Source organism: Zonotrichia leucophrys, chromosome 5 (genome assembly GCF_028769735.1).
Source record: "Zonotrichia leucophrys gambelii isolate GWCS_2022_RI chromosome 5, RI_Zleu_2.0, whole genome shotgun sequence".
NCBI lineage: Eukaryota > Metazoa > Chordata > Aves > Passeriformes > Passerellidae > Zonotrichia > Zonotrichia leucophrys.
Genome location: NC_088175.1, coordinates 16,651,189 through 16,864,718, shown reverse-complemented (window position 1 = coordinate 16,864,718; position 213,530 = coordinate 16,651,189). Strand labels below are relative to the sequence as shown.

General features: G+C 42.0%; 4 protein-coding genes across 6 annotated transcripts; 1 reads left to right on the top strand and 3 right to left on the bottom strand.

The window, feature by feature from the left end:
- Positions 1-6,623: 6,623 nt before the first annotated feature.
- SPTLC2 (serine palmitoyltransferase long chain base subunit 2) lies at positions 6,624-78,738 on the bottom strand. The gene is made up of 12 exons (XM_064714193.1): positions 78,609-78,738; positions 67,371-67,565; positions 60,413-60,567; positions 59,197-59,345; positions 58,742-58,866; positions 54,000-54,093; positions 51,237-51,342; positions 50,186-50,405; positions 48,218-48,344; positions 14,536-14,671; positions 12,401-12,530; positions 6,624-7,349 (listed from the first exon to the last, which is right to left on the bottom strand). The coding sequence occupies exons 1-12, from the start codon at positions 78,696-78,698 to the stop codon at positions 7,230-7,232; spliced, it is 1,647 nt and encodes a 548-aa protein (XP_064570263.1). The 5' UTR covers positions 78,699-78,738; the 3' UTR covers positions 6,624-7,229.
- A 17,221-nt stretch (positions 78,739-95,959) lies between these two features.
- Positions 95,960-111,841, bottom strand: ALKBH1 (alkB homolog 1, histone H2A dioxygenase). 2 transcript variants are annotated; one of them, XM_064715483.1, is made up of 6 exons: positions 111,241-111,841; positions 108,440-108,548; positions 104,003-104,165; positions 100,447-100,537; positions 99,171-99,364; positions 95,960-98,654 (listed from the first exon to the last, which is right to left on the bottom strand). In XM_064715483.1, exons 1-6 carry the CDS (start codon positions 111,766-111,768, stop codon positions 98,234-98,236), a joined length of 1,506 nt encoding a protein of 501 aa, XP_064571553.1. In that variant the 5' UTR covers positions 111,769-111,841; the 3' UTR covers positions 95,960-98,233. The 2 variants fall into 2 exon arrangements, with proteins under 2 accessions (XP_064571553.1, XP_064571554.1); XM_064715484.1 differs by having other exon boundaries at positions 99,171-99,361.
- Positions 111,842-115,324: 3,483 nt separating this feature from the next.
- Positions 115,325-140,249, bottom strand: SNW1 (SNW domain containing 1). The gene is made up of 15 exons (XM_064715480.1): positions 140,104-140,249; positions 131,957-132,239; positions 130,786-130,939; positions 128,247-128,408; positions 124,100-124,195; positions 123,903-124,009; positions 122,973-123,077; positions 122,804-122,873; positions 121,953-122,018; positions 120,584-120,700; positions 120,091-120,232; positions 118,283-118,379; positions 117,331-117,448; positions 116,161-116,324; positions 115,325-116,084 (listed from the first exon to the last, which is right to left on the bottom strand). The coding sequence occupies exons 2-15, from the start codon at positions 132,037-132,039 to the stop codon at positions 115,880-115,882; spliced, it is 1,686 nt and encodes a 561-aa protein (XP_064571550.1). The 5' UTR covers positions 132,040-132,239; positions 140,104-140,249; the 3' UTR covers positions 115,325-115,879.
- Positions 140,231-213,049, top strand: ADCK1 (aarF domain containing kinase 1). Of its 2 annotated transcripts, none has more exons than XM_064715481.1 (11): positions 140,231-140,423; positions 143,278-143,415; positions 147,730-147,813; positions 169,601-169,804; positions 190,308-190,466; positions 194,276-194,434; positions 197,603-197,719; positions 206,334-206,483; positions 206,713-206,910; positions 210,540-210,733; positions 212,055-213,049. In XM_064715481.1, exons 2-11 carry the CDS (start codon positions 143,290-143,292, stop codon positions 212,224-212,226), a joined length of 1,563 nt encoding a protein of 520 aa, XP_064571551.1. In that variant the 5' UTR covers positions 140,231-140,423; positions 143,278-143,289; the 3' UTR covers positions 212,227-213,049. The 2 variants fall into 2 exon arrangements, with proteins under 2 accessions (XP_064571551.1, XP_064571552.1); XM_064715482.1 differs by lacking the exon at positions 140,231-140,423 and adding an exon at positions 140,445-141,032.
- Positions 213,050-213,530: the final 481 nt, after the last annotated feature.

Here is a 213,530-nt window from a genome sequence, read left to right as displayed (position 1 = left end):
GCCGCACGAGGCGGGGAGGATGGAGCGCCCGGCACCGAGGGGCGGGAGCGGGACGCGGCCGGGCAGGGGGCTCGGAGCCTCCCGCCGCGCCCCGGGGGGAACGGGCTTGCAAAAGCCGCCCCTTTTCCCCCTTCTCCGAGCGCCAGGGCTGCGGGAAGGGGGGACGGGCCCCCCGCTCCGGAGCCGGCCCGTGACGGGCAGAAACGGGGCTCTGTGCTCCCCGGTGAAAGCCTCCGCTGTTCCCAAATTGCGGTACAAAGTTTCTACGACTCCAAAGAAGTCTTTCTTTCATGATCTGCTGTCTTCTGCACCGGCAGCATCTTATCCAGCCCTCAAAACCTGTTGGAAACATGGAGTGGCTGTTTATTTGGGGTGTAAAGAGTATCTTTTCCAGCATTTCCACAGGCGTTCATAAGCCTATGAAGGAAATTAGGGAAAGGATTACAAAAAAATTATTATTAGAGAATCACACTGAAAGGAGGTTTTGCAGCCTACTGAGGAGAAGTGCCAGTGCTGGCACGGTCCCAGAAAGGGAGACCTAGAAGGGAAAACCCAACATTTCTACAGCAGTCTCAGCACAAAGCTGCAAATCACCTGGGCCCATTTGTGTACCTACAGCTAAAATCAGGACCTGCACCTCCTTTTCAAATACTGACATCTGGTTTATGCAGACTCAGGGCTGAGATGAATGGAAGGAAATGTTTAAAACAAGACACAAACTGCAAGACAGATGTGAGGTCAAGAATCCCATGTGAGATGGATCAAGAAGCCCTTTGAAACATCTCATTAGCAGCACAGCAGCTGAGAGCAGCCTGACACTCTTAACAGCACCCAAGGGTAGCAGCCTAGCTTTCAAGCACAGCAGCTTTTTGGGGCCAGCACCGAGCTAGAGCAGGCACTCATTGTGGGAGCGCTGCACATCGGGAACAGCAGCTACGACTGCAGGCGTCTTTCCACAACAGAAGCGGCTTTTCTAGACTGCACATCAAAGCTCCGGCTGTACGATGGACCAGAGACTGCCAAAAACCAGCTAAGCACCCATCTCTCATGCAAGGTTTCCTGGCTCTAGAGTACAAGGCTAGAGGGGAACAACGATCTGAGCTCTCAAACAGGCGATGGTGTTACCCAGTCATTCCAGGATAAAAATCACGTGTTGAATTTTTTGAGGTTTTTATTTTGGTGGTGGGTGGGAAAAGGACTGGGAAAGAAGAGAGAGTTCAGTCTCTTTAATAGGGAAAAGCCTCATTAAGAAAAAAAGTGCCAAAATAATGATATAGTGTTTTTTTAAAGTCTTTATTATGCAGAACATAGAATATATTTGAATGATTTTTTTCCCCAAGCATTTTTTTCTCCAGTGTTTTTTTTTAAACATGCATTGTTACCTTTTTAAAGCCAATGTACCATCCATTTATCTTTTTCCCTGCCCACAAAGCATCCATATTCATGTTAATCACAAGTGTAAAAAAAATTAGACATCTGGCATAAAATATTTTTGGGGGGGGGGCCCATTTAAAAATTTTATCTAAAATGTCTTATCTACAAAAAAATCCAATATATATGTACATTATAGCAACACAGAGGCATAAGAATACAGTGCAATTTAAGATGAAGTGCTGTGACTTGGTAATTCTGCCCAGGGCTTGTGGAAATGTGGGCCACCATTGGCTTTGGGGCTGCTTGCCTAAAGCCTCAGGCTCCAGCATTCCTCAGTTCTCTCTCAAGTGGGTCTGAGGTTAATATTGGGAGGCTAGAGATGCATTAAGCTTAATAAACCATTAGGGGGTAGCAGAAATACTGCCTGAATAGGATGAGCTTTGGCAAAAAAAAATAAAAAAGAATGTTTACAAAGGTCAGATGGCTTGGTGCATGTCTCACCTCACTGGGGGTATTTCTGGAATGGCACCAAGCCTTGGAATATTCACTTGAGACCTGTTCACCTACTGCTGAGGAAATGAATTTGCTAGCTGCCACTGGTTCTGAAGTCCCTGACTGTCTCAGTAGGTCTCTCACTTTGAGCAGCCCAGGAACAAGTTCCTGATGGGAGCACACAGAACTATGTAAGCTGCACAGGAACATCAGTGCAGAGAACTGCACTGCTTTGGCTCCCATGTACAGACATCCCCTTAAACAGCTGCTAGCCAGGATCACACACAAACTGAGTTTTGAACCCCTCCCTCCCGAGAAAACAGCAGTACACGCTGCTTAACTAAGAGCACCGAGTATTCTTCCGTGGGGTAAAATCCACTGCACTCTTCAAGGTCAGGCTTAATTTTAATTCTTCATACCAAGAATCACAGTTTAAGGCCTTCAACACACACCACAGTCATCATCTGCTTCACCCAGCCCCATTTGGGGATATAAGCACAACAGCTCCAATGTCTGCAACAAATGCTTCTTTTTTCAGTGAAAGGTAAAGCACAATACTTCACACAAACACTTGATGTTTGTGCTCTAATATTACGTTTGAATCCTTGAACAGGTGAACAACTGCAAGGCTGGGAATGTTTACAGGAATACAAAGCCATCAGAATGGCATTGGAGATTTTTTCTTCTTTTAAAACCATGTTCAGGTTATGCAGGTCAAATGACTTGCTTTTCCCAAATAGTGGTCCAGTGCCACCTGGGTGTCAGGTCCAGCACCAAAGCCACCAATGCACCTGCCAGGGGGTCATACAAAGCACTCCTGAACAGCTCTGCACTTCACTACTGCTAAAATAGAACAGACTGCAGGTGCCTCAAATCTCCATGCAGAAGGTGCCATCCACACAGATCCCAGCATTCTTGACACTTTCATAGGCTGAATATAAAGTGTAAAAATAATATATTTAAACTGCATACATTCTGACTGAGCATAGGATATTGGGATATATTTCCACAAGTTTCCTTCTCTGTGATGCAGCAAGGGGGCTCATGCATAGTGCTCCAGATCCAGTGCTGCAAGGTGTTCTCTGAGATGAAATGAAGAGTCATGTTCATGCTTTCTTCCCACCTCTCCTATGACCTCCCTGAATGGATAACATGGCTTCTGAACAAGCAAACAGCTGTAGGTCAATGCTTTTCAGAGGAAAATGAATCAAAATTTGCACAGAAGGAGAAGAAGTACTTACTTGGTGTGGAAAAGTTTTAGAGAAGTGTCCATTCAGGCACTGAAAACTGCACTCCTGATTTAGGGATACTTGTTCAAGTACACATGAAAGATCCCTGTACAGCTGAAAATAAGCAATGATTGGCTATCCCTTTTCTCCATCTCTGCAGTATCAGTCCTTCATCCACACAGCACAGAATTGCTGATTTTATGGGCACATTTCCCTTGCCTACTCTTTGTGAAGGTGCAGCTCTGATAGTGAGTATCACATCTGCACTCTTAGAGGAAACAGCAAGAGGAGGATGGGTAATGCAATCCCTTCAGATGTTTGGTCAACTCGCTCCTGAGTCTTTGCCTAAAGCAGAAGCATACTGCTACACCCATAACTCAAGAACCACAACTGTTCATTAAGGATGCTACTTAGAAGGGAAAAGATAGAGCAACTAGAGAGTTAAATAAACCATATATATACTATACAAAAATTTGTGTCGTGTAAAAAACAAAAGTGAAGGCCCTGAATATTCTGAGACACAAAAAAATGGTTTCTTCTCTGCCTAAGAACTAAAGGAAAACTATGAATCAGGTTCCTTAAGACAAAGATCTACTTGGGAAAGCCAGTTTCTAACAAGAAGCAGATCTCCTACTCTTTGCTGATGCTCGGTAATAGGAGCTTCTCAATTTTCTTACGAGTGAAAGAATATGGCCATTAGCCTTAAAAACAGTAATGGTTCTAAACTCTTCACTCTGCTCAAGAGAGGCAAAAACTTGCTTGCTTAGTTCTTCTGAGAGGTACTGGGAAGGTAACTATTGTATATTTATGAGTAAGTTTAGTCAATATACAGTACTGAGCAAAATCCTTTGTTCAAAAGCAGCCTTCATTTTCTTTTCAATTTTGCATCTCTTAAGAAATACCAGGAGTCATTTTCAATTAGAATGTCTCTGAAAAGTTGGCAGGGACTGAAGTTTTATTTCTTAAGCAGCTTTTCTTCCTTTGTGATCTCTCAAGATTGGTTCTTTCATTCATTTCTACTGCCAGGAGAAAAAGGAGACAGATTTCTGGTCAGTACATAAATATCAAAGCAGCAATCCATCCTACACATACTGTGACAGCATACATGCTGTAGGTTTGCCTAACACAAACCCTTATCGGAGCTTTTTCAGTAGATGCAAAAAGGTTTTCTTGGCTTTCAAGCTCAGTGAATTACTGAATTAAAAGGGTGAAATCTTGGGCTTAAATCCTACTTTTTCAGAAGCAGTTTCAAGAGGTTTCATAGTTTTTACCAAACTTTGGCAAAACAGCTTCTCTTGAACAAAAGGCCTCAGAGAGGGGTGGGGGGGTTTGCTTTCCAAAAAGGATATGGCAAGGCTGAAATGTAACCAAGTACTTTGCAAATGCTAACTGCCAGAATTATTTCTGAAGTGCCTTTGCAACTCAAAATTCAAAGTTATATGCAGACAGCGTGACACAGCAGACAGATACTAAAAGGCAGAAGCTTGAACATAATTTCCTCAACAAAGTGCAACTAGAAACCAAATGGACACTAGTAATTTTTGAACACTATTTCAGAAGTATTACACAGGATTTATCTATATTGTGAAGATTTTTCCAGATACTTTTCTCCCTTCCAAAGAAAAGCTGCTCTAAAACTGATTCCCAGAGACAAGGCTGAGATTCAACACTTGTAGAATCTATGATAACCCACTTCTAAATTAATACATCCCAGTTTCTAAACTGAGTCGGCTACGCAGCAGACAAACAAACTGTGCATTTGTGAATGCTTAAAACCAGCTCCCTACTGATCCAAGCCTTTAAACTGATCAGTTTGTCTGCTCTTAAACTATTTCATGATCAAGTTAATAGGATCAGGGCTCATGTCAGGGCTACCTGTACTAACTAACCTCCTCTTGTTCCCTAGTACAATCCAGAGAGAAAAAAAAAAAAATCAGTAAAGCTTCTTGAAGTCAGAAAGCAGGTAATCTGCTGGAATGTTAGAGCTAGTCCTGGGCAGAACATGGGTGAGAAAGTAAGCTCAGCTAACTGCTGTTTATTAACTCTGCCTGAACACATGAGACTATTTCATAGCTGTCCAAGCTGCATATACAGACTTCTCAGATTCTGCACTCACTCAGCTCCAGAAGAAGAGCCAACCAACATTAATGGACTAAGACAGAAACAGTTAACTGGACCTATTTTCAAACAGTTAATTTCAGTTCTTCTCATATAATTAAATTTCTGAAATTCAATGGTAAAAAAATGAACCAGTGTTTTGGAGTTCTATTACATTAAAATGTAACAAGATCTATAAATGCATGAAGTTAGATAGTCTATAAAATAGAAACCAATTCTCCTTTAACTCACCACATGTATTTGCAGAACTGCTTGGTTCTAGTGGCCAAAACACTCCCTCCCTGTTAGTTGCAGAGTGAACATTAAAGAACTAAAAGAATTTTTTTTTCAGCACCACACAAAGAGCTTTGAGTTGCTCTCTGCTTTAGCATTATGATGATCAGTCTGTTTCTAAAACCCTAGTAACCTGCAAAAAGTATTTTGCCAACCCAAACTGAAGAGCTGGCCCAACCCAACTGACACAATGTTAACATTTTACTATATTTGCCGAAATCATGTATGTCTAAATATAAAATACAGAAACAAACTATACTGCAATTGACTCATTTAAAACTTTTGGTACCTTTTTGTTGATCCATTCTGTTCACTGAAAGAATTCAAGATGTAAAGACTAAGTAGCAGACCAGTTTTAAGGTGTGTTAGAGCAAAGGCAACTATTTCAAACAGAGGGACAGTATGAAACTTGCAAATAAAGACTCCAAACAGCAGCTGGCTCAGAGAACACTCATTTGAGCAGTGTTGATCAGAAAGTAACAGAAGTACAAAGGAATAAAGATATCAAACTAAATGCAATTGCGAGGACATCCTCTCTCTTCAGGTAAGACCTACAGATATGCAGCAGCTGCCAATGGGGACTTTGCTGGCCAGCCAAAATGTAATGTATGACTGCAAGATTCAAGCTATCCATATGCCTAACAGGGCCAATGAAGAACACCTTACAGATGACAAGAAACAGAGAGCTAGCACAGCAAAGGGCAGCAGTCTTTCACAATCTGCATGAAATAGATGGTTCTCCTAATCATCACCCCTTGTATAGGCCTGATTATTGAGAGGGCTTCATGTTAAGACTAACCATGAGACTTGCTCTAGTTTGTTTAACCCCAAAGGCTCCCTTCTAGGGCTTAGTGACTTGTTCATGACTTTATGATAATTCCAAAGCAAGAGAAACTAACCTGAAGATGAGAAAGCAACACATATACAACCCATATTTTTTCTTTTTTTTAAACAGAAGTATTAAAAACAAACCAAAACAAACCCCTCTCCATCACTTACCCTCTATCAAAAGGACAATTAGTGTCAAAATCAGGATACAATCTGGTATCCATACTGGGAAGGAAAAGAGGCTACAGTTCCAGAAGTTCTTCTGCCTGTGGTTTACAAAACTAAATAATGTTTGGGAACAATGGTCCTGTCAGCGACATGTCAACAACACATTTATTTTAAAAAGGCTAAATTCAAGTTTTAAACATAAGTAACTGCAAATGAAAAAAAAACAACTTTGGTTGATTATCCATCTTGTTAAATATGTCAAAGTTAGCAATCAACAGTTTCTCTGGGAAGTCTCCAGAAACAGACAGGTCAGCTCATTCCTAATTGGGAAGATCAGACACCTAGCAGTGACACTGAAAATGCTGCCATGCCAGCGTCACACATGCTCACAACATCTCAGCCAGCATTTGGGAGGCTAATGGTGCATACAAAGTCTGAACTAATCAGCCACAGCCAACTTAGGTTGCTGTGAACTCATTGAGACAAATAAATAAAAAAAAAGCAACAAGAAAAAAATAAAGCCAAGCACCTCTAGGGCCAGACCCTGAAGACACAGAAATCAAAGATTTTTTTTCTCCTCTCCCTATTTACAAAATGCCATTTAGAGCTGATGTGGCCACTTCAGTATTGTGAGGAAATGTCTCTTATACTAAGCAGTCATAAGTGTGTTGTTCACAGATGCTGTGGCCTGTGTGCCACGGAGTGTCCCCTGGGTGTGTCCCTCCCTCTGAGGCACATGGAGGGAGCTCAGTCTTCTGTTTCTTCATATGTGGTCTCGTCAAACGGCCGGTCCAAGAGCGGTACCAAACGGCGACGGGAATATTTCAGTTGCAAAAGGTCCCCAACTTCATTGATTTCTTTTAAAGCCTGACAAAGAGATCACAGTAGATCAGCAGAGGAGACAGATGCAAGTTATCCACACGTGTTCCTTTATGCATGCCTGCAGACTACTCTGACAGCCATTTTACTTGAGATGTTACTCTGCTAGAAGCTGGTACCTTCACAAGTGCATAGGATTTTTTTTTCATTTTAGAATTTGGAAATTTTGAGACCACATGAACAGCACTGGGTCACTTAACTGAGAGTGCCTGTGTATCCACCTGACTAGTCCAGCTCCAGAACAGGATTATAATATCCAGCAAACCCCATGACTACTCGTAGATAGAAAAACAGAATAATGTTCTTCCCTTCCTGGAGGTAATGAAGCTAAAATAGAAAAAAAATGTACATTTTGTTTGAGGTTTGACTCCTCCTTGTGTATCATTCAATTTGAAACCAAAGCTGATCTGTATTTTTTAAATTGCAAAACAGCAAAGACAAACTATAATAGTGAGCTAACAAGTTCTGTAGATGCATTTGTTATATCTACATTTGGTTAATTTGCATTGTCCACATACAACTACAGATGAAAGCCGTGTGTCATAAACAACATGGCACAGCAGATTTTTGCCAGACAATCCAAGGAAAGAAAAATAAAAAGTTATTCTGGGCAGGACCCTAAGCATTTTCTCCTTGGAAAGCAAGTCCCAGTGAGGTTGCCACAAATCCTGCATTCAAGAAACTGATGGCACAGAACATTCTACTGAATTAGCACAGCCTTTCACCATTTTGACCTGAACTCAAATATTATGAAGTTTACCAGAGATCAAACATCTGCTTGCGTAAGAAATGAGGGAAGTCCCAACTCAGTTAATCATACTTCCATTATGTTGCAATCTCTGATAAGACATCTGTCCACACACAATAGGGTCTGTTAAAAGCCAAATCCTAAACTTCATTTCTCTACAGAACACTCCTAGAGCAAACTACAAAACAAATCAGTTGCTGCAGACAAATCTGTGATAGCATGTGATACTAGTTATTTTATATAGGCAAGTGACAAAAATTAATTCAGAAGATCACTTTCAAGTCCAATATGATTTTTTTTAATTCAAAGGTTGGCATTCTTTGCTGCCTTGAATTGTAAATTTATTGAGATAGGTACATTCAGCATTGCTTCAGAATGTCACTAATTCAACACTGATGCTCCAATCTGCATCAAATGCTCGTCTCTTGAGGACAGTTGGAAGATGGGGGTTAATAGCTCTACATGTTTTTTCTTCCTAGATGGATAGTTCAAGTCTTTGTTTCTTTAAACAATGGCCCTTCATGCTTGTTATATCTGGCAGCAAAAACCTCTGCACTCCAAAATCTGGGGGAACGACAAACCCAGAAGTTGGACCTCAGTAGAAACAAAACAAAACAAAACAAAGTGTGGGCACAGTCTGCCAGAGCCTTAAGTAAAGATCCCATATGGAAGCAATTTAAAGCTGAATTTCTGTTGAAAGAGTATGTTAACTGTTATTCTTGAATGCAGATTTAGGATTTTATTAATTTAAAACAAAAAGGACCATGTGACTAGCAAAGACTACAAAGGAAATGGCATTGGTGTACTCTGACTTTAGGAGAGTGTAATATATTTTTCATCACTGAAAAGAAAGCACAGCCCACAGCGATGCAGGTTATGAGGGACTCCACTCTGATCCTAAGCCAAATATTTTTAGGCAAGGAAGTTTTATTTACATAAAACAGTTAAAATTTTAACTAAGTAACTGTTCCTCATTGTGTGGGTGTATTTAATAAGAACAAGGTAGCATTACAAATATTATTATTTGCAAGAGAAGTCTCTCTTCCCTATGCTTCAAACCTGGTTAAGTTTTGTTTAAAAAAATACCACAAGAGCCCTAGTTAGCATCCATGAATACACAGATGGGATACCAAGTTGTCTCCTCTGTTGGTGACTTGAAGAAGCTGTCTGCTAGCTCTCCCCAAGTCCATTCATTTTAGTTCTTCCTCCTCCTGGATATTGCTGCCACAGTTAGCAAGAGGGATTAGACCTGAGGTCTGCCTTAATGATTAGCTGCCTGAAATCAATCCCTTTTCACTGCATCACAAGAAAACACTGCACAAAGTCACTGACACAAAGACTTGCTCCTTATTAACTCTTCTTGCCAATGTTCTGGCTTTTGAGCATGCAGCTATTTTGAACCATAAAGGGGGTTATGCTAACTTGGAAAAAAGCCTCCACACACTGAGCTAAATCAGGATTTCTTCATTCACTTCAAAATTCACACCTCATTTTGCTCTGGATTAATTTTCTTAGCAGACAAGCTCTAATATATTGAACTAGCATTTCCTCAATTTAGTACATTTAACACTTACAGAGGTACTCTAGCAGTGAATCTTATGTTAAGTGCACAAAATTTGAAACATTTTTTGGAAAATGCAGAAGGAATTGACAGGAAAAGAGGTTTTTAAAGCAGAGTAATAAAAGTTACAGATAGATTTTGGAAGAGCGCAAATGTGGTATTTATACAGACCCTACAAAAGCAGCTTATTATGGCAAAGGCCCCAGCTAGTCACTAAAAGGGAAGACCAAGAACCTAACCAACTGTAAAATTGCACAATTGCTCAGGTAGTGCCTGCACATCAAGTTTGTACAGTTTCAGTTTTGGAAAGAGTATGCCAATTATGCAATATTATTTAGAAAGAGTATGTCAATTTGCAGCAACATTATTTCAAAGACTTCAGTTTCCTTTATTTTCCTTCCTCCCATCTCTTATCCATTCATCCCCACTCCATGCCCACCTGTCCCAGAAGTTACTGCTCCCTCATTTGTGTCAATGAACTCAGGTCTATTACCACACTCTGAGCGAAGTCTGATACTATTTATTTTATACAGGGCAAAAGGAAGCAAAGGAGAGGGTCTTCTCTGAAAAGTACTCATTCCATACCTTTATTTGGAATAGAAACAACTAAATTGAGATATTTAAGGGAAGAGTAGCAGGACAAGTAGCTGGGAAGGAATTCCTTAAGCAGTCTGTTGTTGGAGTGTTAGAGAATCTCTCACAAGCAGAAACGGCTCAGGATACAGCACTGCAGATACACGGCAGGGTGATACTACTCAATGACACTACACATACATTACAAAACTGCTCACACCACACACTACCTTACTATTTTTTTAACAGAAATTAAATTTAAAAAGCTTGTAATTTTAGGCTGTTGATTTGTATGTAAGTTCTGTAGCAATCAAGTGTGAAAAAGCAGAGTCTTTTTTTATAAGACATTAGTAAATATCTGTTAGATATTCTATTTGCTGTTCACATATTGAAGTGTTACCACCTGATCATATTTGGACATGGGGCATGATTTCCCCTTCCTAACTCTGTGACTACTCCCACTCAACTTGTCCACAAAATGTTCAAAAATAGTTTCAAGATTTTTTTTCTTCACAATCTTCTCAAGATAAAGGCAAGGCTTTTCAACCTGCAGTTTCTTACACTTTTTTGCCCTTCTTCAAGAAGAAGGTGACATTGGCTGTCTTCCAGTTCTCAGGAGCCTCCCCCAGCCACCATGAACTCTTTCTCCAAAGATGATAATCAAGAGTGGCTTTGCAGTGACAGCCAACTCCCTCAACACTTGTGGATGTAGCTCATCAGGTCCCATGGACTGGTGCATGTTGATTTTGTTTAAATGTTCCCTTATTGGAGCCTCCTTCACACCAAAGGTAAGTCTTTACTGCTCCATACTTTTCCACTAATCTCATAGTGTCAGGATTCCTAAGTCTCACCAGGAGACTGAGACAACAGAGGCACTGATTACCCTTGCCTCTTGCATGCATTTCTCACCTGATTTTCCTGTGCCATTCAGCAGCAGTCCTCCACATTTTCTCTACTCTTTCTCTTGCTACTAATGCCCCATAAAAGCTCTGCCTGCTGCATTTTTATGTCCTTTGACAGACTGACTTCCAGGTGAGCTTTGGTTTTCCTGACCCCATCCCTGGTCACCTGTCTGTGCCTGCATCTCTTACACACTTTCATTATATATTTTTGTTGGTTTGTTCATCCATGCAGGCTTCCCACCACATTTCCTCTCCTTTAAATCAGGACAGATCATTCTTCAGGGAAGGAGTGGGGAGGAAAAATCAATTAACTGTCCTGGACACCTCTGCTCTTTGAGACTGTGTCCTATGGGATTCTTTCAAGTAGGTCTCTGAACAGGATAGAGTCTACTCTCATGAAGTCCAAATTCATGACTACTTTATATTCGGAGTCACAGACCCTAAAAGTGGGGGGAAAAGTGCAATGCAGAACTTTGGCAGTGCCTAAGACAGCCTATGTACATATGTCCATGAAAAAAGGTTATTCAGAAGACTCAAAATTGAATGTAGCTACCACAGCAAGACATACTTAGAACAGTGAGACATATTCATATAATCCTCGTTCAACTCTGTTAGTCAGAGAGTAACCACCATCCTTACTTTTTGAAGGCAGCATCTCCCACCTGTGATGCAGGCCTCCTTCGAGGGGACCTCCATTCCCCCTGCAAGTGCCAGTAAGGGTAAGTAAGGCACTGCATGTGGTACAGACTCACTAGGGCAGGGACATTTAAGATACAGTGCTCTGAAGCCTTAAACAAGAACAGGAATAGTAATCTCTGGAATAAAAATTCTCACTAGTAATCATGTGCTTCCTTTTGAGAGGAATATAAATGTTTTGGAGATTCTCAGGCCTTTTTATTTTTTTTTTTCCTTACCATTAACATCTAGGGTCAGAAGATGCAAAATGTTTCCTTTTAACCAGTTCAATGCAAGGTATAGCCTTTAAAGAGGGTAAAAAGCATTGTCTCACAGGAATGAGACTGTCTCCTTTTAAAATAGGACAAGAAAAGTCCTGAGATTTACTCTAAACAGGCATTCCACACTGCTAAAGTAAGGAAAGAGATGGAGTCATTGCCAGCTGTATTGCAAAGGGCTTTGAAGGTCAGGTTCAACCATGCTGTGTATCAAACATTGAACAAGTGCACAAAACCCAGACAATTGTTGTATCTGTTTATTAGCAGGCACGAGCAGAAGGAAGACAAGAAGAGACACTTACTGTATCAAGCATCTCTTTGGTATGAGCTGCAGACAAACAGAACCTGGCTCTGGACTCGATGATGGGGGTGGCAGGGAAGCCCACAACCACAACACCGATGTTCCGCTTCAGCATCTCACGGCCAAACGCGCTGCCGGGGGAAGGAGACAGTCACAGTCATTCCAGGGCCGGCAAAGCAGGAGCTGAAGGGCTCGGTATGGGAACCCACAGAGGCCTCTGCTGCAGCAAGGCTGTCACACCACGGCTTGGAGCTTCCAGTGCTTTCTTTTTAGAGGCAGAAAGGCCTGCTCACAAAAGCCTTTTTTAAATTCAATCCCAAGGTGGTCCTTCTCAAAAGGTTTCAGTGTATTAAGTTCTAACAAAGATGAAAGATTGTATGTGGCAGAGACTGGTCTTTTAGCAGGCTGTTTCTAAATGGATTTGTAACCTAAGCTTGGAAATCTTTCCAAAAGTTAAGAGTGATTTTGGCTCAGAAGTTTGACTATACAAGGAGCCCCTCATGCTGCAATGCCCCAAAGCGGATGTTTCTGCAATTTCAAGATATTTTGTTTTCATGAATTTAATTTTATTAAAGTACATTACTGCATCACAGAATGCACCACTTTATAAGTATCACGGGAACCAGTGAATCACCACAGTAAATTGAGATAACCTATTATTTTTAAGGAAGGTGCAAAAATATCATGCAACTGTCACTCACTATCTTCAACAAAACAAATTCTTAAGGAGACTAAAGAAAGTAGTGGCTGTGACTCATTCAATGAGAGGGACAAAGACCTCCATCGGATCTGCAATGGCAGTACAGTTGGGGGTGTTTCTACAGGCCACAGGAAATGATTAATCCTTTTTAACAGACCTCGTTGTGAGAAGTAGCAATGAACTTAAGAGGTTTATAAGAACATATAAAATAACATTCTTTTACTAGGTCTTTATATTTTCTGCCACAACTGTTTTCCTTATAAATAGGTGCATCCTGATACACTTCATTTTGAATCCATTTATTACTCTCAAACTATTTTTAAAACAGGCTACAAGGGACAAAGAAAAGATCAAGTAAATCCAATGCAGATCCTAAGGGCCAACTCTCATCAGAGTTCTCTGCTCTTGCTAATTTTAAGTAAGACACTGGCCCAACTCCTCAGCTAATAAGTATTTCCATGAACACTTCCAAGGAAAAGATTTTATTGACCGGTAGAGAAACTGGGCAGTGGAAAAAGCAGCCTCTGTGTGCTGGACATGTAGTCTGCAGCACCCATAAAGGTAACAGGCCTTTTAAAACTCTGTTACACTGAGAAGGATGGAGAACGAGGGTATCTAGCTTCACAAAAAGTGCCAGACTGAAATCTGAGCTAGTCAAGTACCAGAGATATTGAGTACAGCATAAAATGAAATTATGTTTTCCAAATTTGAAAGTGTTGATGGAGCACTGCGTTATACAAACCCTGAAAAGTAGCGATCAAAGCTAAGCTGTCCTTGAAATCAGGTTTTTGTTTATTTTGAAAATTTTTTCTATATATACTTTATGTATCCTCCTTGAAGAATTGTAGCCTTAATTATCCACACAGCATCCCACAAATCTGCAAGAATTTATAAACCTAAGTGCAACAGTTGTTTTAGTATTTACAATACCAATGCCTGAATGATTATATCTAGACCTCTTAAAACCTAGGAATTTATCACATACATGTTGCTGTGTCCCATTATGTTCCATTCCCACTGTTTTTCTTTTTCTAATTTTCAAAGCTCATCAATGAAAATGTTGGCTTCTGATCCTGAGAACCTAGCGGAAAGACTTCCTCCAATTACTTTTAATTTCCATTCAATTTCAGCTTCTCTTTAGTGTATTTATACACTTTATATATAAATATAATGGAAACACACAACCCAACCTTTAAAATGTGACACATAGAGGCAAAATTGCTTCCCTGAAGTGCTTTCTTGATGCTCCCCAAGCTACAAGCCTCAATTTTCTCAAGATCACTTAGAGAAGTTTCCATATTTTACAGGATTCAGTAATGATCATAAGAGCAAAAATCAAACAATTTTTTTCTTATATTTAGAAAACTCTTCATACATATTCTTATACCAACCTAGCTTTAAAGAAGATGGCTAAGAAGTTATGCAGTCAAACGTACCCAATTTTTGCTGGCATGTACAGCATCAGAGGCACAACAGGGGAATCTTCATTTCCATAGATGATAAAGCCCATCTCTTTCAGTCGTCTCCTGAAGTATCTCGTGTTCTCTGCTAGCTGCTGCACACGTGCTCTCCCTAGAAAAGAATTGAAGGTCACACTGAACTCAGTTGCCAAAAGTCACATCCATGACTGCAACACAAGACCTCAAACTAAAGTACAAGACATTAATGTCCTGCTTGTGCTTATGGAAGTGTTAAAAATAAATGCAAATTGGGATTTGTACTTTCTTGTCTTTCATGTAACTAAGATTAATCATGCATTTTCTGACAAGTCTGAATGGACCAGGAAAGGCACAACTATCAAGTCCAAGCACTGCCTAGTTTTTTCATATCAGACTTTCTTTCAGTCAAGAGGTACCTGGCAAAAAAAGGGCAGTTACCTGCTTTTAAACAAGATTAAAAGTTTTCTTAGAATTCACTAGTAAGTGCATCTTGAAGAGTTTGCTTATACTATGAGTAATTAATGGAAAATCTATTGAATCAGCTGGTGTTGTTCACCATGTTTTATCCTGCTTGTCTGCATTATTGTAAATTACTACTTTCCTCTTTAGATCTCTTTGCTGAACTATCACGTGGCTGCTCCCTAACCTTTTTCAGTTAAAATGAGCTGGGTTTAAATTAAACCGATTACTTCTGATAATCCAGCTCACTTCAGTTAAGTGGCAGCAGCCAATTTATTATGTATTCAGCCATTTCTGTAGGGATTCTTTGATATTTGTCAAAATTAGTAGACATTAGACAGCTAGCACAATTTAAATATTTCAAATGTTCAGATATATGTATAGAACAACCTATTTATCAGTTAATTAAATTCTAGCCTAGCACACTGTGCTATGTTCCTCTATTGCCCAGAAAAAGGTTCACATCATCTCACTTAAGCAGATCATAATACATTTCTGATCAACTAATACTCTAATGTGCTTATGAGATTAAGCACTATTCCTTTAATAGTAACACTTCACTTGTCTCTGGTCCACAAAGTATATTTCTGGATAATTGATTACCCAAACACTGCCTTGCCCAGGCAGGTGATTGAAAAACTGAACCATTAAATGTACAGCATGCAGATCTGTGCCACACAGTGAAGGTGGCTGCTAGACATTCATCGTCTTCCTTTCAAGTTGTAGATAACATAAGGTGATTAACTAACAGGAATGTCAGGTCTCAAAGAAACATCCAACACCCACACAGCTCTGCTCCAGGCCAGAACAAATGTAATTTTAAGAACCTATATAGTATATGTTGCCAAGAGTATCAGACATTCCACCCACAACCATGCAAGCAAAAGCAAAACCCCATTAAAGGCACAGCATAAGGAAAAAAGGTGAAACCTGTTAAGTTTGCAAAACTTGGCCTATCATTAGTAGGTAGAAGCTGGTATTTTTAATAGCACTGACTTCCACTTCAGACATCTCTTCTTCTCCATTAACAGTATTATTTCTTAATCTTTTCTCTCCCAGAGTTTCTCCAGAAGCTTAGCTCCTCTTCCCCAAAAAGCAGTAAGATTTCAGTAGAACACAAAGGCTTCTTGAACTTATAAAACTACATTTTTAATTTATTCACATCAGATCCTCTGCTGCAGACCCAGCTTTCTCTTATGTTTTCAGACCAATTATTTGGTCATTTTAAATAACCCAGACTGCAAAATGAAGTTTAGAAGAAGAAACAAACTCAATAAAATTAAAAGAACCAAGCTAACTGCAAGATACTAAAAATAGTGGGCCTAAAGCCACTACTTGCATTTCTAATATTGAGGCAATCAATAAATACACAAGTGTCCACAGCAAACTACGTGCAGAAAAAAAAGCTATTTTGGCATCTTCTGAGAAAGCTGCATCTGCACATCTCCTACACAGTAATGCAACAACTTCTGATATGTCAGGTCAGTGATGTACAATTGCATCAAAATATAAATCAGATTTCATGAGTAGTAAGGTAACATACACAGCTACTGTGATCAGCCCCTCTCCCAGGACAAGGAATGCAGCTTTTGCCATACATACATCTCCTCTGTGTTCCCATAAAACATGGAGTTTACAGTGTTGAAGCTGAAGGAATTTCATCACCCGAATGGTTTTCCCCTCTACACATTCACACCCTTTTCCATGTTGTTGGAAGCCTTCCAGACTAAAGATTAAAGAGCAATCTTAATTTGTAGTTGGCAACTGCTTCACAGTCTTCCCTAAACTCCTACCAACAAAACCAGGTTATGATTCTAGATTTGTACTTATAGATTGAAGACTGCTTTGCAATGTAAACAAGTCTCAAGAACGAGTCTTTCACTTCTCTACAGAGATGTAATCACCTCTTAAAAGCAACTGACAGGTCTGGAAGATGTCGCTTTCTTTAGGTTTGTGGGTCTCAAAAGTCTATCAGCTTTTACTTCACCCTAGAGCCATGGAGTAATTTAATGAAATTGTTACTCTTTTAAAAACTTGTGGCTACAATAATATTACCAAGAACTTGAAAATATATTCAGTGGCTTCTCTACCCAATGGCTCAGTACCCATCACGTCATTACCATCTGAAGAGAATTGTAGTTGGGGTGAAGCAAAGAACCAGGAATCAAACAAAAATTGAGCACAGGTTCTTCGCCCTCTGCTTGCCTTTCTCCCTGCATTCTGTGCAAGTACTCTTCTCAGTACTTCAACTTGTTTAGCCTCCTACTCTACTATAAAATCCTACACTTGGAAGAGTGATTCCATGCTAATTGAATAGGGTTTGTTGTATTGTGCATCTACCAACATTTGCTGGCTCAGCCCCATTGGTACCCCAGGTGCAGCAGGCTGTTAACTGCTAGTACAGCTCCCCCGTGTTTTCTGGTGGAAAGACAAAGACAAAACAAGCAGTGCTGGAAACAGCAGTGAGTAGGTATCATTGCTAATCCCACTCACAACCCAAACAGTGCTTGAACACTCAAACAGGACCTCTAAATTTCTTCCCAGCCCAAGCATCTCCTGAAGGTTAGAGCTTTTTCCACAACTGCTCAACTGTAGGCCTAGAAAAATTGTCAGGACTGCATAAACTCTCCAGTAACTGGATTTTTTGGCAGTATGCAGCTGCATTTTTAAGACCACGTAAAAAAAGGCCAGATCAGACTCCACCCTGCCAACTGTTCTTGCATAGAAGTTGTGCAATGATTTTGGTAACGTCCTTTTATCTAGGAAACTGGAATGTGATGACCTTCAGCAAAGGAAGGAAAGGGGGAAAAAAGGGATGATTACTGGAACTGAGTTCTTCAAAAGGTTAAAAAAATCAGAACTGTTTATCAGATCAACTTATCTCACGTCCCTCCTGGGTCCTGTAAATGGCTTAAACTAGCTTGTGACAGAACAACATTGAAATTAGAGGATAACTAATAACTTTCCTGTACTTTTATATCCTTTTGCAAATTTACTAGAGTCATATCCAGATTGCTCTTACAATTTAGTAAAACACTTCCTTGCTTGTAGTAGCCTGGTCATCATTGAGTCTCAAGTGCACATGTATCTCCTAAAGAACATGTTGCCATTGTATCAGAAGTAAAGGTCACATACCATCTAAAGAGGAAGAAACACTCTCCTGTCACAAATAAACAATGTAAGAAGTATTCTTGAAAAAATGCAGCTAGTATGCACCTTAAGAAAAAAATAAATTCCAACACCCTAGAGAAAGTACTCCACAATGAAAGCATATGAGATGCATATTCCTTGCAACCACTGGAAGCAAATGAGTGTCTTTGCCAGAACAGGTTCCCACAGGCTAAAACAATGACCCTGAAATTAGCTCAGATGATTAGAGCATGGCACCCGTAACACCACGGTTGGGGGACCATCCAATATCTGTATGGGCCATTCATGTAAAAGTTGGACTTCACGATCCTTGTGGGTCCCTTCCAGCTCAGGATATACAGTGGTTCTGTGAATAATTCATCACTTGTGAAGGTGTCTGCTTTAGAGGTCATAATGCTCAGAAAGGCAGAAGTTATAGTGAAAACAGGAAGCAGAGAAGGCAGAGTTACTGAATGCTTTTTTTCCATCGGTCTTCACTGACAAGGAAGATACCTCAGGAATCTCTGACCCTGGGCTGAAGACCAGGAAGGGTAAAGGAGTATTGTAAAGATGACTCTCCCCTGGTGAAGGGGGATTGGGTTAGAAAAAAACCTAAGGAGATCTGACATCCACAAGTCCATAGGCCCTGACAGGATGCATCCACAACTGTGGAGAGAGCTGGTGGACACCACAGCAAGGCAGCTCATGATCATCTTTGAAAGGTCCTGGTGATCAGGAGAGGTACCTCAAGACTGGAAGAAAGCAAATGTCCCCCTGGTCTTCAAAAAGGCAAGAAGGAGAGCCCAGGAAACTACCAGCTAGTCAGCCTCACCTCCATCCCAGGAAAGGTGAGGGAACACCTCATTCTGGAGACCATCTCCATCCACATGGATGACCAGAAGGTGATCAGGAATAGTCAGTATGGATTCACTAAAGGTAAATCACTTTTGACAAACTTGACTGACTTATGTGATGAATCAACTGCCTGGATGCATGTAGGGAGAGAAAGGGTATTGTCTACCTAGACTACAGCAGGACTTTTGACACCATCTCTCACAGGCAAATTCAGGAAGTGTGGAATGTATGAGTGGACAGTGAGGTGGACTGAGAACTGGCTGAACAGCAGACCCCCAGAGGGTTGTAATTGGTGGCAGAAGGTCTAGTTGGATACCTGTCACTAGTGGTGTCGCCCAAGGTCCAGTACTGGGCACAGTATTGTTTAACTCATTCATTGGTGACTTGGATGGAAGGCATAAGATACCTCATCAGCAAGTTCACTGATGACATGAAAGAGTGGCCAATACCACAGAGGGCTGTGGAGCCCTTCAGAAGGACCTCAAGATGTTGGAGAAATGGCCAGAGAAGAACTGTCAGAAAGGCAAACACAGAGTTCTGCATCTGAGGAAGAATAACCCCATGAGAAGAAATTCCTTATTGTGCAGATGTCTGAACGCTGTAATGGACTGCCCAGAGAGGTTGTGGATTCTCCCTCACTGGTATCACAGAAGGAACTAGGTTGGAAAAGACCTTTGAGATTATCAAGTCCAACTTATGACCTAACACCTCCCCATCAACTAAACCATGGCACTGAGTGCCATGTCCAGTCTTATTTTGAACACATCCAGTGATGGTGACTCCACCACCTCCCTGGGCAGATGATTCCAGTGCCTAATCACTCTCCCAGTGAAGATTTTTTCCTAATGTCTATCCTGAACTTCCTCTGGCGCAGCTCAAGACTGTGTCCTTTTGTTCTGTCAGTGCTTGCTGGGAGAAGAGACCAACCCCCCCTGCCTACAACCACCCTTCAGGTACTTGTAGAGAATGACAAGGTCTTGCCTGAGCCTCCTTTTTTCTAGGCTAAACAAAGCCAGCTCCCTCAGCTGCTCCTCACAGGGCTTATGTTCCAGACCCTTCACCAGCCTTGCTGCCCTCCTCTGGATGCATTCGAGCATCTCAATATTCTTCCTAAACTGAGGAGGCCAGATATTAAGGAAATGTCTGGATACAATCCTGTGCAAAGTGTTGAAGGGTAACCCTGCTTGAGCAGGATGGTTGGACTGAATGACCCATGGTGGACCCTTCCAACCTTATCCAGTGTGTGATTCTGTTAGCACATAAGAGATATTTAAGCACATTTCTTCTTGAAGTAGAAACTGAGTTGATATTGACTATAATTATCAGCAGGATAAAAAGGGAACTGCACATTCCACCACAGTACATCTAAACTCCTGCGGCAATGGCTTTACCAATGACACATATCAACACAGAAAGTCACCTGCATTTAACCTTATTCTCTCATAAAAGCTCATGCTTAAACTAATAGTCCAGATACTTAAGGATTCTCATACAACCCATATTTGCAAGATTATTTATTTATTATTAATAAACAACAATTGTTTATTTATTAATAAACAACAATTGTTAAGCAATTAAAAATTTTTGCAAGGCCAGGATCAACTTAGCCTTTGGAAAAAAAAGAAGACAGTTGAGCTAATGTCCATGTAACTTCTCAATTCCATGTTAAAAAAAAATCATCTCTACAAAGAACCCCACGAATTTGTGGAAGTTACTCTCTCACAAAAATTTAATATTTATAACATTTCTGTCATCTATTAAGGTTGATAAATAAACTATCATAGATGGTACTGGACAGAAAAGAAAACTCAGTTCAACCAGGATGTACTTGTTTCCCTCCCCCCGCCTTGATCTCTATGCAGTAGTTGGAGAGCAATCACAAATCTCTTTTAAACAGTGCAACACTTCATCAGCATGGCTTCTTGAGAAATAAAAAACATGTTGTATTATACACAGAGAGACTGCCCTCTGACACTGAACTCAGAGGGGCAAACCAACTTCAGACAGGCAAAACCACATACAGGCAGGATTTTATCTGCTTGTCACACAAGGGATCACTGCCTCCTGGACCTAAAACAAAGATACTGCAATATAAAGGAAGCTTTATATTTTTAATTAGTTCTTACAAAGACTTCAAGGCAAAATTCTGGGACACATCTTGAAAAATGACTCTTCATCAGTGAAACTGTAAGTTGTATGCAGAAGCTCTTGTTGGTCAACAAAAACCAGTTCACATTAGGCAGCTATGAAGTTACTTTATATTCTTTCATTAACCAATCTTGTAGATGCTCAACACTAACATTAGAGTTTTATTACTGTAGCCTTAATTTAACCCATTTACTTTGTTGTCAACATGGAAAGAGAGGCTAAACTAGGCAATTTCATGCCTTTGCCTTACGTACTGATTGAAAACTAACATATTTGTTTTTAACGATGAAATGAAAAATGTAGAATAAAAAAAAAAGGCCCTTGATACAAATAGATTGGAATTCAGTACATGCAGAATCATTCCACTTGTGATACATATTTACTGGCCCAGTTACTCAGTCTCTCAATAACAGCTCATGCTGTAACGCAATCAAACACCTTCAAGGTTCAGTTTCCATTATGAGACCAAGGAAATTAAAATATTTAATAGCAGAGATTTCTGAGAATTCTGTAAGAACTGTCAAGAGGTAGTCTGACAGTAGCACACAGCCTCTGGTAAAACTCAGTATGTGTCTAAAAAGAAATAGGTTTTGTTAACAAGATTGTCAGGAGCATATTAAAGATGTTTTAAATCACTCAAAGAAAATTATAGCAAGTTGATATCAGACCCATAAGTCACCTTTAAGATGAAAATACTCTATTAATTCTTTCTGGAAAAGTTGCTTTCAGTCTCTATTGTAACTCACTTCAAATTGTTTTTCAAGCTGGTTCCATCTTAGGAATTCTTGCCAGGTGTTGGAGGTTAGAAGCATTATATTAACTACTGATAGATGTGCCATCCTTAATTTGTGGCAGAATCATTTACCTTAGTAGAGCTTATTTAAGTCAAGGAAGGGATGTATCCAGCAATCAGTTTACCCTGCCAAATACCACTTTACTAATGTTAGCATGACCTCTGCTAACATCAGCAGCTGATGCACTTTGTTAGGAGGGCTATGAATTTTATAGGACTGCTTATCTCGCAGGTTTCTTGTCTTCTCCTCTCCTGCTAGCCACAATCCAGGGAATATAATAAAACTTTTCCCTTCTTTGTACAAATGCTTTCCCAGAACTAAACAAGTTTTGGTCCTTCTTAGAACTAGAAATAAAAATCAAGCTAACTAAAAGAAGGTATTTGGCCAACTAAATGCTTATGAGGATTATGGCAGCTCTGAGTGCATGTATACACAGAATGGGTAAGGAAGGGACCAAGGTGGGTCATTCTGTCAACCTCCCTGCTCAAACAGGGTCAGCCCAGAGCACTTGGCACAGGATTGTATTCAGACATTTCTGTAGTATCTCCAGCGAGGGAGACACCACAACCTCTTGGGCAATCTGTTACAGTGCTCAGTCATCTGCACAATAAAGAACCTCTCCTCATATTCAGGTGGAACTTCCTGTGCACCAGTTTCTGCCCATTGCACCTTTCCTTGTTCCCTGGCTCCACCAAGAGAAGCCTGGATCCTTCCTATTGGCACCCTCTCCTCAGATACTTCTGCACATTGACAAGGTCCCCTCTCAGTTGTCTCTTCTCAAGGCTGAACAGGCCCAGCTCCTTGAGTCTTTCCTCATGAGGGAAGTGGTCCAGCCCCTTAATCGTCTTTGTTGCTCTCCACTGGACCTGTGTCAGGAGCTCCAAGTCTCTTGGCCTGAGGAGCCAGAGCTGGACACAGCACTCCAGCTGTGGCCTCACCAGGGCTGAGCAGAGGGGCAGGATCACCTGCCCTGACCTGCTGGCAATGCTCTTCCTGATGCACCCAGGACACCACTGGCCTTCCTGGCCACAAGGAAGGGCACACTGCTGGCTCATCAGGGACAGCTTGTTGTCCACCAGCACCCCCAGGTCCTCTTCCACAGAGCTGCTGCCCAGCAGGTCAGCCCTGATGGAAAGCAGCATGCATATGGTGTGAAAGGAGATCAAAGCAGCAGATCTCAACCTACTTTTTCAGGAAATAATGCTGAAAGGCATTTTATAACCTAAGCATTAATGTTTACTGACTGTTTTGTGGAATAAAGAGTTTGTGTAAAGGGTAGGTTCTGTAGCATCAACCATTGTTCTCAAACTAAATGACCAACCTATAACCCGATTTTACAGAAATCCTGGACCATGTAAGCTTACTACAATTTTTAGCAGACATGCATACAATTAAAAATCCTTCATCACAGAAAACAAAGAAACAAAAGAAAGAGAAGGAAATCCCAATGCACTTCAATGGCACAGAGAACAATGGGATGCCACTGTGTCTTGTTTCCCCAAACAGACCATGGCTACAATACAACCTACACAGCAAGAATATGGACCAGGCTGCAATACTCTGTGGTTGCTTTCCTGAGAGCATCAGCATCAATGACAGAGAAGATAAAGCACAATTTCATTGACATGGATAGTGCTTTTTCTGCATATACCATGTTAGCTACAGGCCAAACAAAAGAAAGTAAGATAAAATTTCAAAAAGTCTGTATTTTCAGACATTGGGAAGTGCTTAAATCAAAGTAAACTGGAAAGGAAAACTCAGTTACATATATCATTCTTTAAAAGTTTGTTTCTTCAAGTCAGAGCGATGCTATTATACAATCAAGCTTGTAAATTTTTCCACATTAAAAGCCCCTTGTTTTTGCAAAGGCTTATACTTTCATTCTGTTTATTATTCCTGCATTTCCATCTTTTGGTTGGCTGTTTCAGTGAAAGACATAATTCAGCATATTCTGTTTTGGAAACAAGCATTTTTCAAATCTCAACCAGGAATTCAATATTCTTCTGCTGATCTAACAGATTCTCCACTAAGCTTTCAGAAGCTAAGTTGCCTCCCAAGGGCTTATGAAGATCTTCTGCAATGTTAACATAATAAGACAAGCTGTTTTCTGGACAATATACTTGTAAATACCTCAACATTAAAAAAACCAACACAACAGCCGTCTTTTTTTTTGAGAAGACATAATAGCACTACTACCCTTTTACTGCCATGAACATGTTTTTCATAGAAGATATAGCAAACTCTCCTCTTGAAGGCTTCTCCTGAAAAGCACAAGTCAAGCATGACTTCTAATAATATATGCATGATGAAAAAAAAAAAGGCAAAATGTTTTTGGATTTGCCAACTAGCAGAAAGGACAAGCACAACTTATGAATATCTGACTGGAAGCAAGGGTCAGATTAGAAACAAAGTAGTACCTATTAGAGGCTACAGTGAGTAACTTAAAACCAGAGAAAGTAGAGTGATATTTTAAACCAAGAAAGAACACTAAACAAAATTCCACTTCAACAGTGATTAAATGCCAAAACTTTTACCTTTTAAGGAAAAGCTGCACTAAGAGACAGGAAGAACACAATGTTGTTAAAAATGCTGTAATGGGTGTTTAAGGACCAAGCATGTGATGATTTTGAGCTGATTTAAGACACTTGTAACATCATCTGTCAGAAAGCAGATTCATGACATGAACTCACACCCCAAAACAGAAAGATGAATCAACAGGGATTCACCTGCACAACCCACCCAAAGGCATCACTCATCCACACAGCAAGGGAGAGCAGCCTATTCTGTCAGCCTGAAAAAGGTCATTTACAACAGCTCATAAACAAGATGGAGATATAAAGCAAAGTTTTGCTAGTTTCTTCCGAGAGATCACTCTATAAAAGATAAGAAGTAAAATTTTATTATACATTACCTACACATTTCTTATCTTTCAGAATACTTTTCTTATTTCATTGTTTCCTATCTCAAGTTCCAGCAACAAGGTAACACCCCATGTTTTAGTCTGCTTCCTCCAAGTTTGCTCACGTGAATGCAGCATCACTGCCAATATTCGCAGTAAGAATTTTACATCCTCCCCTTCAAATGCTGTCTGCAGATTTTCATTATAGATCTTCAGAAAAGTATTTATATACAATTATACAATGTAACCTGAGATTGCACAGAGAGATATTAAATGGGCCAAAATACTATATTAGCCCAGTTTTATATTAGAAAGAATCAGCTCACATCAGCAAATGCCAAGAGAACCTCCAAGCACAATGGGAAAGCTAAAGAAAGGAATTAGAATAATTCCTTAACTCAGTGCTGTTATATTAATGTTTAATAGCTCAAACTGCAGTATTCAGCAAACCAGGCTGAAGACAGAATCAACTCACTGGGTTTTTTCACAGGGCTGATGGGGAATCCAAGTTTAGAGCAAATTTGGGAATGGGAAGGGCCTTTGGCCGTATGTCTCAAGGCTGAGGTCACCAGAAGGAGCGGGCACCTTCCACTAGAGGCCACCGCTGCACCCGGGAGTGCCGGCCACGGTCCCTGCTCACTGCAAAGGGCGGCACTGCAGCAGGGAAGGCCGGCCTTCATCCACACAGGAGACACTCGCAGGACAGCTGAGTCAAAATTTATTCTTCTGACATACTTGCATGCTTCCTGAGTTCACCACTCAGGAGAGAAGCTACAAATAACATGGGGGGAGAAGACTGGTTTGAGAGTCAGTGCACTTGAAAGCGTGGACGAGGAAATCAAAGGACGGCTGCGAGCTCATGTTCATTGCCCATATGGTAGCAGCATAAGCAACAATTTATTTTAGGAGAAGCAGTGAAGGGCTAGGCTCATGACCATTCTGAGTTAACTCTGGCTTTTAACAACACTGTATGCAGGGGATTTGCCTGGATTATGTGGCTACTCAGTATGGAGCCACTGTAGAGGTGATGGTAAAAATGCTCAGCGCTTTAAAGGAGAGGGGAAAACAGCTAAATCTGATTTTAAAAATTGGCAACGGTAAAGCCAAAGAGAATCAGAAACGGAAAAAAGAGGAAAGAAAAATTATGGCTGATATTTTTGGCATTAAAATGTCTCAGAGAAACAAAATTTATGCTAATATTAAGTATCCGTCAGTGCATTTGCTATCAAACTAAATAGTTCCAGTGGAGTCTAAAGGCATGCCAAAAAACAGCTGGGTGCATGTACTGTGCATTCACTGAGTTTATATATACTGGTGAGATTGAAGCCTTTGGCATATTCTAAAGCCCAGAGGAATATTTTTATATTTGCACTTTCTGATTTTGTTTGCAACTACCAGTTGCATTTAGAGAACTGCAAGGCAGCCTGGTCTCTCCATGAACTTCATCATAAAAACATGCAGCTCTCATCAAGAAGAGATCACATTGCTTGATGTGACTGAAAAGATACAATTTGTTAAAACTGTTTCACAGAACAGTTTGGGTTGAAAGGGATATTAAAGATCACCTAGTTCCAACACCATTGCCATAAGCAGGGACATCTAACACTAGACCAGGTTGCTCAGATCCCCATCCAGCCTGACATGGAATGATTCCAGGGATGGGGCATCCACCACTTCTCTGGGGCACCTGGTGTTCTACCCTTACAAAAAAATTTCTGTCTTATATCAAGTCTGAATTTACCTTCTTTTAGTTTAAAACCAGCTCTTGTCCTACTGCAACAGGTCCTACCAAAATATTTGTTTCCATCTTTCGCAAAAGCTCTCTTTAACTAAAGAAAGATCACAATAGAGGCACTTTGCCAGAGGATCCTACTATTTGTTCAAAATCACATGTTTCACAGTTTATTATTCTATTAAGAGAATATCTCTGTTGGTGACCACAAAAGAACTTGAAGGATATGGCCGCATATGCACTTCAAATATCACAGTAGCAGTACTGCCCAACCTTGCTGTAGCCAATGAAGGAGTATCTGCAAGCCTGATTTCTTCATACTGCCCTGCTCTCTGTATAATTTAAACTTCTGGGAGCAGGGACAATATGCATACAGCAGTGACAACAACAGTCTTAGCTGATGTCAAAGGGTTTCTGCAGTATGGGGACACCAAGATGTTACAAAATGACATTGTAATAAAATCAGCTAAAATGGCTGATCCTCTGTGCACAGCCATGACAGTATTATCATTATTTGATTAGTCATAATTTGCCTCAAACAGCAGGCTTCATGAAGTGAGCAGAAAGACTTTGAAATAGGATACATGTGCGAAGGAGACCAGCATGAATAAACATTAAGGAATTAGTAAAGGCAGTATTAAAACTAATTGATTTAAACTGAGCCAATGTTTATCAAACTGCAGGAGTCAGCTTTTCTACAACAGAAATACTTTTTATAAGATCCTGAAAATTCAAGCTTTAAAGAGAAAGAGATTAAACCAGTAGCATTCTACTTATCCTACAGAAAAAAACCCACAAACGGGTAAACAGTTCATCCTGCCTCAAATCTGGCCAGCCTTGGTTCCTAAAATAAACACACACCAAAGATTCAGTAATAGCTGTAAATACATAAAATGAGTAAATTCCATTGGAAATACTGATAGCTGAAACTTAGAAATTATTAATCCGTAGTCATTAAAGTAGAAAGAAAATCGTCCAGGTGCACATACATCATTAGTACTCAAGCCAACAATGGGTCCAAGTCTTTAAAACACATATTAATAGAGGGCTACTTTATCAAATGTAGCATCACTATCACCTACTGTCCCAGTGGCAGGAATTCTGATGAAGCCACGACTGAAATGTAAGATTGATGGACCTGCAGGTGTCTGAAAGACATTTTTAAGTTCTAATGGGCTGTGTTAGAATATTTTAGCAGAGCATGCTTCCACCACTAGAGAAGACTTCTGTAACCAATCCTAATAGTTTATGCAGTGACTGCAGTCAGTGATAAACCAATGCTTTAACAAGACTTGATTGTTCTCTATAATTGGAAGTTTCAGTCCTGAAGTACAAAGCTTAAATAAATCAAAAATGCAAGAAAATTTGGATGAAAATCAATTATTAGGAAGAAAAACTAAAAAAAAAAACAACCTTAAAAGCTGTCAGTCATTCTTTTGCAGCAAGATCACCAAAACAGTAATCCTCAGAGAAGAAAGAGAAACTGACTGTGACCCTCATGAGGTAAATTTAGTAGGAATGAAAATTGGCATTTGCCTTAGAGAAGTTTTTTACTGAAGGAAACACCTATATTGGACTGCTTTGGTACTTAAGGACTACAGGGTGACTAAATAGAGCAAATGGCATCTCAAAGACCTAAGTGGTCAAGGCAGATACAAGAAACCTATCTAAAAAATGGGTATATTTGAAAGACAGTAATCAAACAGCTACTCCAAAACTGCTGAGCAAGGGACATGTAACAGCTCATACATGGCACAAAACAGCCTACTTGACATGGTAAGAATGCAGGCTCTTGACTGCTTACCAATTAGCACATCCTTTCTAAGTGTGACAGTGTTCTTTCTACACATGGGCATCATTCAACTCCAGAGAGAGGTTCCAAATGCTTTGTTGATATCGTGATGTGATTCTGCTCAATCAGATCTGAGAGCACATTATATATCTAGGGTCTGTCCAAGAAATGAGATGCTAGAATTATCCTCACCAGGCCATGTCTAGTAGGATGGGCTAACTGACATGTTGTACTGGCTTGTCAAAGACCATCAGAAGGAATCTCATCAAAGGACAAGTCAGCTGCTCTGACCATAGGCTGGAACAGGCCATAAGCAAACAAACATAAATAACCTGTGAAGCATCACGAACTGGTATCATTCCAGGTGTCAGTACAATGAGGACATTTCAGGATGCATCTTGCAAAGACAATGACTCTGGAAACATCTGCTCTGCACCTTTCCTACGGTCCTGAAAAAGGCTTTGGTGGAATGTATAAGAAGCTCTGCAGATTTATTATTCTCTGTGTAAAAAATAGAAAATGTCCCAAGTGGTGAAAAAAGCAGTTACTGACATGGAAGGCACCTTTTCACAGATTCTTTAGGTTGGAATAGATGTTTTGAAATCAGTCAATCCAATCTGTCTGCTAAAGAACAATCACCTAGAGTAGGATGTAGGTGTGCAGGTTGTAGGAGGCAGGTTGAGAGAGTAGGTTGCCCAGAACTGTGTCTAGTTGGGGCTTTGACTGTCTCCACAGATGTAGACTCTACAACCTCCATGAACAGCATGTTCCAATGCTTGAGCACCCTCATAGTCTGCATTTGCGGGAACTCTTTCCCTCTTTGGTAAATCCTAAAATTATCAAAGACTCACAATTTACCAGGTGCAGAAAACATTACACACATAAATTAATACAAACTACAATTACATCTACCTTGTACTTTAAGCTGTCTTCCACAACAGAGGATAAAATTTCAAGTCTATTGGTTTGAGAGACTAATAATAATGAGCTCTTTGTAACTTTTGCTCATCCATAGACTGTGCATATTAGATATGAGGCATTAGCCTAAATAGCTTGAAGCTGCTGAGGCATTTTGCCCACAAAAGGTGAAGGTCTGAGCTGCCAAACCCCAGAATAATACACATCCGCTTCTTATGTACCCTGGCAGCCAAACAGGGAGTCAAACTTGCCAGGGCACTTTGCTCATTATACATAGAATTCTTGACTGAATTTTAGTAACAACTCAGGGTGGCTTTAGAGTTATTTTAACCTGTGGCCAATCCCCACATGCATGTCCAAACTGCCTAGCCACAGAAATAACAAGCATAGCAATGTCAGGTTCAAAGTGTTTCCTCCTTACATCTAAATCTAAGGTAAATGTTATTCATGCCACATTGTGCAAATATAACTGCAAGGATCCAACTCCAAAGCCAGCAGCAGTAGGAAAGGAAGAACTTGTAATGAGTGGTATTACTGCTACCTCAGCCCAAATAAAAGAGACTGAAATGCTTTGCAGAGTTAGTTGATGACTCTGCAGCAACGAGCCTCACAAAAGATACCAGAATTTGCCAAGAATAAGCTTCATCACAGTGTGCTGTGATTTTGTTTTTAAAACAAATAAAAACAACAAATGGAAGACATTTCTAAACCCTAAACAGTAATGTGTGGCAGGAGAATTTAAAATTGCATTCCGAAATAAAAGTCTGGAAGGAGGTACCAGCCAACATTCTCCACAAATCAGACATTCTAGGAAGTCACTTGCAGTAGGTTTTACCAAACATTTAAACCTGTCTTACAGATCTAATTCAGGCATTATGAGAACAAAAAATGCCTCTATCCTCCAAGATTCCTGCAAACATTTCTGTTTAATAATAACTATTGGCTCAGATGTTTATTTTTGACAGAACACAAGAACTGAGCTTGAATGTATCATATCATTAAATGGTATAATAAAATTAAACAAGTTAGAAGAAGAAATAATAGTTTGGCTAGGACAGCAAGAAAAAGAAGTAGCTGCCAGGAGAACAAATTCACTAGCAAACTACCTAACAGCACTCTGAACTTTTACTTATAGATGTGAACTGACTACTTGGCAAGCTTTCAAAAAAGAACCTACCTCCCTGAAGCTACAGCAACAAACAAGTTTAAGTACAACTAGTTCTTGAGAAAAACCCTTTAATAATCTGCACTGTTCTTACTGTTAGGTGAGAACTACACTAACAGTCATTGGGTGGTAAAGTAAAATAAATGGTGCCAATTGCATGTGAAATACTCAAGATTTCTATCATCGTTTTTTCAAGTTCTCCCTCAAGAGATTAATGGAATTTACCTTGCAGCAAGAATTAGTTCCTAAAAAATCCTATATACCACCTTGCTTTCTAAAATCTTCCTTTAAGAGATGCATCTAAAACACATTAAAAAAACCCAAAAACTTAGTGACTCATTGAAGGTTAAACCATGACACCAAACACAGGGAAGTGTGTAATTTATAGAAACTTTACATAATCTTTATTTCTTATTTTCCACCATCTGGACATAAAGCTTTTACGCCACCCATTGGTACCAAAAAGCTGCAGCCTTGCCAGGGCCATGTAATTTATCACAACCAGATGGTGTGCTGTCAATAAAGGAGGGGCTGCTATCATTCCAGGGCAGAATAATTACCTTTCCTTTGAACCAAGGACAATGTTTTCAATAAAAACCCAAAGCTGTTTAATGCAACTTCCAGTCTGTCAAGACTCCCACTGTGCAGCTCCAGGATCCATTAGACTCACAGAAGTGAAGGAGACCATTTGTTAAAAACACAGCAGAAGTGTCTCAGAGGACACTGATGACACACAATTTAAAAATCTCCCAAACAGTAAAGAAATTTTGAATCTTCTTTAAAAGCTTTTTGCATAGACTATTTTCATCACAAATTTTACAGCAAAAGTAGCTGTATTGCATTAAAATGCCACCTCTGTCCCAGGGCTTTTAGGTAAACTATGGAAGACATTCATTGCTCTGCTATGCACCTCTTCTGCATCACAAAAGTTGGAGTAGCAACATTTATTCTGGGAGGAAAGGTTGTAAAGCACAGAGAATTAAAATTGACTAGCAAGCAATGGTAAAGAATGGCTGTGTTTCACACACCAAAACACTACTAGGTTGACACTCCTCTGACATCTGGAAACACATGGCAATCATAGTGGAGTAATTCAGAGGATTGGACCTTGCAGGATAATTAAACAAGTTACAAAGCAACCAAACAGTACCTTCACTTTGAGCAATGCAAGAAACTGGATGAATTTCACTGCACACTAAATCTCCCCTTGAGTTTCAATCCTCGCCAAATAAAAAGCAGTAATTATTTGAACACTCAAAGCATTTTCTGAGCTTACTTCCATGCCAAAAACTGACTTTGAACTTGTCCTTCTTTCAACAGTACATATTTAATGAAGTGGTTAAGAAACACATCCTTTTTTCATAACACCAGAACATTTTGTTCACCTCGAAAAAGTAGAATAACTGTCTAGCTTGGGAAATTAAACATGAGCTGAAAGCCCAAGTGTGACCATTTCCAGGAATTACATCTAGCAGAATAGAACAGAAATATACCTGCAGTTTCAGTTCCACAGTGGTAACAAATGTATTAAAAGATGTCTTAGCTCAGTTTACTTTTGATTGACCCTCTCTCTAGCTAAGATCAAATCAGTATATTCTTCTCTTCATGTAGCAGTTACCTAAAGGATGCTATTATAGATCCCAATATATTTTACACATGATTTACAGCCTTAGAAGCAACATACATTGAAGCAAAACATGATAAGAGACCAAACCACCACAACATTCAAACAGCATTTAAGACTTTACAAAAATTTCAGCTGACAAATTTCTGCTCATCACCTCCAGAAGCTGCAGTAAGTAGCTGGTGACTTACCATCCAGAAGACCACAACTCATTAAAAAAGGGTAGAAGATAAAGCATGATCCTCCAGTTCTCCCAAGAAGCACAGATACATGCATTAATAAAAAGCTTCACAGAGAAAGAATAAGTTGTCTGAATAAGCAATGGTGGCTCTAACCTTAGGAAACCAGGGTCCTGTCCTACCAGAACTTAAAGTATCACTGGAAAATCTCTTTGTTATTCACTCTAAATAAGCACATACAGTGGGGGCATAACACAGTGGAGACAGCAACTGATAAACTTCCACAGACATGCAGATAGAGATCTATTTTTACTAAGCATTTCTTGCACCTATGCAGTAGCCTTAAAGGAGATTTTGGAGGCTTTTCCAAAGCCCAGACACAGGTGTGCAGCAACTCATAGTCAGTGTGCAAAGACACACACAAGGAAATAACATTGAGCTTTTTCAAGTTGGAGGCTTTTGTTTGTTTTCCAACACACAACAACTAGTCTCACCTTGATAACAAAACATTTTTACTGTTGCTTTGTACAGTACTGTTATCTCCAACTCTGCCATATTACACAGAGAGTATGCTACAAAATCATCTTTTTTGAGATTCCCTAACAGGTATACAGCAATAACGTTGCCACTACCATTAAAGCAATGCTAATGAAGAGGTAGAGCAAACAGAAACCAGTCAATCCCAAATCAAGCTAAAGGCAACTGAAGGCATTCATCTTTATATGAAGAAAATACATTCAGAACCACCAATATCAACTGATGCACTGTATTTGGAAAAACTAGAGCCAAAGAACAAAGGCTACACCACAGCACAGAGGATCAGCTGCTAATTATGTCAGTACTTACACCAAGGCAGAACCAGACTGCAGCAAGTTCTGAATCTTCTCTTTATCAATCTCCTGCTCCAGTAAGTGACTGAAGAAGTGATATCACCTTCTAATTAATACCATATTAAAATCAAGTAATACAACTCTAAAGACCAACATGTCTGAACAGTTTTCATGTAGGTTTTATTATGACTCTTCCTTCTAGTTTGCAATTTAGATTTACTAATTAATCCAGATTTTCTAGAGCCAGGAACTGAATTTTTTTATTAACAGAAACATCTTAGGCCAGTTAATGACACCCACTAATAGTGTCTTGACACCCAGAATGAACTGATATCTACACTAAGATGTAATAAATGGAACAGGAGGACACACGCTAGAAAACCCCACAACTAACAAAAAACACAGGGCACCAATGATTAATTTTGCTGAACTTTGTGTGAGCTGTAAGAAACTAAATTTCAGTGCAGTTCTAGGGAATACAGATTTTTAAAGGCTCCACTGGTATGCAACATCATAGCTTGCATACTGACTAGCATTTTTTAAAATGCCAGATATTTTTGGCATTCTGATAAAAATACAGCCAATAGAATACACCAACTATTTGAACGGATGAACTTTCAAATCCCTCTGTTTAAAATATTGCTCCACAACAGGAACAACACACAACTCATTGCTACATCCAAAAGACAGGATTATTTGTAATTTAATATGGAAACATTTCAGCTGTCTTAATACCAGCATAATTCCTACACAAGTCTGGCATTTGAAACATGCTACAAATTTGTCACTGGAGTGTGTGAGGTTTTGTGCTGCTATGTGAGGTTCATCAGTTGATGCCTTGGCCATAACAGTACCTTCTCCCACACATTCAGGTTGCTGAAATCAGCCCTCTGAACCTGGAGCTTTTTCATCTGACCTTTTATTTGTTCTATAAGGCACATCCAGCCCTCAGGAATTCACAGCTAAGGGATACCAAAAGCCTCATCTGGCTGTAATTCAACAAAATGCATGTGTTTACATTTGTCAACCTTTAAAAGAGATCTTAAGAACTACCGAGCTTGTAGCAGCAACCTTCACAAGGTTTAACACTTGAGTCACAGTGCTTTTTAACCTAATTTTAAAAACTGCCCCTTCCCTCTGTATAGATAAGAAAATGACACCCAACAGGGATATGGAGTCATTACCATCTCAGACTCCCTGTGTGATAATCAGAGGAAATGATCTGCTGACCTCAAGCAGTCTTTGAAGTCTGCACAAACATTACCTAAAGAAGAGGGAAGGACTATTGAGCAGGACATAGATCCCCCTAGGCCTGCTTCTCCAAAAGCTCTGCTGGACTAGTGGTTCTCTCTAAACCTAAAAAAAATCTGGGCTGCCAGAAAACTTATGGTTATAGAGCATGTTCAAAGACTGCTGTGAAACAGACTCTGTATATCAATGTTTTGTTTAGGCCTAACTTGCAAAAACTGTCATGCAGCAAGCATTGATTTCTTCAGGTCTGAATTACTAATAAGTTAGCATCAGGGAAAAAACAAAACAAAACAACCACAAAAAATCCAGTCCCCTCCAAAACCAGGCCCCAAATACAACCACAATGCTGATTTACACTTATGCAGGCTTTTATCTTATGCAAGACAGCATGCAAAGTAAAATGAAATTGCTGTCATTGTTTAGCTTCAGCAATGCTTTGATTTTAAAGATAGAGAAATTATAAAACAGTGGATCCACACAGTATAAATTATCTACTGGAGTTACCCGTGTAAGAGACAGCCACACCCTCAAACATAATGCCAACCTGTAATTAATCGTAATAACTCAGTTTCAAGAGATGGGAAGTCATAATACCATCTCTTAGCACTTCTCTTCAGTCAAAATGCACTTTGAATTACAGAAACCTGCTTTTTTTTAACACTTAGGAAAGTCTGAAAAGATTGCTGTTTGCTGGTATCATTGGATTCCTTTATGACTACTAGAATCACATGTATCTGGTAATTTGCTTTTAAATTTTTTCCCTCAGTACGAACACAATGGTATACCAGACACTGCAGAAACAGCAACTGTCTCTACTTTAAAGTTCACACCACATAGAACAAAAGATCCCATGCTCTCCTTTTGTGTTTAGTGACTCTTCATAGGAAATCCACCTAGACAGAAGCAGATTTGACATCTTTGATGAAGAGTGGATCTTGTCCAAAGCAACAACAACAAACAAAACCAAACCAAAACACTGCCTCCTGTCAGAAGGCTGTCAGAAACACACAAGCCCTTTCCACTTAAAGGAGAATTCAAGATAATGCCTGGTTGATTAAGTTGATAAAATTATCCATGACCTCTATTTTACCATTAAAAAAAAAGGACAATAAAGCAATAGCATGTGCCTGTGTATCTAAATATCAGTAAGACTGGCTGAACACAAAATTATTTCATATGCAAAGAATTGCATAGGATCAGCAGTTACATTTCATGGTCGTGTTGCACTCATCAACTCTGATATGTTTCAAGCCCCGTTGCTGTGAGAGACTAGGCTCGTGAGACCCAGAAGGGTCCCCTAACTCCAACTTTACATGTACCACTGTATTTTTTTTACACAGAACTTCTCTAGAGGTTCTATTTTTTTACATAGAAATTCTCTAGAATTTCTACTGAGAGCAGTTTAAGTTCTCTCTAGAGTTATCATAGCTAAATAGGTTAGCCATACAAACAAAATCTACCGTGATACAAAGTGAGAACAAAAGCACCAATTACCAGCCAGCTTCACTCTGACACTAGCTGAAGGACCTGCTGAAGAATAGCAGCACTGCCCCCCAGGCAATCCAGAAAGCAATTTCTGAAATGTAACTCACAATAGCTGTTCCTGTTTGTTTATGCCTTGCCCACTGTATCTGGTTGCACTGTTGTCACACGACTAAAATGCCCTGCAGCCTAACAACTATGATTTACAGTCATTGAACTTATAAAGCATTGGTTCAGATCAACAGGTAATTTTAAAGAATGTGATTAGGGCTATCCCTCAGAACAAAGACTAAGTTTGTGTTGCCTGGGTAAATGTATTATCTAACTGCACATATTAATCACTGGGAGGATTTGTGGGATTGTATTAACACTACTTACACATTAGCTCATACAGATTTTGTAATATCACAACTACAGTCATCATAATAGCATTCATAATCATTAAAAAGATGTACATATCCTGTTTGACAGCTATTCTTGTGTCTTGCTGAGAAGAAAGAAATGTGAGCTTGCCAAGCCATTCTTCTGAACTAGTTATAGCACCCTCACTATAAAGTCAGAACCATGAAAAAAATTATATCGTTTCAATGAAACTTACCTTGCCAAGTTAATTGAATTGTTGAAAAAAAGCAATAATTTAAAACCAATGTTTTCTTTTTTTCATGATACCATGGACACTGAAATTCAAAAATGACATCTTTGCTCTTCAAAATCTCAAGAGAAAGCATCAGTGAAGAAGAGACAGAACAAAAAAAAGACTCAAACCTTTGTACAAAAAGGTTGGCAGGCCTTTATGGCAGATTGAAGCCTCAGAGAGCAAAAACATCAGGAACACATACAAACACCACATTTCTTTAGAGGCTAAGGAATGTGCAAGCTTTGACAAAGCATATTATATTAAGGTTGTTTATAATCTACTTCCATGGAGACAGTTCAGTAGCGTTACAACATAGCAACAAAGAGTGTGAACTATATTTTCCATCTGTTTTGTGCAGACTGCTTTTTTACAATGGAAGTCACTATCAATGCGAACTGTTCCTTGGGATTTTAAACAGCAACACAAAGGGGTAAAGAAATCTTTCCCTATGCAGTACAAGAGAAGATACAGGATATGAATGGCTATTAAATATACATACAAAAATATGTGATGAAGATCTCGTTTCAAGCTGGAAGTGATACACATAATGTAGCAGTCACTTAGTTTCAGCTAATATTACTGTATTTACTAATTGTAAAATATCATACAAATATAAAAAAACTTACAGAATCAGACAGATTATCACCTCCAGTGGAACATGTGCAAGAAGAACAAAGCAGCCCTTTTCCACATTTTAAGAGAATTATAATCAAAAATTGAAAGATACACTCAGTAGAAAACACGAAATCAGCTTTAGGTCAAGCATGAGGAGAACAAAAAGGACAACACTGTAAGTACTTCTTCCAGAGGAAAACAAAAATACCAACATTGGAATTACTCCTTCCATCTACAAAGTTCATTTACAGTGATAGCACAAAATTTCTTCTGAATCTATCCACATTAAAACAGATAAAACAAATTTAAAAAGCATCTATTGTACTTATATGTTATTAGCACAAGTTCTGCCATTCTGCCACTGTTAGGCTGGAGTTCACCCTATGTCACATGGCATAGCTGTTCTCTCCATGCACAGACCACAGGAAATAGTGCAGAAAACTGTATTTATTTTCCCAGAACACAAAAAAGCTGCAGTGTGCACCAGCTTTTCCAAGAAAAAGCACAATGCTTAAGATTAATAGGTGTGATCTATACAGACAACATTTTAAAAGAAAAGGCATTAAAACACTCCATGGTACATTACTACTATTATGTTAGAAAAACAAATGTATGCTGTATGGAATATACAGCCCTTGTGACCACATGTTGGACTACCCTCAAATCTAAAGGAAAGTCATTGAACATTTATACCCTGCATTAGAAAAAATCCTGCTGTGAAAAATATTCCCAAAGTCCCTCATGTGAGCCTTCAGTCTCACTGAACATATCAAACCCAAAACTTAAGGTATTTTATGAAGACCACCACATGGATCCAAGACCATGCCTGGGCAGCAGCAGTGCCTCCCATCGTTCCAATAAATGCCATTAAAACACAACTATCAAAACCCCCTACACATCTACTTCCTGGAACCCAGTGTAATTCCCCTTGGTTACCAGGTATCTACACAGCTTGCATGAAGACACTGTTATGCAAATCCTTCCCTTCATGATTAATTGTCAAAAGAACTAATCCCTACACAAGACAAACACTTGTAGTGGATTTTTTTTTAATCTACACAACACTTTCCAAAGGTTTCCCTTGGTAGTAAAATTTCCAAGTTAAATAAGTACCAAAATGGACTCAAGCAGGACATTAGGGTGCCATATCTAGAATCCAGAACCAATAGGCCACAAGCTACTAATGCCTTCTTCCAAATGGAAAAAAAAAAAAAAACAAAAACAAAAAACCCACAACCATACCAAGCCAAAAAATGCACCCAAAGCAAAAAAAAAAAAAAAAAAAAAAAAAAACCAAAGAAACAAACAAAAAAATTACAAAAAATTTACAAAAACCACAAAACCAAAACAAACAAAAAAACCCCAAACAAAACCCCAAAAAGCATGCAAAAAAACCACAAAAAGACACCAACCAAAAACCCCAAAGTGGCTATGTAGCCTTCTTTTACCCCAAACTGTTCTCACTTCTCTCAAAACACAATGAAGACAGAAGGTCCAAGTATGAAGTACTATAAAAATGAAAAGTATTAAAATCCTATAAAAATGACAGCATAAAACATAGGCTATAGCCAAAGCTATAGGGTTAGAAAAGATCAAGAGTCTGACAACCATACCCAATGTCACTGAATGACCTGTGTTTACAGGAAACTCCTCCCAAAACCAAACTTGGAAAAGAAGAATTAGCTCTGTTGTGTTCAAAAAAAAAAAAAGCAAAGCAATTTTCCCCTAGAATTCTGAAATATAAGAACAGTGTTTAGGGAAATGTAGTGAAGTGTAGTCTGTGCAGTTTTATGGTAAAGTTATTATTTATTAATAGTACTAAGTTCTAGTGCATTTGTCCTGCCATCAGGCACATCTCTAAGGAGTTCACAATAGAATCCATAGACTGAACAAGATAACCAAGTACTCAGCTTTAGAGCAGTAATTCAGTAGCTCTTCTGACTGAGCTTTAATGCACTACCTTCCCTACTGAACTCTTGCTAGCTGGTCATAAAAATTAGACTTTTTTTCCTGCATTGTTCTTTGAATTTTACATTCAAAAAACCATTAGAAAAAGGTTTATAATATCCATGGGTCTTAATCTATTCTTCTAAAACTCAAAGCCAGTTCAGCAAAATAGAGGGATTTGTATGTCACATAAATCACAGGCAGTAAGGTAGACTAAGAAACAGTGCAAATTAACTGCAGATGACTAGCAACAGTCTTCTCCCTCATTCCCTGCAGCTGCATTAGCCACATACTGAAGTGTTGCTCTTAAATTTAAAATCAGATAGGAATGCTCAAAGTGCAAGAAACAGTATTCAGCAAAAGTCAGCTGATGGGTCACACTCCATGTCAACACCTTAAAAGCTTCTAACAGCATTGCTGCTAAAGCAGCTGGACTAGTGCTCAAGTTCTAGCACAGCAAGGCTTGTCATCCACTGGAAAAGAAACACCAGCCACCTATAAAGTGTCCACCTTTGGTTAGAAATAACCAGCTTCATCTAGAAAACAACAAACAGAGCTAGGACATCCATTCTCTCACCTGGACAGTGAGGTATCCCTGAGGGTTACCACCTGAGGGATGGGATGTGTTTGACTGCTGTACTCTTTGGCAAACTCCTTTGGGAGGGGCAGCCATAAACACTGAAGTACCATCTTCTGGCCAAACTGAACACAAGGCAGCTCTATAAAGAAATGATGCCAAGGTGCTATGAAACTGGCTCCATGAGCTCCAGATAATAATGAGATCCTACACAGAAGCATGCTCTGACCAGTAACTGATACTGTAAGGTACTAGGAGAAGTATTTATCTCTGTGTTAGTCTGAAAATCCAGAAAAGCAGCCTGGCAGACAGACTACCTTCTACTATGTCTTTTTGTAGAAGAATCCTTTAAGGGCTAAAGAAAGTGAACAGAATAGTCCTCAATACCTGCTTTCATCAGTGGTATTAAATGGGACCTTATGGAATGGAGCACATTAATTTCTCAAGTGCTTTCTGTCCTTCAACAGGACCTCCCAATACAATATTCCTACAGATTTCACCTAACACAAGGCACAATGGGAGAGACAGGATGCAGCAAGTGTGTATGTGCTCTTTATTAATGTGTCCTAAAATTGAGAACATTCACCAAATGAGTTGGTTTAGTTTGGTTTTTTCCCCAAAAGGAAGCTTTTGTATGAAATCATTGAGAAGTTAGCACCTGAATCTTTCACAGGACACATCTTCATACATCTTTCTGTGAAGACTTTGATCCATTCAGTAAGAGGTCCTTTACAGCATTTCAAGTTTCTCCTTTGACATCAAAGATGCTTCTAGCCAAGTTCAGCTTATGATAAAAAACTATAGCCTGCAAATTTTGCACCAAGTCAGAGCTGCCCACATCTGTCTTTATACCTGTTTTATAGCCATACTTGTCTTAAAGAGTGTTTTCAGATTTACCCTAAAACTCTGCAATAATTTCAACAGCAAGGGTATTGAGCTTTCCCATGTCAGTAAGTTGTATTTGGCAAGAAGCTTCTGGTATCCTGCCACCTGGAAATGCAGTGAGGTGGAAGAGCAGGCTTTGTGCATGAAAAGGCCCAAACCCTGGGGACCTTGTCTCTCCTTTGACATTTACAGACTTGTCTTTCCTGAACAGCTCTGTTTTCCAAGGATCCTGGAAAGATCAAAGCTGTGCATATAAAACCCACAATTGCTAAAAAACCCTCTATGCTGCCATGTCCTGAACAAAAAGATACTTGTCAGGAATATAGCTATAATCCTAGAAAAGACAAGCAATATTTCAGATTGGAGGTACTGAACACTTTGCTTCCAGCTCCTGGTATAGTTATTCCATAGGAGTGACCCATCTGTTTGTACAGAGTACTCAGTTCTAGAGATGGTAGTTGCAGAACAAATGAGTTCTCCACCACCCATTTAGAGCCTGAGTTTGCCAACACACTTATATGATACAACATTAGGCTGACCAGCTGGAAGGCATGCTTGAAAGTCTTAAAAAGCTTCAGAAGTATTGTACTGGCGCCTTTTTTCTTCCTTTTTTTTTTGCAATCCCAGTGTCCATGGACAAACAGTTAAGAAATCCTAGGAGCTGCTAGCCAACACGAATTTGAGAAGCATGCATACTCTGTAACACATTTTCCCCCATGTAGGCAGTATTGTAACCACAACTTTTCCACTATGCAACAATTAGGCAATAACCTGAGCATTAACAGAAGCTTAGCTTCTTGTGGCAGAAAGAAGCCCTACAGGTTGGTTTATCCTGTCCTTGACAAGTCAATTTGTCTTGAACTAAGCCCCAATACCAAAATCAAGAATCCGCTCCATCTTATTTAAAGTAATCTCAAATCTCTCCTCTGGCCATATGCTCTTAAAACACATTAATTGGCATGCAGGTTTTTCAGACAGTTTCTTCCTTTAAAAATTAAATCTGTACTATCTAAGAAAGTTTATTAATTCTGAAACATTAACAAACATCTGCACTCTATCAGGACAAAAGTACACACTGTAGATTGTCAAGATTGTCTGTGTTTGGGAATTTGTGGTAGGTCAACTGCATTGATGTGAAATAGCAGGAGCTGAGCTTGTGCCAAACATATTTTCCATCAGAACCCACTAAAGTAGGCATGGACAGTAGGCCAGCTGGCCTGCAGTCCCACATAGCCTAACACAGCCCACAGAAAGGCTTCATTACTGACTACTGCCTGTTTCCAAAGAAGATAGAAACAATTACACTATACAGTCTTCCTAGAAGTCTCTGCACTGCAGACACTATTGCAGTACTAGTTTTATTTTTTCTATGTAGAAATTGGTGCAGCTGCCAGGACTGATGATAGGAGGCAGTGCTTCTGTGCGTCGTTCAGGTATTTTCTAAAAACTCTGCTCCAGTAAATCATGTAGCACATCAGGAACCATGAACTCCATTTCACACTAATCCAGAGAAAGAGTGCACATCATCTCGAGTGCAGCTACTGCTGTTGAAATGCTTAATCTTAACGCTTAATTTAGAAGCATTTTAGTTGTGCTGTTGCTAACAATATGTACTATATATACTAGTAACCTGCTACCAGTATTTTCTCCTTTTCCTGTATAAGCAGCACACCAGCATTCTGTAGAAACCTGGCATCTCATATGCTATTGAGAGTAAAAAGTGAGACACACATTTTAAATCAATTATAGCATAAGAAATTAAGAAAAATTAAATTACTTCAACAAAACAACATTTCTAGTTGTATTTCTGCTATGAAGAATAGTGTTTAGTCTATGAAGACACAGGATGATAGTTCCTACCATAACAGAAATAGAAAGAACCAGAATTTTAGAAGAACAAAGCAGGTGTACACTTATAAAGGTTTATAAGCTCTATACAAACACTACAGTGTTGAATAAAGCCCAAAAGAAGAGGCACTGAAGAATTCTCATATTTCAATGTACAACACAAAGGGTACAAATCTGCTAAGGTCTGTAAACACTCTTCAAAGCATCAAAGGCTGAAAGATTTCTCCTGTGCAGTCCAGGTTAAAGCAGTTTTTCTGAAGCTTGCCATGCTCTGTGGGAGGGAGATAGGGGTGCAGCAACAAGCTGGATTTAAAAGATCCTCAGCTGGAAGTACAAATACAGAGAATGATGTTTAAAACTGTTAGACCCCTGGAGAGAAGCAGGAAACCCTCTTTATGACCCCCAGAGTATTTGTTTTTCCAACAGTTTCCCAGCTCAGCTTGAGATTCTCAAGGGCAGCAACAAAAAAAAAAAAAAAAATCACTTTGCTCAAATTAGTTTTGACTGGTCCCCAGGTTCCCAAGGTGATAATTTAACACCTCATTAACAAGTGCATTATTGGAGGAAATTCAAATGAACAGATTTTAATGATAATTGAATGTTTTCAGCCTCAGCCTGCAGAAGAAGTACTTCCCCCTTGGAGTACAACAGAAGTCACTGCTTCCATTTGTGGATTGACTGCTGGCTATGAATGGCAAAGTAATGACTTTATTTATAAACATACCATAAGCTACTTAAAATTCAATTCCAGGTGCTGAAACATGGGCTATTCCTTCATTACTGCTAATGTCTGTACTTGCATATAATTCTGGTTTGTCTTTGGAAAGAAAAAGGTAATGTTACAAAATGGCCAACTTCAAGAAATCTACTGATTAGGCAGATGACTGAACTGCTGAGGTCCTATCTTGACTTGAGGACCTGATTAACCATATGGAAGGTAAAGTACCAATTGCAGTCTTTTCTCCTCCAGAATTTAAGAAGACCATCTAAGCTTGGTTTGGTTTATTTTTTGGTTTTTTTTTTCCCCAGCATGCTTCTCCCTGGGCATATGGACAGTATAATGGTCCTGAATTATGAACAGCTTAGTTATGCTCAATTCTCTGCCAAGACAGCTGTACATTCTTATTATTCTGGTAATAATTGGTTTAACTGCCTTCTCTGATTTAACTCACTCAATATTGTTGCACTTAGCAATGGCAAGAGTAGAAATTTTTTTAAATGTTTTCACTGATGAGATGGAATAAATTCCTGGCTCTTCACAACTGAGATGCTGAGACAAATACCAATCTGACTCTGTGCTGCTAACTGACTGACCAGCCTTCAAAGAGCAGTTATTTGTTTCCAGTAGTTCAGCAGCTGGGATGGTCAATGCAACTGCCACCTCCACTGAACTATGCTGGATAATAATCCTTCATTTCTATACAGTGCTCAAGACAACATTCAGTCAAATTTACAAGTGATCTTGGGCAAGGTCTATCCACAACTTATTTTATACATGCTGTGTATAGCTCTATGATTAGGTGTGGGATATTTGCCTCATAAAATCCACAGGGAAGTCAGTCAAACTTGTTACAAATGTCAAGAGTTATAATTACTATTACTGAGTTAAGGTCTGTGGAAAGAAATAGCTCATCTCTTTTACAAGCCATTAGTACTGCCAGCTTTAGTTGAACCTTAAACTACACCTGGGTTTAAGGCTCATCTTCAGTTTTCAATACATAGGAGAGCAAACTAAGTTTCACTTCTGAGGTGGTTAACCAGTCCCTAGACTGGTTTCACTTAGCATGTTTTGATTTGCCTGTATCTCACTTGGGTTACTTATGATTTTCTTCCACTTGCCCCCAGCAATGTTATCAGGGTAACAAACAGGCTGGGTCCTGAACAGCTACAAGACTAACAGAACTCCAGTTGTACAGGATGCATCACTGGCTCTTATGTAAATAACAGAAAGGAGCCAGCTGGATTCCCAGTTCTAGTGAAATTGTAGCGGCAAAGATCTAGCTTTCAACTCAAACCAAATCATTGATGCTGAAAAATTCACCAAGACAGGTCAAGTACTTAACATCATAAATCATAACAATGTCTCATTTACCATGACAAGAACCAAGCTGTCTCATTTTCCCTACAGTCAATTTAAATAACAGCAAGCATCAAGTGGCTTTATGCTACAGCTTTCCAAAACTCCATTCCAAGAATCAATTTGTCATCTTTGTGTATGTATACTATGACCTTGAAAAGTCTGCTTATTGTGTCTTTCTATTATCATTGTTTAAAAAGCTCCTTTATCTACAAAACTATCTGACATTCATTCATTTTGTGGCTCAACACAGCAAGAGCAACATTCACCAAACTGCAACTGACAAGCATCTGCAACACTTTCTCATTAAAGTTTTCAACCATAGAGACTTTGAATTGGAAAACAGTTCAAAAAGTTTGTTTTTGTAGAAAGAAGACTTCTCCATCTCTCCTCATGATCATCTTGCTCCACTATATATATTAAAGCCAAATGTAATGATATACAAGATATTCATGCACATTGTCACCTGAGGTCTCTGAAGAGAGTCTATATGCTCAAGGGGCTCAACACTCTTGAGGATAACTGTACCTTTGAAGAAATTCTCAAAGGGATCACAGATCAAGTATGTCTTGTTTAAGACCCAGGATGGTCTTCTAGCCAATTACAGTACAAGACAAGTAATGCAAAGTAAAACAGGACAGAGGATTGATCTGGTAATGTAGAGGAGCTGCAGTACTGGAAGAACCCATAGAGGAACCCACCACTACCAAGAACCCATAACGTGACTGCCACCTTATTGCTTTAGCTGTTAGCATTGTTTTTGCAATCTGGATGAGGGAACAAGTAATATATTAATATATAACTATACTGCTGTAACTGTCTTCAGGGTGATTGAAGTCAGCTAGTCACTTACATGCATACACCTTACAAAGAATTAACAGACTGAGTAGAAATCAAGACACAAGAAAACTACTGTGCCAACTAAAGCAGCATATCTGCACATAAGCACATGTCTTGCATTCTCTGCAGAGAAGTTTTTCATAGCATCTCTGTTTTGCCTGTGCTGCCTCTTCCCAATATCCTATTTAGCCACTGGCAACTTGCAGGAAAAATCTGAAAGGAGACATTCACTTTTTTTAGTTATGTAAAGTTTTAGTAATTACAACACCTCATATTGTAAGTTTGGAGTCTTCAGATGCTTCTTTAGATTTAGAAATAACCTAGACAATGAACATATTCTTGCAAAATTATTTACAAAAACTCCTTCATCTTCAAAAACTACTTCGTTCCTATTACTTATTCCTCAGCTACAGACTATCTCAATCTGACATGACAATTTCCACAAAGATTTGAAGACATGGAGGACAGCAGGTTTTACAAATAGCATGTGGTAAACAGAAGCAGGCAGACAAAGAAGCCACAAAGGCTCTTTTCAAGAAAGCACTCTTGAAGCTATTAAAAGATTTAGCTGTGGTCCAAAGCAAAGTTGGGAGCTAGCCATCTACTGTTGGGATTCCAGCTCCAACTCCTGTGCTGCTGTAAAACCATTGCCCTATCTCAGTTTCCTTTACAGATTCATTCAGCCTGACTAACTTAAAAGCAATGAAATTTTTGTAGTACACAGTCAATTCAGAGGTGCTTGCCAGTGACCCTGTTTAACACTATTTCTCCACTTGTCTTTCACAGTTAACTATTACCAGTACCCATCTACTCTTTATTTATTCATAGTCAAACCAGCTGCAGGCAGTAGTCCTCCAGAGCCCCACTTGTAATTCCACAGAATCCAAACACAGCCAAAGCCCTTAAACAAGGAAAAAATTTTGTCATCCTATCACTAATCAGCTGCTTAGTTCACCCAACTGAACTTTTGCCAATTTCATCCACATAAAATGTCTACAAAGTACTATTATCTCTAAAGCCTTAAGGCAATTTTAAAAATGCATGACTGGGAAACAGCACACAGCAGAAAATAAATAGAAAAGCACTTTCATGCAGCAATCATCCTGTGAGGTGCTTATCTTAACTCAAAGTTGACTTAGATGCTTAAAAAGCCAGTTAACACTTTCACAAGACCTGCAGCTGAGAAATCCTTTGAGATTTGACAGGGTTCTGGCTATCCAGGTATTATACCCATCACTTATGAAAAGTGCAAAAGCTTATATAGAAAGTGGACATACAGAAATTTCTTGGAAATGAGACATCTATCAAAAACCAAAACCTCTCGTTTTCTTGTTAGAATGCCTAGGAATTGTGGTACTTCTTGGCACCAAATTAGCAGGATGTAGCTCAACATGCATTTTAAGCAACATGAGAACAGAAACAATCTTTTGAGTTTATGTTTTCGCCATATTGGTTCCTAATCTGGTTTGCCTTTCAGCTCAGATGGATCTTGCTGGTATAACTGCAGGAGAACAGTGTGGAATGTAAGTTACTTCCATTCTCCTGGCCTGAACAAATACCACACAGCAGCCTCAGAAAGAGACAAAAATGCCTGAGTTTAAATACTGCAAACAGAAATCAGTTATTCCTTGCTTCCTGCTTCATTAAGCAAAACAGATACTGGAAGAAACCCAAAACAAGCAACGCCTAAGCAGAGCACAGATTGTTGGCAAATCACCAGCTATAAAAACCTCAAACAATTACTTTTAAGACTACAGCAAGACAACTTTTTGTGTAGTGTGAAGCTTGCTCAATACCTGTACTGGAGAGCAGGGAGTCAACTCCTGTAGCTTGGTACAGGTCTCTGCCATGGACCACTCGCACTCCAAGCTAGCACAGACACAGGCTGCTGCCCAGCTGCACTTGCCTCTCTGCTGAGCAACCACCTACACACACTGCTGGCACTTGGGGCTGTTCTCAGATAATATAAGCAAATCAAATGAAAACTGTTATAACAGGAAAATTCTCAAGTCATATTTCCACTGAGCTTTCCCACTGTAAGTTATCAAACAGGTTGGCTGGTCAGGCACATGTTCAAAAGCCAATTCACTTCTTCAGCATACACCACCACCACCTCGTGGCCAGATGCCTCAAGCTCCAAGAATTCAATACATACTGCAGTTAGAATTCTAAGAGCCTCCAAACTAAATGCCCCCAACAGATCCTCAATAAAGTACATCAGCATCCTGTGTGAGCTGCTCACAACTTTTTAATTACCTGTGAGGAGGGGCAAGTAACCTACATACAAGCTGTACCATTTCAGCTTCAAGGCAGCTTAAAGGGCTACTTGCTTCATGCTGTAACTGAAGGAGGCAGCAACCCATAGGCAAATGAGACACAAGAACCTGTCATTACAACTTTGAATGCCCAGAGAGTAGTACAAATTTTCCCTTTTTTACTTCTATAATGAAACAGGAAAACTAAGACAATGAAGACAAATACGCTGAATTTCTTCTCCTAGTCCATTAAGTTCACCGATTTTGAAAAATGCCTCCAGCTCCCCAAGTAAAAAGGGATTTCAGAAACATTTCCCCATTCACTTTAATTGAAATGAAAATTGAAAGCACTGTCCCTACAATAAACCAGCACATAACTACAAAACATATAACAGCAAAATACTCTGAAAGCAATGTTTAAAGTGGGGCAAATAACAAAGAACAGACAATGGAAGGAAAAGAAGCTAGCTAGAATAGCTTGACAGAAAACAAAAATCAGTACAAGAAAACAGTGTGTCTTAGGCAAGACTAAGATGACTTACCTGTAGCTGAAAACTCTTTATGCTGTTATTAGGCTGATCTGCCAAGCAGAATTGTAAATGGTTTATTGACCCAGAAATTTCAACTGCAGAATTACTAATGGATAATTATGAAAGTGTCCACTGAATGTGTTATCTGTCAAAGTGATAGAGGCTCTTTCTGCCTTCCCCTTTCTACATGCTTACTGCTAGAAAGACTCACCAATAGTTGTACCATCTTCACCCATAATGCACTTCACAGAGGTGATGATTTGCTCCACAACAGGAGGCGACATTGATGTTGCATACGCAGCACTGTGAGAGTATGTCCTGAGGTAATCAATCAGTTCCTAGCAAAACACAAGAGACATCAGACATAGCCTTCCTAGCACTCAGAGAAATACCTCTCTCATATCTTCAATCACAATAAAACAGGGAACCACAAAAAAACCTCTTTCAGAATGCCCCATTAGAGAACAAGTATCTCAAGGATTAATTTTACAGTACAAGAAACAGCAGGGACATGACAACTTGTAATAATGTCACAGTGCAAGAATGTGTGTTGATCAGAGACGAATGCCTATGACAGACTTGTTTAGCTAACACCATCAACAGTGGATTGCAACAAAGGTTTGCATTATGCTTGCATTACTTGAGCTGTGTCCAAGGTGAGTTTCCAAAGTGTTGATTATTACAGAGTGAATATAAAGAAAATGAAATAGTGGGGAGCAAGATCCATAGGTATTTATGGATCATGCTCAATATACTTTTTTCCCCACAAAAAACACCAAACAAGGGAACAGGTCACAAAATCTCTCTCATTCATGAGCACAATATAAATAAAGCAGTAGGTGTCATTTGAGAATACACAAACCTCAGCCTAATCTTTCTGCATTTCCCACTTAAACACATCCTATTTCTCTTAGAGGGCAAAAGCAGCTCATATAGGAACAAAGGACCAACACACCTTACATCTAGGCTGCTTGTTAACTGTACCAAAACCAAGCTAAAATATAAACATCAGTATGAATGCCAGGAGAGATTCTGTCTTTTGCTATCACAAAATGAATAATGACCTCTGTAGCTATGACCTCACAAGCTGCAAATGCATTATAAAAACCTCCGGAAGTGCTCTGCTGCCATCTGCCTAGGATCAGAGTTGGAGAAAGGAAGTCATAAAGGGACTTTGAAATAAACTAGGTAAGAAGATTTAAAGCCTCTTACCTATGAAGCAATCCCTCAATCAGTAGCTAAAACAGTTGTAAAGGCCTCTTAGCTGCTTTACCAATGCCATGGAGTCAATCCCACTAGCTCACTACCCTTGGAAAAAGATTTATATGATTTTTTTTCTGGAGAAGTTGTTGAAGTAATTTTAATCTAACTGTAGTAAACACCCTCCAAGAAATATCTCCAAGTTCCATCTCCACTTACTGGCGGAAGTAATTATCACAATTAATACATAAAAAATTATTGTCCTGGTAGGAAAATGGTAGAATTTTACCCTCCAATAAAGCTCAGAAGCCTGATCTGTGAGATCAGACATTTTATGATATGAGAAAGGTGACACAGAGAATTGTCTACACAATCCCTCTGAGAATTAGAGGTTGGCAAGTGCAACACTTTCTGGCTGTATTTTCCAATAGAAGGAGACAGTAGCCAAAAAATATCCCCAAAAACCCCAAACAAAGAAAATGCCAAAACAAAGAAACAAAAACCAAAACAATCAACCAGTCAAAAAAGAAAAAGGGAAAAAGGGTAATTTCAGAAAGCAAACTGCTTGTGCCCAGGGGAAATCAATTCTACCAGACTAACCTAAGAGGATTTTCCTCCAAACGGGTTGAAAAACTTAAGCTTTTTGCATTTTTCCTTCAAGTCTCATTAAAAGTAACATCAAGAAATCCCTGTTTCCTGGCTCCTAGCCCTTCCTAGAAAGGTATTGCATCACTACTGTACATTCTGCAAACTCAAATCATCACTGACCATGTGAGAATCACACAATTATGACGTATTTTACTAGGCTACACTCTCCTGCACTGTAGACTTCCACAGTATTGGACAGCATGTAAAATTATGAAACAAATGAACAATAGGGTACTTGAGGAATAAATTCAATTTGAAATGCTTAACCAAGAATTCCACCACCTGCCTGAAAAGGACTTTACCACCAGCCATGATATTCCCAGCTTTTTACCTTCTTGCCCCCAATGTATCCTCCTGCAGCTCCAAAGCTTTTCGTAAATGTTCCCATCATAACATCCACATCTTCAGGATTGAGTCCAAAATAATCCACTACACCCCGGCCACTGGGACCCAGGGCACCTATACTATGAGCTTCATCAAGGTACAGATAGGATTTGTACTTCTTCTTAAGGGCAATCACTTCAGGCAAACGGACTATGGATCCCTCCATACTGTTGAGAAACAAAAATTCAGTATGAGTTGACTTAATTGTTGGGACCACCTCATAGAGACTAAAATCACTGAGCTTTAATTTCTTCACTCTTCCAGTAATTACAAACACTTAAAATTTGCTAGACTCATCACAGTCTGCAGAGATGCACCTCTCTTCCTTGTACCTGGGGCCCAGATCTCTCCTTTCTACCTGTTCAGCATCTCTGGGATGCTGACACGCAGACTAAACAGTAGCAGCAACAGGAAGTTAGGGCACAGGAATGTGTTCAGTGATAATTCATTAATAAAATTATCTCAGTTTTACTTCCACTCTAATGTCAGTGTTCTGACTTGACATCTACTTACCTGATGTTTCTAAGAACTGACTAGGCTTCCATTAGTAACACTTCAAAACACCACATTTTGTACTGAAAGGCCCTAGGATTTAAATGCCTAACACAGCTATGCCTACTGCTCCTACTCACTCTTAGCAAAAAAATTAAATTTGTACAATTCCGTTCACACTAAAATAATCTAGTAAGCGCGGAAAGAATGGAATGGACAAGCAACTTAAGACCTCAGCTCTGATATAAGCAATCAGTTTAGATTAATTAATTTCTACAATATAATCAGGATGTGGGAAACATTGTGATAACACCAGCTGCAGCTACAGTTCCAGCAACAGAAAGCCCAGGATGTAAGACATACACAGTGTCATGTAATTAGCAGATGAGACTAATGAAATAACTATGAAGTGACAATATTCATCGTTTGATTTGGCAAAGAAACCCAAACACTAAGCATTTAGATCTCACGTGGAGGGTCTTAGGATTATAAAGAATAGTTTGTACCTGTATATTCCTTCCACCAAGATAAGAATTTTTTTCCAGGGCCTCCGTGTACGAGGTTGCCCATGCACAATAGCATCTTTGAGCAGCTTCTCCAGGCTTTGCATATCTGCACCAGAAATTACTGTTAAATGGTACCAAAACAGCTACTAGCTTGAACTTTGACATGACAGCAATATTCCAAAAAGGCACAAATTGCTCCAGCATGGAGGACAGACCATATACAAGTCAATAAGCACAGGCTTCATCTCCCTACAGGACCATGGATGAAACTGAAAGGAATAGGTGACTGTGTGAACTCCAAGGAAGAATTTCATCATTCTAAACTAAAAGCACAAGTTAGAGCATTAGGCACAAACAGAGAAGGGGGGGGGGAATAAAAAAGGAAGATATCTCATTCTGATGAAAAGAGAAGGCAATTTAGTAGTACAAATGTCCTTGTGGATAGAAATAATTCAGAACAGAACAACAGAATTGAGCTAGAACACAACAAGTTCAAGGATAATGAATTAAAGATAAGAAGAAGATAGACCAAAGTGCAGGAAAATAAGCAGGGCAAGTGTACTTTTTTATTTCTTTGTTTAAAATTGAAGGGATTGGAAGTGAGAACAGGAAGTCTCTAAACCAAAGGAGAAAAGGGAAAAAAAAGAACCACCAGTGCAGGAAAAAGGACAATGTTCAGCCTATCAGAAACTAGACAGATGAAACTGTTAGTAGAAGCATATTCTGAAATCTTACAAGCTTTGATTATAAATACTTGATGTGATCCTTAGAGACCTAACTAATGTGAACAAATACATACATGTGGAATCAGTCCTGAAAAAAAAAACTTCAAGGAAAGGAGTGAAGATGGGATTAATCAAAGCATAAAAGCCAAGTTCTGAGCAAGAGATAGATATAAACACTAGGGTGTGAAAAAGAGAACAAATTCATCATGGAAAAAGAACTGGTAGACTAGTGCAGTTGTAGCAGCAAGAGGAGTTTGTGAGCTAGATCTAGACTAAAACTAAACAGCATAGTAGGTCAGTTAATGTACTGTTAAAAGACAGCTAAGGTTCAGAAAGTCAATGATGAAGAAATCAGCAGTGTAGTCCCTGTCTCCAACAGGTCTCTCAATGAAGGAAAGACAAGGTTAGTGCAATTAGAGAGAACAATGGAAAATAAACTTCTACTCTAATTTTTCAAGAAGGAGGGGAAGATGAGTCTGAGCTTAATGAAAAGAACAAACTACAGAATAAGGCAGGAAAAAAATAAAAGCATTTTACAAGGAATTTCAGGGGAAGCTTTCATTTCCCCCCCACAGTTTCTAAAAATCTGATTATGAACAAAGCCATTAACATCTTAAGAAAATCACATTAAAAAGGCAGCATAGAGTATAACAAGAGTAGGACTGAGAACACATACAGAAATAAGAATTGAACATCATCTTGATAACCAAGACCATTGTTTGCATTTTGCCTTGATTCTAATATGCCACTACTTTCTCTTCCACAACAACCCACCATCTAAAATGTTTCTAGAACATCCCACAATTTCACCAGGGGAAAGCACATTCCCACAAATCATCTATTGTAGCCATTCCCACAAATCATCTATTTTTCATCACAGCAGCTTCTTCCCCATAGCCAGAACTATGTTTGTCACCAATGTTCTTTGAACTTCTGCAACTGATGCAATGTTCAGAAGTATGTCCACACAAATGTAAGAAATTGAATGAAAAGCTTTTGCGATCTTGCCCAGCAACCAAAATTTATGAAGAATTAAAAAGAAAAAATGAATGTTACCAAATGCTCTACTTTTTTGTAAAACAAATTATTCAAATGGCAGAAAACAAGAAAGAGCAAACACAAAAGAAACAGTAAGCAAAGCAGAGAGAATCCACACTATCAAGTAGGACAAAGAAAGAAAAATAATTGCAGTCACCCAAGTTTTGCTGTCACCACTACACACTTCAAAGAGAGCAAGAGTCATCATGACCTCAGAGACTGACACTATAAAGAGTATTAGGAGTACCTGAAGAACAAAGGTAGTTCTTACTTTATGAAGAACAACCACATGCCTCTTCCATCAAGAGTAAGAGAAGGAAATCCTAGCTAGTTTTAACCTGAAAGTTATTATAAATACCTCCTTTGGAGCAAGATGAAACTAGGAAATTTAAAAATCTGTGTATTTTGGAAACAATTACGTAAATATTTAAAGCAAGTAATTCATTGAACTTAATCTATGCTTCTTGTCCCAAAAATTGTTTTAGTACTACATTGTGCCAATTCATGACTTTCTAGTTTAGCTAGGACATCTGCCATCCTAAGCTTTTGTTACTGTAGGAGCATGTTAGCATCCAGTTCTAAAATTAAACTTTCTTATCCCCCAAATTGTAACCTAGACCACTACAAGATTGCATCATTATGTGACACACTGTTAGAATAATCTAACCATGCTGAGCTACCCAAGCACGGTAGGACAAGAAACAATGTTAAAACACCAGTGTCCCTAGACTTGCCAAAGGGTGGCATGTTCTCCTCCATATGCAGAAGATGTAGGCCAGAACAGCTTCACGATAAAAGTGTTATTAACTGGGACTGAATACATTAAAAAAATCTGATTCAGGATGATTCAACTTCAGTAGCAGCTGTCCTCTGACCTTTTACTTAACTAGCAATGGATTTCCTTGCATGAAATTGGATTTTCAGCTACTAGAAGACAGGAAAATATTGCATCTGATCTATAGCATCTGCAGAAAAGAGGAGTTCACCATCTGATACTTACTGTTGTGCTTAAAGATTCGAATAGTTGCTCCTGACAGTCTTGCTCCAAGCACTAGTGATGCATGATTCAGTTCATCACTCAGAATCAGACAGCCCTGAATTAGAAGGGGAAAGAAGAATATATTGAGAAGGTTATGTTTCACAGTCAAGTATGTAAAACCTTTCAGCTCTGCAGCACTTCAAGATCATTTAAGAAAAAAAAATTCCAACATAAATGCAGGCAACTCCAACTACTTGCAAATTCTAACTAGTCCAGGCAAGACTGGTTAAGATCCAAGTTGCAGCCTTAGTATGGCAAATAAAAATACAGAACTGCTCTTAACTGAAAGAAACACTAAAGTTTCACTTTTCCTGGAAGTCCTGCAGCTGAATCTCTGAATATCTCATGCTGTTGATGAGTACTCATCCTCCTATGCAGTCAGGTAAAACAGGGAGCAGAGCAGCTTGCCACAGTTCACTCAGCAAGTCGACAGTGCTGCTAAGAAACAGGACACCAAAGACCTAGGTTTAAAGGCCTTCTCAATGTTGCACTATTACTTTCATTAGGAGGCAACCATTGATTAAACCCACACGTAGATGGAGGTAATATACAAGAGACAGAAAGTGGAAAACAGAATTGCATTATGAACTGGAGAAATTTTCTGAAGCCACTAAACATGACACTGAATTAATTTGCTTTTTCAAGAAAAGCTCAGAAGATAAATTCTTGGACAAACATTAAAACAAGATATGTATGCTTTGAAAGCAGTGATGATTACAGGTCAATAACTGATATGCTGAACATTCAGTCACAGTATTACCACTGGACTACAGGAATGTATGTATATTGGGGGATTAATATATAAGGAAGCAACAATATTTCTAAATAACCTTGGCCCCCTCCAATTACTATGCAAACAAGCTGCAATTTTAGAAGTGACTTTGCTCAGTTAAAAATCTGGAAAGGGTGTCAAGATGCTGAAGATCTAACACTGAAGCATGTTCATTCCATGCTTCTCTTATAACAGCTTCATGAGGGAGGAATCAAGAGGATTTCTCTGCAATGGGAATTACTAGAAGGGACTGTCAAAAGCATTGCCTACAGTTATACCAGGAGTGTCCCAGACAACAGGAGTACTTTGTCCTAGAGTTAACCTTATTTCCCTCGAGTGCAGAGTCTCAAAGTCTCAGCACTAGAAATGTGATGCCCCTAGAAACATTCTACATTCTGAGAAAGCCAGAGACTGGTTTTCCCCAGAAACTTCCACAAATGCCATATGTTCATACTGCTGCTACAAAGACTCACATTATATGTTTCATAGACTTTGGCATATGAAGTATGGAAATTTCCAACTAGTGTTTGCTCTTTAGAGCAACTACATCTGACAGAGTATGTATATATCAGAGGACATGGCTGTTAAACACTCCTGTATCAAGAAAAGTGAATATAATAATCCAGTACTAGTATTCTTCTTGAATGGCAGAAAGCAGGAAAACTGATAGTTTAAAAAAAAATGAAGAAAAGAAGAGATTCATTGCCTAGAAAAAGCTTTTCCATAAAAACAAGGACAAGCTTTTAGTGGAGAAAGTAGATTTAACAAACTGAGAAGCAGCAGCCTCTTTTCACCCTCTGCTAAAAGGACATTCAATTAGAAACAAATTAATTTGAAATTGAAGAAGTAGTAACTAGTCTAGTACTTTCTGCCACTAGAAAGAAGGCAATGGATCACATCACATTAGGCAATGGCACAGAATAGCCATCACTGATGATTATATGTAAAACTGAGTGATGCTACTACAGTGATAAGACTTCAGTTGCATTTATCAGCAAATTTACATTTGAGAAAGCATTCAGGACAAGGCTAACAGGCACTGGAGATAACACAGCTTGGACTCTAGAAAAATATGTCAGTGAAGAACAGGCTTACCACCACATCCTGCAAGGCCCACTGAAGTGAATGCCACATTTTACTACAGAGAGCTATGTACATGAATTGTGTAATTCAGTCCTGAGCACTTAATTTTACAACTCACCTATATGTGGAAATTAATGTGCTTTCTTACAACCAAAAAAATATCCTTCAAGCATCACTGCTCTAACTCAATTGTACAGTCTCTCTCCATCCAGAGCTATGATGAAAAATTCTGTGCTAAAGGCAATACAGAACAGTGTTATTACCTAGTTATACTGATTATATTAATGGTACCTAATCTAAAACAGGCAAGTTTGAGAGTCTAGCTTAGCCTCAAATGGTCTAACAACCTCTAATTAAGTAACCCTCAAATGTCCCATTATCTGTGGTCTAGACTCAGCACACTTGGCAGTGAGTGTATCAGGCATGTGACAAACTGGCTGTGAACAAAGGGTCTCTACTGCTGAAAACCACCAGGTGCAGAAACATCTGATTTTAGTGATGCTTTAACAGTGCTGAAATACAGCTTTCAGTCTACACCAACTATACTTATTTTCAGCATGTGCTTAGTAGAGGCTGCTGTTAACAAGGCATAGTGAATTAAGATCAACTAAATAATGATGAAGCTTTTGAATTCCTTTTGCTGACTAATTCTGATCAAATTATGGCATAGAGATGGATCTAGTCAGACTGTATATGTTGTTATTAAAAGAAGATTCAGTAAGAACATAAACTAAGTGCTTCAGGATTCCATAGAACAGAAAAAGAACAGGTGGTCCAGTATATGTGAGCAACTATACTCAGCAGCTTGTTTTTAGCTAATTAAGTAGTAATACAGGAGCCCAGAATAACTTGGAAGATATCTTGTGTTCCAAGCAGCTTTACAGTTGAAAATGTAACTAGGACATGCAAAAAGATACAAACAGTCAAAAAAAAACCAGCCCAAGAGTTTAATCAAGCATGAGAATCTCTGAGCTTTACTGAGGACTATCAAAGCATTGCCAAACAGGTAGCGCACACGCAATTAATTGTGTACTGGGTGGTGCCAAAATTCAGGATTTATCTGTCCTTATTTGCAGACAATGAAGAAATCAAATGTGCAGTGAGAAGCAACTTCAGGCAGCCAAACAAAACATTCAACGAACATTCTGAACAGCAAAATGGTTCATCCGACAAGAACTCTCTTCTTTACCAGAGTGCAATTTCTGTTTGGAGTATTCACTTGAGTATAAGGGCACCTGTACTGTTATGAGGCAAAAGCTTCTAACTACTTTATTTCAAGTGTACAATAAAGTAAGTATCCTCATGACTAACCCAGCAGGGATTGCTGTACCATTTATGACAAGAGTTGGTTTACTGGAGTGAGCTGCATAAAAAAGGTATGTTACACGCCTTGGAATTTACTGTTCAGATTCTCTTAATGGTTGTAAAACCTGCTGAAGTTCAAAGGTGAAAACTCAGGATCTGAGTAAGGTGTCTCAACGGTATTCTTATAAGGTATTGAAGATATACAGAGGGCTCCACATAGAAAAAAAGATTGAGTAAGTTTGCAGGAATGAGTCATTTGTAGTAACAACAACGAACAATCTACTTAAATGGACCTGACAGTGTGTATTGAATCTGAAAGGTCTCACAGAAATTATGAATAATTTTTCTGTTGAACATAAAACTGGAGAGATGTGGAAAGACAAAGAACCAAAACATGCAGGTAAAAGACATTTCAGAAGCAACATATTAGTAGCTCAGATTCATAGCACTGCAGAAGTATTTGACACCAGAAAGATTAGATTTGAAGCACTGAATTTCTCTCCAGCATTAGACTCAAAAAAGTCATTTTTTAAATATGCAAAGCATTTGATATTTAAAACAGACCAAAAGAAAAGGGCCATTATGTAGACAGTGCTACTTCCTTGTTTAAAAAAAAAAGAAAAAAAGCATACAGGAAGACAGTGCAGCTAATGCAAAAGAAAATCAATCACCAGGAAAAGCTGTCAGGAAGAAAAAGGCAGAAAATTTATGATCTGTAGATATCAGACATGGAAGATTTAGGAAGCAATCTCAGGAAGTGAAAAAAAAAATAAATAAAAGGAAAATAATTCAAAATAATTCACTAGACAGGGGCAAAGAATTCCAATACATTAGCAGTATTAGGCTGACAGTGAATCATTTGCCAAAGAAAACCAAACAACCTGTTCCAGTACTTGCACTATTTTACTCTAAGGAGGAGCTAAGAGAACATGTACTTTGCATCAAGAAGAAGCAAAGAAAAATTTCAATTTTATTTGATTTTCCAATAACTAAAATAGCACTGGTGGAGAATACTGGACACTCAGACTAATTGTCTCCTGTTTTTATGGGGCACACAATAAACATCATGAGTCTTTACAGTTAATCTTATTTCCCTCAAACAACCTTTCTGCTTCTTCCAAGGAAGGATTTTTTAGCTGTCACTCAAAGATAATAAATTCTCCATGTACCAATATGCAACTCAGCTTATCTGTGTAGTTGACACAGTTGGTTCTTAGTGTTTCAAAAGCACCAAAACACCTTCAGCCAATCAGTTTGTTAATCAGCCACCCTCTCACACACTAAGGAGTAGCCTGAGGAAGCAAGCCTTAACATGCCAGGCTTTCTCCCAGAGAGAAAGGTCTGTGCTGCTACTGGTCCCATGGATGCTGTTTCCCAGAGATTTTTGCAATGGTTAGAGATGCATTCTGTGACCTACAGTTTCCATAAAGAATATCTGCAGGGGCTGCCACTGAGGAAAAACAAAAGCAAACAAGTAGCTTTTAGAAAAATTAACCACTAGAATCTTTGCTAGGTGAGCTTTTGTCCATGACTTAAGCCATACCTTGCCAACTAAAGCAGGAATGTTCATAGAGTTGGTTGCAAATCCCATTCCATATGCCATTGCAGATTCCACACCTAGGAACCTGGCAACTAGCTTTTCCAGCTCCTCATGCTTGTCCAAGTTTCCTGCACATAAAACAAACAGGAAATTCAGAGAAAGGAGAAGCTTTCACTACTGCTAAATTCTACAAAGAGATTTTCCACCAACCAAGCTGTGCTTTATTTAAAGGCCCATAAGGGAACACTGAAAAAACCCATATATGAAAATGTAAGTAAAACAACTGCTGTGCAACATAAACTAAATCCAGGAAGTCAATTTGTCTTCACTGAAGTAAAAGCTGCTTTATCAGTTAGACTAAAGTTCAATGCTGAGACAACTAATGTTTTAAAGACCTGCAATCAGATACAGACTTTGAAATAAACATTCAGGGAACACACTATCATCCTCCAACTTACCCATCTCCTGCCGGGTGCTGCACACCCCAGCTCCATACTGGGACAGAACTTTAGAAGCTGCTTCTTGGCAAGCCCCAGTCTTCTGTGCAAACCCAAGGTAGTTGTAGGAACCCATATTTATGATGTCTTTTATCACTCTCCCTGTGTATCTGTGTTTTAAAAACAGCACAAGTTAGGATACCCAAAATTTTAAAAATTATCTACACCAGAAGATTATTACTTCACTTTCCTAGACTATACACTGAAATGTTAAAACTCAATAGAACCAAACATTAAATTATTTCAGTACTGCCTCTCATCATCAAACTGCAACAATCAGTTAAAAAGATTCTCTCCCTATCTTACAATCTCAAATTAACTCCCAGAAGAGTTTACATTTACAGGTGAATTTGCTACCTCACACATGAAATTGCTTGAGGCTTCTCAAATCATCTGTTGCTCTGACATGTTCCTCCCTCCATCCCAGAAACATACAAGTTTTCTTTCAATTACAAAATAACATCTCTAGATCAATTAACTTGGCAGCATCTCAAGCGGGATATCCTCTAACCACAGAAAGGAAACACATCTGGCACTTCTGTGCTAACAATACGTGACAAGGAGAATAAGGAAGAAGTTCAGCAGAAAAAAATCAATTTTAATTATTTTGCCCTTGAAAGTCAAGAAGAGACATAAGTAGTTTCAGCACCAAGTACTGTGCTGCAAACCTCTTCACATCAAACCTGTGATACGTCATTTCCAATTTGTAAAAACCCTTTATTGTATTTCTCATTTTGTTTCTACAGACTACTTCAGTTCTGACTCAAAACAATCATGTCAAATACAGTTGATGACAGCAGCATTTACTTAAAGTGGCAGAACTTCTTCTCAATCAACACAAAGTCACAAGCAGCAGTGCAATCCAATATATCCACACTAGGTATTAACATTATATGCACAAAGGTATTAATTTTATTACAGGTGTATGTCCAGGAAATCTTAATACAGTAAGGCAGCCAAAAGATTGTATCACCTTGGTGGCTAAATCTATTTCACCTTGGTGGCTAAATCTATCTCAAAAGAGCAAAATTCATTGATTCAAGCTGCTAGAAAGCTCAAACTTTCATAATAAAGCTCATAATTCACTGCTCCTTTGACCTCACACCCTACAACTTGCTCTTAGAGACCCTGTATTTTAAGGCAGCTCTTGCAAGTGTTTTCTTCAGTTTTGACTCACGTGAATGTCCAGTTGTAGTCATGGGAAACTCTCTCCATCATGTCCACTTTGGCCCCTGGCACACTGCAGATTGGACGGTTCCAGCTGTCCCGAATGCGCATGTAGAGGTTTCTGTTGTAGAAATTTTCAAAGTCCTGGTACAATGGGACAAAGTCCTGAAACACATCAAAAGCACTCAAAGTAAAAGGAAAATATATATGACAGTAAAATAAGAGTAGCAGGAATAATTCTTATCTGTCATTCTGGCATAATGGAAAAACTCAGGAAAACACAAAATATAAAATAACCCCCTTCATTAAATCTTGGGCATATAATCTTTGCAGGAGAGTTACAGTCAGCCTCTGAGTTAAGCAGAGCAAGGGAATATGCAAGGGCTTTTTGGCACCAAACATTGCTGTACTGAATACACAAAGACTTTGCAAAACTAAGGTGCTCTACCATATTTTATTCTGTGCATAAGGAATGCATTTAATATAGCACCACTAGCATTATTCTACACATTACCATAAGAACCTTCCACAATTTTTTGTTTTCAATAGAAGCTAATAAGCTGCATTATGGTACCTCTCTTCGGCACAGCTTATCAACACTGAAGTCCCACATGATTTTTATGAATGAGCCTTTCCTGAATTTTAGCTTCCCTTCCAATGTTTTCCAGGAAAAGTAAGTGACTGCCTTGAATGGATAACACAAGAATGTCAAACTAACTGCAGCAGCAAGGACATCTGAGCACTCAAGAACATTTTTTTCTTGCCCTAAAGTCACAAGATTTCCTTTTTACTATTTAATTAAAGAAAGTTTGACATTTAGTAGAGATAAGAATGCATAATTCATTTGCTTCTGATGGGGGGAAAAAAAAAATCACCACCTTTTTAATCTTCTAAAGAAGGAAAAAGTAGAATTTATTACAGAGGTATGAGCCAGTTGAGCATTTCTTCCTGTTTTTCAAAAGAAAAATGCAAACATTGTGATGGGAATTTTATTTTTGGTGGCAGTATGAGAAAGGCAGAGTATCTCACCAAGTACTGTAGTGTCAGATATTTGAACCACTAAAGCAAAACTGGGAGCATTTATGGCAGATTTTTAATAAAAACACAAACAGGCATTACAAGCTCTTACTTACAATGCTTGCCTGTAGGAGTACTTTTTTCATTACCTTCCTATTTTAATGATTTAACAAACTCGCCCGTGCAGTTTGGAGTAAAAGAACATTCAGGTCCACACCTTTGCATCCTCCTACCAGCAGCTGCACAGAAAAGACCAAGCCCAAAAGTGCCAACTTCTAAGCAGATACAGCTGCTAAACCCATTTCTGATCTACCTGTGTCAAAAAGGCACAAAGATATTAATTTCCATCATTTCAACTGTGGAAACACAACCCAAATTTAGCTAGCAATCACTCTTTCAGAGAATCACAAGTATGTCCTTTCTCAAAGGGACAGTGGGAATAAAATTTCTAGGTCCTAAGATGCACAGAAGGGCAATTGTTTCTTCCATGTTCCTGTCCCAATTCATGACACAAAATCAAAATAATTACCTGCAATTGTTTCAAACCCTCTGCTATGTAACTTGAAGAGGGGTGGGGAAAGTGAAGCCAAAAAGAAACACTGGTACATTAGAAGATCAATACTTGAGAGATTTGTTAAATCTAATTAAAATATACTGAGACACTTCTCAGTATTTTCACCTCCTCCTAACCATCTACACACAAGATTTCAGCTTTGCACAGTTATCCAAGCACACCAACTGTGTGAGTTGAGAAACAACTGGTATTTTAGCCAAGGTTCTTGGCTGGAAGGGGGAGGCTGGTAATGAGTCATCCTACCAACTCAAGCAGGTATGCCTGGGTCCATACAGCCCAGTCTCACTTCAGATTACTCATCAGATGAGTTTTCTTTTGAAACCCAAGCTGACAAAGCCAGAACAGTAACAAGCTCAACTGGTGACTTAAGGACAATCATCCTCTACAGGCTGGCACCTCTAGTATAGGTAACACAAGCATTTTCTTTTAAGAAAAAGCCAGCACTAGAACTAAGTTTTAAGTTACTGTGAGGAAGAGAAGTTCTCTGAACCTACTGAATCATGATACAGAAAAAATATGTTTTAAAAGTCAACAAGAATTCCAGGAATAAATTATGGGTAAGAGAATTAAGGTTTAATATGGGACACTAGCTTTAAGTAGGTGCCAGCACACTGCCAACTCCTTTGTTATTTATACATGTTCTGCTCCCTCCAACAAACCATCCTCAGATAGGTCTCATGAGAAAGTTCCTTGGAATAGAGCAAGCAGGAAATGTTATTTTGGCATAATGCAAAAATGGATTGTCTATTTCCTCAGTGATCCTAACCCCACTGAGGGGTTCTCACGACCCACAGATCTGAGAATGTAAAAAACAAAGGGTAAGGATATTGTGCCTTTATAAACTGATACTGACTTCTGGAGTTTCAGAGCCCTCTTTTGGAGCTGGCATACAGGAGCAGATGGTCTGCTGGTTGGTTTGGGGGCTGGTTTGTTTGTTTGTTTACCTCCTCCATTCTGCAACAGTGTGGCATTCCAGATGAAGAGTAGATAGTACAACAAAAAGACCACTTGAATTCCTCATGCTAATTTAATGTTTTCAGTCTTTGAACCAAAAAAAATTAACACCTGGGGAGGAAGGGAGAGATGAACTCTATCAATCCATACTTTTCACCCAGAGGGAACTGGAAGAGACTGCTAAGGGGAAGTGGTTACAGCACCAAGCCTGACACAGATGAAGAAGTCTGGAAACCCTCTGAGGCACATGGTGTAATGGGATGTCCTGTGCAGGCCTCAGTGTCATTGTGGGTGCCTTCCAACCTAGCATATTCCATTATTTAAAATTTTTTACACATGCAACCACAGTGCTCTGCTGCAACTGCATCCTAGAGCTGGAAGCAACCACTATCACCTTTAAATATTGTTATTGTTATCTTCTTGTTATTTTTCTATCAAGTTCTCTCATCTAATTTCAGATCCAACACTCTTCCTAGCTGTAAGGGATCCCTAAGAATATCAGTCTGAGATTAAACATTTTCAATCAGAGGAAAAATATTCTAGGAATTGCTTCTTTGAGCAATCTTCTGAGTAAACAGTCAACTGCAACACTGGACCCAAAAGAGGGAGGAAAAGCAGTAAGTTCTTTCATTTATGGAGCTAAAAAAATCCTAAACAGCTCTATTCCTGTCAATTTCAGCCTAGAACACATCCCCTATTGAGGGGATGCCTGAAGAAGAAACTGAAGTACCAGTGGTCTCCCTGAAGCCTGAAAAGCACAGCAAGTTCAATGAAAAGCACAGCCTGTCAAGGGAAGAACAAAATTCTCCCTTGGGGTGCAACACCTTAGCATAGGTGATTTGGGAATCCATTATTTCATCATACTCTACATGAATATTGCAACAAGTGAAGGTCATAATCAGAGCTTTGTAGCCTCTAGCTCAGGGCACAGGGACATGCAAATGCAGTGATTATGCTACTTTCAGAGCCAAGTTTTCACAGCATTGCACCTAAGCTAACAAATGGTGCCATGAGCACCAGCAGGCTTATCTGCAATTCACATAACGTGCTCTCTGATAACACACACAGAACTGACTCTGAACAGAAATCCAGCAGACAATTGCAACAAATTCCAGGCCTCTAAAAGGAAGCAGAAAGACTAGTTTCACCTTGCTGTTGTGTGAGTCAAGGAAAGTGGAGCAATAACTGTGGGTAGCCTTTGTATCATCAGGAGGCCCCTGATGAGCTACACAGATGCTAAGACAACACTGAACAAACAATTCCAGTTTACTGCCCCTGAAATATTCCTACAGCTGGACTCCTGTGAACACGTCTTTGAAAACCCCAAATGCCAGCAACATGTTCTAGCTGGGCAAGCTACAGAGCATGGAGCAGTATATTAGAGAGTTACCAGGCCCATTCAGAGTCACTCCCAAACACAAAACATGGAAGGTAATCAACAGGCAAATCAGGCTGGAGGAAAGGTTAAAGTGATTTTCATCCGGCCTGTAAAATCCTGGAAGCATTTTGCAGACTTAACTATATTTTATGACTAGACAGCACATTAAATTGGTATGCATAAATTGATTCCAGGGTAATTGAGAATTGTTAATCTTGCCATTTACCCATGCCTAAAACAGACCAGTAATGCTTCAGAGAGGATGTGCTACACAACACTGGTTTCCAGGAAAAGCTCAGCTGGATATATTTTAAACAAAGCCAAAAGCCATGAAACTGTTTCCTGGAAATCAGTACTAGCAAAGTCTGCCCCTTTTCACCCTTTGTGTTTCAACACCGAGTGAATATTAGGCTTTCTTAGAACCATTGATATCAATGCATGGCTCTAAGAAATTTCAAGGAATTTACCTGCCATCAGAAACAGCTGTAATTCAAACCTGTTCAAAATTCTGCTCTGCTGGTTAAATTTGCAGTTTTCTAGCTATGATGCAGAGTAAGATTATACTGTTAAGTGACAATTTAAGGAAGAACTTGCTCTACTAAAATAAACTGTCCTCCATAACATAGAAAAACTGAGTCTTTTCCTTGTGTTTGTTTTTAATACTATTTTGGACCTAAGTTTATGTTATGCTTTTAAATGTAAGCACCTTCAGAAACACACCACAGAAAATCCACATACTTCAATTCCGTGATTTTCAGAACAAGCTCATTCAGCCCTTTACAAAATACTTCCTCACACTACATAATTTTGTAATTTTTTACCTATTCAATTATGAATTATTTCAAAAAGGTAAGGCTAATCCTTTTGCTTGATACTTAAGAAAATCATAACAACCTAGTTGGCTCTTGAGAATTTCAGTAACAAAAAAGGTTAATTTCCACACAGAGGAAAGATTCCCACAAATCTGCCAGAAAGCACTCCAGTGTAATCACAGGGGTTATCTGATTTGCACATATTAACAACAATAAAAAGGTGAGTTTTGAACCTTTTTTACACACTAGTACCTGCATTCCCTTACCAAAAGGTGACTGGGCTGTCATCCAGCAGAGAGACTCCAATACTGGAGAAAAGAACTTCAAAACAAGTAATTGAGCACACACCTCTCCCTCCACCTCCTGCACCAAAATAACCCCTGGTTCCCACACTAGACGTGCTGCAACGTGCTCTCATCAATTCATTTGCAAGCAAACAAAGCTTAAAGCAGCAAAGGGTGAGGATAAGTACTGTATGTTCCAGCCCTCACGTGACTGCTTTTCTATTTGTCTGATACCAGAAGCAGCTATTACAATCTGTGTGCTAGAGACATGATTTGGGGAAGTACGCTAGGCTGAGATTTCTTCAACACCAAAACTTCTTTAAACAGGATTTCCTATTTTTCATTCTTACGCAGTATTCACTGGCGCTTCTTATTAGCTCCATCCACAGACATCCTATGTACAAAACAAAACCAGAATACGTGCATCTCCTCATGGGAGCTGCAACCAACACAGAAACTGAAAGAGTTTCAATTCTTTCAGGGTAAGATGCAATGCTGAGTTAATCTATAAAAAAATTCAAGGCCACATTTCTTTTAGGACTAGGATAACCTTTTGCTAACAATCACTGTGCTTCAAGGTCCTCTGTGGCAATCTCTATTGAGAGCCTAATATCAATAATGTGTTACTGAATTAGACTTACTGCATCCTTTTTTCACTCACTCAGAAGTCTGTTTTAGCAACAGTGTAAATTTTAACTCCTGTACTTTTAACCAATATGAAACACATTTTACTCATTAAACTCCTGTAAGAATGCTTCTGGTTTTGGAATTTAGTGCCCTACTATGAATCTGCTTAATTCTACCTCACAGCGTTCACAGAAAGAAGCTACTGTGAGGTCATTTTAGGCACTGGTCCTTAGCTACTGTAAAAAGACATGCACTTCATTCCAGTGCTGTCTCCAAAAAAAGGCTCCAAAGAAGCCTTCCCTTTTTTAGTTCCTTCCTGCCACCCTTGATTATTTGTTTGCCTTACTGAGATATCCTTTCTGCCCCCTGCTATTTTCTGCTAGCCAACTGCTTGTGTGGCTGCACAGAGAACCAGAAACCAGCAACTGGAAAAGGAACTCCCTTAACATTTTATAAGCCACATTGGCTCTGCAAAGCAGTTGAGAAAAATAGTTTGAGAGAACCCAAATCAGCAAGAATAAGACCTTTGGAGACAGCTCACTGGTAGTCACACTCTTCTAAGAGGGCTCACATAAGGAGTTAGCAAAAAAAAAACAACCTTGTGAACTTCATGTTTCAGCAGTAGCTTCCTAAAAACAAGTAACTCCAGTGGGGAATAAAGATCCCTAAAAATAATTTACAAGTAGTGAAAAACAGAATTATCCATTCCAGGCTAACTGCTGAAGCAGGCAAGACCTTTCACCTGGTAACAGAAGCTTTTGTGAGTGGGTCGTAACATGAATTAATTCTTTCTAATCACTATCAGTGAGGAACCAGTCAGTACCTCAAATTACTCATCACCTAACCTGCTTGTGTTCTGGACTCCAAAAGAATTTAAAATTTTATAGCTTGTGCTCTGGATCTGACCCACAAGCTTCTCTTTGCAACTGCTTCAGATAAAGAGAATTAATAACATTTCTAAATCAAAACTCAGTCACCAGATCAGCATCAGAAAGCTTCCCATTGGTGTGAAACTAAAACCAGAGCCTTTTTTAAAGTACTGGTGCTGGAATATGCAGTCTCTCTTTCCCAAACTCTTCTTTCTGCAGCTGTATGTTCATGTAACTGTTGATGCAGCTTTGCACTGAGACAGATGAGGAAACTATTCTGAGGAAAAATAACTCAAAAGAAACATTATTTTTTAATAACAAAGCACTACTTGTATAGCAATTGGGGCATCCAGAAGACAAGGAAAACAGCAGAAAACTTTGAACACCACTTCTCCCCAAAGAAACACTCAAGCCTCAGCCCATTTCCCATGAACATTATTTCCCAGTGGTTACCTTCTGTTCTTCCCTTTCTGTTGCATTTTGACACTTCTCGATCTTCCACTGCCGCATGAAATCTCGCAGGTATCCAAAGAGAGTGAGAACGCCATAGCCTACATAGGTCAGCACAGCAACCAGCATTGGGGTTTCTTCAAAAGCTTCATTGAAAGGCCTTTTGTATAATCCTCCATTGTGCACAATATTATTTATCTATAGTAAAAAATTTAAAGAGAGGCAGTTGAGGTATTAATTGAAAAAAAGGCAGACATTTCAGAGCAGTCCCCAGCTCTGCATCCCCACCATTCAGTAAAAAACTGCTTCCAGCTAAGTTCGGCCATTACTGATAAACACTGCCAGCCTCTATATATGAAGCTGCCAAATTGCTGATATAACCCAAGTCACAGTTACCAATCTAGGGTAGTTTAATCTAACATCTCATTAACACTATTTAGTTTGCGAAGATACATACAGAGCATTGCTTACATCTAGGCAAACCAAAATGAAAAAAGTGCCTCCACCAAGAGAGCACAAGTAACAGAACAGCGATGCGTCCCAGGGTTACTACAGAGAAAAACAAAATAGAAAGTAATAGTTTTATTGAGCTAAACAATATATTGTCAGACTTGGGAGCCTGTATTAGTGTAACAAAACAATCATAATCCACGTATCTCTGTAGCTGTTAGCCTAAAGATGCTGACAGAAACACTGTACTCATCCATGAGGCGGACATGACACCACAGACAAAAAAGTCATTGTATACAGAGTCTCAACACAGCATATATGTCAGCACACAGAACAAAGAATGGCTTTCTGCATAAAATTCACAGTAAAAGTCATCTTGCTACTTACATGTCATCTGAAGGTAGGAGATTTCCCAGCTGCCTAGTGTATACAGCAGGTCTGTCTCAAGTACAATTACTAGAATATGCAATATTTGTGACTGTTACAGAAAAACTTCACAGCTACAGGGCAAATGCTCACCCAATATTAACAGTGGGGGAAAAAATCATGGTTTTAACTAGACTACTTTTTCAAATTGTTAAGTTAAAGATCAGATCTCATAAGTTCATGAATGAAAACAGAAATCTAACCATTAGATGCAAATGGATATCTTGGCTAAGTTTTAGAATGCCTGCACGATAACAGAATAGCTACATATGAAAGAACATTCTATAAGACATAAATCCCCTTTGTGTGGCATCAAATATATATAAAAGTAAGAAATGTATTTCTTAAAATGTACTAATCAAAAAGACCTCAACAGCTAGGAAAGAGATTGAACCTAAATTCATCCAAAAAAGACAATGGCAAATAATTCTTGAGGGTTGTGGGCCAGCAGACAATAAAACCAGTTATTCACCTATGTCACTCATACCATCATATGGGAAAGTAAGGTAGAATCATACTAACCTCTACAACAGTTGATGAATCAATAAGGCACACATACTTGCTGGCATCACCAGACATTGAATAACTTGGAAAGTGATACCTGCTCATCTCAGGTGCTGGAGCAAGTCTGTATTTTATGTCTGTCACTAATATCATGAAAGCAATTTTTCAGAAGCACGGGGCTGTTCTTAGCAATACAATTATGCTATAGCAGCGCAGTCACCAAGTATAAACCACAATGGCACCTTCCCTCCTGACAGTCATTTCTACCTCTTCCCTTCCTCTGACATGGTTTTAAGCAAAGCAAATCCTTGATTTGGACACAGTAGTTGTGGGGGCTTAGGAATAGGTGGACGTATGGAAACAAAATAGCAAAGACAGAATAGGAATTTCTCTTTTAGCAGCAGCACCTAAAGACAGATGCAGGTAACTAGACTGCAGTGCTTTGAGGCCAGGTTTAATACTGAAGTATTATTTTAAAAACACATTGCATACAGCAGTGGCTTAAAGCAGAAAATTACCATGGCTTTGGTACAAGTGTAGGAACGCTTGCTTACCACATTGCAGCTCAGGTGCTGGCACTTTAAGGCTTTAGTGCAGGCCAAAGGTTCGCACACCATTCTCTTCATGAACACACCTGCCCAAGAAACTGTCCCTGCCCCACTCACTCCTACTCTGAGCCACCTGCACCAGCCTCCAGCTAGTACAACGAAAGCAACTAAATCTGATTATCAGCATAGCATCCCTTCAACACTAAACTGATCCATGTTGGAAATATAATTGTCTGCACAAGGTTATTCATTAGACCTTAATAGTCTTTACAGCACTGCTCCACAAAGTCATTCGATAGAGCTCAGCAAACAAGAGGCAGCAGCTTTTGGAGAGAGAGGAGGGGCAGCAGCACCACGACAATCACAGAATCAGGGAGCCAACAATGCAAAGGAAAAACCGTGAGAGCCACCTACTTCTTCTCTGTTACTCTCAGGATTACTTAACTGTATCACTATGGCTCCTGTACACAAAACTATCGAATTTTGTTGCATCCAGGTACAAGGAAGATCACACACTGCAGCTCCAACCACCGGAGTTTCACATCTTGGGGAATTGCAAGTAGAAGTTTGCATGCTCACATTGCCAGCTCAGGCTGTGAGGAGCAGCTGTTCAGGAGCAGGCACGTTACACACCTGCCACCTGTGCCTGCCCACCAGCAGCTGATTTCTGGATAAGCAGACAGAAAACTGGCAGTGACTGCTTTGCAAATGACCTAGTATTGAATAATTAGAGATCACATCAAAGCTTCTAATGTTTTTCTCAGGTAACTGGAAGTTCATCTGGAAGAGATGAGAAAAGACTACATTCAAAGATAATGGATCTGAGGTTACCAAGCACCAAAAAGTAGTTACTGAAAAAAAACCCAACAACTAAGAGACCCAAATCTATATGCAAACTTAATCAAAATAAAAACATACCAATTTTTTCCAGGTCTCTGGAGGTGCCTGTGCTTGTAACAAATGCTAAAACTAAAACAAACTATTCAATATGGTCAATCCCAACATTTCACTAAGAAAGGCTTTTTAGGAATACCAGTATTGATCCAACCCATACTCCAATCAATTTCACCTCTCATTTTTCTTCCACTAGTATTAATACATGCTTAAATTTGCGTGTCAGCTACAATATCAGCTGAGCAGCTTGTGTTATCCTAGCTGAATCAAAAAAAATTAAAGACTGAATGCAATTTCACAAACTCCTCATGAAGCATATGACCGTAAAAAATCTCTAGAATTTGACTACAGAAGAGACATTTGTAGTCACATTAAATACAAGCCTATTTGTTTTGCAAGCATGTAAGCCTTCAAATGAAGGTTTACATGCTGCAAGCTCCAAAGCTGCTGCAAAAGAACAGCAATTTCAGTTCCAGAGACCAAGAAAGAAGGTGGCTACAGTTCAGTGCCTAATTTCCTTTCATCGGGAAGAGAAAAAAGGTGTGGAAGATTAAGACTTTTATGATTTCAACATGCTTTACGATCATAAAGTGAGCCATGACCTTTGAAGTAGAATACACAGCATATCCAAGCACGAAGAACAGTCAGAGTTCACTTAAACACATGGATCAGAAGAATGATGTGTATGCTCACCTACAACTCTCTTTCCTGTACTGTGCAGAGTACCTGTATGCAGAAGAGCACCATCACATTAAGGAGTTCAGCTGCACAAGAATCAGAGAGCACAACTCAGCTGCTTACAGAAGGCAGCAAAGAACCAGCCACAGGTAATGCCTGTGTTGGGCCAAACTCTTGGCAAAACAAAGCACATGAAACAGTACTGTAGCAGTTACTGAGCTGCAGCAGCATCACACAGCTACTGCTAGAAAGGACTACACTGGTCTAAGCAGAACACATGAGAGTCTGATGATAATCACAGAATTGACTGAGTTGGACCCACAAGGACCATCAAGTCCGACTCCTGGCCCTGCACAGCACAACTCCAAGAGTCACACCACCTATTTGAGGGAGCTCTCCAAGAGCTTCTTGAACTCTGCCAGGCTTGGTGCTGTGACCACTTCCCTGGGTCACTGTTCCCAGGTAAAGAACATTTTCCTAATATCCCACCTAAACCTCACAACACCCAGAACACCTTCATGCCCTTCCTCTGGGTCCTGTCACTGATGACTAGAATGAAGAGATCAGCGCCTGCCCCTCCTCTTCTCCTGTTGAGGATGTTGTAACTGCAATGAGGTGTGCCCTCAGCCTCCACTTCTCCAGGCTGAACAGACCAAGTGATCTCAGTGACCCTTCACAAAGCTTTCCTTCTAGATCCTTTCACCATCTCTGCAGCCCTGCTTTGGACACTCTGTATCCTTTGTGGGGGAGAAGACAAAAGCTGTGCACAAACACAGGAACATTTGCAGATGCTACTGTAGACAACACACAGGATTTACCAAGGACTCTGGGTACACACCTAGCATGGCAAGCTTGTACTTTAGGGAGAGCAGATGCTACAAGTGCAATACATGCTGCACAAGTAGGAGAGCAGTGCAGGGTAACTGCTGACTGCTGCTGCCCCAGGAAAGGACCAGCACCCTGTATTAGAGAGGCCACTTCATTTCATGCTGACGGGAAGAACAAATTCACATGAACCTGGCAGACTTAATGTAAACACATTAAAAAGATTATTTATGCTGGAACACAACTTTGCTAAATTATTATTAAAATTTAGTAGCTTCTCACTGCCACATACCACACATACTGCAGAGATTTTACTAACAGGTTTGCTGCTTCTATTTTTAGAAACACACTGTGAAAGACCACATCCATGAGAGTGCCTCTATATGCAAAAGTGGCCACATTCATCACAAAGGATTGAGGAAATCAGCACTACAGAAATCACAACAGTGAGAATTCCATGAAAGGAGCTGCTCTAAAATGTTAGATATCCTGTGGTAATTTTACTGTTACCTCTAGCCCTTTTCCTTGCACTGCTTTGCTTAGATTTTCAATCTCAGATTGTTGCATAGCTAAAGTAAGAATTAACCAGTTTGAATCACATTTTAAGCTTTAAAAAAAAAAAACCCACAGGAGATAAACTTGTTTTATATAACAGACTTTAAGAGTATATTTTTAATTAAAGATTTGTTTTTCTTGACAGGTATTATCAAATATTTTTATTCACAGTTAGTTAGTCACTACAAATTTGACAGTCCTTGTTTAAGATGCACTTACCACATCCACAAAAACAGTGTAAATCTTCGTAACATTTAAAAGTTGTTTGGGCTTGGGTTCTCCCCTGCCCTCCATTAGCAAGTAAAGGATGCAATAAAACTTGGTGCTTTTTGCCAGCTACATATTGGTGACAATTTGAATTATACTGAGAATATACTATTTTTCTTAATTTTTTTAATCTAAGAAAATATTTAATTTAAAAAAAATTTTAAATTAGAAGAATTTTTAAATTCTTTACCTTAAATTACCTTGAACCTCACATGTAATTTTATCTATTATGTTTAGTAGATTTCAGGCACACCAAATACTAAATATGATTTACAATAAAGATTTCCAAAGACAGACCAGGTCTGCAGTGCTTCCCCAACAAGTCAATCTCCAGGCTCTCAGACACCTCTGAAAGCATTTCCTGACATATTCTAGAATCTGCTCTCATTTTTATGGACATTAAACCCCATTACTTCCTAAACTTTTCAACCCTAAGTATTCTTCAAAACTATACTTTTGAATTAAAAACAGTTCTTTTTCTAGGATTCATTTCTTAATGATGGCAAAACACAAAACCGGAAACCTCACTGAAGATGGGCCAATAGTTTACATTCCACCTAGTGAAACTGATGTCAATAGATAAATAAAGCTTTTGTCCCCCCAACAAATTGAACACATGAAATTTAGAAAAAAAATGTTTTTGTTGTACAATTAACACAGAAAAATACAACATATCATTCAAGTAAGTATAGTAAAAATAAATTAACTTGTATACACTCAAGTAAGTATAGTAAAAATAAATTAACTTGTATACATCTATAACAATTTCTGAAGGGCATTTAAGGCTTATCACCAGCTGAATTTGAACTGGCAGTCCAAATACAATCAACAGATTTTAACACTTCAACCAAACTAATTTTTCAGTGGCACATATTGAAATTTAAGAGAAGCCCATAATAACAGCAGCTATCACAGGCATTTGTTTTCGTACCAGCACAGACACACAGATTCTCAACAAGCACAACACTGGCACTACACCTACTAATTTAACATGATGACCTCAAATATTCATTTAGCCAGGGAAAATGCTGAGTAGCTGTTCCTTCCACAAAGGCTTACAGTCTTTTATAACTGAATTTGGTAGTAGAAAAAGATCGTTGTGCACAGGTACACTTTTTCAAAAACAGAGTTTTGTCACTGAAAATATGTGAACAAGGCTGCAGTCTTTTCTAGATCACACAACTTTCTTCTCACTTCACTTTTACGTTACTGACACAATAAATACAGTCAATGATCAAACCACGCAAGAGTTGGAAAGCAGAAATTCCTTTCCTCAGGTCTGATGTAGGCCTCAGAGTACCTGCTCTAAGCCCTAAGGCACACATCCTCACAGGGGTTTGGGGATTAATGCTGATGTCCAAAGCTGGACAAACTGCCCTGCAGTCCATGAGCTCACCTCTGGAAGGTTGGAAGGGACCTCCATTGTGTCCAAGCCCCAGCTCAAAGCAGGGCTAATGATAGCAGGCTGCCAAGGACCACGTCCAACCGTCGTGAACTTCCTGAACTCCTTCATGGATGGAGATTCCACAACCTCTTTGGGCTACTTCCTCCAGTACTTTACCACCCTTGTGTGAAGAATTATTTTCCTTACGTGCAATCACAATTTCCTATTCCTCCAAATGACATGTGTTGCTTCTCCTACTATTGCCACATGCTTCCAAGAGTCTGGCCCCATTTCCTCTATATCCTGCAGCCAGCTAGTTAAGCCTTCTCTCTTCCTAAGGTTGAGCAAACCCAGCTCTCACAGCCTCTCCATTTCTTGGGGACCCTCCACTGGATTCACAGATTGATGTGGTTATATCAGGATCTTTCTGAGAAGCTCAAAACTGGATACCATTTGCAAGATGCCATCTCCCAAATGCTGAGTAAGGGGTAACAACCACTTCTTCAAGAAGTTGTTAATGAGAGTTAGATTCTCAGGATTTTTTTTTTCCCATCAGAAATACCTAAATTTTAAATTTGCACACAGATGTGAAAAAACCTCACAATTCTGGACTCCAATTCCTTTTTACACCAGTGGATAGGGTAGTTGTCTATCTTATCCTAACTTTCATCTGAAACATGATTCACGTCACTAAACCACTTGTAGCAAGCAGAACTTGCGGTATCTGCTGCAGTCATCTTAAGTGTGCACTCCAAAAGAAACTACACTAACCTGAATTCCAGCAAAAGCATCTTAGAAATCAGGATGAAGCCATTGTTCCCCTGCATCCTGCAGCAGTCCCACAAGATGAACCTTTAAGCAGTTTGTGCTATTTAAGAAGAGCAATCACAAATCACAAGACTACACAAACTGTTTCCTGTATATCCACACCAAAACTTCCAGGAAAGAAATATCTATGCAGGCCATTTTAATAGCTGCTAGAATTCAGGACTTGTCTTAAAGGAATGCAAATCCCACAGTCCTCCCACTTTTATCAACCAAACTATTCCTTGTCTTCCTGAGGAAGCAGTACAAGGCATTGTTTACAAAGGCATGTATGTTATCTGGAAGTTGCTATAGGATGGTGTTTGAAAACCTTCTAGAAACACCAGGGAAATTAAAATTTGTTTATATAATTCCAGCTCCTATCTAACACACTCAGAGATACTGCATACAACAGAAATTAAGAACTTGATATCTAAAACCTATATTCCAATTATTTTTTTTTTAGGTTGAGACTACTTCTTCTTTAAGTACAACTTCTAGAAGCATAACAGAACCATTCTAATGTGAGAAGCTCAATTAAGGAGTAAAAAAAACAAAAACACATTACTAAGAATTTGGTAACAATAAGAGGTGGATTCAAATAAATTATCTTGGAAAATAAGAGCATCTTCTCCCATTAAAGATGTCCCAATCTCCCTACTCTAAGCAAGAAAAATCTTTTCAGATGCAGCATTGGAAAACCATTAGTCATTTGCAAAACATTCCAATGGAGAAATACGTTCCAGTTTAAAATTGCACTGCAGAAAGAAAAAGCAATTTTCCCCCATTTATTATTCCCACAAGTGTCTTGATAGCTCCTAAACACCATTTTTATATTGAACTCAACACTCTCCCCAAAACAGCAGAAGGGCATAGAAAGCAGCATAATGCACAACTTGAAGAGGTAACTTCACATCTCTCTTACTAAGATTTATTCTCTTTCTCCTGTCTATGTTCAACTCCTCACATCATTACAATACCCTTTGAGATGTCAGGCTTTTATCTTACATACTGCAGTATTACACCAGAGTTCTCCATCAATTTTAAGTCCATCCATAAATTACTATACTTTCTAACCATTAACTCCCTTAACTGTATACAGTCAGAAAAAAAGTCACTTTTCTCCAACATTACACAATTTTAAATTTCTATATGGTTCTTCAACCATTAAGGTGTTCTTTAAGTAATTAAGGTGTTCTTAATGAGATTGAAATTCAGTGAATGCAACAATCTCTAAACAGATCACCTTCAAGCAGGAGCCAAGTAATTTGAACACAAGATATCACAGGAAAGCCAAGAGCTGTTATTTATCTTAGTACTTCAGCAGAATATTTTTACTATGCTCGAACCCTAACTTCAAATGGTCACTTTCCCAGTCACTGATGATACTTCATTAATCTCCAAGGTAGCCAGAGTCTGTTACTGCACAGTTTTAGTAGGCAGCAAGTTTCTCCTCTCCTCTTACCAAAGAGGTTTAGCAGTTCAGGAGGAGACAAATACAACCTCTCTGAAAATTAAGTAAACAATTTCACCCTCTTCTGTGCATGCTGGAGTAAAGAACCTACTCTGTGTCAAATACCACCCTTAGAGAAGGAAGTATCATAGGGAAACATCTGAATTTAAGCTTTATTTTCTTTAGGATAAAACCCCCAAAACAACATAAACAAACAAATCAATAATTAAAAAACCCTCCAACTTACATAGATAACCTGAGCAGAAACATCCTAGGTAGAACAGGACTCCTTTTTTTCACACAGGCCAAAGTGGGTAAAGCTTTCCTGCACTATCAAGCCCTACTGGGGGACACAGTAATGCACCACCCTGTCTCTAAACTCTCCCCTCAGAAGCTCCATGGTTTTCCAGATAAATTGTCAATGACTGCAACATTTCTTTAAACTGATGGTTTTCCTTTCCCCTCCTCTTCCTATCATTTCATCTAGATCTAATTTTACCTATTATTTCTTGCACAAAACCCTTGAAAGGCCTTCTTGAAAAGTTATTTTCCTCATCCTTACTTTTCTGTTTGTTTTTTTTCCTACTAAGTAACAATCACATTCTTTTGTGTAAGCTGCCTTGTTTTTGGTACTTGCTTACAGTTGCAGATTTTCAAGTACTCTATGTGGTAAGTATGTAGTATATACATACACAGCAAATATATCCAACACAAAGTGAGCATTCACATGTTTCCCTTCTTCTGTAGAAATGCCCGAAAAACAAAACCGAAAAGGCAAAAGACCAACCAAGTAGCCAGTGATATCAGAATCTCTGATATATCAGCAAACACATCTTTTGGCAGCTTACCACCACGGATGCTATCTAAGAAAGATGGACATAATTAGCTCCCCTAAGCAATTGCTTCTTCCAGTCCAGTTCTAACATGCAGACCCTCACTTTGAAAGTTAGCATAAAGCTAGCCCACATAAAATTATGGAGAAAAAATGTAATACTCCTAATTATAAATCTGTTTGACCAGCAAGCAGCTGCCAGAAAGATATCAAACTTTCCTACACTCTTATAACTCACACTGCTGCTATACTCTGGATTTTTGGTAAGATTTCTCATGACCACTTCTCCAGTGAACCCTGACCCACTTTAGAAATAGTTATCTCAAATGCCTCAGGTCTCCAAAACATATCTGAGCACAGTATCATGTGCAAGCTACTAAGTGAATAGAACATCTCATAAACCAGCAAGGTTTTTACAGCTTTCTCAGTTTGAAGTCTAAGTTTTTTTCCCGTTCACATGCTGCATCAGCCATGTTTTCCAGATACACAGGTAAACAAAGCCCTTGAGGAAAACGCTTCCCTACCTCACTTTGTGTTCCTCTGAAGTAGAAGTATATAACTGCATTCAGACGTTCTTCTTTAGAAAGCACAGGGTGGGGAAAAACTTTCACAGAACAACACTTTCCAGCACCACACTTTGTCTTATTACAAAGATTTACATGTAAGACTTTATAGCCAGCAGGGCTGGGTGTTTGCAAGGCAAGACTAGCAAAGCCACAGCTCCCCAAACCAGCACAAGCAGACGCTGCTGCCAGTTGAAGGTCCTGTACCTCCCTCCATTTGTGCACTTCCAGTACTGGGCTGTATCTCTCAAGGGCCCGGGCATGACTGTGAGCATCCATCCATCCAAAGAAACACACTAAGTATCCTCAGTTAAAGATAACTCAGGGGAAAAGTCTCGTTTTACCCTGCATCAGTTCTCAATCCAGCTCACACAGTGAGTGCACAAGCCTACACTGAGAAAACAGAAGGGACAGCAGAGGACTGAAAAACAGAAGCAGCAGGAGAGATGATGACAGAGGAAGGCTTTTCTCCAGCAGCTTGAGGCGTTCAAGGAAACACAACCTTCTGCTGGGGCTGAATTCATGACAACCTTTTAAGTTCTTTACACTGTAACACAAAACTGGAGTGTTTTGCACAGAAACAACTCAAGTCTGCAGGCACAAACACACACTTGCATGGCAGGCTGTGGTACAGCCGGATGGGAAGCGCTGCACCAGCCCCCAGCCCTGCTCTAGGGGAAGTGTCTGCTCAGGGCTACCTGCGCCCACAGCCCCCGCGTCGCACCCGGAACAGCGAAAGAGGGCGAAGGACTGCTGAAACCTTCTCTTCTAAACCACACTCCTACTGCGCTACAGCGAGGTTTAACTTCAAAGCTCTGGCACCGGTAAAAGCCGGGCAGTGAAGTTACAGCCGTGACCCGAGGGACAGTCATTTCCCACGCCGCCACCAGTGCGGTGAGCGAGCATCCCCCGGGCGCTGCCCTCCCTCCCCAGGCGAGGGCTGACGACACAAACCGCTGGGCTCTGCCGACACCCCTCACAGCCACACCGCGGTGCCTCCCGGAGCCCCGCCGCCGCGCCCCCCGCCCGCCCCAGCGCCGCCCGTGCCCCGCGCTCACCTGGGTGCCGGGCGGGCCGCGCACGAAGCCGTTGCGGAGCGCGCCGTGGGCGCCGCAGCCGTTGGCGCGGGGCCGCTCGGGCCGCTCCATCGCGCCGGCCCCGCCGCGCCCGCTCCGCCGCCCCCGCCCGGCCGGGCCGCGCCGCACCGGAAGCGCGGCCCGCGCTGCCCCAATCGGCGGCGCGGGCGTCACGCGAGGGGACGGGCCCCGCCTGGCCGCGCCGACGCGCGTGCGAGGCGGACGGCCGGGGCCCAATGGGAGCCGGCGCGGCACCCTGGTGGGAGGGGAGCACGGAGAAGGGAGGGGCTCCCCAATGGCGAAGCGGAACGCCCGTGGGGAGGTGGAGACAGAGGGTGAGCATTGCCCAATCACTTGGCAGGGATAGGACGGGGCGCCAAGGGGAGGGGAATAGCTAGCCAATCACAGCGCGAGCCCCAGGGAGGGACGCGAGAGAGAAGGGTCCGTCCAATGGCGGAGGGAGGAGTGGGGCGGGGCTGAGGCGGCAGCCAATGGGCGCGCGCGGGTGCGGACAGGGAAGGGGCGCGAGGCACATGGCGCTGGTGGGGCCGCTGGGACCTGTTCTCCTCGTTCCGCTCCAGAGCGCCCATGAGCGCGGTCCCGTGGGCCAGGGCCGGCGCGGTGCGGGTTGGTTCTGCCGTCACCGTCACCATCCCCGCCGGGATAACCGGCAGCCCTGGCTCGGGCACGCTGGTGGCTGGAGCAGGGAGAGGCCGGGGTGGGTGAGGCCGCGGGCAGCCCCTCGCTGGTTCGTGCTGAGGGAGCTGATGAACGAAGCTGTTCCTCCGCCACCTGCAGGGCTTCCCAGGATGCCTTGGGCTGCGTCCTCATGGAACCACCCGACGGACAGCCCCGGGTGAGAGCTCCAGAGAGCGTTTGGGGATCAGACGTAGTTACTGTAACGCCTTTGCCGCGGCTCGGGAGAGATGTGCCTTGGCTGGACACCGAGGGCCCTTGCGGGGCACCCTGCGGAGCAGCCGCGGGCAGAGCTTCATTCCGGCAGGATTTACACACGGGCTGAAGAATGGCGAGAGCCTGCCCGCCCTGCCGAGCTGTATCGCCCCCGGCAGCTGGAGCTGTTCGCTCTGCCCACAGCTCGGTTTATAGACCGTACTAGGTTTATATACAAACGTGTTTTCTGACAGGGTTTGAAAAGGGGTACTTCGTTCAAAGACCAGGTAAACTAAATGCTAAACTAAATAAATATACTTAGTTAGGGAGTGCGTGTTACCAGCTCCACTGCAGTTTGAGTGACCAAGCATCAGGCAGAGGAGGCCAGAAGGAAACCACAGAGTGTCTGTATTTGTGCATTATTAATTAAACAAATACCTGCGTGCATCCTGGTGAGGGAGTAGGGGGCGGTTCCCGAGCTGCAGGAGTGTTAATTGGCAGAAAGTAAACAGCCTGACATGTTGAATCACACTGAAAAGATGGAAGAGTGTGACCTTTGATTTCTCCAGTGTAATTTAGAGGGAAGGGCTGTGGTTTTTCTATTCACTTAGCAGCAGGGGAGAAACAAAATGAAGAGTTATCAGGTTCTAGCATATGAATTCGAGAGAATAGTCTCATCCTTTTCTCTCTGATTTGGTACTATTGATAGTTATTTTTATGTATTATAGTCACATCTTGGAAACTTTGTCATGGATCTTATTGCAAATTTGGTATGAACATGCAGTGCCTAACAAGTGAATTAGCTTCTGTGAAAGACAGTAATTTTTCTTCCCTCAGGAAGACAGGAAAGCTTCACAGCCTGGTTTCAGCCTATTTGTAGGCAGCAGTGCCTGTCCAGTCTGCTTCATGTCACCATGTCCCCTTTGGACAAGAGGGCTTTTTATAATGAGGGTGCAAACACAGCCTCAGCGGTAAGGAGTGCAGGGTGGGAGTTTGACCTTGTTCCTTTTCTTCTGTCTCTGTATCCCATATCTGGACTATATAGGTGGCCATTGAATCTTAGTATGTATTGTATAGGTGGCCTTTGAGCCATAGTAAAATATATGTATTGTATAGGTGGCCTTTGAGCCATAGTAAAATATATGTATTGTATAAGTGGCCTTGCCCCGATCCTAGTTGTTCTAAATGGGCTGCAGCTGTGATGTCCTTAATTGGGCAGCAGCTGTAGCTAATGAAGATAACTGGAATAAAAGGGGGTGGGCTGGCCAGTTAGGGAGAGCCTTGGAGGAGCCCTGATGAAGAAGTAGGAACAATGCTGCTGTGAAGAGCTGCTTGTGAGAAAACCACCCAGAAGGTATGGGACTCTAGAAACATGATAACAACAGGACTACCCCTGAAGCAGGTATGCCCTTGCCTCAGCAGTAAGCTTTCTTCACCTGGTTTTGACATGTAGTTGGAGAGAGCCACCAGCTCAGATGGGCTGGGCTGTGTTCCATCTCTTGTCTTGCAGGCTGGGACCACGGGGAGACTGGTGTTACTGGGAAGGACCTTGGGATGAAAGCAGCAAACACCCCTGCTTAGCACTGGATACTTGTGCAAGTGGATTGGCTTTGGTGTAGTGCAGTGAGGGCACTGGTGGGGAAGAGGCACAGGTGATTTATTTCTGGATGAGCAGGGGAAGGCTTTCACAGAGTTGAAGTAATCTATGAGGAAACTAATAAATACAACTTAAAAATAAGTAAGAAAGAGAAGTGTATTAGGAGACCCCATACTGTAGACTTCCTGCAGTATTTTTCCCCTGTTGCCATAGTTGGCTATAAGCATTCTCCTCCTGCCTCCTCTCCCTTTGAGCAGAACAGATTGAATTGTACTGACCAGTTTTGCCATGGGGTGCAGATGGTCCATCAGTCTGCACTCACAGGGCATGTGTAGGGCAGCACCCCCACTCCCTGCCTGCCCACCTGCACAGGGACGAGTTTCACCTGCTGATGCCTTACTTCTAGAGAAGATAAACTTCTTCACCTGCCAGGCACAGAATCTCACTGCTGTGCTATCTGTTAAAGCACAAACCCTTCTCACATGTAGGTACCTACAGACTGGTTGCTTCATCTGTCCTTGAACCTAGCTAACATGAACCCTTAGGATGTGATGGTTTCTGTTTTGGTTTGGAAGTGTAAATAGCATTAAAGGACCTACTGGTCAGTTCATGCAGGACTGTACAGTCCTACACAGCAGCTGCAGTGCTCCCCTGCACAGAGGGATCTCACCCTGCCCTGAGCATGGGGCCAGCACAGCTTGGTGTTTTAGGGGCATCTGTCCCTTCCAGCACAGTGCAGGGGACATGCTCACACTGGGGCTGCAGTGACAGAAGAGTCCAGGATATCCATGGAGACAAGGCTGCCATCCCAGGACACAGCTACTGCCACAGGCAGGACCAAACAAACCCCACAGAGCTCCTGGAATCACACCTGCAGGCAACTCTGATATGGCTCTGTGCACTGCACAAGACACCTGTGTACACAGGTGGCTGCAGCTTGTGCCTCTGGACTAGGAAGTTGCAAAATAGGGAAACCAAAAGAAATCTGAAGAGCAAATTCCAGTTTTAAATTACATTTTAAGTCTCAAGGATACTATTCCAGTGAGCAGGCAGAGCAAACTGCCTTACTCTGCCAACTGAACAACATCAATATCACCCAAAATGAGTGTCAAAAAAGGCAGAGATCCTGATCATAGTTTACAACCGTGGGGCTGTTCTTTGCTGTAGAGGTGGGGTACAAATGAGTCATCACTTGGCTCATAGAAGCTTCATCATTATTTGAGGTCAAATTCCTGGCATGTTCATGTTTGAGTTTGGCATGGAGGCGTTAGGAATGAATGCACCAGGAAGCCCTGAACACCAGGCATTGGATCAGAGCAGTGAGTTCTGAACTTTGGAGACAGCAGAAGGGCAGGTTCCGGAAGGAGCAATTGGGCAGCAGACTTGAATGTTTGTGAGCTCTGAGAGAGATCCTACTCAAAGCAAGATTGCTGCTCACAGCCCACTGCAGCCCTGGAGAGCTCCAAGGGTCTCACTTAGGACTGCACTTTGTAGGGTCAGAGGAGAGTTGGCTTTAGCCATTGTAATTTTCCATCCTGGCTGCAATTCCAGTTGCTTCTGCTATCAAGCTTTCAAAGAAAAAATTCACCTGGGCTGTTATTCAGACAAGAAGAGTAAGTTTCCAAAGCTGTTTGTTGAAAAACAGGAGCTGATTAGATAGTTCCTAGGAGCAGACAGAGTTTCTGATAAGCTCAAGAGGAGCTGAGCCCAGGTGCTGTTCCTCAAGGCTGAGGCCTGACAAGCATTTCTTGCACTGAAGTGCATCCAGAGGCAGGGAAGAAGGGAGTATGCACCACCAGACCTTCCTTCAGACCATTCCAAAGAGCTGGTTTTCTCTAGGCTGTACTCAGGGCTCACTACCAAGATTGTCCTAGCTTTGTTTGGAGCCTCCTATGCTTTACCTGCTTTTACTTATGTTCCCTGTCCCCAAGACTTCTGTACAAAACAGCACTTACTTAGAAACTGTCATATCTGTTCCCATCCCACCCTTGTGGGTTCAATTTTCTGGATATTTGATCCTCCTTTGGGCAGTGACTTGTGCAGTGTTTTGGAATGGAGATGGCTGTTTCTCTGCAGTGGAACCAGGCTGTATCTTGTAGCCAGCTTAAGACCAGTAACATCCATCCACTTTCACTGCATTTCACCAAGCTGTGCAAAGATGGCTGGGGGTAATATCAGAGGAAATGGAGAGGTTATATTCACAGCCTAATAGAGGTTATAACAGTACAGAAATTTTATAGAGTAAACCACAGTTGCTGCTCCCTGGGTGGAATGTGGTTGGTGTGCTCAAAACCTATTCCACGATGATTCCCCACACCCACAGTCAGCAACCACAGCACCTGCTAAGGGGGATGAAGCAGAGGGTGGAGTGGAGACACCTCATCTGGGCTCTGTTGAAATCCTTGCAGGGAGGGGAACTCGATTGCACTTTGCAGCTGAGAAACTGCATAAAACCTGTCAGCCAAGGGAGACAGGAGTCCTGCTGCTGAGCCAGCACCTGTGGTGAAATCCTGCTCCTTGGATGAACTTGGTTAATTTTAGCCTAACTGTGACATAAACACACACCTCCATCCCAAAGTGCAACCACCTCTCATTGGGCACGTGCTCTGTATTTTTGACTGTATGTTTAAAAACAAAGTGAGAGAATTTTACACCAATCAGTAACAAAGATCACAGTAACAAAGCAGTCACCCAAGCTCCACCTAAATGTAGAGAAGTAGTATAGAAGTAAGTTGAGAATGAGGGAAAAGTTGAGGAAGACTCCATCATAACTATCAGTTGATAGGCTGAACCTGTCTTCTCCCCTGTGGAGACACCTGTTGGGCAAGAATCGAACTCTATGCATGCTGAATTTTACTGGGGATTAGAGCTTGTCTGTGCATTGCATTGAATATGTTTTTGCAGTCAGATACTATCACCAGCACTCATCAAACTTTTGCCTGTCACAGTTTTATATTAATAAAGCATTATTCCATAAACTGTGGGAGTCCTTTGTGGGCACTGAAAGTTGCCAGCAGCAGATATTGTACTCAAAAGTGAAGAGAACAACCCACTGGGTGGTCTCCCTTATGCTGTTGGTGGGTGTCCCTGACTAAGTCAGTGGAACCACCCTATGATCCAGCAGGACTGCTCAATGGAGGGTCCCCATAACAGGGCTCTGGCAGATTGCTCAGGCACAAGGATCTTGGCTCCCTGGGCTGTTGACAGACAAATAAACACTGAGGGTCAAGTAAATCTCTCTACACTAAGGGTTGAGGAAATCTCCCCTTTACACATGACACTGACTCATTACACCACCAGCTTTTTCTGGAGCCTGAATTTTTGATCTTTGTTTGTGCCATCACCCAGTAACTCTATGGTTTTGTATCTTTTTAGGTTGCTTACTTGCACTATTGGTTCAACAAAAGCTGTGGCTCCAGGAACCTTCTACTTGCCACAGAGAGAAGCTGATACAAGTTAACCTTGCCAGAAAAAAAATCATTAGTTTGGTCCTACCATGCAATTCACCTTGTATCAATGTCAGATACATAGTTTAGTACAGCAGCATTTGGGAATGGACAGGCATGTTTGGGAATGAATGGCTGAAATGTGATCCGTTATTTCATCATTCTTGGCTTATGTTGCCTTTTGTAAATGGAAATATGGCCTGACAGGGTCTGATGTCAAGGTACAGGAGTGCTGGCAGAACGGAGAAGCAATCAGTGCATGTTTACTTGGGGCACCAGCTGGAAGCAAGGTAACCTCTGTAGCTTCTGATCTCATATTTGGTTCCTCTGATGTGTAATTAATCACCTGTGCTGCTTCAGTTTTCATGTCCATCCTCCATGGACATTGTTTGTTACTCATGCCTGTTTCCACTCAGGTTGGTGAGTGGAGGAGCAGTGTACTAGAAACTTTAGGTCTTAGGTTAGTTTCTGATGGTGCATCTAAACAGGCCTCCATGCCCAGGGATCAGGGCTCCCTGGTGCATTCATCCTTAATGCCTCGCTCTCAAACACAAACACATCGGGAATTTGACCTCACCAATGGTGAGGCTTCTATAGCCAAGTGATGACTCACTCGTCTCCCCTCTCTGCAGTAAAGCAGTCCCACGGTTGTAAACTATGATCAGGATCTCTGCCTTTTTTGATACCCATGTTGGGTGATATTGAACTAGTGAGTTCATTTTGTTTGTGCCTTGCTTTCTTAGTCCATGAAATGAGAGTAGTGAGGCCATTACTGTCCCTGCCCCCCCTCCCCATCCAGGATAAGTGAAAGGCTGCATCTGTGCGGTACAAACAAAGCCCTAATTTACATGTAAATGCCTGTGATATCGCTGTAGCAGCAGAGTTGTAGCAGTGAAGCCCTCCTTGTGTGCAGGCAGCTTATGTCAGCAGAATGAGGCTCTTTTTTGAGCAGAACTTTACTGAGCACCATCAGCTATATCAGCAAAAACACTGAATACCAATATAACTACATCCTCAGACCTCAAGGCCCATAGTATTTTAATTTCTAACTACTCTTTAGGTGCTTAAGTACTTTCTTGGGTCTATGGAAGTTACCCTCTTTCCATCAGAACCCTGGCAAACAGGTTCAGAGCAGATGTAGTCTCACTTTATCAGTGGCTGCGGAGTGCTCTGAGAAACTCTGGTAAAGAGCCCAGAGTCCAGCAGAGCATGATCAAACTGCTGTGACTGACTTCAAGGGCAACATGACTGCTGCTGCTTCTGACAGTGCTGTTAGTACTGCAGGAGACTGGACAGGTTCTTCCTTATTCACCTCTTCCTGGGAGAACAACAGAACTAAAAGTGGTGTTCCCTTGAAAATGTCTTTGTTGATAGTTTTCATTTCATCTTGTACTGATGCTATTACAAAGGTGGCACATGAGAAGACAGCATACTGTAGAGAAGGGAGACAGTGAGGACAAGGCTCTAGTACTTGAGCAGTGAGAAAACCTTAGCTTGGGGAGGAAGAAAGGAGCAATTTGCCACCTTTCCTAGTGCAAACCTTAGCTTGGGGAGGAAGGAACGAGCACTTTGCCACCTAGTAACAAGCACAGTTTTGCACGTTTTTATTTCCTACCTCTCTAGGAAAAAATAAGTGAAGGAAGGAAGAAGATGGATGAGCCTTTTTTTTTTTTTTTTTAGTGCTCAACTTTCTACTTGCAGAGAGAGTCAGTTCAACTCATCCAACAGAAAATTATCCCATGGAAAATTTTCTTCAAGCTTGTGAACTGAACTGACTTGGTAGCTGGAGGAAGGTGGCCATAGATTAGACATAAGGGGGAACTACTGCATCTGTGCAGCAAACTGCTTTTGAATTACAAAAGCTAATATTAGGGGTGATGGGAGCACAAAAAGAAGCTGTAGTTCAGTTCAGAGAAAAAGGTCAATGCAGGAAAACAGAAGGCTGCTGTCTCTCCTTTTGGCAAGCACATTATTACAGATAGGACACAGATAGAGACTTTGCCCTACAGTGAAATGGGACAAGGGAGAAATTTAACAGAGTCCTTAACTACTCATAACTGGGTAGTTAAAAACTTTCCCTTCAAAGTCAAAGGAAGTAAAAGCCATACTTAACCTGAGGAGATGAAAAATGTTAGAGGCTGTGCACTACCAAGAGGGAAAACCTGCCCCAGGACCAGGGACTGATACTTGGCCTTCGATCAGAGACAGTGTGATGCTGCAGGCAGGACTGAGCACTCACTGCTCACAGTGTGTTGCTCAGCAGCAGCAGCCAGGGCTACAAAGCTCCCTCTGTGCTTGAACCTCGACTGCAGGGGAGACATGTCTGTGTCCAACAAGTGTGAGAGGAAACCATGGGGAATGTTTCATAGCTATAAATTCATAGGAAATTCATAAATATTCATAGGAAAGTCACATCTCCAGTGAAGGCGCTGGCTGCGTGGTTGCTGTGCCGGGCACGGCCATAAGAGGGAAGTGTGTGCTCAGGCATTAGGTGCTTTCTCTGGGCTGGAGCAGCCCCAGCTGTGTTGGCTGTGGGCTTTGCAAGCACCACGGATCTGCCCGGGTCACACCTCCTCTGCAGGGCTGAAAACAGGGCCAGTGCCTTCGGAGGCATGTGAGCTCAGCCACAGCCAAGTGCGCAGGCAGCGATGATGGGGTGAGAGGGGAGCAAGGGTGGGAAAGTGAATTGTCACTTCCTGCAGGTAGGGGAGGATGAGATGTGCAACCCTGAGCAGTCCTGAGAGAACTGGAGATGTCTTGTCCAGAGATGATGGGCAGTCAGGTGAGGAAATCTCGTTTTATATTTCTCCTCACACATACACACGTCTGGTTGTGTTAGCTGGATCATACTCAGGGCATTCAGGCTTGAGGGTGGTGGCATTGAGGTGCTTTTAGGAAGGGTAGGGGACCTCAGAGAGCTGAAGTCAGCAAGCTTGAAAGATTTACAAAGAAGAATAAAGGTTCAAAAGGATATGGCAGGCAGCCCTGCTAGCTCTCTCAGGGAAAAGTTTTGCCTGAAGCACTTCTCATAGCATTTTGTTGGGCACATGAATAGAGCACACAAGCCGTGTAGCAGTAACAAATGGGTCTTGGTTTGTTAGCAGCCCTGACAGACTCAGGTGACTGCTACCCTCAGTCATGGGCCACCCCTGACTGCCTGCCTTTGCTATGCTGGTTAAAACTCACCACTGCACAAGGCAGAAAAGGACACCTGCACCATGTAATATGGGAACTGGAGGGAGGCTTCACCCAAGTCTGTGCCTGCTGACTCCCACAGACCCTGTTAGCTGGAGCTGCCATGTGTGTATGGCTGAGGAGTTTCTGCTTGCCTCCTGGAGATCCTGCAGGGACCCACAGGGTGCTTTGAGGAGAAATAATACTAAGATTGATGTCCTGTAGTTACTTGCCAAGAAATGGGAGCAGCAGGGTCCAGTCAGGAATACCAAATGACCGGATCACCAGCTTCCCATAAGCTGGCTCTGCAGAGAGGCATTCAGGCTTCTTCTTACAGATCTGCTTCTCTGAGACTTTTTTTTTCCTGAGACAGAAACAGAGGAAAATGAATGGGACAGAGATGAATTATTTATTCCTTGTTCATGCCACAGCATGAAAACAAAATGCATCTAAGAATTAATTGTACAAGAGCTGTGTGGTGGCAAGGCTGGGGGAGACAGGGTGGGTGCATTTTTTGGTGCATCTTTTGGTGCCTGGCTGAGCATGTGCTGATCTTGTGCTCCCAGAGAGCTCCTGCACATCTTATGTCTGTGCAGTAGGGGGACCTATAGCTGTGGGAGCAGGGACGGGGTGGTTATCGAGAGGCATAGGTGACATGAGGGGGAGAGAGCTGAAGCAGTGAGAATTGCTGAGCACATCCACATTGTGTATTATCTATGGGCAGTGGTGCTGCCCAGCTGGGATGTGCTGTGTAGCTGTGGGAATGGCTACAAGTAACCACACGGGGTCACTTGGCAGGTGAATGAGGCGAAGAATTGCCATGGTGACTGCGCTCCTCTCCCTGACAGAAGCCAGGCTTCCAGGCAATAATATTTGTGCGTGGCTCTAAAGCCCCCAAACTCTCTCTCCCTCTTTTCGGAGAGGGTGAGGACCATGCTGCCCTGTCTCCAGACTGGGAGAATGGTAAACACCAGGATATGGAGTGGTTTCTGCACATTTCAGTAGAAGAGGTAGTAGAAGAGGTCTGGGTACCTCCTGCACTGGTCACTGCCTACTGCAGTACATAGACAGAAGGGCTGTGGTTCCAATTACTGTGACACAGTGTGGTTCTTGCCCTGTGTGTCCACTTAGTGCCCTCAGGAGCAGCGAGGTGTGAGCCAGCTGCCAGCCCTTAGGCACAAACTGCATGTGAGCAGAGAGCTGTGTGTTGAGGACATCACACCTGTGCTGCAAGAGGTGCTCCAGGGAGAATCACAATGAACAGCTCCAGTCCTGGTGCCACCAGAAACTTGGAGCTCACCAGCAACAGGAACTGCAAGAGTTCAAGGACAGACAAAAGACACACGTGCACCAGAACATAAGGCCTTTTTGCACCTAGCATATTCACACTTGCTTTTAGTGCCCACATGGAACATGTTCTCTGTTCTTACTTGGACCAAATCATGTCCTATGCTGTCTTCCTGGCAAAGAAAGTACAGCTGCATCTTTCAGGTACCACAGATGCTAAGGTGTGTTCCTCAAAGACTTCTATATTTTATCTTCAGAGATCTTACTCCTTTCATCTTCAGAAGCCTTATTTCTTTCATCAGTTCTCTAGTTCCAAGTGATCTGTGAGGCTATTATAAAGCACATTTCTCCTGTCTTCTCAGAGGTTTGGGGAGATGGTTACTTTGTGGTCCCTGAGGAAAACTTGAAGGAGGAAAGGCTTTGTGAACTAAAAATGTTTGGAGATGCTTGGTTTGGGGAGCAACACTGATGCATCCTGCACAGCTCCATGTGAAACATCTGGAATGCTGGTGCTGTCAGCTGAAGTACCACAGGAAACCAGGGAAGTGCTGCAGACCAGCAAGTAAGTCGTGTCACTTCTGCTACACTGGTGTATTGCAAAGATGCAAAACACAGCTCAAGGCAAAGGTCCAGAGTTTCTCCTCACTGATGTGCCCATTGCAGCATCCCCCCTTGAGTACTCATCTTTTCCCTGTAAAGGTTTTTGTTTAAATCACAGAAAAGCATTCTAGACTCTGACAAACAGGTGTTGTCATCTTGCAGAGGGTTGGCAAAAGAACAAATAGCTGCACTTCAGTGAAGGTTCAGCAATCTTTCCACACAAAACAGACTTGATAATTTGCATGGTCATGAGGTCTCATTGGAAAGATATTTTTAAATGAAAAAGCAAGGAAATGATGCAAAATAGATTTGAGCATATTCCAGGAGATAGCTAAATTTTTCATAGTGAAACCCAATAATAGATCAGTCTGTGTGCTATGAACCTCTCATCACAAAAATATATCACAGGAGGCTTCTGCTATCTATTCTGGGCCAAGCACTGACCTTGGCTATTAGATCTCAATTAAGCATGTGTGTGACTAATGCTTCTTTCTCTTGCATTTTTCTGCTGCAGAAAATAATATTCATGGAATCAAAACCCAAAGTACTTGCACAGTCACTGTCCAGATGGGACCCCTGGTTTCTCAGTAGGTTTCATGCACAGGAAAAAAAAGCATTTCTAGTGTGAAATTCAGAGAAAGGAAGCATTAAACATCTGTGGAGCCAAAGATTGCAGGCTTCAGCACTGAGCCCCTCTGCTTTTCCAGAATGGTGTGCAGTGATGCTTGCAGCTGCAGGCAGAGTTGAGGGGGCCACAGGGACAGAAAGAACATTCCATATCTTCACTTCTTTATGCTGGCATCCTTCTTTCCTTTAATTTCTTCATTATCATTTTTATCTAGGACAAGGGAAGAAGTGCTAGAGAATTTGACCGTGGTAGTAATAAAACTGTACAAGACTTGCTTGGGTGCTTAAGACTCCTGTGCAAGCCAGGACCTATCTGCAGACTTGTTCCACTTTCAGCTCTGGTAAATGCTGAACCATCAAAACAACAAGGCAAACACAGATCTGTCCTGGAGCATAATTACACTGCTGGGCCAGGAAGGGCTTGGAGGCAACCATATCCCTACACTCACATTTGACAGGTCAGGTCTGGGCACTACAGAACCGGTGAGCTCTCCCTTATGCCTGGGAAGATCATGGAGCAGATCCTCCTAGAAGATATGCTAAGGTCCATGCTATGCCAAAAGCAAAAGGGATGACAATTTTTCACCAGCCTTGTGATGAGGATTTGATGGAGCAATGTCATTGTGAAGAATAGAAGTTTTCCTACAAGGTGGACCAAAAGCCTTGCTTTAAAGGGGCCTGAGGTGTGTTTTCAGCTACGTGGACTGAAAGGAGGCTTATTTGTGTGCAGCATTCAGCAGGGTTTAGAATGGCTGCAGATTATTTGCAGTAGTGTGGCTAAAATCTTCCTGACCTGTCACAGACACCTGACAATCAGCAATTCTCCCAAGTCATGTTTCGTCATAGCAATGAGAACAAGCTGACAAACTCAAACCAGTCATCACAAGATTGGTGCAGTTCTTTGACAGCCTTTCCAGGTGCTGGTTATATTTAAGGAAAGGTCAGGCTAACATCTGACTCTAATCTTAGAGGAATGTTGTCTGAAAAGGGGGAAAAGGCCAGTGAAAATGAAAATGTGCTGACTGGAGTGGCAGAAAGCTGTATCTCAGCTTGGTCTCAGCCACTGGGACCAGATAACATGAAGCCAAATCAATTCTCTATGTTCTAGAAAAGATGGAGCATGCTACTCAACACCTGGTAGAGAGGGTGTGTTAGATTTTAGTGCTTGTCTCATATTCAGTGTCTGTTTTTTTTCCATTTCTCTCCCTGCCCAGGCCGTGGTGAGAAGTGACACTGCCCTTGGAAGAAACTATTTCCAAACTTTTTTTTGTTATCACTACTGCTAAAAATGTCTTGATGCTCCACTCAGGTTTACTTCTTTTCAGTTCCATTTCATGATTCCTAGCTCTTATAATACCTGAATTTGTCTAAGAAGTTATCCCATTATGAACCAGTGAGTCTTTCCAAAATTTAAATTCTGTCTGGAAACAAATCTAAACAAAGCTTTAGCATCAACCAACACCTCAGCCTGCACTGATTGTTTTCAGCACGAACAGTGCTTTGAAAGATGAGTCTCCTTTCCAGGCTCTGTGCTCTTTTTTGGCTACTCAATCATTTCCAAATCAATAGCTGTCTCTGATTGCCCCCCCTCCCCTTTAGATCCTGCTCTTTGCTACCTCATTTTGGTTTTAATTTGCCACAGCAAAATTGCAGTCATTCTTTCCCCACCCTAATTAAGAAACCAATCCATTAAGGAGAAAGAAAACAAAACCAAAATCTTCTTATCTAAGCCCTTAGCACAGAACAGAGGAGGAATGATTGGTGAGATGATCACCTCTAGAAAGCCAAGGCCTTTATTGATTCTTCTGGCCTTCCTCAGTAAATACAGAGTGAGTTTTTTAAATTCACCTGCAAGGAAGCTAAAAGTTAATGTAAAATACTGACTTCTCAACATCAGAGGAGAAAGAGACTGTATGTCTTCTAGGCTGACTCACTTTTTCTTCTCTATACATAGTTCAACAAGAATATTTGGAGAGTCTTTCATTGGGCTTCATAGATTCATAAAATCATGTAAGTTGCAAAATACCTCTAAGATCATCAAGTCCAAGCATAAACCTAACATCTGAACCTAAATCTTGGCTGTAGTGGACAGCCAAATCCACCACTAAACCATGTCCCTAAGTAGCATTTCTACACATAAGTGTGAATGCCACCTCACGTTACCTCTATTTCAGTTTCCCCACATTTTGTTATAAACTGGCCTTGCTTCTGAACCTCCAGGGTCTAATGATCCTGACCTATGCTTTGGAAGAGCTTTGAGATCATGGAGCAGATGAGAAAAGCTGTACTGTGGGCAGGTGGCAGCAGCACTGAGCTCTTGAATTAGGGAAATTAGCATTGAGTGATGGTGAAGGAGGGCACAACCAGTGCTGAGATGCATGATTACATGGACAAAAAGGGTCAGGCTACACAGAGAAGCTCAGGGGAGAGTCCTCTACACATAAGGATTTTGTGGAAGAGGACATGCAACAGCCCCACAGGAAAAGGTCAGAGACAATAATCTCTATGGACTTGGTAAAAAACAAGATGGGAAGTGTCTTCACAAGGTTGAAGCTTCCGCTTCCTCATCCAGAGGAATAAACACCTCTATTCTGAAAAGAGGGAAAGCTGCTACAGTCTTTTCCAGATTTTATCCCCTCTCTCCTTCACCCCTGGTCCAGTGGAAGTGGTACTTTCCATGATGCCTATCTGAATACAAGCCCTAGCTTCAAATAAAAATCAGGTCTGACTCCCTGCTGTACTCGAGAGACGTATTTACCACCTTGGAGAGATAAGCATTTAGCTGATTATCTTCAGTCTCTGTGCATTGTCAGCTTCTTCTAAGGGAGGGGGGGGGTGATATAATTGCAGGAACCAGGTGGGGATTGTGCCTGCTGGACTAAAATGACTCTGATATTCCAGATTGTTTCTCCCCTCTCTGGGATACCAAGAACAGAATCCTTCAGAGCAGGACCTGCTACACAAGTCCAGATCAGCTTGCATAAAGAGCATGAAAGTATCCTTGAGACTGGTTTCCTAAAGGAAGAAAGCATATGTTCTTATGGGTTGTGCATGTGCTAAACTTGGTGTGTCCTCCCATTCCTTTCCAGTAACTTTGAAACCTGTTGGTCTATTTTAATTAGATTTGATAAATTTCATAGCAAACAAAGTTCCTGCAGGTAGTAGGTAGCCAGTTAGAGGAGAGGGACCCTATAAATATCCTGATTCAGGGAAATGGTGCCCTGTGCATATCTTAAACTCTAGGGGCATCACATAGGAAAATATCACATATAAATACTCATCTGGATGAAAAGCTTCAGTGAGAACTTCATTTCTCAGGAACAAAAATCCATAGGGGACTATGGTTCACTCATTCTGCACCTCACAAAACTACTACTTTTATTTTGTTATGATGTAGATGGGAGGAAAAAATATTTCATTTACGAAACACTGTAAAAAAGTGGATCTAGTGCATCTAGCAGATTTAGGAACTAGGATTCAGGAGTCAATTTGTTGTTGGCTTCCTGATTGTAACAAAAACCAGCCCTAGCAGAGAGAGTGGTGCAGCATCTGAAATCAGACAAGGTTCTGAACAGGGCTAAAGTGAAGAAAGGTGTTTAGGGCACATATCTGGGCAAATGTTGTGGTTCCTGGGGTCCTTCCATGCAGCTCAAAGTAGACTGAGGGGAGTTGGTCTAACTGTAGACTTCAATTATTTGTAGGAGAGTCACAAAGAGAGTGGAAGCAAACTCCTGGTAGTAATAGATAGTAAGAAAAAGGCAGAGCTAATGGATAGAGGTTGTATCCTTGGAAACTCAGGTGAAATTTCTTCATAAGGTATGACAGGACTGGGCACCAGCTAGTGAAAGAAATGATAGAGTCTCCATCACAGAAGGTTTCTAAGCGCCATGTAGACAACAGCACTAATTTCTAGTGGAGGTTGGACGAGACACCTCCAGAGATCCCTTCAACCACCATTTCTGTGGTCCTTTACCTTCTGTCCAGATGAGGATGCAAGAAAACAGCTCATATCAGCAATGCTGGTACTTAGAGTGGCAACTTTTATCTCACCTCAACTTTACCAGAGGACATATGAACATATTCTTAGTCATTGTTCAATTCCTTGTATAGAAAAATGGTTTATTAAGGTATTTGTGATTATTATTTGCTGACTATAAATAATTAAAATTATTTTGTACTGTGCTAAACTTGTGTCAGACACATCTTGTGCCTCCTTGTACCATCTGTAGCATTGTGCTATAGACTGTTTTCAACCAGCTTTGGTTGTTAGGATTTATGGAGGCATCAGCAGACTGTGGATGACTGTCACTGGTTTTCTCTAAGTCTCTTCTTCCATAAAGATTATTAACTAAAAAAAAAAAAAAAATCCTTTATATATGGGTATTTTGAGGCCCCTATTTTTCTGGATCATTAATGTCTGCAGGCCATGTACTTCTGTAAACTTTTTGAGGTAACGTGTTCAGACTCAGGCAAGTTTTACAATTTCATCAGAACTAAAGTATGCTTAGAGCACATTGAATTATTGCTCAATTACTTTTGCATCCTAATTAAGTGGAAGACAATCTTATCCCTGACAAGTCTCTTTTCTGTGTTAAATCTATCCTGTTTCAGGTGTGATGCAGAGAATAACTTATCTGAATAGAACCAGACAGAGCTGAGCTGCTGTCTGCACTACATAAAGTTCAGGGCAGCTCCACCCCAGCCATGGCAGTATGATGTTGCTGCTGTCTTGGCAGTCCCTACCCAGCCTCTTGCTTCTCTCTACCTACTAGCTCAGCAGAGCACACAGCAAAACAGAGGAGTGTAGGTGCATCTTACTACAGTCTATAGAAATACCTGCTGTGAAACAGTGAGGAAAAAATGTCAACAAGCTTTCAAAGAAAGGAAAAATACCTAAGATCAGAATCATTCCAGCAGCAGGCACAGCTTTAGGGACTACCTTGCCCATAAGTTACTGCCTGGCAGCACACAGCACGCAGTAAATCTGTCTTGGGCACTAGCCAGCAGTCCAGTTGTAACACTGAACTGTTCTAGCACAGTTCTCTCAAGAGGACTGAAAATTTTTAGTTTGTGCAGGCAGCTTCCTCTTCTGCTTCTAGCATTCATCCCACTGCACTTTCTCATTTAACTGGAGATTTATTTTCTCTTTATTCTTGATTAAAAAAGCAGCAATTGTTGGACAGCTAGCTTTATCTACAGATCACATAATAAACAGCATACATGTGGTAAACAATGTGTTTCATTTCCAGGTGGCTTTGAAAGAAACACATGCTTATCTTCCTGTAATCAACTCATTACATAAATTTTCTTGCAGAATTGGTCCAGATGTCCTGTTGTTTCCCTTCTCTCCCTCAGAGGAATTACAAACTGCAGAAATTATCTCAACATGCACCTATATGAACACAAGCAATTATTTGTGGCACCTATAGATACAAAAACTTGATCAGTGCTATGAAAAGATTCTTTTATGTCATCACAAACCCAAGCAAATGTGGTGCCAATGTCAGACTCTGAAAGCTGTGTGGAATAGGTCAGTGGGTCCTGAGTACATTACTGGATGCAGCCCAGTACTCCCTGCCTTCTTCCCAGGACTTACTGACTCTTTGAAATTATATTCTGGAAGCACAGTTTGCAGAGCCTGCAGAAGTCCTGTGGTTTGCTCACTTGTACTCCCCTCTGCTCTGGTCACAGAACCAATGATCCTGCTAGGCTGGCAGTTCAGAAAATTCTCTCTTTTTATTGTTGTTTCTCATGGTACACGGATGCTTCTTTTTTCCTGGGTCATTTCCCATATGTGCATTTCTGGGCCATGGACTTTTCATTTTTTGGGTGTCTGATACAGAATTATGACTTACAATGGCATTAAGTAAAAAGCTTGACTGCAAGTAACTCAGCAAATTCTCAACTCAGTCACATCTAAGCATAAGGCTTCAATGGACTGGACACTTCTCATGCCCAGCTGCTATCAGTAGTTTACAGCATTTACTACAATTTTTAACTGCAGAGCGTAAACAATATGCTTTCTTGTCCTTGAATCACAGGAAAAACTGAATCCTGGAGTAAATGATTGCTTTTCATGTATTATATATTTATAGGGAACAAAAGACCATGAAAACCATGGACTTACAATTCAGCCTATGACATGAAGAAACCAGCTCCTGTTCACCTTCTAGTTTCATGACTCTGTCTTGTCTCATCATCAGAGATGAGTGAGTTGGACAATCTTTGCTTCCTTCTCCAGAGTGAAGAACAGTCCTCCTCAGTTAGGAAAACAGATATTCCTCTCCATCCTTCTCCATCTTCAAGTGCCACTAAGGGAACTTTGCTGTTTTCTGAGCTTGACTCGGTCAACCTTTTCTGATCATGTTGTAACCTCTCTGCATAATATATTCACTCTTCTAGGGCTCAGCTGTAAATATACCAGGCCCAGGCTACAGAAAAGACACTCATCTAGCATAGAATAAGATATTAAAACTCATATCTGATTATTTTAGACCTAAAGTTACTGGAACTCCTTGCAGTATTGTATAAGGAATTAACTGCATGCAAACACACACTCACCTCCTATGAAACAAGCAGACCAGACACTTTACCCATGAGGAAAAGCTGTCACATATGCATTAAATTGGACTTTGATACTGCAGGCAACACCCCTCTGCAACTGCCCAACAAACCCTGAGCTACCCATAAGCAAAGCAGCCCTACAGACACATGCAGGGCTCCTCCACAGGAGCTGGCAGATTGCAGAGGGAGTAGATCCAAAAGAAGCCTGGAGGGAACTGCACAAGAGATACAGCAGCATTAACAATACACTGGAACAACTAACGGGGAGAAAAAGAAAAGAAGAAAATAGCCAGCTCAAAACTGATAGAGATCTTTAATTTAAAACCAAGTAAGTTTATTCATTGTGAAAGTGCAACAAAATACCCCAGGGATAGCACATTCCACTCCAACAATTAAAATTGCATTAAAAAGTAGATAGGATGGTCTGAATCTTAAAAAGAACTAGCATAAGAGCTAGTGCTTTTCTTTGTTTCAATATATTTATCTTTGGGTGACAGAGATAGTCACTGATTAATTTTTTAGGTACTTCATTTACAGCTTCAATGCTTTTATTTGCAAGTCATCCTGCTCCTTATAAATGCTAGCTTGGGACTGGAGAACTGTAACACACAGGCACTTAGGAGAGGGCAGTTTTGAAAGAACGGCGATGTTGGGCTCAGTCACATATGGAGGAGACCCAGTTGGGAGCTACTAGATATTCTAAATAGATATTGCTCCCAACTGTTTCTCTCTAAAATCTGAGATAAGATGTTCAGTACCATTCAGAAAAGCAGATTCTGCTGCAGCTGAGGGGATGCAAGCAGGCAAAAGGAGAGCACAGGACTACAAAAGCTTACAGCAGGTGTTGCTTGAGGGAGCTGCCAGTTTCTGACCACTGAACCCATTTTTGCTGTAGAAGTAATTACCTTCAAAATGCTGCAGGTAGGTCTTACACCCATAGCAGCCGATTCTCATCCATACTTGTTACTTTGCTTCAGCTGAGCTTTACAAGCCCAACACGATGCTCTATCACATTGCAATTATGTATCTTCTGCTAACGCTCTCTGCCCACTGATTTCAAAATACTTTATAAGCATCACTCCTAAAGCTTAAACCAAGCTTCACTGAAAGCTTAAACCATTCAAGCTTAACCAAGCTTAAAGTTCTCTGACATACAGGAATTTTAAAGGAAACAGAATACAGTAAACATTTGCAACAAAATGCCAATAGAGTTAATCTCCTGAGTCCCAGTCCCGAACTTATCCTTCTTTTCCTCTGACATTCTTTTTCTCCTCCTACCTATTTATTACAGCAAGAAGGACTACATTTATTCTGCACAAGTTTATTAACCACAATACAGACAAGTACTTCCAGTATTAAGCCAGTTCCTATTTCCATATGGAGATTGCCTGCCTGGTCCATGTCAGTATGATGGCCTGGTCTCAGCTGACTCTGTTTGGTTTGTGTCTTTTGGCTTTGCTGTTCTCATGATAACTGTCTTCAGAGGGTGCTTGGCCCTTTCCATTTGTCCCAGATTCCTCTGGAAATTTCTGGCCCTCAGCCAACACCTGTCGAATAGTCATGTTGATGCGGGAGGACTGCAGGTACTTGGCACACACCTGCCAGTCCTCATCAGAGCTGTGCTCAAGGACTGAGCCAGCAGGAAGGTCTGAAGGAAGAGCTTGGTGGAGGCAGGAAGGCAGAGCTGTCCCCTCGGGGTTGGGCAGGACCCGGGGCACAGCGTGGTACAGCAGGCGGCTGAAGCCGGACATCACCATGATATCCCCGCTGTGCATCAACATCGCTGTCGGCGCCTCCTCCCGCTTCAGGCCCCCCAGCAGAAATATCGAGGATTGCCCAAAGCTAGAGACGGTGTAAAGATGGGGAGAGAACAAATTCAGGTAGAAAACAATTTTCTGTACAGTAAGAAAATATCAGTAGTTAAATTCCTTCATAAAACCACCCCAAGCAATCACAAAAACCAGAGGGATGCCTAAGAACAACTTTTAGGTGGGAACACAGCAAACAGACTAAGATCTGGCTCAAGATAGGCAGAGTGTGAGCAATTGCCCTGCCAGGTTTGAAGCTCTGCTGAGAAACTTCCTTAGTACTCAATTGGCACTCTGCTGCTTTAGAATAGACCTGTGCTCTCTGCAAAAGAGCTCTTCACTCCAAGCACTATATCCAGGCTATTCAAGCAGTCCTTAAAGAAAAACTATGTCCCTGACCTACAGCATTCTGTTATTCAAATCTTCTGAGAGTGAAGATTATATACCCAATTAGCAAACCACATCATACTGCCTTCCCATAACCATGTGCAGCCCTAGAAAAAAGCCATCTATCTTTGCATAACACTCAAGTCTGCTTTCCTTGACTCACCTGAATGATAACAGGGGCCGAGAATGGTCAAGCTCAGACTCATCCACATGAATTCCCAGGGAAGAGTCAAAATGATAGTAGTTCAAGATCCCTGCTTGGGCCTGGAAACCCCGAAACCCACAGGCTGCAGCCACTTGCTCTGATAGGAATGCAAGGTCTGAGGGGAAAGGAGTGTGGTGATTTGCTGAGTACTTCTGGAAGGAGAGGGAGGAGAGAAAAAAAAAAAGAAAGCCACACCCAACACATCAGAGCAGCAAATACACTTGGAAACAACAATTGAAAAAGAACTCAAAATCCTGGCTGATAGTCATGGAGAAGGACATCACATTTACCTAGAAAATGACTACAACACAGGCAGAACCACAACAAATTTACCTCCTACCATTAAATTCGTGGCCTAGGCTGAGACTGACACAGATTCAATTAACTGTGGAGTTTATCATTATATCTAGATGCTAAACTTGAAATCAGTAAGATTAGTACCAACATCCTGAGGATCATCTCAGCCACAACCTGAAGCTGCCAATGGAAACACAGTTTCATAGCCCATCAACAGAGCCCCAAAACAAGCATCCTTATTCCTTCATTAATAACAAGCAGAAATCAATTGCAAACCTACTTTTTCTCTCTCCCATAAGTCATTCTGAAAGGACTGGAAGATAATAACCAAACTTTTATTAAGGCCATCCAATAACAAGCTCATCTGGTAAATAAAAGGCTGGAAACAGATTTGGTTATCTGCAATATACAGATAAGATGCATATTCACTCTGCCAGTGTTTATCAGCCTCCACCTATCTGTTTATTTTGATCAGGATCCTCAAAACAACTGTTAGTTGGTAAGAATGCACTATAGTGTTCAGACTCACTAAAGTTCCAAAATCACATGAGCAGCAGTTTTTTCTTGTTCTTGCTCACTCCATCGAAGAGTAGTTTCCCAGAAGTCACACTCAGATTTAAGAGTTAGCAATGCTTTTGTAATCATCCCATTTGGTAGGTAAAAATGCCACTTACCCTGAAATAATTGCAGGTTTAAAGCTGAGTGTATGTTAACATGATAACTTTCAAAGGAAAGAATGCAGCAATGGACTTCTGCTGTTAAACCCTTCACAGTAAACCAATACAAATTAAAATGTTCTTAAAAGCACAGTTTGTTAGTGCCTTTCCTCAAGACTGTCTTGTAGGATCATAAACATTTTATTCCATTATGTCCTTTTCTGTTTGCCATTCTGAGTGCTTATGGCTAAGAAAAATAGAGAAGAATTTAACCTCAATACCTTAGTATCCCAGTTATAATGGTAACCCAGGGTCACCCAGCGCAGCTTCTCCAAGAGGCTCCTGGGCTCCCTTTTACTGGAACCTTTCCTTCTACAAAGACAAATATAAAGAAATAGGAGATGTATTAATTTCTGAGGGGTCTTCTGGTACTGCAGCATACAGTAATGAGATTTACTCATTCATTTCACAGTCCATTAAAAGCAATCAATGCTAAACTTTTATTTTCAATGCCAATACTTTTTTCCTCCAAAGACCCTGAAAATTTAGTTCATGGAATGTGTGGAAGCTGTGGGGCCTATTGCCAACTGGTGTCAGTTTGAAAGCTTGTATTTTCAAATGGTACCTAAGAGATTATCCAATGGAAACACAATGAGTAGTGCAGATTAAGAAATCAGAATTAAACATGCCCTATTTGAGCACCCAAAAATGAAAGACCAGAATCTGAAGATCTGAAATCTGCAAATTCAAGGAAAAAATATTCTAGGCACTTAATGGAAAATTACAAGAGAGGAAAATGAGTGCCTGTCAGTGAAGCATAGCATGCTGTCTAATATTGCAAAGGATGGTTAGTTCTACTGCGTGGTACTTTGATGAAATGTCCTTAGGACGGGCTGACTTGCAGTAAGCAGCAAGACTTCTCTAGCTATGACCACAATGTCAAGGAGTCTGGATTGCAGGTGTCCCCCTATCCAGAACAAAGAACTGTTCTTCTCACGTGACAGCCCTGAAGTAAAGGGACTGAGTAATTCTGAGGCCACGCACCAATTTACCATTCTTATTTGTAGGTGATGAAAGCGAGAAGAGGCTTCAAGGAGAGGCTTCTAGGACAGACTATGGAAAAGCCTTTGAAAAGTTAGAGAGTACAAAGAACTAAATGAGATAGAAATATGTTAATGACAAATACAAAAAGGAAGGTACACATCTATCTTCTAGTCTGCTCATTCCAGCAATTTCAGCATACTTTACTCAAGCCAAGTCACATGTTATGGTAAAAAAAAGAAAAATATAGTAAAGGGAAATATACTCAGAAGATAAACAGTAGTACCAGACGGCTGGCTCTCATTTATAGCCTCATTAGTTCAGCATGACATGCTCTCTTTTACAAAAAAAGATTAATATTTGTGCTGTCATGGTCAAGTCTCAGCCAAACATCTGCATTTAATGTGCATTTCTACCTGGATACACAGCTTGTTCTTGCCCTTCAACTATGCCATCTGATAGCTCATAAGATAAAGCAGGAACAGGAGTAAAATGCAAGTTTCTTTACCTTTAGCAATTTTTCTTAGCTCACTGATTACTGAAAACAGTCTTTCCAATTTCCATCTGTCATAGGGTAACAGCAACTGCAATTACCATAAACACCAACACAGTAACTGTCAAATACATGCTGCTTGGAACAATTTGTGTAGCCCACAAGCAGGCAACACAGCATTCAGAAAAGGGAGAGCCCACAGTTTGTTCTTGTACATCTTTCAACTGACAAACAATGTTCATAATGAAACAATATTAGCATGTGCCTTTTGAAAGTGCCCTTTTTGTGCTACAGTGCTAGAGTGTTTGCACAACAGCAAGAGCCCAAATGCATGTGGGAAGTCCCTATTCCCAGAACTTGGTATTTTACATGTGATTTCATATATGATTGCTAAGAAGGGGAAAGCATGAGTGTTGTGTATCTGGAAACAATGAGGTCCCACAAGAAAGCACAGAAAAGGTCTGGTACAACTATGTTAGAAAAAGACTGAACAGCATGAGAGCTTTGGTTTGAAGATCCCTTGTTTCTTTATATGCTGGTAATGATTGCACCTGTAAAACCCCTCCAGCCTTTTCCTTATACACAAGAAAAGACATACCTATATATCTGTATGTCTATATCTCCCTCATGGGAATGCTCTATTCCCTTTTATGCTTTTAATTGTCCCCAGTACCAGAGAAAATACTCAGGCTCCACTTTGTGAGGAAAGCATAGCATATCTGTCTAGGAATTGTATAAATTCACCCTACCTTGTGATTCCTGCATCCTGAAAAGAGCAGATAAGCCATGACCCAAGCACATGCATGCATTATCCTAGTGGCTTTAAATAGCATTAAAGGTGTGACCCATGCTGGAAGCAGACCTCTTTTCAGTTAGGCACTGTTCCTGGCCTCCCTGAAACACTTTCACTCCAGACACTAGAGAGGCTGGCTAGTTCCATCTGCTGCCTCTAGGTATAAGCACAAATTCAGCAGTTTGCTCACTTGAAGACTCAGGTAAGGACTTCATAAAATTACCAGGGTTGCTGCCAGCCATCATTTTTCTAAACACTGTTTTCAACTGAACTGGATTCAGCTGCAAATTAACCTCTGCTCTGATCATTCTCTGCACACAGGAGGTCCTGCTGGAGAGGCCTGTCAAACTGGAACAGTACCCCACTTTTTTCAGCCATTGGGCACAATTCACAATCCTTTCACAGAACAATTTCTCATTCTTGATGGAACACAAAAATGGTGTCTACATTTCTGTAACTAATTCTGACTGAGTCTGGAAAACAGAGGTCAGAGTATAACTTCTCTCCTAGGTGCAAACAGCTAGAAGTCCCAATCTTGCTTTTGCCATTCTATGTCTTGTAGATGTCAAAAGGTTTTTGAAGAAACATCTCAGCATGTCAACCTCACTAAGAGACTGAGGTGGAAGATGAGCATTGTAGAGAACTCTGGTTGCACCATCACACAAAACAATCATTATGAAAAATGAGCAGTGAAATTAATAAGGTAACAAAAATTATCCAAATAGCTAAAAGACTGTGTACTGTAAACAGTCTGTCTTATATGTATTTTTACAGGACTTCATTAAAGTTCAAGCTTTAAAAGACTTTGCCTTTTTTTAAACTTTCTACTTGACTTCAAAACTGGGAAAATTCTCCATTACATTCCAGATCAGGTAGAGGAAAGGCAGCTACATCAGCCACAGAATTCTGATCCTGATGGAATCTTTCAGATTAAATAGGATTGCTATTAAAATGGTACATTTAATACATTTAATTCAACGTCAAGCTGAATTAAGAAGAACCACTAACAAAACCAAACCAAAAGAAATACTTTAGAAAATGAGAACACAGAAACTGTTAGATCTGAGAAGTTCAAGAAAGTACAGCTAACAGCATTTCTATTACATTGTTCTGGGTCTAAGAGGTGACTGGGAAGGAGTGCTACCATTAGTGGGGAGTTTTGCCTGAGGAAAACTGAGGCCCAGAGGGACTTCACGGTTCCCCTCACAGCTGAGCTCAGCCAGCTTCAAGCACCACAGCAGCCAGGGTCACTGTGTAACAGGCCACCAACGGCTCTAGAACAATATGCTACTAGAAAATCCCACTGAGAATGAAAGCAGAGAATTAGCAAGGATGCACATGAAGCCATGAAATATCCATCTTTAACTTGGCATGTCTGACACCATCTGTATTCTGCCAGCATGTATACAATCTTCTTCAGCTTCCCTTCCCTGCTCCATTTTCTTTGACCTTCTCAAAGGTGAGATCTGGCTCCATCACTTTTGACCATGAAAGGTGATAGTGGACTCACCTCAGCTGTTCCTTGCTCTGTCCCCACAGGTCAGTGGTCTTCTCAGGAGCCATGTGCAGGTGCAGGTTGCAGACATTGGGTTTCTCAGGGTACAGCTTGAGACACTGCTTCACCCAGTGACGCTGGCAGCCAGGAAGGAAAGGGTTTGCTATGAAAATAAACCCTGGCCACAAAGAAAAAAGGAGAGGATGGAGACAAAGTAGGATTAGATGTTTCCCTGGGTTTTTTTTTCTGAATTTAGAGCAAAGGATAGGAGCCAGAGTTAGTGAAAAAAACCCCTTAGACATACAACTATTGACTGTGCATATAAGCTGATGAAATCTATTCTAGTTAAGTTAAAACTTATTAGCTTTTTTCCAGAAAAAAACAAATGGTGGCACAGGGTAGAAGGCAGAGAGGGCAGCCAACACTAGTCCAAACAAAAATTACAATAAAGGTGTAAGGCATATAGATTTGTCTGAGGTGCTCTTCTTTGTAAGGCATATTGATTATAGGAGCTAAAGGAGTAAGAACATGGAAATCCAGTTGTTTTGGAGTAAATTTTATTTCTTAAATTATTCAGCATGACTTTTCTCTTAAGCCCAGCAAAGTTAGAGCAATTCTGGCCTAGTTTTTCTATGCTTCAAACTAACTTTATCCCTGGCTCTGAACTCATACTGTCTTCCTACTGCTACTTCAGAAAGAAGTCCCTGAGCTGAGCAAGTGTCTAGTAATGTAAAGTGTCCTCCACTTTTCTTTATGCTTATTTCCAGTTAAGTCTGGTTGTATCTATATTTGCATTTTGATATGGTAACACTCAGAAATGGGCATGAAAGTCAAATGATATCCCAAACCACTTGTTATTGACTGTGAATACGTTGGAGGCATTGTTAATTAACAAAACAAAATAAACATGCAGCTACTCTGCACATTCATTCAGCCAGGCACCTCAGGCAGGGTTCCAGCAGCAGCCCATATGAGAGACACCAATAATCTGTACTGTACCTACTCTGAGAATCAAGGCATTCTCTCAAAGACTGTCACTTCAATAAGACTCACCAACACAAAATCCACATGTAAAGAGAGATAAGGGTGTAAGAGGAACAAAGGAAAAGGAGGTTTCAGGGTTTTGGCCTACTGTGTCTTTTTGAACTTCTCAGTCATATCAACTTAACAGAGACAAAAATAGGTGAAAAAAGAAGCAGCAAAGCTAGGACTCTCAGTAGGATACAAACTTGCCTTATGGCCTTATGAAAGTGGTAATAAAAACACAAAAAGAGCTACCTGCCAGCATACCTCAAAGACTCAAGATTAAAGTAATTGGTTACAAAAAAAGCCTTCAGTGTATTAATAACACATGGTCATTCACTTCCCTCTGTTCCCTGCACTTTCAGAATATGGCAGCCTTCTGATAGGTTTGACTACAAGAAGTTTCTTTGCCAGAAGCATTATATTTACTTTCTGTTGGCATCTACATAGAACAATAATGGAGAATAATAATACTGCCCTTCCTGTCTACAGCTTTTGATGTGGGGTTCTTGAAGCACTTTACTACATTCATGAAATTTCACTCTACTGTGTATGTGTTATCTCCAGGTATTAATGAAGGCGTTGAAGCCTGGAGAATTAGTTACAAGCAGAGATGAGAACAAGAATCCAGATTTTATGGCCTTTATCTCACAGACTTAGAACATGCTCATGTCTTTCCAAACCCTTCCTCAACCTAGGTTTCTCTTAAGAAACTAGACTGGTCTAGATTTACAAAAGCAGTAACAACTAAAAAGTGGGTTACTACTATGCTCATTGTGTCAAGAAAGGCAGAAACTGAATTTCTAACAGTTGCAAAGTTTTACTATAAAATTCTGTGCAAACATAGAACAAAGAACCAACAGTGTTAGAAATCAGTGACTTGCACACATAGGAGGGAGAAAAGTGAGAAATAAGAAATATTTCTGTAGCAATCTTTCTGAACTGACTGAAGAACACCTCAGACAAACTTTGAAGACATAATTGAACCTCTTGCCCTTGAAAGATGTGAGGGGAAAGGGTAAAATAATTATTCTTTGTGAATCTGTATACTAAAGGAAACTGCCCTGAGGAAGTAGGTGCAATTCTCTTACTGCAGCACTATCTTGCTATGTACTACAAATTAATTTGCACCCAATGAAAGTGGTCTCCAACCACAGTCAAAGGAAGGATGAGATATGTAAGACATGCAGATGTCTAATAACAAGAAAAACCTCTCACAAAAAAAAGTGTCAGTTACAAAGACCCAAAGACAGCATCACATGCTTCTCAGGATACAACAGAAATTCACACAGATTCCTTCATCTTCTAATTCATTGCTTACTGTGGGGACAAAAACCAAAGTCTTCCTTTCCCTTTGCTCATAGAAAAACTAAAGAAATTCTTACTTCACTTAGAAGGCTATTGGGACAGCTGGTTCCACATCACCTACTGTTTAAGAATGTCCAGATAAAGGAAACTGAAAAATGATAAAATACTATTCTCCTCAAGTCCACACATGACTTGATGCTAAACAGGACAGATAATTTGTCAATGTATTTGCATTTCATTTTAGTCAAAGGTTTCCTTTGCCAAAGCAGAAGAGAAATGCAGTTAAGTGGAACACCTGTGATTCCCCACACCCCCTATGTAATTACCAGGGAAGACATTTAGACAGACAGTAAATGACAGGCAGACCAAGCACGGGCAGCGATAATATGACAGACAAGTGGAACAAAACATTTACAGAGGCAAGAAAAGGCAGAAGCCTTTCTCCTGAAGTTATTCAATTCCCTGTGTATTAAACATGCCAGATGGGTAGCATGGCTGCCTCAGTTTCAGAAATGGTAGGCTGGCTTCAAAGCAACCCACACAGAAACTGAGGTCCCAATGAATGGAGGAAAACATGAGAAAAAAACATAATTAATCAAACAAAAATTCCTGAAATAAGGAGGATCTGGGGAACTACAAACTCATCAGCCTTACCAAAACCCCTGATAAAATGATGAAGCAAACTTTGACAGTAGCAACTTCTAGACACATGGTGGTTGGGAAAGAGAGCATGGAAGGCAGATTTTGTCTAACCAGCCCTACTGCCTGCTACAGTGAGATGTTCAGACAAGGGGAAAACAGGAGATTATGTTTACCTTGGCTTTTGAAAAGTTTTCCATATGGTCTTCTACAGCACCACTGCAGCCAAACTGGGAGCCATAATTTTTTTGGGCAAATTGAAAAAAGTAAGCAAAAGGTGGATGGATCACCAGGCTTAAAGAATATTGATTTGATGATTCAAAGTCTAACCAGCAGCTGTTATGAGCTGCATACGTTGATCCTGGGGCAAAGATAACTACAACTACATCAACAACGTGGATGATGGGATGTTCATCCTCATTTCACTTACAGATTACACTAAATTGGGGCAGCAGTGGATCTTCTGCAGGCTAGTGCTGCCCCTGAAAAGGACTCTGACAAATAAGAATGGGCCTCAGCAGTTCAAGAGTGGTAATTCTGCATCTGGGGCAGAATAACACCATGCAACAGTATGGCCCAAGGGTCAAGAGCAGCTCCAAACCAAGGCCAGGCTGCCTAGAGGACAAACTGTGAGCAGCAGTGAGGCTGTGACACAAGTGACACATCCTGGTATTGGTGAGCACCACCCACAGGCATGAGAGAGGAGGGGAGCCTGAATCTTCTCAGATGTGCACAGCAAGATTGTGAGAGACAACAGCCAAAAGTAACAGCAAGACAAATTTTTATCAGATATGGAGTTTAAGAAAAAAACATGGCCAAACATTGGTACAGGTGCCCAGAGAGGGCATGTAATCTCTCTCCCTGGAGATTTCCAGAACTTACCCATACAAAGCTCTCAGCATCCTGATTTAACTTCCAACTTCATCCTGCTTTAAGCAGGGTATTGGCCTAGACCTCTGGAGGTGCCTTCCAACCTAATACCTCTCTGTGACTATACCAGGTAAACTGCAAACCTAAACCACATTTCCACTTCTGAAATAACCTGCCTAATAAAATTACTCTGTATTGAATAGGCCAAAAGGTTCTTATTCACTCCATGTCCTACACTGACAAATAGATGCCACACTTCAACTGTGAAACAACTGAATTTCAGCCATGTACCCAATGAGCATGATGTATATTGAGGAAAAACAGATTCTACAGAAATAAAGTCTCTGCCAAAGGCAACAGGAGTCCATTCTCATGAGCTATAGTCTGGCTGATCTCACTGTGAAACAACTGGCTCTTCTCACCTTTATAAATATTACTGGATCCCACCCTTTAGCTGATTTGTTTGTCCTCCTGCACTTATGACAACATTAAATTACACTTAGGCAAACCAAAATAGCTTTTTCAGGCAGAACAAGAAAAATAAGATTCACACTGCATGAATTCAAAGCAATGAAGTTGTGTTTAACTTTTCTTGAAATCAGAGGTACCCACCTGGATACCCACTGAGGCCATAGGCTTTCCACTGGCTAACTGGCTGTAATCCTGCTCTGTAGGCATCTTGATCACTGACTGAAGAAATACTGAGCTGTGATCTGAACACCTGGAAAAATAAAACAGATCTGGTTAAAAAAAGAGTGAGAAACACAAAACTCATCCAAAAATAGCATCTGAAAGGAAGAGTGCTACCATGCTTGAAGGCAACTCTTGTGAAAATGCCAAATGTACCACAAAGCTACTGCCTCAACAGCTGTGACCAGGACAGGGCAAACAGAGCCAGGACACACTGAACATGAGAATCAAAAGGTACTTACAGGTTTTATCTAGGGATGAGATGTCTCCCACTCATTAAAAAACCCAAACAATATACACCAATGAGAAAAAATTCATTATGATTTGTCCATTTCCACAGTAGACCCTCATCATCATAAAACATTCTGGTAACTATCATCCTCCATTAGAGAGCAACATACTCATAGCACTCCTTACTTTCACAGAACATTCCAATTACAGGCTGCCCATGATCCTAGAGGGTAGATGACTAATCTCATCTCTAATTTCAGAAGGGTAAGCAGTACAGCAATGAAGTTGCCAAAGCTGTGAGATATGAAGGACTACAGAAACTCTGTCAATTCTGAATGCCACAATGCCAATTCTGTTCCAAACAGCAGGATCAACAGCTCAAGGCTTGGCAAGATGTATTTACTTGACATATTCCCTTATGTTACAACAACACATGTATTTAAGCTAACATTTGCTGGTAAAAAACCTCCAAACTCATTCTACTTTGTTTCCACTCCCTTCTTCCCTTAGGACAGGGAACTGTCTTGAGGAGGGCAAGGCAGAAGCAAGTTGGTTTTGTTCTGGCTTAGTTCCCCAGTCCAGCTCTCCATGCAGCAGTGGAACAGTACAGGTTCATATAAGGAAAGAGATGGCCAGGCACAGAAGGAATAAACAGGCAGAGACTGCAAGACTTTGTCTATGACAACTTAAAATGTGTCAGATTAGGGCCTTTGCACACAGCCTCTGTAGTGGTGCATGTGTAAATCAGCCTCTCTGCAGCTGAGAGCTCTGGTTAACATTTTCTGAACAACAGGACTAAATTACATACATAGAAGTTCTAAGAAATTCTGAACTATTGCTGGACAGCTTTTGGCAATATGATCAACTTTACCAATTTTTCAGCTCTTTGTCAAAAGCAGCTTTGTGAGCGTCAGCCTTGAGGTTATTTCACAGTCCTGTCCACAGAGCATCCCCAGGAAGTCTCATCCTCTGACCAAAGCTCTGACACCTCACTGCCTGCTCAAAGTGCTTGCACACCAGCTATTGCCTGGGCTTTTGGAGAACAGGAGGTGTTTCTGTGCTGAAGAATTACATCTGCTGAATCAGTTAAACAAGCCTGGTAACAGGGCAGATGGGGTATGTCACACTTCACTGAAGAGCTCAACTGCATGAAGCAGTTTTCTGAGAAAAAAGAAGCAATATTGTCTAGGCCAATCTGCCTGGCCAGCGGGTCTTAAAGAGAAACAGCAGATGTTTTTAACCTGGTGGAAAGAGGAATAAAAGATGTTTTCACTAGTAGTTGCTACCTGATCTTAGAAGGTAACAGGCACAAAGAGTCATATTGAAAGAAGATAGATCCTTGTGATATTCTCAAATTGAAATCAAAAAGAATTTCCCAGAAGAGCCATAATGCTCTAATCCTCTACCAAATACAGGATTCCAGCAAGCTCAAGAAAGGCTGAGATGTTAACAACTTCCTTAGTTAATTCTAATGCTTCTAACAATTTCATATGGGTCAGGTTTTGTGTTTCATTAGCAACAGCAAAATTATAGTCCAAAAAGACAGAAAAATAAATAGCTTAACAGAACACTAACAAGAAAAGACAAAGCATTGAAACAATGAAAAATTAGGCAAAGTTTCATTTTAACTATACTGCTCACTCCTTTTTTTGACATAAGCTCATAAGTAGAAAATCCCTGGATAACAACTTTAGCAGATTTGTGTCATTCTTTTGTGAGGTGACAAAACAGAAGACAAGTTTTAAGGATAATTTCTTCATCACTGAAGCCATGGCAAACGACTACGATGGCTCCTACTTTCAGCAGTGCTGATGACTGTATTCCCCAGTCCACTGTAGCAGCCGAACTCATCCCGATGACTAAGCCAAGAATTTATTATACAGGCGCGAGAAAGGAGAAGAAACTTGACTGGGGGGAAGGCAGTACCGCAAGGGGAAGCTGACTCCAGCTCACCCAGGTGTTTCAGGGCTAAGACAAGGGCTAGCAGGGAAACAGTGTCAGTTCCGAGAGTGAAACTCGCCGTGTTTTACGTCCATACATTCTGCTGCTTAAGTATCACGTGGTTCTATAAGAGACTTCGAAGTTCCCTAACTGCAGTATAGGGAGCTAATTAAATATTATGAAAGTAAATATAAGGAAAAGTAGTAAATCTGTGACTAGGCATGGCGCTGGGCAGCGTGCCCCGGCTCAGGGACACCCCGGGCGAGCCCGGCTCTGGGACCCCGGGCCCTGCCCAGCTGCTCCGCTCTGCTCACGCTCCCACTTTTAAACAGCACAGGGACCCGTAAAAGGCTCAGAGCTCGACTGCAGCGTCCTCTAGACAGAAAGGAGGCGGCACCAGGGATTCGGCGTGGGGCACGAAAGGAAAAGGCAGGTGGAGAGAGCAGGCTACAGCGACACCGACACAGCCCCGCTCCGAGACACCGCACCGAGGGCGGGACGCGCTCCGGGCCGCTCGCCGCGGGGCGCGGGCAGAAGCAGCCCAGCATTACCTGGCCCCCCGGCGCAGAGAAGTCCACCACGCCCCGCAGGTCGGACGCGTCGCGCTGCCGATAGAAGCGAAAGAGCCGGCGAAACGCATCCTCCCCACCCTCACGGGTCAGGGCCGCCGCCGCCATTTCGGGCCGGCCGGGGCGGGGCCGCCCCTCCCTCTCTTCGTCCCTCCCTCTTACCGCAGTCCCGACATGGCGGCGGCCAGCGCGGTGCGGACGGTCGGGCGCCGCTCCCGGCGGCTCTTCGACATCTTCGTGGCTGAGATTCCCTGGACGGTGTCGAGCAGTGAGTCTGCGCCCCCCTCCCATCCCTCGCCGCTGCTGGGGCCGGCGGGGTTGGGCGGCCTCACCGCGTGTGCCGGCACAGGCCGGGGTGGGCAAGGGCGGCGCGGCTGCGCGGAGGCGCCGGGCCCGGGTAACCTGGTGCGTTTTCCCACAGAGGAGCTGAAGGAGTACTTCTCGCAGTTCGGGTCGGTGCAGAGGTGCCAGCTGCCTTTCGTGAGTACCCGCGCGTCTTCCGGGCCACATTTCGTGTGTTCTCGGCTGCTCCTGCGGCCGAGGCCTGGCCCCGAAGCAGATCCCCCGCTTCCTTGGAGCTGCAGTCTGGACCCCTCATCTTGAACTCTAGTGAGGTTTTCAGCGCTCTCTACCCTTAGCTCCTTCTTCCAGGAGTGCCGCTACTTGTCTGCCAGCGCTCGGCCTCATTGAAGCTTAGTAGTTTCCGTTGGCTTTCTAAGAGCTTTACAAAGTACATCCTTCAGCATCCTGTTGATGCTGCCATTTCTGAATAATTAATCTAAGTGCTTTGAGCTTCTCTATAATCGTGTTGACATTTTTCAGACAGAGAATAAAGTTTTTTTGTGCCTGGTCTCACTGGCCAAAAACTAAAGATGTGGGTATGAACCTACCGTCTTTCCCTGTTGTGGATTAAGACCCCCGTCCAGAGTGCAGGGCTAACACAAAACCCATAACCTCTGCGGGGTGCTGCCAGTGCCTCTGTCGTTTAGGCTGTTTATCTTCTGAGTGTATAGATCAAGGATTGTAGAATCTAGTGCATTTTTTTTAAGATGAACGGTCAAAAAGTGTTCCTTTGCAGGTTAATTGCAGGCATTGCTTGAAGTGTAAAGGTTCTGTCTGCTTGTTTCTCCACTTGAAGTAATCCTGTTAAATTAAGCTCAGTGGGTAGTGAACGTCAGTTAGTGAGCTGATGGGTTCACTCTGTGTTGAGGATTAGTTTGGCAATGGAGAAAGTTTGAAACAGGCTGGTTGTTCTGAACACTTGAAGCTTAGGTGCCTGCCTATCATATTTTCCCTCAAGCCCAGGTCAGACTGCATTGTTTTGTTGCAAAGTCTGGTAGCTTACCACAAACTTACCTCCATCACAGGTTCAAGTGATGCATGTGTGTACATTCACATTCAGTGAATACTTGAGGAGTTTCATTACTGCTTAAAGCCCACAGGTACAAAAATCACCAGTGCAGGACAGCCTAATTTAGACATCACTGTGGTACTGAAACCAGGCAGTACCTTGTAGGTGGTTTGGAAATGTTGGCATTTATGCCTGATGATGAGAGTGGCTGAGCTGTTGTGAGCTCGGAGTGGGATCAGAGTAGGGACAGAAGGCACTTGGCTTTTCATCATTATCACCCGTTTATTGACAACTGTCTTTTCTGACTGGCACATTATATCTAAAAATAACGTTTTTCTTTTCAGTGCAGTTAGTGCTTGTCATTCTGAATGGCACTCTGCTTTTGTAGTGTCTTAAGCAGCTGCTTTATCCTGCTGAATGTTGTTCAAGTACTGTGGCCATTGAAATGTCAGTTCTGTTGTGACTTGCTTATTAGTAGATAAATACTGCAGTTAGAAACTACTGTCTATACATTATTCTAGGCTTCAACTGTATCTTAAGATCGTGATTTTTTGTTATTATTGCCAGATTCAAATTGAAAGGGATGTAGAACAGCCTGTGCTAGACCCCTCACACTATCACTGACACCAAATGTCTTAGTGTGAAGAAGGCTCCTGAAACAGCAAGTGTGCCAATTCCTCTGACAATTTCTGAATCTTTAAATTCAATACCTGTAGAAAGTTTTTAACAGCCTATGTGAATATTTCCTGTAGTAATTGCATTTTGTTTTTTTTACCTGGTAATTAGAACAGAGATACAGGCTTTCACAGACGTTATTGCTGGATTAAATTCTCAACTCCAGAGGAAGTTCAGAATGTGTTACAGAAGGACCCCCACATTCTTGAAGGTTCCAAGGTAACGTGCTAATTCCTTTATTACCTACTATATTCTTTCAAAGTGTGGTTAAGAATTTTAGTCACTCAGTGTGCTTTTAATGTTTTGTAAATCATTACCACTTCTGTTTATTCTCTCCTCTCAACTTGAGTTGTTAGGGGTCAGGATCATAGAGATACCAGAGAGATCACACTCAAGAGACCAAAAACTCCTGCTATGCTAAAGTAATGTGAATGCAGTAAAACTGGTTGGGATGTGCTGTGCAACTAGTTTGCAGTTTGTAATGCAGGTTTCTGCAGGTGGGTTCCAACATCTGATCCAGATGTTGAGTGGCAGGGGGAACATGATAAAGAAAGTGATGCTGAGCTTTGAATTTCAGTGAAATTTATGTTTTCTCCAGCTGTCATTTCATACAGGAGAAATCAGCTGCTTGCTTTCATGTGTTCAAGACAACTCTAAAATTCTTTAGTGTAGGGTCTTGTTCTCTCCATCTTTAAGATTTTAAATGTTAGTAACACAAAAAATAAAACTGTTTGGCACTCTCAGTGCATTAATGTATGGCTTCGAGCCAGTGTACACATCTACTACACATGGGTCTGTCCTTGACTGGTCAGCTGGAGCCAGACAACTCTGTCCTCCAGCTCCACTCCAGCACAGAAACACAGCAAAGCCATCTCACCATTTAGTGTGCAGTGGTACTGACAGATAAGGAATAAATAACAGTGAGTCAATGGCTGCCCAAAGCCATTTTATTAACAGCTCTCGTATCAAAACAATAAGAACCTGGCATCTGGTATGTTCCCTGAATAGGGGATTTTCTTACAGACTTACATGTGCTTCAGCTGATAAAACTACTCAGATGGTGTAATAGAGAGCGAAACCATGAGCAGCAGGCAGGCTGGTGTATCACACATAATCAGTTCAAGCCTTTGATTAATTAATAAGAATTCTTCAATATCCTTTTGACATCTAATTTCTTATTTTGAGACTTTAAATGCTAGGAGATAGTAAAAGGAATTGATTATAGACTTCAGTGATGCAGTATTTTGATTGTGGTAAAGTATTTCACTTGCCACGGTTCATATTACTGCCCAAGTCATCACTGTTTGTGGTTACTTCAGTACCTATTCCCAAGAAGATCCAACCTGCAAGTTCCACCTGGTACAAAAATGGGAGCAGAAATTAAGACTCCTTAAACTGTCATTAGATTGGCAGTAGGTTGGTCCTTCATAAATTGTGTTGAAATTGGATGTTATCTGTATGCAATTACCAAATTAGGTACTAGAAATAACATAGTATTTAGTGGCAATTTCCTGGAAATTTTTGCTGCTTTTTGTTCTTGAATCTGTAAGCTTAGCCACATGCATTTAACTGCCTAGGCTTCAAAGACTATACTCTCACAAGAGGTGCATGCTAAGAGGCTTCTTTATAGTGAAATAAAAAGCAGAAAGTAAGCAGTAGTTATTTTCATTTCTTAGAAAATGCAGGCTTCTCTAGATTACATGAGCACTTTTCCCAATTTTTCTAGGCTAGCTTTAGACAGTTACTTTTTATTAATTCCAGTTGAAAGCACAAGCTTTTAAGCTGCACTTTGCAGGTACAACTAGCAATTGCTGTGGATATATATTCAACTTTTGTGTCAGGAAAGCCCTGGCTTGGGGCTTATGAAACTGAATTGGTTATAAATGTAGCATCTGCTTCCTGTATCAATGTTCTGGGTGATCAGAAATGAAAAATAACAAACTTTCTTGCCTAGCTAATTTAATTAATTTCCATTGTTTTCAGCTCGCTCTCAAACAGCAGGTCCGTAGAAGACGCAGTCAAAGAAGGAGTCAGAGTGAGTGAGTGGTGGAAGGAGGCTTTATTTCACTAAATGTAAAGAAACTAAAATAAAGATTACTGAGAAACTATGAATGAGTACTTGTTTTAAAACAGAATCCAGCTGTTTCCCCTCCCTTGTTCAAAAAACTGTATAGCCACACTAAAACACTGAATTATTAACAGCCCAGCATCTGTTACAGCATAAGATGATCATTATATACAGCAGGAAAGCTCTTAACAGATGAAGTCAAAGCTTCAGCTACCTACAAAAACTAAAGCTGTAGGAAGGAGGCTACATTCTTACCCTGAGGTGCTGGGCAGTGGGGAATCAGCAAAGTCAGAACTTGCTAAAGAATAATTAATTCCCTTATGAAATGTTTCAAAGTGGTCTCCATGTCTTCTCTCTCTTCAGGTAGCTGTCCCATGTAGAAGTTAGTGTGTGCATGTATCCACACGGCCAGAGTTGTGAATTGCTGTGATGCAATGCCATCCTCCTGTACACTCAATATTAAAACCCCTTTTGCATGAAGTCCAAGCTTGCAGTCCATTCCCCTACCTCTCAAGGAGCAGAGGCATTCAGTCCTTCCTCCTCTTCTTGCTCTCGTGCTCATGTTCCTTAGGGCGGCTGCTGTCTGATGGCCGTTTAGAGCCACCGTGTTGCTTGGCTTCCTCCAGAAACTTGTCCAAACCAAAAGGATCCTCCTCAAATTGAACTGGTCCGTCTCTGCCCCTGCCTCTGGTGTTACGATCCGAGTTAGAAAACTCTTTGTCAGGAACAAACCTGCAGGAGAAGATGATACTCAGTTGACTATCTTCAAAGTACTAATGAAGAATATTTCTTAAATTTATTTCCTTACCTGTTGGTCTTTATTCGAGCCTCTAGATCATCACCATACATATCCTTATCCAGATTTTTACTTGGCCTGTAGATGTTTTGGGCCATATCCTTGCCACTTCTCCAAGGCTGGTCATAAACATTATAAATTTCATCCTCTCCTCCAGCAAAGCCACTATCCATACCCTGTGAGGAACAGAACAGCACAAGTTCTGTTAAATCGACAAAATGTCAGCTAACTTACTTTATCAACAAAATACATTGATGATGTTACACAGTTACACAAAGATGACATGGTGTGATTTACAATTGATTTCAAATGAGTCCAAGCACTTGATGAGGATGTGGGTGGGTTTGGGTCTGGGATTAAGTCCAGAGAACATCACATTACAGGCCTCAGCCCTACTCTTCCAAATAGCAACAGAAGGATCACAAGCCATCCGCAGTTCGGAATAATGGATCATTTCAGTCTGCCCTGCAAGTGCAGCTGTCTGTAATAGCTAAGTACAGCCATACAGAAATGGGTATTATTCAGAATTTCTGGAAAACATGATTTAAGCTGACTGATCCAAATCACACAGAGGCTTATATAAACTCTGAAAATGTAAGTAGCTGCTTGTTCATTTTTGGTTCATCAGCTTTCCCTCCTTGCCTGCAAGTCTTTCATTGGAGACATGAAGAAGAGTGATTGACAAACTGCAGGTCTATTGAGGGATTTGCTGAAGCCCAATCTATTTTGTCATCTCTGAATAGTATAAAATTCAGGGAAAATAAATGTTGCTGTTAACTCTGTATCTTCAGAAGTATCAACACAAGCAGTAATGGGAATAAAAAGTACTTGGTCCTCTCTGAAAGCAGATTTCCTATTCAGTCAGTACATTTGTACAAGAGAAGAAAATGAGGTCACTGCACCTTGAAGGCAAAATAGTTTTTCTCCCCACTCCCCAGTGGGGAGAAAAATCACAACAAAAACACTTTAATCCAGCTATACATTTAATTTTTTTTGCATAGGCTCTTGATAAAGGAAATCAATAGTTTTCTAAGCAGTTAAGTAAAGAATTTTTTCTGAATGCATCCACAACAACCATGAGAACAGCCTCTCTTTATTATTCTGTCTGTACCCACAAAGGAATGATGAGCATGTTCTCATTGAAAGCTACACAGCTTTCTATGAAAAGAAAAGGTATTTTACCTTGCTCTGGTTGAACAGCCTCTGGTCATATTGGATTTCATTGGATGGCCTGGGGTTTGGTACCCCCAGGGCAATAACTTCACTGATATCTCTGTTCTCATTTCTTTGCAGCTTTGACCTGAATTAAAAAATTGAAAGTTTTATGAGGCCAGTAAACCATACTTGTTGACACACTCAATTGCAACCCAATTCTGTATTCCCCGCTAACAATTTGCCTCAGGAGCCAGATTTTGACTGTTGTTCTTCCTTACTAGGTAACATTTAAAATTTGTCTCCTGGCAAAGGAAACATTTGGAAAAATTATGTTCAGCTGGGCATGACATTTAAATTTGCTTTCCATTATCAGCAATTCACATCAAGCTGACTTGGTCTAAAATGTCATATTTATTTTTTGCAAGAATTAGTGTAGTTATATTCTGGAAAGGCCGAGCAATCCAATTTCAACATACTAGAGATTTTAAGCATCCAGAAACCATTTGCACTCAAAAATCTCAGTGACTTCAGCTAATAACATACTCCAGCCTACCTCCATAAATCTAAGCTTACTTAAAATGAACAGCTTCAGGAAACAAAGCCACTATTGATAACTCTAGTCTCACCAAAATTAGAAGATTCAGGTTTCAATCTTTGCTCTCAACATGTTAATTAATCCTGAACATAAAACATTAAACCTGAAGTCCCACTGAAGAAAAACCCACCCAAAACCAACACAGCACACCCCTCTTTTCCATTCATGTGGAAAATTCTACATTTTGAAGAAAGTACTACAGTATTTTAACACAGTAATGCCTTTTCATATAATGAACAAACTGTGCTTCATACCAGTCACTATCTCCACGAGATACATACAACTCAGGCACTTATATCAAAAATAGGGAAGGCCAGTAATAGGTTCCCTAGTGGGGAAGCCAGTGCCAGTACAGGAATAAACCAGCTTTTTTTTGTGACTCACCTTTTATCAGGGGCTGCCCGGGATAGATTTCTGTCATGCTGCCTCTCTTTGCGCCTGTCATGTCTGATTTCATCTCTTTCTCTAGCTTCTCCATCCTCTGAACAAGTAAAGATTGCTCATTATAGACAAATATTTGAGGTTTGAATTAATTATGCCACAGACATTGGCACAGTATTATTTTACAGAGGAGTAGTGACCCTTAGCACTATTTAAAATGTTCCACTTGAAATAAACTGAACACATGAACACCACGGCTTTCTTATGCCCCAAGCAAGTGACTGTTCTTGGTAAGTCAAAGCAGACATCCTAACAACTGTTCTTCTGTCTTTCAAGAGCTTAGAATAATTGTCTGTCTAGGAATTAATATCCTAAAACATTTTACAGATCATTGTATCATAACTCTAAGCACAAAAGTATCATTGAAACATGCAGGGATTTAAGTGTTTTGAAGAACATTATGTGATGCAACATTATGTGATGCAACCTGACACACTCAGGTTGGAAGAGAGTCTAATTCAAAACCTGCTATCAATGCTGAATTCAAACGAGGTTGGTCAGGGCTTTTTCCCACTCAGGTGAGGAAAACCTGCAAGGATAGACTGACAGATTTCCTAGGCGACCTGTTCCATTGCTGTTTGTCCTCATGATGAAAATCTTTCTCCTGACACACTGCTGAAACCTCCTGCTTCAACTCTTGACCACTGTCTCATTCTTCCCCTGTGCAACTTGGTGAAGCCCTCTGATAATCATTTAGGGATCACTGTGATATGATCTGCTGGGTAACCTTCCCATTATCTGACCCCAATGGCACATCATCTCCTAGCAGAACAAGCCTTATTCTCTCAGCATCTCCTGAACAGGCAGTTACTCAGCTCCATGACCATTCTGATGCCCTTTCACTGAACTGACTCCCATTTATCAATGTCTTTCTTGTACCCGGAGGCCCATAACTGCACAAGGTACTCCAGATGATGTCTAACAGGTCACCACTAAAAGGAAATTACTACTTCCCTTGACTTACTGGTTACACTACTGCAGATGCAGCTTTGTATGCCTTTAGCATTACTGCTAAGGAAATACAAAGCTGCATCTGCACACTGCTGGCTTATATTCAGCATATTGTCCACTACAACTCCTGGGTCCTTTCCAACAAAGTGGCTCCCCAGCTGGCCAGCTCCCAGCCTTTTGGTAAGATGTTACTACATCCCAGCAGCAGGATTTGGCATTATATGACCATATCCCTCCATCTTCTGAAGAGATTGTAACTGCTCTCTGAAGTTCGTCATCTTGATCTTTGAAGTGTAATTTCCATCAGAATGGAAGACTTAGCACAATGGAGACAATTTAGTTGGATTGGCAGTGGGGTTTTTTGGGGCCTACTAGCCAACAAAATTGCAGCTCTGCAAGATCAGTTACAAGATCAGTGCAAGAGCGAGAACATTGCACTGCAATATTACTTTTGATAACTTAAAGATGGTTTCATTCTTCTAGAAAAATCTGCCCTTCATTTGCAATAAGCTTAAAAATATTAGTTTAGAACTGTCCATGAAAGCCATCACTTGCACTGATGCATTATTAACTTCAAAATTCTCAGTGTCCTAAACCTATATACACCAACATACTGATGTGAGGTTCAAACCTGCATCCCACCAAACCAGGAAGTGAATTAACCAATAAAGACATGAACTGATGTCATACTTAGACATTTCACCTGGTATTTAGATATTTCAAGTTCTCAGATTATTACTCCAAACCCACACTTATGAATACTAAAAAAGCCATAGTGTCTTAATGACAAAGAACAGTACCTTTTTCAACATGGGTTTTGATCCCTGCTCTTCTCTCCCTGGCTTTCTGAGCCATTTCTCTGAGCTTTTCCTCATGTTTCTCCTTTTCTTTCTGAGCCATCTTCCTCTCCACCTGGGCACGCATCTCTACCGCCTCCCGAGCCTGCACAAGAGAGACACGGTTAAAAATACAGAAAGCGTAAGCACCTGGGACACGCAGATCTGTCACAGTTAGCCAGTAAACAGGACAGAAATGAAGCCAAAATCAGGAAGCTTAAAGCCCATCAGCCACAGCAGCTAGAGCTGAGACAGAAGACCCATGACTTCCAATAACTGAACCCATGCTGAGCCCATGATTCAGAGATAGTGGGGATAAGGCCTTAAGTCTTACATTAGCAAAGAAGCAGGACAAATCAAAAAGCTAAAGCCTATTCACAGCTGATTTTCTGAAGGAAATTAACATACAAAGATGGTAAAACTATATGGAACAAAACAGTGTGAAGAACTACCTGACCTTTCTGTCAGCAATATAGAGGGCCTCAGCAAGTTTGGCAAAGTTTTCATTAATATGAACGGTCTGCAATCCTCTGCCATCTGCAGCCAGACGCTTATCTAATGGAATGGTGTAACCCTACAGGGGGAACAGAGAGGCAGTTAATCACAGAAACAGTATTTGTAACAACAAGCATTATTATATTCACTGGGTAAGAAAACAAAAGCACATACAAAATTCACAGCCCATCATTATTATGCCTCAATGGATCTCCTTTTCATATGTACTTCAAATTCTTGCCAGGAAATAAATACAAAGCTTCACTCCAATTCCACCCGCCCACCAAATCCCAATCACAGCTTCCCTTCAAGGTTCATCTTAGGACAAAAGACAGTTTTCAAGTGATAAGGTCCACTTTTTGCTTAGTGTTAAGAATTACAGATAATAGCTTCTCCATTCTCTAAGCTGTTTTACAATTTTTTGCTTAAAAATTGTTTTACCTAAACTGTTTACATACCTGTTAAGAGATTAGCTGATTCAAAATGAGAAAGTAAGGGACAAGGCACCAGCAAAAGTAAGACACACTAAACACCAATTTCGTTTTCCAAAGCTAAAACTCAAAATTATTTATAGATTATATTTAAAGATTTTTTTAGTGAGCTCTACAAAATTTTTGCTTTGGTTTTAGCATCTGTAACCTAAAATTTCATCTCCTAATTAGCATCAGTCCCAGTTAGACAGCTGTGTTGGGGTAGAAAAAAAAAGTGACATCCAAACATATAGCTTTTCCTTCCTCCATTTGAAGAGGCTGTCTCAGGACAACAGTTTAGTACATTTCAGAATGATCAGACTAGTTACTGCAGCAAATAAATTCTCCCCTCTCTAGGAACATAAACTTAATAACTGATAAAAATCAAAGGGACAGGACATACCTACTCAAACAAGGAACAAAAATAGCTAGCTGACCAGTGGTAAGAATTAATTAATGAAAGAATGCAACAAGGAAAACTTCCCAGAAATATGGACTGCAATATTAAAAAGAAACATCCTTGGGTCTCTCAGATGGCTTTACTTTGTGACCTTGAGAGATTTTGACTTTGGACTGCACTATTATGGGGATTTTAACTAATATAAATTTTTCCTCTCAAAATGTATAATCTCTGGCATGAAGTAACATATTCACCCTCAGTTCTATACTCTCAATTGGACAACCTTTATATGGCAAACTGAAGAAAAATGAACTGTATCATCATGTGTTTTCCATGCTGGAAGCAGCTGGTTTGCCTAACTCTAGATGTTTAACAGCAGTATTATTCAAGCTTAAATCATTCACTTAAGTTTCCCATCAGGATGTGGAATTAGAAAAATTAATTTATGACAACTTAATTACCTTTGCATTTTTCCAGTTTGAAATGCATGGAGGAATTTTCCACTCTTGCTGCTCCTTCACAGTCATCTGATATAAGAGAATAAGTAAAGTCATCTTCAGATTTATAGTAAAAGGAAATATTGTTTTCTTTCTCAAAGCCAGCTATGAAACTATTGAAATGAGTTAGAGTAGAAAGTTCAGAACTCCACAACAAAACCCCAGCTCCTCTTAGCAGCAGTAAGATTACAAAATCAAGGAATGGTTTGACTGGAATGGACCTTAGAGATCAGCTGGTTCCAAACCCTCTGCCATGGGATTGATTTTTACACTGTATTTTCGCCAGCACTGAATAAAGTCCTGACAGCTCTTCAGCATCCTCTTAAGCTTTCATCACACAGGCTGTAACTCACAGCCAGCTTGTTAACATCCACATATTTAGCAGCTATTCAAGTTGTACCAAACTGATGAACCACCACTACACTCCTCTCTCAGAAGGAGCTAATCCTTAATGACACAAGTCAATGTTATTAAGGATTAGCTTAACAGTGTTGTCTAAAGGCAACATAAGAGTACCAGGCTAAGCCTTGGTCAACTCATTCATGCCATGAACAAATTCAGCAATGCATCCCTGCATAAAATATATGAGACATCTACTCAACCTTTGACAAGATAAATGAAAAGAGAGCTACTTTAAGAACTGTCCAAATGAAAAAAAGAAAACAACAAACAAAAAGACTGCACTGGACACCAAGTTTATCACTTCACATCAGAAGGTCAGTAATGAGAAGGTACACAGAAATGAACTAGATTGAAGAAGAATTTGTGAACCCACCTAAGCATTCAAAAGTGAGAACAGCTATGGCATTTCATACCTTTCTACTTGGAGAGTGCATTACAGGTGCTGGAGGAGATGGTGGTCCTCGTGGAATCTTCTTGTTAATTCTGAGCAATTAAGAAAACAATTACAATTACAGGCAGCATGCTCCACAGAAATACACTTCAGAATCTCCTGTTTGCCCTGAACAAGCCATGAATACTTACTTGAATCTTGGAGGCTCCATAGGGTCCTTCTGCATTTCCACCATCCGAATAACTCTCTGTTTTGCTCCAGAGTTGAATGCAACTCCCTGCTGAGATGGTGTGTACCTGAACAAAACAAAGTGCTCAGCTCTCTGCACACAGCTAGATATTCCTTTCCCACCTCCACTTTCACTCTGTTCACTGCTCTAGCTGTGGTTTCATTTTATCCACAACAGTTTAAGACTACCCCACTATCAATGTCAGCAGCAGGTAACTGCACACATGACACTGCACTGAGTGCAGACTCAGTTACACCAGACAGAATGTAACTTTTCTTCAGGGCTATATTCTCCTGTTTCAGCCTGGACTCTGAAATAGAAGAAAAACAAGTACAGTACACATAGCTTGTCACAATACTCCCTACCTATGTCTGTGAAGCCCTGGTGTGTTCTTACTGTTCATTAAGAACCTCTTCATACCTTTTTTCAGAATTTACTTCAAGCCAAGTGTAACCCTGTCATGAAATTTTTCTGTGTTTGAAACAGAAAATCATAAGTATCAGCCTCCCCATAATTCCATTGCTTCCAACTACTCATTTTCTGTGAAGGAAGAACTTTGTTACATGACTTGTTGTGGGCTCGAAACTTGCAGTAAATACTTTGCTTTCAGGGTAGCATCATTAATAGTGATCCCTGGCAAATCTGTGGTTTTCTGCTAAAACAATAACACCTCCAGAGTGCCATAACTCATGACATGTTAAAGACATATTTCTACACACTTCAAACTGGGTGATCATTAGTGGGTTAATTCAAAATACAGAAGCCAGTTTCATATTCCTTACAGAAGAATAGAATTCAAGAGGAATTTCTGCTCTCAGAAATTCAACAAATATGCCAATTTTAATCCACTTTGTATATCACACCATCCTACAGCAACACCAGCACTACATACCGAATGTACTGTGCAGGAGCTAGCTTGTCAGCAGCTCGAACTGGCATGGCTGCTGCAACTTTTTGGGAGACTGATTTCTCCAAGGCTGCTCTTGTCTTCTCTGTTATCTGAAGAAAAAAAACCACAGTGTTCATCTCATCCCATTACAAGACATAAAGCATACTCCTGCTAACTAGGCACATCAGTGCATACAATACCTCTCTAATTGCCTCCTCATCTGGTCTCTGCAGTTCAGGATCATCCACATTCATGACCTCTTTTGGCACAAGATCTGTGTACTTGCTGTAAATGACCTGGAAGACATCAGATTCTACTAGTGCTGGTGAACAGGAATAAATGTACATATATCAAAGGAAATGCTTTGGGCTTAGGCTACACTCTGTGTAATTAAAATGAATATACAGCTATAAATGCATTAGGATTACATATTGTTCAATTAGAAGACCTGTTTACATGTATACTCTGGACCCCATTTTACAGATGGAGCAATTGAAGAAACAAAGCAATCTGATAAATATAATTGTATAAAAGTTGCTCTCAGAACTGGCATTAGACAGCAGTTTCCTGCTTCCCATTCCTAGTATTTTCCTTTTTTAAGGATCCCAAACTGATAAAATCCTGCATGTTTTTACTTCTGTTTTCAAGGATAACTCAAGAATTTGATACAAGTATTTTCCACAATCTGTATTTTTTCATTTCATTATGTTTACTGTTTTCTTGAAAAAATAAAATACTTGAGAAATCTGGTCTTGACACTTTCCCTTATACAGGTACTTGAGTTTTCACACAACCTGCAGCTAGCTCCTGGCAGCTCCAGAGTCCCAATTTTAAACACAGGGAAAGAACACTATTAGATGGCCTCAGGGAAAAATGTATTGTATTACATTAATGCTTCAGATGTATCCAATAAAATGGGAAGTTTTAGCTCAAAGGGTTAAAAGTCAGGAACTATTATCTCAAGTTTATTATACAGTACATGTCCAACTACAAAATTAACCTTTAGCCTCAGCATTAATTAACCACATGACAGCCATGTTCTACTTCTCAGGCTTCACTCCTAAAATTTAATCATTTGAATTAATATCAATAATATTCTAGCTTCTCAGATCCTGAATGAAGGACATTTGAAGAGAAATGTTCCTCTAAGGTAATTAATTTGTAAGTCCAAGTGTCTTGCTGAAGAAGAATATGAAAAACAAAGTATGCTGAAGAGCATCCCAAAAGACAAAAAAAAAGAAAATGAAAAAAGCTACTCCTTGTGGTGGTCCAAGAGTGACCTAAAAACTATTTGACACTGAGGTACAAATGATCTATGTGAACTATTTAAACTCTGAAGTATTGTATGGACATGGCAAGAAGCTTTATTATGGAAGAAATATATAACATAGATTAAACTATTCTGAAAATACAAATATTTCTGTTGCCACCAAAAACTTCATACACTTGCATGTTTTAATTGTAGTCTTTTTCTGAAGTGATAAAAACAGGTAGATAATGAATTTACATTTAGTTTTGTTGTTCTTCTAGACATTTATCTTGTTCTATGAATTATGTTGAGATATTTCATTCATCTAAGCTAAAGAAGAGACTGAGATTGTTTGATATTGTACTGTGCCCATCCACTACCATTTTTCAATTTACAAAATTTGAAAGGAAGCATGAGCCTGAGCAATCACTCTGATTGCTACTGAAAAGCAAAATCTCCTTCTAGGCAGAAAGAAAAATCTCAAGTTTTGCCACAATTACATGATTCCCTGGCTGGGGCAGCCTTAACAGGCAGCAATTAGAAATCTGCATGCCACTACAGTCAGAAAGAGAATAATTTTACCTAACAGCTAAGATACTGTACCACATGGCAGGGTTTAGACATCAATCACATTCAGAGTCTCACTTGACAGATGCAAATGTCTTGATTTGCTACACAGAAATCCTCAACATATTTTGTTCTATATATCTCAACCAGCCCTGTACAGTGCTCATCAATCCCATATATGTAAATCAAGAATTTACTATCAAGCAATGCAGCATGAATGCCTTCCTTGTCAAAGAATGGTTTCTCCATATGAAGTACATAAAATTTAAGAAGTCATGAAGATTACCTGGTTGTAAGCCTGGTACACACACCAAAAAACAAACTGGTAACAAACTCTCAAACCAAGCTCTACCACAAAGGCAAATAAGTTGCAAGTAAGTAACACTTTTGATTTTTTGAGTTACATTCATTTTCTCTTGACCTGTCCCATACCTGTGACAGGACCTCCTTCACCAATGGAACTACTCTCTTGTAAATGTTTTGATTAAGTTTACAACCTTGGGAATAAAACCTGTAAATAAGCTTCATGATTTTTTTTTTCCTTTAACAAATAAGCCACAGCCTTAGGCCATGAAGAAGAAATCGAACTAGAGCATATAAAATTATTCTTGCTGGAAAAAAGTAAGAGACTTAACAGTTCCATTCCTTGATTTCCATACTCTTTCTTCTATCTTCATAAAAACACAGGATGCAATTATATGTTCTTACTTTCCTAATAAAGGAACAGCTCCAGTCTCATCACAATATGTCACTATTAATGCATTATTTCAGCCTGGCTTTTAGCAATGTAAGTATAGAAAGTATTGAAAGAATTGACAGCAGCACAAGAACCAACCACACAGCCAGGCTAGAAATCCTTAACTCAGACAAGCAGATGGAACTCCATCCACAGATCCATAAGGTCATGCAGGGGCCTGTCAATGTTATCCAGCATTTTGTGTCTAGCAGACTTTCTGCCAACCTCAAACAGGAAGATTGTCAGACTATCCCATTGATGTCAGTATTTTTCAAGGAAAACACTCTGAAGCCACTATTTTTAAAATACATAAGGGAACAGATGCAAGGGAGATGAAGCACTGCCATAGCAGAAACTGCTGACAAGTCATCTCGAGATAGGGGTGATGGAACTGCTGCCTCTACACAGAAGGCAGAATACTAAATTCAACTTCAAAAAATCCATAAGCTGCAGCAAGAACAAAATTTGCTTTCTAACTCAGACCAAACAAGTAGCTCCTAGAATAGGTTCATAAACTTCATCTCATTTCTGGCAGGCTGCTAAGTATCTGTTTCTTTTAGCCCTAAGTATTAAAATTGAAGAAATATTGAATTATGGCTGCAGCTCTCTGGAAAATGAAACTTCTGCATCTAATCCTACTGACACTGTACCATCAGAAGCTCTTAAGAGAAAATATTCCATATTATTCAACTCAACAGAGATCACTGAAGAACCACTCCCTATGACATATCTGGCAATACTTTCTCCTGCAAAGCAAATCAAAACAAGCAATAGTAGTTCTGCTGCTTCCAGTGAAATTGTTTCAAATAGCTGTTGCAGCACAGAAAGTCAATTTTATCCTGAGCTACATCAAAAGCAGCATGGCCAGCAGATTGAGGGAGGTGATTCTGCCCCTCTGCTTTGCTCTGGTGAGACCTGAGCTGGTGTGATGCATCCAGTTCTGAGGCCCCCAGCACAACGACAACCTTGACCTGCTGGAATGAGTCCAGATGAGGCCACAAGTTGACCACAGTCTGAACACTGTTCAGACTTTCTTTACAGAAGATGTCTGCTGGCAGAAGCAGCTGGTCACACACTTCATCAGGCCTCAGCAGTTTTCCAGCCCCCAACACCTGCTTTAGAGAATTAAAGTCCACAGAGCCCACTTGGAAAGGCAGCTGTAAATACTCCTTAAAGTAAACTTTGAGACCCAAGTACTTGATCTCCTCAAAACTATTTAGGACCTCAAGTGTCACCTCTTGGTTTTAGAAAGGTCCTGGACACAGGAAGCTGAAGTTTCCCCTAAAAAACTCTGTAAGAATCTTGCCATCTCTGAATTCAGCACTAAAGTTTTGTAGTATAAGCACTGGCAATACTTTCTGCTGCAACTAAATAACAATAGCAAGAACAGAGCACCAAAATCACTAAAACCAACCAGAAGTGTTAAATGTTGGATCAGTAAAACACAAGGTGCAGTATTCTGAAGGCTGACCTGTGTTTTCTGTCCATCTTTTGCCCCTCTCTCTACATGCTAAAATGAGGCTGCAGAACTGTTTTCAGTTTCTTGCCTTCACTGGAAAATGAAAACTGCTAAGCCATCAAGTAAATTCTGTGTAGAGATTTTCCCCATTTTTGCCTTATCTTTTAATTATCTTACAGAGAAGATCACAATTTCTGTCTGACATTATTTTAATTCTGAAATAAGAGGACACAATCCATGTGGCTAATGCCAGACCAATGAGTTCAAGGATATGCAATGTGTACATACAACTTTTCCAAGCACATACACCAGCTGACATACTGGAAGAAATGTTACCTTGTCCTTTGACTGGCCTTGTCGAGCGATTGCATCGTATTTTATCTTTCCTTCTGCATCCACCTGAACAGCCAAAGCATTGGACATCTTCTTCTTTCGGCCCATATCCAATGGATACTGGGCCACGTGAATTTCTGGGAAAGCACCCCCATCTCCAAAATCCTACAGAAAAAAAAATAGTGAATGTCCAAAAGACAAAAAAATGCAAAATAGAATGGAAACGCAGATTGATTTCAACAACAAATAACTTGGCAAGAATGTTCCAATAACATTATTCTTTCACTGGTAAGAAAGCAATTAATGAGAGAACTCACAGTTATTAAAAGACACTGAAATGGAGAGATATCTTGCAGTAATTATTTTCAAAGTAGGAACAGATAGATATTACTGACTAGAATGTGCAGGCAATACTATGCTACAGACAATACAAAATTAAGTATTTAATTCTCATGTCAGTTATTAATTAGAACTTCAAAAACTGACCTTCTGAAATGAAGCAACTGTGGATACTAAAATTACAAGAGCAGCATTTTTATGAAGACTTCTACTGGTTATTTGTTGCTTTTCATACCATAATGAAGAAGATAAAAAATTCCATTATTTTCAAAGCCTGTAGCTCATAGCTTTACAGTGCTACATGTGTCAAACATTCCTTTACTTTGATGTGTAAACACACTGAAAATTGGGCCAGCACCCAACAGCCCAATATTCTTATGATTTATTCCTCCCTCCTACAATGTAGTGGTGTAAAAGCATTTAATAAACAAAATAAAAAGCATTTAATAAACCAAAGGCTTCTTAAAGCAGATCATCCTGGCTCAGTAGCACAGAGGATGCAGTGGTACCATTCATAAACAACTTCAGGTTAGTTTCAAATGCAACACCTTGGAGGAAGCATTTGCTTAAAGCAGCATGAGCATCTATCCCTTTCTCTGTGGCAATGGCATGGCTTATGTGGAGTCTGGTAACAAAACAGATCAAGAAATAAGAATGGGTGTCTTGAGCAGATCAATCTCCCTCCATGCTCACCATGTGACCAAGCAGTTACCACCACTGTGACAGAGTGGACTGAGACTGGAAATGACCAAGCAGAACACTTCCAAACAAGGACAGTGTGCTTATCCCATCTGCAAATGCTCCCTGAAACACAGTTCCCGTTATCTGAAGTTTCCACTGCTTGTCCCACATTCAACAATTAGTTGTTAAGGTATTAGCCAGAACCAAATTCAGTCATTCTTCAATTTTTAATTTTTCTTTTTGGTAACTCTTAATGTCACAAGAACAGGTTTTGTATTTTCCAGCAATGACAGTTCAGGGTCACTGGACAAAGGTTATGCTTTGAAAGCATTTACTGCAATTTGCACTTGTTTAGGAAGCAGAAAGGAGCCCATAACAGGCTTTTTGGGATGTGTATTAATTTGTGGTCAAGGAGTGCTGGAAAGTCTTTGCAAACCTTCAGCACCTGGCTTCTTAAAAATTTCTTTATTAACATTAAGAAAGAATGAGCACTAATACATTAACTTTAATACTCAATGGTGTAGGAAGGTAAACCTACACTGGGTATAATTAAAGTGTAATTTTTGATATCATACATATGCAGCATATGACTAAATGCTGAACCCACATAAGAATGTTTCCTTTCAATGAACCACTGGAACTTCCACTTGAAGTACCTGGATCACCACAGAACAGTGTTGGACTTACAAAAATGGCACTGAACATAAATGAGGGCAATGCTGTTACAAGCTGATGAAATTATGGTATTTGGAAACAATGTAGGATCATACATGAATTACTGCAGTAAAACCTCAACAGCATGCTTGTTCCAAGAGCACTGGCTTGTGACTCATCAGAACAGGTCTCAGAAGTCACTGTCAAGGATCACTTCAAACTGCAAGGTTTTTCTGGCTTACTGTGAGACACTGTACTAACACAGTTCTGTCATCAGATCACATCTGTATTTTCTTTCTACCTTTAGCAGTTCCAGTTTAGATTACATTAAACTGGTAAGGATTAGAACACATAACATTGTCCAAAACTCTCTAGTCAGTAACATACTTAAACAACAAATATTTGACTAATTTTTAAGTTTCCTTCCAACTGTAATAATTTTGTCCCCCAATAGCAGCTATCTTTTTGAACAGAACACATGAATGTTCTCTGACACTCACACACATTCACTTAGTTCAGCTATAATCCAGACTGTGCATTTAAAACACTAACAGAGGAACAATGTGGGTGTCTTTCCCAGGGGAGCCTTGTGTTCACAGACTGTAAACCCCAAGGACCACAGACATATTTCCACATTGCAACACAACAATCTCTGAACAGAAGCAGACATAGAACATCCTGTTTACCATCAAATGTTTTAAGGAATCTGGTGGATTAGAACCTCTCCCAACACAAGAATATATCAAGCAGTCTGGATCATGTACACTGTAAGGCTTTGCACAATTCAAGGTGATCAGAGTTAATTTCTACTACAGAATTTTTTCCCCTTTAGCAGACACATTACTACTGTATCAATTCAAATATTTACCTCCAGCACTCGTGGTATCCATCCTTTCCGGTAACCATACGGGGGAGGCTCCCTTCTGGATGAGACCAGAGCAGCCTGCCTGGATCTCTGAGCTCTTGCTCTTTCTTCTAGTTCTAGCTGATCTTGGGATAGCTGGGTTGGAGCTGGCAAAAAACTGGACATCCATGGACAGCAACCAAAAGAGAATGAAATAAAAAGTTCATTCCGGTAACTTGACTCATGGACACTCAACTATGCTCGAGTCAACTCCTTGCTAAGTTAATACTTTCTCAACAATCACTCTCTATGGATTAAGAAACAATTTATGAAACTTAAGCATCGCACTCATAAATGTGAGAGCAGCTTCTGAGATTTAGTAACTTCTGAGATTAGTTGCAATGTGTGCTTTCTCAGCATTCTAAAAGATTCCTACAAAAACAAAAGCTAAATTCACACACACTCACATCTTTCTTGAACGAAAGAGTGGCAATGCCTGTTTTCCAACAGGAATGTCACATATCACTGGTATTCCTTACACCACCATGAATAAGAACGAAATATGATGTTCCTATGGCTCTAGCCCCAACGATTCGCTCTTTCCTCCTCTCAAGGCAAACACCCACAGGCAGATCTGACAATGACCTCCCCTCTCAACGCCTGGCACCCCCTGCCAAGGGCAAGTCGAACCCCAATTTCTTCACTCCCCCTTTTTCAACTCTTCTTGTCTACAGAGCCCTTTTGTGAATTTACTAAGAAAGCATCCAGAGAAACTCGGGATTCCGGGGCAGGCACCGGAACTGCACTCCCATGCCCCGCTAGAGACACTACAACTCGTAACAAAGACCGCTCGCCCTCTCTGACGGTGAGGAAACCTCGACCAAAGCCCACGGACCCAAGCGAGGCGGAGGAGCTCCTTCCACCCGCAGTGAACACAGAAACGAAGCAGAGCCATGAGCAGGGGCCAAACACCCGCTCCCGCCAGGGCTCCCCAGGCCCCACCGGGCCTCGCCGCACTCTCTGCGGCCGCGGCCCGGCCGCCGGGCCCACTGACCAGGAGAGGCCGCGGCCCCTCAGCGCACTCCCTAACCGCGGCCGCTCCCGTCGGCAGAGCCCCGCAGCGCGGCGGGGAATCGCCGGGCTGGCCAGGAGCGTCGTATCACCCTCACGGCCCGGGTGGGCCCGCCCGACCCACCTGGTGAGCGCCATCTTGACCGCGTAGGCTGTCGGCTCCGCAGCGGGCCGCCGAGGAGGGGGAAGGCGGCGACACCTGCACATGCGCAGCAGCCCCAATGTGCCCTGGGAGTTGTAGTCTCCATAGGTCCCTCACCGCCCCGCGGCGCACGCGGTAGGCCGCAAGGCGTCATGGGAGGTGTAGTTTTACAATATCCCGGATTTTTTCTTCAGCCATCCTATTCCGCTCCCCCGCACTATTCACACAGTGTCCAACAAGTTCAGTAACTTCACAGTTCATCCAGCTGAGTATGTCCAAGTAAAAAGCAGAAAATGTAGAACAAATGGATCGAAATAAAATTTATTTTGATACCTGCTGCTTAGAAATCGTTGAACAGGGACATGGGAGTGAAGGGAAGAAAAGAGACCCAAAGTGGTGCAAAAATATTGCTTTAAAGTAGAAAAACATCTGCATTAAAAAGGAGTTGTGCTGTCTATGTTGAACTGACATTCATATGTTACATAGTAGTTCTTTAAATCAAATCAAGACATGCACTCTTTAGAGTACAATTTAAATTTGGAATGTGGAAAAATACTTCTCAGGGAGTTGTAATACATGGAGCTTTACATAGGAAAACCACTATTTGAGTTAAAGTGGCAATATATAGCACCATATATGACCAGAGAAGGTTATTAATGAATAGTTGCTTTTGTTACATCACATCTAGGGAATCAAAGGTAGAAGAGTCTCACTGAGCCAGGCACCGTTCATCTAGAGAGAAATAGAGAAGACAGAGAAGAAAAGGGTAGAATGACTAAAGAAACAAACATGGCCTATCAGAGATTAAAAAAATCATCCCATAAGAGGTAGGAATACAATACAGCAGAGTAACTGTCTTGCAGTCCTCTAGTCATTTTGTCTGCCTTACCATCTCCTAATCTGAAGGGTGAACTACTCCTTCAGGCTAAATTAATCTGCTACAACTTCTAGGACTGGGGAGATTTGGAGGAATGTAAGGGCAATCCTGTGCAGTGTCTCTATGCCTGAACTCATCATCTCCAGTGGGAATCAGCTTTTGGTCTAACATTGTGATGACAGCAGCTCTGTCACCACCTCCATGAATGACTTCCCCTTCTCTCTGAGATAGCTGGTGTCTTGTGAGCAATTCATGCGAAGATAAAGATACAAGACTTTGTCCCACCGTTTATCAATTATTTTCCTAAGCAAAACTCATCTGTCATCCCTTCTACCCAATTCTGTCACTCATTTAGTAACAGCATTGTTGTTGTCATATCTGGCAATATTGCCACTTGATTCAGGAGCCTTCTTTCCCCCTTAGAAGTTGCCAAGGCTTCTGTGCTCAGCTGTTATACCAGTCTCAGTGAAAAATTTGTTTTATCCCTCCTACTTTGACATTTCTCCTTCTTTCTTTGCTGTGGAGTATTGTTTAATGTTGTATGGGGGGAATGCATCACCACACCATTACCTCTATCTTCTGCTTATGATGATGTTTTGATTAAAGAATTAGCACTGTGCAACACTTGAAGAGGTGTGCCACTGGGGTTGGGAAGTGGCTGACATTTCCAAGTACAAAAGAATCATCAACAGTGGATCAATGCTGCTTAAAGTATTTCTGAGGAAGTTACAGAGGAAGGCACACACTATGATTTATGCTAGTCACCATTTTCATCAGCCTGCTATCATTATGAAATTGCTATTCATAAAGTCTGTATGTTTCAAAAGGAGTGGCAAAAGGATCAGGGATACTGGGAGGAGAGTCCTACAGTGTGAGCTAGACGACTTGGTAAGTAGAACCCCTTTAAATGAGCTGTGTTCCAGCATCACATTGTGCAAACATGATCTGTAAGTAAGAAATGGGGGGTTAAGTACAGGCTGTGCTGGGAACCAGTGACTTTGAAAAGGACCCATGAGGGTTATGAGAGCAAGCAGCTTAGAACAAATTTCTTGTGCTAGGAAGTAACACAAAGTCTCATGCAGGCCATGGATGTAGAAGTAGGGATATGGTGAACTCTAGAGGAACTCTGGTTCAGGTCTTCAAGTTTCTAAAACAGTTCTGGAAGGTAGAAGAGGTTTCAAAGACTACAAAGGTATTATAAGGCTACCATTAATTGGAAGTGTAGGGGAAATACAATAAGTAAATTTGTTTTGTGGTGAAATTTAAGAGGTTAATGTTACTGTTGCCAGATTAGAATGTGATTAACTCCATTTATCTGCTCTTTGACAATTAGATTGCAAGGAAAAATTACCTGAGTGAGCAAATGAAAACATTTAGTATATTTTGTTGATTACAAAAAATTGAGAGGAGATTTGACCATCTTGTATATGTACCTGTACAAATTAGAAATGCAAGATATTAAGCCACTCCTTAATCTCCTAGAGGAAGGCAAAACCGTAACCAGTGACTGGAAGTGGAAATTAGGGAAATTCAAATGAGAAATTAGGTTGAAATATTTAACAATGAGAGTGTTTAACCTTTGAAAAACTGTGGGAGGTGCTCACTTTTCTATCCCTTATTATCTTCTAATCAAAGCTGAAATCCTCTGGGAAGAGACAGTTTCATTATTACCAGATCTGCTTTGGGCAAGCCTGAGCAAACCAGGGCCCACACAGGAACAGTCAGAAGTGGTCACAGCATCAAACCTGACCGAGTTCAAGAAGCATCAGGACAATGCTCTCAGGTGCATGGTGTGACTGCTGGGGTGTCCTGTGCAGGTCCAGGTGTTTGACTCAAGGATCCCAGTGTGTCCCTTCCAACTTAGCTTATTCTGTGCTTCCCACAAAAGAAACAGTAGGCAAGGAATGGTTCTGAGAATCTGAGACGTATTTTCCTCAAATATAAATCTCTCTCTAATACAAAAAGGATTAATTCCTTTCTGTTTTTATCAGTATATTTTGGACAATATCTTTCTGGACAATAATGATAACATATGATATGATATGCACTTCTATTCACAAAATGATTGTGCCAAAATGATCCTTGGTATGGCGAGTAAGGATTCAGGCTCTTTGGCGGTTTTGGCATGGCTGGGAGCAGGGACATTTTCAGTTTGATGAGAATATCACAGCTGGTTTTAAGAACGTATTTCTGATGCATTCTAAGAAGTTTTTCAGGGTAGGTTTAGGCTGTTAAATCCTCTGTACCTTTTTTATCTACTTCAGCACTTTTCACATTTGCAAATCCAGAATTAAATGGTTCACGAAATATCTTGTAACAAATAAAGATGATGACACAAAGTAATGGAATAAGCAATTGTTAATATCAGATACCTGTATGCGTACCAGTTGATGCACATAGTTGGATAAAAATTATCAAAATAAACAACTCTTCTTAACTCAAGGGATAAATTATGGACAGGTAAGGTGCTAAACAGTGAAAGAGAAGAGATTTAACTTGATGGAAAGGTTCAACCACATCAGCAATCCCTGTACTTCACATTCCCTTAGGCGTTACAGGCAGCACACAGAAGGAATAATTATAGCTGGGGGAAGCAGATCACAAGGTTTATTACTGCTTTTGTAAAAAAATCTTTACATTCTTCAAGCCATGTCTCTGTTCTCTGGAACAACTGAAATGAAGGCTGGTTTAATTTCTGTTATTTGTTGCATATTGTAGAAAAATAAACTTTCTCAGGCAAAAATGTTCTCATGTACTTCTGTAAAACCCACAGACTCTGGGGGTGTTTTGCAAAGGTCTTGGAAGCATTCCACTTCCAGGTGATAAGATAATTTCACACAGGACATGTTGGCCCACTGACATTTCCCAGCAACCTAAAGAAGAAGTGGAGTGCCCTTTAGGCACCAAAAACTTTAGCAAATAAAGTAAGGGGAATTTTTTTTGCCAACAGAAATTATGACAGAGAGGTATGGGGGTGGCATGCAATTGCCTAAACTGATACCACACAACAAGGTTGAGCAAAGGCCTTGAAGGAACAAAATACTGGTAGAAGTGGATTTTGCTGCTCGTGTAAAGCCCTGCTCTCCAAGGAGCACATCAGTTCCCATCGTCACATTCAGACTTTGGTGACTACTGAGTCACAGGGACTGAATGACCCTGGGCAATGTTTTTGTGGAGACATGTTTTTTCCAAATATTGGCTCTGTACAGTATGATTGGTAAGAAGATGCTATTTTAAAATTGTATGGCTTCCAGAGTCAGCTCTGAAGCTTCTATAGCTGATATAAAGGCAAAACCAGTCAATATGCATTTAAGTTGGACCAAGAATGGGAAAAAAATAATCATAAGATCACCTGCTTTCGGGGACTATTTGTTCTCTTTTCCTATGCCTTCTCCCCATATATGAGGAACATCTAGTATAAGTGAGCCTTTGCAGATATCTTGTCATGTTCCTCATCAAAGTGAAGCTGAAAAAGACATCGATTCTCAATTGGGAGGGCTGATTCTGACCTTCTGTCCTCTCTTCAGGCAGTGGGGCTGCTCTTGCTGCTCGGGACAGAGAGGCTGAGCCTTGGGGTTTGCATCTGCATTGCATGAGATTCACACCTGGGATGCAAATGTCTTCAACAGGAATGAAAAGGAAATGCTTTTCATAGTTTGTCTTTCACAGCAATTTGGGGTAATCTGAGATTTAATTTATTCACCAGTTGAAAAGGGAAGGGAAATCAAGCCAGCATCTTTCTTTCAAGCCAAGGTTTTTCTTGCATAGCCCCGTGCAGGCGCACACAAAAGAGCTCTGATCACTCTAACTAGGTGCTTGTTCTAATTATAGAAAGATTTAGCGTTGGTTACATAATTGCCCACTGCACATCAGCACAAGGCATTGTTATGCTACAAAAACCTCTTTTTTATTCCCCTCTCTGCAGCAGACCCAGCTCAGCCTGTTTAACAGAAAGCTGCAAGGAACAAAATAATTCTGAAGAAACCTCCCATAGCTTTCAAGGAGTGGCCAGCAAAAACCAGATGCTGACCTGCTCCCTGTGCTGGGAGCACTGCCAGCATGTGGGATCTAGCCATCAAAGCAGAGGATTGATACCCAGGGCAGCAGTCTTTTAAGCATCCTGGGTAGAAGCAGTGGGCTGTGGCCAGGAATCAGTGCTTGTGCTGAGGTTAGAGTTGCTATTTTTGATTTTTATATGCAGTAGCACAGTAGCTTTAAATGGACACCCCACTATTATGCTCACTATCAGCCTGAGCCATGTGAATTTGCAAACACAAAAATCTATTGCAAAACTTACATATGCTTTAGCAGACAAAAGAACAGTAGAGCTTTTCCCTGTATTTTTAAGCTTTTTAAATTATGTGATTCGGAGTTGTTACTTCATGTTCAATCTGCATTTACTTCTCTCCTTTTCTCAGCAGTCCATCAGGTACACATCTCCCTGACTTTTTAATTTCTTCCTCTTTTCCCTCCAAACTGTGAAGTCTCCTTCCAAAAAATAGCTTTTCCTACATAATTTGTAATCATCCAAGACTAAGCTGTGATGCATCACTGCCGCCCATCAGTTCAAAAGCTCCCATCTGTCCTAGAAGGGAAAGAAACTTATGGGATTGCAGCCAGTTTAGCCATCATATGGCTGATGCAGCAACTGGCCATGTGGGCCCTATATCCTCAGCGTGCTAGCAGGGTAATCACCCTTATCTCTGCCCTTCATCATTTGTAGCTGCTTTGTTTCTTAGAGATGATATTTAGCAGCAAGCCCTTACTGTGCAGGCACTGACATTAAGGTCTGCAGCAGGGTACAAGAGAGGAAAAGAGAAATGAAGTGAAGCTGGATGGAAACAAAAGGGTACTGTGGCACCTTGACTCCGTCTGGATGGCATGTGTCAACCAATGCTGCTCTGGCACTCCCCTCCTCAGCTGGACAGGGACAGACAGCAACAAAAGCTTCATGGGTTGAGATACAGACAGGGAGAGATCACTCACTAATTACTGTCAGGGGCAAAACATGGGGACTGGGGAAAATGAAATGACTTGATTTTTAGTTTCTTACCAATCAGATCAGAGTAGGATAGTGAGAAATAACACCAAATTTTAAAAAACACCATTCCCAACTCTCCCTTCTTCACTCCCAAATTTCTCTATTTCCTCTCCACCAGAAGAGCAGGGTGCCAGGGAATGGGGGGGTGTAGTCAGTTCATCACACACAAATGTATGTTGCTGCTCCTTCTATCACAGGGGTGGAACACCTCACACTACACCCCTGCTCTGTTGTGGGGTCCCTCTCTTGGAGAATTCTCCACATCCTGTGAGTTCTTCCCATGACCTCCAGTTCCCCATTAACTTCTCCAGCACTGCCCCTCCACAGGGTCACAAGCCCTGCTAGCAAATCTGCTCCAGGGTGGGCTCCTCTTTTCAGAGATCCACAGGTCCTGTCAGGAACTGCTCTAGGGGGTCACAGGGTCTCAGCCTCCTTTGGGCATCCACTTGCCTCAGTGAGGGTTCCTCCCCACACTGCAGGTGGACATCTGATACACCACAGCCCTCCATGGCCTGCAGGGGCACAGCTGCCTCATCATGGTCCTTACCACAGGCTGCAGGGGAATCCCAGCTCTGGCTCCTGGAGTATTATGACCCTGAGATTAGCTCAGCTGGTTAAAGAATAGTGTTAACAATACCAAGGTTGTGGGATTGATCCCAAGGTGGGCCATTCACCCAAGTTAGATTTGATGTTCCTTTTGGGTGCCTTAGGATATTCTGTGATCTGAAAATAGCCACCTTCTGCCTCTTCTCCCCTGACCTTAGTGTCTGCAAGAGCTGTTTCTCTCACATATTTCCACTCCTTTCTTCTCAGACTGCAATTACTTCTACACAATAACTTTTTTTCTCTTCTTAACAATGCTATTGCAGAGGTGCTGCCGCTGACAGGCTTGGCCTTGAGCCATCTGGTGCTGGCCCTGTCAGACATGGAGGATGCTTCTTTTCACAAAAGCCACCCTGGAGCATCCTCCACCCCCACAACAAAACCTTGCCACACAATCCAATACAGGTACCCATCACATGTTCCCAATATTATCTTTATCTTTTAGAAAAATACTTAACACACCACTGTCCCACAGCCAGGGAGAAGGGAGTTTTAAAACACCTTAACAGCACTTTTCCACAGGGGTGGAAAACCTATTCATCCAGGAAGAGAGACTTGTCATCAGGATGTTTTCTTGAAGGCAATGCCATGGTCTCCTGAGCTAGTAGATGGGGACAGGGAGCAGAATAGCCCCCCTGTAACCCAGGAGGAAGCAGTTAGTGACCTGCTGAGCCACTTAGATGCTCACAAGTCTATGGGACCAGATGGGATCCATCCTAGAGTGATGAGGGAGTTGGCAGATGAGCTTGCCAAGCCGCTCTCCATCACTTACCATCAGTCCTGGCTCCCTGGGGAGGTCCCAGATAACTCAAGGTTACCCAATGTTAACCCATCCATAAGAAGGGCCAGAGGATCTGGGAAACTACAGGCCTTGTCAGTCTGACCTCACTGCCAGGCAAGTTTATGGAACAGATCATCTTGAGTAAAACCACACTTCACCTACAGGATGCCCAAGCAATCAGACCCAGCCAGCAGGCATTTTGAAGGGGCAGGCCTTGCCTGACCAACCTTATTTCCCTTTAGGAGCAGGGGACCTGCCTGGTATCTGAGGGAGAAGCTGTGGATGTTGTCAGCCCTGACTAGTGAAGGCTCTGGAGCACGTGTCCCATGAGGAGTGGCTGAGGGAGCTGGGGGTGTTTAGCCTGCAGAGGAGGAGGCTCAGGGCAGACCTTGCCACTCTCTATGGCTACCTGAAAGGAGGGTGCAGCCAGGTGAGGGGTGGCACCTTCTCCCAGGCAGCCAGCAATAGCACAAGACACAGGCTGTGGAAGAGGAGGTTTAGGCTGGACATTAGGAAGAAGTTCTTCCACTGAAAGAGTGATTAAATAATGGAATGGGCTGCCCGGGGAGGTAGTGGAGTCACTGTCCCGGGAGGTGTTTCAGAAAAAATTGTATGTGGCACTTAGTGCCATGGCATAATTGACAAAGTAGTGTTCGGTCATAGATAGGACTCAATGATCTTAAAGGTCATTTCCAACCTAGTTGATTCTGCCAAATAGAATGTGAAATTTAATTTAAGTGTGAAATTTAATTTAAGTGTGGAATTTTTTTTAGAGTGCAGAGCATAGGTTTTCTGGGAACGTCACTGACAAACTGAGATTGCATTACCTTGCAGTTACCGAAGAGGAGCAGGTGTCAATCCAGCAATCCTGCAATCCGGGGTGCGAGCTGCGCACTTCCGCGCAGCAAGGGCGGAGGCGTCAGCGCAGCGGGGACCCCATCGAAGCGCAGCTCTTCCCCCGCCGGTCCCCCGTGGGCTCGCCCAAGGGCCGCCCCTTGCAGTCCCATCGCGCCCCCGCCCCTCCGAGCTGCCGCCAAGCGAGACTACGTTTCCCGGCGTGCCGCGCGGGCCAGGGCCGTACCGTGTGCGAGGTGCAGGGGGGAGCGGCGTGGGGCGCGCGCGAGTTGAAGTGCCGGCGAGGCGGTCGGTAAGTGCCGCTCCGAGCGCCGGCGGAGTGCCCGGGTCGTCCCGCCCTCATAGCCCCCGCAGCCGCCCCGGCCCGTGCCGGGGACTCCGGGCCCGGGCGGCGAATGCCGCCCGCAGCTGCGGCCCCGGCGGCGGGGACTCGGTTGTCGCAGCGCTCGGCGAGGCCGGGGCTGTTCGTGGAGGCTGGAGAGGCGCGGTGCGCGGAAGCTGCTCCGGGAGAGCCGGCCCGGCCTGAAGAAGGGCGGACAGCGGGCGGCGCCGGCTCCTCGTGTCCTTCGCGGGCAGATCCCGGGCGCGGGCCTGGCGGCCGGAGCGGCCCGGCCGGGGCTTTGAGCGGCGCCGGGTGCCGCCGTCCTCGGGGCGCTCAGCGGTCACCGCCGCTCCCGGCCGCGGCAGGCGGCGGTAGGGTCACCTTCGGGGCTCGGACAGGGACCCGGCACCGTCCCGGCTGCCCCGGCTGGGAACAGGAGAAGCCTGGCTGTAACGTGAGGGACGCCTAGGTGCGCCAAGTTGTGTGAAAGTCAAAGGAGCCACCTCACTCGGGTGAAAAAAGAGCTGGAGGTGATCTGTCAACGCAGGGCTTAATAATGAGAAGCAGTGACATCCCAAGGTTTGTTTCACAGCTGACAGGGCCCTTAAGATATCCCTGGGGGTGTCATAATGGCTCATTTACATGGAAAAGGCTCCTCCATACCTTATGCAAAACTGAAATACAATTTACTTTAGAGAATGCTATTTCTGTACCTCTTATTGGAAGGGTTTTAGTTATTCCCTTTTTATTGCTTCAACATGCTAAGCATGAAAGTAGGAACTTTCTTGCAGAAAATTCAGCTTTGCTGCCTGTTTATTTGCTGCCTAAAGTTCTCATCTTCTCTTTGTGACGTACAGCTGGCGGGTATGGCAATAGATGTGATGTAACAAACTGCAGATTATAGCTTCAGGTAGGAATAACATGCAAGAACAGATGGACCTGAATCCTGCTTTCAATAAAATGCTCTTTTAGTAGTTGAGAAAGCAAAGGAAAAAAATAATGAAAAGGAGAAGCATATTTTCTGTTAAGAAAATGTCAGTGCACCTTTCACTTCAATAAAGGAAATTTTACAGAAATATACAAGGAGCACAAATTGTTTAATTAAAATACTTTGCAAAAAAATGACTTTTGAAGGTGACAGAGGATACAAAAGATCTCTGTACAAATAAAGATTGATCCTGCTGGAAGAAACCCCAAAATTTCTAGAATTCCAGTGAGGCAGGGGAAGGAGGGCAACTTTTTTTTGGTGAAGTGCGTGTACATTTGTCTGCAGTCAAGAGCCCAGGTTTATTTTCTGTTGAGTTTGATCATAGATTCAAAGGAGTCCTGGTCAGCCAGCTACCCATTCTGACAGGAGAAAGAGCTGGGTTGCTGCAGGCAGCTGTGACAGGCACTGACAGAATATGCCTCAGCTTTTCTGCCTCACAATTGCCTAGGGTTTGTAAGGAAATAAAAGGAAATAATGAAGTTTAGCTAAGGTTCATGTACAAAGGTCTCTTGTGTTATATTAGCTTATTTTGCTGATTGTGTTCTGGTGAACTGCTATTGAAAGACTTGACCTGTGTCACTGCATGTGTTTTTTGGTTACAAGGCTCCGAGAGGAAAGGCACAAGCCAGACTGACCCTGCTAAAGCTTCACAATGAGAAGCAGGCAAGTTTCTCAGTCAAGCCTAGGAGTGGGAGGATTAGTAGACTCCATCTTGATGGGGTAACAGCCTGCACTGTGTCAAAGGTGCTCTTGAGAGCTTGCAGAGAGGTGACAATACCTTTTGATTTGTGGTAGAAGCAGAAGGAATGCTCAATCATACTTTCTGCCCAGTACCAGCCATAGGGAAAGGAAAGAAAAATGTACCTAATTCCTTGTTACCTTTTTTCATATCTGGGTCCTCTATGTTGAATAAAGAAATGGAAAATATATAAATTACCATGTAAAGAGTTACATGTTTATGCTACTTTATATGCTGCAAACAATGAATGTAGTGATCCACAGTGCTTAGTGTGGGAAATGTGTTCATTCCCCATCCTTGTCCCACAGGAAAAAAGTGGTTGAGAAGTGTCTCACCCCAGGCCTGTGTTGGGCCTGTGACAGAGCTAGGAACAGGCTGTAGATTCCTGCAGATTGCTGTTCTGTCAGTACATTCCCTGTCTGGCACTTGAGTGGGATGGTGATAATGAGAACACAATTCTCACTTGGTCACTGATCAGGTGCCCCATCTGCATTCTCTGTGTTTGTCTGGCACTGCTGGAGTGGCATACAACCTCCTGGGATGCCTTGCCTCTTCCTAGAGCACTCATCATCAGTATGGAGCTTTTAGAACTAGCCTAGCAGAGTTTCTAACAAACTTTGGGTGTTCCTGATGTTGCAAGAGCTCTTTTTAAACCTGGGTTGTTATATCATCTGTTGTCCCCTTAAAATCTGCCTATGCTGTGATGTCTTCAAAAATTTTTGTTGAAGAAGTGCCTGTTGATAGGATCAGAATTTACTTTTGGTGATCTCATGCTTCCTTCTGTCTGTCCACCTGTTGTGTCTCCTTGAAAAGCCTTTGGGATCCTGAACAAGTGTTTAGTTGCATTTTATGCAACGTCTAGCAGTGAGTTACTTCTGGATTTGTGGCCTGTAGACACCGTTGAGTTGAGAATAGCAATGAGCAACTTACCCCCAGTTGCTGGGTGGTTGCTTGAGCTCTTGGCTGGGGGCAGTGCTGGCAATGTGTCATTAGGAAAGGAGCAATTAAATCTTGGATTGTCAGGTCCTCTGGGGCTGTGGGCATCAGACCACTAAGTCCTTATCAGATGTTACAGTTGCTGTTTTGTATCTTGGCAGGGTTCATCAGTCATGGCACTAAGGGCCTTGAAATTTGCCTCATTGACAGCAGCTGCTTCTGGCATCTATCTGTATGGAAACAGGTTCCTGGATCCTAATGATTTTGGAGTTGTTCGTGTGGGCCGAGCCATTGCCACAGTAAGTTCTACCATAGCAATGTGCAGGAGGATTCCTAGATGGGTAAGGGAATTGAAGTTCACAAGAACTTGGGATTTTCTGCAACCCCTGTCTGCATTTTCATCTGGCTTAGGAAATCAGAATGTCTGTAGGGAGCTCTTCAAGTTCTTGACACCATGGGGAGAAAGGAGGTGGAAGCTTGTAAGGAATACATCTGTTGTTAGCACATTTTGGAAAGAGACAAATGGAGATACTGAGAGCTGTGTCTGCATCCCTGGTAGGGTGGGACCTTCAGAGCAAGGGTTCACTTTGGGCCCACGTTTCCTTCAAGGTCAGTCGCCCAGGTACCGTGTCCTGCTGCCTTTTAAGAGTGACTTAGGTCAAACCCTGTTCTCTGCATATGCCATTTTTACATTTTGTTATAAGTATCCTGGCTGTGTTGATAAACTAGGGTAACCATTGCACTATGACCTTGGTATGAGATTTGGGGAGAGATGGACTGCTATTTTGGGGATCATTTTCAAAGCAAGAGTAAAGTGAGGATGGTTGATTACGTACTTTTGAGATTGGAGTGGTTTCCAGATGTGTAAAATGAATGCTGTATCTGATATTTTTATATATCTGTAAAATGAATGCTAGCATCACTGCTATTTCTCATAAAACTGGAAATGGAGGCTGCTGCCTTCTCCTTGCCAATGTTCCCTGATGGATCCATGAGCAGCCAGGAACATGGAGAGCAGAGACTCTGGAGGGGGTATCAGTCTCCCCATACCTCACTTGCATTGTACATCTGTCACTTCAGGCCACAATCTCCATCATTTACAGACCCCCAGTGGTAAGCAGCTGTCTGTCTGCATTTTCTGTGACTTTTAAGCACTTTGTTAATGAGTTTTACAAGGAGTTGGCTCCTGAGGGCAGATGCAATAAGAAACAAGCTCTGTGGGTTGGCTCAGGTGCCATGTGCGTGCAGCATCATAAACTGTTGTGAAAAATGAATGTTTATTTTGAAAGGGTGAAGATAGAAATGCAAACTGTAATCTTTCCTTCTTACTTAACAAGTGCTAGGCTTCATGCTCTGTCCCTGACCATAAGGTAGTGCTACCTGGTGGCAGGGAGCAGCTCTTTCCTTTTTAAAGCACAGGAAATTGAGGCGTAGAGAGGGAATGCAGCTTCTTGTTGCTGAAGGAGAATCTATTATTCAGGGCCTTTGGGTTCTCCAATGTGTCCTTGAGTTCTGCCTGCTTGACTAGGGTTTCTCAGTCACTGTTTTTGAGGTAATCTACTGTTTAAGACAGAAATAAGTGAGAAGTTCCAGTGATGAGACTGTGCAGTTGGTCTGTGTTTTGAGTGATGGTAAGAGATTACTTTCCTGAAGACTAGGAAGTAGGGGAAAGGAAATATTCTTTGCTTTAGATGATGGCAAATCACAGAGATGCCTGACTTTCATGTTCTCTGCCTTCAGGGAGGTCACCAGTCATTGGCTATAAAGCGCTTCACTGGTCCTGCTCTTAAATGCTTTAGAGGGTTCTGCACCCATAGCTGCAAGCAGTGACCCCAAAACCAAGTTACCAGTGCTCAGTCTTCTGTAGGTGATGGCAGCATGTGTTTAAATCTGTGTGTATACTTTTAAAAAAGAATGTTCTGTCTCTTTCTGAATTCTTAGTTTCCTCTGGTATGTATGACTGCATGTGTTTGAGTTGCTTCTGAGAGATTCTTTAGTCTTGCTGCACCAGTGACCTCTGCCTTCCCCTGCTCATTTTTCGACAGTCAGAAGGCAGCTCTCATCTGAGCACAGGCAGCTTGAACTGCTGTCATTCCTTAGCCATGGACCAGCTGAAGCCAATAGAGCAGATATGTTTACTTCTAAGAAGCTCACCTTGGGGATTATTCTTTTTGCAAATGAAAGAGAAATCTCTGTAGCGAACAAGTGATTTTGGATATTGAATATTAGTGACATCTGCATAGACCTAAAGTATCTGTCCTTCAATCTAGCCCTGCTCTGGCTTCTTACCTGGATGCTTGATTTCCTCATTGAACCATAGCCAGGCAAAAGCACACTGTAATGAAGAGACTGCAATTCTTAAGAGCTAATAAGTTCAGCAGCAGCAGACACAAAACTGTAAGACAAGTTACAGTGGGGCAAACAAAACAAAACAAAAGAAAAGCCTGGAGAAAAGAACACATGAGTATCAAGGAACCTGACATACAACTATGTATGAGACTCTGGACAGATTTCATCTGAGTTTGTTTAGACAGATTTGAGTCTGGTTGTATTTTAAGCATGTTGGTTCAGTAGTTCTTTGCAGACTCCATAGGAAACTTGATGAAGCTCACTAGCAGAAAATTTCTTTTGAAGTCTCTGTTTAGGGAACTGGTTCTTATGTATGGGTAGACAGCTATTGAGGGAGAACATTGTGCTATGACTTGGTGAGATCTGAGGATAGGTTTGGGAGCAGTGGAGGAGTGTACAGTGTTGAGAATTCATTGATACGAGTGGGACATTTAACACTGGGCCGGATGCAAGCTCAGTGAAAGTAATCTGGCATTTGTAAAGGGAGGGGTTGGTTGATTTTGTGTGTCTTTTATAACTCTGAGCTTCAGTCTCACACTGTAACGTGAATGACAGCACTAGTCTTGGATGAGAACGAAGTCAGTGGCGTGGGCAGCCTCACGCTGCAGAGCGTTTCTGTATTCTGGTAAAATTAGAAACTGGCAGAGCTGTTGTGCATTTGCTGTATTCTTTTGAGAGTATACCAGTTGTTTTGGTTATGTGGAAGGAACATTCTGTGCAGTAGCTAGACACTGGGAGGGATTTGGCAATGTCAGAGTTGCCTATCAGGATCATCATAATATTAATTTAGTGTTTAAGATTACAGTGTAATTAGCAACTGCTTAATTAATTCCCTCTTCCTCTGTAATACAGGCCAATCTGTTAGCTGCTTCTTTTTGAGTTGGAGGTGATAATTACCCTTGTGGACCAGAGATAAAATAAGAGCCAACTCAAGCCTTGATGCAAGACTGATTCGAACCTCCCTCCACTTCAAAGTTGTTCTTTGAGGTTGTGAAGTTGCTTTGAAAAATTTTTCTTCTGTATGGTCTCTGTAGCTGTGCAGCTCCTCAGTTCACCAGGGGCAAGAGAGCCTGAAAAGCCAGAAAAAAATTTTGCTGTGTTCAGTTTGCAATTTGGAAATCAGGAAACATGAGAAATCTAACCTCCACAAGGAGGGAGTGTGTCTGTTTGTTACTGATTCCCAGCTTGGTCCATTCTTGGATGCATTTCTGAACTTTTGACTTTTTTCCCTATTGTCAGTTCTCTCAGACCAGGTTTGCTTCCCTTGCCTCCCTGGCTTTCATGATATATTGACTGTACTTTGTGCCCTTCCTGGACATATCTATGGTGAAAGGTGGGGCTAGTATCCTGTGCCAGAATGGAATGCTAGCCATTCAGTAGGGAGATTTGAGGAAAAGTGCCTTTCAATGGGAGTTACAGAAATGCTTCTTCATGGCAAGGATCTTGAAATTCAAATGGCACATTAGTGGACAGGCTCCTCTAAGTGTACATTCCCTTCTCTCCCTCCAAACATGACCTGTATTTTTCTCTCCCATTCACTGATGTTCTGACTGTGGAAAGAGAAGAACTTTAGTGATAGGAATTGTGAAATACCCTAGATCTATTTTCAGAAATTATAAAGTCACTTAAGATTATAATTCCATTGTCCATGGCAATGTCTACCTAACAGGTTTGAGCTGGATCCCATTGAGTTGGATCCTGTTTTTGTAATTGGGTATTCAACCCTTTGGCCCCACAGTCCTTTGTGCAGTTGAATATCTCCAAAAGTACTGCTGCTTGTGCTAGTCTGAGTTTGTCCTCAGTCACTCTGTTCCCTGCTGAGCCTATACACAGAGCAAGCTGGTTAGGCAGTTTGGAGCTCTGAAGCAGTGGGATAACTGATGGGGCACAGAGTGTGGATGACCTCTGTTACTAGCAGCAGACCTTACTGTGAAAGCCCACATGGCTGACTGAAGATGGGAGTCTGCTGTGCAAGGTGCTGTACAGAGATTAGGAAAATGCTTTGAGCATCTCAAATAGAAGATAGTGTAGGAGTGTCAAGTGTTGCTTACATATAGCTACTTATCAGTGAGGCCCCTACACTTCTTTTATAAGTGTTCATTGAAGTGAAATTATTTTCATTTAATTTATTAATGAGTCTTTTGCCATAGGCTTCACTGTGGAGCCTGAACTTTGAAGCCTAAAATACATGCATTCTCTTTAACAGAAGTCTTATTGTTTTAATAACTGTAGAGCTTGCTCAGCATTTCTGCTTTCATTTGCAGACAGCAGTTATCACCTATGACTACCTCACCTCTCTTCGGAGTGTCCCGTACGGATCAGAGGAGTATGAGTTCCTCAAATCACAGGTGAGTAATAGCACTGAACTGCCTTCCTTGGAAACTGCAAGGCACAGGTGTCTTGCTGTAATGCTGTCATCTTAATAACTCAATATGCTTTCTACCAGATTGTTAACAGCAATATTAGATAACAACCCCATATTAGGATTTGCATTGCCCAGTGGAGAAGGTCCTTTGTCAGAGGTAGCCGTATGCATTCCGTGCTCACCAGACTCAAGTCCTTGGTGTATGCATTTGGGCTCTGCTGCGATCTCTGCTGCCAGACTGCTTGTGTGCTGGTCAGCTGCTGAGAGTGGCCTGGCAGTGCTTTCTTATTCTGCATATTGTTTGGTAATGGCCATAACATGAAGGCTGACTGATTTAAGTAAAAGGAGCATGTTGAAAAGGAAATAATAGATATAATCAAACTTGCAGATCTCTGAGGAAATGAGAATTGTGCAAAGTAGTGTACATCTCATTGTGAAACACACTGTTGTGTTTTGATATCAGTAATTAACAATACAAGAAGCATTAACAAAAGCATTTCTAGTGAGAAGGAAGACAAGCTCCTCTCAAGTCTTGTGCTGCACCTTTCATTCCAGCCTGTAGCCATATAGTTCATTGAGCTGTGAATGACGCTTGGTTTTAGTTGGGTGCTTGTGATGTACGTTAGCCAGGGTTTGTCTGCTATTTGAGTTCAAGGCTTCTTTGGAGTGGGGAATACAGCTTGTGCCAAATTAGGCCAGTCTGCATAGTGTGTTTGAAGTAAGGTTTTTTAGCCTCATTTTTCTTCTTGGTGCAGGTAGGATTTAGGCTACTGGTGTGGTTGGTTATAATGCATGGAGTGGTGCTCTCCAGGGATTCTCAGACTGGAGGGACTGTAAGGCTGGAAACAGCCTTGACTAAGGTAGAAATCAGTGACATTGGATTCCAGCATGCTTTCGTATTCCTCTGGCAGAAAATCCACATCATCAATATGGTCTTAGTGTATCTGCAGTGGTTTGCAGAATGGCTTCCTTGGGCTTGTTCTCATCCTCTGCTGTCTAAAGACGCTAAGCTGTTCTAATGTAGCTCCCCATCCCAAGTGAGTGACACTGATGCCCTGGCATAAAGTGGAGATAGGTGTGTTGGAGTCTGGAGCTTCACTGTTCATCTGCCCATGTCTCTGCCCTGAGCCTTTGAAACCTGGTTTGCAGAAGGGCTGCATGTAGCTTCCTTCAGCGACACCCAAGTTGTGCAGTTATCAGTACTGCTGACAGCTTATCATTTGGCAGAATTTGCAGCAGCTGCTGCAAATTCCTCACCTTTTGCTGTGTATCTCCATGGTTTCATTAACCTCTGTTATGTGGATTTTGATGGCTTGTCAATTCCTGCCCCCAGCAGCCAGAAAGGGCCCTGTTTGCTAGCACTGCACAGAGCTGTGGCCTCCCTGCTTGGCAGCCAGGACCAGCTGCCAGGACTAGTCAGCCCCTGCATGTGGCAGGGCCAGTGGCAAGCACAGCATGCCAGCATGGCCAGCACTAGCCTTCAGCTTCAGAAAGGGGCATGAGCTGGGAGATAGGAGGAAGCTGGCACAGGCATAGCATGAGTTGGTGAAACTCACTGACCAGTGGAGTCTGGTCCTACTGTTGACAGGTGTTATGGAGTGCCACCACTGAGCCTGGCAGGAAAAGCACTTGCTGTTCTTCAGCAACATCCCTGTAGAGCTTGTGCCAGTGAAGCATCAGTTTGGCATGGGAGATACTTTGGACCTGGGCAGCTGCACACCAGACTTTATCTCAGTGCAGTTTTAAGTGGATGGCGACCAAGTCTTTACCACCTTGCAGCTCTTTTAACTCTTTATGATAGCTGATTTTGTTGGTCTTGTACTAGCTCAGAATGACTTGTAAGAAGTTACCCCATTGGAGTTGGTACTTAAGATTAGTCACTGGATAGGGCCTAGAGGATGTGAATTTCCTACCCAAATAAGTGTTGTGTTTTAACAATACTTATCAAGATGCTGCTTCTGCTGGCTTCTGTCCTGGATAGATCTCTAGTACTCTTAGCCCTTCATTGTATTGTCTTTGTTTCTGTCCTTCTAGTGAGGCCAGCTTAACCTGCTTTTCATGTACTGAGAGTTTGTCATTTTCTTGTCAGCAAGTGTATGAATTAGCTGCTGATTTCCAGATGCAGTTTTGGTGCTGTGCCTAGAAGAGAGACTCCGTGAGGCAGGGTGTATCTCTGTGTGTGTGAGAGAGATTTGGTGGCCATGGGACTGCTGATAGTGCCAAAAGGTCTGAATCTGGTTTTTGTGCCTCTGTCTCCAGTGTTGGGGTGCAGGTGCATACATGTCTGTGTTGTGCCTGCAGCTGGGAATGGAAAACCTCTTTTTTCTGTGGATCTCCTCCTGGTACTCAGCATACTGGTGATGCTACTCCAATGCAAATAATGCTTAACTTGTTCTCCATGGATTCTCTGTGAGACATTAAACTGGGGTCTCTAAATTACCCATGGCCTTGCATGAGAAATGGGAAGGTTCAGTGGCAGCACCAGTGCCTGAGCCTACTGGGGCCAAACAGGAACATAGTCATTAGGAAACAATTAAATGCAAAGCAGATTTAGAAGGAAATGGGTTCTCTGGGGACTTTTAGCCAGGTTTCTTTTTAGCTCCAAGGAATTATCCTCAATTTTACTATGTAGTTCTGTCCCTTGTGGACCAGTTTTGATGCTAATACTCTAAGCTCCTCAGTTCCCAGCATTTTTTTATGGCTAGCATATTGGCCATACTATGGCCAAAGTTTTACTACTTTCCATGAGGTGGCAAGCAGTAGATGGGAATTCACTGTGTGTCCTGAGGTTAGCTTGCCTCTCCCTGGATCTGCTGTCAGCTGGGAGATATGAGAGCCCACTTGCCAGATGGCACACATTGCTGTCCCTCAGGAGCAGCCATTTTTCATTCCTACCCCTCTGAGGCAGAGATGAACCTCCTTATGTGCTCGGGCTTCATGTCCTTCCCAATGGTTGCTTCATTTCACCACCAATGGCTCAACCACACTGGAATTTCAATCTATCTCCTAAGTTAGGGGTCCTTTCCTGGTGTGTGGGCCCTTTTCCTGCATATGATGACACTGCCAGTGTACTGGTGTAAGAGCAGTTGTCAGTGGTTGGCCAAGACATCATATGTCTTTAGGTCTAGCGTCAGGAGCATTAGGGGAGGTATGACCTCTCTTCTTTTCATGTCTGTTTCATTAAATTATTCTGGACATCTTTGCATGTGTAAGCTTGGGCATTTCTTTTCATTTCTACTCCTGCTTGCATTGGGGCCAGAGGAAGAGGGAGGGCAGCCTGCTCAGTGTCATTTCCTTACCTATTGTTTTCTTAAGAAAACATTTTATTCTACAGAAGGCTGCATTTCTTTGACATTCTTCTGCCTCAGTGAATGTTGGCCCTTCACAGTGCTTGTCTCTTCAGTACCAAGTCTGCCTACCATGGGACATTTCCAGTGGTGTTCCTCTCAGTGTAGCATCTGGATGTCTTGGCTGACACTTCTTCATTGCTGGCATTGGTTTCTGTTGATCCTGCTGTCAGTCAGCAGGTGTGTCACAACATGCAGTTTGTTCAAGGCCTGGTAGCAATGGAATTCTGAGTTGTTGGTGTAGTAAGAGGCTTGCAATGGGTCAGTTGTCCTTGATTTTGGCAGATTTTGGCACAAGTGGCCACAGCTGAAAATCTGGAGCAGGACATCTTTTTGTTGTTTTCCTCCTTAAGACAAAAGGTTACTGCTGTGAGTTTTGTTTTTTTATAATGAAGAGAAGACAGCAAGGAGAAAAAGGATCTGTGGTCAAGGTATCTCACTAGACAGTGGGAATCCATTCTTGAATTAACTTTGTTGGCTACAAAATTGCTTTGTCAGGCACAAGCCATTTGGGGAGGTTAATTAAATGTCCTCCTTTTGAGAGCAGAATGAGGATGTTCTCGTCATTCAAACTTATAGTTATTGGGCTGTCAGTACCTGGGCAAATATTTGAAAGGTATAACCTTGTGCCATCATTAGACAGAATACGATTTCTTGCTCCTTGGAGGCTCTTCCTGGCTTTGCTACATTTACTTCTCACAGTGGAGTGGGTATTTGCAAAATGAGTTTTGTCTCACCATAAAGTTGCGCAGTGGAAGGATCTTGGAAAGATGAGGAATGAATGTACATGTTGTGTGTTTTCAAAAATAATCTACAGTTTCTGGATAGCTCAGACCAATGAAATAGCCTGTGCCTTTGGACTTCTGTTGTGATTCAGTAACACCATGTGCCTTAAGTATTAAGTGATGTCTTAAAATAGTTTCGTGCTGATGGAAGTGGACTGCGTCTGCAGAGAGAAGCCCTCAGGAACTCTCCATGGCATTCCTTCAGAAAGGCAGCTGTGAATGGGGACTGTGGACTGTTCTCCACCACAGCCAGTGTGTGCAGTGGTGGATCTACTTGTGCTTCAGGCTCTGGTGAACTGAGGTGAGAAACAAATGAACTTTCTTATGGGACACAAAATAGCCATTAGGTGGCAGTGACTTTCTGTCACCAAACTAAATGGGAACCAGTAACAGAGAGGTGAAGAGCTTCAGAGCCCATCCACAATCCCTGAGTTGATCATGTTTGGTTGCCCTATTGTGTGCTCCCCAGGATATCTCTTCATCTAAAAGGCATGGTCAACACTAATGCAGTCTAAAAAAGCTATTATCAGGGCCAGCTGGTGGCTTGAGGACTCTACATTTGAGCACTGCTGTCTAGCAAACTTCCTGCCAACACATAAAGCATGAAAGCTTTGCACTGAAAACATAACAAGCTGTAAAATAAATCTTATAATTAATACACTTCCTTTTCCTCCTTGTGCTTTCTGGAGTGGTGTCAGCTGAATGCTCTGGCCATAGCATCTATAGGTTTTAATTTTGGATCATTGAAAAGGTCAATTTTTTGTGGGATCTGTATCTGTGAAACTAGATGTTCTTCAGTCATCTGCAGTGATTTATTCAGAGAAATGGCCCATCTACTGTGGCATTTTTGAAGGAGGAAGAAGGAGAGAAGTGAGGGTAAGGAGGGAGTGCCTCATGTATTTCATGTCTTTTTCCTGGCTGTGCATGCTTGTCCCGGAAGTGCTTTGCTCCAGGAGCATAAGTGTGAATTGTCATGCTCTTGGCTCGCCTGAGCCGTTTTCTCTCAGCTTCCCAGGAGTGACACAAATGCCTGGGGAGCATTTAGCTCTCTCTCCTGCAGGTGGGGCTATCCCTTTTCACTTGAATCCCTGAGGACGTCGTCACATTTGCTTCCTTTAGAGCTACTGGAGGGGTACATAGGAGCCAGAGCAGTGTCTGAAGAACATCTCATCTGGTAGAGTGGGGAAACCATTAGGGAAGCCCTGGGAGGATGCAGGCTGCAAGGAGCTTGCATCGTAAGAGACATTATAAAATGAAAAAATGAGAAGTGAAGAAATGATCGGGTTTTATTTAGTGTTTGACTACGCTTTGGGTCTCAGTGTGAAATGAACACTCAGCAGTGCAAAGTCAAGAGGTATGGCAGGAGATGGTATTTTCTCTGAAGAGCTCATGGTCATGGTTGATTTGCTTAGATTTTCACCCTCAATGTGAGTGGTGCAAATACATGCAAGCATGAGATTTCTTGAGGTGGAAGGTCTGTGTAAAGAGGGAAGGATACAAAAAGCAGAAATTAGTTAGGGTTCCACTGTAAGTCACTTAACACTGATCCCATTGACGTTGGATCTGGCCCTGATTAGGGATGTTTTCTAAATGTGTGGCCTTGAACTACTGACCAGTTTGTATGGTTACAGAACACAGAAACAGAATATCCTGATTTGGAAGGGACCCACAGGAATCATTGAGTCCACCTTTAAAGGGAATGGCCCATATGATTGTTGGAGGCCACCTGAAATAATCAGTAGCCAGTACTTCATCTATTCTAAGAACAGGATGACAGCTGGCTTGAGAGTAAAAATAATCTTATCTGAGACTAGGAAAAATAGATACCTAAAAGTTTCATCTGGGGACAGAGACATGTACTTGCAATGTCAAAGTGGACTTCTGAAGTGTTGTTTTGTTTGCCCTTTGAGTCCTTAGCAAGACCCGTCTTGTGGATTCTGTTCCCTTTTCTGAGGTTGTTGTAGTTAGCTTGCAGTAAAACACTATCCTGAAAGACTTCAAATTAGGAGTAAAAATTAAATGTAAAATCAGGGGTGAAGAGAATAGGTGGCATGCAGAGGATATTTCATGTATCAGTTCAGGTTGGAATTTCAGAGCAAGACTAAATATTGTAGATTTGCTCTGCTAAAGCAGTGACCTTATCACATTCTTCCCAAAGTGGATCTGATAAAAGAATGTGCTGGAGGGCAGCTCACAATTACCTTACCTGTCAAGAAAGTGATTTCATTTAGCTAGTTAAGTCAGTGGTGAGGGAATTGCTGTGGTGGGTGGTGTCTTGCAAACACTCCTCTGGACTTGTTTGTAATGTAGGAGGCATCTTAGTACGTTCCGGGCAAATCCTTATAACATATGTGTGGGCTACATTGTTTGCATATTGAGGGAAGGGTGTCTCTGAAAGGAACTGCTGTATTCTTTCATCTGGTGTCCCAGGGACAGGCAGGACTCTGTCAGGCCTGAGGAAGGCCTGTGGACTAGGAAAAAAGGAAGCTATGTTTCTCTTGAACTAGAGTAGCTGATGAATTACTTCTAGAAGTAAACCAAAAAGTATTGTTCAATGTCAGGTTTTAAAGGTACCCTTGCTTTACTTACTAGTGTTCCTGTGCTGTGCCTAGAAATGTGCATTTTTGTACATCTGGACAGGCTCATCTGCTTATCTGTAGACATGTGCCAGTGTGTTCAGGTGGGAGTCCTTATAGTAAAGTAGCCATTTTTTGAACAGAGTCAAAGGTTCACAGATGGCTTTGGAAGAGTTAATCCAAGATGGTAATCATATTCACTGCTGGACTAGTTAAGCCTACTTTTGGTCCTGTAGAACTGGCTTGGGGTGTCTTAATTTTTGTTGGGTTTTTTGTTTACTTGTATCTTTTTTGGCTTGAGAGTTCTGTCTCAGTGGCTGCAAGTTCTGCTGATGGTGCACCATTCAGAGCAGCTTGCTGCTCCTTCCTCTGCAGTAGCATCATTTTGGCAGGTCTGACACCAGTAACAACTTGTTTTTGTCAGTGTACTGAGCCAATGTGACATGGAAGAGGACCACAGCCAGCAGATAAACAAGGGTTGCCTTTATAAAACCTCCACTGTCTTCCAAGCTCCACTTTAACCAAGAATTTGCATGTGAGCTTGCACATATATGAAACCGGCCAGTATTTTATGAAATGCCTTCTGCCAAGCCTGAATCCATTTACTATGTTGATAGTTTTGCTGAATTTAGAGGTAAAATCACTGAAAAGGTCACTAGCAGAATTGCTTTTCAAAAAAGCTCCATCTCTTAAAATGTCTTTACTGCCTGTGCAGTCTTTGTTTGAAAATGTACTCATTTTGAGTTGCCTGTGAACTCTGTAACTGTGCAGCCTGTTTGTTATTGTAGGGCTTTTCTGAACACAAGTTGTTTTTTACAGAACTGCTGAAGGGCAGCAGGTTTTGTTTATCGTAGGACTGTTGTGTGAAGAGAAGTAGGGAAGATAAGCTTTTCTCCCTCGGGCCCTTTCCTTTGCATTCACAGTCAGGCAACACAGCCAGGCATTTCCAGAGCTCAGCAGGAGCTTTTTCATCTCTGCAATGCCCTGGTATCCCCTGTTCAGTCTCTCTTCTTCCTCTCCAGGACAACATCCCTGCTTCTATTTCTTGTAGTAAGCTGAGGTTTTGCTATGTCAGTCTGAATTGGGAGTTATTCCATGCCAATATACAGAATGGTGATCCTTACTGGGGAATGTTAAATTGAAATCCTGAGTGATGGGGATTGAGAAACAGCAAAGCTGTTAGCTGGAACTGCAATGTGTTCACTCTGAGCTGGTGCTAGTTCAGGACTGTGTGCAATCTGATGGGCTCCCGAGAGCAATACCAGCTCCAATCACCCTGACTAGCACGGCTGTATCCTCTGCAACTTCCTTTACTTCCAGTCTTCCCAAAGTGGACTGAATCTGTACCAGAAGTGAAGGTGATGTTTGATTCTTTTAAACCTATGTTCTGATTTTAGGGTTAAGAAGTGTTTGGTAATGTGGTTAAGTACTGAGCAAAATGCACACAGAAGCAGTTTCATGCATGTGTCCCTCCTGGTGTTTCCCCATCTGAATGCATGCACCTTCCCGCACTGGCCCTGCACAGCTCAGCTCTCTGTTCACTTCTGCTGCCATCCTGTACCAGGCCTGAACCAGCTTCTTGCCTGCTCCAGCTCTGCCCTTACCTCTTCCCAGTGATGCCTCAGCCCTGGCTGCCACCTCCCTGGCCTCTGCCCTGGTGGCAGATTAGATATAGGCTTACCCCACCTGGCCTTGCATTCCTTGGTAACTCATGTGGGGAAGATTTGCCACAATTCTCATTTTCCCCTCCTGAATGCATGCACCTTCCCGCACTGGCCCTGCACAGCTCAGCTCTCTGTTCACTTCTGCTGCCATCCTGTACCAGGCCTGAACTAGCTTCTTGCCTGCTCCAGCTCTGCCCTTACCTCTTCCCAGTGATGCCTCAGCCCTGGCTGCCACCTCCCTGGCCTCTGCCCTGGTGGCGGATTGGATATAGGCTTACCCCACCTGGCCTTGCATTCCTTGGTAACTCATGTGGGGAAGATTTGCCACAATTCTCATTTTCTGAGAACTGAGACCCAAGTGCTGGGAGGATACATTTCTGAACCCAGGCAGGACAGCTCTCCCAGTCTGTGGCTTTGCACACTTGTGTCAATGGCAGCCAAACCGGCAGGTTTCCCCTTCCCAGTCCCTCTCTGGAGTAGGATTCCTGGCTTTGGCACAGCTTGGTCCTCATCTGAGAAGATGAGCTCCACAGCGTGCCTTAGTTTCATTCTTGTAAATCTCACTCCAGAAACAGTAGGATGTCAGGTTTTACAATATGCTGAAATCCAAGGAAGTCTTCCATTTACAAATGGTCTAAAAACCCACTGTATTTCCTGTTAGTATGGATGGAGTGAAGCAACTAATGCAGACATGTGAATTTTATTTGAAGGATACTACATTTAAATAAAGTAACAATAAAGAGGTCAAGCTCTGTCCTTTTGCAAAATATTTGAAATGGTGGCATGCATGGGTATCTAATAAAGGAAAATTCTTTTAAATAGTGCTCACTGCTTATAATTGTTGGACATATGTGTAGTAAATTAAGCCATGTATTGATAAGACCATTTACCCACAGGACCCCCATCCCTGTGACAGGTGCTTTTCTCCTTCCACCTGCATTGCTTAACAAATTTCTTCTCAAGAGGGGAAATGAATTCTCAATAGCAACGTGCCTAGTAATTACCCACACTGTAATTCTGATGTGCAGTGCTGTCACCCACCATTAGGTGGGAGTGGAAAAGGCACTGCATTTTGTTGATGGTTGAACATTTGTTTTCCTCATCATTTTGACACCAGAGGTAATTGCCATTCCTGAAATATTCTCTTGCTACCATTACAAAGCAACTGTTAGGGACAAACTAATTATGAAGAATCTTGTTATGACAGATTAATAGGCCAACAGAGGGGATTTTTTTTCTTTCAGGCAACTGAGTAGTAAAATCTAACAGCTCCCATATAACTGCTTGAAACACATGCTTCTTTGTAAGCCAACAGGTTTTTTTCTTAGAGATGGGAGATTTGAAATACTAGGACTAGAGTGTAGAATGGATTTCCAAGCTTGCTTTTATTGAGCTGTTATTTTCCAAACATTATGCGCCAAAATGATCTAGGGTTGGGGCACTGCCATATGGAGGGGAGGTCCTCATGGTTGGTATTGGACCAATGCCTTCTATCTGGGTTGTGGTTGAGCAGCATCATGAAGGCTTGAAGTGAAGAACGCTGGACTTGTGAATTTTATGTATTTTAGAACAAGACACAGAGTCATTATCTGGACTGCTTTATTGCCACTAAGGGTTTTCTGTGTCAGGGAGGCCAAAATGATGTGCTGGTTGAATTCCAAGTGGCCAGTATGCTTGTGTCCCTCAGGAAGTTCCAGATCACCTGCTCCAAATTATTCTTATGATACACTCTCTGGGAGCTGTTGTGATGCGCCCCAAACATGTCTGCTTTCCTCTAGAAGAGGGGACTGTGGCACCTTGCCTCCCTGTGACTGAACCATTCTGTCAATGCTCAGAGGAGGAGGACTTTGAAATACCTGTATTTCTCATTGCTGTGTTTAAAAGCTCCCACAGTGTATGAATAGTTTGGACAGCAATCCATGTAGACTTGGTAATTGTGCTTTCAAAGAGGCAGTCAGGCAGCCTCGTGGCTGACTGGCTACTATGGGGTGCTAGTGGCTGCCAGGTGCTGATGAGCAGACCATTAAGAGGGAGCCAGTTATAGACTTCAAAATAGAAATCATGTAGATTTAAAGAAGCTCCTGGATCAGGTCTGTTCATGTTCTCAGCTTTGCCTTGATGTCTCCCTCAAGTTGTCATTGCAACTATAGATCAAAGGATCGCTGTAGTTGGAACTGTGTCCCCTTTTACCATCTCCAGCCAAGTGTTTGTCCCTGCAGCACTCTGTCCAGAAAAGGAGCAAATCTTCAGAGGTAATCAATGCACAGCCCCCATTCATGCCATGATCTCCTTAATGAGAGAACAGGGAAGCTCCCTTCTTTTCCAGAGACTGAATCAAGACCATGTTGATGTCATTTTCTATCTTTTCCTGCCTGCTGACATCAACTCTCAGTTTCACTGTAACTTTATTCTTCATGGGACCTCTGTGTGGAGTATGTAAATGCTTTAATAGTAAATATTTGAGGCTAGAAATCATAGGTAGTATTAGTTTCGGATTATTAGCAAGTGCTTTAATTTCTTTGCTTCATGTCCATCTTGTGTTATGCAAATTCTTTAATGCTCTTTTTTTTTTTTCTATGCAAATGTTGTCTTTGGGAACATACACAATGATGTACTTGGCCAGCAAGATCTGATTCTTTGGAGGATCTTTGTCAGTATTGTTCTGTCAGGTTTTGCACCAATATCTTTTTTCTTGAGGTGACTATTTGCCTTCTAGCCAAGGATAGACAGTGGCTATCTTTGACTAGCCTGTTGATGGAGAAATGTTGCATATCCAGTTTTATATAAAGATGATCTCAGCTTTATTCTCTTCACAACCTTGGTGAGCCACAGCCAAGTGCAGGGAAGGCATGGACAATATTGTTCATTGTGATTCCAGCTGTAGTAAAGGCAATTGCCTCTGCTACTGCTGGAAATAATTCCTTCTGCTTTTTGTGGGAGCAAAAGTAATCTACTCTGAGTAACATGTGGCCTCACCTGGGCTTTCATTTCACCTTTTTGTTCATCTCAGTTTGGTGCCATGTCAGATATTTGTGTTTTACTTCATTAAATTGCTATCTCATGCTATGTTGCGGTGGCACTCTCATAGTCCATACAGGTCTCTCTTCCTTGTGTTCCTAGCAGCCAAAGGAATTCAGTAGACCAAATGCTACCTTCACTGGCATCCTCATAAGCCACTTTTATCCAAATTCTGCTTCTACTGACACATGCAGAAACCTATTGTTTTCAGTGAAAAAGTACAGGACTGGCTGCAGGAAAGGATTGGACCTTCTAATTGCAGTTTAACAAGTCTATTGTGTATGAATCAGAAGAGGCACCAGCTCAGTCTCCCATACTGGTGACATTGATGGGATGCTAATAGATACGAGCTGCCTTTCTTGGTGCGGAGCTGTGTGGTGTCAACTAGATGAAAAAGCTGGAGTTATATTTATATATATATATATTTTTTCACTGAAGTCAGCAACTCTGACGGATAGCCAGAAGGGAACAGACCTGCTGAGTAACAAAGGGACATTCCTTGGGGTTTTTTTCTTTTTTAACATAGGCACTTTTTTGAACGTAGAACCACACTTTGCCATTGGTGATGACTTACTGGCACTGCAGCCACTTTCTCTGTTGGATGTGGTGCTATGACAGTCACTGCAGTTTTTTGGAATTGACAGTGTAATCCCATGGTTGTTATCTTTCCTGACTTCCTCGTCAATCCAATTTAATCACTTGTAGGTATTTCATGTGTTACTGTCTCTTTCCTCTTCAGGCATCCTGTTCCTGTGGGAAGAGGTCTGTGCTTTAAAGGTCAGAGCTTCTCAGATTAAAGAAGGGGGAAGGAATCTGCCTCTGTCATTTTGGTAAGGGGCTGTATTCTCTTTCGAGCCACTGCAATAAAAACCCTTCTTTCTGGGGTCTGCCACCAAGGTGAATGCTGGTGTGTGTCTGCATGGCTGTAAGAGAGGGAGCAGGCTTGCTCTGCTCCCCTGACTGTTGGAGTGACCTGCCAGGAGAGAAGTTACATATGTACAAGGGGGAGAAGCTGCTGTTGCACGATTTAATTGCCTGACATTGACTCAGATAGGTCCTGACTGGAGGTCAGCTGTGACGTGCAGCTGGTAGGGTGGGATTCGACTGCTGGGAAGAGAAAAATGCCAGCCCAGATTCTTCAGCGTTGACAAAGTGGATGTGATGATTTCTCCCCTCCAGCTGCAGCAGCTGCCTCTGTGCTTCCTACTTTTCTGCACACCCACAGTAGGAGAGCAGACTCTGAAGCTACCCTGTCTGGACCGTCAGCTGAAGTAGATGAGATTTAGCTGAGCTTTCCCAATGGTGCTTGGGCCATCCTTCCTTATAAAACTTACTGTTCAGTGTGCCTCTCAGTCTGTCTTCTGCATGTTGCGGTTTCCTGTGGAGTTCATGGCTTTTCCAGCTCTATTTTATTGCAGGATGGGGTGTGGGAACTGAGGGAAGAGGCTGTCAGATCTCCATCTTGGATCCTGCTGCTGCGATTCTTCACTTAGCTGTCGCTCAAGCTCATGCGGATTTGGCTGCTCTTTCAAAGCTAATTGCTACTGTGGCCTTGTTTGAGCTTTTCCCCCCACCCATGGTCCAAGGCCAGCTCTCACTTCCCATGCTACTGCCTTTGCACAGTCTTCTTACATGGAAATAGCTGTTTGGGGAGTGTTCTCCCTTCAGGTCATTTTTACTGCACAGCATCATCTCTTGCTATCCTGTCAATAGTGTGCGGTTTCTGCAGGGTGTGTCAGCATCTCCTGTTTAGGGGACTCTTCCGAATGTAATAGGCGTCTTAGTTGATACTGTTGCTTACAGCAACTGAAAACAGCAAATGAAACCGGGCTTCCTAGGACTGATGGGAGGGTGTGAGAGCGCTCCCCATAGCTAAATACAACACTAAATAACATGGGGTCTTTACAGTTTTCACTGGCATCCCACGTGGTTTGATCCAAGCTGCAGTGAATTAATTTTGTTACCCAGATTTTGTGAGGTGCTGTGTCAAATTTATTATCATTTCACCTGCTTCCATTGATTTCACCTGCAGGCTCTGTGATCAATGGATCAAGACATGTGCCTCATTTCATTGTGGCTTCTGTGAATGTCTCTGTGCCTTCTGCAGACATGCTGTTGAATTACTTTCTATCCTCCTTGGGTCCTCTGCAATGAAGCACAGGACAGATGTATTTGTATATCAGCTATCAGGACAGTAAGGCACTGAATGCACTTTTATAAACCTGCTGTCTTTCCAAGTACTTTATGTTTGTGTACACATGGGTCTGAACCTTCTGTCTTGGGCAGATCTGGTCTGATCTTATCCTCATGTTTAAGTAACCATTGACAATAATGTATGTGCACCACAAGAGAGCCTGTGAGAAGGACCTCTTGAGTAGTCACAGGGTAAACCAGCCTCAAGAGCAGAACCTGGTTCACAGGAAGTGAGGTCTGTGGGTGTAGGGAACTTGACTCCTGCTATAGGCACAGAAGTTCTACAGCACAGTTATTTTAGTGTGGTATTTTCCCTTTGTCTCTGACCAGCCCTTCCCTGTGCTCCTTGTTTTCCTGGCTCAGGAGACTTACACAGAGCAGTGCATTATGTCACAGGGGTGTCTAGAGGGGAGCAGCTGCTCTCTTCAGATTTTTATCCTGAACTGTCCCACAGATAACTAATTGCAGCTCAGTTGTTTCTATTAGCTATTTACCTAAAATTGAGCTGGCTAATGAAAATGTTTCTAATTAATACGAGGCAGATTAAAACTCATTACGGCAAGGTCGTCAGTAATGAGAGATAATCAGAGCACAAATGACCGAGCTTGGAGTAAAATGAAGATGGAACACAGGCAGGCGATTAGTGCTGGTTGTGCATGCACCAGCCAGCAAGGGCAGGGTTCAGCAAGGTGACTGGTGGTGCTCTGCCCTGCAGTTGAGAAACTCTGCTTTCCACTCTCCAGAGCAGCTTGGGGAGTGACTGACCAAAGAGGTGGACCTCAGTCTAGTGTAAAAATGTTTTCTGAACCAGGTGGTGTCTCATACTAGTGGTTGTTGCTAGGCCAGCCTTCAGTCACCTATATGACCCAAGTTGTGAATAGGGGTTTTAGCCAGAAGGCTTGGGAGTATGTGTGACACAGGTGGGATGTCAGCGCTTGTATGTAGAAATACAAAGTCCTGATGGCTTGGAAGATGTGAGCTTGCATATCTGTTCAGTGTAAAATATGTTGGCCTAGGTTTGGAAGAGTCCATTTTGATCTCCAGGGAAGTTTTGCACAAATTATGAAATGTGTTTGCTTTCATTTCAGCTACCTGTAGCACTACTGATACAAGGCCACAACACCAACATTAGATTTCAGCTGTCTGTAAGCCTACTGTCTATATTCCATTAGTACTGAGTTTACTGGCCATTCTGCTAGTCATCCTGTGTGACTCCTTGTTTCTGTGTTTATGAGGCTGAGAGCCTAAGAAGTTGTCAGTTTAGTCAGGGGATCATCTCCTTCCTTAATCCTTTCCAAACTATAAAGCCCTCTTTCTCACTTCCTTTCTGTCCCACTGGCAACCAGCTGTTGTGCCAGAATTTCTGAAAGATCTTACTAAGTTAAACATAACTCACACAAATAATGAATTATTAGGTAGTGAGGTACATTGCACCAGGACTTATTCCAATTCCAAAGGCATAAATCTGTCCATCATCAGCAGTATGATCAGTTAGTGATGGTATAAGGAAGCATTTGAATGGCAAATACCTAGTGTGCTTGGGAATGAGCTTTTGTAAAAAGTAAGTAGGAAAGATAATACAAAAAGCAGGCAATAACAATTCCATTTAGAGTTGTGTGTCTTCCTGCAGCATCCTTGCTGCCAGTCAGTTTGATTACCAGACTGCTAGTGTCAGTGAAGGCTGTAGTAGTTTACATTTACTGTATGTTTATTCAGATTAGTTGAAAGAGGAGATAACAGTTCTTTAGACAGAGCTACACTGTCACTGAAATGGGTTCTATGTTTTGTATTGCTGTTTTTAAAGCACCCAAGTACCCTATTCACATCACCAATAGCTGTATCCTCCCTAGGCATCTTCACAGATCTTTTGGTGTGGCCACTGATTTCAGTTTCTCACTGTGTTAAATTGAGGTGGACATCTTTTCATTTTTCTCTGGTTTGTGCTGTCCTGGGTCATCTAAAACTGTTGCTACAGTTTTACTAGTCCTGTGCATATGGCCCTGTCATTATGGGGGGTGGAAGAGAAAAGGACTATGACCAGATTTCTTTCCTATATTCTCTGACATGCCTTTTCTCCCTACCCAATTGTGTTTTGGAGATAGCCACCACAGAGGTGATGACATCCTCTCTTCCCTCTGTAGGGAGTCCAAAGGACGGCCTGGCTCTTCTAGTCTACTGCATTTCTGGAAGTGTTCTTGTCCAGGATGGCAGATAGCATATATGCTTGGAATGCTTCCACCCACTGTGTGCCACAAGTTTCTTCCCAGCATCCCAAAGGCTTAATATGAATGACCATAAGCAGCAGGTCTGTTGTTCTGTGGAACGAAAGCAAGAGTTCATCACCAATGTCACAAGTCCTTTGAATGGCAGTGAATATGGAAGTGAATAATTTAGTGAATATGGAAGACCCTTGGAAACAGGTTGACCTCAGCAGAAGATTTAACCAGAATTTGGGAGCTGGATATACCAAATAGGTTCTCTAAAGGTTTTAATAATGCACCCTGTTTGCGTTCTCTGGTGGTGGCCAGACAGTAGGGTAATTTTTGTCTTGGTGCCCTGAGCAATAGTGTTTAAAGCCCTTTAGACATTTTATGAGCTGTAATGTTCTTATGAGCCTGTAAAATGGAGAATAGCAGTCCTGAGTTTTGTAAGAGCTTTGTAAAAGCACTTTTAGAGATGAAAAGCTCCATATAAAATCAGGTATGGTTGTTTTATCATAAATATCTAAAGCCTTTCTGAATTCCATTAAGCTCTTGGCTTCTCTATCCTCTGACAGTGAGTGCCACTGGTTAATGCTGTATTGTGCAAAATGGGATGTAAAAAAACCAACAACTTAAAAATGGTTGTTGTTTTGTGGAATGCCCTATTTGTGGATTTGTGAGAGTTGGAATGAGAGTTTTTTTTTCATTATTGCATACAACTTTTCTCTCTTATGCATCAACTCTCTGTAATCTAAACAGTCTCCTAACATTTCAGATCTCTTTTTAAATATGACTTTTATATGGCAAGGTCCTCTGTCCTTTTTTATTTATCTACCTCTTTTTTGTGATAGGATGTCTAGAATCCAGAGTGGGGTAGTGCATTCAATTTTTACAGTAGTGTTTTGATATTTTTAACATTTTAATCTTTTTTATCACAGTGAAACAGTTGGTTTTTTTTCCTGACTCACTCTGTGCCTTGAGCAGGCTGAGCCATCCACAAGAATGTGATCCAAGTGCTGGATGGTTCCAGTGAGTTGAAAGCCCAGCAGCATGTGTGGGGAGGACTGTACCTCCCAATATGTGTAACCTTGCAGCCATCTATGCAGAGGGTGAGATCCCTCAGTGTATTGATTTTTCACCTGTCTTTGGTAGGGACTTGGCAGGGCTGATTTTTCCATAGTGGTGAATAATATCTCTTACATCTCATGGAATTTTTGTCATTGCACTATTCTCTCCTTTACCAAATCACTGGCAGGAAAATGAAACTCTCTTGTAAGAATAGGCATAATGGGACACTTTGCTGGTTGTTTTTGACAGTAATGCAGGTCAATCCTTTTATGGTAGAGAGCTCCTGCCTTCTGTGCATTACGTGGATCTCTTCCCCATTTCATCACGATTCTGTTTCCAGTGCTAGTTTAATCTCCCAGGAAGAAACAATGTATGGATAGATAAGGCTTCTGCAGGGTTATCTGGTTTAAAAATGCTCAGAGCAGGTTGAAATGAAGCTGTGGTGAAAACAGCACTAAATGTTGCAGCCTTGTCCTAATTGGAGTGTCTTCCATTGCTGCTGTCTGTAGTGCTGGGTTTCTGAGCTGGCAATGGGATAAAATGAGCAAGTGATGTTCTTGTATCTCCAATAATTACTGAGTTTTCCTTTCATTCTTTGTGAGGATATTTATTGAAAGTCCCAGTAAATACTTCTTTTCTATTGGCTGTTGTATTAACAAGTTCACAGTATTTTGGTGGACTGGTGAAGAATGATTTTTTTCCCCTCAAAATCCCTGTTGGCTTTTTGTCAGTCATATCACAGTTAGCTAGATGATTTTTAGTACTCTCTGTAATTATTGTCTCAAGTAATTTAGTTGATACAGAATTAAAGCTTGAAGGACTATAGTTTCCCAGATTTGTCTAGACTTTTCTTAAAAACAGGGCAACACTTATTCCCTTTCAATCCTCTTCAAGTTAACAGTTTTAATATGAGATTTCCTTTTATTATGGTTATTAGCATCTCAGCTAATTTTTGAATTAATCTCTAATTTTTGTGTGATTGAAGTTGTCCATGTGTTTTCTGGATACACCTTTCTTGAAATACTATCGTGGAGAGTGTATCTCCATTGTAAGCAGTGATGGGCAGGCTGTTCTCTCTGTTCCTAATCTTCATTTCACATTTTACTAGCTAAGAGTATGCCCTGCACAGGTGGGATATCTTTTCTGAGGGATTTCATATGAGGAGTTGCTTCCGCCACTTACTTTACTGTATTCAGTGGCCTTTCTGAGCACTTCTGCCACCAGGTCTGTCACCAGATATCAAATACTGAAGTTCTCACTGGTAGATTTTAGTCTGAGTATTTATTTTCTTCTAAATGAATTCCTTTATTTTTAAAACTAGATTAACACGTGCCTGTTCATGATATATGTACATCTGATATTCTGATGAGCAGTTCTTTGCCAGTAATCTGTGTGAGTAAAGGCTCCTTCAAAAGCAACCAAATTACTTGAGAAGCCAGGTCTGCTTGTACATCAAGCATAAATTAAAATATATCCCATTGCAGCTCTGCTTGCTGAGCATGTGCTTCATCCCAGAGTTGCCTCTTCTCTATACCTAAGAGTTGTTATTTTCACAGTTTTAATAATCAGTGTTAATCCTATTCTAACCTGGATGTAGGTAAAGCAGAGGAGTCTGATAGCCATGTGGGCCATTGTAGAATTTGTCCTGCTGAAATTTGCACGAGGGATTTAAGACAGAAAGAGATGCCCATGTGGACTGGGGAAAGAGCCATGTGCACAGGCAACATTTGTGATCCGAAGGCCTTTCTGATGGAAACCTATTCTTGATATTCCTCAGTACATGAAATGCTTCCTTGCTTTGTCGTGTGCTCCCAGGGGTGATGCATACAATTACATCTGTGTAAAACTAGGTGTTTCCAGCTCTTGCCTCTGATAAAAACAGTCTTCAAAGAATTTCTTGGGCAACAAAGAGCGGTATCTTGAAGAAAAGTTCTGAGCCATTCTGAGGATTTCCATTTACCTTGCATTTTCTTCAAGGTGGAACAGAAATGTGGGCCACCACTACTGGACACTGTATAGGAATGTGATGGTCTTACTTTGTTTATGATTAGGGGAGTGTAGTCTGTCAGAGGAACAGGTGTTGCATCTGAACTCTGACTTGTCTTGGGGAGATCCAAGAAAATAATAGAGATCATTAAGAAAGTTTTCTGCTAAAAAACCTGATCTGGTTGATAAGAAAAGAGTCCTTGGAAGCTGCGTTCACAGTCCTGCTTCATACTCAGAGTACTTTTGCCTCTAATGCAGACTGGAATTTTGTAAGATGTAGGGATGCAGATTTACTTCCTCTGAGACAAGCTGCTTGGTCATCTTGTCTCTCTAGAAGTGCAGGAACTGGAATTCCCTGGTCCAGCCAGCCAGCCAGGGCATCTATCTCTCAGGAGTTTAAGCCAAGCCAGTTGTGAGAGCATTGTGGAGGATGCTTTATTCTGTTTTGTTCCTGGAGTCCTCTGTAAGGACTGTCTTGTCCAGGACTGCTGCATTCATGAGGCCAACCAGCTTCTCAACAGGGGGGATAAATTTGTGAGGGCAAAAATTTCCTCTCACCTTGTGCTAGAGGAAAGAGGTGCTATTGCCACCTCCTTCCCAGCAGTGACCCCCATGTGAAGATGCACCCTGTATGCAAGTGTGTCTACAAGCAGTTGCATTTTTAGCTAGATTGAGTTTTCCAGCCTGTTTTTTCCATCTTCCTTGGGAATCCATGTGGTGTGGGTAATGCACTGGAGCCAGCACCTCAGTTACCCTGAGCTGGCTGCTTGTGCTGACACCCAGCACTGCACTACAGCCCTGGGTGCTGCTGCTCTGCCCCGAGTCATGCTGCAGCCTGGAGTCATTTGATGGGCTCCTGCTGTGCGTGGGAGATCACAGGACCCTGTGCTGGCCTGAGCTCAATGCTGGGAGCTCAGTGCTGGCTTTCTTGGAAGATATCTGTAAAGAGCCTTGCCCCTGCTTCCTGCCAGTGCCTTTGGCTATGGCTGTCCAACACCTTGAGGTGTGTGGTTGGCCACCACTCTCCTTCACTGCTGGCAAGGGTTCTCTTCACAGCTGGAGGCAGTGGGTAGATGATGACTATTGGAGCTGCAAAAAAGCTGTTTCTCTGTGATGGGCTGTACTCACGGTGCTGCGAGTACAGCCCATCTGCACAGGCTCCCTCTCTCCCTTTCTCTTCTGTCCCATTAATCCTACCCTGGTTTTCTTGCTCTCTCATCTTCTGTTACGGCTTCCTTCCCTTTTGGCCTGCTTTTGTCCTTGCTGCACACAGGGAAGGAAAACAGGGAAAGAGCCAGAGCAGAGGCTTTTTACAGCAGGAGCTTCAGAGCTGTTGTGTAAAATGCAGGAGGATGATGTGGGAGACTTGAGGCGTACTCATGGGTGTTATTTGCAGCCTATACATGTGGGAGTGTTTTTGAGCTGGCAGTGTGCTGGGGGAAGTCACGCACACACGAGTTACACTTGCCCGTATGTGCCCACTTAGGAAAATGCGCGTATACATGTGTGTGAGCATGTGGGCATCAAACTGTCAAGTCTCACACTGAGGGCAAGACTTGCACATTAGGCTTTCTTCTCACACTGCCCTAGGCCTGTGTTTCATGCACTTGCAGCTCAGCACTCAGTCTGCCTCTGACACATTCCCAAATGCGAGACACTCAGCCTGTCCCATGATGTGACACGGCCCTGCTTTGCACAGAGAGCAGACAGCTACAGAATGGTGTGGGTGTATGTGGTGTTCATTAATGTTTGTGGAATTGTTCCTTTTTGTCATGTATTTCAAGGCATTTGCTGGAGTCCATCACCACAGGATCTTGTGCAGATGAGGGCTGTAGACACAGGATTTGACTTTCAATGATGTCTGACACAGAAGCCAGAGGAATGAGGAGACTTCATGCAGATTGGTGTCAGGCGTTAACAGGAGATGGGTGCACGGTTATTTTTTGTTATTGATCTGCGTAGGTTTTATTAGTGTATCAGGGTAAACTTATATGAAGTTCATTAAATATTATTCAATATAGCTGTGTCCTTGGCAGGAGGCTTTTCTAGTGACAGTAATAAAGAGGGAATAAATCATTGTCACTGAAGGATGTGGTGGCTGGTATATTCTTGAGAAGCAAAATGAACTGAAAGAGCTGAAATACAGACCAGGCAAGAGGTTGGCAATGGGTTTTGTCATGTGGTAGTTGCATTTGGCCACTGTGACCACAGCTGGTAGGTCTTCTAACACTTAGTTGCTCAAACAACTGTCATTGCAGACTTTGTTGGCAATGTAGGCAGTAAAACCCAAGACCTGACTGGACTGGAGGGATGTAATTCCCCTTGTGCATGTAAAAGGGAGGCGAGGAAGATGGAGGACTGCCTGTATACTGTCCTCCTCCCTGCCAAAGAGAGATCTTTAATTTTGATTTTTAACGGACTTTTCTTCTGAGTTCCAGGAAGTCTCTGTGTATCTGTGGCTTTCTTCTCATTTTAATTCACTGCATTCATGCTAAGAGTCTAACATAATGGTTGAGGTTGTGATTTTTGTCTTTTGACAAGGAGTTTCCAAACTATGCAGAATCACAGTGCATAGTGCACTGTGATTCTGCATCATAGTGCAGAATCACAGTGACAAACCAATGCTGCCCTATGGCCAGACATTTTATTTTGTGCAAGGATGGGCCAAAAATTAATGTGCTGTTACTGATCATGATGCCTATACAAACAAGTGTTGAAGCGCTTTATATTCTGGAGCATCTTGTCCTGGTCTGGTTCAGACCCTTTAAATCCAGTCAGAGTCCTACTAATGAACTGACATGTTAGATGATGATGCCCAGAATCAAGAAAGGAAATCCTTGGTCTGCTTAAATACTGGACAAAATAAGATGTGTATGTGGACATGTGCATGTAACCGCAGAAGGGCTTGACTGATGTTCTGGTCTCTTCACAGGTGCACCTGCGCTCTGCTGAGCGCCTCCGGGAGCTGTGCTGCTCCAACCGAGGCACCTTCATCAAGGTGGGACAGCATCTGGGAGCGCTGGACTACCTCCTGCCCGAGGAGTACACCCGCACCCTCAAGGTGCTGCACAGCCAGGCCCCGCAGAGCACCAGGCAGGAGATTGAGCAAGTTATCCGGGAGGATCTGGGCAAAGAGGTAGGAGCAGCCATAGCTTGTGGTGGCTTCTCTGGCCTCAGCAAGCCCTGGACAGCTAGAGGAAGGAAAACTGCTGATTCTCAGCTATAAGAGATACTGAGGGGAGATACCTCTTCCTTGCTTATGGGTGAAGCTATGTGAGTTTTCCCTGTCCATCAATGGGCATTATTGGCAGGCTTTGGTGAGGAGGAGAAGAAAACAGAGGAGTAAGGGTGTGAAAGGTGCCAGTTGGAAATGGCAGGACTCAACAGAGCAGTGTACTCTGTATGCCAAGATGAACGGGGCTGCTGGAGGTCAGGATGGAGCGCTGTCTGCCACACTGAGGAGTGGGAGCTGGAGGTATTGATGTTCAGGACAAAGATGTATTGGCAGAGCTCTGTGAGGGATGACTGCTCTCCCCTGGCTGCACTAGACCAATTCCAGCTAGCACTGACAGCCCTTTACTTTCTCGAGGCCCTAATTAACCCCCAAAGAAAATAATGGCATAAATCACTTTTGGTGCTGCAGTCAGGTAATGCAGTAGCTCAGGAGTCAGTGCCATCATTAACCCTCAGCAGCCCACAGCACTGAGATCAGTAGGTAAGTGACTGTGTTCATCAGATATAAGGGAAGTAACCATGGTAAATTACAGAGGTACTTTGCATCTTGCTCTTTACAAGATGTCCCCTCACCTGTAGCCCAGGTTGTGGAGAGGCATTTCAAGAATCACAGCAGACGTAGTAAGGAGGCAGGCAGGAGGCAACAGTGTGCAAAGGTGATGCTAGGGAAAGCGTGTGTCGGGTGGGGAGGAAGACAGAAGGCTGAAGAAGGAAAGTGGTGTGTACATCTGTTGTTTCTCATATATAGATGCTTTTAGGACTGTTTTGGTTGTTCTGGCCTGTCTGACTGTGGTAAGGAGGTGTGGGGGAAACATGAGGTAAGTGAAGTATTTGCACCTAGAGGGTATATTATGGGCAGATTTGAGCAGGGTGAGTCTGCCTCTGTGTAGTTTAAGGTTCTACATATTGTCTAGCCAGGAATGACCATTAATATTTCCCTACAGTTCAATAGCAGGGTTAATGTCAGCCCCCAGTCTGAAACATGCTGCCTCTATCAGCATTCCATCCTTGCAGCAAGGCTGATACCAGCTGTGTTTCATAGCTCAGTGGATAGATGGAGCAGAGCAAGCTGGCTGCTCCCTGCAGGCCTCTGCCTCTATGGGCTTCCATGTGGCAATCTCCCTTCCACAGGAGCTGTGGAAAGCCACTCCAAAGCTAACCCACGTTAAATTACCACACTAGGCACCTCTGACTCAGTTTTTGTGGTGTCTCTTGGAGGTGGGACCTTTTCTCTCAAGTGTGTGTTCAGCTGCCACTGATAATCCCTGATTTCTTTGTGCTTCTTGGGAGCTAGAGGAATGCTCTGTGCCTCATTGATTCCCAGTGAAGCAGTTCAAATACAGACTTACCTCATAGCATTCACTTCTTTCACATGGGCAGTGCTGGGCAATATTTAATTTTGAAGTTACAGGAGAGGGAGGGTAAAAAAGGTAGAAATGGTAAGAAAGTGATGGAGGAGAAATGGTAACAAGGGAAAGAGAGCAATGATAAAAGAGATAAATGAAGAGAATAACATGTATAAAAATAAAGGACCTTGTAAAACTGGGCAGTATTAAAAGCTGATGTAAATGCCTGTATCAATAGTTACAAGGCACCAAATCAAGATATTTAAAAGAAAGGATTTAGGAACCTAATGCACCAAAGCTCTCATTGCTGGAGCCTAGAGGGTTTAATAGGGTTGCTTCAGAAACAAATTTAATTTCAATGCAGCTAGATCCTCAGTATATTTTAAATGTTATATACTTATCTGAAATACAGGTAGCAGAGCAGCAAGGTGGAATATCAGGGCAGAGAAGAGTGCAGAGAGGGATGTGAAACTTTCCCTTCTGGGGCCAGCATTACACCTGAAAACTTGAAGATGAATTCAAATGGAAGTAAAAATGGCAATGAGGGAACCTTCTCAGAGTGCCTGAGCCTAGTCCTGCTGCTCTCAAATTCAGTGTAAGACTTCTAGTTCTCCCATCAGGCCCAAGAGCAGGGCTCTTCAGATGAATCTTAGGTGTAGCCAAGAAGTAGTTACATACAGCTTGGATCAGTGCAAAACAAATGGGACAAAGAGCAACTGGAAATACAGATATACCTAGGGAGGAATGTGACAAGCTAACAAATTAGGCAAGAGCTTGCAAAAGGGCAGGAAGGTCAAAAAAAAGACAATTTCATGTGCAGAAGCATTATATTTTCAGTCAATTAGAAGTAGTCTGCCTTCTGATGTGACCTACTCCTGTGAATCTTATCACGGGCTTGGGTGTTTGACAAATGTTTTGTGGGAAAACTGGCTTAAATGGAGACCATGCCAATAGGACAGATATTTGAGCAAAGACAGAGCATTTATGAGATGGATTTATGGCAGTTCACCATGAGTTTGTTGTCTCCACACAAACCTACTTGATACCCTGATCATGGGAGGTCTCCCATTTTAGGCCAGTGTTGTGGCTGGGGACTGGGAGCTGCTCTGATGTAAAGGTGAATGGCATGTGTTGATTTGACACAGAAGCAGAAGCATCATATATGCTGACTATTGGGTTGTCCTGTCCAACCCTATTTTATGTCCAGGGCCAGTGTACCTATCAGGGATCACTGGGATAAAAATAATCAGTGAGCAAACGCTGGCTTTTTAATCTCAGCCACAGTGGTTTGGATGAGTGATGGTGGGAGGTGATAATTCCCTGGAGTGTTAATGTGCAAGAAGTTGAGGTAGGTGGGGTGGGATTCACAGGGTGGTACCAGTGGGAGAGGCTGTGCAGAGAAATTTTTACAATAACTCCTGGAAACAGTCACCAGTGAGATCACAGAGCAAGAATCTTTTGGGGAGACAGTGGAGATAGTGCAGGTTGGGCTTGTTCGGGGTGAATTTCTTGGAGCAGTTGGGAAAAGCTGTGTTGATAAGAATGGGTGTTAAGATATGAATGAAAGAGTCTCTCCTACCTCTATTTTTATCTTCCTTGCTCGAACAAGATTCTGAAAGTGAAAAGGTGTCAACCGTGGAAAATGAAAGCAAGTTGAATATGTCCTTTCTCTGCAGAACTATTAATGACAGAGGGACGGACAGCTGGTTCAGCTAAGTGCTCTAACTCAACCAAGTGCATGCAGAGCAGAGTCAGGCAACTTCTGGGAAGATATGGACACCACGCATTTAGGAAGAAGGACTGATGAGGAGCTCTGGAAAATAAGACTTTCAGAGTGGGTGTACCTTAAAAGCACAAAATCTTTGTGCTTAGAAACTAGAAAAGGTAGAAGAAATTTTGACAGCACTGGGATTAGGGACACTTCCTCCCTCTAGTAGTTTGTTTGGAAACTACTGTCATGTGGCTGTGGGATACAGGGATATTGGGGAGGTGATGCCACTCTGTTCTGATTAAGGGCATATCACAGCATCCCTTTTCATAGGATGGAGTGGTTGCAGAAGGACTTGTCAGCTTTTACAACCCCGGTCTTGCAAATATCCTTTGTGCCTTTGTTGCCTGGCTCCACTACTGGCCAGTGCATTCCCTAATATAGTTCTCACTTCTCTGCTGCTGCACAGTGCTGTCACAGGTTAGATACTGGGACATCTCCATGCTTCACTGTGTACTCTTCTCTACACCAACACACACTTCTACCTCTTTCTAGTCCCAGAATAACTCCTTGTTTTGCACATCCCAGTAGGCCACAGCCTAGGTCTACCCACTCAGCATCACTGTATTACTTCTCCTATGTACAGCAAGATGTCACTTTTCACAGCCTATTGCTCATCAGCTTCCAGTCCATCCTTACACATTGGCATTTTTACATCAAATTATTGACCTTTTCCCTAAGGCATCTTATTCTCCCTCTTGGTATGTTTGTGTACTCTGTACTCTACCCAAGCCTTTACTCATGTTGGAGGTAATTTTCCTTGGTGGGAGAACTCCCTTCCTCCCCATCTGTCACTCTTTCCTTTCAGAAATATCCCAGTTTCTGCTCCTTTCTGGCAGGTTCCTGTTGGGCAGGTTCTCTAGTCATTGCTCCTGTCTCTTGTGTAAGGTTGTTTGGTTGGGGATTAGGGCAGGGATAAACTTTGCAGCCCCCATCTGAGGGTGGTGTGGTCCCAAGCAAGGTCTTTCCCATGTTGAGGGGGTGCTTGTGTAGTGCAGCTGCCCAGGTGCTGTGTCCAGGCTGCCGTTGCTTGGGGGTGATGCGCTGGTGTAAGGCATGTGGCTAGCCAAGGGAATGAGTGTCTCTCCTTGTCTCCTGACTTACCTTCACATCTAACAGGTCCTGAAACTGTTGCAGAGGAGTAGAAATGGTTGAAGCTGAGCAGTGTCAGATGTTATCAAAAGATCATGGGTTAAGATAAGAACAATTTACTGGAAACAGCAATGAGATAAGAAGACAAACGATAACAGCAACAATATTAATAATAAAAGGTATAAGACAAAGAAGTGATTTATGTGAAAAGCTCCTGACAATAAACAATACCTGACTGTTCTGTCCACCACTTTAACTCGATTGAAAGGAGCCCCTTCTCCTTGGAAGAGAGAGTCCCTTTCTCCTGCCACTGGCAACGGCATGAGGTGGTATCAAGTAACTTTAGGGTCCTGGCCACACCCCTCCCGGCAATTGCAAAAAATGAACCTGGTCCTGATTGGAACTAGGGCACTCCCAAAGTTCCCAAAGTGTTTTTTGGGTTGGGTACATGAAATATGATTCATCTGTTTTTGAAATGTACCCAAATACACCTGGAAATATGGTCACTGCAGTGATCTGCAGTGATGCTGCATGGACATTTGACAGGGAGGGACAGAACTTGTATGCCCATGTATATTGCCACAGGAAAGACAGAAAATGAGACCATAGCAAGGTGCTAATCCCCAGTGCAAGTGATTTCCCAGTCCTCATACTGCTATGAGAATAAGAGAAATAGCACAAATAGAAAAAAATATTTTTACTCCTATTTCTATATGAGTTCTTGGTATAGTATGGCAGCCTTTGCTATGCCAGTGACTAGGAGAAGGATGGACTTGATTCCCTGATTCTTTTGGAATTGTCAATGAGCATTTTAAGCTCTGGCAAGACATATGCTTATTTCTGATTTGCAGAATGATTCAAGTAATGCTCAGCCCTGTGGGAGAAGAGCAAGGCCTTCAATAGGCTGTTGGGTATTACGCCACATGTCCTACAGCATCAAGTTATTCCCAGGGTAAAATGAGCCACTTTCTGTAGCTGGAACCATATGGTGCTCTAGAGAAGTTTAATTTACTGTGCTATATCACAAAGTCTTCATGTCATAATGAAGGTTGCTGCAGGTTCTGTTATGGCTCCAGAATGCCTTCTCTTGGGTGGGCAGTGTTGTCTAACCCTTCCAGGATGCCAGGACAGGTGCCTGCTTCCTGCAGTGTTGCAGAACCTTGTGGTTGAGTGCTCTGCCCACAAGCACTGATGTATACCACAGTGCACAGTCCCTCTTGTGGTTGCTTGGGGCTGTGGACGGATGCAGAATGGCTTTGCCAAACACCCAGGTCTCCTGTGGCTTGTGAACCTGGTTCTGTCCTAATACACCATCTCCAGCCAGCAGTGCTGTGCTGTGAATGGTCTGCAGTGATGGTCTGTGAAGTGCATCACTGTGTGTTACATCACTAACAGACTCTGTGCCTACTTTCCTATTCATAGAGTTTAGTGAACATCTAGGTCACCTGAGCCTCTTTGCCTGCTATGGGCGTTGTCAATCACTCATTCTGCATTACCCTCCATTACCCCACCAATGTGGGAGCTGAGCTGTGGTGGCCATTACTCTGACAGTGTTAGGGGCTGCAAAGTGGGATGGGAAGATATGGCCCTTCTCCCACCACTCTGAGTCTCTTGCACTACACCCAGCAGGGTTTCCAAGCAGACGTCAATAAAAAACACATTTTTATTAAAACTGTAATGACAAATAAAAAACCTTCACATTTCTTTCAATAACTTGGGATATAAAAAAGAGATTTTTATCTATTATGAAAAGGATTTTAGCCATAAAAAGGTAATTTAAAGAGTCTGAGATGGATGGCGAATAGCATTAATGTCACCCAGAACAAATGGTCCTGCATTACTCAACTGAAAGGCACAAGTGGCTGCCTGTGCAGGTCCCTGCTGCTGCTGCAGCCTCTGCTGTGCTTGCCCTGCCTTGTCTCTGGTAAGAGGCCCCAGTCGCTGGCAGATCCCAGTGTAGCTGCCTCTACCCTGAGCCCGTGGGTGGACAGCATCTGTCCAGAACTGCTGCTCCAAGGGCAGATGGGCAAAGCAAACAGAGAGCTTTATGTGGCTCAGGTAGTGAACCTTGCTTTGTTTCTTGTGTCCCTGCTCATTCTGTATGCAAGCTCCAGTGTTACTGACCCTTACTGTTGTGCCAAGGACAGCCTGCTGTCCTTACTGCCAGGGGAGCTTTTGAAGAGGGCACTGCCTCTTTCCATGGGTTTTCTCTCCACTCAGAGCTCCTGGGAGAATTTGGCTGGGTCCTGCTCATGGCAGCCTCTTCCTGGGTACTCTAGGCCCCTTAGTCTGAGAGAGGGAAGGTTTTGAGTATAGAGTAGAGGATAACCTCTTTTGACTTCTTTCAAATTAGTAAGAATTACAATATAAGAAGTTGGACCGTAGATTTTCTGAAGGAGTTTGGAGGGCTTTCTTTAAGGAACAGAAAAGCTTTAGACAGGAGGTGCAATGGGGAAAGCCCTGGTAAAAATAGTTCTGAACTGGATGGTTAGTGACATTTTTTGCCTTCAATTTACAAATTCTTTAGGTGCCTGGGGGTTAGTGTATGATGTACCTGCATGGAATTTGTTGCCTCAGTGTCTGTGCAGGCGTAAGCTGTGTTCAGTACAGTTTTCTCAGAGTTCTGATCATACCTGAAATGTTGCTCTGAAGCAAATACATCTTGGCTGACAGTACCCACAGCAGCTGTGTCAGGCTGTATTCAGTGTCCATGTCCTGCAGAGGTGGTGCATCTGCTGCACAACAATGCTCAAGCCATTGACAGAAAACACTTTTCAGCATGTGGGTAACCCTTCCAATTTCAGACAATTGCTGGAAATTGCAGTCTGTAACTGAGATTAATAGTCCTTATTCTTGCATATGGAGACTTTGTTTTTTCAAATGTATATTTTCTTAGCTCAGCAGTCTCCAGGCATTTCTGGCACAGCAGGATCTGTGTAGGGGCAGAAACATTAAGGTGCTATGTTGAGGGACTGCCTTCTATTTCAAAGCCCACTGCTGATACTCTCTGAAATACTCTTGATTCTCTGATCTTGACACAGGCTGGGTTTACTGTGCCTGATTTTTCTCTGAGGGAGTGAAAAATCCCATCATCTGCCTGCCCACTGATCTTTTAATATCCTACTTGATGCTGCCTAGTTATTATCTCCTAATTTCTTTCACAATTTTACATCTGCACAGTTGCTTGGCTCTTGACCCATCAGAAACATGAGAACATGATGCAGTGAGTCGGGAAACTTTTGGCAATAGGTTATTTGTAGGTGAAACAAATGACATAAGATGAAATAAGGAGTTCCAGGGCCTGACCTTGACATATCCGTATTTTTCTAAAACACAGAGTAGTCACATAGAATTTTTATGAATTTATAAGATGTACAGTGATCTAATAAGTTTTGTTTTATGGCACTTCTGGGATCTGTATGACAGGAAGCTCTTGATTTCTATGGAAGGATGCTGAGCTATAAAAACACTTCAACTCTGCTTGCAAGTTTTCTTTCCTGTGAAAAACTGCTAGGAGCATTGGAAATTCTCCTTATGAGAAGCCACACACTCAACATGCTTTTATGTTTTGAAAACTGAGGCAAAAATTGGGATCTAAGGTGTCTGAACATTCTGTACACTATTAGTTAGCAAAGTGTGTTTGTTCCTTATAGGCAGACCAGCCTGAGGAAGTTTTGTCATGTTATGTATGTGAACATTAGGCACATTTTGCACTTATTTTCTGTAAGCTTTACAGTATTTAGTTTTACAGGATGTGTAGTTCAGAGCCAAACCTCTGAAGCTGTCTGTGACAGCTGAAGAAGTAAATTCATGTGGCCTACTGCTTGTGCCAGGAGAGCTCAGCTGAAGCAAACCTACAAGTTTCTTCCTTACAAAGCTCACATAATCACTGCATCTCTAATTGACAAGTTCTTGGAAAAGGCTCTTCAGCACCAATCCTTCCAAATTTCAGATTATTAGTAGAAAATTTACATTCGTTAGCTCATTTTGGATAATGAATGAAACTGAGGTGGTATCAGTTGTGCATGGAGAACAAAGCTAATTTTCTCAAGCACCTTATTGGATGTAGCTGATTGGTTCAGGTCTATTAACTGCTATTCCCATTTATCAAGAAAGCCTAGAAGGAGGCTAGAGCAATTAAAATTACCAGGGCTTGTTAAGAGGGGTTATAGTAAAGAAGTCTCTCCACGTAACTTTTCCTGCCTTGCCCTTTGTAAACTGCAAATGTCTTTGCCCTGGCTGCCAGGAAAACCTCTAAGCCAATGCCTCCCTCCCAGTCCATCTTTTGTCCTTTGGACCATAACCTAATCTGTTCCTCTTCTATTTTTTTTCCTTTTTGTTTGAAAGAAGTGTGAAGCTGGTTCTTAATGGGATATCCTGGCCAAGGCCTTTGCCAGTCCCTTGCAGTCATTAGAACCAGCTCAGGTATTACAGAAAGGCTGCTCTGAGATAAACATTTGGGACAGTGGGTGGTTCTCAGTGAGTGAGCAGGAAGGAATGGAAAGGAATGGAGCAGACTGGTTCTGTGGGCCTTATCTCTCTAAAGACTACACAGCCATAGCATACTGATCACAATGTGTTGGACTGAGTGTCTCCAATGACTTAGTATCTTGTACCTGATGAGGGAGTAAGTGCAGCCTGACCCTTCTGGGACACTCTGTCCTGGCCTTGCTCTCCACAGGACATGTCTAAAGTGCGTCTCAGTCACTTGGCCCCTCTTTGGTGAGGTGAATCCTTAGTTCTAATGAGGTGCTTTTTGAGATGGTTACAATAGATGGAATCCACCAAACTGTTTATCTTCATCCACAGAAGCCCAAATATTTTGAACTGTAGGAAACAGAGCTACATACCAGTTAGTATTTAGAGGCTTCCTGTCCCGTTCCTATTCCAGAAGATGACTTTTTTGTTCCATTTTTGAGCTGCATCAGCCTGAGGGAAGGAAAAAAGGCAGTTGGATTCTGGCTTTAGAATAGTGGGTTGCTAGATTGCTTGGAAATGCATGTAAATTAATCAAAATGACCCCCCTAACTTTGTTTCCATAGCCCACTTTTGTCCTGGTAACAACCTCTAGCAGTACATACTGGGGATGCCAGAGGAGAACTTACATTCAGGCTGTTTCTACTGCACCATGGACTGTCAGCCCTTCCCTTTGCAGTACTTGTCACCCTGCAGTGGCAGCAGCAGTGCTAGGCCTGTAAGTGTAGTTGATTTATGTTAACTGTTGAAACAATAATGTTTAATCTGTAAAGTGCTAATCTATTTTTTATGTTGATTATGAATAGGCCAGCTGTGCCTACTTTCCTATTCATAGAGTTTAGTGAACATGCCCGTTTCACAGGCTGGGTTTGGAGGGTAATTTACATGAGAGCAGACACTGCTTTAGGGAAAGAAAATCAGCTGGTTACACCCTTGAAGCAGGGATTTGGCAGCCCTGCACTAAGATCTGGGGGCAAGGAAAAAGCATGGGAGGAAGAGGAGAAAGACAGATAAGTGAGCTGTAGAAGAGGCAGACAGATCAGAGCAGACATGTGAAAAGTAGGGAAGATATGGTCAGGAGAAGAAAGGAAAAGTTTATATTCTGAGGAGAGCTTGACAAGAAGGAAACAGGACAGGATGTGGCTGGTTTAGCATAGGACTTTTCTCTTTGTATCAGTGCAGAGAGCTTAGGGCTCCATGGTTTGTATGGCTGGTCATTAGGGATGATCTAATGCATGGTGCCAGTGACACTATTGGTGAAGTCAGTTGTGGACTTAATTTGTCGTGCATTTGTCTCTCTTGAGGGACTTCTATTGATCTCTGTATGTTTTTTTTCCTGAGAGTTGGCTGCAAAGGATACAAACTCCAGGGCCTTATCCAGACCTCTTTGTAAGTTATTCTACCTCAGCTCCTGTGTAGTCCCTGCACCTTGGTCTCTGGTGTGGACTGCTGTGTCTTTCACATTGGAATAGCAATGTGGAATTCACAGCTGTGGAATAGCTGTGTCTTTCACATTGACTTGTCTGCCATGTGTGCTGGTGTTTCAATACCCATCAAGGCACAGTTAACACCAGTAACTGGCTTATGAGCTTTACATCTTCAGCAGAGCTTTCCTACCTTTTAAGTATAATTCTTTTAAAATAGTGACCTTATTATATCCGTTTTTCCATACCAGTTCAGTTCAGGAATGGCTGCCTGCCCACATCTGCCAGACTTCATGTACTTCCAGGTCCACCTCAGATCCCTAATCCCTACTTCTACTTCCCTGTTCTGTTAATCTGGGGCAGTGTTGTGCTTCAATAAGACTTCAGGCTTGCTTGTATCAATGTAATTATAACCAAAGCCAGGGAAAGGATATAACTGGGCAGAATCTGTCTGGGACTGGGCTTTGCCTTCTGCATGTCATCATTGTACTGTGCCCCTGTCCACCCTGGTGATAGTCTGCTGGATTGTCCAATGCTGCTTCTGTCATTCCTGCTCTGTCCCAAGTGATGAAGATCATCAGAGGGCTGGAACACCTCTCCTGTGAACACAGGATGAGAGAGTTGAGGTTGTTCAGCCTGGAGGAAGACTGGGGGAGACATCATAGCACCTTCCAGTGCCTAAAGGGGACGTACAAGAAAGCTGGAGAGGGACTTTTACAAGGGTGTGGTAGTGATAGGACAAGGGGGAATGACTTCCAACTGAAAGACAGTAGGTTTAGGTTAGATATTAGGAAAAAATTCTTTTCTGTGGCAGTGGTGAGGTACTGGAACAGAGAAATCATTTATGCCCCATTCCTAGAAGTGTTTAAAGCCAGGCTGCATGGGGCTTTGAGCAACCTGGTTTAGTGGAAGGTGCCCCTGTCCATGGTAGGGAGGTTGGAATGAGATGTTTAGGGTCTGTTCTAACCCAAACTATGATACTTTGAAACAAATGCAGTCCTGTCCTGCACACACACTGCAGGAACCCTCCACTCCTCCTGCACACCCTGCCTCTGCACACACACAAACACCATCCTGACCCTTTTCTTCATTTGCCTCTCTGTGGGTGGATTTTGCCTACCATTCCCCATAAAACCTGTGTATACAAATGCCCTGCTCCATGCTTCCTTTTTAACTCTGTGCTCAAGCCCTGGCACAGCTTCACTTCCTGACCAAATCCTTGTACCAGACCTCTTCCAAGCATCTCCTCATCACACTCTGTATAGTCATATAAAACTGCCCATACACATTAACCAGCCCCCCTGCTTTGTCTTATATACTTCTTGAAGCCCCCAGGCTCTCAAAGCTGAATCAGAGAACTTTAAGATGAGGCACAGGTGATGTGTGTTTCTCAAGGTGGCACACAGGTGATGTGTGTCCCATATAACCTCAGGCTCTGGCAGCTGGTTATTTCTCACAGGAGTGCTGCTGTTGTGCAGGCTTACTGCTGACAGGGCCCTTGGGCCATCTCTGCAGTCCTTTCTGAGCCTCCCCCTGCCTGGCTGTGACTAACATGGAGCTTGTTTATTGTGGCTCCTTGATCCTTTCCTACGCAGGTTTCAGCCAGTGCGTGGCAGGAATGTGTTTATATCTGGAGTCAAAATGGTCTTAGCACAAAATTTGCTTCTGGGTGTTTTGTTAAATCTAACCTTCTTGCTTTTGTGCCAACTGGCCCCATCTCTGTGGTATTTTGAGTGAGGCTCTATCTTGTTGCAGGTAAGAATTTTTTTACATTGAGAACTTCCAGTCATGGCAACAACTTCCCCAGGGATGTGGTGGAAGAGAGACCTCATCACCAGAGATTTTCAAGGCATCCTTTCCCATGAAAAGTTAAACCAGGCTGTCTTTTGAGGTCCCTTCCAACCAGAGCTGTTCAGTGATTTGATTATTCTTTAGAAATGTTCTGTCTTTGCACCAGGCTGCTGGCAGCTCTAGGGGTGATATGTCATTTGGGAATATGTCTTCAGGAATTCAGCCAAGGGTTCTCTGTGTTGGGGACCTCCACAAATCTTACTACATGTGCAGCTCAAGAGAAATTGGAACTTTGAGGGGATGGGGGACAGTTGGTTTGTTTTCACCTGTCATTTGTGAGCATTAGCACTTGATGTCTAGTTCAGACCTCAAAATGAGGTCAGTGTTGATGATAAGGTTGAGGCTGCAGGCATGCTTGACAGAAAGTTAGTGACACTCTCCATTGTGATGAGAAAGGAGATAGAAGGGATGGCTTGACTGAAAAGATTAGGAACTGTGCTTTGGCTTTGTTGAATGTGAACAGAGAAATGACTGAAAGAAGATGACTGAGATACAGGCTGAAATTGTAGTTTGGCTAGAAGCAGGCTGGTGTAGAGTACAGAGCCAGAACTACAAGTCAGCAGAAAGGAAGTGGGAATTTTATGTGAGCTATTATCCAGATGCAGGGTGGGGGTAGAGGTTGTGAGCAGAGCTTTGTATAACATCTCCAGAAAGCTGGGAAAAGGATAAGCCAGCTGCTCAGATATACTAAGAGAGCAATTAAAAGAGCAGAAGGCTGAGGAGACTTTTCCCTTCCTTAGGAACTACTGGGGTATTCCTGCTATGTTAGCACTTTCAGCTCTATTGCTTGGGAGCTGAAGAGCTGCAAAGAACACAGAAAGCCTTGAAAATCTTTATATAAAGGGGCCACTACTGCTCTACCTCAGCCATGGAATAAGAATCCCTTTGGGCAGATGGAATGCAGCAGAGTTGTCTTCTGCTGTGTTTCCACTGTGCACTGGTGTAACAAATGAGACCCTCCTTTGTTAGCAGGGGGAGGAAAGAGAAAGAATGCTTTCAATTAAAATACAAAAGATGGCTGGGAGTGGCATCATTGTGTGCTCTTGAAGGACTGTGATTCCAGTCTGAACAACTGACCAGTGTGGCTCCTTCCTCACAGACAGAAGAGATGAAGAGCAAGTAGCATTTCCCCAAAAAGAGAGAAAAGAGTAGATTTAATGAGCATTGCTCAACTGGGAGAAAGATAAAAGAGCGAATTAAATGGGGCATTTGTATGTGCAAGGGAAAGCAGGGAAACATCTGCCCCATAGCCTGCATTGTTGGAGTGAATATGTAGCTCACAAGTCCCTACTTTTTTCCCAGCATGATGGAATAGAAAGCAAACAGGATTATATATGTATATACACACCTTGGCTTTATTTTGCTTTGGTCTGTGCATTTTGCATAGGCTATAAGATACTTATGTCATGCAAAATAGAGTGCACAGTGACAGTGTTTGCTGTCACATAGAGAGACTGCAGTTTTACATCTTTGCTTTCCACACAAGCATAGTTGTTAGTGGACTCTTGCTTGGCCATTAGGATAAGGAAGCACTGGCTGCTGTTGGAGGCCAGTCATGGACAGGCTGGGCTACAGAAATGGTTTAGGGTATCAGGAAGATGACTAGCTGCACAAGAGGTTTTGTTATATTTTGAGATGGAAAGAAGTGGGATGCTGAACAGATCACAGGTCATTATGCTAATTAACTGCATCTGGGGACAGAAAATAAGTATTTTCTCAATGTCCATGCCAGTGTTAGAGGGACTGTAAATCCCTTTGTTATCACGTGGAGATTCTGAGGAAGTAGTTGATTCAGTCATGCAAGGTTCTTCCACCTTCCATCTTCTCCACAGGGAAGTGAACTGGATTTGCAGCTTAAAATTGTGATGTAGCTTCCAACAGCAAAACCTTTCCCATGGTAATGGACATTTTTGAGAAATAGATTTTCTTGGAATGTAATTCTGTGTATGAGATTATAAACATGAGGGAAAACTACCTGGATGTATACTTTGACCAGGAATAATGTTCACCCACACAGGTGGATGGATTAGAAACTTATTTGGAGACATCCCAGCTTTGCTGTTTCCTTTCTCTGGTTTCATCTATATGTTTGTGCGACCACAGATGTTGTGCTAGCCCTGCAGATGATGTCTGGACTCTGCTTTCTTATAGTTTAGCTTATCTGCCTTACATCAGAAGTATATTGTGCAGTTTCTCTGCTTTCAGAGTGCTTTGTGAAACCAGCACCTGGGCAAAGAACAGCTGAATGAAACTAAACATGGGAGAGGCTGTGGTGAAATGCTATTGGAAAACCTGTAGAACTCCCAGCTGTTGAAAGCATCTCTGGGTGCTGAGCTAACTGTTAATTTTAGCATCCTGTGTCTCTGGAAGCTGGTAGTACATCCAGTAGCTTAATTGGTGAAAAACATTTATTTCCTTGTGCCGGTCAGGACGATGTTCCTGAGCCAGTTATGTTCCAGTCTGGCCATCACAATCCTTGCTTATGTTAGGCTGAATGTTGTTTATTTGTGGGAGCCATGGATAAGTGGCTCACCTTTCAGAGGGATGGGAGATGAGGTCCACCTCATACACAGGGTCTCAGAAGACATACATCTGCTCTGTCTGCTCATTGCTCTTACTGCCTGTTGTAGCTGTCACCACTGAGATCCAGGTTTCGATCTGGGATGAGTGATAGTCTCAGACAGTCCTGCCTTGTCTTAAGGATCTGAGTCAGGAAAATAAATGAAACTACCATGAGTGTGTCTGAGCACAGACTATTATGCAGGAGTCATCAGGGATGGAATAAAAGGCGCTTTTCCTCAAGGTATAGCTCTGTAATAATTAAAGGTACTATACAAGTCAAGTAGACTGATACTATTGCTGCACAGCTCAATGGATGGATGTGATGAGTACAAGAATGGCTTTGTGTAGGCTTTTCCACTGCTTGTCTAGCCAAAAGAGACTACAGAAAAAGGATAATAGGTGAGCAGATCAGGAAGTAGCCAGGATCGTAGGTATCAGACAGTGAATGAGTGAGTGAACATTGGTCTCTGGCTGAGGGGGATCAAGGACTCTTCCTTTAGCAAGGTTCATTTTCTGTAACACTAATGCCTTTGTAACTGAGAAATGCTGTCGGTAGGATCCCAGAGAAGATTCTCAGGGTTTTAGCAGGTAGTGGGCTGCAGAGGTCCAAAGTGGTACAAGGTAGAAATAACAGGAAAAAGTGAACTTCACACCCTACCTGAGTCCCATTTTTCTGGAAGAAATGCTGATGGTTGATGGACAGCCCCAATTTTGTGCTATTGTTGTGAAATGTTAGCAGTGATTAACAAAGTTAGCAGTGATTGGCAGGTCAGGAACAAATGTGTACCATTGGCATGTGAAGTGACATGTTTGTGGCTGTGTGTAATAATTGTTGTATATGTATTGTACAGATAGGTTTTTAAAAGCAAAGCTAAAAATTTGGACCTTATAAATTAGACAAGGGCAGATTTCTAGCTGTGTTGACAGCCCCGATTCTGCTCATTGAAGCATGAGTGCTGTTGCATGGTGTGGCCCAGTGTCACAGGGGATATCAAGGAGAAACAATGTTAGACCTCAGCTCTTCCAAATTCTGGGCAGGCACCTTATTACATCTCTCCCCCTGAAAAGAACCACCTCACTTTGCCATCCTGTGCACTGAAAGATGCAGGGATTTTCTGTAATAAGCCATAGGTAATTGTTTCAGTGCATGAGAACACACGCATACCTTTACCTGCATTCATTTGGATGCAGCATATGCCGCTCTATATATGTGCACGTATGTGTAAATGTAATGTGAACACCAGCAAATCCATTGAAAACAAAACCACTGTTCTGTTTACATCTACAATATTATTAAAAATACTGGACTAATAAATACATGTTCTTGACAGATGAATTTAGGAACCATCAATTAAGCTTGGCATTCATTAGGTGGGGAGAAGTCCAATCAGATTTCACTGACTCAACAAAGCCGCCTATAAATTGTGGGCTTTTTGTTCTGATGTTTGATGAATTATTCTTCATAATCCACTGTCTACTATGATAAATCTAATCTTTCAGTTTTTGCTGTCTTAATAATTCTCAGAGCAGCCCTGTGACATTTTGTTTTCGTAGAGGGGATAGGAGGGCTGGGACGATGGAAAAAAACCCCTCGTTGTCTGGGAAGTATATTCTCTACAACAAAGTAACGTTTTTCTCACACTTAGAGCTCTGGTCTTGCAGACTCGCAGGGATCAGTGAGCCCTTGGCAACATGAGCCATTATGTGTATCTTGTTGGAAAGATGACCAGCCTAGCATGAGGTTCACGTTCCTTAAACCAGGAGGGGCATTGAATCTGAGAGCAAAAATAGCGTGCTAGCGTTGATAAAATGAATTCCAAAAGTCCTGATGCCTTCTGCTGTTAGTGATCCTGCATCTCACTGCTTCCTAAATTTGTCTTGAACAAACTGCTGACACATGGCCAGCATTAATCACAGTGGCAGAGCAGAGCCACTGCATCTCATGTAGAACGATGTTATATAATGCAGGGCTGGAGAAGGGCTCCATGACTTAGGCTCCTGCTCCAGATCACCATGCTAGCAGCCCTTCCAGAGGGAAGAGAACATACCTCTCTGTGAAGTGGGCAAGTTGAAACCAGGCAGTAATACTCCATCATTTGCTGAAAAACATGGATATAAAAAGGTTGGGATTAAGAGGCAATATATTTCAAAAGAAATTAGCTAGCAAGACATGCACATTTAACTGTTATGGTTTAGAGATTAAGATATCAGACTGGAACTTGGGATATCTGGGTTAAATCCCAGCTCTGTCAAAGACTTCTCAGAACATGCTAGGCAGGTCATGTAAGGTAATACTTTCAGAAAGGACTCAGGATTTGGGAGCTTAAATCCAATTGATTTCCAGTATCTTCCTAAGTGTTTAAAGACAGGATTTGCAAAAAACACTGAGGCATCCTGGTGCCCAGCATTGTGGCATCAGGTAGTATGTGCTGCAGACCTTGGGAAGAGCAGCTGTGCTTTGGGAAAGCACTTCAGCATGTGAGGAAGCTTGTAGCTGACATCTGGGAGTTCCTGGAAAGCATGAATTTGTGCAGGGCCCATGGTGGCTGTGGATCTCATACCATGGCACTCTGGGCTTAATGTGGTCTCTAGGTGCAACCTCAGCACAAATACATACTACTATAAGTGCCAAAGTAAATAGATCCTGTTAGAGCTTTTATATCTCTTCTTTGAGATGTGAATATTAATACCAACAATCATGCATGTTTTGTGTATTTAAAATTAAATGAGCTTCATTCTTCAGAACTAAACAATCAGGGCTGTGTTTCCAGCAAGTGAAGTACAGCACACATTCATTTGCTGGTGGAGCCTGTGCTTGTTGATGGAGACCTGTCTTGCAGAAGGAGCAAAGGAAACCACTGTGTGCAGGGACACTGCTCACCTGCATGGCTGTAAACCTGCAGCTGGCTGTCCTGCTCCTTTGAAAGAGCAGCCCTAAAGTTCCTTTTAAACATTTATTAAACCTGTTTCATCTCCTGCCAGGATTTCAGATGGTAACAGTGAGTTTGATGAGGCTATTTGAGACCAGCTGTAGCCTGGAAAAAACTTGAGAGTTCCTGAGGTCAGGTGCGCTCCAAGACTGTCCCAGACCTTTGCTTGCTAATCATCCATTCTGAAAATGACAATTTTTGTTAAGGGTGCTTGTGAGCAGTAAGAGCCTGCAGCCTGTTCCAAGAACTCTCTGCTTGCATGAAATGGGTGCAGCCACCTTCCTTTGGAAAGACCCCACTCCCCGGCAGGCAGTGTGGGAACCAGACTCACCTCTTCTCCGCTTCCATGTCACAGCGCCTCTTGCGCGCTTTTGTGTGTCTGGGACACAGCCTGCAGCAGAGGCATTAGCTGCCTCCAGTGAGCTGAGAAAAGACAATTCCATAATGAACGAGGGTTATTTGCTAAGTGGGGGGTCTTGGAGCCCAGCCATGGTTGTGCTTCTGTTTTATCTCAGCCTCACACCTGCTCATGTAATGGCTCGGCTGTGATCTGCTCCCTCCCCCTGTGCACGCTCTGCCCTTCTGCTCCTGGGGTATCCATCAATTCTCTGGCCCTATTGCAGTCCCTTGCCTTGCTGTCTTTGTCTGCAGCCTGTGAACGTGCACAAAATTGCCCTGGAATTGTGGGAGGGCCGCTGAGCTGGCTCTGTCAGACATGACTGCTAACCTGACTTCCATGTCCTAAGTAGCAAGTTTATAAATTACTCTTTAATACAAAATAACTCCTAGACACAGCTTTCTTCAACTATGTTTCTTTAGAAAACTTAGTCACGCGATAATGAGGTATATTTTTCCTGCCAGAGGGAACATGTGCAGTTTTTTTTTTTCCCTGTATGCATTCAGTTCTCGTGAAAATTGCTAGATTGACAGTGTAGGCAATTAAGAGGTTTTAAAATCCAGAGCAGATGGAATTTTATCCAATTTATATATGATCTTGCTAAAAATGTACCTTACTGGATTCAAGCCAGTGAACTCCCAATTCTGTATTTTAACTTTTGGGGGATGTTACCCAGCTTTATGATAGTTAGAGTAGTAACCAATTTGTAAAGGATACATCCCTCTGATACAAGGATGTAGGGTAGTGAGAGAGTTGAAGAAAATCCCAGCTCGACCTCATGTGGCAGGTTCTCTGCGCGCATTTTTTTCTTCCTTATGGGATCTTATAGCCCAGCAGGCTCTTGGCCACCTTAAATCTTTACCCTTAATAGATCCTTTCTTCAGGGAATACATAAACTTCACATAAAGGTAGAAGTCCCTGTGTCTTGAACACATTTTCTCTTGAGACACAAATGTCAATAGGTTTGAATTATGGACCTGCTGTAATTAAAAAACACATAACTAGTTGTTTTTAAATGCAGTTGTTTTACTTAATTGATTTTGCCGCCAGGACCAAAGAGAATTAATTAAATAAATAAAATGAACCTTCCTAGTGAATTACTGGAGGCTGCCGAGTCTGTGTTGGTACCTAATTACTGCAAATGCTCCAGTTTGTGGCTAGCAATAGTTTTCTGTGGAAGGGGCTGGGAGAGAAGGGGTGGGGTGGTGTGGGAGGGGGCTCATTCCTTGGCAGCTGCAGGAGGGAACAGGCTGCTCCTTGTAGTATTTTTCTTCCTTTTCAGCAAAAAGAGTATTCGTTTAAGGCTTTGCATGAAGACTTTGCTTAGAAGGTCTTTATTCATATTTAATTGCTAGGTTGCTGCAGCTCCCATCTTTAATTACCTTTTAAAAAGCAGGTTATAAAAATGCACTGACATTCTTTCTTTTTTGTTACTGCATAAATTACAGGCTTCTCAACTGCTCACTTGAAATCAGTTGAGCCTGCTAGAAGGGTAGAACAGGGTCCCTTTTCTGACTTCTGGAAACCTCAGTTTATGTTTGCCTTGCCCTACAGAGCCGGACAACAATCCTCAACTAGCATTACATGAACCATGCCTGAAGCCACATATCTGTGTTGGCCCTTGCTGTGAGCAGACTGACTGTGTGGAGGGGCCTGGCTCATCAGCTAGGCTGAAATTGCACTACCATGGTTGTAGTGCTTGCAGAGCCTGTGCTGCTTGGTGCTGCCAAGAGGGTCTCTAGCAGGGTGCTGTGTTATGCAGGGGAGGTGGGCTTCTGCCCTCACCTTTGTCTACCTTGGATTTTGCTTCCTGGACCTGCTCCTGGTAAATCTACTTCATCTGCATCTTTCCTTGTAGTCCAGTCCTGGATTTCTCAGCCAGAGCTTCTAATAATTTCCTCTCCTGCTTGCCAAGTGCTTTGCTGTCCCTGATGGGTGCTTTTTCTGAGCTGTGAGACCTGGTTACTTTTATGGAAGGTGTGGCAAAGTCCATCACATTAAACATGTTTTCAGGCCAAGATGTCACAGTTGAAACAGCAATTTTTATCCCCCTGCCCTGAATGCAGCCCTTAACCACTGCTCCCCAGTCATGTGCTGGCTTTCACCAAGTAAGCTTGCTGCTGCTGCAATGCACAGGAATACACAGTCAGGTTTCAGGGGTGATGGTGGGTGGTATTAAATATCTGCAAAAGAAATACATGCAAAGGAGCAGCTGTTGGCTTCTGCACCCAGGATGCTGACCATAATCACTTCAAGCCATTTTTAGGACCTTCTGAAGAAGTCTCGCACACTGCCTGGCCACTGCAAGTCCAAGGTGAAATGTGCTGCTGGGACTCTGTCACAGGTTTCCATAAGCAGAGTGTCTCCAGGGCATTTGCGTGTTTGGCAGGCTTCACTCAGAGGCCAAGCAATGACAAGGCTAAGAGAAGGGACAGAAGAACTATGAAAAGGCTGAGTCTGCCCAGCTTTGGCACATGAACTGTCTGGCCTGTGGGCAGGGCTTTCCTGAGCATGGCTTCTGTTGCTCCAAGCTGATGCCTCTTTCTCTTCTCTCGGCAGATAAAAGAGCTCTTTGTCAGTTTTGAGGACACTCCCTTGGGAGCAGCATCACTAGCCCAGGTACACAAAGCAGTGCTGCAGGATGGGAGAACGGTGGCAGTGAAAATCCAGCACCCCAAGGTCCAAGCTCAGAGCTCCAAGGATATTTTGCTCATGGAGGTAAAATTACATGTTAATTTCAAACTTAGAGAATAATTGCCATTGAAGTGTATGGGGACCACATTCATCAATGGTGTAAGCAGGTATAACAACACCAACCTGTGGCTTTGAAACCTCCACAGAGATCAGTGCTGTCTTGCAGGATTAATGCAGAAAATTGGTGAGGATTGCAGTGCTGGTGATTGTATGGATGGAGAGACTGAACAACAGGGTAAGAGGGAAGGAGGAGAAGACAGGTAAAGATTAGTGACACTATGGTAAGTCCATATAAGACTTAAGAAGTAGAGTGTGAGTCCTGAAGTCTCTTTTCAGCCCGTGTGCTCATTAACTGGTCTCAGGGACCATTAACTGATCTCTTGTAGTCAGGCCTGTGTGATCAAGGAAAATCATTGTTCATGATTAGCATGTTTTTCAATTAAATTCTAGTGTGGATTCAACAGTAGATGAAGTTGCTATGATTCGTTTTGTTTCTTGATCAGCTCTGAAATGCTGAACTGATTAATGGTAGAAACAAAAACACTGAAATACAGAGAGGGTCACCTAACAGGGGCAAATATACAAATGAGGGATTCGGGTAGGAAAAAAGTTTCAATGCCTAGCTCCTGTTCCTCTAGTGAATGGTAGGTACCACTCTTATTTCCCAGTGCAGTGCTGTAGCTTTTCCCAAACTTCTAAGTCTAGCTATAGAAAGGAGGAAATGGAAATAAACTGCAGCCCTGTACTGCATTGCAACAGACAAAGATGCCAGCAATACAGTATAAAACACCAAATGGGCAGGGCTGTGGTGGAGAAAATGGGAAGGATTAGGTCTGTAAGTGGTAACACTAAAGCTTTGTGCTCTCCTAAGAAAGCATATGTGTATATATATATATATATATATATATACACACACACATATATGTCTGTATATACAGTAAGTGCCCAGTAATTAGCAGACAGGTAGGTCCACAGTACTAAAGAGGGGAAGCTTAAGCTGAGGAGTTCTGATGAGTGTTTGGAGGGTATTGCTGATGCAGTAACACAGTTCTCCATCACAGAAGATCAGAAATCAAAAATTCTGCCAGCAACCTCTCAGAGCAGTGTGTAACTAAAGCTTCTTTAGGCAGTTAAAATACCCTGCTTTGAGCAATCCTGGCTAGTCTGCATAGAAGCACAGCTGGTTCCAGCTGGGGCACATAAGTTTGCAACTGAGTATTTAATTTGAACTCACAGTGAAAGAAACTTGAGTTCCAAAGAGATCTCCCAATAAGATAGGATCAGTCTGTTTCAATGCTGTTTCAAGAACACAACTGTTTGAACTGGCTTTGGGTCCAGCTAAGATTTGAATTTGATTCAGATCTTCTCCAGGACTCACTGCAGTGGTCTGCCCAATGAATTTGCTTCTATGAGTCATCATGTGCACAGCACTTCTCAGGGGGCTTATGACATCCTTGTCTCCCTCCCAAAATAAGGTGGCAGACAGAGAGCAGTCAAGGATTAAGGATGAGCAGGTAATGAAAGAATATGGGATCAGGGTAATAAGAGGATTCTGTGTGAATGACCCAAAACCTCTATTTACCTTGGGACATTTGCCCTTCTAATAGTGGATATCATAGGAACATACCTCCTCACACCATGTTGCTGTGATTGCTGATTATACTGGTAAGAGACATTCTAACAAATTATTTTAGAATTATTCCTGTTTCATTTTAGAATGATTCCTGATTCTAAATAACAAATTATTTGAATGATTTCTTTTCTGGCTTTAAACTTTTCCTTCTGGGAAACTTGGAAATAAACCAATGTATTTTCTTTTGGTAGTTTAGTACTGTCCTTGTACAGACATTCTGGTTTACCATTCACATGTTGTGTATACACAGGTATGAAAAGGTAGCTCAGAATATGACACATGGAGTTTTGTTTTTAAAAGGTCCCTCTTGTGGGGTCTTGGCTTACATGCATCATTGTATCCTTGTGTGGGACTGTTTTTGTGTAGACTGTTAGGAAGCCAGATCGCACATGCTAATGTTCTGGTCCTTTAAGAATCAGACGGACATTGCAGCTAGGTAAAGAGGTTGATTTAAATATTGATGGAGATGGTCTCATCTAGAGACTGATGGGAAAGAATCTGAACAAGAAAAGGTAGCTGGAAAATTCTGAAATTCCCTTGAGGTTTCATAGCATCAATGCTGACTCTTTAAAAATCAGTACAGCATCTGATAAACCCAGAGAGAGATACCTCACTGCTCTCTATATGTCAATAATTATTTCAAGACAATATGTTGACAGGTGTCAGAAAAGGGGTGGGCAAAATACTTATTAGGATGTCCCTGCTGATGATCAAGTTGGCAAATTTATTGAAAGGAGCATTTGAAGAAAGTGAAAAAAAAGCATGAATTTTCTCACATCAAACATCAATGGAATAATCTTGGAGACCCTATGAAGTTTATGTTCATGTTCATGAAGATCGCTGGTTACATTTCATTTGGGTGACATAAATTTGAAAGGATTTATGCCTCTAGATATAACAGTAAAAAATACAATTCAATAGTGTCTGGAACCTGGTGATTACATTTTTAAAGGAACATTGAGTTTGCAACTGACATTTAGATAAGAGAAGTTGAGACGGGGTAGAGAACAAATGTTGTCACACAACTGAACAGGAGCAGTGATGGTTCATAAATTTATTTTTGTCATACATTTCGATGTTAGCAGCTTCCTGTGTGTACTTTAAATGTTCCTTCTGCAGTGCAGGAGTTCCCACCCCAGTGGTGGAGATTGAGAAAGGGAAACTATGCAATAACACACACTTAAAAGCCTGTTTCTGTTTCCAGATGAATGTGCAGAATACGTAAAATAAAGACAGCAAGGTGCATTCTATTGTTATGGAGTTTTTTACTTGTTTTATGACTCAGTTAAAAACAGTAAAAACAATTTTCCTTAAGATGTGGTCCATATTGTCAGCTTGTGTAAATTTGCAGCTCTGGTGGAGAAACTGTCCCTTTGTATGAACAGAAAGCATACTTGGCTGCTGTGCAGCTTTGATTATGCCATCCAATTGTGTAATGTTGATTCACTCACCCCTTAAATGTTGCTCCAGTCAAATGTTTCAAGGAACTTTTTGGTTGGGATTTTAAAGGTGCTGTGTCTCTGAATATCTAATCTCTTTAAGAAGAGCATTCCATATATTCCATGTGGTGAATATATGATGCTTGGGAAATACCTCCTCAGCCTTGTGAGAATGGCTTTGCCTGATGCTGAAGAGCAGCTTGCCCTCTGAGCTCCATCAGAAGTGTTATTTAAGGATCTGTAGCCTACTGACACTATCCAAACTCCACTGTTTTCTTTGAACTGCCCAGAGGGTTTTCTGTGCTCAACAGTGGAAGAAGTAACATAGAGGTGACAAGTATTACTTTTGGTCCTCCTCGTGTACATTATCTGAGAGCTGTTCAAATGAAGTCAAAGAATGACTTGTAGAATTATAGGACTCAGAAGATCTCAACAAGGGCAACACCCTTGGTGAGATCTGGCCACGTGGGCTCTTCTCCAGAGCTTTGTTCTCTTACTTCTAGGCAGCAGTCAGCTGCCCTCCCTTTGATGTGTGGGCTATCATTTAACTCCTAGATGTGCCTTTCTCTGTGGAAGAGTAGGCCAGAATTTGTGTTACATGATCAAGGCATGACACTGTGTTGTGATACTGCAGGAACCCTAAAAGCACTTGCTTTTTTTATTTGTAAGTTACATGGAATGATCCTATCAAAACAGCACTGTGTGTAGCTGTGTGGCTTTGGAGCCAGGATCCAACTGATTGTCTGTTTCCTTGTTCTCAGATTCTCCTCTTGGTTGTGAAGCAGATTTTTCCAGATTTTGAGTTCATGTGGCTGGTGGAAGAAGCTAAGAAGAATCTGCCCTTGGAGCTGGATTTCCTCCATGAAGGCAGAAATGCTGAGAAGGTTGCTCATATGCTCAAAAATTTTGACTTCCTGAAGGTGAGGAAACACATATTTCTTTCTATGTATGTGCATTAATAGTCTTCCTCTCTACATCTTATGCCCCTCATTCACCAAGTGGAGGAGACGTAAGGAGGGAAAATGAAGTTCAGCCCCTCTGTGTTGTTCATCCTAGACTGCTCTGCTAATATGGACCAGAAAATACTCTGAGACATGCTTTCTCCTTGTTTGTCTCCTACTGAATGCACTCTGTTGGGTCAGGAGTGGTGGCTTGGGACCAGCAGTCTCTGGAGCCTGCTGCTCATTTCCCCAAGTTTTCTTTCTGAATTTCATTTAAATTTTCTTTTTGAACTTGTTCAGAGACTGTGAATTTGCCATTCTGTACTGAGCCATCTGGTGGTACCTTTCCTTGGGCTCTATTTCAACTAAGGACACGAAATGGACATAGAACAGAAAAGCTAGACTGAAACTGATGATGTCAAGTAGTATCTCAGGAAAAAGCATATTTACATGAGTCCATCCTACTGCAAAAAATCACATTCTCACCCTAGAATTGGACATTTATCCTTTATACACATCTATGGCTAGTGCATTCATGTCACTTCATACAGAAACCAAATTACACTCATGTGTGGTCTTCCCCACTGATACTTTTAGCCTACCTCCCCCAACTCATACTTAGGTCACTGATAAATATCTCAAGTACAACCAGACATGTACACATCTCAGTCTTGGAAAGACATAAGGCCACATCTTCAAAGTCGCACTTTGAAGTGTTTTGCTGACATGCAAGAGACACAAGCCTCCAGTGTGTGCTTTCTGGAAACACATACAGTGCCATGGTTGCAGTCACTGATGTGCCCATGGCACATACAAAAAGGCAGCAAAAAACACATCCTGTGGACCTTCATGGATACACACTTCTAAAGGAGCTTGTTCCCTCCTGTTCATGCAGAAGTCCCAAGATAGCAGTGACAGAGGTGTGAGATAAGGTGAGTTTTTGTTAGGCTTTACAGGCTGATCTATCAATTTTTCCTTGCTCCTTCCATGAAAGGGATGTAATTCCATGTTGCCTAACACCAACTTTGGAGCAGTCCTTTTGAAGCCCAGTGTCAGCAATGGCATTCCCATAGATGCAGGTAAAAGCCACCACAGGGAAGGCCAGAGTGGTTTTGCTGAGTGGGTGCCTATCAGAAGTGATGCACCTTGGAGAGCGTGTCCATTGCACTGTAAGTAGCGTACTGTGAGGTAAATCCTCATGGAGACAGCCAATCACCTCCTTGCTGGGGTAAGGAGCTATCATGGTATCAATATGTGTAACAATAACAAATGACTTGAGATGGCTAAATAATGGATCCTCTCATCTGACCTGCCAATTCAGAGACGTGTTCATCACCTAAAAGCAGCAGAAGAATTGGGTTTCTGTATCATAAATTTTCCTAAACATGCCAGAAAGCTGAGAAGTAGATTTTGTGCTGTGAACCTGTTTGAGCTTTTAAAGCCAGAGATAAATTATTTCCACACACGAGCATTAGAGCCAAACATCTGTGAATAATTTAAAAAATCACTGAAGAATTTGGCTGTGATTGAGAGAGGCATCTCCGCCAGCATGAATAGCGCTTTACAAGCCCACTGACTTGCCTGTGTAAATCCTGAGGCAAGACTGAGTGTCGTTGGAAGTGATCTAAGGGATCAGAGAGCTATGTGGGATGGGGAACTCTTAGTTTTGGAGTTAGCAGGCTTTCTCACCAATCTAACTGCAAAGAATGGGCATGCAGATAAGCTGGGAAGGCTGTGAGTGTCTGAATCTCCCTTGCTCATAGTGGCATCAAAGTCTAAGCAAGGTTCACCTGCAAAGTATAACCAGGGGTGTTGAATGATGGGACTGAGAGACACTGAAATTACTCAGCAAAGGAGCCTTTGATCTAAAGTGGCACACACGTGGTAAAGTAGAAGTGGTTTCTCTAGGACAGGAACAGGAGGGAAGCAGCTAGTTTGTAAGGGACTGGGGTATTGTCAATAGTTAAAAGCAACAAATGCTGCTTGTTCAGGAGCTATGATGAGCTACATCCTGGTCATCCCCTGGTTTTGGTCAGCTGATGGACAACAACTCTTACCTCTTCCTCTCCTGCCCTAAGGTGCTGGTCCTGAGTCCATGGCTGAATCAGGAGGATGAGGAGAAGGGACTGCACATCTGGCTTACTATTTGTATGATCAAAAAATATTATGTCTGTCATAGCAGTGGGGGGCACAGTAATGAGAGTGGCCGGAGCTCCCTTATGTCTTTGCTAAAATGTACATATGTGGCTTCACCCATGTGCAAAAGCAGATTTGGGCAGATTGAGGGTTGGTCAGCACAGTAACATGAGGAATTTTGAAGGGGAATTCAGCAAAATGGCTCTTGACAATAGGGACTTCAAGCATAGGAGAAATTTGTCTAGAGAGGGAGGCTGCAAAATGGGGAGCCAGCCTGAGTGACACTTTCATCACTGCCTCCCTGAATGACACCAGACTTCTCTGGTACCTCACTCAGCTTGATCTACCACAGCTTGAATGAAAACTGCTTTGACATTTTACACTCATTACTGTGTTGTTTGCAATAAGATAATTAAGGGTCTCACAGGGTTTCTGTGACAAGTCCCTTATTTGTGACACTCGATTTTTCTCCCAGTTCAATTGCAGATGGCCTAAGTATGCAGGGTTTGTCAGCTCAAAGGCATGCGTGTTCCAAGGGGCACTGCGGAGATACAATTTATGATGAAGGCTTATAATTTTTAAAGCTGCGTAAGTGGACGCTGTGCGTAGCAAACAAGATGCAGTTCCTGTCTAAAGGAGCTGAGTGGATGATTCAGAAACTTGCAATAGGTACTAGTTAAACAGCCCAGCTAGAGGAGCTGCAGAGCAGGTAAGAAAGGTATCTCAGACATCACTGGGAATGGGAGGTGGTCAGAATCCTGTAGAGCGTGGTCAGAAATGTTGCATGAGATCAGATCCTACTGTAGTTGAATTGGTGTATTATCCTTCTACACATTGCTGCTGTCCTGTGGAAGAGGCTGATGGATGAATTTACTTCCCTTGTGCTCATCAAAAAAGCCAAGTCCTCTCTTCAGCTGCTTCCATTTTTACTCCTTTCCTGGGATTTGTGTGATATATTCTTCTTCCTTTCCCATGCTGTTGCTTGACCTAACCCATCTGTTTCTGTTTCAGGTCCCTAGGATCTACTGGGAGCTCTCCACAAGCCGTGTCCTTCTCATGGAGTTTATGGAAGGGGGACAAGTGAATGACAGGGCCTATATGGAGAGGAATGGCATCAATGTCAATGAGGTAACTTCTCAGCCATCTTTGAATTGGGTGTGCTGAGCAGCGCAAAACTGATTTTGACCTTGATGCAAAATGGAGGCTGACAGGATGGGATGGGAGAGAAGAATAAGTACACAAAGATGTGAAGGGAGCAATCAGTCTGAGAGATCTCTGTTCTTGTGCTCTTTGGAAAAGTACATAATCCTTTTCCTGTAGGCTGCAGAACTAGGAAGATCTTCAAGGAGACATAGTGAAAGAGGACCATGCTCTTACATTAAAGATACTCATGGTTTGTTCCAAGATGGAAGTTCCTGTTACCCTAAAGGAGCAACTTCAGTTTCTGATTATTTTTATCTCATGAAGTTTGTTATTAAGAGAGATTTGAAAAGTTCTGTCTGTAGCAAAAGGTGGTCAGCTCCATTCATCTGGACAAGTCAACTGGTCCAAAGTGAGACAGTTGTTTCTTTGAGTGAGTTTATCCTATACTTCTGCTATAGGCAGAGGTGAAATCTAGCCCACACACTCAGATAGAAGAGTGAATATTCCTCAAGTCTTGAGAGTCAGAAGGGCTTGTTTTGGTGTATTAACAGAAGGACTCTTAAGCAATATGTACATTTAGATTTTGAGGTGGGCTTCCTCATAGATCTCAGACAGCAGGTCCGTTTTGAGACTGAGGTAGTTAGCATAGTGTAAGCACCCTGGGATTTTCTTTGAATTTTCTCAGACTTCTGGAGATAGCACAGTTGTAGAGAAACAGCTAATTTCAATCTTTCTAACTTGCAGAGGCTTTTGCTTGTGATAGGAGTAATGTAGGTTGAAAATGTTTGCTAATTTTTTTATTTATCCATGCCTTTGGGAAGGTTGTTTTGTGATGACTTGGCACAATACATCTATGCAGCAGTGAAATCACATACTTTCCTGAATCTGAACTGGTCTCTAAATAATAGCTAAGAAGTAATTTTTAAAAAGTTGTCAACAGACTTCTACTACTGCAAAGTATAAGCCTCAGAGTTCCAGCCATCAATCAGGTAGAGCATGTTACTCAGCTCGGTGGTAGGACTGAATTTTCTTTCTTCCTTTCCTCTTCCCATCATCCGAAGTTAATTATTAACTTTTACTGATTGCCAAAAAAGCAAGGTAGAAAGGGGGGAATACTGAGCCAGACAGAATAATGTGATGGGAAAAGAGATCTGTTATTATGGCCACAGTAAGATGAGGTAGGGGCAGTGCACACCCCAGACTTATCCTGTGGCAAGGTGCAGCAGATGGGGACAAGGTTGCCAAGGTTAATTATTGGCTGCTGCTGTTGTTGCCCTGGGTAAAGAACTGTATGACATAGTGGGGAGATGGGCAAAAAGGCAGCAGACCCTGAAAGGAGCATGAGGAGGGGGTGGCAACCCAGGTTTCAAAACTGTGATCTGGCTTATAATATAACAGCAATCTTGGCTTTCAAGAGATGCATTAGCTCCCTATAAATCACCCAAATATATTTGTTTTATCAGTCCCTCTATCATTTTACTCCATTTTGTTTTATGGTGTGGAGGAAGAGGAGTCTTCACTAAGCAGGATTTCTTTTTTGTGACAATGCAGCCTTGAAAAGCAAGCTGAGCCTCTCTCCTCTAAATGGAAAGGATCCCTGAGGTGAAAGCTCCCTTCAAACCAGGTTACTGACATTTACTTAATACCGTCTGTAGCAGGATTATCATTAAAGCTGCCCAAAAGCACATTAATCTCTCTGGATCCGTCCAAGTGCTGGATTGTAATGGCATTTAATCAGAGAAGGCTTTGATTTCTAAAGACAAGTGCAAACATTGAAATATCTGCCTGTGAAACAGTTACTTATTCATGTACAAGTGTACTTGTACACTGTAGTGTAGCTGAGGAGGAGCGTGCAACTGGGATATTGACGGTGAAAGGGAAATCTGGAGAAGGGAGTTACCAAGAATGAGATGGCAGGAATTTTAAGGGAAGACTAGAACATGGCAGGGCTAAGAAGGGGGCATCTGGAAACTGGACTCTTCCTGTTTTAAAACACAACATTTGCAGTCTTGGTTGGGAAGGTATATTTGGAAGAAGTGGGTAGAGCAGGGAAGAGAGAAAAATTAGACTGGGGGCTCTCAAGGGGTTTGTAGCATACTATATACAGGAGGAAAGGAAAGGCAGCAAGGCTACTTAGAACATGGATTTTTAAAGAAGATCCCAAATGGCACAAACATTCCTTTTGTATCCATTCTGATTATACCAGATTCATTTGTATTTGCATATGAATCTTAACATTATCTTTGGTCTGCCACATGTGTTCTCCATCCTTCTTCGTGAGTTCTCTGCCTGTCACTGCAGAGGCTGCTGTATCAGTGGGCTCTAGGACCTGTGGAACTTCTAGATGTGCTCATGGCATGTGCTGTATAGCCTCAAACCAACCAGCCAGCTCAGGTAGCCAAGTGAAGAGTCCCCATGATCTGCCTGATTTGGATTTGAGTCAGGGAAAGGAAACAATGCCATGTACTTCAGCTTGCTAAGAGCCTGGTCACGCGCCATGGTTGATTCAGAAGTCAGAAAAGTGTTTTGTCCAGCTGAGAATTGAAAGCAAACAGCTAGGGTACTTAAGATGAGCTACTGTGTGCAATTACTGCCATCTGTTACTCCATCCTACTGTGTTGTTTTCCTTCTTTCTGTTACTAAATGGATTCTGCACTGAAACGCTATCTCTTAGCTCAATAAAGAGCCCGGTACTTTCCTGTAGCTGACGGCTTTGCAACTTGAAATAGACTTTCAGTGCGGGATTTACCCTTCTGCCAAGAGTCAGGAGCTGTAGCTGTGTAGCTGCTAAAATTTAAGTGGGATTTCTCAGGGTGGGATCCTTTTGTCAGCAGTGGAAACCTCTCATGTCTGAAGTATTTGTGCTTATAACACTCAAGTGTTAGATGAAGCAGAGCATAGAGAAGAACACTGTTTCTAGGGAAAATGGCTATTCTTGCTCTTTGCACTTACTGAGTTAGTCTGACGAGAGGTTTCTTTGCATATTCTCTTACATTTCATCTTGTCTGAAGCTTAGTGAAATTCACAAGGCACTGATAAGCAGGAGTAGTGACCTCTGCTATTTTCAGCTTTTGAACTGTGCACAGACACCAGGTAAAAGAGTTAAATTACACACAGACCTGTTTCTTACTGAAAGTTGGTATTGAGCATCGATGTCAATCAATTGCTTAAGTCTCAACAAGATGTTTTACATTAAATCCAAGGAAATACAACTGCATTTAAAACCAAGGGAAATGATCCCCATGGTCATTTTGGGTCTGACAGAGATGCAAGAAAAAATAAAAAAACAATGACTAGTCTTCTCTAGCTGTGCCCTTTTGAGAATACGTGCAAACTGGACAAGTTAGTCCCTCAGTTCCCTGGGTGAATGAGTCAGAGTATTTCTCCCCACCTGCATGCCATGGAAGACGGAGCATTGAGCATGAAAATAATTTCCTGAGTCCTCAAAGAGAATACGGGGCATGCTGGGAGTGCACTCCAGGAGTCCTAAAACTACTCCTGTATCTTCAGGATATCAAGTGTGTTCAGACATCATCTTGCTGTGATGCTAGATCACTGCATAGTAATAGAACTGCCTAACAGAGCACTTTTGATCCTCACAAGTGGATCACAGGGTATGAAATCAGATCTCTTGTGTGACCATCCTAATCTACTATGGATCAGAGCCATTTCAGAGCAGAGGCAGAGAAGGCTTCAAATTGTGGCTATTCTCCATCCACACCCTTTGCTAATTTGACACCAGTTTAATTGGCCAGAATTGCCGTAGCAGGATTAAGCAAAACCTTAGACAATGGCTGTAATAACAACAATGAAAGCAAGCAAAAACCCAATACAGTCTTCAATCCAATTAACCTTCGATTAAGGTTCCAAAATCAATGCTATTATTTTGGCCGGAGGAGGTAATATTGAGCCCTGAGAAATGAGCTGCACAACGACCTTTACTTTTAATGAGATCAATAGAAGTTAGTGTCGCCATCTCTTAAAATAATTGGCAAATATTACAGCCAAATTAAAGCCAGAGACTAGTATCTGCTCCTGATCTAAAGAGACAGTCACAGATGGAGGTAGGATGGGAAGGGATTATGCCCTATCAGGCGGTTTCATCTAGGACTTACCAGGGGCAGGCAGTGAGATCATCAATATAGGACCATGACACAGTATTTTTTTCTTTGCCTTTCTTCTTTGTGTCAGTTAGAGGCGTAGAGCCAGAACTACTCCAGCTTGCTCACAAGTCCAGGAAAGAAAGCATCAGTGACTTTCCCCAGATAACCCAAGCTGGTTTGTTACATTGCATTATATCATTCTACCCATGAGCATGATATATGTGGTTTTTACTGTAGGAATGCTCATAAACTCAAATTTGCATGCATTCTTTCTTTCCTGAGAGGTTTCTTGGTAATTTTTGTATGTTGGTATTTTTAAAGACACTCACTTGGACTTTCTAGAGTTTTGTTACTGTCACGTTGCTCTGTCAGTGGGTGTGCTGATTTGTTGAGGGGGGAGTTGCATAGAGGGGCAAGGGTGACAGGTTGTCTAGGCTTTCAGAACTGATGGCAGCAACATATTGTGGCTGCATATATCACTGCTGGTACCTGCACTACATCTTGGGATCCTCTGAGTTAGGTGACAGAAATGCAGTAGGTGTACTTGTTAAAATATTTAGTACACTGGATATGACTCCATTACCAAGAAAAAGTGGGGATTAGTAGGGAAATTGCAAAGCAGGTAAGAAACTCATAGAAGCAAAAAATCATGAGATTTGCTCTTCAAACAAATCTCATTAAACAGATTGGCAATGACTTGGACACAAACAAAACTGTATCAAGGAGATTGTTGATGAAACGAAGCTGGGAGGTCTGACATTGTAGAGGAGGACCAGAGTAGCAATAGCACTTGTTGACCCTGAGGACTGAAGTGGTAGAAAGGAATAAAAGGAGCAATGTCAAGTGGAAAGTCAGATTGAGTAGGTAAAAAGCACTTGGGTGATGTGTTTAGGTTGCTCTGAAGTCCAGCTCATATACATGTATCTGTCACTCCATTGCTTGATTGTTGTCAGCAATCTGTTTATTCCTCAGCTCTGTTTTTTTTTCAAAATGAAAACATTGGGCTGAAAATGTGTGGTTTGCCTGACACAATGTCACGGTCATGTCCCATAATTTGGCAATGGCAGGTTGGTATTTACATTGACTGGTAAAGGCCACAGGCTCACTTGGTGACTGTAGTCATCATGTTCTGCTGCAGCACAGACAGGCAAATTTAGCTTCTTTTAGGCAGTAACACTCCTTCTGGCAATAGGCAGAGACATGCCTCTTGCCAGACCCAGACCCTGATGTCATCCTGGTATATCAAGCTAAGCTCTGCTTGCTGATCAGCATAGTTTTTGTTCTTATGTGTTATGCCTAAATTATGCCATTCATGACACCCGCTTTTACCTGGTTGTATTTCTTGTAGCACATGCAGAGCTACAGGTGCTTCTGCTTCCTTGCTATTCAAACCTCCTAACTGGTAGACTGTTCCTCCTCTGCCATCCCTTAGCCAGCTTTGGAATCTTCAGCTCTTTTAATCTTTATCCCAGGTAAATGCCTCCTGCATCCTGCTCATTTATTTGCTTTTTCTGAACTCCCTCTGTGTAGTCTGCATCTCTTGAGTTAATGAGGTGTCTGGAAGTGAATGCAGAATTCCAAGACTGATTATTATTTTTTTACAGTGTGCAGCAGAACAATGCTGGGGGACACTGGTGGGGACACTGGTAATGATAAAGACCTTTTTTTGTTGGATGATACACAGGGAAAGGACTGATGACCTCTCTGTGTCATAACAAAAAGCCTTTGTTTTAACTGTGGTCTTTGCTTCTGGTCTTTGCTTCATTGCAACCTTTTTTCTAATTTGTGATGCACCTTCACCCTGAGGTCTTACATAGCCTAAATGTGTGCTGAATTCCTCCCTTCTCCTGAGCAGAAGTTTTCATAAGTCTGTTTTCTCATTTCACCTAGACGTATTCTTCCAAAGTGAATTCTGTAGTTATTATTTATCCAGTGGTCTTCTCAATAAGGGTGGAATAAGGGCCTGAAGTGACAAGGCACAGTACTGAGGAATTAATGTATATAAAAGTTTCATGGTTTTTTCCGTAACTTTTTCTCAAGAAATGTGAATTCCCTTTGTCTGAATTATGATATGTTGCTATTCACATACTACAGTTTAAGACCTAGAGTGTAAAGCTTCCTATTTTGTTTAGAATTTGACAGTATTGTTGCTTTCTGTCTTAATTTATTTTGTATCCTATTTTAGAGGTATGGCAACAGACAAAATTATGTGAAAATACTTGAGTGTGCACCACAGCTCCATGGTAATTTTTTCTGAAAGTGAAGACTGTTTGCAGAAATATGATTGCTTCATAAATCTCTGTAACATATCTTCTGTATGCTAATGAAATAGTACAGAATACATTCATATGTCTTAAAGAAGTCAAAGTTTAGTTGAAGATACTGGAGATAGTCAGGGTTGTATGTTGGGGAATAGGTAACTATAAGAACAGCAGGCAAGAGCGAGAGGATGGGGATCTTGCAGTGAACATTGTCTTCTTCCCATGATCCAGCCTGTGAGTCTGAGCAGAGAAATGACCCTTCTGTTTCATGGGAGGATGGGAACATGGATCTCAAGCTGCTTTTGTGTTGCACTATGGGCTGCAAGAGACTGTGACCATAGGTCTATTTAGTCACTTTTCTGCTGATGGTGACTCAGGATGGGGGGACCATCTCTGCATATGGAACTTGCAGCCATATCATAAGATGCTGTTAATGAGGGTGGCATGGATAACCTGGTGAGAGGCGTTTTTGTAGGATCCTAGGATATTTGGATTTGGAAGGGAACCTCAGGAAGGTTTCTATCAAATCTTCTAAGGCAGGGTCAGTTATAAGGTCAGACCAGCTTACTGAGGGTCTTAGCTAGTCAGGTCTGTAAAACTTCTAAGGATAGAGATTTCACAACCTCTTCAGCTACGACCAATCAATAGGTTTGCAGAACTGCCAGTCCTTGTCTGGACTTGTGTTCAGTGGGTATGAGGCATCATGTTGGGCCCCAGATTGTCCCCAAGTCCTCTTCTTCTAAAATCCTGTGTTTTTCCATGCCCTTGGAAGACAAACAGCCGAGACAGTGAGGGCCGAGTGTGGTTAGCCCAGTGTGTGCACCAGTGTCAGGGTTGATGCTGTGATCGGTCATAATGTCTGAGTCCAGTCCTTCTGGTGTATGGGTCCCTGGGAGGCTTTGTGAATGAGTTATGTGATGGGCTTAAAGCAGACTATTTGGCTTGTCCTTGGGCTATCAGCAAGGGCTACTCAGCTCTTATATGAGATCACAGCACCTGGTACGTTGGTCCTATCTAATTTTAGAGCTTGCCGATCAAGGAGACTTGTAAGGGTCACTTCATGGCTCTGGTGATCTCTGCTGGTGATTCAGAAGGGAAATATCACTCCCCTCACTCAGTACTTAAAATAACACTTGCATGGCATTGGGGAAGCTGCAGTACAGGAGATCACAGGGCTGTGCTGTTCGTCAGCGTGGGTGATTCATCGTGGGGCGGGCCAGCATTCACGTGGTTCAGCAGTGGTTCCAGGTCCCACCTGAGGGACAGAGGATGGTTTCACCTGATCCTACCACTGTCCCTGTTAGTGTGCTGCAGGAAGGGTTCTTGTTCTTTTTTCTCATTTGTAGTTACTTGGCCACTATTCATAGTGAATGCTCCTCTCAGAGGTCGCCATGTTTCAGAATAAAGCAAGCCCTTTGTTGTCTGTCTGGTTTTCTGCAGGATGAGTTGTCATTACTATCCCTGTTACCTCTTCTACCATCTCTGCTTATGGGGACAGCTGCCAGTTTGCTGCTTACAGAGTGTGTCTGGAGATATGCTTAGAATAATTTATAACAACTGTCTTTTAATTGCTTGTTCAGCACTCTGCTGTGGAGCACTGTGCCTCTTGGGATGGTAGGGAGAGCTGGTGGAGGGATGGCAGGGCAAGGCTGCTGTGTTAGTGCATGGCAAGGGACTGATCTCATGCCCTGGGGATGTTTGCTTTCTCCTAGGAGGTTTTTAACTTTAATAACATCTCTTGGTGATAAGGAGCAATAGTATGAGGGACACAGCACTGATAGGATGTTTTAAACAGCTTTTCTCTGCTTCTTCATCTTCACAGATATTGCAAATCAGATTAGCATGGGTCTGAGGAACGGAAGAGGCAAAATGGGGGACAGTGTGATGGAGAGAATGGAGGGAGGGGAGAGGGAGCCCATGTTCATTCTGGTGGGCAGACTGACTAGCTGAGTCTCCTCTCACCCCTTCTTCACCGTGTCCTGCTGCCATCCATGAGTGGAAGCACCTGAGTCTTCCTCCAAGCAGTCTCACCCACCCAGCAGCAATTTCCCTGCCTTCCCTGTGAATGCATGTCTGCCACTCTCTGCTGTCCCACTTTCCTCCTCATTACCAGAAACCCCATTCCTACCCACAGGTACTATCTCTTTTTTTTATGCTAGACAAGTGGCTTTAAATAACCTGTGCAGGCACCCTACTGTGGGTGGCAGCGTGTGACCATCTCTTGTCTCCTCACAGATCTCTCGCAACTTGGGGAAGCTCTACAGTGAAATGATCTTTGTGAATGGCTTTGTGCACTGTGACCCACACCCAGGCAATGTGCTAGTGAAGAAGTGCCCAGTCTCTGGCAAAGCTCACATTATCCTCCTGGATCATGGGCTCTACCAGGTATGTAGGTATGAGTGGCTTCCAGGGCCTTGTGAAGCTGCCTTTGGGCATCAGGCTGCAGCCTTGCCCCTCTAAGCACATGTGAATAAGTTTTTCCTAATACTTCCATAATGCTCTAATGGTATTTTATGACTCTGAAGTGGAGAATAGGGCAGAGGTAAGGGATGGAAGACTTTTTTCCTGTTTCCTGTCCTCTGTGGGCTTCTGGGAACCGTGTCTCTATTGCCAGGTGCTGAGCGAGTCATTCCGCATGGACTACTGCCGCCTTTGGCAGGCCCTCATCAAGGCCGATATGAAGAGGGTGCAGAAGTACAGCCGGCGGCTTGGGGCAGGGGATTTGTATCCTCTCTTTGCCTGCATGCTGACTGCCAGATCTTGGGAATCTGTCAACAGGGGCATTGACCAGTCACCAGTCTCTGCCAGCGAGGTAGGTCTTGTGTGTCCTTCCCTAACGTGTGCCCTTGCTTCTCCTCAGTACTTTTCTATGGTGAAATCACTTGCACACTGATAGTTCGGCAGTCCTGGGCAATCCCTGGCAGCTCTGTAGCAATTTCTGCAGTGATAGCTGATCTAGAAAAGAGCCAGAACTCCTTCTGGAATATGCAATATGTTTTATAGTGGCTGAATTTAATTTCTCAGATTCACTTGTCATGGGCTGCTTAAATTCTGTATAATATTTTAATACCTAAGTATTCACCATTTCTGACTGGGGAAATATTAGTGGATTGTCCTTTTCTTAAAAAAAGTGTTGAATGCAGCTGTGCAGGAAACCATCAAGGAGGCTAGGATAAGGTACAGGAGATATAAAGGTTTAGTGGGAAGACATGAGAAGGATAATGCATTGTCACTATTCATGTAAATGACTATCAGTGCTGATATAAACTTCTAAAAAACCCTAGAAATTACCTCCCAATCAAAAACCCTATTAACTTGGAGTCAAGGTTGCTTAACTGCAGATCCTGTCAACTCAATCACTACAAATCTGGGAAATTGCCACTTACATTTTCCACCGTTTCGTATCCACATGTGCTGGGATCCTTCTCATGCCTCCTTGCACACCTGATACACACAATACCCCACCTTAAGAATAGCAGCAGCCCTGCCAATGTGCTCTTTCTAGAGAAGACCATGAAGTAATGTGATTCAGCCAATGGACAAGTGTCTGTAAGTAGAAGTGTGTTGTATCCTATGGTTTGCTTTTATCTGCACACATCTGTAGTAGAGTGGATGAAATTCATTTAAGTAGTGTTATAATACTGTCCTATGAAATTCTCCTCCAAAAGTTCCTTCATTTTGATGCATGTGGCAGAATTTGCTGTACTGGCTTGCCATTATCCATAACAATGAGTTGTTCAGATATCTTGGGTAATGGACCCCCTCCCTCCCAACTACCTGAGTTAATTTTCTGCACGTCAGAAATAATATAATGACTATCTAACAGATCTGTGCTCGATCTGGTGAGTTCTGGAGCTGGTAGCTCCAGAAGAAAATTCAGAGGTACCCAAGCAAATTGGCACAGCATTGACTCCAATACTACAAGGCCAGTGTTGAATCTGAGTTAGTGAGCAATATTTATTCCCAACTTGCTTGTGAAGGTTACACCAGAGGTGTAGCTGCAGCTACATGGTACCCTGTGTGTGCTAATGAACTTTGTCATTGAGTTGAATTGCGTGTATGGAACCAGCTCTGTTGTCTTTGCCTACATGACACAATTAATGCTGAAACTAGATAATCCTGCAGCAGATAATGGGGAGCTGAGCAGATTTGCTGTGGCATTAGGAAATGAGCTGCTGCTTGCCCTTACTTTAGAGGTGAATTTGAAAGATTTTATCAGCAGCAAGAGCTGAGCACTGTGTAGGCAGGTACCATCAGTGCAGAGCTCCAGAGAGTGTGCCTGAGGATGTATCAACATGACAATAGCCTGTGAGACAAGGAAACAACCTTCCTGAAATAAAATCTTATCTGTAGTGCTGTACTCAGTCTGGGACACTGCATCTCAAGAAATGTTTGATGCAACTGGGGCAAGTCCAGTAGGAATCTACAAGGACTAGTGGCCAAGCAGATGCAACCCATGAGGTAGGTCTGAGCAAATTAGGTCAGAAAAAAATCTGGAAAAGGCAGGTCAGGAAGAATTGTAGAAGTGATTTTCATAAGCAATTTTCTTGCAGCACTTAGAGGACAAGCAGTCATGGATTTAAATTCAGCTAAACATGAGAAAAGCCAGATCTAGTGACAAAGCAGTGAAATGCCAGTGTAGATGGTCTGGGAAGGTTTTGATTCATGTTACTGAAGAATTTAGGTGCAGGCTGGGCAAATGTAAGAGGATTGCCATAGGTATGGTTTTTCCTGCCTTAAGCCAGGGCCAGGCAGCTGATTGCTCAGGGTGGCTGCTAGCTTCATCTCATCTGATTTAATGATGTCTTTTGCTGCATCCTGCAGCAGCCTCAGCAGCTGCAGCCAAGGGGCTTTTCTCAGGTCCTGTGGCTTAGCTTATTTCTTCCTCTGCACACAAGCTTTGCCCTTGACAGAAAGTGACAGTTCTGATGACTGATCATGTGGTTGTTTTGTGATGTGGACAAGCAGCTGGAGCTAAAAATAAAAGAAATAGAAAAGAAAACCTATGTCTGGAAAATAATGTAAGCTCTGCAATGATGCTGGCTGGCGAAAGGCATAAGAGATAATCAGGGAGGAATTCTCTGCCAAAAAATAATGGAACAAAACAACATTTAGGAGAGCTAAGCATCTTCTTGCTGAAGCCTTGTGTATCTGGTTAGTGATGGAGGCAGGAGGACACAAAGATTGGTTTGTCAGCAGCAACCATGGTGGTGTGTGAGCTATGTACATCACTGACCATCATGACCCACACACCCAGTTTGTGCAGGTCTGTTACTTTATAATAAGTTTGAAGTTCACAAAGAGCGTGAGATCCCACGTCATGCAATATAGGCCATCCCTCATTCCAGAGAAGAGAAGGCATTAGAGCTGTCATTTTCCACAAAGGAGCCTCCTTCCTGTATGAAGTTATTTACTGTCCTCCTGGATTTTGTAGATTTCAGATGTCCCAGAGATTTGGTTTTGGATTTCATGTCATGATTCATGTCATGGCCTCTGTAGGAAGAGGTGGGGACAAGGTATGCATATAGGATCAGCTCCCAGCTACACTGTGCTACATTTGCTGGGATGGTGAGGGAGCTCTCAGATCTAAAAACATGGAGAAGAGGCATGGCTGACTGTCTTGCATGCTGTGGTGGCTTGTATTTGGAGAGGAGCTCATCTTAAATGGCTCAGGCTGTAGTCCCTAAGTTATCATTGAGTTCTTTCAGTAGGCAATGTGTTTGTTGGAATCTGGAGAACGAGAGAAAATGAAGGATTGCCTTGAACTTACACTCTTTCCTTAATTATCTGCTACTGGCTGCTGTCATACAGGATATAAATCTAGATCTGACAGATGACAATTTGATGATTTTTATCTCTTGGGTTAACATGGTGCTTAACTGCATAATTTTTTTCTCACCTCTGCTGAATTGTGTTGAGGACAGAGGACTAAACTAGGCCTTGGAAACGGCTTCATCAATATAACATAGAGCCATGAGTTGCATGGGGCAGTGAAGAGCAAGCAGCTTGGTTGTCTTTGCAGCATGCCTCCACCTTCTTGAGCAATTCTGCTACCTCAACTCTGCCAGTTTTGGGGCTGGTGAGGTGAGAAGTTTCCAAGGGCAGTATTGAGGTCTGGTTGCTGCAGGCTGCCTAGGACTAAGAACCAAGACAGCAGTGAGTGGCTGTTCTCCTGAGAGGCTATTAATCCTGCCAGTGAGAGGATGGGTCCATACCTCACTGAGGAGCAGATGGGATATGGCAAGAGTGATCTGTGCTATGAGTGCTGTGCCCAGTGTCTGCAGGAAAGCAGGACAGAGCTCTACAGCTTCTGGCCTACTGTCATGGTCTGTTAAAACACTGTTCTCTTCCTGGCCAATCTCAGCTGCATCTGGACCTGAATTTGCCATGTACTCTCACCTTCTCTCTCCTTTCTCCCTGCCATGACCTGGCTGGCCACAGGACATGGAGATCCGGTCCAACGCTGCTGCTTACTTGCCCCAGATCACCCAGCTCCTCAACAACGTTCCCCGCCAGATGCTGCTGCTGCTGAAGACCAACGACTTGTTAAGGGGGATTGAGTCAGCCCTGCACACGCGGGCCAGTGCCAGCTCCTTCCTCAACATGTCTCGCTGCTGCATCAGAGCTGTTTCCACGTGAGTCTCTTAGCCAGGCATCAGAGGCCAGACAAGGAGCTGCAGGACAGATCCTGAGATGGTGGTTGGATTCAATCAAAAGTTCACATGATAAGGCAGAATCCTGATGATGGTGCAGCTCTAAGAACAAACCAGAAACTCCGTTTGTAGATTATGTCTGGTGGTTGTCAAGCAGGTCGATGGTGACCAGACAGGGCTGAGGTCAAGCGAAGAGGTCAATATGTGAGTTGAGGTCCAGGCCATGGGGCTTCACAGCAGGGCATGAGCTGAGGACCATTACTCTTCCAGTGTAGCTCAGGCAGGAACTGAAGGTGCAGGTCTGAGATTACCTGAAGTTCCTGGGCCTATGGGCAGAGGGCTGGGGGTTCCAGGCTAGTCAGGGCCATTAAGGCTTATTAGGGCCTCACTCAGGGAGCCTGACAAGGCTCTGACTCAGCCTCTTGACCTATTATTGTTAGCTGTGGATCTCTTCCTCTCATTGTGGTCCTACCCCTGCTCAGTTACACATCTCAGCCTCTGTCTGTGCTGTTCTTACACCCATCACCCTCTCCAGAGGACAAACCTGTCACCCTGGGGCTGGAGATGGGGTTAGAGTCGGAGGCCTTAGGTTAAGGGTTTAGGATTTTTCCCCCCAGAGGAGGAGAAGGGGCTTCTTGCCCATTATAGGCATTGCCACTAGGCAGTATTTGTGAGTAGCATAGATCTGAAAGTTCACTGCAGCCTGATTGAGGGGCTTGGGCTGACTGAAGATCAGGGTGATGTTTAAAAGCCAGGCACAGGAGTTGTGCAAGTGACTTCCCTCTGTGAGTCTTATGAATCAATGCACTTCTGCCTCAGATTCTTCCTCCTTGTAGATGAAATAACAGTTATTTCTTGGGCTGATGAGGGACCTATGAATCCCAATTAGCCCCTGTTAAAGAAAGGTGAAGAAATACTTTTCCTGGAGTCTGTGTGTCAGGATTGCTGGACTCTTAAAAGTGTCCAGGAAAAGCAATAGGAGTGTGCACCTGTCTCTGTGAGCTGAGGTGAAGCTGGCATAGAAGCAGAGGAATGCCATGTCCCAGGATCACTACACACAGTGGGAAGAGAACTGAATTCTCAAGGGAGCAGGCTGTCTCTTCTGCCAGTTTCATTCTAAGAAAGGTGGTCCCCAGCTCCTCAGAAGCACTGCCTAGAGAACATCCCTGCTCCCTGGGAATTCTCCAGATGGGGGATATTGCCACCCCTGGGGAGCGTCAGTTGTGCAGAAGATGTAGGACAGGCCTTCTGCCTCCTGGGCTGTTTCCTGCTGGATCTAATGCAGCTGTTTCTCTCATTCTAGGTACCAGAGGAGCAAGAGTCACTCGCTTTACAGGAGGGCCCAGATCTCACTCACAGAAGCCCTAAGCCTGTGGCAGATCAACTTATATGAACTCTTTCTGTGGCTGAAGGGGTCCCAGCTGGGGAACTGGGTCATTGCTCTCCTGAGACGGATGCAACATTTCACATACTGACATGAACTGGTGGGAGAGGCCTGGGTGCTCCCTCCCTCCCTTCTGCTCTCCATGGCACATTTGTCTTTCTGACTATTTCTGTCTATTTTTGGGTCTTACTCCACATTACACACTGCACTGTCCTTTTCTTTTACAGCATTAGCTTCCTCTGTGGCACAGAGAGGTTGAGTTGGTACCAGAGCCCTATTGTTTTGTGGTTTAGGAAAAGTAGGTGCATGATACCTTGTGCCAGGAAAGACAGGTAAGGATACCTTCTTTCCTCATTTGTGCAAGTTAAGTTCCACTCAGATTCTAGTGGGATTGTGCTGGAAGCAAATGCCTCTTTGACTCTTTCTTAAACAATCTTAAAGAATTTAAGAGAATCCCAGCCATACCTAGAATGCCCCAAAACATTTCTCAGACCCTCAGAGGTGGTAAGTCTCTTTAAAATGCAATAGGGTTTATATTAGTTTGTGCAATCTCCTTAGTCTGATTTCTGTTTAGGTGTGCAGAAGATTTCTCAGAGGAGTGAGACCTTGTGGAAAGCTGTCACTAGGGTTTTCTTTTCTAGCTCCAGGGAAAGAGGACTCACATGGTGAGAGTGGTGGACTGGGAGTCCAAGTTTCTAAGGTTCATCTCCAGTCCTGTCAGCAAGTGCCTCTGTTTTTGGACTTCTCCTGGCCTGTTTCTTTGCAGGTGAAATGGGAGAAGGGGACAGTGATCTTGCCCCTCTTCTGAAATTCCAGGAAGGCAGTAGGAATGACAGCTCAGTGCTCTAAACTGCTGGTAATGTATATGTACTGTACAATACTTGCACACGACAAAATAAATGTGTTGTATCGAAGACCTTTGGGGGAGGGATGCTTGGCTGTGCACTACAGTTATGTTTGGGTCTCTAACCTAAGTCCCGTTACCATTTCTCCACAAGGGAGTGATGCCAGGCAGTGCCGGCAACTCCTTGTAAGCAAAATGTCCACTTGGTCTTTTCTCTGTCCAAGAAGTTTGTGCCGCATCTGAGTCCTCTGGCACTGCATCACATGTGTGTTGGGATGGAATGCAGGAGCATTTCTGCTGGGAGGACACCTCAAACCCTTCCCAGATCCACACTGAGCCTGCCTGCTCCCTGCCTGTGGGAGTGCACTGCAGCACATCTGTGAGATGTCACCATTCCCATGGCACAGTGAGCATTTCACCTTGTCACTGCCTGTGACGTTTTACTGCTCTGGCCCAGACAAAAACCTGCCATTTGCTCGGTGGTGCAAGTGACATGTCTGATGGCTTTGATTCTGCAGTTTTTTCTACAGGAAGCCTCACTTAGATGTCTG

Coding starts and splice junctions, on each gene's coding strand:
- SPTLC2 (XM_064714193.1), bottom strand. CDS start 78,698: ATGGAGCGGCCCGAGCGGCCCCGCGCCAACGGCTGCGGCGCCCACGGC. Junction 67,566..78,608: donor GCGGCCCGCCCGGCACCCAG/GTGAGCGCGGGG, acceptor TTTTTACTATAG/ATAAATAATATTGTGCACAA. Junction 14,672..48,217: donor TGAAGATGGTACAACTATTG/GTGAGTCTTTCT, acceptor ATTCTTTTCTAG/GGAGAGCACGTGTGCAGCAG.
- SNW1 (XM_064715480.1), bottom strand. CDS start 132,039: ATGTGCAGGTGTCGCCGCCTTCCCCCTCCTCGGCGGCCCGCTGCGGAG. Junction 120,701..121,952: donor CAAACTGGAAAAATGCAAAG/GTAATTAAGTTG, acceptor TTCCCCCTGTAG/GGTTACACCATTCCATTAGA. Junction 117,449..118,282: donor CGGGCAGCCCCTGATAAAAG/GTGAGTCACAAA, acceptor TTTTTAATTCAG/GTCAAAGCTGCAAAGAAATG.
- ADCK1 (XM_064715481.1), top strand. CDS start 143,290: ATGGCACTAAGGGCCTTGAAATTTGCCTCATTGACAGCAGCTGCTTCT. Junction 169,805..190,307: donor GGGAGGATCTGGGCAAAGAG/GTAGGAGCAGCC, acceptor TTCTCTCGGCAG/ATAAAAGAGCTCTTTGTCAG. Junction 190,467..194,275: donor AGGATATTTTGCTCATGGAG/GTAAAATTACAT, acceptor CCTTGTTCTCAG/ATTCTCCTCTTGGTTGTGAA.
- ALKBH1 (XM_064715483.1), bottom strand. CDS start 111,768: ATGTGGCCCGGAAGACGCGCGGGTACTCACGAAAGGCAGCTGGCACCT. Junction 108,549..111,240: donor TCTCTGCGCCGGGGGGCCAG/GTAATGCTGGGC, acceptor TTATTTTTCCAG/GTGTTCAGATCACAGCTCAG. Junction 100,538..104,002: donor CAGAGCAAGGAACAGCTGAG/GTGAGTCCACTA, acceptor TTGTCTTTGTAG/AAGGAAAGGTTCCAGTAAAA.